This window comes from Haemorhous mexicanus, chromosome 4 (assembly GCF_027477595.1).
Source record: "Haemorhous mexicanus isolate bHaeMex1 chromosome 4, bHaeMex1.pri, whole genome shotgun sequence".
Lineage (NCBI taxonomy): Eukaryota > Metazoa > Chordata > Aves > Passeriformes > Fringillidae > Haemorhous > Haemorhous mexicanus.
Window position 1 is genome coordinate 1414508 of NC_082344.1, and position 279249 is coordinate 1693756.

The window sequence follows — 279249 nt, forward strand, 5'->3', positions numbered from 1 at the left end:
TTTTAAATAAATCATGGAAAAGAGGTCTAAGAATTACCCTTTATGCCACTCAATGGAAACACATAATTCGTTTTTGGTTTGGAACTTTTCCATTTAACAGCAGATTGAGGCACTTTTAGGGTTCCCTTTCCATAACCACAACGGTCTCACAGTTTCACTGAGAAAGCAAGAAAGGAGTAAATGCAATTTTTAAGTGCCTCCAATTTAAAACCAAACCTAGGTTTTCAAAACTGAATACTTTTAGAACTCTAATTTGTTAAAATAACAACAAAAAATTAACCCACTGGAATAAAAGCATAGCAAGTTACTTCTACTCTGCAACACTGAGAATTCCTGAGGCACTCTAGAAAATCAGGCTTTTTACATACATAGAAGAATCTATAAAACTGCAAAAAAAAGTGGGAAAGAAATTGCTAACAAGTTTGCTCATGTTTTCCCCTGGAACCACTTTTCCAGGCATGATGCATAAAAGGATTTACAGCATCCACTAACTCAGAACTGGCTCTTGGCATGTCAGTAATGACAACTGTGTCTCCAGCAGCAGAAGCTTTTCATAATTAAACAACCAACCCTGTGTTTCCTCTGAAAATATAAATAGCCATGAGCCACAACACCTGATGTATGGCATGTCAGTCTCGAGCTGGCTGAGCACCCAAAAGGAATTAATCCCACATGACCATGACCTAATCTATTCAGGCAGGACAACAGGTGAATTCTCAGAAAAGGAAAATATTCAGATGTTCAAGGAGCCATTCTGTTAGAAACACGATTTCTAGTTTGATAAGCAAAGGGTTCAAAGTTCCTTATCTTTGCAATCTTTCAGCTCCTGAGGATGTCCCCAGAAATTTATTATACTTAAACTGAAATTTCCCAGTTTCCAGCCTGCAAGAAGTTTCATTTTGATCTCCATAAAACACAGGCAAAGTAGGTTAGAAAAGTAATTTTTCTCCCTTTTTTTTTCTTTTTTTTTAGTAACAAAACATCTGGCTTGAAATTATTCCAATTAATCTGGGAAGAAGTCATGTTGGGGATTTATCTTTTGGGGGAGGAGGGAGAGGATTTTTTTCCCCTGGCTGATCCTCAGAAACACAGATCCTGGGACTCCCCCTTAGCTGCAGCACAGCAGCTGGTACTATAAAGATCCCTGGGCTGCAGAGCTCCTGGGGTTAGTGAGAGGATTCATTACAGAATGACTCTGGAGTAGACACAATGATTACAAAATCCAGTGGTTTATCCTAACAGGCCTCCTTAATCTGTGGCTCAGCAATAAACCACAGCAGCAGCAGAATGACAGCAGCCTTCCCAGGGGAGCCTGCTGCCTGCATTCCCACTGGAAGCTATTCAGAATGCCTGGCAGAAATATTGGCAGCCTGGCACCACCAACCTCAGAGCACCACGAGGCTCCTGGCAGCCCCTGTCCAGGCTGACAAAGTCAGTGCACCCAGCTGGGAAGGGCTTCAGATCCAGGAGTTTTTGTCTTCCTGAAAGTGCCAAGGAGCACCCTGGGTGAATTCAGTGGTTAAAACAGCAACAAACAGAGAGATAATGTCTGCTGAAAAGGCACAGGGAGTGATTTACCCTGGACAACACTGAGGGAACTAATTGAACTGTCATGGCATTTCTGATGGGGATTATTCAAGGGGAAAAAGAAAGGGAAAAAGGAACACAATGACACCACCCTAGAGATGAGAAATTCCACATGGGACCCCTGCCCACACACAGCAGTTCATTTTTGCCTAAGGTTTACAAAGGATTAAAACACCAACAACCTATTTCAAAAGCCTGAGAGGACATTCAGGTCCTTTTAACTTCTTCACCCCAGATGTTCAATTTGCCCACAAAGTGGGGATCCACTTTCCTCAGCCATCTTGCCAACTCCCAAAGCTCTTTGGAGGTCACTGGAAATGTACAGCCAAGTTCTAAAACTTCTCTTACCAATTTATTAAACATTGCAACGCCTCCTCTAAAGAGAAAATGCAAATGGGAAGCCCGACCAAGGTTTTGAAATGGTTGAGGAGAGGGAAGGAATGAGGAGACCCAGCAAAGGAAAAAGGCATTTTGCATGGTGGGAATTTAAGAAGAAGTAGTAAACGATGAATTATAAGGTGTGATAAACTGAGCTCCTCGAATGCATCCTCAAAGATGGAAGGAACAATGACCTGGAAAATGCCTCAACACTGGGTCATGGCTGAATTCCTGTCCTGGTGAATGAATCCATGGGAAAGCTGCTATCTCCTGCCAAGGCCCTGGCACACAGCTCCCAGCACTGTGCTATTAAATGCTCATCATCTCCTTCAGTCAGCACTCATGGACCAACAGCTCCCGTCTGGGAAGCTCACTGGCATGGAAAATGTGGAACAGGGCAGCTCTTGGAAAGACCCTGATCTCCAAATAAAGCTGATGCCAGATGACCTCCCACAACACAGAGAAGATGTAGGCATGAGTCTTTGACTAGCAGGATGGAGAAGAAAGGCTTCTGGAGAAGAACATCACACCCAGCAGACACTCACAGCTCCAAGAACAGCCCACAGTGTCAGATCAAAGCTCCAAAGCCCCACAACTCCCAAAATTCTTCTGTAGTTTGTGAATTTCTCCAGATTTATGAATTCCTCCTATCCAAAGCAAAGAGGAGCCATTTTAAAATCCCTTCTTGCCAAAAGAACCCTGCCTGTACCTGACTGTTTAGGAAGAGCCCCCCATGGATTCCAACAGGGGGCCAAGGGCTGCTCTCAAAGGGGCACAGGCAACTGAAGAGGGGCACAGCCTCACTGCTGGGCTCTGGACTGCTGGAACACGAGATCCAAAAAGAACAAGAAGGAGGAGAAAGAGCAGCTTGGGAGGGTTGTTGCAGTGAGGCTACTGTGAAAACAACACAGGCACATCCATAGGCACGGAGGGGCTGGAGGGGAGGGAAGGGGATGATGAATCCCATGCAGCTGCAGCCCACTGGGGAATACCTGGTGAGGTAAAGCACCTCAGGGTGAGCAGAGACAGTGGCTGGGCGCTCCTCTGGCAGCTGGGCAAGTGTGCCTGGAGCAGGGAAGGGCCTCAGCCCTGCCTACACACCTCATGGAAGGGGATGTGCCCCTCCAGGGGCCACTGCTGCTCCCAGAGACCAGGGCTGTGGATCTGAACCCCAGCTCCAGGCTCTGGGGGAATGGAGAGGTGCTGCTGCTGCATGAGGGTGCCTTTGCTTGGGCAAGAAGGTGACTTTTAGAACCACTAAGATAAAACAGAAAAATTATTTTGTATTAAAATGTGAGCCTCTGTCCCCTTCATTGGCTGATGAAGGGACAAGAACTCACTTGATCCTCAGGAGAAACATCTTACATCTAAGGTTCTTTTACCTAGTACCTCTTTTACCTATCCCCATCCCTCTGTATTTCACTGCTGTTTTCAAGGAATACAAAGAAGGAACACACACACAGCACACGCTTGATTCAAAAATCACTTTTATTTTTGATCCTCAGTTGAGCCCAGCTTTCTGAAACCCACAAGCACATGAGATTTGCTCCACAAGAGGCATTGCATTTCTGTATTAACAAATCTTAACTGCAACTTAACTTCAGGTACATCCAGAGGATGCGGCCCCAGACCAAGTAGTGGCATTTAAATCACATCATTTTAAAACAAAAATATCTTCACCATTGTAAGAGTTAACAAGCAAACCTGTCAGCTGAAATATTCAATTCTGATCTCATTTTTCAGTACTAACTTCTTACCTTTCTAATGAAATTAAAATGAAGCCCATTTTCCACTGCTAATTTGACATATTCCCTAACCAGAAGTGCTTTGCACTTGCTAACATTTATTTTAAAAGTCACTGAATTCATTCAGAGCAGAAGCTCTCTGGAATGGGAGATTTGAAATTTGGAGGGGGGAAAAGACCCCCAGCACTTTTTATTTATTACCTTTCCACTCTCACTTCTGTCCAGCACATACTACTGATAGAAAGAGAAATCTGGCTTAAAAAGCAAAAAATGAGGATTTCTTTCAACTTCTGACAACAAAATGCACACAGATGTTGCAAAAGGAGGCAAAATTTTTGGTGGAAGCACAAGTACAACTAAGCTAGGGCTTTTTATTCTCTTCACAATTTTCAACACAAAGACTAAAAACACTTTCTTTCAAAAAAAGCTTCTTTAGTGCTTTCTGCTGTAAAAATCAAGCAGCCCATTTGTGTCTCAGGAAACTTCCCAAACAATCCAGCCCAGAAACCCATCCCTAGGGGCACCACCAGCAGCTGGTGCCACAGACAACATCCATGTTTTAAAGAGGACAAAATGGCAACGGATGATGCTCAGCTGGACTTGTCCTTCTGTGCTGCAACCTCCACCAGACACAAACTCATTTTTCAAGTCACACTCACCATTCAAACCACCTCAAGGCACAGCTCTGTCCTTCCCCTCCCCTTTTTCCCTCCTCTTTCAGCTGGCAGGAAGACTCCAGCCTTTTGGATTTGCTGCACACCTCCCACACACCTTGACTTTCAGAGAGACATCAGTGTGTCTCCTCGTGGCCTGCAGCTGAGAAAAAAATGAAGTGGATTTTCCTCTTTCTAAGTCAAGGGAGCTGAAAATGTGCTGACAGGAGAAGCCAGAGGGAGGAACACCAAGCAGCTCAGCTGGGAATCACGCTCAGGGAGGTGCTTTCCCTCAGAGCAAAGCCACAAACACCAGCTGACCCTGGGTGCACAAGGAGCTACGTCAGTGAAGCAATAGGCAGGACTTGTGCAGCCTTAGCAATTCCAGCAACCCTGCAGTGCCTGCATGGCTGCACTTAAAGGTTTCACTAATGCACCAAGGGTTTTCCAGGTGATCTCACAGACTCCTGCAGCAAACAGCATTCCCACAACCACCCAGGAGCAGCTCACCTACAGCCACTTCCACATGCCCATCACACAATGGCTTGGCAGGCACCTAAAGCCCATCCAGTGCCATGGACAGGGACACCTCCCCCAACTCCAGGGTGCTCCAAGCTCCTGGCCTTGGACACTTCCAGGCATCCAGGGGAAACCACAGCTTCTGTGGGCAGCCTGTGCCAGGGCCTCACCCCCTCACAGCCAAGAATTCCTTTCTAATATCCACTCTGAACCTACCCTCTCTGTTGGTTTGAATCCATTCATTCCCCTTAGTCCTGTCACCCCATCAAGGTGGTGATCTCTCCATCTCTCTTTTATGTTCCCTTCAGAAAAATGGTCACCCCAAGGCCTCTCTCCAGGCAGGACAATCCCAGTTCTCTCAGCCTTTCCCCATGGAAGAGGTGCTCCACCCCTCTCATCATCCTGGCCTCCTCTGCCCCAGACAGGGACAAAAATCCTAACCAGACGCTGAAAGGAAACAGTGTTTCCAAGCATCGTTTAAAACACAACAAAAAGTCACTACAGGTTTCTGCCGCGGGCTGCCAGGACCCTCCACAGCGCACGGTGAAGAGGAGCAAACACACTTAGAAGCATTCCAGAGACACAGAGTAGCTCAGGCACCTCCTTCTAACCCAGAGTTCCAGAGCAAGGCAGTCAAGTGTTACCGAGCAAAACTGTTCATGAATACTTAAAAACTGTGACTCTTGTACCGAGCCACTCACGGATTACATTCCTAGAGGCAGCAGAAAAGAAAATGTGTTGGGTTTGTCAGGATCACTCAGGGTACACCAGACTCACCGTGACCAGCTGGGGGGGACACGTTCGAGCTCACCTACCTCAAATAAGGAGCCATTGGAGACACAGGCACCTGAGGGACCAGAACAAAAAGAAACCAGGTTAGAAGTGAGTAAGAGCAGCAGCACATCCTCCAGTGAGCCTGTTCTGAACTGGGCAACCACAAAAAAAAAAATGCAGTTTTGGGGCAGCTCTGGGTAAGGGACAGGACCTCTGTCAGGCTCAAAAAGGCAGGGAGAACAGAGGGGACCTGCCAAAATAATAGTGAAAAGAGCCAGTGTGAATCCCCACTCCTACACCACCCCTGCATGGACAACAGGACAGGCTCACAGGGCTCCTCCTGCTCCAGCTGTCCTGGCCCTGCTGGCTGAGAGAAGGCTTCTCCCAGCCAGGGATAGGGGCAGTGGCACACCCAATATATTCCACATTCCACCCCAATAACCAAATAAAAGGTGAGGAAGTAAAACGAGGAATAAACTGAATGACAGCTTTTCCATCAGTTTTCTGGGAAATGGTCGCCCTGGAGCAACTGCACATGATCTGTCTCCCAAAAGCATGAGGAGAATGCACAGCCCAAGGAGCTCCAGGATGAAAGGGGAAGAGACCACGGAGAGGCTGCCTCAAGGGACCACCCAGAAAAGTCAGAATTTCCCTGTCAAAGAGTGGAGTTTCCCTGAGAAATGCAGATTAGACCACTCTGTACAGAAAGCCTGAGAGCTACACTTCTTGCAATCAAAAGCTCCTCCTTCAGTTTGGCAGCAAGTGGCTGTGGAGGAACCACCGGGAATCATCTTCCCGTGCCAAGAAGATGAGCCACAGGAGCCCAGCCACACTTCTCTCAAATTCAGCAAATAGCTGTCCTTTTGGCAAAAGAATATAATTTCAAGGTTCATCATCCAGCTCCACCTCAAAATTCAGTGCAAAACGCAAGGTCACACCTTATTGGAAGGCATGGGGGGGAACCCCAAAAATTTAATATAATATCACCCAGTTAAGACCAGCACAACCCATCTGTTTTACCCCTCCAGGGCTGGCTGCCTTTCAGTTTTAGCTCGCTGACAGCTATAGTTCCTTAAAATACCAGTGTGCTCATCCCCTCTGGGGCCAGAGCAGGGAACAGGGACCAGGTAGGAGCAGAAAGCAAACTCACAAAGTCTGATCCTTCTTCCCCACGGAGGGCAAAGACACAGCTCCCTCCTTTACAAGTTACCACGGGAGACTAAGAGACGACCCAGCTCCGCAGGACTTGGACAATCCTTAGCTACAAATAAATTTTACTTTTGTCCCCAATTACGGGTGAGCCAAACACACCACACACACGTTAATTAATTAAGGTTGCTAGGCAACAATGCCGTGATTTTCCACGAAACTCGAAGCCCCAGGGGCGATCCCCACCTGTTGCAAAACACACCTGAAAGGCGTTCTGCAAATTATGACTTGCACATTCCGAAGCACCCAACGAAGAAACCCCCAGACTTATTGCTGTGGTGTTTCTGCGGGGGACATGTTGAATGCGGGTTGTTGGTAGTGTAATATTCCGGTTTGAGAGCTTTTATTTTTGGTAAAAGTCAAGTCTGTCGGAGTGCTACCCAACGAGTTAACACAGGGTAGCACATTTCCAAACCCGCACCTCGCAGCGCCTCGGCTGGCACGCACACCGCGGATTGGAACCGCCGCTATTCACATGGAATAGCAGCATTCAACTCGGGAATCACGGTGGGAGCAGGACTCGGGGAGACTACCACCTCAAAAACCAACAACCTAGGGCCGAAGGGCAGGCTGGAAAACCCCCCAGGAGCACGAACGCATCCAACCCGCGCTCCCGAACTCCAAACACCAGCACGGCACAACCTCGCTCTGGCCACGACTCCGTCCAGCACACCGAGACCAAACCCGGAGTGCCTCTCCGAGCGCTCCCAAGTTGGCTCCAGCCGCCTCCTGCTAACGCCAGGAGCGGAGCCGGGCTGCTGCCGGCTCCCCTCACGCTTTCCCGGCCCTGCCCGGCTCCAGCGCCGCATTCCCGAGCGCTCCGCACGGCCGCCGCCACCCGCGGGCTGCCTGAGGGCTGCGGCTGCCGCTGCCCGCGCCGGCCCCTCAGCGCTGCGGGCTCGCCCCGCTCCAGCCCCACACGCCGTGCCGGGGCAGCTCCCCTCACCTGGCCACGGCCGAGCAACGCTTCCTTCCCGCCCGCCGTGAGGGGCGGCCCGGCGATGCCCGGAGCGGGACCGGCGTTCCTCCGTGCCCGCCGGCCGGGCACGGCTTTGCCCCGGTGCCCCTCACCTCGCCTGTGGAGAAGCCGCCAAAATGGCGGGGGGCGGAGGCGGACCCCCGCCCGGGCCGGGAGCGCGACGAGGGAGGCAGGGAGGCACAGCCGGCCCGTATGCCAGCGGAAAAGGCGCCCCGGAGCCGGCTTTCCCCTCAGGGATCCCCCGCCCGCGGGACGGGGACGCGCCCGGAGCGGGACTCACCTGAGGCGGCATCGGCCAGCGCGGCGCGGAGCAGCAGCGGCAGCAGCAGCAGCAGCGCGGTGGCCCCGGCGGCGCTCGGGGCGCCCATGGCCCCTGGCGGCGAGCAGCGAGCGGGGAGTGCCCGCCGGGCCCGCGGCAGGTGCCGGGGCAGCGCCTGGGCCCCCGCCCCGCCGCCAAACTTCGCCCGCAGACAAAGGGGCAGCTCCGCGCCGCAGCCCGCCCGCCCCCCGCCCCGCCCCGGGCAGCGCTGCGCCCTCCTTCCTCCCGGCACCGGAGCCTCTCCTCCTCCTCCTCCTCCTCCTCCTCCTTCTCCCCCTTCTCCCCCTCCTACTCCCCGGCACTTTGCTTCGGGGGACCAAAGGATTCTGGCTTCTCCTCCCTCCCACACCGGTTACCTGGGGATGGAGCGGCCGCCGGTAACCCCGCAGCCCGTCCCAGCCGCAGCAGGGCCGGCATCAGGCAAAGCAAACGTGTTTGTGTTGGACCTGACCCCGGGGGCTGGGAGGGAGAGGTCACCCTCTGGCCGGGCTTGGAAGCTTCTAATTTGTTGTGTTTTGGGTGTCAGTTTGGGTTGTAGGATTACAACAAGAAATATCAAAGCCTGGTCTATTTCCATGTCCATTTCTTCTTGGCACGGCTGCTGCTTTGCTCTTCCTTCCTAGAGTGAAAGACTCAAAGGCTAGCAATCACAAATCCAGCACTCAAACTAAAAAAAAAAAAAAAAAAAACAACCAAAAAAGATAAAAACCCCACAGAAACTGAAGTTCAACTGCTGCCCTCACAGCGTTTTCTTGCTTTAAGCACTTCCACACACACACACACAGTACCAGCTCCATTCAAGAAAAGCTTCCCATGCCACCCCTCCAGCACTGCACACTCAACACATCTCAGAGCCAGCGTTTCCAAAGGAAAGTTGGGCTCCTACAAGTCACAGGATAAAGAAAAACAGCCCCAGTTTGAAGTTACAGCCATTCCAAGCCCCAAATTAAAATGAACTCGGAAAGTGAGTTTATTTTTACTAGTCTGTGAATGAAATGGGTTTTTTTTTCCCTGCCAATTTCAGCGCTCCTGCTTCATAGCAGTACCCCAATTCCCACACAGCAGTTGGCTGCACAGGGCTGGGCTGCTGCTGCTGCTGCCTTCATCTCCTGCTTGCCTGATTAAATGCAACGATGGCAGCTCAATTTGATAACAATTCCCCGTGCTAACTCCATCTGCTCAGTTTTGATTCACTTCCTAATGATTTTTTGGGGTTTTTTTCCCTCCTCAGGACTGTATGCCTTTAATCACTGTGCTGGAATTCCAGCAGCAAAAAAAAAAAAAAAAAAAAATAAAACACCCAAGCCTCAAGTCCCTTCTAATTGCTCAGGTGAAACTCTGGACAACTTGACCAAACTCAAAGAAACACCAGCAAGAAAGAACAGGTGCAAATAATTAAAAGCACACAGAGCGTTCAGTAATCTCATCTAGAACAGGTGAAAACAATTAAAGCCAGGCACACAGAGGGGTCAATAACTTGATGTAAATGTGTCCAGTCCATCTTTTACCCATTTGTGTGGTTCATCCTCCTGCTGCTGTTCTTTAGGCTTTTACAGCTTGTTTCCCTAGTGCAGCTGCAGCCTCCTCCTCCCTATTTCTCCTGCCTTCCCTCCTGCTGTTCCCAGAACACTGCTCCAAAGACCCTGTTAAAAGTCAGGAGACTCCAGACCTATAACTTAGATAATTTTTCAGATTTTCCCTCTAGCAAACACTCATTTCCAGCATTTCTAAAGTTTTGCACTGAGTGCAAAATACTTGAAATTTTCTGAAATTCAAAGTTAGGATGTGAAGGTCAAAACTTTACCTATCTAACACAAAAGCAGCATTTCTGTTTTGAGCCTACTTCCAGATTAGCAACAAATAAAATTATAAAATAAGCTTCAGACTCTCTCAGGAGAAATATGAAACAGCTCAAAGGCTGAAAGCTTGAAGGGTGCAACTTGCAAAGCACTGATGCAGCTGTCAGCTGCTGCCACTGATCTTTGAAATACTGGCACAAAAGGTCACTGGGGTTGTAGAAATAAACCACTTTTAGCCTCCCCTTTATCAAACCTCTAGGCAGAGGTCAGTTTTCTGCAAGCTGGTGTGACAGAGCCATTCCTCCACCTGGCAAATCCCTGGCTGGAGAGACTGGAGCCAGACATGCCTTGTGTTCCTGGAGAGCTGGGCATGTGCTGGCTCAGGCTTCCACAGAACAGCTGGACATACATGGCTCTGAGAAGGATCCATCTCCAGCAAGTGAAGGAGTTTTCACGTGCATTCCCCACTACCAGAACTCCTGACAGTAAAATATTTTCCCATCTTTTAACTGGCTTTTTTACAATTTTCTTAATAAGCCCTTTTAAAATCCATGAGATTAGTTCACAGAAACAACGTGGCATGGCAGTGTCACCACGTGTCACCTTCACCCAGCACATCTCCCAGTACCTGGCAGCTTGGGAAGGCTGGCATTTTCCTCTTCATTTCCAAGCAGGTGACACACTGACAAGTCTCCCTTCGTGTCCTGGTGGGATGAAGCCTCTAGACACCTGCAAGCTGAGGTACTGACAGAAATAACTGCTTGGAGAAGAATTATATTTATCCCTAACAGTGTTTTTAGCCAGCCTCAAAAGCTTTTTCCCCCTCCTCTGTCCTATTTCAGTCAATCCAAGTATTCCCACATGGACAGATTTTTGGCTACGGCATTAGCCTCTCTCCCAGAGTCTGGCAAGACCAGTGGTATTGCAGAACATGGATAATAAAATCATATTTCATCTCTCAGAACACCCATCACAGCACTAAAAACCTGTCACCCCTGGTGGCAGCTGTAACATCCCTGCCCTGCTCCCCCAGCTGTGGCCCAACTCCCAGCACAAGCCCCGTGAACTCAGCTTGACCCACAGGGATTCCAGGTTTTTTTGGAGTGCCATGAATTCCCCTACAAGTCCAGGTTGAGGCTGAGTGCCAGCCTAAACCCTGCACTCCCCACAACTGCACACAGGCTCCCAGGACAACTTCTTCCTTCTTTGGGCAAATGTTTCTGTGTGTTTCACTAAGCGTGAGCCCCAGCTCTCCTCCTTAGCTAAACCAACAGCAGCTCCAGATCAAACAAACCTAAAAGCCATCATACATCATCTGCAGGGCTAAAGGTGCTGCAGCACTGCCTCTCTCCATCCCACAGTGACTTCCAGAAGCCAGCAGGGCCACTGCAGTCATGCTCAGTGTGACAATTAAAAGGATTTCTAAGGCATGTTGGCCCTAGAGCCACAACTACAAATCCCACTCTGCATGTCCGAGGGCTAAGCTCATTAAAGAGGAACCATCTCATGCTCTCTTCCTCCCTTCCATCTCTCCCCTCCCCATGCCAATCCAGCATTCCAGGATAAAAAGAAGTCCCAAGGCACTCAACAGCTTGCACAGCACAGGCCAGGGGCATTATTCCTTCTGCAACCAGTAGCACAAGTTCAGAACTAAACCTGAAAACTTGCTGAGCCCATCAGCTGCCTCTCTTGCCCACCTGACCTCCAGAGGCCCAGATTTCCTGTGTCCCCACAGCTCTGGGATTTCCAAGTGCAGATCCCTGCAGGAACCTTTGTTATTCTATGCTTTTATTCTCTGAGAGCACACTCAGCAGTCTGAGAGCTTCTGATTTAAGCTCACCTGTGCATTTATGCTTAAGCATCACTTTTTTTTTTTTAATCTACCCATCAAAGAGGGCAGGCCTATCTTTTCCCAAAATGGACAGTGAAGTCTTGGAAACAAGCCAAGAGAACAGGGAAAAGACAAAGAAATCTATGCAGATAATACCACAGGCTTTGCTTTTCTTCACCAACAGGACACTCACATTCCAATTGCTCCTTTTGGGCCACAAACACCACACAACCATTGGAACGCCTCATAATACCCCTTGCATGTGCAATGCCTTGGAAATAAAGATATTCCAGTGCACTGGCATTGCTTTTGCCACTTACAACATGCAAAGTCTATGAAGTCAGTGTGAAACCTTCCTATGCACACCTCAAAGGGAATTTTTGGATCAATCCCTGAGCAAAGCACCCCACACAAGCATAAATAATCAGCATGGAATTGGTCACCCTGACAGCAGCCAAATGCTTCTGATGGGAGCTAAAAGAATCCCCATGCAGCCAGATCCCAGTAACCTCTTGGAAAAAGGAGGCCTGCCTCCAGTAATAGCAATGATTTACACCTTCCCAGATTTGGACCAGCTCATCCCTGTGGCAAACATCCAATCCTTTATGGGACCATCTTACATTTCGGGGTGCAGCTTTATGAACACATGTTCAGCAACAGAGCCCCCCCCCAAAAAAACGGCCCAGAAGAAATTCCAGGAAATTCCAAGGCCTACTCAGGAGGGAAGGGCGGGAGCGCCACCTCCTGGAAGGAAAGTGGAAAACATCGGGAAAGAGCCGGGGCTCCAGCTCGTATTCCAGAAAACATCGGAGCAAGCTGCATGGTCACTCCCTCCCACAAAACACGTCCCATTCTTCCTTAAGAAAAAAACATTTGCTCGGTTCTGACAACAGGCTCCTGCTCGTGACAACGATACACCCAGTTTAGACATGAAATCCACAAGCTGCATTTATTTTTTCTTCTCACAGAGCATGATTTGAGTGTCACTTGACATTTGCTTCCCCAGCTCGAGCTCCAGGCCCACAAGGCAAAGACATCAGGTACTGACTGATTCTTGGGCAGGTTTTTGCTGATCCTCATCAGCTGCATCTTCTTCCTCCTTCTCTTCTGCCTTCTCCACCTGAGGTAGGATTCCATCGAGGTTCAGCAGCAGGCCCTCACTGGTGGAGGATCTGATAACCAGCCTCTGCACAATGGGATCTAGGAACACAAAGGGCACCAGCCAGCTGGTCACTCCAGCCCTGGCCAGGGCTCCAGGCTGACTGCTCCCAGGAAATGTTTGCCATCAAGGCAGTAAAATGACACCACCAGCATCAGCCTGGACACTCCAAATCAGTAGAAAAGCTGCTCAGAGCAGAAAAGCTATACCTCACTAAACTGGGCTGATGTACATGATTTAAATTCATTTAAAAAACAAACCAAAGCACCCCTTTCTGCATCTACTTTATATTTCAAGTCAGGCAACCCCTTATTGTTTTTATTTGGGCTTCTCAAGGCACGTGTACTTGGCTTTTTATGGTCTGGTCTCTGCAGCTACTGCGAGCAGCATCACAGGGAGAGAGGCAAGATCATTCTTCTGGCAGACATGAAGCAAGTATCAACACCAAAAAAAATGGATTTTTAGCTTACACAAAGCTCCTTCCCCAAAATTATTTCATGAATCACCATTTCCTCTCCAGCTAAGCAGATGCCCTCTGCTTAAAGCTGACTTTATGATTCCTTTTGCTAAGGAATTAAAATTTAAAAAAAAAAAAAAAAAAAAAAAAAAAGGAAAGAGGGAAAAGTTGATTCTTTCCCTTGGAGGAGCAGGAATTTTCGAGATGCTTGGAGAGCAGCAAGGTAACTGCTGACAACCCAGGAAAGAAGAGCCATCTCTCACATGGCTTTGCTGCAGCCTGAACAAAGCTTACCAAAATTGGATGGCTTGAAGGTGCAGATATCCTGGACAATTGTTTTCAGGTTGGCAATGATGTGCTCAGTGGGCATATCCAGCTGCAAAAGGACAGTGCCAGGTTAGTCACGGTGATGCCTGGAGCCCAGGTGAAGAGATCTGAAAGCACTGGTGGTTTGTGCTCATTCCACATTTTCAGATAGGTTTCCTTTGTCTGTGCTCCCTGGGAAGGAGTGACAAATCCCATTAACAGCCTTATCCAAATGCTGATTTGCTCACTGTCCTCTCCAATTCCACTCAGGACATGAAATTCCCAGGGCTCTGTAACAACATGTAGCCCTAAGGGCTGAAAACCCCTAAAAAACCAACACATACACAAGTGCTTTTGCAAAAGTTAGATGAAAGAAAATGGTCAAAAACTTTGAGAAACAGGTTGAAAGGATGGTTTGTTCCCCCCTTTGAATGCTACAGTTCTGCTCAGGAGAGAAAATGCAAGAGCTGTGCACACAACTTACTCTGGCTATCCTTGTCTTGATGACACTCTCGTCCTCCACCGAGTACTCGTGGCACTCTCGGAAGAACTGCACCATTCTGGGAATGTCACTGCCCAGGGAATCTGTTAAACAACACAACCAAAGAAGCTGTCTGAGCAATGCTTACTGGCACAGATGGGTGTGGCACCAGGAAAGAGATCGTTCCCTCTGTTAATTAAGGCAAGCACCACTCCAAACTGCAGTCTCACAGACGGGACAATGGTGTCCTCACTGAGGTCACACAAACAGTCTCCGTGTTCCCTCCATCCCCACTCAGCAGGATTAATAAGCATAAAGGCACCTAGCAGCCAAATTCATCTGGTTTCTTATCCCAGATTTGCCTGTTGCAGGAAAAAAAGGATCCCTAAAGTTCCCTTGACCGAAGAGGAGTGCTGCAGTCACAGCCTAACACCCAAAGTAACTCCACATCCTAACAAAAACCATTCCAGGGGCACCCCCAGGGCTCCAGCTCCCTCAGGACCTGGTAACAGCTGTAACCAAGGTCTGCTCCTTACTTCTCTTGGTGCTGGGGTACTTCTTTCTCAGCTTGTTCCTCAGGGGGATTAACTTGGGGATTATGGCAGGGACAGCCACGTAGAAATCAGCCTGGATTTCATCCTCCAGGATCTGCAACAAGCACAGTTCCACTGATTGCACTGAAGCTGGTTTGTAAAAGGGCCCAAGCACACAAACACATCTCTCACTGCTCACACTGCCTGCTGCCTCCCAGCCAGAGCTCACTGGACACCAGGCCTCTTCCCCTCCCTCCAGGCCCCAGTTTAAATCAGGATATTTATGTAATTCCTTAGGAAAAACATATACCCATTTGATTAATTCAACTCCTCCCACGATGGCAGCCCCGTGCTCTCGAGCTGCCTCAGCTTCCTGCTCATTCTGTGGAGAGAAAAAAGGAATTCAAAACAGCTGGACTACCAAGCAGGCTGCTGCTCCTCTGCTGCCACTTGAGCTCAGGCAGAGAATTCCAAAAAAATTCTGTCCAAAGAGTTATTAAATAAACCCATGGCAGCCCTCTGGGATCATCTCACACAGATCAAATGATTAATTGGCAAAGCACAGCTGCAAGAGTGTGCTGGACACCAAAACCCCACAAAAATGAAGTAATTCTGCCTCACCCACCTCTGTGAGGACCCAAACCCCATGAAAATGAGGGAATTCTGGCCCACCCACCTCTGTGAGGACCAAAACCCCATGAAAACCCAGGAATTCTGGCTCACCCACCTCTGTGAACACCAAAACCTTGTTCACCTCATCTGTAAAGCGATGGGGAAGAGCGACACCGCTGGAAAAAGGATCCACTTTTTTCTGGCAAGTAAAAAAAAAAAATTAAAATTAAAGCAAACAAAATGAAATTAAGACTTGAGGGTAAATTACACCATCACAGAGAGCTGGTCCCCTAAAAATAAAAAAAAAAAAAAAAAAAAGGCAAACAAGGGGGCTGCCCTCAGTCAGAACAGCCCCAAAGCCTTCAGGAGTGCCAGCAGTGCCACCCCACCTTCTTGTGCAGTGCCATGTCCAGGAAGACGTTGATGTACACAAACTGCTTGGGGTGGGTGAAGTCCAGCTCCTGGAACCTCTTGAGCATGCCCACGGCCTGCTCCAGCCCGTAGGAGGGTCTCCTGTAGAGCCAGGTCAGGTACACGTCGTCCACGGGCTTGCTCATCAGCGGCCGCCTCCGGGGGAGGGGCTTCTCCTTGTGCTCCTTCACCTTCTCCTGCCTGCTCTTCTGGGCATCTTTTTTGGCAGCTCTAAAACCAAAAAAAAAAAGAAAAAAAAAAAAAAAAAAACAAAAAACCAGGCACGTTGTGAGGGCACCAGTTATTTTCACAGCACTCTGATTTTATAAAGCAAGGTTTTCTCCTCCCTCTCCCGTGGCATTTTGCATTCAGTTGAACACCTAATTCTCGTTTTCCTCCCTATTTTCAGAGGGTCTCCAGGTGAGGAAAAGAATATTAAAATAGTAACTGGACACTCCATCCCTCTGTAAAGAGTCTGCAGCACTTGAGAACGCTTCATTCTCCTGTCTACTCTTGCTTCTCCCAGCCAAGCTGTGTTATCACAGAGATGGCAAATTAAACAATGAAAAGCCAATTAAGGGACGGGAAGGGTTTGAAACCGACTCCAGGAGCTCACCAGCTTTCACGCTGACATGTAACCCTGCTACACCCCGCAAAAGCACAGCCCAAAACCACAGCCTCACGCTTCCCCTGTGCCATCGGCACAGAAAACACTCCCTGCGAGCGCAGGCTGTTCTCCGGGACCCTGTGAGGGTCAGCCGGCTGTCGGACCAGGCCTGCGGACACCAAACAACCCCCTACATCTTCCGGGACGCCAGACCCGCACTCACTTGGCTGCTGCGGCCGCGTAGGGCCGGGCGGTGGCGGGGCTCACCACGGCGGGGACGGCGAGGCGCTGCTCCAGCCCGGGGAGGACCCAGCCGCACCGCGGGGCCAGCGCTGCGGGGCGAGAGCAAACACCGCCTCAGGCACGCTCCGCGGCGCCCCGCACCCCCGACCCGCCAGGACAGGCCCCCCTCGCCCCTCTGCAGCCCCTCGGGGCCGCGGAAGAGCGGCGGGGGCAGCGCCCGCGGTCGCTCAGCGCGGCCCCCTCACCTCGCCACAGGCAGCGGGCGCTGGGCGCCGCCATTTTGCCGAGCCGCCCTGGTGCGCCGCCGAAACCATTCCCCGCGGAACTCGCTCCCCGAGGCCGAGAAGAAGCGTTCCGGCAGGCCCGGGCTCTTTAAGGGTGTGCCACCTAGTGCCGTCCCCCCAACCCGCCGCGCCCGGGCCTGCCGTTCCGAGGTCGCGCGGGTTCCGGCGCCTGCCCGCTGCCCCGGGAGAGGTGACCCGTTGCCCGGGGCTGGCCAAAAGCCCCCAGCTCGCTCCTTCAGCGGCCTGAGAGGGGCCTCAGGGCGAACCCGGGGCTGTCTCGTAGCGCTGCGAGCCGAACTGGTCCCCCTTCCGCGAAGCAACATGGCGGCGGCTCCTGAGGGCGGTCAGAGCCGCGGCCCTCAGCCATGGGGGCGTTGACACCTGTTAGGCCACGTCCGTGTGGAAGAACAGTGCCTGCTGCAAGCCACATGTAATTCCAAAAAGAGATTTGGTGGCTGCCATCTCACCCCTGTTCCCTTGCAGATTGGGTGGGAGAAGAAATCCGAATTCAACGTCCCGGAGCAGCATCCGCTTGCCAAGACTTTGTTTAAACATCTCCTGGGCTGTTCAGATTGACACCACAAACTGTAACGCTTAAAGGGGGTTTTTATTCCACACTGATGTGCTTTTGATTAAAAACATTCCAAACCCGTAGTCTTCCCCAGTCAGCGCCTGTCCCAGAGTGTTTAAATCAGGGATACGTGACTGCCTAAAATTCCCCAATGGATCCATGTGCAAGGACTTTTAAAGCAGATACACGGGAGGCTGTGTAAAACAAGCTGTAACGAAACTGTGCTCGTCAAATCCAACACCCGGCTCAGTGTCCTGGGAAAGGATGGACATAGGGATGCGTGAGGGCGACGGGAGGAAAAGGAACCCTCCTCGGCTAAAATGCCTCGGCTGAGGAGTGACAGCCATTTGTTTAAGGCTCCAGGGGGAGATGCAATGATTTTGGACGGGCACTTGGCAGCGTAGAGGTGTGAGAGGAGACTGTTCAATGTGCCAGGTTATCCGCATCCTTCGCCATCCTCCCGCAGGGCCTGTGAGCCTCCGGCTTTTTACCCACCAGGTCTCTGCCGTGGAGCACGGATGGAGCAGGGATTTCGGGAGAAAGACGGAGAATGCTCAGCCATCCCCAGCACCTCACTCTCCCCCCAAAGCCACTTTCCTACCCATAGCCCCTGCTCCATCGCCGAGGCCCTTCCCGCTCTCCGGCCATCAATGAACTTCTCGGGTCCAGCCGCAGCTCGGGCAGCTGCAGCAGAAAGGAAATTCCAATTAAAAGCCCCCAGAGGCTGATGTCGTGTCCATCCATGCGCTCCCCCGACCGCTTGTTCTTTCTTCAGACACTCCCTGGTGCTCTTTTTTTAAATTATTTTTATTTTTACCTGCACTTCCCTGCTCCGGCTGCCCACGAGGATCCGTGCCACCGACACCTGGGCGCCCAGTAAAACCTCAGTGCCCGAAGGAGGAGAAACAAAGGTGTCAGACACCGAGCAGATGCCCGCACACTCAAATCCCGGATTCGCCCCGGATTCCCAGGCGGACTCTTCCTTCTCCCACCGCAGCGCGGTGACAGCCGGGGCTGTGAAACCGAGGGGAGAAAAGGAGGGGAAGAGGAGGGGGTAAAGGTGGCGGCGGGTTCCTTCGTGCCCCCGCCGGAGCTGCCGGAGCCGGCCCGTGATCGCTGGCACGGCCCCGCGAGTGCCCGCGCTCCCCCCGCCGCGGCCCCGGCACCGCCCGCCGCCGCCTCCCCGCGCCCGCCCCCGTCTCCTCCGCCCTGCGCGCCCCGGCCGCCGCTCCTCCTCCTCCTCCTCCTCCTCCTCCTCTCCTTCCTCCTCCTCGCCGCCGCCGCCGCCGCTGCCGCCCGGGCCCCGCGGCTCCGTCCCCGCTGCCCGCGGGCCGCCGCCCGCATGTCGTGTGCGCCCGCCCCGCCGCGCCGCCGCCGGCCCCGCCGCCCCGCCGCGCCGCATGCAGGTGAGAGCGGGCGGGAGCGGCCCCGCCGCCATGTCGGGCCCCGCCGGGCCGCGGGTGCGGGGGGTGCGGGCACAGCCCCCGCCGCGGGGAGATGGCGATCGGCACCGGCCGCGGCCGGAGCTGCCCCAGGGGATGCCGCGCTCGCCTCGGAGCCGCGGGTGGCGGCCGTGGGGAGAGCCGTGCTCGTGGGGCCGATTCCGGGCACGGGGGGACGGATCCCGGCCGCGGGGTCAGCCGTGGCCCTGGGGCAAATCCCGGCCGTGGGGTGAAGCCGGGCCCCGGAGTGAACCGTGGCCGTGAGGTGAGCCTCAGCCGTGGGACGAACCCCAGTCGAGGGGTAAACCCGGGCCATGGGGTGACTGCTGGAGGTGAACCTCCGCCCCGAGACTAATCCCAGCCGTGAGGTGAGCCGAGGCTGGAGGGTTGTGCGTGGCCCTGGGGCGAATCCCGGCCACGGGGCCAGCGCTTGGCCCCAATCCCCTCCACGTGCCGTGGTGGCATCTCGGCCTGGCACTGTGACCCCCAGCGTGGTGGGGTGAGGGCGCTTCAGGGCTCAGGGGGGTTTGGGGAGACGCTGGTCTCGCTCCCTTTTCCCCGCGGTCTCTCAGGGTCCGCAGCAGTTCCGGAGGAGGAGGAGGAGGAGGATGACAGGAGTGTCACCTGCCATAAAACCTGGGCTGCCCGCCCAGGCGTGGTGCTCGCAAATGAAAGCGCGCACTTGAAGGCTGAGTTTGGTTACAGTCTGGGGCTCGCTTGTTAAACTGCAGTGCTCCTGCTAAATGTGGTGGTGGAGGGCTCTGCTGCTCCCAGCCACGCCACGTTTTATCTGACCTTCTGGAAATCTTTAGACCAGTGGCTTTTATCGGGCCCTTTTGGAAACTTTGAATAGGTCGAGTATTTGTTTTGGGGAGGTACAACTTCTCCTGAGTTGCCGTGCTGATAAAGATTTTACACGGCCTTGGTTAAGCAGGGAATTTTTTACAATTTAAATGTGACGCTCCCCCACAAAACTCAGAGCTAACCTAGAGGGGCAAACACCCACCCAGGACTCGTTCATGGTGCATAGACATGGCTGATAACGAAAGTGATGGCAACGTGCTTGTTTTTAAAAAGAAAAAAAAAAAGCACATCATTCCACACAATCCAGGGAATTCCTAGAATCATTCTGTCATCCTGTATCCCCATTTGGAGGCCAGAGAGCTCTAGTGAAGGTGGAGCATGGCCTGCCAGGGATTTCATTTCTGTGAAAAACAGGGAAATGGTCCTGCCACAGGTCCCTGTCCTGGAGGGCAGCATCCATGGGCACGGCCCTGGTGCCTCCCAGCAGATCCAGGCTGGCGGGACGCTGAGTGTTGCCGTGTGCTACAGCCTGACCTGCTGTCGTGGATGGAGCCCTGCTCCCTCCCTGCCGAGGGAGGTGCTTCCAGCCTGATTTCAGAATTTGGCTCTGGAGCAGGTGGACAGCGTGCACTGCTGGCACCTCCCTGCTCCGTGCTCTGGAATAGCGATCCAGCCTGCAGGATGGTGTCGGTTCCCCCAAACACAGCTTGTGTTTGAGCTCCAGCCCGGGCACTGAATCTCCTCCCAAGGTGGCTGGAGGTGACTCCAAAAGCCCTGCTGCCGTGTGCCTGTTGGGTTTCACAGAGCAGTGGAAATTCTGCAGTGCCCTCCTGCCTGCTCAACAAACCCTGTTAAACACTTTCAGTTTTGTTCCCTTCTTACTCTTAAAAGCGGGGGCTGCTCTCAGTGCTGAAGCACTATTGAATTTATTCCCTTTTATCTCTTCCTGCAGGGGCTCTTTCTCATTTCGTTTGTGCATCTAACTGAAGGACAGAACTCAGTGTAAACAGCCCATAGGTGTTCCTGTGCAAACTTTAGTTTCCTGGCACCCTGGGAGGGCCAGACCCCAGCATGTCAGGGCTGAGACTCCCCACCAGCAGCCTGCTGGACAAACTCACCCGGGCTGCAGCATGGAGAAGGCAGAACTTTGCAGTGGCCGTGGAGTTTGCCACTGGGCAGGGTGAGCTCCTGCTGGCACAGTGACCCGTGACTGCCAGAGCTGTGGCAGCGCCAGTCCCAGTTATCTGCACAAGTGCACTCTCACTGATAGAGCTTGTTTGCCTTGCCTCGAGGGCGCTTCTCCCTGGCCCCCGGAGGGGAGCAGCCCTGCTTCCAGGGATGGAGCCTGCTCACGTGTTGATCTGCCTGCCTGGCAGGGGAAGGAAAGGCTGCTCCAGGTCTGTTTGCCATGGGTGGCTCTCCTCTTCCCATCCAGAATCTGTAGGAGCCCCGGCCCATTTGCAGTGGGAATTCTCTTGTTATGGCTGTTCTCTTTCCATGGGAGAATACTTCCATTTTGTGGGAGAAACTGGGAGCATTTTGTTGTTTCCCATTAACAGATGTGGTTTTGCAAAAAGCCAGGCAGGCTGTTGACCAAGTTTAGCTTTCACACCAGTCCTGGGAGAAAAAAGCCAGAAAGTGATCCCAGGGTGTGTGTGGACTCTGTTAGGAGAATGAAAAAGCACCAGTGGAGCAAAATTAATTAATTTCCACACCGGCTAAGCCTCTACTTAATTTAAATCTAAACCACCAAGAATTAAAACTTAGAGTTAGGTAGATCACAGCAGCCACTGGCCTTTTTGTTTGAGCCAACGTGCACAAGTGGGGGGATGTGTTTATTTTTTCTTATTAAAACCTTCCCCAAGGTTTTAGGTGATAAAATTATCCATCAGTATCGTGCATAATTTCCAGGCAAACTTTCTTGAATCACCCCCAAAAATTCTGCTTCTGTCAGCTGTAATCTGCTGGACACTTTTGGGTTACTTGGGCTTAAAAGGGGAGATAAATCCAAATAAGTGCTTACTTTTTACTTGCTTACTGTTTAGTGGAAGGAGGTTTGGGGAGTGCCAAAAGGGCCCTCGAGGCACAGGATTGTAACCTGATTTGCAGACTACTGAGAAAGCAAAAGTAACAGTGGAGCTTAGTTTTTTGGGAGCATAAGATGGCATTTGTGAAAAGTTTAAAAAAATAAGGTAAAATATGTCTAAGGCATATTTAGATTCAGGAGGATTTGCTGTGGATTTAGTGCTTTAGAGCATTAAATGCTAAGCCTCTTGTAAATTTTTTTTTTTTTTTGTCCAGATTCTGTGGTTCTCTTGATGGCAGGCTGTAATCAAGGGCTTGGGTGCTTGTTACAGTGACAGTGTGGTGTAACTTCACCTTCTGATTAATTCTTTGGGTTTCCAGTGATTTGTCTGTGCAGTTTCTCCATCTCACCTGCAATGATTTAAAAAACAAAAATTAAAAAAAAAAAAAAGGAGGTTTCTCTATCAGGATCCTTAGGAAGTGACAATATTTCTGGAATTCTGCTGCTCTCCTTCCCTGTGTTTTGTGCACCTTGGGGCTGTCATCAAACTTCCCACCACAAGGGCACCCCAAAAAATTCAATTTCAAGTAAACTGAAGTGTCTGGCAGGAAGTGTCAAAAAGAACCTGACATGCAGAGGATTTTCTGGACCCATTTGTGCCTTCAGATCTCGGGGCTGGACGCAGAGAGCACGGTGGAAGGCCTTTAGCTGAACGTGCTGACTGGCTCTGCTGGCAGCTTAGTAAATTCCCAAAAGGGCTACGTGACAGCTACCTCCAATGGCAAGGTGATGAGCCTGACTTGGGGGCTGCTGGGTGGGAGAAAATTCCTCTCTTGGAGTTGGAAACGAGAAAAAAAAAGTCCACACTGCCCCCAAAACAAAACCAAGCACCAAACTGAAGTTGCTTGAAGTAAAAGGGAGCACTGGAAGAAAATCTTCCTGGAATCCTGTTGAGAAGAACAGCTTTTGCAGTCTCTTGGGCATCTCCCTACAGAGATGTATCTTTAGGAGTGTTCAGCCACCACCAGGAAGCGACTGGGCAGGGACTCATGGCAAACAGAATTACAGACAGGCAGAAATGCTCTGTCCTACAAGGATCACATTTTGTCCCTTGGAGGGGGAGATGTTCAACCAGCACTTGGAAAAACGCTCCAGGAGGAACAAAAAGCAGCTGGAGCAATTGTAGCTCCAAGTCAGGCACAGTCAGCCAGCACAGGGGTTTTGGGAGCTGCAGCCAGACCAGGGGAGAGAAGAGAAGCCCAGTGAGCTGTTGGGAGTCATTTAAGTGCAGTTTGTAGGTCGTGTGTGCTCACCCCTACTCTGGCATTTCCTGAGGGCAGTCATTAGGGCTGTTTAGGAGTGCACAGCACCATTTATGCTCAGCATTCACCCAGGTGGGGTGTTCTGTCTTCTGCTGGCCTGGGTGGGGAGGAGCTTGGTGGTTTTTCTGAGAAAGGCAGAAAAAATGTGAATAAAAGGGGCTCCAAATGCAGATTTGCAGGATATGAAGGCTGGGGTGTAAGTGCATGTTCAAAATTAAAATTTTCCCTCCAGCACGAGTTTAGTTTTGGGTTCCCCCCGCTTGCAGCTGGAGGATTGGGAAATTTCAGACATGAAGAGACAAATCCTTCAGAACACCCTGCCACCATCCCTGCTGATTTGAATCTGGATTATTCCTTACCCTAAACAAAGCATAAAGGGAAACCTCTTGTGCCCTCAGCCAGGAGCAGCAGGAATTTTTATGGAGGCAGCTCTTGTCCCGTGGGCTTTTCCCCATCCCAAGTTCTGCACCCACCTGTACTCTCCAGAGGCTGTGTTGGGAACAGGGAGGCAAAGCAAAGCTCCTTCATCCTGGCCTTCCACAATTAGCTCTCCAGGTCAACAGCTCCCCACACTGCTGCTTCCAACAGCCTGGAAGGGAAGGCCCAATTAAAATTAAACATTTCAAAAGATTTTTTAAAGGCAGAAGAAGTTCCTAGGCTGAGGCAGCTCGGCAGGCTGCAGGAGAGGGAGGAATGTTTAGCCTTGTCTTGCTGCAGAGGCAGCCTCCTCCTTGCTTTGGTGTCAAACACATTTTTTTTAAGTTCATCAGATTGCAGGAGTACAAAGGAAAGTACAAAACCCATAAGCTTTTGGTCAAGCTGTTAATAATAATCAGGATTTGTGGCTGGTGTTCAAGTTTGCTGTTTACCCTTTAGGGCAGCTGAATGAATTGCTCGGGTAGTTTTCCCCTCGCTTTTCAGGAATGCTTCCATCTGAGTGAACATCTTTGTGCCTTCTAATCACAAATTAGTTTTGCTTTCTTTTTTTTTTTTTTTTTTCCTTTCTTCCTAAGAAATCAATCTAAAGGCCCTTTCAAAAGGCTCTGGATTTAAGGACCATCTAAAGAGAGTGCTGAAGCCCTCCTTCTGCAGATTTGTAGCTCTTTTTTTTCCATAGGATACTCCCAGGAAAACTGAGAAAGGGGGAAAGCAGAAAACATACTTTGTAAGCTTTGCTGGAAATCACCATCCTGTGTGAGATCACAAGAGGAGGTGTATGACACCAGAAAAAAGTCCTTTATCCTGAGTCAGCCTCGACATGTGGAGAATATCCTTTGCTCTTCCTGCTTCCCCTATAGCTCAAAATTCCATTTCTGCTTCGTGTGTTCCATTAACTTACAGCTGGCCCTGGCAGTGGGAAGGAGCTAGCTCAGGATGAACGGCTGCCCAGGCAAAATTCCCACTTGTGAACGCCTTTCCTTGAATCCCTTTTTGTTCTGGAAGGTTAAAAAAGCAAAAGGAAAGCAGGGCCAGATGACTTCTCACATACCAGAACATTCCCAGGTGCCAGGAAGAGCTGGGCTTACCTTTTTTCCCCTCCATCCAAGTCACATCTTGCCACTGGGAGCAGGTCAGTCTCCAGGGACATGTTTGTACCTGTGCAGGGAGCCTCTTCCTCCTCCTCCTCAGTCTGGAGCAAAAGACAGGGAGGGAGTGGAGTGCACCAGAGGAACTAGGAGTGTTTGCAGGGCATGAGAGAAGCACACCTACTGAGTGTTTTGAGACCTGTGGACAGAGCAGGAGGTTTGAGACTAGGTGTTTGTCTGCAAGGTGTTTTTTTGCCTGCTCTAGGAACCCCCAGGTGCTTCCTGTGCAGGTAAGGGGGGAATAATTCAGTTTTAAGTCACTGGCCATTTATTTCATGGCAGCTGCAGGTCTGAACAAAACAACCCTGGACGTGGGGAGATGAGTATAACTCACAAGTATTTTCTGCTTGGAAAATTACCTGGTTGAAAACCTCAGGCTGTCAACAAGGCTCCAGCATTCCTGAATCCTTACCTGCCTCCTGACCTACCCACTGTGTCTGTGCTCTTCCTTTACTCTCTCCATTTCTGTACAGCAGGGGAGGTAGCACCAGGCCTTTGGACTGCATTTGTCTTCTTCAGCTTCCTTTTAGAGAGCTCTGGAATTAACCTCTCAGCTGCCACTTGGTTAAGAAATAGCAGAAAACCAACCTGTTTGAAAAACTACAGCAAAACTTGCCACAGGTATTCCCTGGCTTCAGGTGAAATCCCATCCCGTGGCTGAACAGAGGAGCCCACACAAGCTGAGCCTCTCTTCTGGCACAGGGTGCCCAGGGAAGCTGTGGCTGCCCCTGGATGTGTCCAAGGCCAGGCTGGACAGGGCTTGGAGCACCCTGGGACAATGGGAGGTGTCCCTGCCCATGGCAGGGAGGTGGAACTGGATGGGCTTAAAGGTCTCTTCCACCCCAAACCAGTGTGGGATTCTGGTTGGAAGTTGAAGTAAGGTGGAAATGCTCGTGGGAAAGACTGGGATAATCAGATACAGAAGCAGCTGAACTACCTTTCAATATTCAAATAATGTGCTTTGCTCAGGCTATTAGGCAAACTTTTTTTTAAAATGCAAAGTACATTTAAACACACCCTCTGGAGAAGAGGGTTTATTCCTATAAACTGGGGGGGTTTAACAGATCCCTTCTCTCTTCTCTGAGCATACAAGCCCAGCTACTTTGAGCACTAGTGCAGCACCCTGTGGCCTGTTCAGACTGAAAAGGCTCGTTTATTGTGCCAGTGATTGCAAAACAGTTTCCACTATCAGTGTGTGCTTTTTCCTTTGGCCTTTTTTCCTTTTTCTCCTCCTTCCTTTTAAAATCTTGAGCTTTGACTCATCCAAACTTACCTGTGGTTGAACAAGGCAAGCCTTGTAACCCTAAAGCTGTTTGAATTAAGTTTTTACAGTGGCAGATTTTCTTTGGACTGTTGAAGGAGAGTAACTGAAGTGTTGCTAGGCTTTGCTTATTTTGTGGAAGTGCTGGCAGTCTCCCACTGAAAAGGGAAGATGACACCATGGCCGTGGAAATCATCTCATTTCTCTTCTCCTAGCACAAACTTTGCTTTGAAGGATGAAAGGGTACTGATGATTCCAGCTGTATCTTAAGGCTGGTTCATTGAGAAGACCTCAGCGTGGATGGGTTCCTAATTCCTGTGTAGTTTTGCTCAAAACCCTGGTCAATAGCTGACTCCTCTCCAGGTATTGATCCTGAGGAGTTGGGTGAGGCACAGCACTGGCTCTCAGCACAGCCCCAGCAGGGTCTGTATCATTTCTGAGTGACTGCATGGGTGACAGATCAGCCTTGTCTGTAGAGCAGCCCTTGCCCTCCTGGCTCAGAGGGACACTGGCACACCACAGCCCTGCCAGCTCACTCTGCCCGTGCTGTTGGGGAGTTCTCTGTCTCTCCAGTCCCAGGAAGAGCTCCTGCTGTGAGCTGCAGCCATCCTTGGCTGCTTCTCTGCCATGCCCACAGCCCAGGACGGTGTTTGTCTTGATCCAGAGCTGGCTTCTTCCTTCCCCAGGCTCCTGGTGACCTCAGCTCCTAATCCTTTAAGCCACTCTGGCCTGGATCTCATTAGAAGCCCAGCACTCCCCAGGGGATGGAGCAGCATTGCAAATGGGTCATTTCTCTGAAAGAGTGCAAGACAGTTGTGTAAATAAATAAGCACACTGCTTGAAGCAGCCCTTTGGGGGCTGCTGATGACATTTCTGTACAGGCTGGCTGCTGGGAGCACTTCTTGCCCTGCAGTAGCCCCTTGCATGCATTTCTGGTAAGCTGAGCCTTATTTTGGGGAGCAGCCTGCCCTCTGCTTGCATGTGAAGCAGCCCCAGGAGCTGCTCTGGAAGCACAAAGTGTAAAAGGCACCTGCAGACACAGGCAGGTATCACTCAGGGACCTGCTGTGGGTATCCAGGAGTTGTCATGCACGCTCTGAGAGGTAACAGGCTGCTTCCCACAGGGGGGAACTGTTCCTTTGGAGGGAGGACTGACTCTTAACCAAGCACAGCAATAAAAAGCAGCTGTGTAATGCTGGGTAGGATTTCCATGCAGTAAATAGATCAGCTGGTCCTGTAAGTGGGGGTGTGACATGGAGGAAGAGGAAGGGTGGAAACCTGGGTATGCTTGTGTCACCTGTGATTTAAGAAAAGACTGCCTCATTTAGAGGAGGTGAGGGAATGAGGGGAATAACTGGTGGGTGTATGTCAGTGGGACAATTAGCATTTCCATCAAGTGACTGCCAGTTGGCTCTGGAATTAATCAAATGCAGCTCGTTCCCTCCCTTCCCACTCCTCCCCTTGGCTTTTACTCTTTGCTTCTGTGACTTGTCTGTGCTCCTCTGGGCTCAAACAGATAATGTGGAGCCCCCTGGGACCCCAGCACCACTGAATTTACTGCCAGCTGCAGGTTCTTGCTTACCTCTTACCTTTCCCTAGTCCCAGCTTGAATTTCCTTGTGCTCTGTGTGTCAGACTTTCCTCGGGGATTCTTTCCAATCTCCTCAGACATGGTTTTTTAACTGTTTGGGGTTTTTTTTTTCAATAGAAAAGCACGATGAGGCATTTTCAAGGGTGCTGTTGTCCAGCTTCCAGCCCAGCGTGTGTGTGCGCACACGCGCACGCCCGGCCAGCCACGGCGTGGCTCCTTCCTGGGAGGGATCAGCAGATGGGAGGGCATGGACACTCCTGTGCTCACAGGAAGGAAGAGCCACTCAGGCCTGCCTGCTGGACTGCTTCCAAAATGCTTTGGCAGCTCGACTCATCCGGGTACAGAGGCTGGGGGGAAAAGGAGGGAATCACAAAGAATGTCACTGGGCTGAAGGCGAGGGTTGGAGCTGTGCCAAACATCCAGAGCACAGGGCTGCAGCAGGAGGCAGGCACTGCTCTTCTCCACTGGCCTCCTCTTTTAGGCACTGAGGCATCAAACATCTTGAACAAAACATCTTATGGGCACTGTAATTTAAAAAATGCATCTTCTACACTCTTGGGGGAAGGGACTGTGTGTTTGAAACCCAGAAGTTCCTGTGGTGTGCTGCCCAAAAAAACATTTCTTCATATTAAAAGCCTCTGCTGCAACCCAGTGGCTCAACCTTTGCTCTCTGACACCCCTCACACCTTCAGTAGTGTTCCAGTACTCATTTCTTTTCTCCAGGCTTTAAAGGATAGTCATTTGCATGCCTCATGCACAAAAACAGCCCAGCAAATAAAACACCATAAAACCCCAGAAGTGCAAGGAAAAGGCAGGCACAGACCTTCTGGTGGAAACACAGTACCTGCCCCTGGCCCTTTTTATATCCACCTCAGAGAGCTGCTTAGGCTCACCCAGGAGCACACTTAGGGTTCCACCTGAGTAATCCAGCTCTGCCAGTCCCCTCTGGGTTTTTTGGACCCAAATAGTTCCATTAGGAACCCCCAGAGTTTAAATATTGTTCTTACTAATGCACTGCTGTCCTCATCTCCAGATTTTCTGTAATTTACACAAAACGAGGAAGAGATTCTGTGTTTAATTTAAAATCAGGGCTGGATCTGTAGCAGAGAGCAAGTTTTAGTAGCTTCAGAAGTTTTCCAAGGGCAGCTAAAATTTGCACTCATGCACATTGGATTTTGGAGTTAACAGATCCAGGGAACTCAGTGCAGCTCCCTGAAGACTGAGCAAAACCAGGGTGGGATTTCTGGATATTGTTTCAGTTCCAGGGCAAGCAGAGTGGGAGATAGCAATGGCAGGAGTTGGGAACCCAGGCAGAATCCATTTTTTGCCAAAGAACAAAATTACACACGGCGACTTTTCAAGTCTTGCTCAATGTTGCTGTGATGCAGAAGGAGAAGAAAAAAGTGCTTTTGATTTAGGTTTGTTTTCCCCTGTCTGTAACTGTGGCAATGACACTGCTGCCTGTTTGACTCACCACGATTTCAAAGCAATATTCAAGTGACTAACAGCTGAAAAATGTGCATGTCCTTTGCCTCCCAGCTCAGGGCTCACTCCTCTGAAGGCCCCCGATGGCCACACATGGCTCTGCATTGGCAGAGCACTTCTGTATTTCAACATCATTGCTTTGGGTGCCCTGCCAAGGAGCAGTCCTGGAGCTTTCAGAGGCTGCCAGGGCTCAGTGGGCATCTCTGGGCTGCTGAGGATGGGCAGGGGTGGCTCAGGTGGTCTCAGCACCGTGGTTTTAAGGACTTCTTCAGAGAGCACTCACCCAAACCCTGGGTTTGGACAGCAAAGTGTTCTGTGTCCTGGGTCCAGGTGCTGTAGAGGTACAGATCAGTTGGAGATCTGACAGATGAAGCAGCAAGGGCAGGTGCAATTGGGCTCTTGTGGCCTGGCAGGGGCTGCCAGGAGCTTGCTCAAGTGCTCCCCACTTTCACACCAGCGCTTGAAGAGCGAAGATAAATCCAGCAAAAGGCAAGCACCAGGGATTTGGCACTCCCAAAGCACAGCCTGCTTGTGTGAGGGGGAAAGGCTGTTGTGACTTTGGGTTCTGGAGCACAGATGGAAGGATTTCAGGTGTAATCCCTTGTCCTTAAGTAACTGGTTCCCCTCATGGCCCCGTGCCAGGCAGTGTGAGCACAGAATCCTCTTATCCCGTAGCTCTGCTGGCCCTGTGACCTCACCTGGACATGACAGGGGCTATAATTAGATGTGGGGCTCACATTTGCCCCTGCAGTTTCCTTGGGCCCTGGTCAGGGAAGGAAGCAGCAGCCCTGTAAGTGAGACCCTTGGCAGGGGACAGCCCTTGGCAGCTCCTGCTCCGTGCCAGAGCGCTGGCCTGGCTGTCAGCATCAGCTGGAAAACACTGCAGGACTTGACCCTCGGAGAGGGAAAGTGCCATCTTGGGTCAGCTGGACCTGCTGAGCAGAACCCTCAGCTTGTTACTTCACCTTGAAGTTGGAGCTGCTTGAAGAGCTTCACACCTACTGCAGCTGGCTGGAGGAGAGGGAAGAGCTGCATCCTCTGGAGCAGCTGCTTTGGATTTGGATGAATTCAAGGCTCGTGGATTTTGTGTGTCTGGGGAGGAAAGGACGGGCCGGCAGCAAACTGGGCTAACCTGGTGTTTTTAAATCACACTCAGGGTCCTGCTCAGCACAACAGCCCAGGGAGGCATGGAATAAAACCTCTCCCTGTGTCCCCTGGCGAGTGGATGGGTTTTGAATGAGAGCTCCTGTCTGACAGTCAGGACAGTTGGATGAATTTGGCATGCACAGGCTCATCCTTAGGCTTCTGATGTTCACATTTTGCACTGGGCTGGAGCCCTTTGTGCCCCAGAACTGCTAAATAGGAGCTTTACCTGAGCTCTTTTTATGGCTCCTGGGCCATTAGGAATACAAAGGTCTTGAATGATCCCAAGCATGAAGAAGCACAGAACACTAAAGCTGGATAGTTAATGGGAAAATGGAGCTAATTCCCCCTCAGACTGCAATTTTGAGCAGTGGAGTGGAGAAGTGGGGCTTTGTTAAGCTGAAGTTAGGAGCCTTCCCTTCAATCCTTGGTTCCCTGTGCAAGCTACAGGAGGGAGCAGAAGGCTTCTGATCTTGTCTGCAGGCTCTGCACACAGCCAAAGACTCTGTGGGTTCTGGGGGATAAACTGGGAAATGCAGCAGGTGACTGCAGAAGCCCCAACTTCCTAGGAAGAAATGCTCTTCTCCATCCCTGAATTCTGCCCAGGTGTGAGTGCTGCTTGGCAGCCCAGAAAGGAAGGAATGCTGTGCAGTAACAGTTAGTTGTGCTGGTGTTTCAGACTAACAGGGATGCCAAAGGAAAAATATGATCCTCCAGATCCTCGCAGAATTTACACCATCATGTCGGCGGAAGAGGTGGCCAACGGGAAGAAGTCGCACTGGGCTGAACTAGAGATCTCGGGTGAGTTGGTTGGGGTTTAAATTCCCACAGCTGGTGCCCCAGAGCACTCCAGATCCAGAGGGGCTCCAGACTGAAGAGGTGTTGAAGCTCCTTGCTTTGCTTTTCCAGGGAGAGTGCGGAGCTTAAGCACGTCGCTGTGGTCGCTGACACACCTGACTGCTCTGCACCTCAACGACAACAACCTTACTCGCATTCCACCTGATATTGCCAAGCTTCACAATCTGGTTTACCTGGATCTGTCATCCAACAAACTCAGAAGTTTACCAGCAGAACTAGGAAACATGGTGTCTCTCAGGTGAGGGGAATTATTCTGGTTAACTTCACGAAAAGTCTCTGGCGTGGGATCGGGACCGAGAGTTTCAGTTTGTTTCCCGTGCCTGTATTTCACATAATCCTGAAAAACTCCAGGATGGTGCAGAGCTTCGCTTCTAATAATTACTTGTGGGTTCACTGGCCTTTTTTTCTGATTGTTGATATATCACTGTTTCCATCCCTGGTTTCATCTTGGGCTTTGTGGCTTTTCCCCCCCAGTGAATGTACTTCAGTCTTGGTTTGACACGGGAAGATTGGCATATCTTTCCATAATGAAATTCAGGGTGAAAAGTGTTTTCTTTGAGGATGAGCAGTGTTCAGCACCTTAGGAGTTTCTTCTGCAGTGATCCTCACCCAGAGTGTTTTTGCTTTTGCTGCAGGGAATTGCTTTTAAATAACAATCTGTTACGGGTTTTGCCTTATGAACTTGGACGGCTCTTCCAGCTGCAAACCCTGGGTTTGAAAGGTGAGCTCTTCCCATATTCCTGCGAGTTCTTGGGGATCCTGAGGGGGGCTGGTCTCAAAACTTTCCTGTATTACCTCAGGGTTTTCTTAGAGGTTATTTTAAGCATTAAGTTGGTAGCAAAAATGACCAGGCAGTTGGGAGAACACAATGCTTCTCTTTCTTAATGCTGTTAAACTTCCTTAGGAGCTCATTTCAAATCTGCAGTCAGGGAAATAAACCCTTTAACCTGCTGAGTTAATTTGTCTGTTCTCATTCTGGGAGATTTTCCTTGGGTGGGAAGCCTCAAGAAAGGCAGGCAGCTGATCCCCCTGCTGTTGTTTTGTGCTGTTGACAGGCAATCCTTTGTCCCAAGATATTCTCAGCCTCTACCAGGATCCAGACGGAACCCGAAAGCTACTGAACTACATGCTTGACAATCTAGCAGGTACAGCCCCAGGTGTCATTTCAGAAAGGCTTTAAAAGCAGCATTTGCTGTTAAAACAAGGCTCTGAACCACTGCAGGGAGAGGATTCCTTCCCTGCCTCAGTGCTTTTGTCAGGTGCCTCCAGTCAGATCCCAAACCACACCCTCACACGCAGGGGAAGAGGCAGATGTGTACTAAGGGTCTCCCGTGTTAGAGCCAAATGTTCTGTCTGTTCTCTTTGAAACCCTTCAGTTACCAGCCAAGGGCAAAGTCTGCCTTGCTGAAGCCCAATTTTGTTCTCCCCACCAGAAATAATCGTTTGAATGCAAGCAGAATGTCAAATGTAGCTGGAGAAACACCGAAGCCATGAAGAACATCCAGTACCTGACCTCAGTCCTACCTTGTGGTTCTGTAACTGAGCCTTCTGCTTTGCCCCTCGATGTCTCCCAGGTTCAGGCACTGCAGGAATGATGGATTCAGGGCAAGGTTCTTGGAGAAGGGATGGCTGAACCGTGCCAGGACTTAGCCCTCCTTCTTCAGCAGATTATTCAACGTGCAGGAGTATTTCAGTGGTGCTTCTAAATCTGAAGAGACAAAAATAGTCACGAATCTTACAAATGACAATTTCTTCCCTTACTAGAGCTACACATTTAAATGATTTTTGCCTCCCCTGAAGACTCGGGGAGTTGGGGATGCAAAACACATTATTGTTCAGTCATCACTTGGACTTAGGAACTCTAATTTACAAATAGAAACTCTGGATTAATCACTGGCTTAATTTTTTTGCAGTTCATCCAGAGCAGCTGCCTCCAAGGCCATGGATTACTTTAAAAGAACGAGACCAAATTCTGCCCTCAGGTAAATCTGGGTTCCCAAGGTGACACACTGGGAAACTTACCTTGGGCTTCATTTTCCTGGAGCAGAGTGAAAACAGCAATTTGTTCATTTGCACCAGAAAAATTACCATATGGCTGTGCTGTAAATACCACTTTTGTCATTTCTTTTCCACGTTGGGCTTTGTCACTTTCAGCCACCTTGCCCAAGCCAAAGAGACCATCCCCAGAGGCTGACAACCTTGGCCTTTCTCTCTCTCCTTGCAGCTTCATTTACAGTCATGTGTTACAATGTGTTGTGTGATAAATACGCCACCCGGCAGCTCTATGGCTACTGCCCGTCCTGGGCACTCAACTGGGAGTACAGGAAAAAGGGAATCATGGAAGAAATCGTCAACTGTGATGCAGACATCATCAGTCTTCAGGTAATAAAACATAACTGCAATTTCCATCAGAAACAGCAAACGCCAACCTCCTCCTTTAGGATTAAATGTTCCCTTGGGAGCACCATAGTCACCTGCCTGATAGCAAATTCCAGGTCTTCCCAGTGAAAGCTGTGTATCCATATTCCAGTGTCAAACACACCAGGTGTGGTCTGCTGCAATCCAAATTACACCTGTCACTTGGCCTGTGGGAGGGATTCTGGGAAATGCAGGAATGCACATCCGTTCCCAGCAGGCCATTGGTCTAGGAAGGGACGTGGAGTGTGCAGCTTTTCTGCCTGCACGCCTGGGCAGGCACCAGGAAGGGTTTCCTTCACTTCTTCAGCCTGAGGCGTTTGTGTACCATTGCAGGAGGTGGAAACGGAGCAATACTTCACCCTTTTCCTGCCAGCCCTGAAAGAACGGGGATACGACGGATTCTTTTCTCCAAAGTCACGTGCCAAAATCATGTCGGAGCAGGAGAAAAAGCACGTGGATGGCTGCGCCATATTCTTCAAAACAGAAAAGTAAGGGGCTGCAGCAGCAGCTTCCAAAATTTACACCTAAACCTCAGAAGAGCTCCCAGTCCTTAGGATGGAAGCTTCCCAAAGCCTGAGCTGCCTGTCAGAGTTTTCACTGCTTCCAGAAAGAGAAATGCAGCTCTGGGGTGGGCTCCAGACCCAGCTGGAGTGGTTTGGAAGAGGGGGAGCCTGTGGGAGCAGGCAGGGATGGTTCTCAGCGGGGGACACTGCCACGGGGGCGGTGTCACAGCCGCTCCCTGTGCTTCTCCCCCCGATGCCCAGGTTCACTCTGGTGCAGAAGCACACGGTGGAGTTCAACCAGGTGGCCATGGCCAACTCGGAGGGCTCGGAAGCCATGTTGAACAGAGTGATGACCAAGGACAACATCGGGGTCGCCGTGGTCTTGGAGGTGCACAAGGAATTATTTGGAGCAAGTGAGTACGGCTGTGGTGTCCTCTGCTCCACAGACAGGCACGAGTTATTCCTAGGTAATCCCTGCTGTTCCCGTTGGCAGCTGCCAAACGCAGCCCATGGGTGGCTCAGACAGGCACAGAGCACGTGGTCTGGTTGTGCTCACAGCAAGATGCCCAGCATTTGCTTTTCTCCTTTCAGGCTTTTATCCCCGCTTCCTTACTCTGTTACATTCTGCCTGAGCAGCTGGGCTGTCCCAAGGTCACTGTGTTTACACACATTTGCTCTTACCAGTAGTTGGCAACAATGTTCAACTTCTATTTTCAACTCTCTTTTCCTCCCCTGGATTGACTCCTTCCTCCCTCCCCCAGTGATTAGATGTCAGTGCTAATGTACTGATGTGGAAGGAGGAGATTATCAGGTCTCTTTTCCTGCCTCTTGATGGACAGACCGTCACACTTTCCTTAAGTTTGATCAGATGTGGCAGACAATTCCAGCGCAGGCAAAACTGCCATCCTGCTCTGTCTCCATGGCTGGGGTTTTCATGGCTTCAGAGGAGGCTGGAAGGAGCTCCCTGGGCTGTTTACAGGCATTTCAGCAGGTTTAAGCAATGAAAACACAGCCATCTGCTGCTGTGTCTGACCCTGAGGGGCTACACCCCGAGTACGAGCAAGCAGGAGCACAGAACCTTTCACAGAACCTTTCACTGCTAACGTTGTTTGTCCAGGTATGAAATCACTTCATGTGGACAAGCAGCTGCTCATCGTGGCCAATGCCCACATGCACTGGGACCCCGAATACTCAGATGTGAAACTCATCCAGACCATGATGTTCGTCTCAGAGCTGAAAAACATCCTGGAGAAAGCCTCGAGCAGGCCCAGTAGCCCGACAGCAGATCCCAACTCTATCCCTCTGGTGCTGTGTGCGGATCTCAACTCACTGCCTGACTCAGGTAAGGCTGGCTTTTGGGCCTGACCTTTAACTTACCTTCTTAGAGCATTCAGGTCCTCTTTCTCCTCTGGAGGTGAGGGGGTTGTTTGCACTCCCAGGGAAGAGATGGATGAAAGCTTTCCTAGGAACTGCTGCCTTTGGAAATCTGGCTGAAGAGACTGTGAGTCCTCCGGCTGAGTCGCCTGCTTTTCGTGCTCAGCCGGACGCTCCAGGAGAGCTGGCTGCACCTACAAAAGCGTAGAAAGGCACAGTTAGATCTTAAATAAATCATTAAATAAACACCCACGCCTGAAGCAGCGATAAGAAGTAGGAAAGAAGTGAGTTCCTGATGAAGACTTTCTAAGGAGAAGGGTTTGCTTTGCTAACTCTGATCTCACGGTGCCTCGGTGGCCTTCTAGTTCTTAATATCCCAAAGCTGTCTTTCAAAACAACTCCCTAAACCCTTCCCCTTGCCCGCAGGTGTAGTGGAATACCTGAGCAATGGCATCGTAGCCGACAACCACAAGGACTTCAAGGAGCTGCGCTACAACGAGTGTCTGATGAACTTCAGCGGCAACGGCAAGAACGGAGCCTCGGAGGGCCGGATCACGCACGGCTTCCAGCTCAAGAGCGCCTACGAGAACAACCTGATGCCTTACACCAATTACACTTTTGATTTCAAAGTAAGCCCCGAGCTCCGGGACACCGCGGGCTCGGCCGTGCCAGCTCCCCCGAGCTCGGCCGCCCCGGGGTTAACGGGGACGGCTGCAGGGCGGGCCCTGCGCTCACCGCGCTCTCTCTCCCTCTCTCCGCAGGGTGTGATTGACTACATTTTCTACTCCAACACTCACATGAACGTGCTGGGAGTGCTGGGCCCTTTGGACCCTCAGTGGCTGGTGGACAACAACATCACGGGGTGCCCGCACCCGCACATCCCCTCGGACCACTTCTCGCTGCTGACGCAGCTGGAGCTGCAGCCGCCGCTGCCGCCGCTGGTGAACGGCGTGCACCTGCCCTCCCGCAGGTAGTGCAAACCCTGCCTGCCCCACGGACCTGTACACTTGTAAATCCCTCTAGATAGGAGTGAAGTATGGCCAACCTTCAGCTGCTTCTTCGAGCTCCTTTCCTTATGTGTTTGAGAAGAGATTTTGCACATTTTGGTGCATATCGGTATCATTCGGCACTAGGGCTGGAACCAAAGTATTATTCCCCTTCCCAGGTTTTTAATTTAATTTTTGTTTGTGTTTTGGGGTTTGTTTTTTTTTTTTTTTTACTTTAAACTGGCTTTTTCTTTTCAGTAGGAAGCTGCACTTCTAAACGGACAAAAGAGATTTAAAAAACTTGCATTTGACATATTTCAAGGTAATGCTTTTTTCCAGAACGTGGCAAATTGAGCCAACCTTTTAGGAGAAAGAAAAACAAAACTAGAGGTGCTTGTTTTGTAGGAAGAAGGTTAGAAATACTGTTTGTTTGAATCCAAAATGGAGACTCAACTCTGCATCCGACATCAATTTTGCACATTAGCAAAGCACTTAATACCCGACTATAAAGGATTGGCAGCATGGCCCTGCCCCTCATCTCAGCACTATCAGAAAACCAAAGATAGCCAAGGATCTGTGATCAAATTCGAGCTCTAAATCCTCCTGGTTCCAATTTGTTTGGGAGCTTTTGTCAGTCAGGGCCGAAGTAAAAAGCTGCTGGTTCCTCCCCAAATGTTAATGCTCTTTGGATGTGTTGGAAATCCTTGTTTTCTTTCCTTTTAATGCTCTGGGTGGCCAGTTCAAAACCTTATGCCTCAAGAGGCATTAAACATGATGCAATTTTCTGGGGAAAAAAAAAACCAACAAAAAAACCAAGTTGTTTGGCTGCTTAATGTTTAAAAAAAAAAAGGCAGAGCGATAGGAAAAGGTCGTGTCTGTGTTTTTAAGTTTTTCTTTATTCTGCTTTTTTGCTGCTATAAGATTTTCTTGAATTTCTATTTGAAACTTTTCATGCACTTTACTGTTTCTAGTCTCCAAATGTGATATTTTTAATAAATGAAAAACATTTTCCATGATGTGAATGAAATTTTTAAGCAGATTGATAAGCCTATATTTATGTCTCATTCGTATACTTCAAAAAAAGTCCAATTTGAATTGTGAAATTAGTTTTAAATACAAAAGAGCCATCTTCTGTCTTGCAAAACTGCCAAGTCAGGCTGTTCCTCTTGAATTAAACATTTCCTTTGTCATTTTATACACAGGAAATTTTCCATAGCGGGGGGGGGAAAAAAAAAAAATCAATTGGACTTAGAGGAGAGACTATTCCCTGACTCTGACTAGGGGCCAGGGAGGGGGTGGCGTGGGCCAGATGGCAAAAATGGGTTCAGCAAAGTGACAACTCCCTTGGAAAAGTGCCTAAAAAATGGGGGTGTCACCTATGGTCTGGGATCAATTGGAAGCAAAGGGAGCTGGGGGAAAGTCCTGCACAGCGCTTGCTCTGTGCGAAAACAAAACTAAATAAAAAAAAAAAACAAAAAAGGGGGGAAAAAAAAGAAAGCCCTTTCCAGAGATGGATTTTCTGGGTGCAGGTATCTCTGTTGGAATATACCTCAGCATTCCCTACCTGGCCATGGCACATGGATTGGAGAGCACTGGAAAGTAGAATAGCATGAAAAACTTAATTTTGTGGACATTACCTTTCTGTATTCAGCTGCTGTATGTTTTTTGAGGAGGGGGGGATCCCCCTGTTCCTCCAGGCACGGTGGTCCCAGCGTGAGCAGTGTTTCCTAACCATACTTCACTCCCAATATTTTTGGAGCTGTTTGTACAAAATGGAATTTCCGATTCGCCCGTGATTGTCTATGAACTGCAGAGGAGCCCATTTAGTAATAAAAATCCAAACCCAGCACCAATGTTTTGTAATGTGGGGGTGGCAGAGGACGGGGATGGGGAAACCCAAACCTTGGCAAACCTTGTAAGCTGCTCCAGTTGGTTTTTCCTTGGATTTCCAGCCATGGAAGTGTTCATTTGCACCAAGGTTTTCCACTGGATTTTCTCTGCTGCACTTCCCAACGCTCGTCACACCGCGTGGTTTTTAACACAAAAATGGTTTTTTAACAGACATTGCACAAAAAAACCCGAGTTTTGTTTATGTTTCAGTCGATGCATATGTTGACCTGCCTCTCCTGTGCGGCTCCCTCCTGGTTTTCCCTTCCCAGCAGGAGCAGTGAGGGGATGGTGCTTTTTTTCCCAGCCTCAGTTCCCAGCATGTCACAGGCAATACCTGGAAAAAAGGCCCCAGGCCCTTCCCTGCTGCTCACTGCCTCCTTTTGCTTCCCAAAACACGGTGCCTGGTGTCCACTCCCCAGCAACAGCACTGCCTAAAGCCAGCAGAGAAAACAAAATCCAACACCCTTCTACAAGCAACTTTTTAAAAAAACTCCATCTGGTGAATCTGTCCGATTACGGGGTTTTGTGTGTGTATATATATACATATATATATATATAAAAAAAGAGAATTTTGTACAATGTAGCTGAATATTTCTGCTTCCTTCTTTCACTGCATGGAGACTGAACCTGACACGAGTTTGGTCACGCACACTCCCTCGCCCTGACCCTTTGGTGTTCCAAAGTGACACAGATCCCAAAAGAACCTGGTGGGAACCACTCCCATCTTCATCCTCTCTGCCAAGCATCAGCCAAGAACTCACTTGAATTAGAAATAATTTTAGGTGGAGATTATAAACCTCTAGATCCAAGTATGGCACAACCCTCCCTGTGGGAATGGTGAAGGTGAGAGTGACCCCAGTGCTTGGGGAGGCTCCCACACCACCTCACAGTGGTTACTTGGAGAGCTCAGGGATATTAAAGTCAGATTTCTTTCTTGTGTGCTGCCTTGGCAGGCGGGAGGTCCCGTCCCTGCAAAGGTGGAAGTGCAGGGGCAGGGCAGTGTCACTCCCGGGCATGCTTACACCACACTTCTAGGGGGGATTTACGCCCTGCTTCATGCCCACAGCAGCTTGGCTTCACATTTGGGAGCCTGGGGGGCTCTGGCATGAGGAAACACTGCTTGCCCTGCACCTTCGGGCAGCTGGGGAAAGAGAGGTCACCAAACCCCTGAACTGCTACATTTTTCTTCCCTTGAAAAATTCCTTTTTTTTTTTAATTTGCTCACTGTGGAGATGGGATATTGCTCATCCACATTGGATAGGGCTAAACATCCACCAGTTTCTTCCCACCTGTGTACTTCCACATCCTCCTGGAGTCAACAAACAGCCCTTTTGCAACCATTCTTATCCTTCCTGTAGTTCCTGAGGAGCACAGGGCAGGAAGGAGGGGGACAGAGAGCATGAGGGGGTCTTTCCCAGCTTGCCACTGCCCAGGGACAGATTATTGGGGGTGGGTGGGCAACACAAATTCATTCCTGCAGACCTTAAACACCTCCTCCCAGAATGGCCAAGCCAGATTGTAAACAGGGATAATCCTGCACAGGGTCACAAGTCACACCTGTGTCACCTCAGTCCGTGTGGCCGAGGCACCCTGATTGCTGTGCCAGGCTGGCAAATGGGACTCCACAGAAAGCCTCAGCCAGTCACTGGGAAATTCCCCACGTCTGTGGTTCCAGAGCCAGGAGCCATCAGCAGACCCTATCCAACCCCAGCAGTTACCTGCTCCTGCCAGGAGCTGTCAGGAAAAGGCACCAAATCCTGGAGCAGAGGAAGCGTCCTCGGCAAAGCAGCCAAAGGCTTCACGGTGCCTAACTCCCCACCCCAAAAATCCCAATTTTTACACAAATCCAATCAGAAAGAGCTGCCACAGCTGGGGGACGGGGGAGCACATTATCCTTTTATTGGTGCCACCGGGATGGGCTGTGGTTGGGTGCAGGAACAGCTCAGGCACCCGAAAGGGAAGGAAGCAGCGGGCGCCGGAGAGGAAAGCAGGGAAAGGCTCCTGCCCACCAAAACCCGGGAGCAGAGGAAGGGCCAGCATTGTGCCACTCAACCCAGGTGCCTCAGGGCAGGGGGGCTGTGTCATTCTTGTCCCACGAGGGACTCATAACCGTGGGTTCCTGGGATGTGGCCAGTGGGAAGGGCGGGATGGGGGGTCTCCGAGGGGTCCGGCAGCACGGTGCTTCCCGCCGCGGCCGCGGCAGCGCTTTTTTGGTGCCGTTCCTGCAGATTTTGTGGGGGGAAAGAAAGGAAAGCAGGAGGGTCAGGGGGAAGGGATGGTCCTGCCAAGGCGTCAGGGATGTGTTTTCCAGTCTCTGGGCATCACATACCTCTGCATCAGCTTGTGGATGAGCAGCTGGATCCAGGGCGCCTCGGGGGTCACGCACACCTGCCTGTTCTTCTTCAGGGTGAGGCTGCAAGGCCATGAGGCCCCTCAGCCCCATGCACGCCCCTTCCCCAAAGCTTTTCTAACCCCCAGAGAAAACCCCCGTGCTCCCTCAGCATGAATATTTTGGGGGCTTGACCTAACGACCCTGAGCCACGCAGGGAGGGACCCCCTTGCAATTGGGACCAAGAGTGACCCCAACATTTGTGGGCTTCCCCCCCCCCCCTCCACGTACTCCCAGTACACAAAGGAGCAATTTGCAGGGATTGGCTCCCAGGCTTTGCACTTACATGACCTCCTTCCTCCTGCAGTGAATGCCCGGCGGGGTAACGTGGATGGTGAGGATCAGCCCCAGGTTGATGACGTGGGTGGTGGATTTGATGCACTTGCACCTCATGTTGGTCAGCAGGCTCTCCAGCGACAGACCTGTGCCCCAGGGCAGCCCACACGGGCACGTGGGGACACTGTCCCCCTCCCCACTAACCCCATCCCATCCCTGACACCCACTGGCTGTTGTTCATGGGGTTTGCAGCAGGGCTAATCCCCTCCCAGCACAGCCTCAAAGCTTCTTTTCCTGTATGTGGAAGGCGTTAACTGCAGGGTTGGAAAACTTAGCCAGCATTTTACGAAATAAACCCACTGCCCACCCACCAAGCACTCGAATTTTGTGGGGGTCTGAAAGAGAAGCAGTTTAAACCCACGAGGCAAAACCCCCCTCTCCACCCCCAGTATCCCCCTCCAGCTTAGCCACAGGGTTTAAAAGACAACCTCAAAGGCAAGCCCGAACCAAAACTGAAAGCTTAGTAGATAAAACCCACGCTCAGCCCCATCTGGGCCACCCAGTGCCCCTGTCCAGGCGTTTGGAGGGGCCGTGGATGGACAGACACCTGAAGGGACTCACCACCCGCCGGCACCGAGCTGCTCAGGAGCAGGAGCAGGGCCAGCGCCAGGGCCGGCAGCAGCCGCATCCTCACCGCCCAGCCCGAGCCGCGCCAGGGCTGCTTTATAGCCAGCCCCTCGCCCCAGGGGGGATTTCACAACCCCCTCTGGGGCTGGGAAGAGCCGGAGGAGGGGGAGGACAAAGGGGCAGCTCCAGCACGCCTCAACTTCCCTGCCGTCGCTTCCCCCCCTGCACGTGGCCCGTGCTGCCTCCCCGCCACCCAAAGCGGAAAACGCCGCGGCCGCCTCCTCAAACCCGCCGTGGTCCTGGCCAAAGGCTGTGACCCCCATGCCTCCCACCCTGAGACCCTGGCATGCCATGTGAAGGGAGGCAAGGGACAGTGACAGAGGGCCGCCACCTTTATTGGGCCTGCTGGGTCACCCAGGGCATGGCTACGGGATGGGAGAGGCTGGAAGCAGGGATGGGCATTGTTGAGGGTTTAGAGGCATCAAAAGGGGCTCAGGCAGCAGCATGCTCCCCTCTGGACTGGGGTAAGGCAACAGCAGGATGGGAAGGGAGGCAGCTTGGAGCCCAGCACATCTGGCCGTGCCTCTGGTGGCAGCTTCCTCAGCGGGGAGCCTTTTTCTTCCTCCTGCCAAAAGCAGAAGGGGGAGCAATGTGTGAAGACAGGTTCCCATGGGATGCCCCTGGTGCTCGGGGCAAAGGGGAACTTACAGGTGAGGGAGGTCCTGCAAGAGTTTCTTCATCCACGGGGTGTCAGGATCCACGCAGACCCTCTTCAGGCTCTTGAGCTTAATCCTAGAAAACACATGGCCTTTCAGACAGGACACTTCCCCTCTGGCAGACAGCCGAGCCTCCCACCCCTGCCACAAGGACACCGCGGCAGGTCGGGGAGGACGGGCAGGGCAGGGGCTGGCAGCCCTGGCAGCACTTACACCACCTCGGGCCGCCGGCAGCTGCTCCCCACGGGCCACACCTCGATGCTGCTGTACCTCTCGGGCGGGATGAAGGCTCGTGTGCTCTTGAGGCAGCGGCAGCTCAGCTTGCCGTTGGCTTCCAGGATTGCTGGGGGGCACACGGCCACGGCTCACGCGTCACCCCAAAACCCTCCCCGAGCAATGCATCTCCTGCAACGCGCCGCCTGCATCACCCACCCCAGACCCGGAAAGCCTCAGAGCCCCCACAAGCCCCAGAGCCAGCCCAGGGGCAGGGGAGGCTCACCTGTGTGCCCAGGGCGGTGGGACAGCAGCAGCACGGCCAGCAGCAGGGCTGCCCGCACAGCCATGCCGGCCCCAGCCCCGGGCCCCGCAGCATCCCTCTATTTGAGCTGGGAAATAGGAGAAGTGAGGCGGCACGGGAGGCCCCGGGGTCGCGGTGGTTTGGCCCGACCCCTGGCGCTGCTGACGGCGCTCGCCGAGTTTGCAACGCTGCCGATAAAGCTCGGCAAGGGGCCCGGCTTCCCGAAAGCGGCTCTGCTTTCCCCTTTCCTTTCTTGGTCGTTTCCTCCAACTCGGTTCTTAGCACTCCCCAGGAGCCTGGAGGTTTTCTGGGGTGCTTTTCTGTCCTGCATGCTCAGGTATTACTCATTTCTCCTACAGCCACCTTGTCTCCCTGCAGCGCCCTGGTGACATTTGCTTTTCATTTTTTTACCCCAAAACTCTGCCAAGTCACCTCACTCCCATTCCTGACATATTTCCCTATTGGCCTGGGCTGGTTTTGAAAGCCTTACAGCTCCATCACTTGGACGTGGAGCACTTTGGCTGGACTGTCCCATCACCCTACCACCAAAATTGTGCCCTCAGATCACCACCAGGAGAGATAACAGGTTATGATGGGAAGGACCCCTGACAAGAGGGAATGGCTTCATAATGCCAAAGGGCAGGGTTAGATAGGATAGTGGGGGAAAAAATTCTTCCCTGTGAGGGTGGGGAGGCCCTGGCACAAGGTGCCCAGAGAAGCTGTGGCTGCCCCTGGATCCCTGGAGGTGTCCAGCACCAGGCTGGACAGGACCTGAAACAACCTGTAATAGTGGAAGATGTCCCTGTCCATGGCAGGAGGCGGGACTGGATGGGCTTTGAGGTCACTTCTAATCCAAGCTGTCCTGTGATTCTGTCACGCATGGCTTCAAATCTAGCAGATCCAGGGAAAATACAACAGAAAGAAAAATCCCGAATTTTATTGGACTCGAGCTTCCAAAACAGGACATGCCACACAACCCTCAGACACACACTCTGCTGCCGAGCACTTCACATGGAAAAAGTCACAAAATAATTCCTAAAGAAGCAGGAGCAGCCCCTGACAGGGAACGGTTTCGCAGTCCACAGGCAACTAAATAAATGAAGGATTCATATTCACACTGATCCAGGGACCGAGAGCAGGGAAGAGCCCCCCCAAACCTGCCACGGGGCTGGGGCCAGCAGTGAGGCACCCTCCCCACAGCCACTGCCACCAGAGCCAGACGTGGGGCTTTCGGGAAGGGGAGGAAGACAGGGCAAAGTGAGGAGCAGCCAGGTCTGCACACCTGGGCATCATCTGCCAACCTGCCTCGCAGCTCTGGGCAATGACTTCCTTAGCAGGAAAGCTATTTTTTCTTCCTGTGAAAAGCAGAAGGAGGAGAAACGTGTGAACACAGAGAAAATGAGGTCTGGCAGAGGAAGCTCCTGCCCCAGCCGAGGGAAGTCGCTGCTGTTTCCCCGGGGCGGGCATCGCTCCATGGGATGGCCACAAACCCAGCACAGGCACCACCAAGAAGGGCAGCTTTGCCAGCATCCACACACTGCACCTGCCACGAGCAAACCCTGCTCCTCTGGTGTTTTTTCCCCCAGCTCTAAGTGCAGCACTTAGAGTGAGTAAGCCAGGGGAGCATGACCCACAGACGGGTCGTGTTGGGCTGAACACTGCTTTGCACAGCAAAGTGCTGCCCCTCATTGCTTTGGAAGCGGGTCCTTTGGACAGCAGCAGCTCTCTGAGAGCTCCTGGGCCCACGAGAGCTTCCCAGAGCCACGGATGTGCTGGGATGCTGTCCAGGGACACCTGAGCCCAAGGAGTTTCCACCCAACAACTTACGTGCTGGCAATGCGCTTCAGCAGCTTCTTCACCCAGGGGGCTTCGGGATTCACACACACCTTCCCTGAGGTCCTTAACTTAATGCTGAAATGCAAGGAGAGTTCCTGAGCACTCCTGTCCCCTCCAAAGGCAGGGATTCAAGCAGCCAGAGCTGGTGGGGAAGAGTCAGGTTTTGCTCACAGCACCAACAATTGTAGAAAGCTGCCAGAGACAGAGAAAGCCACAGCATGGCTGAGAACAAGCAAGATGCAACACATTCCTAGGTGGAGCAGAGACTAGAAGCCCAGAACACTGCTCAAAGATACTTTTTTCTGGAGATTTACAAATGTATCAACACCAAGCAGCTAGAAAAATCTGGGAAAATTTGTTATGGCTCATGCTGCCTCAGTGTCTGAGGAAGTGCTTCCTCCAGGCTGCAAACACCCCTGCTCCAGCTCGAGGAAACCACGTTTTCCCTTGCTGCAGAGATTCCTTTAGGCCCTGGGAACCTGCATTTCTGCCCCTGATGTTTTTCAGCCGGGAAGCAGGTGGCGCTTTTGGAAAGGTTTGGATTCCAGCGAGCAGCGGGACGGCGGCGGCAGCAGAGCCCAGGGCACTTACATGATCTCCGTGCGCCTGCAGCTGCTGCCCACGGGCCTTATCTCAATGCTCTCGTATTTCTTGGGACTGATGTATTCCGAGGTTGTCCTGGCACACCTACAGCTCAGGTTCCCGTTCACCTCCAGGATGGCTGAGAGAGAGAGAGAAGGTGGCAGCTTACAGGCACAGACAGGCTGACAGGGATGCAGCAGCCCCAGGAGCCAAAGGAAGTTCCCCTTCCCGAGTTTTCACTGCAGGGACCACGGTGAGAAGCTGCTACCTGCGCATCTACCTCGGTTCCCTGCTCCCACACTGCTCCCAAAAGCTGATCCAGAGCCCTGCAAAGGATGGCTGTGCTTTTTCCCTGGCAAACACCAAACGGGCAGGAGGATGCCAAGCTCCCCAGGGGCTCTGGGCGCAGGGGGATGCCAGCAAAGGCACCTGCAGCTCACCTGCATGGGCAGAGTGGGACATCAGCAGCAGGAGCAGCCAGGGGAGCAGGGGCGCTCCCATCCTCAGGGAAGGCTCAGCCCCGCAGATGCTCTGCAGGAGCACAAACAGCCCTATTTATCAGGGCGGGTCACGCTCCCACACAGGCACAGAGTTCACACCTCAGCAGTCACACCCGGCCAGCACAGACACACAGAGGTGATGTCATTTCTCAGATGCTCCCCACAGACAGCCCAGAAGCTCGACGATCAATATTTTTAACTAAAACCAGCCCTTGGGACGCAGTGCAACGTTTGGATTCCCCACACACCTCCCCCACATCACCCTCCATTCCCTTGAGCATTTGCCCCTCAGCCACAAAAACAAAGCCCAGAATGAAAGCAGAGCCCAAGCCCCTGACTAAGCAGGGGGGATTTTAGCATACTCAGGCATTTACATATTTCTTTCTTGGGGCTATATTTTCCCCACGCTATTTTTGCTGCCTCTCTCATCAGCAAGTGCCAAGGAAAAACAATTGTGATCTCCCTGCTTTATGCTTGCACTCAAATCTTTCAAATTTCACACTTGGCTGGGCGAGTAACTCGCCCAGGATGGCCACAGGAGCACCCTGTGCCCTCAGGTGTTGGTGGGATGGGGGCTTTGCCCCAAAGAAATTCAGTGAAGTCACCAGTCGGGAAGCAGAAGGGGAAGGGGATATGTGGCTAGGCAAGGAGGAAGGAAGAGGGCAGAAGAAAAGAGATGTGGTTGTGTGATAATGTTGTAAGTTGGAGCTTTCAAATCACATCAGCATTTTATATAGCTGTTACCAAAATAGTAAATATTAAAAAAAAAGTCTTCCACTCAAGCTACGCATTTCTTTTTAAAAATCTTGGGGTTTTCCTCTGAGACAGGTCCAAAAGTCTTGTGAAGTGCTTGTCCAAGAGATGACTGGGGAGTTTAATTCCCTGTACACCAGGGGCACAGAGAGGCCATGGACAATTTCCACAAGCTATTTCCAAAATCCCACAGAAAGAATGGGTGCCTTGCTGTCACAGCACTGGAAGAGGAGATGGCCTTAACACTGGCTTTTGTTTAACCCTTTCAGAGTTCTCAATTTCCTTTCAGAGACTTCTTTAGAAGGAACACAACCAAGGACTGGTTTTGCTGGGTAGTGGCAATGTCTTGGAAAAAAAGGTGGGAAAGGCAGCAACTTGGCAGAGAAACGACTGGTCAGCTATGCCAACTGCTATGGAGGCATAAAAGACATCTGAAAATCTTTCTCAAGTTCCTGACTGCAAAATGATCCTGCTTTTTTAGAACTGGAAAAAAAACAAGAGCAGTGAAAGCAACTTAAAAGATGGAGCTGGAGCATTCAGCTGCTGCTCCTCCAGGACCGGAGGAATCCAACAGCATTCCTGGCAGTGCTCAATGAAATTGGTACAAGGAGAAAATGATCCCTGGACACATTTGTGGCCACAGGGCAGGTGTTCACCTCCTGCCCGCCCTGGAAAGGAGCAGGAGCTCCAGAAGCATCAGCTGGGTGGATTTTGAGAGGGTGTGTGAATGGGCTGGGCAGCAGGCACGGTGCTGTGCTGGATGAGAAAGGTGTAACTGATGAGCACAGGGCTGGTTTCTGAGAAGGAAACGCCACAGCCGTGGTGGTGGCAGATATTTCTGCACAAGTGGTAATTCTGCACAGGGAGAAGCAGGGTGAGCATGTGAGCCACGTCTGCATTTAAGCTGACTGCTTCCTGCGTGCCAGGAATTCAGAAGAGAGGCCCTCAAGTAGGCATGTGTGGCGTCATCCAGCTCAGCATTAACTGAAACACATCCAAAGCACCCTCACAGCTTCTCTGTTTCCTGCAGCAGCTGCCCCTGTGCAGGCAAGACTTGGACTTCAGTCATTTTTTATCTAATTCTTACTGGATTTCTGTAAAATGTTTACACCTGTAATAGTTTTTAATCCTTCCTGTGGTACCTAAATCAGAGACCTCCAAAAAACAGTGGTGCAAGCAGCACCTAAAGGCCACAGGGAAAAGCTTTTCCACCTTTACCAGGATGGGCAGAAACCCATCCCTGACGTCAGTGCCGAGGAGATGTGGCTCTCCAGCCCTTCAGGGAGGATTCACAAGAGGCTGCATCGCAAACATCTGCAGCAAACAAACCTCTCAAAGAGAATCACTTGAGACAAAGTGATTTTTCAGCTTACCCCTCTCCTTTGCCCACAACTCACTCTTGGCTCCTAGCAGGAGAGAAAAAAAAAAAACCAACCTGTGGGGTTTTTTTCTTAAATCATCCCCCAAAACCCCAACTGCAGTGAATCTTCACCACTGTGGTTTGTGGTCCATCACCTGCCTCAAAGATAAAGATGCTTCCTGCCAAAACCTGAGAAACCTGAAACCCACACATCTTTCAGTGTCAATGAGAGAGCACCAGAATTAGCCAAAACCTAACGAAATCAGTCCAAAATTAGGTTGGGTGAACAACACACCGAGCTCACTCTTACTTGCTGTCTTCAAGTGAAGATGCACAACTTGCTGCCGAGGCAAGGGGACAAAATTGTGGTTTTGGAAGCAGCAGAGTGGTATCATGACACCTCTACAAGCAGGTGAGAAACCTGCTCAGGCATCTTGAAAAGTATTTGGTGTGCTGAGGACTAAAGACAGGAATATGGCAAGAGGGAGCTTCGAAAAGGATTGGGTAAGGAAGATACAGCAAGGCTGGGAGCAAGAACAAGAGAAATTACACAAGACTTGTAAGAAACCTAAACCCAACATTCCTGCCTCCCCAGTCCATCTTGGGGACCTCTGGGGAGCAGCTTTCTGCTGAAGGGACAGCAACACAAAAATAGAGACGCACAGCCCAACGGTGGGGACAGTTTCTGGGAAGCCCTGGCCACCCCCGAGATGCAAATGGCACCGAGCAAGCGCAGGAGAAAACCCCCAGACCTCTGTGCCAGCCCATCCTTGCTGCTAGAAAAGCCCGTGGGGAACACCCCGGCACCCCCACGCTGCTCCAGAGCTCTCCACTGGTTTCCTGTCCGAGTCACTCTGAGACAAACCCCCCACCAAGCACAGCAGCGCCCTAACTCCTCAGCGCCACTTCTGCCTGGCACAGAGGCCACCAGGCAGGAGTGGCAGCCAAGGACTTTCCCAGAAAGTGCCACCGGGGCCGTGTGGCCCGGCTGGCTCCCCACACATTTGCATGTGGGCACAGGAACCGGTCTAGACGCCGCAGGTGCCGCCGAGCCCGCGGGCGCCGTTGGCCATTTGCATCGGGGCCCAGCCCTGGCCATGGAGCAAGGGGATGAGGAGGGAAACCTTCATCCTGTGCCAGGAGGGAGCCAAGGAACAGCAGCTGGGGGTGTTCTAAGAGAGCTGAGCCTGGCGACTCGGCCCTGCTGCCCTCGTGTCAGCCTGGTGTCCTACACATCCCCATCAGCTGGAGGAAAGTGCTTCCTTCTGTGGCTAGGGAAGAAGCACTCCAGGTTCTATTCACAAACCCAAAACTCCTCCAGCTACATCCAGCCCGTGCTTCACCAGCTGGGAAGCTTCTGCTGAACTCAAAGGCTGCCATTGCTGGAGCTGAGTTATTCCTGTTGGGCAGCACATTCAGGCAAACAGCCCTTGGCAACAGCTCTGGCTCCCCAAGCTCTCCAGGAGTGTTATGGCAAAGTCTCCTTCCCTTCCCCTTGAAGCCTGACATCTTGATAAATGCAGCTACAAGTTCAGTTGGAGTCCAGTTAAGCATTTTATATTTTCCCAATTGTTTGTGGTTTCCATTTTAGTTGAGCCCACAATTTAGTTGCCTCCACATTACTTGCAGTATAACCTATAATAACTATTATTTCTGGTAGAGCTTAACATGGCCTTGCCCCATTTTCTACTGGTTAAGTCAAAAGACAGCAGGCCATCCAAGGAAAACAGTGCTTCCCTTGAACCACACACAAGGGTAAAAACACACCAGGAATGGACCCAAACTCGACCATGCATCCTATGCTCACACCCAGGGCTGTTATTTTCATTAATGTCCACTTAATGTTTTGAGGCCCCTCCTCCTTTTGCAAGTGCCTCCCCATGCTTTTCCCTTGGGGAAGATGCTTTCCCCCACATTTCACCCACAAGCCACCATAGGAGTAGAGATCTATTAGGAAAAAACCCAAACAAGCCAAGAGCTACTGTTCTCCAGCAGCAAGTAGAAGTGCACAGAGCAAGGAGGGGAAATCCAGGTCTTCACTGAGAAGGAAGCTGCAATACCAATGAAATGAGCAGCCCTCCCTTTGGAAAGCCCCTTGTCAACTTTTCTCTTGGAACCAGCACCCCTGACTCAGCACTCACACCCGGAGATGCTGCCAGAAGAGACAGAGAAACTCCAGCCCAACTTCTGCAAAGGACGTCAATCTCAGCAGCTGGAAGAATCGATACTGAAAGGAGTAGTCTTGGGCTAAAATCATCCACCTTTGCCCGGATTTGGGGGCTGGAAGAAAGGTGGCTGGAGCGCACAAGCCGTGTCCCAGGCTGGCAGGTCACCAAGCTCCGCCCTGCCAGGTGGAAACGAGGAGGGAGATGAAAGGGAGAGAAGAAAGGCTCCGGGAGACACATGAAAGTGAAACCAAGAAGCACAAAGCCATAAACCCCACGAAACCCGCTTTGATCTTGGCTCAGCTTTTATCTCGCCTGCCACCACACACACCCTGAAAACCAGCAAGGCCTCGAGACTCAGATCTGTCCCAGGGCACAGCCTTGGGTTAGATACAGAACGCTGCTGAAGCTGTTTGGGTATCCCCCCTCCCTTCCACACCCCACATTCCCGTGGTCTTGGGGGCAGCCAGGAGCGAGCATTTCACCCACCCAGGTCTGGCCGCGTGGAGGACAAGGAAGGCACTTGGAAAGATGTTTTCCAACCTAACCCAAGCACAACAAAATGATGGACTTGGCTCTTGCCTCCAGGTTAGGGCAGGGGGAACGTGGGCAGCTTAAATGCCAGCATTGAGAAAGTACAAGGTTTAGACTTGCTGTGGCAGGAGGATGCTGTATAAAAATAAATCTAAACCATACATATAAGCATACATAAGTATAAAAGCACCACCTGGGTTCTGATGTTGCAGCGCATGCAGGCTCAGAGCTGGGACCACTAGGGAGCAGCAGACACCACTGTCACAGAGAGCAGCCGAGCGAGGAAAAACTGGATCTGCCCAAGCAGCCAGATCCCGGCAGAGGATCACAATCCAAGCAAATTGACTGTACAGAAAAAAGGAACGAACACCTTTGTAGGTGCTACACCTGCCTGCTCTCATATGAGAGGGCTTTTTCTTTTCCCTGAAAGGCAGCTTTCAGAAGCATTTCTGAACCACCAGAACTCAGACCAGGGGAAGGACAGTTGAGGCAAGCTCTGAAGTCAAAGAAGGGCTTCCTCCTCTCCCAAAACACACAGGTTGGTGCTATTTGCTCAATTCCCAGGCAAGAGCAGTAGCAGAACTGGCTTGTCTTGATGTTCTGCAGCAAAGCAGAGTTTAGGGGAGGTTTTTGGGTGGGGAGAGGCAGGAAGGCATGCTGGAAATCCAGAAATGCAGGTTAGACCCCACAGACCCTGCAGCAATGTAGAGGGACCTTGAGGAAGATTGCTGCACAGATCACCCTCAGAGCTGAGGAGCACAGAGAGCTGCCTGCTTCCTCCTGCATGGCTGGGGACTGCATGAAATCCACATGGCTCCCTCTTTCCCAAGGCCAGAGACGAGCTGTTGGCATACCTCGAGTTTTGCCAGAGGCAGAAGGATGCAGGCTGATGTGCTGTATCTTTCCAGCCTGTGTGCCCTGGCCCTATTCCCAGCTGGAAAGCTGGAGGCTAAGCAATGCTAAGCCTAGACAGAAACCTGACACTGTCCAGCTGCACACCTGGGAACAGCTGGAAGTGCCACACAAATCCAGAAACACAATGGCTGGGAGCAGCTGGACAAGCAGAAGCTGGACTGCTTCTGTCTCTCGAGGGTGTGATCCCACGTTGCTCATGGTTAAATCCTGGCAGAGCACACAGTTGGGATCTCTCCACTGAATCCCAAAGAGGAGCAACAGTGGGAGCCAAGTTTAGGGGAGTGCAGGGCAAACATCTTTGCTATTTCTCCTGGGGTTTTGTATCCCACAGACACGCTCAGCCCAGCACACCAAGAGGCACCACGGGTGCCAGCCTGCAGTGTCAGAGCCCCAGAGAGGAAAGATGAAGGATGGAGAGCCTGTGCAAAGGGGGAGCATTTCCTCCAGGGTTCATGCAAGCTGCCTCCCAGGAAGCATGCAGCCCTGCTGAGTGGCAGATCGAACCAGCCTGCCTGACAGTTATGTCCCAGCCTGGTTTTTCCTGCCTGGTATGACTGGTTATCATTCCAGCTGGAGGGGAGTGATACTGGGAACGCCACCCCATGGGACTGGAGGGCATTCAGCTGCTCCCCAGGGAGCACAGAGCTGCGCATTTCCAACCAAACATCTTCAAAAGCTGGGAATTTTAATATTTGGGACATTCCAGCCAATGTAAACCAATGCTTTAAGTCCACTGCACTGCTTCAACACTCATCCAGCCTTTGGAGGCAAGAGCAACGGGCTCTCCCCAGCTGAATTGGTCATGCTAAAGGAAATGATGTTTATCTGTCCCAAATTCACATGCCTGGGAGTGAGAGACCGACAGCAACACAAGACGGTGATTCACAGCCCATTTCCATCGAGCCCTGCCTCTCCCAAAGCGCTGTCCCTGCTCTTGGGTCAGCCCGTGGAAGCGCTCAAAGGTCACGGTGCTAAATGCCACCGAGATATTTTTGCTACTCCAGCTGTATCAGCCCCAGGCAAGGAGAGGAAGGCTGCTGCGTCCTGCCTTGATGCCACCAGACAAGTGAAGACGTGCGGGAGGTCACAGTCCCCGCAGATCACCTGCCCATCAGTGGCCCCGCAGCACCCCCGTGCCAGCCTCCTCCCGACACGTCCTGCCAGCCCTGCCCACCGCCCCTCCCTCAGGGCAATCCAGGTGAGGGTGCACATCCAGTCACCTGTGTCACACCATCCTCTGTGTCAGCTGCCGAGCCACCAGCCCCGCCTCCTCGCTGCTAAGGCCACAGCTATTTGCCCTGCCCGGCTGATATTCCCTGGTGCTATTTCCTCCGTTTCTACACTCTTTTCTCAAGTGCTCAGCTATCAGGGTGTTTGCATAAACAGCAGCACACTCACCCCTTCCCTCCCCAGCCTCTCCTAAGGTTAGTCACCCTCCTGCCAGCCTCAAGGCCACGTTTCTGCCACACCTAGAGAAAAAAAAAACCTTCTTTTGAGGCACACGTAACCAGAGTAAGTTCTTGCATTTCAGGGTCACAGCAGAGGCTCGCTGCAGCCCCTTGCACATAGAAGCACAGACTGGTTTGTGGGGGAAGGGACTTAAACACCATCCAGTTCCACCCCCTGCCATGGGCAGGGACACCACCCACTATCCCAGGTTGCTCCCAGGCCCCATCCAACCTGGCTTTGGACACTTCCAGGTGTGAGGTAGCCACAGCAAGTTACAAGTATTTAAAATGGAAGTAAAAACGTTGTCCTAAACCTCTGTTCTGCAGAAAGTGTTCCACTGAGAAAGGCAGGCTGGTTCAAAAACACAAAGGGAAAGTTTGCATGGAAAAAGCAGAATCCTGGCTCTGCTCCTTCCTCCACTCATTCTCTCATTATCCTTCTACTTCCAGCATGACAAGACTGGTCAGGCACACAAAATCTCACACCTCTCCCCAGAAAGAACAAACCAGAACAAACAAGACACAAGCAGCCCAAAAGGCTGTTGTTACAAGTTCACACCAGGCTACCAACTGCTCTCCACATTCCACCTCCATTAGAGGAAACAAACCCTTCCCTTAATACCCCTTTTCAACCATTTAGAACACTGCCTGGCACAGAACTCTAACAAAGACAGAATTGCAACTCAGCTGCTTCCATGACAAGTGGCACTGACACCAACCAGCCTGGGCTCTTCAAAGCACTGCCTGACAACACCTGGCCTCGAGAGTGTGCAGAGACTGCTCCCAGCCCTGAAACAAGGCGAGGCCAAGGCAGGCATTTCTATGAACAGAAAAGTTCCTGGTGCAATCCAACAGGAGCCACCAGATAACCACAGCAAAACAATTAGAAAAACTGTGTGCACTTACAGAGGGAAGGGTGGCCACATCAGGAGCTGTGAGAGGAGCAGTGCAGCAGGAGCCCTGTCACCTCTGGAGCCAGACTGTGCCCCCCAGGCCTCTCTGCTGACAAAGGTGGTGCTCCCTGGGCTGCCCACAAGCAGCAGGAAGCTCGTTGCAAGGGCAGCCTCTGTACCTGGACTCACCTGGGAATGACCATGCTGCCTAATTCCTTGCAAAGCATTCTCACCTGAGAACAATCTCCTCTCCCTGCCTTCCTCAGCTACCCGGTGATAGGAGGCAGGTGGAAATTACTTGAGCTAATGAGAAGAAGACAAGTTAGTGACATTTTACCCTCAGAGTCCTTTCCTAGAGGCTTCTGCCGTGCTTTCTCAAATGTTTTAGTAAAATCACTAAATCACTGCTGCTTTCAGAGGCACAGGAGTACCCTTTCATTTCTGCCTTGCTGCTCTCTCCCCTCTTTGTAGCAAAGCTTTTCAGCACGTGCCAATCCCTGAAGTCAGAAAGTAGTTTAACATTAAATTTGTGCCCAAGGAGCCAAAAACTCCAGGATTAACAGGCTTTCCTTTCCTTTCACTCTGCTTCCACACTTCCAGTGACCCATTTTACAGAGCCCTGAGGGCTGAAGGGGCTCTGCAGCCAGACCTTTTCGAGTTGTTCATATTGCCACACAGATGTAGCTCCAAGCTTGTTTTTCTCTAACCATGATAAAAAGGATGCACACTGCAAAAGAGGTGGTTCCTCACTATTCCAGCCACTTTGGGGCAGGTTACCTGGGTCAGCTGCAGCCAGAAACAGAATTCAGAAACGTCATTACAACCCTCAGTAGGCACTGAGAAATATCCAAACTGCCCTTATTCACACCTAAAGAAAGCTGTAGCAGGTTCTTGCTAGGAAAAGCCTTCCCACAGGATTAGCCCCATTCCCAGTCCCCCTCTCCATCAGGGGGCTGCCAGGCCTGGGCCACGTCTCCTTCCCCCACAGTGCCATAAATACCCCAGATAAACAAAATGCCTTGCTTTAAAACAAGCCCCCTGACAGGCTGCACGTAGAGGCTTGTCAAGCCTCCAGTGCCCTGCAGGCTGCACTTGAAAACCTCTGTCCCAGATGATTTATCTGGCAGGGAGGTTCCTTTTCCCCAGGAGGGCATGGAAATGCTCTCATGAGGTTCAAATAAGCCACCACGCTCAGGTACCTTTCCAAATGTGTTTGGAATAGTTTATTTTTAGGCCTGTAATGATGAAATCTTATACACAGGGAATCTATCTTTCTCTGGCTTTGGTAAGGCATAGGAGGTGGTTTCTCCTAAACACTCATTCCCTGGAAATCACACTCCAGCCTCGATCCTCCTCCCTGCATGCACAACCAGCACTGCCACTCAGCTCTAAAAATGCTTGTGAGATAGAATGGTCAAACACAGATCCCCATCTCACACTTTGTGATCTTTCCTTCTATCTGTCTGCTCAAAACTTTCTGTTAAGACACGAGGTCTGGCCAATTACTCCAGGCTCCATCTACAGCAGGCTTTTTCCACTTCTGAAATGGAAATCAAGACACGGGCCCAGGCTCCAAGTGCACATTTGAATTTCAGACTTCCTGAAGTTCAGGAGCATTCTGACTTGCTTTTCATTTCACAGGAAGGCAGCACAGCTTTGCTTGCTTGTTTCCAAAAACCTGTTACTACAGAGAACTTGCTCAAGCTAACATTTGCAAAACCCAGGTGTTGATTAGGTATTTTATATCCAAAGTCTTCCCTTTGGGATAACCCTAAGATGTACAAGACATGAATTTTGGAGCTCATATATCTCTTCAGAAAGCAGAGCTAGATGGAGGTGTGCAGTGACAGGAAACATCACCCTCTCCCCAGTCCGGGTTACTGGTGGAGGGGGCAGGTGACCTGCCAGCCTGGATGACGTGTTTCCAGGATCCCAGGAGGTGGACTGGCAGCTGGAGCACAGGATGGATGTGGTCCAGACTAAAGATTTAGTGTGAATGTGTTTAAAGATCTGTGGCAAAAGGCTGCCTGTGTAGCTCCCTACCTCAGCTTTTCCAGAAAAAGAGAATCCTGCTATCCCTGAGTGACACAACAACAGAAGGACTAAGCCAGCCCTTTCCCTGTCCCGTAGCCAAGGTGACAGCACAAGACTGAGCCTGGCAAATGACCAGGCCCAGCTTGGCACGCAGGTGGGAGGGGTTTTCCACAAGCTGCTGTGGGAAAGCAGCTTGACTGATCTGGGTGAATTTCCATGGCACACACACACTTCTCCAAACACAGCCTGTTGAGGTTGGGTTTGAGGCAGGGACAAGAGGAAGGACACAAAACTGCATGCTGATGTCAGCCACTTGAAAAAGGACTTTGATCCTCAGGGCTGAGGACCCAGCACCTCTGAGGAGCAAGACATTTCACAAAGCATTTTATCTGCCTTTTAGGTAACAAGGCACACAGGGCATCAGTTGAGGGATGACAGAGCACTGTCACCTACTGTTGCTTATTAAAACAAGTTATTCCCTGCTGCCAGCTCGAGGAATGCTGCCAAAAGATATAAACTGATCCCAGAGCAGCAATACTGAGCCATGGCCAGTGCAGACTGAAATGCCTCACATGCTGCAGCATCTGCAAGATGGGCCTGGAAGGATCTGAAGGAAGAGTAGCATGAAAGCTTTGACCCCAGCGAAGCAGAAAATGATTTATGACCAGAGCCAGCAGGGCTTTCAGCCTCTGAGGAGGCAAGGCTTTATAGGAAGAGTGCAGCCCTGTGACTCCAGGTGGACCTTTTGTTCAGGGATGAATCCCAAGGGCATGCTGAAGGCAAGGCTTCCATGGCAACTGTGGGCACAGGCTGTTAAACAGAGTAAGACACTCAGTGAATTCTCCACAAAGTCTCTCCCCAACAAGTGTGGCAGTACTGCAGATTTCCAGATGAACACCATTAAAATGTACCTCAATACAGCCTAAACAGGACTAACTAACAGTCAAGCAAGCCTTCAGCTGCTTTCCACAGAAATCCAAAGCATCCCAATCTTTTATATTGAGAATTACACACTAGCTAAAGCTGCAACAGCTGTCCAGCACTCAGCTAACTATGGAAAAGGCACTGGACACAGTGTATGACTGCACCTTCCTCACTGCCTGGCACAATAAAGTGCACAGGTTTTCCCACTGGAGCAGAAATCCATGTTTTCACAGGCACTAGGAGCCACAGAGTGTCCCTGCTCGTGGATCAGAGGAGAACACATCACCACCTGCTTGGGGTTAAAGAAAACAGGCTGAAAGCTAACAGGGAATCAGCCAGCACAAGAGTGAGTCCCAGCCTGGGCTTGTAAGAATACTCCACCAGCTATTCCAGTGGCTGAGGAGGTCACCAATCCAAGTGCACATCCTGGGACCAGAATAAACTCAAATTCCTTGAAAGGGGCCCTGTTTAATTTCTCAGCTCACGCTACATTTACAGCAGTGAGTGTGGGCCCTTTCCTGATTGCCCAGACAGGATAAAGGTGGCAGGATGACATTTAAGGGAACAATAAAAGCTGAGGAAAGCACGAGGCACCACACAGATAACATGTGGATGTACTGTGCCAGTACCTTGGGCAAAGAGCTGGCACAGACACCACACCCACCTTCAGATCATCTGTGGCACAAACCCTCAGACCACTGGCCTTGGCTTCTGTCATCCTGCCAGGAGAAAGCCAAGGATCACCTCCAGTGCTTTTGCTCCCTACCAGAGTTAATAATTGAGCTCTGGATGCCAAAGGCTTCCCAAATTCCTGACTCAGCCACTGCACATGACAGGACCACTATTTAGACCGCAGACACCTTTTCCCAAGTTCCTTGGAGACTCTGGATTATAAACTGCACTCTGACCTTTGAAACATTTGACCCCCAGCCACACAAAATCCTTGCAAAACAAGCCTACAGGCCTTTGCAAAGCCAACAGTCTGCAAACCCTGCTTCCCCACAGGCCCTCACACATCCCACTTTTCCGCAACAGCTCTGCCATTCCCTGGTTTGAACGGATTTATCCTTGACAACTGAGCACTACAGCAAGGAGCTATTCCTGGCTTTGTTCTACGAGGGGAACAAAGGAAGAGAGGCTCAGGAAGACACAGAAGGTCAAGGAGGATGTGGAGAACAGAGGAAGGATCTGCCTTTGCCTTCCTAGGTCCAGGACAACATTTCCCTAGACCACAGGCTACTCTCCTTCTTCTTGACTTCACTGGGTGGAAACAAAGCCAATGCTGAGCCTCTGGAAATCCCATCACAAATGTTTCCTCCATTTAGGTGTTTAACAGTGTTCACATCCCTGATGAAGAACCTACTTGCCATGGCCAAAAAAAAAACCACACCAGCCCTCTTTGAAGGAGAAATTAAACGCTTCATTAATTCAAAAATGGTTGAGATGGCAAACCAGAACCAGAATGCACAGGTCGAGAGGCAAGAGTGCTAATAATTCATGAGCAAAATGCCATGTTCATGCAACACTAGGGATGAGACTTTAATTGCTTATTACTCTAATTGATTTCATTCAGTTGTTATGGCAATTTTCTGCTTTCAGGAGGTGCACTACACCAGCCACTGGCTTACACCACAAAGCACAGCCATGTGACACCCCACAGCTGCAACATGCATTTTAAGATAAATAATACCATATATGTGCCAAGTATTTACTGATTGCCATTTTGCTGAGCTCCAAAGCCCTGACAGCCAAGTGGGATCACAAGAACAACTCACTCACCTGTTAGTCCAAGCAAAGAGATGGCCTGAGACCATTCAGTTCTACTTTTCCTTAGTGTATGCTGCTCTAAATTCACAGAGTGCTCTAAGCTCTGACAGGAATATCCTTATTATTCCATCAGGAAAAAAAGGGGGAGCTGTTAAGGACCAGGGTCTGAACACACATTTATTCTAAAGGCTTTATTGCCACGTGTCACTTGTCACATGTCATCGAGTGGTGGGGAAGTTTCCTGCTTGAAAAGCCGTGGTTATAATTATTTAATTATGGAATGACAACTCACCAGGAACAGAAGTACTTCTGTTACAGATCCCTTGCAGCCCAGTCCAGCCAGAGGAGAGCAGCAGGATGACATTTCAAGATGCTCTCAGAAACCTGCGTGAACTTTCAGCATTATGCTTCCAATAGGTTCAGCAGCACGGGGAGCAGCATCCCAGAAAGTGGACACAGCCAGGAGTTGTTTCAGAGGATGGCTTCCCCACAAAACCACTGCCTTTGAGCCCCCTCAGCCCCCACTCAAACCAGTCCTACTGACAGAGCAGTTATGAAAACGAGCACACATTTAAACCCCCGTGACCACAAGCCTTCCAAGTCCCACCACGTGGTGCAGGCAAGCCCCAAACAGCACCTAAAAGCCATGCACACCTCTGCTATTACAAACAAGCCAACCACCAAAATCCCCGCTCTTTGTGGGAAGCCAGGCAAACCTCCTCGGGGGCATCTGCAGCCACCAGACCTGGAAGAATCCAAGTTGAGCCTACATCATTCCAACCACAGCAGAGAACCCCACAGTCTCCTCCCAAGCCCATTTCTTTCCATGGAACAGACTTGAAAGGGGCTGGATGGCACTCCCCAAGCTTCATTAGGCCTCCCAAGCAGGGCAAGCCCAGGACACAGCCCATGGTGGGTGCCGTGCTGAGGGGACCCAAGCAGCACCTCGAGGTGTGGTGACCATGCTTCACCACAAAAGACAGCAGCAAGGAGAATTCCTGCAGAACCCAGAGCAATCTAGCTGGAATGACCCTTAACCCCTGGCAGGAGCTCTGGATGTGCCAAGGTGCCAAGCACAATGCTCACAATGAGCACGGGATACCTCAGCCCAGCTGCCCACACTGAGGTGAGATTTCCATCCAGCGCTGTGCAGTCTCCCCTTGCTCTTGCCACAACTCCTGGGAAAGCTGGAACCCAGCTGTGGGCTCACAAAAGCTTCAAGGAACCGACTGCCACTCACAGCAGGTAACAAATACAGCACTTGGTTTATTTTTGTTCTCAACTGAAACAAGACTCAGTAGGTTCCTTACCCAAGCACTCCTGAAGTGAGCAGAGACTTGCAGCAAGAAGTCTTCAGAGGTACAGTATTTGTATCATACAGAGTACACAATAAATTACTATCTACATGCCACAGACCTACAAAAAGTTACATACAATGTAAAAAAATACAGTATTTTCTGCTCGTTTTTTTGTTTTAAATTTTTTTTCTGTACATTTTTTTTTAAATTTACATTTTCATATACACTTTTTGTAAACTTTTGTGTGTTTTTAGAAAACTGAAACCACATAACAGTTATGGATTTACAGCATCACTCCTGCCTTTCTAAAGCAACGCTGGCACCTAGGAAACAGCTTTTAGCTTGTTTGCTCCTTCATTTCTACTTTGGCACCACCACACCTCAGACCGTTCCTCTGAGCTACTTTAGTCTCCTTTAGCCATGTCCTCACCAGGGAGAAACACAATTAGACTGGAATTTGTGCTTTGATAACAAAGTTCAGAAGAAAAACCATTACATTAACTACTTCACCATCACATTTACCTGATACTTTACTGCGTAATTTCAACTTCTCCTGCACTAACTGCTTTACATCAGCATGCAAACAAGTCTGATTATGACTCAATCAATAACATGAATATACTGAAAAACAACTACAAGGGTTAAATATTCAAAGGAATGTAGACTTAGCAAGGCTTACCAAGTTAAGAAGTCTAAGCTAATAGCATGGATTGACAGGTTAGGATTTGAAACACACCGAAGTTATACAATGTGAATTTCAGTGTAAAAACATCCGTACTAAAGAAAACATGGAATTACTCCTGACCACACAATTAATACTACCTCAAAGTGAAAACTATATTGACTAGAAACCTCCTGCTTACCACACATACTCTTGGTGTGAAATAGGGATCCCTGAAGTTTATAAAAGCCAAGCTTCAAAAATTGCTACTTGGAGTACACAACTCAAGACCCTGCTGCAAAGGAAAAGCAGTTTCAGTGTTGGGCCCATTGGAGAGTCAATCATTCCAGCCTGGCACTACATACATGCTCCATGTAACCCACCCAGCCACTTGGATCTAATCCCACACCACCACTCCCAGAAGAAGTGGAGGAGCCCTCGAGAGGGACTGCAGTCCAATCTCCTGCTCCAAGCAGGGTCAACACTGAATCAAGCCAAGCTTGGGAGTCTGTCATGTGGAATCCTGAGAACATCCCAGGACAACAACTGTACAGCTCCTCTTGGGCCTCTCCTTTGCTTGACTGAACCCATGGAGCAAGTTTCTTCCACTAACCAAGTGCTTCCCATTTAAACCTCAGGAAAGCTTGCACTCTTGCTCCATGCTTCTCAGGCAAGACCCTGAAATCAACTCAGGTGTTGAGCTGCTGAGGGTTTTGGACCACCAGGTACAGAACTACATTCATGGCTGTTGACAACAGAGCTGTACAACTTTTTTTTGCTGATCTGGGGACCTGAATTTTTTTTTTAAATTCAGTAAAATTACAACAACAAAAAAAACAAGGCAGGCATTCAAAGCATTGATACCACAGCAAGTTTAGCCTTAATACAGTTTACAGATCACCACCTCATTTATTATTGCCAAAAGACTCTATGGTGCATTCAACACTTCAGCCTAATACAATCCAGACTCAGTGCTAAGAGTGACAGCTGAGAGTTTGCCACTTGGGTTTAGGTTTGAGTTCAAAGAAGAAGGTGCCTTCCAGATCACTCGGAGGAGAACTGCTAAGGCTTTCTTCCCCGCTGCTCATGTCTTCACAGGAGTCTTCACTGGAAGGAACAGTGGGAAAGGTAATTTTAACAAAGCACAACCCCTTCAAAGTGGCCAAGTACTCCTCAATCCTGCCATTTCTTGCACACTTTTCTGTTGCTAGTAGCAACATCCCGCATCTAAATACTGCTCAGCCTGAAGCTCCTTAGGGCTCCTAAAGCTGAAATCCTAACAAGGCACAATCCTCCTAAATGCCAACAACACCCTACCGATCGAGAAGCCAGTTTGCCAGACAGCAAGCATCAACTCCTTCAGGAGACTGAAAACCTTGGCAAGCCTTCCTTAAAACCAACAGTGCCTCCCCCCACCTGGCCAAGTACCTCTGAACACCACAATGACAGTTTCCCCTCCTTTCCACGTGCTGAAGGCATATTCCAAGCCCAGCAATAGTCTCAGAGCTAGCACTTACTTTTTTTTTCCAAGCAGCAGCGATTAAGCCATAGTTATACAGAGGAAAAGGAGAATTCCCAACAAATGAAGCAGCCAAGTGTTACCCACCTCTCACTTCCATTGAAACATCCACCCTCTGGGATCGTTGGCAACTCGGGAACACTGTAGTAACTGTTTTGTAGGTTTTGGGCTGTACGCCTCGAAACAATCCAAACCAGTTTTTTGTGATCAGGCTTGCAGCATTCAGGAGAAGAATAATCTGCCAGGCATTTAGAGACCAGCTCCCTCCAGTAAAGTAGGTCACTATCACTTATCTGGAAAAAAAAACAACCAAAACCTCAGAAGTTAGTTAGTCCACAACACAGAGGCTCTAAGGATAACTCCTCCCTCCATTTTACCTTCTTGGGAAAGACCTGGAAAAAACATCAGTCAAGACAGAACTGACTCATGACTGATACCTCTGTCAAAGTTGCTTTTGAAGGTGAACTACCAACTCCTACACACCTTCCAGACAAGTCCCTGTTCAAGGTGGAGTTAGGCTGACAGTATGCCTGTCAGTCCTTGTTACCATTTTCTTTGTCACTTCCAAAGGAGAAATGAAACAAAGGTTATTCTACTTTAAAATGGAATAAAACTTTTTTGAAATTCCATTTTCAAATGGAAGTGAAGTTTTTTAAACTGCTTTAAAATAGAAGAAAAAACTTTAAACCACCATTTTAAAATAGAATAATATAGTACTTTAAGTACTTCTATCCCTTAAGAAAGTGGGGTTGTTCCATCTGACTGCAAGAGTGAAAAGCTGCCTCTAGGCCATCACTGGAGGCAGCATGCAGCTAGAGGCCATGAATCCTATTTTAGTCCATAGGCTATCCTGAGCTGGAAGGGATCCACAAGCATCCAAGCATCATGGAGTTCAACTCCTGGCCCTGCACAGGAGAAACCCAACAATTCCACCCTGCACCCGAGGGCATTGTCCAACTGCTCCTTGAGCTGTGCCAGGCTCGTGCTGTGCCCATTCCCTGGGGAGCCTGCTCAGTGCCCGACTTCCATCCACAGGAAGAACCTTTTCCTGACAGCCAGCCTCCCCTGACACAGCTCCAGCCATTCCCTCAGGTTTAACTATTCAGGCAAAAGGAATAAGCAGCCCAGCAGTCCCAGAACAGACTGGAAGTTTCTGCAGACCACACAGCCAGAGCTGTACAAGTTCCATCAGCTGCCTGTTAAAGCGTGCACTGTACACACACTGGGTCAGCAGTCCCTCTGATTTTATACATTTCAGCTTATTTTTTAACTGCTTCTTTCAGCCAAGCAGAACCTGTAAGGACACATCTAGGGATCCATTTAAGGGACCCCCACACGTGCCACCCCCCACCATTAACAGTGTCAGTCCAAACAACCCACTGAAAACACTCACCTTTGAATGCTTCTGAACACGCAGAAGGATCTCCAACAGCTCAACAGACTTCAGAGTCTGAACTTCCAGAGTGAGAAGGCACAAGGCCAGGACAGACGGCTGGAAGGACCAGAAAACAGCACTCAGTACCACAGCCACCACAAGCACACCCAGCAGCTACAAACAACTGCTTCTACTCACTTTTGCTTTTGAGAACACTAGACGGCAGTTGCAAGCTTTTAGCTGCGCTTCCAACTTGTCCAGATTCAACACTTCTTTCCTGTGAGACATCCAAGGGAAGAAGGAAGGGTCTGCATGAACAAGCATTCCCTCGCCAGGAAGCAAGAACTGAGGAGCTGTCTCCTCTACAGCCAAGGCTGCAATCATCTCAGAGGGGATTAACAGGGGCTCAGCAAACACCCCCAGCTCACCTTTCTGAGGTATGACAGAGTACAATAGTATGGTACAAGTGCAAGAAGGTTAAGGCAGTAGTAGCTTTAAATTCAAAGTGCAACTTTTCTGAAATTATCTTTTCCATCCGTTTCAGGTCGGACACAGTGCATTTACATTGGCTGATCCGGATGATCTCGTGAGCAGATGGGATATTGCATTCCTCCTCCACCACACGGGCGGCCAGCTGCATGCAGCAAACTCCAATGCAAGACAAATGCTTGGGTTTCACCTACAAACCAGAGTAAACGCCATGAATGCAGCACCCCTCAGCAACGCTGGGCTTCAACAACCAAGTGTGTTTGGAATACCCACAGTTCTGACTTGCTGATCCCCACCAAGCCTGGTGCTGGCCAGCTCCTACTCCTCCCTCCCCCAGCCACAAGCAGTGCCATCACTTCAGCTGGAGCAAACCCCACGAGGCAGCACCGAGCCGCTGGGGCTGAGGAAGGGAAGTGCCACAGCTGAGCAGCCTCTTCTCAGGTCGTTCCCCACCGGGACACACATAAATCGCGGTGGGAGCTGCAATTCCCTGCTCCTCCGAGCGGCAGTGCTCGCCCAGCCCACACAAATCCAGTCTGAGCCTGTTCTGGGCAGCCCCATCCCTGCACAGCTTGTTCCTGCCCCTGCTCTCCTCTCCCCTCTACCGTTGTACATTTGGTGCCACTTCAAGGCCAGTCCGACCAGAGAACTGACGCAACTCTGCTTTTTCTGCTGATCTAATAATGAGGAACTGGTTTTGGTCCAAGCTTCCTGCCTTAGAGCAGCACAAACACGATAAAAACAACCAGGAAATGATCACTTGGTGTCAGTCCCAAGGCTAAGCTAAGCTTTAGCAGAGCACCCAGAGACAGCCCCTAACACTTAGTGGTTTGTTTCCCTTAATTCCTCCTTTCTCAGACAACTACGTGGTGATGGGTACAGATTTATTAGAGGAAGTAAATCAAGCTGCTACTTGTCTTTAGGGGTGAAAGGAACTGCACTCAACTCCAGGTTCACAAAGGAGACCTCAGAGCTGCTGCTGAATCAACAGCCACACTTATACCTTCATAAGAGCCAAGAATCTGTCCAGAATGTTGACAGCCAAAACAAACGTTTCAGTTGCAAATCCAAAGAAGTTGGTCAGACTCCAAAGATCTTCCACCTTGGCATTCCTTTGTCTTGGACACAGAGTGTTCTCATTCTATGGCAAGAGAAGCAAAGTCAGAATTATTCTGTGGCAGCTTTTCTATTTTATTTAGATCAAACAGAAACAATTTTTTTCTTAAATACTTTATTTCGCTTGAATTGAAGGGAAAATAAATTTAGGCACTTAGGACTCAAATCACACCCACGGTTGAGAGATTACAGCCAGGTCCTGAGTCTCACTGGTGCAACAGCCAGCACAACCACATCTCCTACTCTCCACTTGCTTCTTTTAAGACACATTTAAGACTTATTTAAGTCACCAACTGCAGGCATACAGAGTGACTCCTGCCCTTAGAAATGACCACTCAGCTCTCTGCCTTGCATGTCACTATTTAAGCAACAGCTCTGCTTTCACAATAAACAAGCAGACTTATCTCAGGGATTTTTTTTTCTCGTTAAACATTAAGGCTCTTCCCAAAGAACTCACAAACACCCGAAGGCACATAATAAGCCGGCCCCGAACTCAGCCAGGAACTTTGGTCGTTAACGTGGAGATGTTTATGGTCTATTTACATTTTGCTGCTCAGCACTGAACGGTTCTGGGCTCATTTCCCCAGACAGCGCCAATGAAAAGCCGGTGGTTCCCCTGTGTGTTACATCCCACCTCCCCTGCAGCGGCAGGAAGCTCCCCTGACGGAAACAATACACTACCTCTCTCGCTCCTGTGCTCACTCCAAGTTTAAGCAATAAATATAAACACCTAAAGTACTAAACGCCTTGCCCTGCAGGTCGCAGCGCTTGGATAAGGTAACGTTAATACCTACAGACGAATACAGAATTAAAAGAAAAGGCAAGCAGCGCATACAGAGAAAAGAATTAACTTTCCGCAGTTAACATGCTTCAAATTCCATTAGCCGGAATTTTCTTTCTGCCCTGAGGAGCCCCCCGACGCCCTCACCCACCTCGGCGGCGCCCTCGATGAGGCTGAGTCCCTTCTCGCGGGGCTGGAACCGCCCCTCCAGCTCCAGATGGAGGTTCAGCTGCTTGAAAAGCCACAGCGCCTCGCTGCTCATCTTCCCTTCCCTTCGCCTCCTTCCCCTCCGCAGCAGGGAAACAAAGGGGCCCCGCAGGCCGGGGGCGAGGGGACACCGGGCCCCCCCCCCGCAGCCCTCACCGCTCGGGGAGGGGGAGGCGAGCCCGGCTCCCGTCACCGCGCGGACGGGGGTGGGCTCGGCCGCTGACCCCGCATCCAGGCAGGGCGGCCTGGACCCCCGCGGGGAGTCACAGCCCTGTCACGGCACCATCCCCAGCCGCTCCCCTCCGCCCCGGCCCCGGCCCCGCTCCAAGATGGCGGCGCCGCGTCCCCGCCCACGGCTTCTGTTGTCCCTCGCGGAGCGATCCCCGCCGGTGAGGCGGCGCACGGAAGTCAAATAGTCCAGCCCCACTCATGCGACCCGACGCTGCCCCCTCTGGTCCCCGAGGTCCGGAGAGGGCGCGGCCGACCCGTGGAGCTCCAGTACAGCGGAGATCGGAGCGGCACCGCGCTGCTGCGGCGGGGCGGGGAGGCCGCGCGGAGGGACACGGCGAGGTCCGCATCACGCCTTTAAAGGGACGCCAGCGGCGCCTCATCCGTTTTGAAAAGACCGCCCAAACCCTCCCGCGCTCGGATTGGCCCGCGCTTCCCAGCCGCTGATTGGCCGGTGGCGCCGCTCGCCCCGCCCCTTCCCCGCCTCGCGGAGGGGAGTGTTGTTTACCGGCGGCGATTGGCCACCGACCGAGACCGGGTCCGTTCTGATTGGCCAGCCGAGTTCTGCCTCCGCCCCGCCCAGTGCTCCGAGCCCTGGCAACCGCGACGAGCCCGCGCGCGCGCGCCCTGAGGCGATGGTGGTGGACGGGATGGAGGTGCTCACCCTCAGTCCCTCAGCGCTCCCGTGTCCCCACACCGCCCGTCCCACAGCCCTCCCGTGTACCCACACAGCCTGTCCCACAGCCCTCCCGTGTCCTGATACAGGATAAAGATGAACGCTGACCTGACAGCAGCAGCCTGAGGATGGCTCAGCCCCCGCGGGTGAAACTCTCCGTGTAACTCTGCGGGACTCTCCTCATGTTGTTCCTTGAGGGTTCCAAAGACCCCTCTGGATTTAAAACCTCTCCGTGTCCCACTTCAGACTGAGAGATTTGTGTGCAGGCCGGGGTTGTAGTGGTTTTGGGATGTGCATTTCCAAACTTCCCTTCCTGTGGAATGAATCGAAGGCCCAACGGGTCCGGACGGAGGTGGTGGATCAGCCCCCTAAGTCAAAGGCTGCATCAAAGGGCTTCTCAGCTTAATGGAGTCCTCAGGACCAGATAAAACAAAATAAACCATCGTCTGGAGGCTGTGTGGGGCTGTTCCAACGTGCTCGTGGACAAACACAAAGGGATAAATGTCCCGGGACAAACCCAAAGCACAGCGATTGGATGTGTGTACACACTGGAGACAAAAGTCTGGGCAGGTGACTCCGGCAGATTAGCGCTGGTTTTGACCTGCTGAGGCTCCACAGCTCCAACAAACAGAAAATGTCTATGAAATGTCACAGGCTGGAAAAGCAAACCCGCCTTCTCCACCGAGCCATCAGCAGTGCTGGGCTCTGCCAAGCTCTATTTCGAGGCACAGTCCCTGTCTGCAGTGCCAGTGATGACGGCCAACACTTCCCTCGAGTTTATTTTGATGCCAAGGACTCCGAGATTGCTGTAAACACGCACCAGTTTTCCTCAGGGTGTTCCTGATGTGGGCTGGAGTTCCTGTAGCTACCAGCAGATCCACGTGCCCACCCCTCCCATCACACAGACTGATTTCTGGGGAGGATAAAAGCTGTTTGAGACATGGACCTGCTCCGGATTGAACAAGTGCTGCTAGTGGAACCGACTTCCAACCAGCTGCATGCAGTGACATCATTCAGGTAATGTTTAGGGGATGAGTCTCTCAGCTCCTCTCTGGTATTCAAATTCCCTTAGCAGTTGCTCCCTTCTTTTCTTCCCCACATTCCAAAGTGATTCTTGCTATCACAGAGATGGAGTAGGGATGTTCTTCCTCCTGTAAGAAAGCACGTCGGAACACATGCTCCAGTTACACTAAAAGGGTTCATTTTGTAAGCACAGAGCATGACAGCTCCAAAAGTACCAGTTCAGATACCTGCTTGAACACATACATTCCTTTCCCTTTACTAATTTAAACCCAACAGAACACTGAAAAATTATCCCTCATATCTCATGTAGCCTAAGGGGGGAATCTCTTATCAGAGTGTGGCTCATTTCCCAGGTTAGGAGAGAGGGATTCCTGCCCCATCTTTGTTCCTCATTATTAACTCACTTGTTGAAAACAGCTCAGTGGGATTGAGAAAAAACAAAACAACCAAACCCCAAGGATCCTTAATATAAGTGATGGACTTTTTTGGGATTGAAAACAGGGAAAATGAGCCTGCTCCCTGTGCTGTCTGGACCTGGCAGAACAATGGAGTGTTGTGGGCACAGGAGGAGTCATGCTGAGGTCAGGGAACAAAATCTGTTGTTGTTTTCTATTTTTTCCCTTATGCAAGGAATAATTTTCTTTCAGTGTGGTGTTTATTTGGGATTCAGGGAAGTAAGAATGTGGGGGGAGAATGAGAAGTGTTTCCAGCATTCTGAGGAAACACAATTTACCTCTTCTGTAACGTGCTGTGCTATAGAGAGCAGCAATTCCTTCCTGACATTCTTTGGGAACCCAAAGATGCACATCCTATTGAACAGGGATTATTGCAACCAGCCTGGCTAAACTCTCTTCCCATATGGCCTGGGAAAACTTGTCCAGGCATGCCCAGAGCAGTTCCCCAGGAATGGTTCTGGGTGGCTAGGAGCTGTGTATTGACTGGCCGGGGATGATCCAGGGGTGTTGATTGGGCCTGTGGCATGTGGATTTCCACACCGAAATAGGATTACAAGCCGTGGTGATTAAGGGACACAGAGTAATTAACGCTCTAGACACAGCCATTGTCTGCCCACTCCGGACACCCACGGAGGAAAAACAGGGGTCACTTGGAACAACAGCTCCCTTGAGCCACTTATGCAAAGAGCTCCACCAATTTACAGCCCCTAATTAATCCAAGTGTCCCTTATAATGCTCCATACCCCATTATTCCGGTATGGAGGACAGCAGCCAGGGAAGGCAGGAGTCTCAGGGTGGTGTTTTTACACAAAATACACTTATTGGAAAACACCTATCAAGGCTCCACCTGTATACACACTGAGAAACAATTCACAGATGCTGTTGCTTCAAGAGCAAAGGGGTCAGTGCCTTGGGGATAAAAGCTATCAAAACCTTGGCATGGGCTTCCCCTCACCAGGCCCTTTGGGAAGGAACGAGGCTAGGAGATGAAATGATTCATAAATCTGTCAGAGTTTAAACCTTGTTCCCCAGACAGCAGCCCCTGAGGGAAAGTGGCATTTGATCCTCCAGTAGCCATGGGAGCAATGTTCCCTCTGGTGCAGCTCCTGTCTGCCCATAGGAGTGTAATTCCACACCTCTCACCTGGTGCTCCTGGAACTCGAGTGCAGCATTCAAAAATAAATGAATTTATTCCGATTTATCACTTGCTGCCTATGAGACCAAAGGAGAGCAAGGCATCCCGATAAGAGATTACATGGAGCTTGGTGTTAGGGAAGAGATTCACTGGACAGACCCAGAGAGGAGCAGTGACAGTGCCTCTCCCAGAGACCACACCCCGAGTTCCAAGCAGCTGCTGGAATAAGGAAGGGAGGGGGCAGAAAAGAGAAACCCAGCCTGGTCACTCGGGAAACTCAGAGCACAAAGTATTATGAGCTGGTAAGACCCAAACACAAATCTGTGGTAACTTAGTAAGTTTTGGGCAGAATCTCTGCTATAATTTAAATAAATCTGCCCTGTACTGATAGCACATACTTTGCTTACTGAAAATAACAGCTTCCTTATTTATATAAGAACCCCTACACCAGCACAGCTGCACCACAGTCCCGGGACAAGACTCCCAAGAGGAGTTTCCTAAAAGAGAGAAGTCCAAAGATCTACTGGGAAACAGTTTCTTTCTTAGAAAATGTTCTAATTCCCAGTAGTTGGCATAAAACTTGTAAAGCACAGCTAAAAACTAAATTGCATGCAGTGCTAAAACCCTGATTCTTGAAGGAAATTCCAAGTCTTCACTGAGAATTTTCACTGACACAAAAGGATTCTGTTCCAGAAATAACACCAGGGACAGGCCCCTGCCTATTATTTCACAGCTCTGAGCGAGCACATGTATAGCATGTTGGGAAGCAGAGAATTCCATGATCCCTGACACCAGCAGAGCAGGAGGAGAAGGCTGCAGAGTGAGCTGGCTGTGTGCTGAACCCGATGCTCTGCCTGTGTTGTCACGGAGGCCTCTCTCCACACACAGAGCTGGAAAGATCCAGAAAGCGCTCAGGAGCAAACACAGCACGAGTCCAGCACAACCTATTCTCTCAGGATCATCAGATCTCATTTGAGAGGGTTTACAAATGGCTCTGGCACGAGAAGAGGAAGGAGGAGCCTTGCCCCCAGTGCAAACCCTCACACACAGACAGCACAAAGGAAGGCACTCCTGCTGACTTCACCGGGGCCACGGCAACACCACCTGCAGCTCTGTTGCTCATGGGTTGTAGCTGCCCCACCTTGTTCAAACTTCACTCTGTGGTCACTGAGAAACAGGAAGGGATCAGGAGAGACTGCAGATCCGTGACACATCTCAGGACTTGCCCAGTGACTGCAATTATTCATGATTTCTGTGGGGGGTGGATGCAGGTACCACCCTTTGTCTTGGTCCTGCTGGCTCCCACTCCAGCCACTGTCAGAAACCTGCGCTGCATCTCCAGGCCTAACAAAACCCAACTCCCTGCCTTTTGTAGCTCATCACTCCCGCTGCACCTGAACAGCAGCTGGAGGTGCAGCCCCACTCCTGCACAGGGAACCTTCCAGAAGCCCTCCATCAAATGGCAATAATCTGCCTTCAGTGCAAGTTAAATTGTCTGAAAGGCAGCTGTGTGTTTCAATAGCCTGTCAAAGCATGACCACAGAACCAGCAGTTGGCACAGAGGCCTCCTTTAATAACCATTTGTTACTGGAAGGTGCATTTAATTCACTGTGTATTTTTGTCACTTACTTTAAATGGGTTCTTCTATTTAATTGACAGGATAATTCTAGGCAGTGTTGTACTTAAGGCTTTGGAAAGTTTTGTTGGTTTTTTTTTTTTTTAGAAAGGTGGTTCTGCATAATTTCAGGAGGCGTTTTCAAAATCACAGGGATTCTGCATAAATGGAATTTAAATTAGTCATTAAAAGTTAAACCAAGGGAAAAAATAAAGGCAGTCACCTTTCTGCCTGTAGAACTAGGCAACTGCTGAGTAAAATGATTTGCTAGGAAGCATTCAGCTACAAGAACCGGATATTGTAAATTTATTTTATGATTTTACACTTATTTGCTAATTTAACATACCATTTTCTATAAAAGATGAGAAGCCCTTAATTATCTCAGAAAATACTCCTTTCTCTCCTTTCCCAGGCTGTCTTAAGCTCTTGCGTGTCTTTTGCTAAAACTGAGATCATGAGACAATGCCTTCTATACTTCGCACAGGGATAATCACTAATTAGGAGATGGCACCAGCCAGTACATAATTCTCTGTATCAGCCAGTACAAACACAGACCATGACAGATGGAAGGGTTTTTCCAGCTGTAAAGGTGAAAAATTTCAGTCAGGTGGATTGGTTGTTCCTACTGCAATAACAGGCAGCTGGAATCCTGCAAGTCCTGTGGAGTGTGCTGCCCCTATGCCTGTGCCAGAAAGGAATATTCCATTTCCCCCCTTGCTTTCCAAAGGACAGCCTTCAGCCATTCCACGTCCATTGGGGCACAATGGCCTGCTCTTATTCCCCAGTCATCTGCACCTCTGTTTCAGGAGACAGGCTGCTCTGTGAGGGGTGAATGGAGAAGCACAAAGCTCCATCCCAGCCCCACAGATGTTTCCCAAGGAACAGCTGCAGGAACATTGCCAGCATAGTTCTGTCTCAGGATACTGCATCCAGGCACGTTTCACTCACACACTGCTGCTCCCTGCCAGAAGAAATCATCCAGATAGACTTTCTCAGATGCACCAACAGCAAAGGGATCCTAATCCACACCGAGAAATGCAGATTATCCACTGGGAAAGGCACATCTACAACCATCGCAGCGACACTATTCTTTTTGTGAGGGTATAAACTCCTACAGGGCTGATATCAACTCCCCAGGACACAAAACATCCAAACATAAACATTGATCTCGACAGGAAAGCCTAGCCACAGCCAGGTAATTAACAGGAGCTGCCTTTTAAAAGCTGAGAAAAGCAAGGAGTTTTTATGTTTTGGAAGGGAAAAAAGGAAGAAAACCTGTATTTAGTGACACCACTCTGCCAATACTGAGAAGGTAAAACTGGGAGGAGGCCCATTGGTGCCACTGTTGGTGTTCTTGCACATTCTGACACGTGTTTCCAATTAATAATCTATTTTCTGGGAAGAATGATGGATTTACTGGTGGCATCCCCAGGGTGAAGGGGACAGTCTGAAGATATTACTGTCACGAAGCTAAATGAAATAGAGCTGGAACAGAACACATTCCAAATAGCAAAGCAAACGGCAGAAAATAGCAGCTCTGGTTGAGAAAATTACATTATGGGGCTGTTTATTTAGTAAAACTAAATCAGGTAAAAAGGTTAATTTAGTGTCTGCAGCTCCCCTCTCAGAATTAATCACCGAGTGAGGTGAAAGAGGCGCTTCATTTGCTAAATATGAGCACGTATTTGACTGTTCTGGATGAAAGCAGAACTGTGTCCTGGTGTTTTGAGGAGCTCCATGCTGGGAACAGATAGGAAGAGAATCTTGTGCAGCTCAAAGAGAAGGGTTTGTTTTCCTAGTAAATAATTTAAATTCCTGCTGGTAGGAAGAGCAGGGTGGGAACAGCTACACAAAGTCCTGAGGGGCCTTTGTGGAGTTGTTCCACTCGAGCTGACACTCCTGTCATTCCACTGGCAGTGCTCTCTAAGACCAACAGGCTTCCTTAACAGCTGCAGTGGAAAGCTAAGTTTGAGCTCCAAGAAATGAAGGAGCCTGCATCTAGTTTCCTTTTTTCCTTTGCCACATTCTTCAGGAATACCGATTTAGGGGGGTTTAATTTTTTTTTTCCCCCCAAAGGGCAGCTAATTATTGCCTGTAGGAACAAGCACATCTGATGAACTCATCAGGTGGAACAGCCTAAAAATTTGTATACGCTGAGTTCCACACTGCTCACTTGAAAAATCAGCATTCCACGGATTGATTCCTTGCACAAAAAAAAGGTGAAGGTTTCTCAAAAACTGCTGGTGATTTTCTATAGTACAGTTTTCACAGAGACGAGAGAGTTCAGTGCTCAAACCCCATTTCATTCCCCTGTGAGAGTTCCTTTGTGCTGATCATTTTTCCTTGACAAGCACTTACCCCCTAGAAGCTGAGCAAAGCCTTGTCAGGCAATTTCACCATAAACCATGTTTTTAGGGTTCTCCTTGTTTCCTTCTGCTGCTTTTCCCAACATTCCACATTTGCAAACTCTCTCTCTCACAAAGAAAACTGAGTTAACTTTGTTTTCAACTCCGGGGAAAATCGAGAAATCCTCAGACTCTGTTTCTCCCTTTTTTTTTTTTTTTTTTAAGGCTTTGGTTTTTAAACCAAGATCAAAATTGTCTCCTCTGGGCTGATCAAAGCCTGCTTGCTACTTGAAGGATCACAGGTTGGCAATAAATATAGATAAGTTACGTAATGGCTGGAGTCAGAGCACAAACACAGTGGTAACTGCAGGGATTGCTGGACGGGCTCTGTCACAGAGGCAACTTGACCAGCTGAACCCAAACAGTGCTGCTGTTATTTTTATTTCTTACAAGTTATTTTTATAACTCTGCATGTTTGCAGCCCCTTGGGATGTTCAAATGGCTCCTTAATTTCGTGGAGCTTGAACTACTTTAATGTAGCCTCACAACCTGCCTGGCATGAAGGTGAGTTTGCTGCTGCTCTGAGGCTGCTGTGTGATTTGAACTCCCCGAGCTGACCTTGGAGTGCACCTAGGTTGGGTGGGTATGAAATTCACCTTCAACCTTTGCATCCCTGGTTGGCAGGGTCCTTACAGATCAGCCAGCCCTACCCCCTGTCCTGGCAGGGACACCTCCCACTATCCCAGGCTGCTTCAAGCCCTGTCCAACCTGGCCTTGGGCACATCCAGGGATCCAGGGGCAGCCACAGCTGCTCTGGGTAACCTCTGCCAGCGCCTCAGCACCCTCACAGGGAAGGATTCCTTCCAAAATCCCATCTAACCCTTGCCTTTCTTGTCAGCATGAAGCCCTATTGCCTCTTTCCATCACTCCCTGCAAATGAGGTCCAAACACACGGAGTTCATGCTCCATCTCCTTCCCAGCAGTGCTGCTAAACCCCTTGGTTGTGGTCACTGCCACAAACTACCACTGGGATTTGGGAAAAGTGCCACAGCTTTACAGACTTCAGAAACACAGACTCTTAGGCAATGAGACCCAGAAGACCTAGAATGGAATTGTGAAAGCGAGATAAAATTCCAGCAGGACTTGCCCTTCTCTACACCTTCTAAAAGTCATAATCTGTTTCAAGATAAAAAGTAGTAAAAATGGAAGGGAGCAGCACATGGCAGGCTGGAATTTGAAGAAGAGCTCATCCTGTGCATAGAGGAGCTGCTGCAGCAAAAATAGCCATTCATTTCAGTCTTATATGTTGCTAGGGAAGGGGTTAAAAAAAGCTTGAGATGGATGAATTTTTAGCGAGCTGCTTCAGAGTTAATTTGCTGTAAAATGAATAGGAAAAAAAAAAAAATCTATGTTCTCTCTTGATTTATGTCACTGTGCTTATTATCTCCGGAGGAAATCCTCCTTTGTGTGCTGTCTGAACAGCCAATAACTACAGATACTGGAAGGAGTTTAAAGAAAACAATTTGCCTTTGCTCTGAACTTCTTGCTTTTATCTCCTCATTTCAACCTCTGGTGGTGCGGCAAGATTCTGACACTCATCACCGTGCCAGGATTTGCATGCCAAGTATTTATTCTTTTCCTGGTCTTTGCTGTACAGTACTGTAACACAGCCCCAAACCCATTATTAAAAAAAAAAAAAAAAAAGAGAGAGAGAATTTGAATACTCAAAAGTTTGTCCAGGAATAAACGGAGCTCTGAGACTACAGCTCAGCTTCCACAGCACTTCAGGCATCTTGTGCTGAAGTGGGAATGCCGGACACAGCCTGGAAACGACAAGGAAAAGGACAGTGCTGCAGGCCTCTGTGCCGGGGAAGGCCTAAAGAAGTAAATGAAATCCTGGGCGAATCCCTGTTTACATTTTGCAGCGCAGTAAACTAGAGATCACTGGGGATAACACAGGGAGCTCTGTTCCAGCACACACAGGCTGGGAGACAGGGTATGCGCAAGGAACAGGCGAGACCGTGACACTTTGGCCGAGGACAGGCACAACTCGGGCCTCACTTACAATTAACAAACAAATAAACACCTCTTGCCGTCGCTTCGCCGGTGTTTTTAACGCCGCTTTACCGACCGCCCCCCGGTCCTGCCCGGAGCCCCCCCCCAGCGCCCTCACGGAGCCGCGCACGCGCCGCAGATCGCGTCGCGCGGGCCGACACTGCCGCGCGATGCTTCCGCCAGAGAAAAGAGTCCCCGCTGTCCGGTCGTTCCCCCCCCCCACCCCCGCCCTCCTGGCTCCCCCTCACAGCCACCGGGCCGGGGGGAGAACCGGGAGGGGTGAACCGGGAGAGAAGAACGGGAAAGGGAGAGCCGCCTCCAGCCGCCGGCGGCCTCCCGCATCCCTGACGCGGGGCTTTGTCCGCGGCCGGCGGCGCTGAGGCGAGGCGGTTCCGCGCTAAGGGGCGCTCGCGCCGCCTCGCCGGCGCTTCTTTCTCCCCCTCCCCTTCCCCTCCCCGAACCCCCCGGGAAGCGGCTGGCTGCGGGCTGCCTCTCGCTCCCCTCCCCTCCCTTTTCGTTTTTATTTTATTTTATTTTAATTTAACCCCCCCTCCCTCCCTCCCGCGCGGCGGCGGCCCGCCTCACCCCCCCACCCCCCCCCCCCCGTCCCCGCAGTTTCCCCCTCACCCTTCCTGCTCCCGTCATGGCGACATGAGGAGCCCGCCGGCCGCCGCCGCCCCGGGCATGGGCCCCGCACGGTGCTGAAGCGCCGCCGAGGAGCCCCGGCGCCGCCGCCCCGCCATGGGGTGCTGATGGCCAGGCCCCGCCGGGCACCCCGCCGCCGCGCAGGGGAGGTGAGAGCCGGGAGGGGACGGGGGGATCGGGGGTGTGCTGGGCGACGCCGTAGTTATAAACTACGGTGCGATTATACAGGCGCGAAGTAAACGCGCTCAAAGCATCCTGCCAGCGGTGCTTTGTGTGCCCGTGCGGGTGCGGGGCCCGTCGGGTCGCTGTGCCGTCCCCTCTGCCCCGTGCAGGGGCTCAGCAGCGCATCTCTGCCCCAGGTGTGACTCTGGTCACAGCGCGACGCACGGCATTGACAAACAGAGCGGCATTTACAAACTGAGAGGGTGAAGGTGTCGGAATGCACCTTAAAGATGACGCAGTCGCAGCCCCTATGGCTTGGGCAGGACACCCCCAGGTGACCTGTTTCTTCCAAGCCCTGTCCAACCTGGCTTGGAACACTTCCAGGGTTGGGACATTCACAGCCTCCCTTGGGCAACCTGTTCTAGTGTCTCACCACCCTCATAGTAAAGAGTTTCTTCAGAATACTGAACCTAAATTTCCCCTCTTTCAGTTGTACCCATTACTCCTTGTCCTGTCAGTACAGTACCTGAAGAAGAGTCTCCCTCCAGCTTCCCTGTAGGCCTCCCCTGGTTTTGGGTTTTGTTCTCTTGTCTCCATGTAGTTCACTTGCAGAGATGGGCTGCACTCTCTCCCCGCTTCCCTCTTAGCTCTCCCGGCTGCGATGGAAGGAGTTTCCTTGAACTAAGAGCAGCATTGTGCGCTCTAAATCCATCTCCAGAGGGGTGAACTGGAGGGAGTGAGATTGCCCTGGGTTTTTGTGCCTGTGGTAGAAAGCAGAGTGTCAGAAAACATTCTCCTGAAAACTTGTCCATTGAAGACAGAAAAACCTGCTCTCCTATCCTCCCCTTTTGACCCTGTGAAGGAGGGAAAAAGGAACAAACCCCTATTTTACCACTCTTAAAAGTAAAGATCTTATTTGGCAGGCTGATTCAACCCTGAATTTAAAAATTATTTCAGCATCAGCCTTTGTCTGCTCCTAGATATTTCTTTCTGTGGTGTGCTGCGTGTACATGGCACAGCCCCTTTTAAAGACAAAAGGGTGAGGTTTTTTTTAAAGAAAATGTTGAAAGTGAGCAAGATGCAAGTGGTGCATGACACGCTTTTGAAAGGGGAGCAGCTCCCCTTCCGCTGCAGGGGTGGCAGCTGTGCCCCCCACCTCTGCCCCTCTGCAGGTGCACCTGGAGCCCAGGTCAGGCAGGGTGAGCCTGTCTCTCAAAAACCAAATCGTGGCATCTTTTCCTTGTCTCCAGGGTTGGATTTTGGATCCCTGCAAACGATTCAGATTTGGTTTTCAAGTAGTTTGGCTGGCTTGTGGGGCAGGAGGAGGGCTTGTTCTCATCAGTGCCTACACAGACCTCGGCATGGGGTGTGGGAAGCTGATTTTTTGGCTTCTCCCCAGCAGGAACTGAACTTTCACATGGGGGGGTGTGTGTATATAGATATACACACACAGAGAGTTTTAATTATCCTTCACCCTGTGTAGAATTTAGGCACAGTTTGATGTGGCAGGACTGATCCTAGCTGCTGCTTTTGCTGTGTCTGTTGTGTATTCCCAAGGCCTGCACTTGATTTGCTCTGGGACCCCAGTTAAAAACACTGACAGTGGCTCTGGTGAGAGCCCTGCTCTGTCGAGATCCCATGCACACAAGGCCCTCCTTGCTGGATGCCAGCCGGGGCCAGGCTTTGCTGCTGTTCCATGTTTGGGGTGTCACTGGGCTGCAGCCTGTGCCGTGAGCAGGAGCTGCACTGCACTTCTCTGCCTGGCTCTTGGGAGCTGTGCTTCCCTAGCTCCAGACCTGTCTTCCATCTTACAGTAACCCTTTGATGCAGTTGTTACTGTGAGAGAATGAGTTGTTTTCCTGTTTTCAGGTGATTCCAGTAATATGTACCTACATTTATCAGTTTAATCTGAGGTCAGTCCAAGTGTGACTCTGTTCAGTGCTGCTGTCTTTGCTCATGTCACTGCCCTGGGAGAAGCTTTTTGTCCAAGTGTTTACAGCTTTGTAAAGCTTTGAGCCTCTCCCCTGTAATTACAGCCCCTTTCATTTTCCATTCTCAGCCTTTCTGTGCTCACCTGCCTCAGCATCCCTCACACAGGGACCGAAAGGAGACCTCCAGCAGCATCCCTGTGGTGGATGCTGCCTTCCCCCAGGGCCTGCTGGAAGATGCTTTCCCATGCACACCTGCAGCCATGCAATGGTTAAAGCACTAGTTAGTCTTGACCTGGTGCTGAACTGGCTTTTGGGGAACATTTGTATGCACAGGTCTAATCACTGTGTTTTTATGAGGCACTTTTTATATTTAGGAAATAAAGTTCAGCATCACGCCAGTGGAAATGATCCATTTGCACTGGGTGATGAGAAGGGTAGATAAAAACATCTGCAGTTTATGCCACACTGAGGGATTTTAAAAAGGTCAGGCAGGACCAGTGGCCTCAGGAAAACTAGACATGATATTTGGAGTGCCAAGTGAAAACCCTTAGGACTCGACTGCCTGAGCATGGACCAGACTGTGAGTGAAGAAGACCTCCATCTCCAGATGGAGTGTAACACGGCTGTAGGATCGGAATTCCTCCCCTGCAGTACATAGAATGTGTGCCCAGAGCTGACTTGCCCAGGAACCTGCCTGTATTTGCCTTTTTTCCTCTGCTCCCATGCCTCTGTGGGGCCCGAGGAGCTCCTGACCAAAGCCTTTTAGCAGCACGTTCCAGGGAAGCAGCAGGAAAGCCAGCTGGCCATCAGGGAGGTGGATGTTCAGGGGGATTCTGCTACAGTGAGTACAGTTTCTTTCAGAATGCAGCACCATAACAGCTATTTGCAAAAGCCAGAAAAGCACAGTGGAGTCACTGAGATGGAGGGAAATCTCAGGTGTCTCCAGTGTCTGTACAAAGCAGATGTGGAATGACATTCTCCCTTCCTGTGTGTTTGCTGACTGCGAATATTATCAACACTCATTCATTAACCATGGTGGGTATTTGCACTTGCTGTGCCATAAACTCCTCTAAAAGCTCACTCATAAATAACATGTTGCAGCAGATACTCTGTATTGCTCAGCAGCCCAGACACCAAACATCTTTACCAGGCTGATGGGAGCTGCTGGATGAACCCATGTGCCAGAGGCTTTTGGAGCTTTTTGGTGGTTTTTCACTGCACACAGCGAGCCCCTGTTTCTTGGCTGGGGTGACTTGACTACTGCGGTCTGTTAAACACCAGCTTGGCTCCTAAAAACTTCCACTTTTAGGCTTTTAAATAATTCTGGCTGTAAATCCTGGTGCTGACCCATCAAGCTCAGCTTAGTCCCCATTTGTGGGAGCCCTCTGAGTGTGTCCATGCACGCAGCAACAGGAGCAAAGCGGGACTCACACAGCTCCGCTGTGGGAGCAGCAGCAGGAGCACTCCAGCTGCTGTACACACTGCCTCAGACACTCTGCTTCCTTCCCCTTCATCTGTACCTCCCCTCTCACAGCTCCCATGGCTGGGTTTAGTTTGTTTTAGGCTCAGGACTGGTTCTAGGTTGTCCGGGACTGTGAGTATGTCCAGGCTCTCTCTGTAGGACAGGAGAGATGAAGAGGCAGGGAAGAGCCAGGACTGTGCCTGTGCCATGCCATTTTAGCGGACAATTGGAATTATATCCTGTCCTGCATTGTCTCAACAAGAGGCTAATTAGTCAGCAAGCTCCAGCTCCTGGAGGATAATTAAGCTTTATAACTGTGGGTTCTCCTTGGTTGATGAGAAAGAAGAGGCAGTACCCTCAGAGCACAAGAATGCTGCTCTGCAGCTACTGTGCTGTACCTCATAATTGATCTATTGTTTCAACAGCAGATAATTCCTCATTTCCTCATAATTATCTCTTTTTACTGCCTCACACTGTATCCTGATATTAGCTGTAATCACTAATTTATCCTGAAGCCAGTCAGAATCTACAAAGCAAAATATTGGCCTTGGTGAGCACTTAGGCTTTCGGACAAAATTCCCTTTGTTGTTGTCAAGAGGAATCAAGCCATTGTAGTCAGACATTTTTTGGACGTGGCTGTTGAACTGGGTATAAACTTGTTTGGTTTTATCACTGTTCATTGATGTTAATGACTGACTGCTGCCCACAGACAGAAAGGGGTACTGCTGAATCCTGGCTCTGTGTTTTTGCCCTCAGAGGCATTGTATTTATTTGGTTTCAGGGGATTATATCACTCAAAGGTGCTGCGTGATGCTTTAAATGCCAAATGCCTGTTGGCCCTTGCCTCTAGAGAGTTAGTTTTTATGGGCTTGAAAGCCTCTGGCCCTATTCTGTGAAATTACTGCTCTCCCTCCTGCTTTGTGAGCCTGGTTTTCCTTGGAGTGACTTCCTCCAAGTCACTGTTGATTTATACCAAGTTACATTGGTGGTGGGAGAAGTGAATCATGCCCTGCATGTGTTGCTTTGAGGAGACTACCAGTGAGACATTACATAATGCCAGGTTTGGTTTGCCCCTTTTTTTTTTTTTATTTTAAAGCCTTCCTACTGCCTGAAGAACAGACAAGCTGCTCTGGGCTGCTTTGAGCCTTTAGCTCTTGGGATCCCCAAGTGCTTTAGGCTGCAAAGTACCTCTCAAGGTCAGCTTGTCCTAGGCCCCTGCTTGAGCAGGGCCTCCTAAAGCCAGCTGTTCTGCACCATGTCCAAGCACTCTTTCAGTGCCTCCAAGGATGGGAACTCCACAGCCTCTCTGAGCAACCCAGCCAAAGCTCTGTCACCCTCACAGTAAAGCAAGGCCACCAGTTGCCACCCTCTGGATACAACCATTCAGCCACTTTGCAATCCACCTCACTGTCTGCTTATCCACAGCCTACTTCCAGCCAGGAGTCTGCCCAGACTTTCCTTGGCCTTCCTCTTGTTACCCAAATACTCAAGCCCCTTGAGTCTCTCCCATAGCTTGCCAGACATAATTCCAGCTGGGCTTTGGCTTTTGTCTGACCTCATCCCCAGCTGCCTCCACTCTCCCATAGTCACTGCAGCCAAGGCAGCCTCTGACCCTCACAAGTCCCAACAAGCCCCTCCTTGCAGGGGGTCCAGTGGAACCCCTGTATCCAGGGCTCTCCTGGGTTCCCTGTGCTCTGCCACACTGTTCTGCCTGCACACATCACAGTCATTGGCAGTCCCCACAGGGACCAAGGCACCAGCATCTCCTCTTTGCAATAGAGCCTGTATCCCTCCTCTGCAGCACTCCCAGGTCATGGGAGCCATCCCACCTCAGCTCTGTGGTCCAAGCCTGTAGTGTTTCACCGGCACACAGCTCTCCATGTTATCTCCTGACACCGTTTAAGCAGACACACTCCGCAGGGAAGCACCCCAGCATGCTTTCCCTACCAGAAAGGGTGTGGGGGATTTCTCCAGAATGAAACCTCATAGATGTGGCCATGCTTACATGCAAATGCTGAAAGGGACCCCACTTAGGCAGCATTTGTTGGGGTTTTTTTTTTGATACCTTCGTATCACCTCACCCCACATGCTTTGAACCTATTTTGTAGTTACAAACCTTGAGGTGGGGCAAATGGTTTCCTTTCTGTGCCAGCAATGACCTGCTTCCACCTTTGCCCTTGTCCCCAGACACTTCACTTACCTTGATGATGGGGGTGGGCACTGCCTGCTTCTCTCTTGCAGGTGGGGCTGAGGCTCTGCAAGCTGCCAGTCCCTGGGAAAATCCTGTTCTTCTCCCATGAAACTTGGATGTTGTGCAGCCTGCTCACTTCCTCCTGAAACTCCTTCACTGGGCACTATGGCTCTTCCAAGAGCTCTGGCAGAAGGTGCTGCTGCTGCCTCAGCTGCCTCTTATATAGACTTAGCCCAGGTGCTGCTGAGTGGGTGCTTGGCTCTCCCTAATCAGGGGCAGCTGGTGATGCTTCTTGGAAGCTGCTGGGGTTCCCTCAGTCCCCTGGTTTAGTGGCTCAGCAACAACAGCACTCTCAAGCTCCTCAGAGGTTCACAGGTGTTCCCCAGTAGTCCTCAGCTTTGTCCCCAAAAGATCCAGAGAGTCCCTGAGCAGAACCCAGAAGCTGCCATGCAAACCTTGGTCAGTTGCCTGTGGGAGCTGCTCATTCCTTTGCCAGTGGTGCACAGGGAATTTGTACAAGGCTCAGCCATTGCTGTCTCAGATTTATCTGTCATTTACATTGGAAAAAGCATGAAATTAATGGGGGTCATTTCAGCAAACAGTCGTTTCTCTTTGCTTTATTCTGTCTGGTGGTTCAGTTCTGAACAAGAAGATGGCACCATCTTTTTGCCATGCGACCCTTGTGGTTTTCCCAGGCAAGGGCTGACTGTCCTTGACTGACACCCCAGTTCACACAATGAAGGATCACATTCCTGACCTGTTCTGAGCCTTGGGACAAACTCTGCTGCCAAACAATAGCAGGGCCCATTCCTACTGAAATGTGTCCCGTGGCTGATTTGTATAAACCTTGTGAGCAATTTACATCCTCCATTCATTTTTAGGTTCAGATAAACCAAAGTCTTGGAGCCGAACTCACAAAAATACATTGAGTTTCATCTCCTTTTTTGTATCAACACATACGTTCTGCAGCTGGAGCTGTTCTCCTGAGTTTCCCTTTTATCCACAGTTTGCTTGGTCTGTTGCTGCCACAGCAGGGAAAAGAGCTGTGATTAAAGCAGCCTGTTTGCACCATTTGAAAGCTGTGGCGTGGAATATTTAAGCTGTTTCTGACCAAAGACCTTTCTGGGCAAACGCTGCTTGAATGGACTCATCTTTGCAGTTTCCAGTCAAAAGGGAGATGCAAACTTCCTCCTCCACCTCCTCCTCCTCCTCTGGCCCTGGCCCTTCCTACCAGAGCCACTAGCACAGGGAGTAGGGTGGGCATGGGTCTGGAATCCCACCCATCTCACCAGGAGGGAAGAATGGTGACATTGTCTGAAAGTTCAGTCAGGAGTTAATCTTCTGCCTTGTTTTTTAAAAGTTCCTACTTTGGAAAATACCATTTTAAGTTTCCTGTAAACAGCAAACCCCTGATGTCAGTCACAAGGCTGGGGGAGTGAAGGGGAGCAGAGATCTCTTAGAAGTGGTCCCGTTTATGGAGCAGCCCTTTTCCAGAGGGCTCCTCCTTGCTAGCTGCTAAATGGACCCTGGGTTTTCTGTTTCAAAATAAGATGTAAAACCCCTCCCCTCCCTCCCATCAAAACACTGCTCTGCGTTACCTGTTCCACCCGTGGTTTTAGCTGGCAGGTTCCTTTAAAATGTTTGGAAAAATTCATCTGTTTGGAAAACCGGCACTAAAATGAGGTCAGCTTTATTTGCACTCCCAGGAAAAATCTGGTTGGAGGAAAAGCAGTGGCGAGCGTGTGATGTACATGAGCCCGCCTGAACCATGCTGCCAAAATACCTCACAGCCTTGCCTTTGTACCAGGTTGTGGGAGGCAGCTCGGGCTGAGTCACACAGACAAAGTGGCAAGAGCCCTCTTCCTCTGGCAGCCTCCCGAAAATTGCCTCTTTGCCAATTTGGGCTTAGGCACAGCTCTCAGGGGCTGCTGGTTAAAGGTGTGAGATCACCTGCAGGCCCTTAGTCACTAACGCTGCTCCTGGGGAGAATTCTTACTGCTCCTGCTGTTTGACCAGAAGGCGGTTTGTTCCTTCAAGCAGACTTGCTCACTTAGGTGCTACTGTTGGAAATTAAATTCTCAAACCTACTTTTCCCAGCCATTCAGCCTGAAAAGTTTTTATTGTCTCACAACACCGTCGAGCTGTTTCCAGTGGCCATTTATTTTGTAAGTCCCAAACCAGTTGATTTGAACCCACACTGGTCATCTGCTCATTTATTGCTGTCACCTCAGGCTGTGCTTTGGCATTTCCCTCTGGCCAGCACAGAGTTCCAAACTGCCTCACTGCCGGGGCATGAGGAAAGAGTTAAGCTGAGAGAAAGCCCCAGGTACTAAAATTAACATCCATCCCAGCCCCCGGCCACAGCTTTGAAATTTCTAATCACAACTTGCAGTTAGACATTTCTGCTAGCAGTAGGCTTGGATCCTTTGAAATCACAGATGGCTGGCTGGAGCTCCGAGGAATTCAGTCTCCTCCTCTCTTCCTTCTGCTTCACCTTCCCCCCACTGCCCAGAAAAATCTGTGTGCAGGTCATCTGTGAGGTTTTATTACTGCTTGCTAAAGCTGAAGCAGATTTGGCTGCTGGACCCTGAAAATACGAGGTCTGCAGAAATTGGTGTGGTGCTTCAGCTCTACTGGAATTACTCCCCTTGTTCAGAGCACCCACCTGAACTGATGTGCAAAACAAAGCTAGTGGGGTTTGGGCTGTCTCTAGCCCTAGAAATCTTGTTAACTGTTTACAAAGTGAGCTGTGCCAAAAAGCAAACAAACAAACAACCACCTCCCCCAGCAAAGAGACAACAGGCCACCATCAGAACCAAAGAGGTTTTTGTTAGTGCCCTGAATTATTTCAGTGATCCTGTCTGTAATTCAATTGTATGAGGATGGCTAGATTGCAACGGGGAGCAGGAAAATCAGGAGCTCTGTTAGGAGCTTGTTCTTCTAGTGGATAGTGTGTTCCTGGAGCAGCATCTTTTGTGTGCAGGAGGCACTTTTTATAGTCACTGCAAGTGATTACAAAGCCTAAAATTAAAAAACCTCCTCTCTTTCGCTTCCCACACAAATGCACCCCCCAAACCATGAAGTGTTATTTGGTCAAGGAGTTGTCTGCCCCTATTCCTGCTTTTGGAAAGTGTAGCCTGCAGCACTTGGCAGCCTGAAATCTCTCCCGGGAAACTGAAAAGCATTTCTTGGAGTCAAGGTAGCTATAAACTTGGACCAAAGAGAAATCTTTAGGAGATGAGAGATCTTTATTTTATGGACTGTGGATAAGGAGGTGATTTTTGATGCCTCTCACAAGTGAAAACCTCACACCAGGGTTTTGACTCTCTAATTTTGGAGCATGATCTGACTTGCAGCTCCTCACAGGAGGAGTCAAAGCCAGTGCCTTGATTGGGCTTATTTCTCCTTTATTAACTCCCCAACTGTTCTTTAAGAGGTTTCAGTGCAGCCAGGTGAAGTGCATCTTCCAGTGAAGATCAGGAACTTTAGGAACTGTTTGAACCGTGGTTGAAAAACTCCCAAAGTAACCACAAGGGAAAAAGCCCCAAACCCAAAAAGCCAGCACCCTGGAGCTAAAGGTTAATTCTAAATCAGGAAAAGAAGCAGAAGGCTGGGCTGAGTTAGTTCATGGTGTCTGTCCCAGCTTGGGCAGCTCCTCCAGCCGTGGGTGACTTGGGCTGGGTTGCAGGAAAACACGGCAAGTTTCTGGCTGGAGGAAATGTTTGGTGTGGGGGCAGGCTCAGGCCTCCTGCTGGCCCTGCCCTTGTCTGAGAGGTGCTGCCCCACCGAAGGGTTCTGCAGTGCTGCTGCCGCTTTTCTGGGCTGCTCAGGTCCTGAGCTGGGCAGAGAGAAGAGTCCATGGACCTCCCTGTGCTGGATTTTGGGAAGCTGTGCCAGCCCTGCTGTCCTCATGCTCTCAGAGCCTGCTCTGCCTGAGCTCCCTCGTGTTTTGGGAAGGCTGCACACAGTCCTGCTGGCGGTTCTTTCCAGTGGCAGCGTTTATCTGATGGAGAGCTATGGAAATGGAGATGCAAACTGGATTCAGCCCCGGGGTGCTTGGCCAGGCTCCCGGCTGTGCTCTCTGCTGGAAAACTGCACCCTCTTGCTCCAAGGGAAACTTTCAAGCGCGTCATTCCTCTTCTTTTTTCCCTTATAAAGGTTATTGTGCCTCAGCCCTCAATTGAATGAGGTCCCTAGGTCACAAAGGAAAGGTTATTCTCCCTCTCTTTGCCCTTGGCAACCGTGGAGCAGTTGGCAGCAGCGCTCACTAAAGATGCCCCTTGCGAGGCCCTCCTGGGTGTGTCCTGGCTCCAGGGACACCCGAGCTCTCTGCTGGGGCCAGTGACCAGCCCAGGCAGCACAGGGACAACAACCTCCGAGGGGATCAGAGTAACTAAAAACTCCTGTCTGGTTCCAGAGGCCTGTGAAACCCATTTGTGTTGTAATCATGGTGGGAATGTTTATCAGTCACAACAGAAGAAAACGGCCTGAAATTTTTCCCTGTGTTGTCTCCAGTGATTTGGGGGTTGGCTAATTACTCTCTCCTTCCTGCAAAACCAGGGAAGGACCATCAATATTTCATATGAGGAGACATGGCCGGGCTAAATAAAGCTCCTGCTTTTTTCCTGACGAGTGTAGAGTGAGCTGCTCCCAGTCCCCCGGCTCTCAGTGCTGCTCCCAGCCTCAGCCTCTGCCATGGATCTGCTCCCACCCTTGCCACAGCCCACCTCAGGGCAGTGCCTGGCACAGCTTTGCCATGAGATGGTGAGGGATCCAGCCTTTGGGAACTGGCCACAGGGAAAGCCGTGGCTCTGATGGGAGGCTCACGAGATGCTAATGAAGCCCCCAAGGGAAGGAGCTGGAGGGGAGGCTGTGACTCTGTGTCCCTGTTTCCCCTTCAGCCCCATTTACAGTGAGCATCCTCAGGACCAGCCCCAGGTTTAAAAAACAAATGCAAAATCGAGTAAATGCTTGTAAATAGGCTGTGGTTGGAGGTTCTGGCGTTTCACTTCCCCAGGCAGAGTCTCCCTCTGGGCAACAGAGGAACTTTTAATAGGGATTTTTCAGCCCACAGAGGCCGTTTGGGGGCTGGTGAGAAGAGACACGACACTTTAGGAGTCCTTTTCAGGTCTCCTGGTTTCAAGGTGTTCTGCTTATTCAGTGACACCTGGACATCTCCAAGCCAGTACAGGCTGTCCCTTGTGCATGGAGCAGGATTTGTTATTTCCATCTAATATGGAAGGGGTTCCTTTTCAGGACAGAGGGCCCTGACATTTATTTGCCACTTAAAAACTTCTGGGCTCTTAAGTGGGCCAGGAGTGTGGTTTATACCTGGTGCAGTTTATGTGAATAAAGAATAGCATTTGTTCTCTGTCAGTCTTGATCTTTAAGGTTTCCTTTAGCTCTGGTTAAGCACCTTGAATCTTCATTTACTTGAGCTGCTTTTGTTGTTACTTATAATAACAGATTGTTTTCCCTGTGAATTCTGTTTATTTTCTCAGAGTCAGCACCTTGCTTATTTCCTGTAAATGCAGCCTGGACTGTTGTATTCGCGTGAAAATGCCTGGTTAGTGTTTGGCCAGTATCCACCTTGGGGGGATTGCACAAGGCCTCATGCGAAGAATTGGAAGTTTCAATAACTTTCCCGTGGATTTACCCTTCATTTACCATTTCCCTCTTTTGCCTAAGCGAGTTAAGGCTGTCAAAAATCTGCAGCCATAGTGCTGGTAGGCAGTCTCAGAGCTACTGAATAACCTTTTCCATCAGATCATCTTCTCCATTTGAGAGCAGGTGGTGCAATCTGTTGTCTTTAAAGAAATAAAGTACAAATCCTTGTCTGTGCTTTGTTTTCCAGGTGTAATGGACAAGTTTTTTTGACAGGCTGTTCCTGTGAGTGAGGCTGTGCCAGGGCTGGGGGAACAGTTCCATTTCCTGCAGCTTTATTTCCCCCTGCGCTGCCTTTTACCTGGACAGCACAGCCCAGTGTTTCACCACGCTGTCTTTGGTTTTGCAGGTAGCTGTATCCAGCTGGGTGGCAGGTGGATCCAAGGGTCACCATGAAGTTTTCAGGACCCCTGGAGAGCCAGAGGTTGTCTCTCCTTCTGGAGATGGCAATCTCTAGGGAAGCTCAAATGTGGAAAGCACATGTGCCGAAAATTCAGCCCAATCAGGTAATGTCTGTCCTTCACATCATGCATGCCAGCAGAGGCAGGAGACTGTCCGTGGAGGGGTGGTGTGGGAGCAACTGGAGGAGTTCAGGAGCAGTTACATTTCCTGACACCTGGGGAGTCAGCCTCTCAAGGAAGTGATTCCCTCTTTATTTGATGGACACGCCCGGCCCAGGGGTGCAGAGCACACTGCACAGCACATGGGGTTAGGTCTTTGCTGGGCTTGTGGCAGCACACACACACACACACACACACACACGCATACATTGTCCTGATTAAATTCATTTTACAAACCGTGTGGATTATTAGTGCCTCTTTCTGCTGGGCACCAACTCTGCAACAGTTCCTAAAAGCAGCTTCATTTTCTTGGGGTAATTCACTAAAGGCAGCATTGATCTGATGCCTGCTCCAGGAAGAGCCCCACTGATCCAGCAGGGCTATTTACAGAGCAGGGTGCAAGCTCGTGTCAAGGGAGGCAGAGCCAAGCACTGACCTGTTGCAGTGAGGAATGTTCTCACAGGACTGGAGGAAAAATCAGGCTGGAAGAGCCCAAGGGGGATCCGTAGTCCAGGCTCCATCTTGGGCTGCAGGGAGGTGGGAGCAGGCCGCTGATGGCCTCACCCAGCCCACAGTGGGTTTGTGCTCCTTTGGGAGCAGGCTGTGCCTCGCCTGAGCACTCACAAACACCTATGCACTCCACAAGGTTCTGGCTGAAACAAAATGTGGGAAACGGGGTAACCGAATTTCTGGCCCTTTGTTGCGGGTTGGGCTGAAATAATCACACTGAGGGCCCGGATCCAGGCTTGCTGCTGTTGCACCACATGAGACATTTACACAGGTAAGTCAGCTGCCATCAGAGCTAATCCCTGTCGTGTTTGTTTTCCCTGTCTGGCAAACAAGGAGCTGCTGCTGTTGGGCAGGAGAACATACATTTTAAGGGCCTCAGTATTAGTTTTGTTAATCCCTGTTTCGGTCTCCAAACAAGTGATCTGGTTGTCAGAGGTGTGGAGTGTGTTGGAGCTGTGGCTGTCTTGAGGCATGAACAGCTTAAGACTCTGGCTTATGGTAAACCAGCCTGCCATTCCCTGCTGGCTGTACTCCTGGGGTGATTATACTGTAGGGAGATAAGATTACAGGATAACAAGATAGGGTAGGGACTCGAGTGTAACCAAACCAGATTGATGGGTGAAGATTTCACAGGGATGAGGCAGTTGTCTTTCTGCCTTGGTGAAGTTGGTTCTGGTGGCTCAGAAACCACCACCTGCCTCAGGCAGACTTCCCAGCAATCCCTCCTCTGTGCTTGTCCTTGCTCCTGGAATTTCCACCCCCAAAATTCTTGTGTTGGTGTAACCTTTTCCTTTCAGCTCAGACCCTGACATTATCAGTGCTGTGCCACTGAATGTTTTCTAGCAGTAAGGGATCACTAACTGGGAGTGGAAGCTGCAGGTGTGTGAGGTGTAGGACGGTCAGAGGGAGAGGAGAGCATAAACACAGCTGCCTGCTCGGGGGAAACTGAGAACACTCCTGTCTGTAACCACACATTTCCCTCTGTTCCTCTGGTTCAGGACACCCAGCTTGTCCAACTGTCCTGTGTTCCCCCAGCCTTCACTTTGGCCATGGAGCAGGCATGGACATGCAGTGTGAATTATCCTGTTTTCTGCAATATCTGGGAGAAGGTCAGATTCCCTGACATGCACTGCCTGCTTCTGAAAGCAGCTGCAGCAGCCTGAAACCTCCCTTGCACGACAGCGTTGTTAATTTCCCGTGGCAATCGGGAAATCTGCATCCTTCTGTGGATCAGATCTGGCACCTCGGAGCGTGTGCAACTTTCCATTCCCTGCTCTAAGGGGGCAGCAGCTGCACAGAGGTTTAATGGGCTCACCTGCTGTGCCAGTGACAAAACGTTGAGTGCGTCTGCAGACACCCAGTGATCTGACTGGGGACGCTAGGGAGGTATTTCTGGGGACTAAACTTTCTGGTTTGACTCTTCAGGAGACATTTTTGGTTCTGGTGTTTAAAGCCGGAACAAACTTCGTTTCTAAATATGTGACAGTGAGGTCTTGGACAGGAAGAAAGAAACCCACAGTTGAAGAAGCAGGAAGACTTTCCATTTTAGGATGGGTGCAGAATCTGTTGGGGACTTGGTTCCTGGTGATTTAATGTACCTGATTCCTCTGTTTTGTTTGTATTTCTTGTCTAAAAATTCCTACTCCTTCCTTTAAATGCAGGCCTGTGTTCTGGGTATGTGTAACGTACCAAAGTCAGATCTCACAAAGGCTTTTCAGCATAAAAACCCAGTGGGCTGAGTCTGGAACCTCCTCCTGCTTCTGAATGGATTTGGCTTTTTTCCCCTTCTGGTTCCCCTTGCCTTCCCCCCCCCTCCCCCTCGGGTTATATGAGATGCAGGTGACATTCAGGAGTGTTCTTGAGATTAAGGCTTGAGAAATGGAGCCCTAAAGACTGGTCAAAGGTTGAGTTTTTTGCCTGTTACAGAGTAACTTTGTGGCTGAGAGGGGCCTCAGTGAAGAATTTTGAATTTATTTTTTATAGAGAGTGTCCCTTGTGTCACGCCTCCCTGCTTTCTCGTTGAGGCTCACTCTGTCTCCCCACTTGTCCTCTGTACCTCCTGAGGAGTCCAGAGAGCTCAGTTTATTTCCAGTCCTAATAAAGGCCACCTGCTCACTGCCCAGGAGCCCGCAGGGACCAGGCAGCAACAGCCATGGGGAAGGAGCAGAACACCTGTCCAGGACAGGAGACATTATCAGCTGAGGTGTTTTCTCTCAATTGGGCAGCAGTGAAACGGAGTCATGTTCGAGTTCACAGAGAATATTTATTTTAGCCTACATATTCCATAAGTCTCAAGGTATGGGAGAGATCAGCATTCCTAGAGATGATTTGCTCTGTGCTTGCCCTCCAGGAGCACCCACGTCATGGCTCCTGGTTCTCCTGCTTGGAGCAGGGATGACACATGGAAAGTACCTCTGCCCCAAGGAGGAACCTTCGCTTTCCACCCAAAGGGACTTTGTCACTTTCAGCCCCCAGAGTGTCTCAGTTTTGCTTTTAGTTTCAGTTAACTAAGGATCAGTGACCTCGCTGCTTAATTAATTTTCCTGTGCTGCATTTTGTAATTTGTGTTCTGAGTGTGTCACAGGGACACCTCTGAGAGAGAGGGATAGAGCCTGGTGTTTGTGGGGGAAGCTCCTCGCCCCGCCTGGAGCAGCACACAGGGGGACCAGTTCTCACTCGTGCTGCCTGCCTCCTGAACCAGGCTGTAACAACCTTTCCTGGTGCTTAAACTCACCTGTCTGTGTCAGGGGATTCTGCTCCCATCCTCCTGCTCCTCTCTCTGCAGATTGAGTCTGGAGCAAACACCCTTTTTGTAGGGTTCCAGGAAGAGCTGGAGACTCCCCTCCTTTCCTTTGCTTCCCCAGATAGTTCCTAAGGAGCCAGTTGAATTTTGGAGCCAGCCTTGTGCTGGACATGCTCCAAGCTGAGGGTGCTTTGCAGTTTGTCCTTGCTCCCCCAGGCACTGTGGGGCTGGGCTTGGTTTGATTTCACATCCCAGCTAGGCTGTGGGTTTGGGTCAGACGCTCTTCCCTTGGCTCGGCGAGGCCGGGCTGTGCAGGCACGGCGTGTGCAGCTGCTGCTCCGAGTCAAACGGTGCCTTTGGCCTGCCCACAAAGGGGGCCGGATCCAAGGCCAGGTCTCAGAGGGCTGGGGAGGAGAGGCAGCACAGAGAGAACGAGACTCAACTCTTCCCAGCCATGCTGCTTTTAGGAGAAGACCTCACCTTTTGCCTTGGTAGGCACAGGGAAACAGTGCCCAGCCAGGACAGACACCACTGGGAGCTGTGGAAGCTGCTGCCTGTTTTGGTGGGATCGAGCAGCAACGGGATTTGCCAGGGATGGAAGGACTGGGGGGGTGGTGGTGTTGAAATCCCTGCAGGCAGGAGCAGAGCTTTCAATACCCTCTCCTGCTGTGTGGTGTGTTCATTGTGTTCCTGGGCACTCCTGCCTCCAGGAGGGCTCACATTTCACCCTGGAACTGCATCAGTGATTTTAGGAGGAAGCAGTGTTCCAGGCTGTAGCTGAGCAGCAGCAGACAGTGCTGGTGACATGGGGCACTGCTGGGGCTCAGGGCAGACCACGGGCACTCTAACTGTCTGTGGAAGGTACATGTAGGCATTCCAGTGGCAGATGTAGCCTTAAGTATGTATTTGGTATCAGTATTGGGGTGTTTTTTTCTAAATTCCTGCTGGTTTGCCCTCATGGTGTTACTGGGGCAGTTACAGCCCAGCTTTTCATGCTTCTGGACACGTCTGGGCTGATCATCCCCAGTAATCCCCACTGGAGCGAGCCCAGACAGTTCCTTGGGTGATGTGAAAGGCTCTAGGAAAGCTGCAGATATTTCTGAACTGGGTCACAGGGAAGGATTGGGTGTCAGTGACTGAGCTGTGCGTGTGGTTGAAATTTAGCTGCTCTCCAAACAGATCGATGGGGAGACACAGGTTAAACACCTAAACCAAACACCAAACCCAGACTGCAGGTGAGGCTGTAGCTGCTGCCTCCCCCTTCCCAGCTCCCTGAGCCACGGAGAGCCTTGTGTCAGCTGTGTGCAATTTCCTTTATTATAATAGGTACTGAGCTAAAAAAATCCCCATGATTTGAGGAAAAAAATAAACCTTTCCCCACAAAACCCCAACAGAGTCCCGCCCCTCTGCTCTTGGTAGGGGGGGCTTTGTTCCAGCTGGGAACTGCTGTGCACCCACATGGTTCTGAGCAGGATAAAAAATAATTATTAAATAAATAATAAATTTTTGGGAACTACTCTGGAGATGAGGCTGCCAGTGCTTGTCAAACTACAAGTCACTCATCCTCTTTTCCCCAGAAAACCTCACTGGAGTGAGGTTTGAGATTGCTGTAAGGAAGTTGTCTTTTCCAGGGCAGGTTTTTGGGATGGGATAAGTAACTGCAGGGACAGCGTGGTGACTGGGGCTGGCTCCAGGCTCCCCCTTTGCAAAGGAGGCTTTGTTTCCGTGCTGAGTCACTCCTGCAGAGGTAAAACCTTTGATCCTTTCTCTCCCCCAGGATGTAGCCATTTCTCCAAGGCAGAGGGATGAGGTCATCCAGTGGCTGGCCAAGCTCAAGTACCAGTTCCACCTTTACCCAGAAACGCTCGCCCTGGCCATCAGCCTCTTGGACAGGTTTTTAGCAGCAGTAAAGGTAAATATTTGCAGCTCCAGGGACGGGAACAGATTCCTGCCCCGGCGCGCGGTCGGTGTGCGCGGTCCGAGCGGTGTGGCCAGACGGAAGCGCTTCCTTCCCTTGTCCCTGCCCTGCTCACACGTGGTGGGCAGCACCTGCTCTGCTCTGGAGCCACAGCTGGGGGGGTTTGGGCACTCAGGGAGCAGTCCCTGTCCCAGCCCGGGCTGCCTCGGGAAGGCAAAGGCAGTGCCACGAGCCCCAGGGCAGCGCTCGGACAGCAGCACCAGGGACAGGCGCTGCTCACCTCCACGGCTGCATTCCTCCCCTCTGTACCCCCCCGAAATGCTGGGGCACCTGCTAGCAGGAAACTGAGGAGAGGTCTGAGCCTGGCAAGGGGGGTGGTGCAGGGAACTGGGGGGAAAAGAAAGGGTGAGGAAGGTTGAAATACAGACAGTGGCTTTTGGGGAGTAGTTCCCTACCAAGATGCTTTAGAGCCTGATGGACTCCATCTTGGACTGATGTCAGAGAGGGTGGAAGGAAAAAGGGAAACAGACACAGATGCAGGCTGTCCATGAGACAGCTGTGCCCTCCTGCTGTGCTGAACCCAACTGGAATGGATGAGCCCCTTCGGGTCTCAGGCTGTTTCTCCATAGAAACTGCTTAAAAAGGGGGAAAAACATTTGGGCTCCCTGCAAGCGGGCCCTGCTGCCCCTCTGGCCCCCTTAGCTGGGCTGTGCTTTGCAGTTTCCAAGTGGCCAAACACAGTGGGCTCCAGCCTGTGAAGTCAGGCTTTGGAAGTTTCTCTCCCACCAGGCTTGCTCAGTTACATTCTGTGCTCAGCAGTCCGTGGTCTCACGTGCACATCTGCAGGTGTCTCACCCCACACCACCCCCCTGCTGAGTGAGCACTGTCCCCTAGGAGATGGCAGCTGGAAGGTGCATTCCAAGCCTGTGCCCTTGCTTGCCGTGTGAGAGACTTTGGTAGAACACAAGTGACATCATTCATTAACTCACCCCTTAAATATTAATAAATATTGATTGTGTTTTCATGCAAGCCATGGAAGTTATTATTTTTAAGAATCCAAAGTAGCTGATTTACTGAAATGCTGAGGTGGCAAGGATTTAGATCCCTCAGGAGCCAATGGCCTGAAGTGCAGGTTTTCTTCCTGCAAGTTGGAGCAGCCAAGGAGTCTGTACAGAAAGTGTGGGACTGTGAGTCCAGAGCCCACTGCGGGCTTTGGGCAGTCAGCAGGAAGGGGGAAAGGGGCTTGGCCTGGCTGAGCTCTGGGGCTTGGTGCTCCCTCCCCAGTTTTCCTCTCCCACAAACCTCATTCCTCCTGATTTTTCACCAGGGGTTTCTCTGGGATTTTACTGTGAACACCACCAGCCCCTAACCCAGGAACAGACCTGGGGATTGCAGGGACTGGCTGTTAGCCAGAGCCAGCAGTGCTGGTCTATCTCACTGCACAGCACTCTTGGCAGGGCCCAGTCCCAGTCCTGCCCTAAGGGAATTCATTCCCTTGCACACCTGCATGCACAAGTGCAGGGTGTGAGTGCAGGACTTGCATTTCCCTTTGCCGTCAGCATCTCTGACCACAGGCAGGAGCTGCTCACGGCTCTGCAGCTGTGCCAGAGTTTAGGAACAGCCTCTGCCTTTCCAGGCCCAGCCACTCCTGAGGATGTGGCCATGGCCAGTGGGAGTGAAACTCCTTGTCAAGATGGTCACATGCAAAAAGCTCACAAAAAATCCCCCTTTCCCCTCCTAATTCCACTTACCTTGCCTAAAAAACATCTCCTTGTGCAAGGGACCAGCTCTCCCTCACTAATCCCTGAGCCACAGTTTTGGGAACTGTAGTGTGAAATTACCACAAGGGTTTTTAAAAAAGTTTTTCTGAGTTGCACTTCCCCAGGCAAAGACAGTGTTTTCCAATTCCCACGTCCTTTCCCATTCCGTGTCTTACCCACAGCAGCACTCGGAGCAGAGCTCTGCTGCAGCAGGTGAAGTGGCTTTCCTGTGAGGGAACGAGCTCCCCTCAGGATTTTCTCTTTGCCTGCTGTGCTGCAATGCCTAAACCCGAGCTCTTCCGAGTCCAGTGCCACCCACTCGGATCACAGGGCTGGCAGATCCCTGCCCTGCCTGACGTCACGGAGCAGGGATTTGTGCTTGGCACAGCTTGCCACTGCCAGGGCGTAGCCAGAGGTCAGCCTGCACATCCAGGAGGAGACCTGGGGCTCGGGATGCCCCAGCAGAAGGATCAGGGCGTCATTGCTGCATCACACTGACGCAGAGCCCTCTCTGCTCTCCTGTCCCACAGGCCCGTCCCAAGTACCTGAACTGTATTGCAATCAGCTGCTTCTTCCTCGCTGCAAAGACCATTGAGGAAGATGAGGTAACTGTTCTTCCTACCGTGGCATTGTTGGACTGTCTGCCCTCCCAGCCCTGCCTTTGCTTGCTCCTGGTGGCTGCCACTTGCCAGGACAGGAACAAAGCATTTGGTGTGATGTCCCTAACGACTGGTTCTCTCCTTTCTCTTTGTGCCTTGGCTTTTGCAGAGGATTCCAGTACTGAAGGTGCTGGCTCGGGATAGCTTTTGTGGTTGTTCTCCAGCTGAAATTCGCAGAATGGAGAAGATCATCCTGGATAAACTGAACTGGGATCTTCACATGGCAACGCCACTGGATTTCCTTCATATTGTAAGTAAAGGGCTATTGATGTTCTTCCTGGTGTCTGTCAGTGCAAATGATGTGTCAAGAAGCGGCAAGACGAAAATTCTACCTGTAGGGGAACAAAGACCTTGGAGTGTATTTGGAATTCCTCTGTGTATTGGAATTCCTCTGGAAAGAAAATGCCTTGCCAGAGAATTCCAGAGGACACTTGTCACTCTTGAAGTGCAATATCCAAAACGTGAGCCTGCCATGTGACCCTTTAGTCTGGTCTGGGGTGTGTTCAGCCAGATTCACAGCTCCTGGAAATTGTGCCCCTAACTCTTCACTGCCAATGGTTTTCCACAAAGCTAAACACCAGGCAGCAGGGCAACAAGGAGTACAGCCATGGAGAAAGCCCCAAGGGCGGGCTGTGAGTGTGGATCCATGCCTGCTGCAGACCTGCATGGCCAAGAGTCAGATCCACACATGAGAGGAGATCAAGGGAGGTGTCCTGAGATTCTCTGTGGAATGTTATCCTCGCTCCTTCCCTGAGGAGTTTGTCTGGGAGCCCTGCATGCCACGTGTGCGCTGGAGAGAGAAGGGTGGATGGGAAGGCCTTTTGCAGAGCCCTAGAACCTGGTGCCAAGCAGGTCCCACCAGAAGGGCTGCACCAAGCCTTGGTGGCTTCGGCAGGTCGGGTTTTCCCCACGGGGCAGAAGTTGCCTCCAGGGTCAGGCTGCAGGACCCCGTGTGTGCAGACTGTTCCCCGGCTGAGCCGTGGCCTGGCCAGCGCCACCAGCTGCCCCTGTGCTTGTGTCCCACAGTTCCACGCCGTGGCGGTGTCCAGCAGGCCGCAGCTCCTGGCCCTGCTGCCCACGCCGAGCCCCTCGCAGCACGTGGCGGCGCTGACCAAGCAGCTGCTGCACTGCATGGCCTGTTTCCAGCTGCTGCAGTTCAAGGGCTCCATGCTGGCGCTGGCCATCGTCAGCCTGGAGCTGGAGAAGCTGCTCCCCGACTGGCTGGCTCTCATCATCGAGCTGCTCCAGAAGGCACAGGTGAGGAGGGCAGTGCACTCGGAGTGGGGAGGGACTGGGGCAACGCGCTGCTCTGTGCTCCAGGGCAGCTGGGGCTTTGTGGCTTCTTGCTGCAATGGCTGACAGTGCTCTGCTCCTGTGGGGACAGCTGGAGGGACAGTGCTGCCAGGTCTCAGTCCTGACCACCTGCACTGCGTGACAGGAAGGAGCCGTGTGCCCTGATGTACACAGGCCCTCGCTGCACCAGGGAGAAAACACACCAGGGAGCAATTCCACTTGTTAGTGGCTCTGCCATTCATTCACAGCATCCAGGGCACCTTGCAGGTACTCTGGGAGCACACTCCAGCTGCTAACAACAGGCAGTGGAATCCTTCAGTATCTCAAAGTTGTGCCTGCTTCCCACAAGGTGCAGGAAGGAGCAGGGGGTGTACTTGGGAAGTCACCGTGGTGGTTGGCAAGTGAGGGCGCACAGGTGGCCGGGGTGCTGGGAGCCCACGCCCTCTCTCACCCTGCCAGCGATCCCACAGCAGCTGTACCTTTGTTGTCTTCCCACTCCAGATGGACAGCTCGCAGCTGATCCACTGCCGGGAGCTGGTGGCACATCACCTTTCCACTCTGCAGCCTTCTCTGCTGCCCAACTCTGTATATGTCTACAGTCCCCTCCAGCAGACCCTGGTGACCTGTAACAGAGGAGCGTTCCACCGCCAGCCCTCCTCTGTCCCAGGGCCAGGTTTCTCCCAGGACAACGGCCGGCCAGAAGCGCCCGTCACAGCTACAGCCGCGCTCTGCCCGCGCCTGCCCGCCCCCGCCGGCGGCTGCAAGGCCGGCTCCGCCAAGCGCAAGGTGGAAGAGATGGAAGTGGACGACTTCTACGATGGCATCAAGCGCCTCTACAACGAAGAGCTGGCTCCGGAGGCGGTGGCCCTGGAGAGCATGGGCTCCGTTTGCGGCGCCGACGTCTCGCGGCAGGAGGGCAGCGTGTCCCCCTGCCCGCCTCTGCAGCCGGTGTCTGTCATGTAGCTGCCAGTGCCACCACGGGACCTGGCAGCCCGTGGCCTCAGCGGGGTGAGAAGGGGCCGTACCTTGTCAGGCTGAACTGAAGGGAGCCAAAAGAAAACCAGGAAAAAAAAAAATCCCGACCCTTTTTTGAATTTTATTTCTTGTGCGGCTAATTATAGTTCCACTATTTAAGCACTTAAAAACACAAAAAAGTATAAAAATCTAAAAAAAGACCCAAAAAGCAAACAAAAAAAGTAGCAAAAACCTGTTCCTTTCTAGTGTTGTCGGTTCCACTGTTTTTCTGCTCCTGTGTGTTGTAACCCATTCTCCACGTCCGAGAGCTCACATCAGCCCTGCGGAGCCGTTCCGGGTTTCCCAGCCAACTAATGCCTCTCTGATCCCATTCCCACCTGCTCCTTGCTCCCTTTCTGCCTGCTCCTCTTTTAGTTCTCAGCCAGTCTCATGCATGACATTCTGTCCTGCCCCACCTCCACCACAGCTTTATTTTGCCCTTCTAAACAGAAAACCTCTTTTGTTAATAGTTGGGTGTTTAAATGTGATAATATTGAAAAACTGGATTTAAACAAAATATTGGGCAGGAAAAAAACGTAAACCAATGCTTGCAAGCTGCTCCACACTTCAGTAATTCCCACAGGAGTGTGAAGGTGCCCTGTGCCTCGCACAGAGACTTCTCCCTGTTAAACCAGTTTGTCTGTCCCAACACAAAAAGCAGTTACTGGGTTTTGCATCACTAGAACGAAACCGTTTTTTTCTTGCTGTGTAGCACTGAGTGTGGATTCTCACCAAGGCTTGGTTCTCTCCATCAGATGTAACCCTTGAATTGTGCAGAGCCCGGTTCTCCCTGCACGTTCCCCAGCACTGCTGGGTGAGGTGCCGGGGCAGCTGCGGACACCTGAGGTTTGGAACGTGTGTCAACATCAGGCACAGAACCCAAACAAAACACCCCAGCCCTCGAGTTTTGTGTTCATGTAAGTTCTAACCAAGAGTCTGACCTGTAACGCGTCTCCTCCGTGTGACACCCTGTTCTCAGAACACCCCGTCCCGACTGTAAGCTCTCTCCACAGCCCTGAGGAAGGTATTGTAACCAGAGCCATTGTACTGATGAAAGCCTTCTGGTAGCAATAAAGAAAGTTGTCCTGGATTCCCACTCTGGCCTTGTGCTTTTCCCCCAAGACCTGGCTTGGCTTTAGCTGGAGGCTGCCAGGGAGCTGCCCTGTGCCAGACGCCTGGAAAGGTGACCTGAGAGGTGCTGGGCAGCCGGGAGAGTCACCCAGCATGAACTCGTTGTCTCTGCAGCAGTTCCAGCTTTGGCTCTGGTGCTCACTCCAGGCTGCTGCCCTTCTAGGCTGAGTGCCTGGCAGGGACACTGCTCCACGTCCCCTGTCCTGGAGCCCTTCCTCCCTGCCTCCTGAGGTGCCCTCTTACTGCAGCACTCCACCACGATACCTCTCTTGGGTTCCAGCTTCTTCCTGCCATGGCTCAAAAATTCCCCCTCAAGCCCACATTTCTCAGCAGGGTGTGTCTTCCTTCCCTTCCAGCCCTTCCTGCCGTCCTTACAGTATTTTCAGTCCCTGACCTTCTCATCCCACGGCTCAGTTTTCCAAAGCCAGGCTGCCGAGCAGGCTCAAGGTGTCACAAGCACATCCCCAAGCAAAGCACCCTGCCCCACTGCATGATATTCCCAGTTCTGGGGCTCCCTGCTTCCAGCCCATGGCATGTTACACATTTTCCCAGTTAAATTACACTGGCTTCTCCCCGTCCCCATCCACTTTCCACCCCAGGTTTCAGGGCATATTCCTGCATTCCCCAGTCTCAGTACAGGACACGGGCAGTTTGCTGTCCCAGGTGTGCTGCAGCCATGGCTGCATGTCACTCTGGGAATGTAACTGTGTCCTTGTCACCGTTTCCTACTCCCAAAGCCACAGGACAGCAGCAGGTCATGCACTGCCCCAGCTCGCGTTAGCCTTGAGGGGAGAGCTCTGCCTTCCAAAACACCCCCAATTAACAGCATCACTGTGGCTCTCCCAAACTGCCCCAAACCCTTCCTGGCCTCCTTGTGCTGCCTGGAGCTGGCCAAGCCACAGGGCTGACTTGGCAAACCCAGGGCAGCCAACCCCTGCAGAGGCAGGACTCGGTGTCCCTGGCTGCCCAGGCAGCTTTCCCACTCCCCAGTCCCAAACACAGGCATGGCCCAGCCCCAGTGGGCTGCAGAGAGAGACAGACACGTTTTATTTCCTCAGTGCTGTGCACAAACCCTGTCCCTGGTCCAGGGGAGCCACCTCTGCAGTGTCCTGCTGTCCTGGCCTAGGCCCTGGATGCTTGGCACCTCTCTGGCTGTGGCAGAGCAGCATCCCATTGGTTTTGCTCTTCCCTGGAGCAAGTGCAGCAGCTGCCCCCTCCAGCCCCACCACCTTCAGCAGCAGGCTGCCTTCTATGCTGCTCCACTGCTGGAGCACAGGGCCAGACTGGAGCACTGCCAGGGCTCCTTGTTTCCCACAGGAAAACATTCCCTGATGCCCTTCACTCCTCACATTCATGTGACCTTCCCACAAACCTCACAGCACCCCAGTGCTTCACGTCACGGACCAGCCCGAGGTGCCAGCACGGGGTCTGTGCTCCAGGGAGGCCCAGAGCAGGGCAGGCCAGGAGCCAGCATCTCCCACAGGAGCACTGGGATAAAACCACTGCATTCCCAACCCCAAGTGTCTGCTCAGTGCCCCAAGCCCAGGCAGCTCCCCAGGCACAGCAGCCACACCCCAGCAGAGCATCGCTGCTTGTTCCCAAGCCTTCAGCTGCAATCCCAGCTCACCCTCACACACTCTGCTGCTCCCTGCAGCACCTGACCTCCCTGAGCCCCTGAAGGATTTGCCCTCCAGACATGAGAGCATGAATCCTCCGCAGGAGGCACACAAGGGTTAACCCCAAAGCACAACTTTTCAACTGGGAGTGGATGAAGTGGCTTTCCCAGTTCTGCTAGGGGACACTTAGATGACAAATAACCTCCCTGAGCCGCCCCCTCCCCACGCTGACACCTCTTCTCCAAGAGCTGCAGCCATGCAGGAAGCAGCTGAAGGTCACGTCGCCAGCCCTGGGGTGTGGGAAAGCCCCCAGCAGCCTCTGACAGCTCCGCCCCTCGTTCCACAGACAGCGCTGGTAGCTCTGTGCCTTCTGCTCCCTTCCCTCCGCCTTTTATCCACTACCAGCGGAGTCTGACTGTTTTCCTCATGGACCTGTTCTCCCTGAATTTCCCCTTAAAAAACCCCAAACCAACCCCAAAACCTTCTACTGACACCGGCCACCTCAACAACCTGGGGCAAAAAAAAGCCCCGCAAGTTGAGTACCCGCTCTGTAAGAAAGCTACTCCATGTTTTGAGCCCATTCCCTTCGAGCTGAGTCCGGTTTGCGAGGATTTGGAGACCGGCAGCTCTGCGCGCACCGCCATGGAGCCTCCAACAGTCACAAATAAATTTGGGCTGCAGGGGACCTCTAGAGGCCGTGTGCCGGCAGCTCCTGCTCGCAGCAGGGCTGGACCGTGCCTCACCTCTGCCTTTCCCTCTCCAAAGGGAGCCGCCTCACCTGGCACGCTGCTGCTCCAGCCCAACTCCCATTAGTGTCCTTCTCTAACTCCGCTAAGTCCTCCCGCAGACGCGAGCTCCAGAGCTGCAAGCAGGACTCAAGGCAGCAGCACAGCACAACTCTACAGAGCTGCAAAATAAAGGCAGTCCGGGTGAGTACTGGCACTCAGGGTGTGCCCAGCTGCTTCTCTTTATGCTAGGCTTTTAAATAATCCCATCTGGAGTTTAGAAGGAACAACAACAAAGAAGTGTGAGGACAGAGGGGAACAGAAGGAAAGGATTCCCTCCCTGGAAGAGGGTCTCACAGGAGCCTGCAGGAGCCATGCAGCAGCGGGGTGGCTGCTGGGCGAGCAGGCAGCAGGGTACCTGGGCAAGCTGCTGGCTACCATGGCTGCACAGCCCACTGCCAGGGCCCTCGGGCTCCTAGCCACAGGCACTGGCACTGCAGACTGGCACAGGTGCCACCACTGGAAGAAAAGCCGGCCTAAAGCGGGCATTTCATGGGCAAGGCATGTTCTCAGCCAACAGTGACCAGCTTTGTGTGCAGAGAACCCTGGGCCACGGCTTTTTGGTAGGGATGGGGGCCCGGGGCATGCAGGGATCCCACCCTGCAAGTGGTGGCTCCCAGTTAAGACAAACACCCACAGAGGTCTGCAGAGCAGGACAGGGACAGACACGGCCAAGGTTTAATCCACCAATGGCCTCAACCCTGCTTTGTGCTCACAAGGCTGAACTGAACAGGTTTCTGACCTGGCTGTCTGGTGGGAGGCACTGGGCACCACCTGAGGCCCCTGCAGCCTCGAGAGCAGGGCAGGCTCTGGTTTTGGTATCACTGCAGGTCCTGTCCCAAGCTTCACTTGTGCAAATATTCACAGCCCTTCAGGCTGGGCAACAGCCAGCAAGTCCAGCTACATACCAGGGTACAGCACACATGAGGTCAGCACTCAGTAACCTTTGAGTGTACCTGTAAAGTCACTTCTTTGGTTGCAAAGCTTTCCAGGACAAGCAGTTTTTCTTGCACCTGGCTGCAAGGAGCTGACCCTTGTTACTGAAGAGTGCTCTAAAATACTGTGCTTGTGAAAAAAACCCCAGCAGATTTCAGCAGAGCCGCTCAGCAGCTGGCATGTCACACACCAAGTGCCAGAGGCCAAACCAAGACCAGCTCAGGGTATCTTTACCTTGGCAGGCTAAAGGAAGGGAAGTCCTTGATTAAGGTTCACAGATGCAAAGAATAAATCACTAGTATTCGGTTGAAAATCAAAGTGCATCACTCTACACAAACCCACATCCCAAGAGGCTCAGGCTGCCTCCTTCCCTCCATCCCAAACCAGCTGGAGGTCACTACACACATTTACAGGTTTTCTTTTTGCCTTCAAGCAATCCTTTGGCACTTGTCAAACTTTTCGATTGAGTTCACTTCCAAAGTAAACAAGGTAGAAATTTTAACAACTTGCCCACATTCAGGACTGTTAAAAAAATAATCACTAATTAGGCTTCATGAAAACAAAATGAAGCCCTGGATCTAAGTGTGAGCCAGTGCAGCTCAGCTGTACAAAACCAGAATCCTGCTCTGCCCATAGCGAGGCACAGCCGGAAGATAAGGCCTTGACTGTCCAGGACAGGCTCCATCAGTGCCACAGGATGGGACCTCCACCGTCACACAGTGACACACTGAGAACATCAAAGGTCTGTAGAGAGATTTCCAGCCATGCCAGAGGAGCACAGGACGCCCTCGAGATGAAGCTGAGGTGTCCAAAGCAGCCAGGCTCGAGGCAGAAATTAAATCCTCCAGCTATGCACACTCACCCCCGGTCTGTCATTCTGTGTGTCACCAGCAGCGTTATGGCCAAAGAAAGCGGGGAGGGAGGCAAAAAATTCCAACTAACCCAGAGCAAGGAGTCACAGTGCGGCCGAGCTCCCTCCGGCGGCCGTTCCCTCTGGCAGTGCTGGAAGCCTGGACGCTGTCGGAGCGGGCAGATCCCGCACAGACACACAGCACAGCACACCCTCAGACGCACGGGTGGGAACAAAGGGGGAAGGAGAGGAGGGCAGACGTGATGGAGGAATGAGATGGAATCTTCTCCTGGCAGGGGGGCCCGGATCCGCAGCTCTTCCAGTGCCCTGCGGTCCACTGGGAGAGAGGGTGTGGGGGCTTTGGCAAGGTGACGGTTACATAAAGAAGAAGCTACAGAAAAAGAGAAAAACAGAAGAGAAAAGAAACAGAGGTTCAGAATTGAAATGAAAAAGTGAGCGTGGGGGGGGGAACAAAGGAGGAACAACACTTTAATACCAGCCACGGGGGAGGGAAGGTACCGGGCAGGTGTCACACACATCAAGTCTGGCCCGAGCTCCCCGGGACACGGGCTAGGGCGGGGAACAGGCTCATGACCACCACAAGAAGCGACTGACAAACAGCAGCACGAACCTACAGAGGCACCTCAGAGGCACAGAACAACCTGCTGGGGAGGCAGAGGCTGACAGGTGACCCTCCTGTGGCCTCGCCACAGAACAGCAACAGCAAACATCACAGAGGCCACGCAAAGACCAAAGCTTTGGGTAAAAATATATTTCCTCTCCCCGCTTCAAGTGTTGGCACTAGATGGATCTGCAGCCTGAAGCATATACAAGAAATAACTCAGCTTATGCTAGAAGGTTATTATTCCATCTGTAATTCAAAAACTGAAATATTTTAACATCAAATAAAGTGACAATATCTAACAGATGCATACATATCATTGGCATTAACACTGTATGTAGGTTACACAATTGTTTAGTTACAAACGTGGGTTATTTTCCAATAGCAAGGTAATAAAGTCCTACATCTATGGTTTAAGGCAATCAGGATATTAAAAATACAAGATCTCTACCGCTGTTCACAGCTTTGTTTCCCAAGAATTAAAAAACCCTTCATGTTTGTAGAGCTCCGTGCTGGCACCCGCTGGCGAGAGCACCGCAGCTATGGCAGCCTGCACACAGCCCGGGAGAAGGGACACGGAAGGGCACTGGAGTCACAGGGACACAGCTGAGGCGGTCACACACAAAAAGACATTTCCACCTGCACTGGGACGGCTTGGGAGAAGCAGAGGAGAGCTGCCTGCAGAACCATCAGGCCTGTTTAACGTGGATGTCCTTCCAGGGAGACAGGCAGCTCCCTGCTGGGATTTCAGGCTGTCAGAAGCACACGGAGGGGGTGACAGCAGTGGCAGCTCTCCAGCTGGAGAGGAGCCCGGGGTGGGTGCCAGCGCCTGCTTTCTCCTGTGGCATCACAGGAGATGCAGCTCAAGATGATGCACTTCACAACCACGAGCTCCAAGGGCACCTTCCTACTCACTGCCCTCCCTTGGAAGGAACTGTGTGATCCCTGCAAGGTTCTGGGGGAGCAAACCTTAACCCACCTCCTCCTTCCCCACTGCCTGCCAGACTCATGTGTGCCCCCTCTCTACAGAGCAGCCACAGCCCCGCACAGAGACCTGGACTGTCTTTGCTTTTCCATGCTGGGGGTTTGCTTTGTGCCCTGGGAACATCACCATCCCAGAAAAAGCACGTTTCAGCGTGCTTTCCTGCTCCTCTTCATTAGCCTAAGGACCGAAATCCACCTTGTGAGGAACATGCAGTTTTAGAGGAGTGTTAACCACCCCACTTGCAAGTGAGTGGACTTGGAGAATCTCCCAGAAAAGCACAGCTGGTCTCCTGTCAGGAGCGAGGAAGGGTCAGTCTCTTCCTGCTGTACTCACATGCAGAGGTGAAAGCACATCCAGCCAGACCTGAGTGCATCATTCACTCCATGCACATCAGGGGCTACTGGGAAAAAAGGCACGGGGAAAGGAAAAGCAACAAGAGCAGCAGGAACGAGCTAAACATGGCCCAGGGGTTCAAGATGGGGAAAAAAGTCATTTCCAGCTCCTTTGGCAAAAAAACAAAACAGTACCTTGGACATCTTCAAGTTTGTGGTTTATTCCCAATTTCTCCAACACAGCTGGTTTTCTGCTGGAGAAAAACTCCACCAAAAAGACACTAATGCACTTGGCCACAGCTTTCTGTCAAAAAGGAAAAGCTCAGCTCAGCTGATTTCCCCTGCTGAACATCCCTTGAAGGGCTGGTTAAACGAAGCAGGAGAAATAAATGTTAAAATGAAGTTTTCTACTTGGCACAAAACACTGGTAATTAAGAAGATGACACGCACAGAGGCAGCTGACGCAAAGCATATTGCCACGAGCACTCAGTGATGGGCATGAGATGTGACTGTAAAAAACTCATGCAAACAGCTCAAACTTCTTCCTTCATAACTCAAGATTTTAAAGCTGGGTTTGCCAGAAGCCACAAGAACCAGAATTTCATTTTTCCACTGAACCCTGCAGCAAACCTATTTAACCTGATGAAAAGTGCATCGTTGGCAACTCCAGGAGGGGGAAAAAACCAAACCCAAACAACAACAAAATAATAATTTTAAAAACTACTCGAAAAATCTAAAAAAAAAAAAAATTTAAAACATTTTGAAAAAGGATAAAAAGGTTAACTGCTTTATTTCCAGCCTGTTTATCCATTTTTGCTATCCACCAAGACATGGTACATAGATATCCTCTTCCTAAAGCCATGTTTAAGCAGTGAGGGTTAAAAAGCAAGGCAACCCATAAGCTAACCTCCAAGCACTTCCCAATCCAAGACCTGAGGAAAAAGGGATTAAAAGAAGTGAGAAGTGTGCCTTTTCTTCCCCCCCAGAGAAACTGCACCCAGAAGCAGGCAAACAGCTGCAGTGGGAGACTCAGGTGGGATGAGTTTTGTGTAAGAAGGCTTTAAAGAGACTGCCTAGCTAGGAAGGGCTGGCTGTGCACTGGCAGAGGAAGAAACCCAGGAGTCACAGGGTAAGCACGGCTCGCCCCTCCTTGGGAAGGAAGGCAAAGACTGTCTGAAAGCAGTGGCACGGAAAAAACACTAGAAACAGCCCCACTTCCACCGTGAGCTGGTCAGAGAGCAGGGCCTGGCTTATCCTACACCTCCTTGGCATGTCCTAGGGACACCTGAAGGGGACATGATTCCTGCTGCAGGAGGGCTTGGGGGCAGCGCAGAGACTGTGTGTCCAGGCACCTGGAATTCTGGATCCCACATGCTCCTGGAAGCTCCAAGAGGATGCTGAAGGCTCTATCCTCCCCCTGCCCGGGCATTTGATTCCATGAGGGCTGCTAAGGCTCGTTAAGATCCTGCCCCTCAAAAACCAGGCAGGACTTGAAGGGAGGCTCCAAAGGTTTGAGGCAATAGTGCAGGGAGAGCAGTGCTGGGAATGGTCCTTCCCTGGAAGGGAGGCTGGAAAACCAGGCCAGGGCAGACAGCACGGAACAGGAACTAACACAGATGATCATGCAAATGTCACGGCATGCAAGGTCAGTTACACTTGGTTATCTACACACACCCCCCTCCCTCTCCCCGGCAGGGACTGGGGCTGCTGAGCACACCAGCTCCTCAAGGAATTGGGAGTCAGGCTGAACTCCAGCCGTGGCCTGGGCTGGCTGGGACATGGCTGCAACACATTCCCTGGGGATCCCAGGGCACCTGAGCCAGCCAACACCTGAGCTGCTGACAGCCCACTCGGACTGGGGGCCAAAAAGAATTCACTGCTGATGGTTTTGGTGAGAAAAATGCATGATGGTGTCATCGTGATAACCTCGTCCCTCCACCCACCCCTGAACTTCCACTGGCACACAGTCCTGCACCCAATCCCTCTTCCTTCTTGTTCCCACTATGTTATGAGTTAATAGTTATTCATGTTAAAAAATGGAAAAAAAAATATAAAAAGAAAACAGATGGCAGAGACACATTACTGCAAAAGCAGGTGAATGCAGGAACATCCTTGGCTCGACAGGCTTTATGTGAAGCTTGCACTGCAAGTTAAAAAAACAGAACAAAAAACAAAAAAGTTAGCACTAATTGAACTCAAAATGCAAAAAAAAAAATAAAGAAAGCCAGGAGAGCCGACACCAGCAACCCGCTGAGGTGGGTGGGCATGCAGATGGATTATGGAATCACAAAGAAATTCAACCTCAAGGCTGGGCTCTACTCTGGCCTACGGCAACCAGAAGTCAAAAGAAAAACTGTGGGGACAGAAGTGCTGAGCAGCCAACGCTGTCAGCTGGTCCAGGTGACAGCCTGTCACCACAGAGCTCGGTGGCTTTGGGGCTCATTTGTTCCCAGCTGGGACATGGGGGCAGCTGGCCAGCTTGGGGTACTTCCCATGGGCATCCTTGCAGGAGGCAGCTCAGCTGTCTCACACCTGGATGTCTCCAAGCACTTGGGCTTGCACAGCCAGCTCAGATCCTTCAGGCAGCACCAAACCCCTCTTTTTACAGGGGGCTGGGCCAGGCCTTGACATGGGTGCTGCAGCTCAGGGACTGCTTTGGGACTGGCAGGGCCCCTGAGAGCCAGACCAGGCACACTGGACTGGAAACTTAGGTGGAAAGGAAACTGGGAAAAAAAAGGGTTTTACACTTGGCTTTCAGAAGCAGCTTTTAATAAACGGAGACAGAAGCCAAGCAGATGGTCCTGGCTCCTGGGGGGCTGCGGATGAGCAGCAACAACAGCACATGTTGAGGCATGTGGCCATCGAGCCAGCAGCAGGCAAGCACCAGAAGGCTGCTTGCCTCTCCCACTGGCTCTGCTGCCAGGAGCTCTCTCCAAACTGGTCAGGTTGGAAGCACAGTCCCCTACAGCAGGGGCTCAGCCCCACGTCCAGCCAAGTGCCAGAGTCTGCTCTGCAGCCAGCCCTTCAGTGCCTGAGGGACACAGGTGTGCTGTCCCCACACACTGCTGCTGTCAGGCCAGAGCCCCAGACTTCCTACTTCAAAAGAGTACAAGCTAGAGAATTTTTGGAGGAGCAGTCTGGAACTCAAGAAGGCTGAGCTCTCCCTCATGGAGTCAGGCCAGCAGCAGATGTCACCCTGAGCCTTCCCTCCAGCAAGCACAGCACAGAGGAAAGTCCCTCTTGGCCAAATCAGAGAAATCCAATCCCATCTTGAGAAAATGAAGCATTCCCATTAATTACTTTGTGGGGAGGCTGTAAGGGTCAGGCATGGCAAGGCTTTCCTCTGGCAACTGAACAAGAAGCACCACAGGCCATGGCAGCAGCGAGGGAGGTTGGAAGCCTTAACTACACAAACTGCAGCTCCACATTAGAGTGCAAGGAGAAACTGAAAGCCTTTAGAAAACCAAGGTGAGTTACAAGGCAGGAGCATCAGCATTTCCCTTTAAAGCCTCTGTTAGTAACCCTGAGCCTAGAGAACCCCTGCAGCAGGTACAGCACCTGGCGTGGAGCGACACAAAGGACACACTAAAACACGGGCATGTTCCTCGAGGCTGGATTTCTGTGAATGCAGCAGCAAAGCAGAACCTGCATTTGTCACGGTCCCTGGGAACAGCCCTGTCTCACCCACGAGGCTGGAACCAAACACTGACCACCCAGAGGGACAGAACTCCCCAGACCATTGTGTACTGCACTGGTCCTGCAGCTAAGAGACAAAAACATCTGACTGCACAGTTCTTAAAAATACTAGGCTAACTCTGAGAGATAAGGAAAAGGGTCTTCAAAACTTCCTATCCTCTTCATGGAATGCACCACCATGCCTGAGATCTCAGGTGAGAGAAGATGAGTGTCCCAGCTATCTGCAGCAGGGGGTTTCAGCATGCCTGGGCCCTAGCTGCCAACACTGGCTGGTTCCAGCGCTCAGCCCAACGCCCCTGGGTCTGCTCTGTAAGGATTTGTCCCCAAGCAGAGCTTGTGCATGCAGTGCTCCACGGATCCTGGCAGGGCCCAGGGCCACGTCCTCAGCCAGCACTGAGCAGCACGGCTCCATAGGAGCTACATCAATTTACAGCAGCTGAGGAGCCAGCCCCGGGCCCTGCCCGCCTGCCCCGGGCAGCAGCGAGCCACGCCAGGCACGGAACCAGGGCAGAGATGGGCCATGCAGCCAGGGGGAAAGCTGGAAAACCCCAGGGCATCTGCTGCACAACTGCTGCCACACAGCTCAGGCCAGGCTGCAGCTCCCGGGCTGGCACGGGACACGCGAGTGTCTGAGGCACAGCCCTGCTGGCACTTGGCTCTGCCAGGGGGACACCAGCCGTGTCACTCTAAGGAAGGCCCTCTTCTCTCCCGGGCAGGGAAAGCAGCGTGGAACTGTCATTTTTGTGTGTGGGTTAACCAAGGGTTTTCCAGTGAGATCTGCTGCATCCCCAGCCTTCCCCACAGCAGGTACCAACTAAGCACCCTTGGCACAGGTGACTCACTAGGAATGGAAAAAGCCAGGGGAGGGCAAAGCATGACACTCCCAGGACACTAATATAAAATAGTAAAAAACAGTGCCATGATCTTGACTAAAAGGTAAGGGTTTCTTAGCTTATCATGTCAACTTGATACAGCCACAAACGCCATTTAATGCAATTACGGTACCGTAGTAGTTTTTTTCTAAAAAAAATACAAAACCAAAGCTTTTTGTCTTTAAAGCAAGCTCCCAGGTCATCACTTTTGGCACTAGCATTCCCCATGTAAAAATAACATGGTGGTTTTGGTTTCTAATTGACTTCTGCTTACAACTACAACCTTAAGGAATGGGAACTGGAGACTACCGGTGAAAGAAAGGACAGGTAGCAGCTCCCTTAATAATTCTGGCTCAGGCAGATAAATCTGAGTCCAGAACATCCCATAGTTCCAGATGCTGCTGAACAGATCACAAATCAAAACTCCACCATCCAATTGCTCTCCCACACCAGTCCGACTTGAAGATAAAATTTGAAGGTACTCTTCTAGAGAAAAATTAAGATCATGTCCCTGGCCCACCCTTTAGAAAAAAAAAATATTTTATTTGATCAGGCTGAGAAAAAGCCTGTTTCCAGTCTGGTCATGGGGAAAAGCAAATACAGACATGCAGCAAGAAAGAAAAAAAACAACCTCCCAAAACTTGTAACAAACCCTACAAAGGGTGTGGGTGACAACCGCTTACTTTTTCTTGTCCTTGTCTTTCTTGGTTTGTTGAGAACCTGCCTGCTGAGCCTGTGACTGTAATAGCTGAGCTGCTGCCTTCTTCTTTTGAAAGTTGTTCAGCTCTTCCTCAAGTTCCTTCTTTTTGTCTTCCACCTTTTTCTTCTCTTCTTGGTGAGTCCTCTTTAGATGGTCAAACTTTTCGTGCAGCTGCCAGGAGAGAGACAGTGAGAATTGGCTGGGAAGAGAGGAAGGAATGTTCCACCCTGATTTCCTGGCAGTGATGCCCCAGGTGTTCCTGCACTGCCTGCACGCCATCAGCCTGCCTGACTTGTGAGAAAAGCCCTGCAGGGAACACCCACTGGCACACACAGAGCAGGAATTCCCATAGCTGGAGGAAGCCAGCAGGCCTCTGGACACCTCCACACCCCCATATTCCATCCCTCAGTGCTTGGCACCGAGGGGACTCCACCAGGTTCGTGCAGAGCAAGGGAAGGCGGGCACTGAGGGCTGTCCTCTTGTCTGCACCCCTGCAGCAGCACGAGGCCTGAGGAGCAGCTTCCTGCCCCAAGCCCTCACAGTTAAAGGATACTCACATCCTTCTCTGCTTCCTTCAACTCTGCTTCCTTCTCCTTCACTCGCATGACAAACATCTGCCTCATTTCATCCTCCTTCTTCTGGAGTTCGCCCAGGAATTCATTCCTCTTGGCTTCATAAGTCTCTTGCAGACTGTTAAGAGCACACAAAACCCAGTCAGGGCAGCGTTTCAAGCACAGCCAGGAGCTTCCAGCCTTCGGAGACCTCAGCACTTGGGCTGTCTTGTCACAAACCACGCTCAGAGGCCCCAGCAGAGGCAGCATCCCCTGGGTGAAAGCCATCCCAGCTTGCTAGGTGGCAGCAGCGGGAGGCCAAGGGAAAGGAAGAGCAGAGCTCCCTGCTCAGCGTCCCGTGCATCACCCAGCAGGCAGGGAGGCTGTCCTGGAGGAGAAGCAGCCTCTACACAAACGCCTGCAGCAATGCCCGATGCCCACGGGGCCGTGATCCCTCGGAGCCACACCGCCCCCCTTCTCCCTCTGTCTGTGCAGCAGACCCGGGTGAGATCTGCCTACTCACTGCTAATGGAGCCACATCAGGGGCTTGATTTAGGTAGAGCCATTCTCCTTCGGCCTGTGCAAACCATCAGCAGCCTTCCTACCCCAAATAACCACATGACTGGCTTGCTTCATTCCCCCTCTTCTCCTTGGCATTCCTTCATTTCCCCAGCACTGAGATAGGCAGTGAAGATTTGGGACATAAAATAAGCTGTCCATGTACCTCTGAGATTTCTAAAGCCTCTTAGGAACTCTGGATGCCAAATGCCTCTTTTGTTTTATTCCTTAAATGGATTTGGATAGCCCAGCCATAATGATAGTGTGGGAATGATAACTATTTCCCCCAAGAGGCTTGTCTGAAAAAGCATTTTTTAAATGAAAACTTCACTGAAATCACACAGACACATTAACTGTTGGGCCATTGGAACATCCTAATTCCAACAAAGTTAAGCTTTTAGTTTTCCTGGCAGTACTGGGGGCTTTGATGCCTTTTTATTGGTTGGGGTTTTTTTTAGGGATGCAATATGGAACTGGGGAACACAACTTGTGAGATCATCTCAAGCCTTGTATTTAACTCTGCTAATTAATAGGCACTTCAGTTACTTCCTAAAATACCCTCCAGACAGGATGCCCAGAGCTGTTCTGGCACAGCACTGGCCGCCCCAGAGAAATCACACCATTCCACATGACCACACCAGCCTCCTACACATGGAAGCAAAAAAGACTGAGTCTAAAAACGACAAGAACCCTTTTGTGGGAGAGCAGGGCAAGAGCTGTCTTTGGATTTCTAGCTACATGCAAAACCAGGCCTCTCACAGCATACAGGCTTCAGGAGACACAAAACAAAAGCTCCCTAAAATTCAGTGCTGGATTTCATGCTCTGACTGTGGAGGCTGAAACTTGAATTCCCAAGGCCTTGTGAAGGATGTGACAAAGCCCGAGGGCAGGTGAGCCTTGGCTGCTCAGAGAGCACAAACTCAATCTGCAATGAGTGCCAGGCTGTCCTAGGGAGCAGCAGAGCCCCACGGAGCCAAAGGGAAAGCTCTGCACGCAGCTCATCGGATCCTGGACTGCAAGGCACTTCTTCCCAAGCTCACTCCCAAAAACACCACCCAGGTGATGGGCAAGCAGGAAAAGCCTGGCAGGAGAGAGGGGAGCAGGGGCTTCCTGTCAAATTGTCCCAGGTTCAAAGCTTCATTCCCTGCTGCAGTGCCTCTGTCATCCAGAGGAGCCAAGTTCTCAGACAAACTGGCCTGGCAACTCCCAGGCTGCATGTGAAAAAAACAATTACAGCCCTAAGGAATAACAGTCCAAACCAACTGGGATCCCTGCAGCTTCTCACAGGCAAAGAGAACAAGGGAATTGGCTTTTAAGTACACAAACATATGAACCTAAACTACCAGAGTAACTTCATTTCCCAGCACGCCCCCACACACTGAAGGATGCCCTGGCAAATAATATTATTTGAAAAAAGGAGTATTTTGAAAAGCTCAAGCAGAGTAGCAAAGAACCCAGCCCACAGCAGAAGGGTCTCTGTGCAGAGAGACCCCATTTCATGGAGCTGATGCCTGTTGGGATCCTGGTGCTCCCTCCTGACCTCTTGCAGCCTGGCCAAGCATTGTGGGGGTCTCAGACATCACCAGTGCCCCTTTCCCACACCTCACAGAAGCTCCTACACGGCACCAATGGTTTGCTGGGACCTCCTGCCCTGCTCTCCCTGAGATTTGCCAAAGGCTCCCTGCTGCTCCTGGCTGATGCAAGCTGGCTGAAGGGCAGCAGTTCCTGTGGCTCCCGGGGCCAAGATGCAGGGAAAAGCATCCTTTTGATCCCTGAGCTCAGAGAGAATGTCTCCCTGGTTTCAGATATACATCAGCCTCGGCCAAACAGCTTGGGATCATAGGTTTTGTTTGTTTATTGGAGGGAAAAGGCACCCAGAGTGAACTGCTCTGAACTAGCACGTACCACATGGAGAAATTCTGTACGTTTTCATTTCCTTTCTACTTATAGCTTGGTCAAAAGAGGCCTCGTGTACAGGAAGCAATGGAAATTCCTCAGATTCCTCCAAAGGAAGGGCTGAGCCCATCTTAAGCCATTGCTCTCCAGAAAGGAAATCCAATAAAGCTTCACACTTGGGCTTAGTAACAGAACTGGGCTTGACTGATTCCAGCCGAGTTTCTGCTGTAGAAGAAGAGCAGCTGAATTCACTCAGCAAGGCAGAAACAAAACCCCAAGCCAGTGCCAGCCCCTGACACACATGTGTTACAGGGGCAAACCCCCAGCAGTGCACTGCAATTCTGACTGCCTTCCCCAGCAGGCAGGGAGGAACGTGGGACACTGTGAGTCAGGGGGTGCAATTACCGGGGAGAAGCTGGGGAGGAATGGGAAACAGGAAATGAAGGGAGAAAACAAACACTCCCTCCCAAATTCCCACACAGCTGCTGTCCCTGGCTAACGGCTCGGGCTGCAGACCAATAAAGCTGTCTGACAGAATGAACTATGTGCTCAGTAATCAGCCAAACCTCAGGCATGAGACCGTGGCACCCTCTTCACAGCTCACCTTGGGCCAGCTGTGAGGAGCTCCAGGAGGGTCAAAAGATCATTTACCCCAGGATGTCCCCAAACTATGGGCCACCTTCCTGTCACCCAGACATGGCTGCACTGCTCCCACCCACAATTTCAGGCAGCCCTGAGCAGCAGCAGAGCATGCAGGCTGCAGAGCACAGCAGTGCCTGGGCTGCACATCCCTACCTGAAAGGTTTGCTGTCAGGATCTGTGTCCTTGAAGCCCATCTCTTCCAGCTTGCAGCGCCGGTACAGCTCGTAGTGCCGGGTGTGCGTCTGCTCCCGCAAGTCCTCCATGTTCACTCGGATCAGCATCTCCCGCAGCTTCACAAAGTCACAATGGTTTTCATTTTCAACTGCCAAAACGACACAATATCCACAGGGAGAACATGAAACCTGGGAGCTGGGCTCGCCCCTTCCCTGCATCTGGGCCCCAGTGTAGCAAACCTCAGGGCTCTTCAGGCACACGAGCACGACTCCGAGTCAGCCCGCACCAAAACCCCTTGGCTGAACGGGGGCTGAAGCCATCCCACACCAGCACAGCCTGAGTTCAAGGCCCACACTGGATTTGCAAGATCTGTGCATTGCCCATCTGTCACGGGGCTCCCACCTCCCCATCCTTTTTGGCACCAGCAAGGTGACAATCCGTTTTGCTCACAGGATTTCACTTCCCACCCAAACCCACTCAAAACCTGGCACCCACAGGGGCTCGCACAGGCAAAGCCTAAACTCAATCTCCAACTATCTGGTCCTGGGTTTCTGGGAACAGCAAGAACCCAGAAGGATACAGGTCGAGCCCAAGACCTCCCAAACACATCAACTTCCTTCCTAACTGTTTTTCCCAGTACCATCCTCTGGTGAACACAGCTGAAGTCTCTGAAGCTGCCTCAGGGGCAGCTGGTGTTACTGAGAAACCAGAGTTGTGCAGAACTGCACTGTGAATGCTCCCCTGCAGCTTCCTGGGCCATTATCCAATGGGATACACAACTGAAGCCACAAGGAGACCATCACCATCTCAATCCCTTCCAAACAAAGGATCAGCTCTGGATTTCTGGCAGCTTCAGTAAAGCCTGGGCTGCAAACACTGTCCTGGCCAAACTCTGCCCTCCTGCAGGACGGAGCTTTTGGCTGCACGTCCAGATGCCCATGCTCAGAGCTAAGCTGAGTTTTCCCAAGCCAGATTTTGGTAAGTAGAGATCCAGAGATGGAAGTAACAGAACTGGTTATTCTTGGATCAGAAGGGCACAGGGTGAGAAGGCCTGGCTTGTGCCCTCGGTAACCTACCCTGCACGACACCCCAGGGGTACTGCCTGGCTTTGGCCATCTTGTTGCCAATCTTCACTTCCTCAGTGCTGCCAACCACGGCAAAAGGAAGGTGGACCTACAAAAGGAAAGGGACAATGAGGCCGGGGACTTCCTTTGCTGCCTTGCCAGAGATTGTTTCTCAAGAAAGCTGTTTACTGGGGCAGCTCTGCTAAATTTAAGTTGTTTAAACGCCTTTGCAATTCATCGGGTGTTTCAGGAAGAACAACAGGACAATCTGGATGAGAAACCTGATCAGACTTAAAGCCCAAAATTCTGAAGTCCTAAAAATACAAGATATGTACATATTTTCCATTTAATTACAAAGCACTACTGTCTTAAGCACAGAACAAGTCTTACAAACTGGAACTGAATTTGAGCACAGAGAAAAAAGAACCATGAAACAATAAAAAAGAAAATACACTACATCCTGTCAAGGAAGGCAAAATTCAGGGGGATTTTGCAAAGAACTGCTAATGCTTCCTCTTACAGAGGGCAAAGCTGTGAGCAAGGGGAAGAGCGGAGCTGACCCAGCCCTGGGCTGACACGTCTGAGTCATGGAGCTCTGCTCCGTCCAGGTCTCTCTGTGGGTGTGGTGGTGACAATCTGGGATCTACTCCCAGAAGTGTGGCTGCTGCCAGGAGGGAGCTGCCTCAGCTGCCAGCCCAGCCCAGCCCAACTCTCCCTGCCTTAACAGCATCCAAAGGGGCTGGGTGCAAGCTCTGGGAGCGGGAGCTGTGTCAGCCAAGCTGTGGTTGCCACCTGGGTGGGAGGGGAAGATGTCAGGGCAGAGGACATGGGATTATCAGGCAAAGGGGTTTCCCAGCATACCCGCAGCCAGGCTGCACCTGAGGAAGGCAGAGCACTGCACACAAATGCACCCTGGTAAGAGCCACATGCCTTCTCTGTGCCAGCTTCTCCCTGCTCAAAACAGCAAGAGAGGCCGTAGGGAGCATTGGAGAGGGTCTAACATTCAGCTGGATGAGATGATTGCCTATCTACAAGCCCTTGAGTAGCAAAACTCACAGCAGCCTTCAAGGAGCAAAGGCATAGCTTCATCTGAGTGCACTTGCTTTAGGACTGGCACATCCTCTTGGGGCCAATCAACACCTCACTGCCAGCAACCCTGAGCTCAGATTCTTCCCGTCAGGCCCGTGGCACAGAGCTGCTTCCCTTGGTAACCCCCACTAAAACATTAGGTGCAGTCTGGCCCTGAGTGCCCTCATCTCCCAGCCCGTGTCTAGAGGCAGGGGAAGAGGTGAAAGCCACAGCTGCTGATGGGCTGTGGAGTGCTGGAACATCAGTGCCGGTGTCCCGCTCCCGGCGGAAACCGAAACAAAGGCGGCGGCGGCGAATGAATCACCCCCACTAAACAGCCAGTGGTCGTTTGGGACAGGAAAGCCAAACCTCAGCTCTCTGCCCTGACCACACTGAGGCCCTGCCTCCCATCCTCTTCCTTTCCTGAGATGGGAATACTGCAACGGGGGAAGGAAGCGAGAACAGGGAAACGTATCGGACCAGGTATGGCCAGCCCCCGAAAGCCCTCTGGCCAGGCTGATGTCCTTAAACTGCAGCTCTAAAGCCAAGCCAGACACAGCACGGCCATCAGGGACAGGCCCAGGCAGGGCTAGGGCAGGCACCCCCCCAGATAACGTACACTCATGGTGGCATTGATCTCGGCCACCGTCTCCTCATCGGTCGGGAACTGGTAGATCTGCACGCCGTTGCTGACCAGCTCGCTCATGATTTTGCTCTTGAACTTGTGCAACTCGTTCTTTGCGATGGTGTCAGCCTTGGCAATGATGGGGATGATGTTCACCTGCAAGACAGGACAGCACCTCTGCATACAGGACTGCCCACCTTGTGTCTCTGGCAGAGGACAGAGCAGGACATGCAGTGACAGCTCTCAAGTGCCACCAGCCAGCACCCTCAGCAGATGAACTCCCCTGGGGCTGCTGCTGCCAGCAACACCACCTCAGGCAGGATTTCCAGGCAGCAGAAATGGCCTTAGAATGAAGTCAAATGCCATTTGGCAAAATGCTATTTCCTGTCCTGTCATACTCCCCTCCTCATCCGAATTGGCTGCACAGGAAATGTTGTCATGGATTATTATGAGCTGCTCAAAAAAAAAAAAAAAAAGAAAGAAAGAAAGGAAATGACCATCTCTGTGCATCTCCTGGTACTGCAGCTGGCTGGATTTCTGCAGGAGCCATGCTCAGACAACAGCCTGTCACAGACCCTGGCTTGGGGAGTGTCACCAGGGACACCGGAGGGGCAGCAGAGCTGCTGTCACCCCAGAGGAGGTGGAAGCAGATGGTGCCTATCCAGCCCTGGGACACACAGGACAGGGGCTGGCCATAACACAGGCACACTTCCCCCACCTGTGTGCCCTCATGTGCCCCTGGACACTGCTGCACTGCAGGGCCAGGGCTCACTCCTCCCTGCACAGCTCTGAGATGAAAGATGAGTTACTGACTCTTCCCTAGACAGGCTGTTGGCAAGGATCAAGATCCTGCCTTCTTTCCCTGCCTCCTCCCTTCAGAGGGACAGTTTCTGCTTTTGATCTGGCAGGTTTGCTTTTCCCTGCAACAGCAGACAGAAACTGTACTGAGGATAACAGTAATATCGACCTATATGGAGGGATTTTAACTACAGTACTTGAAAATCCTCTTCTATTACATCACTTAATTCTGTTGGAACTATTAAATCCCCCTTGGCCAAAAGATAGAACAGGAATGTCAATTAGCTCACTTGGGATAAATCTCCATAACCTTGTTTTCAGGGGAAGAAGGCAAGGAACTTTCTCCATCACCACCTAAAACCCAATTGATTGGCCTCTCTAGGAAACAAAGAGCCACTGTCATCATTGATGTCCTGCAGAACCAGGGGCCAATGAGCCAAAGGTGCACAGTGGACTGATTTAAATTGCTTAATCATGATGGAAAGGAGCATAGAAAAGGCTCAGTTTAGCTACTCAGGCTCTACATTTGTACCTCAGTTATTTTTCCTAGAAGAGGGGCAATCTCCTTTGAACCATGGTTTAAACCAAGCCCACCAGGGTACCAGGAAAAGCAGATGCCAAGTAACTTATCTATTCAGATTCTTGTTTATGACATTACAGCTAAAACAGCACTACCTTTGCCATAGCAGATCAAATCCCTGTTTTTGTCTAAGCTGGATGCAGTCAGAGCAAGCAGACACAGCACCTCCATTTGTTTCTCACTGATTAGAAAGACAACCTCCAATGTCTTTATTGACTTTAAAGATTAGCTGGAGAGCACAAGGCCAAGATCCCCACCCGAGGCAGAGCTGGAAAAGAGCAGGAGTCCAAACTCTGAATAAATCTCTGCAGCACGTGAGGCAGAATAATGACCCATTGCAGCAGCTTGCCCCAGGTACCCTTCTCACGCTTTTTGTCAGCAGCTCTCCGCTACTAAACCCAGACAGGATTTTCCTGAGCAGATGGCAAGATAAAGAAAGCACTACAGGGCCGTGGTGACCCAGGCAGCAAGTACCTTACTGTCAAGCTTCTTCATGGTGACCAAGTCCAGGGATTTGAGGGAGTGTCCGGTGGGAGCGATGAAGTAGAGGCAGGCGTGGATCCGCGTGTCGTGGTAGTTGAACAGGGACCGCTTGATCTTCAGCTCTTCCTGCAGGTAGGCTTCGAACTGTGCGTCGATGTATTCCACTATGGGCTTGTAGCTGGGGAGAGAAGGCACAGAGGAAAGCAGGGAATTGGCTGCTGGGACCACACGGGCCGCTGATGGGCACTCAGGAGCTCTCTGTGGCACGGGACAAGCACCGCTTTAGGACCCTCCCCACCCTCCTTCACAAGGGTGTGCTTGCACTTGGTGCACAGGCAAAGCACAGCAGACATGACAGCCCTCGGTTTCAGGTGCATGGAAAGCACACGAGACTGCCACCCTGAAGAACAATGCCTTTGGCAGTCTCCCCAATCAAGTCTGAGCTGCTGCTCTGCCAATCTCACTGAAAATCATCTAACATACAAATGTTGAACATGAAATCGTGACCTACCCCCTAGCTTGTCCAAAACCTCATAATCTTAAAAGAGGGAAAGGAGAGTCACAAGATAAGAAGGACTTTTCAGGAACTGAAGCCTGTGAGTAAAGCTCAGAAGACAACTGCACCATTGATGGACTTGGGTGGGACCATTTTGTTGGAAAAAAGGCAGCTCATGCAGTGTAACACGTTTTTATTCAAATTAACTGTTCGTGCTTCTGGAAAGAAAACTGTTCCATGTGTTCCCCCTCCACCAAGGGCAGCTTCACAGACATCACTAGGTGGTTTGTAAAATGACTGCTGCTTTGGTTTCTCGGCTTAGGGAAATTCTGTCTCTGACCATGAGACACATGAAGGAAGGCATAAGGCCTCACATTGGGAGAAATATTAGAGAAAGCCCTGTAAAAAAAGCAGAGCAAAGGAGGATTGGGAAGCCTGAAACTGGAGGAGAGAGTGAATCGCACCCACCACAGCCATATGTGCCAGGACACTGCAGAAGGAAAGCTCTCCCTAAGCCGTGCTGCCCTCGGCCTGCCCTTCTCTCCAGAGGGTTCAGCAGGAGCAGCACCTGGGACTGCAGATGAACCTGCTGCCCACACAAGGAGACCTCAGAGGGCACCAGCAGCAGGAATTCTGTCCCGGCAGAGCCCGGATTACCTGTCATCCTTGTTGATCTGATCGCCGAAGCCCACCGTGTCCACGATGGTCAGCTTGAGGCGCACGTTGCTCTCCTGGAGCTCGTAGCTGCGCGCTTTCAACCGCACGCCGGGCTCGTTGTGCGTGGCGGGCTCGCTCTCGAACTTGGTGTTGAACAGCGTGTCCATCAGCGTCGACTTGCCGATGCCCGTCTCACCTGAGCAGCAGAAATGACACACGTGTCAGGACGGGGCCGCTGCTCTCCCTTTGCCTCTTTTTCCAGCATGTTCCTCGGGTTAAGGAGCTGCTCCCCGTGGGTAGCAGTGGAATCAGGCTAGATGCACATCGCTAAGCAAGATAATCCCTGCGGGAACTGATGTCTTCAGAGACAGTCCCCACCTTTACCACGGCCTCAGGACTGACCCTAAGGAACTTTCTTAATGGTAGCAAGCTGTAAATTCTCTCAACTCCACACCTGATTCCCTCATTTTGTTTCAGCCTTTTTAAGGCAGTTTTGTTGTCTCAAGAAGATAATCCGAAACCCATCGCTTCTTACAGTATCCCCAGAGTGCAACTTTGGACAAGAAAAATCTGAGACAGAAACATCCAGAGCTCTTAAAAAGAAAAAGGCACGCTGCTTAAACACCAACTTTGTAAACTATTACAGTTTCACTAATCCCCAGTGCAATTATCAACATGGATGAAAGCATTAGCCTAAATCCCATTTTTCAGTCAGAACTGTTTGTTTAGCCATTACACTCTCAAGCAGCTACTGCTACCCATGCTGTGAGCAGGGGTGGGCTGAGGCAACTCACAGCTAAACTGATGGCACAGACTGCCCATAGCCAAAGCTGTGAATTTTAGGGAGCTCCTGATGGGAACTGCTCTGTTCTATGCCAGATAGGCTCCGCAACATTTCACATCCCAATCAGAAGTCTCACATTACAACACTGAATTTAATTGTGTCCTCTCTCAAATCACAATTTTAAAGTAGTTTTTTTCAAGGCTGAGATTTCTGTTCCTTGGCCAACTGCAGCAGTTTGTGTGAAACGTTAATATGGGGTGAAAAAATCGGTGGATGGGCACATTGCACAAGGAAAAAAGAGGTGGATCAAATTGCTAATGGAAACATATTAAGTCACGCTAAGAAAGGCATATTTACTTCAAGAGAGAAAGGCAATTAATTTATGCCATTTTGATCAAAGAGCTGCCTGCTAATCGGGCTGTTCCCTGCTGGATTGCAATGGTTTCATGCTGCTGTGAGAGTCACGTGAGGGCTGGGAGCTCGAGTGTGCAGAAGTGCAACTGCTCTCTTATCTCCTCCTTTCACACACAAAGCTACAGAGAGGAGTCGAGTTTGCTCGATTTCTTTTCAGGCAGCTCACAGACATCCTCAATTTGCTGTAGAAAAATCACAGTCAGAGGGTTGTGGGGTTTTCCCAGCTAATTAATGTAACTAATTAGAAGGGACAATACTCCCCTCTTGGAGGCTTAAATGAACAATGAGTGCAAAGATGATGTTTGTAGCCTGCAGTGCCAAGCTAAGAGAAAAACCCAGCAGTTTTGTCCCTTGACAGAACCAGATTCTGGGTTCACTGACAAGCCAAAGCTGGCTTGGCTCACAGCTCCCTGGGGCTGAGCAATGGATTTCCAACTGCGGAGTGGCCACAGAGTACCAGGACAGCAGCTACCTCCCCACAGCCAAGGGAAGATGTTGCCTCCTTGTGTTTCACCCTCTGAACAATTTGGGAAAAGTTACTTAGGCTATTAAACCAACTTCCAGATTAAATAGAGCAGAGGACAGGTGACAGGCTTTGTTCTCCAGTACATCATTTGGAGACTAAAAATGGCATCGTCTCCAAGTGGAGAAACTAAGAATGTAAGGAGACAGGCAAACTGTAGAAGGGAAGGAATGCAATTTGGTGAGAAACAGCCTCCACACCCAATCCAGAGAAAAGCAGATTTAAGTTAGTATCCTTTTAAAAATACATTTAGTGCCTAAGTTCACTCAGCAGCCTTTGGGGAAAACAGAACTGCTGGATGATCAAAGGGATATATTTTAACAGCTAGCACTTGCCATGCTCTGACTCAGGGGACAGGGCAGAGAAGGGGGAAAGAGGAACACTGCATTTCACCGTGGAGCAGCTCTGGGAAGACAAGCATGGCCTGCAGGGGCTCAGCCCCACCCTGGGCAGGGGGAGAAGGTGTGAGTGTGGGGCTGTGCCCCCTGAGGGCCCCACAGGTGACCTACCCACACACAGGATGTTGAAGCAGAAGCCCTGTGACGTTGACTTGTTGACCAGCTGGTCCGGGAGGCTGTCGAAGCCCACGTGGCCGGACAGGGACAGGTTCCTGAGGTCATCGTTCTGTAAGAGCCAGGAGAAAAGCATTCAGCAGAGTTGCAACACCCCTGGCAGGGAAGAGGTCCTGTCAGAGGACACAGAGGCTTTTGGGACACAGGATCTGTATCTTGGGTGTCCCTCCCAGACGCGCTCTCCTTCGCCTTCTATCCATCTCTGCTGTGGGGCTCAGGAGGTCAAACATCCCCAACCCAAACACCACCACACTGGCTCTTCGTGCCTGTCACCAATAAACCACGATTCTTGACCAACCTGCAACACCCCAAAGCTGCTCCTGAGACCCCAGCATCCCACATCCCTAGAGTTACCCTAAGATTATTTTGGCAGACACCTGAAAAAGAGAGTGCAACACAGTCAGAGCTGTGAGCTGACCAGTTCCTGTTTAGTTGGTGAAGCAGCTAAGGCTGCCTCCTTGGTGTCCACTGCACAGCTACACAGCAGAAACCAGCCAGCCTTCCACTTCAGAACTTCCCCAGCAGCATGGGAAATTCCCCAAACTTCCCAGTGAGGCTGGCTCTCTCAAGAAGCACACAGAGGAGTGACACAGGCTGTGATCTAGCCCTGCTTGCAGCTCCAAAAGCTGACAGACACCTGTATAGGCAAGCAGAGAGCCAAGGTGGTGCTTTCCTTGGCTCAGGGTGCCAAAGGGAGGGAGCAGCTCTCAGACTTGCTCTGTCCTCCCAGGACTACAAGGGAAATGCCAACATTCCTGCCCTTTTCCTGCAACCCTTCAGCATGGCCACAGCAGGACACAGCTCAGATAGCAACTGTGCCACTGGAGCCAGCTCTAGCTCTTCCCAGGCTTTGAGAGCAGGGGAATAAAATGAGCATGCTGCTCTGCCACACCTTGGTTTACAAATAACCTGCTCTGACACGAGGTGAGGAAGCAGGGCACCGTTCCCAGCGTTTCCTGAGTGACCTACAGAGCCCCTGGTGCTGCCTGTGCATGTCCTCAGCAGGAAAAGAAGCCAAGCCAGGCAGCCCAGAGGTGCCAGTCCCCTCTCGTGACTGCTCTCCTCTTGGGCTGCTCGGGGACTTGAGCTGACAACATCCAACACCCCAAAGCTGTTCTGTGGAGGGCAAGGGAGCAGCACAGACCTTGCAGAAGGGAGGTTTGACACAACCCCCAGTCAGTGTTTCCTTCCCACAGCAGCTGTATGGCAATCCACAGAGAGGCTTGGAAAAGCAAGCCGGCCCAGTTAGCTCCTTCCCTGGCAAGTCACAGTTATGCCAAGGTCCCAAACAAAACAAGCAAACAAAAAAAAAACCCACAAATTTGGTAGACCTGGAACAGCTCTGCTGTTATTTCACAACATTTTCTCCTGAAGTTTGTTGTCCTTATTTTGGAACCTTTCTCCAAAGCCTTCCAATGGAGTCACTCCCCCAAAGCCACAATAAGTTCCAGTCGTGGGCAGCCTCAGCCTGGTTTAAAGATGCTGGCAAGTGCCAGCTTCTTTCCACAAAGAAGTGGGTTTTGGACCAGATATAGACAACTCTTTGGTTGTTAGGAATCCAAAGCAGAGGAGGACTTCCCACTCTCTGCACAACTGCTGAGCAGCTCCACTTCCCTCCTCAGAACACAATGGACCAGCTACCAATTACAGGGAGAAATGAGTTACATTTGGCTTGAGTGTTGATGAAAATACTCTCAGACCAAAAGAAACACACAAACTCCCTGAGAAAAGCAACATCTCCACGTGGAAATGCCTCAGTGTGTGCCAGGAGTCTGGGCCAAAGGGCTCCTTTCTGCCATGCTGACACACAGAGCCTGGCACCTGTGCTAGACACCTGAGCCTTGTCTCAGCATCTAAACCAGGCTTGTCCATAGCTAAATGCCAATTTACCATCGTGCCCACCTCCATCCCTCTGTGTGCTGGGAGCTACTCACCAGCACCACACCACTGAAGCTTATAAGGTGATTAAGAGATGCTACCTCCTTCACTCGGACTGCCTAAAGAAAAACAACCCATAAAACCATCACCTCATTCACCCCCAAGAGGGATTGCCCTGAAAAAGGTCTTGGGATTGATGAATGGGTTAAATTAAATATTAGTAACGTTAGTATTTCTAGAAAAAAACCTGGTGGGCTCGGGTTTATGATCAAGTGAAGGGAGCTCGGAGCAGATCCCAGAAGGCAGAGTGCCCATGACTCACAGGCTTCACACAAACTGGTGGGAGTTGAACACCCCTCTGCTCAGCACCAGTATCTCTTTCCCTGGTATATTTTGGGAAAGCAAGTACTGCCTCATCATCAGTTGCTCAGCATGAACAGGAGTTAGACTCATCTCCTGCATCTGTGTCAGTTATTTTTGCTGCAGACTTTCTCTGGTTTATTCCCCTCCCCTTGCTTTTGTTTTTCTCTGCAAGTGGCAAACATCAACAATGGAATAAACAAAAACTATCTCTGCACTTTGCAATGCCAAGTATTTTTCACAGGCCTCGCTGCACAACAGGAGACAAGAGCAGCCTGATATCTGCTCAAAACATCAAAACACTGGTGAAAAGATCTGAGGCCTGAGGCACAGGCAGAGATGAAACACAAACCCCAGCATCCACCTCCCTCAGTGTTCCCAGGATGCATCTCCCTGAGCAGAGCAGACACAGAAAATAGCTGCAGCTCTGCACAAGGCCCACAGATAGACCTTCTGGAGGAGGCAGGAAAGCCAAAGGAACTCCATTTCTAGATATCTCCTCCACATACAAACAAAGCCAGCTCTGCAGCATGCAGATGCCCTTGGAAAGCTGACACATTTCTGGGGGAGCTGCAGGCTGCTTCTGCCCAGAGCAAAGAGGTGCACACATCACACAACCACTTCCCACTGCAGCCAGGCCTCTGCTCTTTCTTTCACCCCTTCAACAGGATGGCTTCATCCACAAGGAAAGGAAGCCTCTGCTGGAGAGCAACAAGCCTGAGTGCTCAGGGGATCTGCAGCAGAGCAGGCAAGTGATTCACGCCTTCGGTCTGGCAGAGCAGCAAGGCTGGAACAACAAGGGGATGCTCAGTCAGATGGCGCTGCCTCTCCAGCTGTGAACTGCCACGACAAGCTCCTGAGCACAGGCAGGGGGCTGGGTTTGAGCCCAGCTGAGTCACCCCACTGGAACTGGGCACCTCGGGCTGCAGAGCAGTCAAAGGCTGACATGGCTCCTGCTCCAGCCCAGAGCCCCTGTGTGCACCAACCTGCCACAGGAACGCTACAGGCACGCTTTATTCCTCCTGCCACATGGCTCCTCTTCCAGAGGAAGCCAGCAGTGCTGCTCAGGTGCTTCAGCCCAAGTGCAAAGGCATTTTGTCACCCTGCCTCGCTGCCTTCTTCCCAAGCGCCTCCCTCATTTGCCCTCAGACGAGGGGAGCACAGCAGAACTCCTCCCTTGGCCCAGCACAGCACCTCAGCATCCTGCAGGACTCAAACAACTCCTCAGGAGTCACTCACAGACACACAGTCCTGGGAGAGGCCTTGGTAACCACAGGCAAGGAGCAGTGCCTCAAGTACTGACCTCCTACCAGCACACTGAAGGAGTAACTGCTTGGCAAGCACCTCTCCTTGCTCCCAGCTTCAGGATCCACGGACAAGACCAGCATGGTAAAATGCAGCTCCACAGACTCCTGCAGAGACCAGCCAGTTTGCACCAGATGTGCTGCTAGACTTGGGTGTCTGGATGTTCTCACACGTCGGAGAGCTTCAGACATCCCAAAAGCAGTCTGTATTTTTAAACTCTTCCTCAAGGCAGTCACGTCTCCTGTACTGAACCCTGCATTACAGGGCATGGTTTCCCTCCCTCTTCCCATACCATCCCTGAGCAGGAAGGGGTTCTGAACAGCCAGAGCTATGTGCTAACCCCTACAAAAACTAAGGAGTGACATGAACAAATAAATGCTTGTTTCTTGGGAAAGATGCTGATCACTTGACTTCTCTTTGGAGAGAGCCCTACAAGGCATCCCACAGTGGATATTTCTTGGATCAACAACGATCCTGGAGCTGCTGTTATCACAGCTGCTGGTTTTAACTGCAGCAGGGGAAGGGAAGGGCTAAGTTAAGCAGAAACAGGCCCCCAGAGGCACAGCAAATACTACCAACCTTCACTTTATCTAAAGAGATTGATTGTCAGGCACTCACATCCCACTGCTCTTCATTTTGAGAGGGTAAAGAAGCCTTGCAAAAGACAAGAACGGGTTTGCAGTCTCAGAACCCTGTCAAGGCTCTTTGAGATCTCTTTTTCTTCACACATAGCTCCTGGTGGCAATGGTTTCACAGGACAAGCGATGCTGCAATGGATGCTCTGTGGCAAGCAGTGGGTTTGGCTGGACAGGAATCAGTGAAGCTCTATAAAACAATTCAGCTGATGAGGCACGTGCAAGGAGAGTCAGCTCATTCCTCCCAAGCCACAGCGGCTTGGCAGGGCCAGCAGGAATGAAGAGAAAGTTTTTCTCCTCCCTGGAGTCTGTGTGGGGATGGGGAGCTGGAGATAAAGGTGGGTCCCGTGTCACTCCTCCAGAGGCAGCACAAAGCAGAGCTGAGTCCTCATGCTTCCAAAAGTGTCTGGCAGCTGACTGGAAACAAAGCAAAGTTGCTCTTCTCCCAGGGAGGACAAAGCCCCACTCCCAAAAGGCCAAGGGGAGAGCTCCACAAGGACATTTATTGTCCCAGTCTGCTCCCCTCGCTCAGGACTCAACCATGATGGTGGCTATTCCCCAATCCAAGCAAGCTCCTGGCTGAGCCCCTTTTGCTTTAAGGCTGCTGGCTAAACCTTCCCCTTGGGCCCCTCCCGGCCCACTGCTGCTGGCGGCCGGGGGTCAGCTTCACACGGCCTCCCAAGAGTTAAAGAAAACAAAAACCAGCCTCAAATTCAAGAGGGGAATGAGGCTGGTATGCAAAATATTGAGCTCAACCCCAAATATGAAGCAAGTGTTTAGTTATTTGAGGCCACACGACTTAGGAGGCACCTTTAAGAAATTCTAAAAGCTTTTATTGTTGTCAGCAGCTCAGACCAGCAACATTTTTGACTCATTACTAGGTCAAATCATCTTAGATGCTGCATCCAAAGCCAGGGACCTCAGGGATAGTTTAGTCTGCTCAGATAAAAAAGCAGCTCTCAGGCAAGAGCAGGAGCACAGAAGCAAGGAGTAGTCAGGAGGAGACAGATCCATCCCCCTCCCAGAGTTAAACCCAGGAGCTGATGCCCCTGCCAGGAGGGTACCAAGTATTCCCAGTGCCTATGCCAGAGCCAAGCTCCCTGTTCCTCCTAACAGTGCCCCTTATTCGGCTCCCCTTCCTTACACAGGGTTAAGGCACGGCCCAACCCTTAACTGCTGGACAAACGGATTTCTGGGGAGAACAAGGGAAGCAAGAACAACTCCCTTCCCCTCCTAGGCGTGCAGGGATGCCAGAAGAAAAGAGCTGATAGCAATCCATCAGTTAATCAGTTCAGAAAGAGAGGAAGGACTTCTTGGCTGTTGTTGCAGGGTAAGATAACCATCAGTGTCACCAGCAGAGGAGGGGGAGTTCCTGGCTCCACGCTGCTGCTGCTGGCTGGTTGCAGGCTCGGGCAAATGTCTGCACAAGTTACTCAAGTCTGGGAGGTCCTTGGTTGTTTTTCTTCCCCCTCACTTTTCCCCCCTTTTCTCTCAATGGGGAGAGCAGATCCCCGTGGAAGGCACGCTCTCATTCTGTACATTAATGTGTCAGTCAAGCCATGAAGATCCCTGCCTCCCTCCCTGCCACCAACCCACCAGTGACTCACTGCTGCAGCTATTGTCCCTGAGGGATGGACTGCAGGAAACCATCTCGATCTTCCTGGATAAAAGCTGGCACCAGCTGCAGCTGCCTAGGGGCACACAGCTCCTCAGCAGTCCCCTGCCCCAGTTCTCCAGCAGCATCAACCTCAACAGCAAGGAGCCAGGTCTCTGCTCCCAGGAACAGGGAACGCTGTCATAGACCTGAGCCACACTTGGCTCCCTTGCTCATTAAACAGCGAGGTCACAGGGAAAAGGCTCTCCCTGAATACACTGGATTTTCCTTTTAATCCCCAAGAATCAGGGCAGCAGAAAAGGTTATTTTGTGGGAGGAAGGCTGGAAGCAACTTGACCAACAGAGCACCGGGCAGCAGCAGACGGGGAAGGGCAGGTGTGGGACTCTTATTTTGCAGAAAATAATGCTCCACAGATAAAACCTCATGGAACTGGGGAACCTCCAGCCAGAGAAGGCCACCCCTGAGACCAACCAAGGGGTTCCCCCGATCAGATGCCCCCAGAGACTTGGGTGACGATGGACACGCTTGCACAAGCAGTAACACAGGGGCCTGATGCTCTCTCCCGGGCTGGCCCGCTACACGAGGGGCAGGATGACAGAGGAACAGCAAAGCAGGCATCACAAGCTGGCCCTTGCTTAGCGCAGCCCACACACACAGAGCCGGCGTGCCTGGCCCAAGTGGCCCCAAACCCGCCCAGCAGAGTTGCCACAGTGGGTGGGAAGCCCAAGCCCCACGTCCCAGCCACGCAGCAGCAAACACCGTGGCTGGCAGCACTCGCAGCTGCCAGTGCCAGCCCTGCCACACGGCAAGGACACGCTCGCTGCGGCCGTCCAGCCCCGCCGGGCACGGCGGAGAAGCGAGGGGAGCTGCTTACATTGGCAAGCGGCTGGAACTCGGCAGGAGCATGGAGGGAAAAGGATACATTGCATTCTTCTGGAAAGAGGGAAGTCAGCAAAATCTGACAATTCAGAGAGTGGGAACGAGCATTTGTCTTCAGGCAAAATGTTTGGCTAAAGGTCAGCACGAGCTCAGAGCGCTCACCGTTCCATGTATGCCAAGAACTGACATAAAAGACATTTTCCTCCATAGGTTTCCAAAAACCACGGTCCTTTCTATTTGGAGGCAAAGTGACTAATGCTTCTAACAGCCCCTGATGTCACAAACTGCTAACCAGCAAAATAAAAAAAAGCTGGACTTCAGGGATGATAAGGACCATATGTGCATTCCAGCAAGGCTTGTAAACTCACTGAAGGGGGAAAAAAAGAGAAAAAAGGAGAGAGGAAGGAAGGGGGGGGGAAAGACATAATGTGACAAACAAGAATGAAGACCATCCAAAGGCAGAGCCCAATGAGAACCAGATGCTCTGTGCTTCTCTGGCCAATCTCTCTCCTGACAGGAGGACGTGCAACATTCCCTCTCTGCCCGCCTGTGCGGGGCTGAGGGAATAAAAAGGGAGCTGCTGCTCCTGCCAGCTGCCCGCACAGACCCGCTGCTCTGCTCCCCCTTCAGAGGGCAGCACGTGGTTTATTGCCTTCCCCTGCCCTCTGTCTGCTGCAGAGCCACATGCAGGGAAGGGCAAACCTACCCCTTGGAGCATCCCCACCCTCCCCTCAGCCAGGCACAGCGCAGAGCTGCAGGTTCCTTCACATGAGCCCTGAACCGCTGCACAGTGACACGACACACGAGCCAGGCTGTGACTTCAGGCCAGCTGACACCAGCCAGGACCAGAGAAAGCCCCCTTCTTGCTAGACTTAAGAACTTGCCACCTTAGGAGTTAACTGCCATGGAAGGACAGAAGCCAGCTGGGAGACAGCAGGACAGCATGTTTCTATATGGCCATTAGAAATACTTATCTCCCTTTCAGTTCTTTGCCCTTTTCCAGCCCTCCTGGCTGCACAGTGCCACACCACCACAGATATAATCCAGCAAGGCAGCAGAGAGGGAAAATCCAACAGCCATTTCCTTCTGTATTTCACTGTCATGCTCTTAAAATAGCCTCGCAGCAGCTGCACCACGGGCCATTAAGTCACTGGATCTATACTTTGCTCAAAGCTGGAGGCACAGCCCGACATGGGACCTGCCACAGAGGGAAGGGTGATGCATGAACTCGGCAAGATTCCAGTTACACCCACAGAGAGGAGGGAGCTCTCTGGGACACTGCCCCCAGGCACAAAAAGCAGAATTAAGACAAACCTGGCAACAGAGCATCTGACCCCATTGCCAGGTTTTGCTCCAACCTTCCCAGGCTTTCACCAAATCCAGTCCAGTGAGGGTTGTGAACACAAGCAGAGCAGAAGAGGGATTTTGAGAAAGAAGGCAGCCCAAAGGGCTTGCTTACAAAGCTGTAACAAGGCAGCACTGTTCCAATACCTGACTCACATTAAGGGCCCCTGGGACACAAAAAGCAGCAGCTTTCCTTGAGGTGGCAAGGCACAGCCCAGCAGGGCTGCCTCACAGCTCCTTAACCCCATGTGCTCCTTCCTGAAAAGCCACAGCCACACATCAAGGGCACGTTTTGTCAGCTCCTATTCAACAAGCCGCAGGGCTGGAAGGTGCCCCAAATCGTGCTCTGGATAATCAATGATCCCCAGGACTCAAGCAGGATCCATGTAAATACTGTGCCCTGCTCAGGGGCAGGTGGGGGACACTGTGGCTGCCCGGCACACGGACACACTGCTGGTGTGTGCACACACCCAGCTCCCAGGCAGGGCACCCGAGCTGTGCCTAGCAAAGCACACAGCTTCAGGTCCTTGATTTACCACTTCTCTTCAGCTTCAGGTCCTTGATTTACCACCTCTCTTCATTCTGGACCAAAGAGCTCAGATCTATCACAGCAGCTGTCCCTCACACCTAAATCCTGAGCTAACACAGGTGTGCATACACACATGGCTTATCCCATGCCCAGGTACCACAGCAGCAAGTATAAACAAGCCCTAACTCCAAACTAATCATCACCCAGCTGCTTGACAAATCCCTACCAAGGTTTGTAGAGCCCAAACAAGTGCTGGATACACACAGGAGTTCCCCAGGGAAACTTTGCTGGTCCAGCATTACCAAGGAAGCGTCAGTCCAGCACCAACTGGATTGGTATGCAACATGTATGTGCACATACTGCACTAAGGCTGTTAAATAAAAGGCCAGAGAAAACATCCTGTGTTTAGCCAGGTCTAGTGTTATCATCCTCACTAGCAACAGGCACACTTGAGTGTGATACTGACCAACTAACCAGAAAACAGCAAAGCAAAAGAACCAGCTTTGACTGAATTCAAGGCACCGCCTAATATGCTGAGTGTTGAGTCACAGCCCTCACATCTGCTCTGAGAAGGGAAACAGAACACACAGAGCTCTTCCAAGGAGCCACAGAAAGCCTTCAACGTGAATAAGAAAAGGTCAGCAATCAATAAATATTGAGAATCACAAATACTGTTTGCCTTAGCACACAGTTTTTCATCTTCAGCAAGAAGGAAAGTGGAATTAAGTTGGACTGAACCTGCATGTGGAGGAAAAGGTGAAGGTTTACTCCATTATTTGGCTGACAGTTTTGGAAATAGTAGTCCATAGACTTGGAACTCTCAACTACCTCAAAGCAATAAAGTTCCCCGCTTGCCTTCAGCAAGTCCTGGTTTTCCTGCCCTAAACAGGGAAAGCCAACACTAAAATTTTTATGAATAGGAGCAACTCTATATTTCAACTGAATTACTTCCTTCCCTCCACCTCACTAACTCCAAATTTTTGTGGTTACCTTGAAAGATCGTGTTTTGTCTTTCCAAAAAACCTCCCTGGCCAGAGTTTCCCCAGAGCAAAGGCCATCTGATTTAGGTCAGCAGCACAGCCATAACACTGGGATTGTTAGGGGATGGGACTAGAAGGCCAACCTACATCGGATTTTTTATCCTCCTTGTGTTTGGCTGCACTGATAACTGCTACAGAAGGTTCACGTCTCTGGAGTCGATAGACAGCACAAGACAAAACACATTTCTCACATGCTGCCCACAGCCAGCAATGTTCCCACAGCCCTCTCCATATCCATCACTTGCTAAGGGGCAGGACCACAAAGATGTGTGATGGCCACTACAACCCTGGTGATGCTCCAAGCCATAAGGAGTCCCTGGACCAGACACCAGCAGTTGCCTAACATACACTCCCAAGTGTCTGAACTCCATAAACACACAGCTAAATAAACATTTACAGCACCAGGAGAAAGGATTAACTCTCTACTCACAAGGAATCCAAGGATTAGCTTGACAGCTCCAGTTTTTGAGCTGGAGCAGAGATAAACCTTTCATTCCAGAGATTTAAACCAAGTCCCAGAAGAATCAAGAGTCCCACGCTGCCCCATGCTGATGTTCTGGAGTTTATCTTGCTCCTGCCCACCCCCCAAAAGGGCTGAAGCTTTCCTTGCATTCCAGCTGCTGGTGCCAAAGTAACCCAGTGTGAAGGATGTGACAGAACAAGTCCCCAGCACAGCACAGGCCACCAGGGTATCTGTGTGACCCAGCACAGCCCACCTCCCTCCGGCAGCTGACCATCTCTGTCCTTTCCAGAACACCTCCTCAGCCTCCCCTGCAAACACCAGCAAGGAAATCCAAAGCCCATGGTGGCTTCCAAAGGTGGCTCAGGCAGCACCACCACCCTACAAGAAAAGGGTTTTTCCACAGGAGATGAGCATGGGAACTCCATGCAGTGGGCAAGCATCTTCCCTTCAACTGCAGGCAGTGGCACTCAACATCAGGCTTTTGTGACAAGGTTCTTTTGCAGGGTCCCCTTTTCCAAACACCTCTATAACTGGGGCAGCAATTCCTGGGGAGGAAAATGAAAAATGTCTTTGGTGCAGGCAGGATTTTATTGTAAAGGCGACGAGGCCACAGCTGGACAGATGCAGCAGCCTCCCGAGCTGTGTGAGCACAGCTTCCACCTCAGGGCTGGATCCTGGCAAGAGGCAGAGTGCACAGCACTGGCAAACAGCAGTGTCACAGCATCAGGGATTGCAAGCAGGTTTAGAGCAGATTTATTAGTGTCATCCTAATCATGCAAATAAAGGCAGATGCAAAACTGGCATAAGCCACTGCATATGGAAAAACCTCCCCACATCCCCCTTCATCAATGGCTGTCACTAAAGCACAAGGCTGTACAGTCACCCTTCTCCTCTTTCCTCCCTCACTGCAAGGGCTTTGGAGGCTCCAGTGACACGCCCAAGTCCCCTCCTGTCAGCAGGTTCAGATGCTTCCAGCCCCTGAACCTTCAGCCAACTGCAAACTGGTAGTTTCCATAAGCTTGGCTTTTGTTGGGGAACAATTTTCCTTTCTGCTCTAGAAAAAGGGACATACATAGCCCAAGCAAAAAAAAAAAAACAACCCCAAAAAACCCCCAACAATGAGAACAGTGTCTAAATGTACAGAACAAGGAAATAAGCAAGAGAAAAGTATTTTCCTTTTGGCTGTTGCTAGGTTTTATTAACCCTAACTATTGTTTGAACATCTACAGTAGAAAACAACAATTCCTAAAGGAAAGTACTAACCATCTTTCTACACACAAACCTACGTTAGTGGCTACATTCCAGATGCTAATTAAACAAATCCTGCAACAATAAAATTCTCTTTGGACTTACACACAATTCCAAGGACTTGATCCAAAACCCACTATCAACTCTGTGTTTGGCACATTCCCCCCACATCAGTTCCAGAGCCACACTTGCCCTAGCTGCAACTTCTTCCCAAGTTCTCCATCCCCACACAGTCTCTGGCAGAGCTGCATGTTCAGAGAGCTCGTGGCATGTGTCAAATCTGCAGAGCACTTGAGGATTATGCTGCATTTCAACCTGTCCACTGGAACAATGGGCATTTGTAACAGGAGAGGCAGCAAGCCATCGTTTGCACATAGAGCAGAAGGAGCACTTGGCCAGGAAGTGTGAGGGAAGATGTTTTCATGGCTGGCAAAGGGATAAGCTCCACGAGGGGACCAAGCTATCCAGCAGGCAGGCAGCTGCTCAGAGGGAAGCACTGCTCTGTTGTGGGACCGAGCCTAGAAGCATGAAGTGCAAAGAAATGCCATATAACACAGATCAAGCAGGGCAAATCCCCTTGGAGCCATCTGTAATTATCTCAAATGCACCAAGACCCTCACAGGTAAGTGGTGCACACCTACTTCTTCAGCAGGCCTGCAAAGGGGATACTAATGCTTAAGGTTCCCCTCAGCTGTGAGGATACACTTGGTTATTAAAGCCAGACCTCAGAGATGTTTTCAGCCCCGCCACAGAGCGGATGGATGAGCAGAGAGCAAATAAACCACAATTGGTGGGAGGCAGACACCGACCCTGCCCTGTGCGCTGTCCATGGCTTCCCATCCGCATTCCAAGGCTCCCAAACACCTTGGTGAGCCGGACCTTTGGCTTGGGGTATCTCAGTCATCCTCCGGCTGTCCCAGTGTCGCGACAGTTTAATTAAAAGCAGGAGCCTGCAAAGCTGGAAAGAGGCCTGGAGTGCTGCTGGGCTCACATCCGGCTCCGGAGCCTGGTGCCGAGGGAAGGCGTCCGCTCCTTGGCTGCGGCAAGGGCGCCCAACACCAGCTCCCAAGCCAGGGGACAGGGCTGGAATGGGACCCAGCTGCCCTGGAGCTGTGAGATCAAGTGACCTGGCATGTGCCCAGACAGCCCAATTACCTGGAACGAGGAAACTGTGCTCCCAAACAACAAAGATGCTGCTAAGGCTGCCTGGGAAAAGCCTGCAGCTAAAACCATCTCCCTGTGCTGCTCCCCACTTCTCGTGTGGTGCACACAGCAGACTCAGATTTACTGCATTTCTGCTACTTTGGAGCGTCCTGCCGAGAGCCCAGCGCAGTTCTGCACAAGGACCAGGCTTTAGGAGCTAAGTGGGGCACTTCCAAACATTACCCTGCGCTAATCCCGTGTTATTTTTCCCACAGCAGCCCGCCGCTCACAAGACCGTTGGCAGAGCCTTGCAAACCACTGGCATTCACCCACATTCTCTGGAATCGTGTTCTTCCAAATTCATAAATTATTCCATACGCAAGCTGCTGCAACGTCCATTAGCTGTGGGAGCTGCTACAAGGTTAAACTGGAGCCAGCATCCACCCCCACAGATTAATTCATGTTGGCCACCACATTGTGCTTCGACTGTCCACCCCAGTCATGTTTGCACTTTGAAGGCAAAGCAGAAGCACTTGGATTCAGACTTAATTTTAATTCCTGCCCTCCTGTCAAGGCTTGTGCTTTAGCAACCCATGCCGCCGCTTGTAACAGAGCAGTGTTAAAGGAATGCCACACTCCCAGCATTATTCTCCCTTACACCCCAAAAGCAAACAAACAGAATTCCCTGGAGTACTGTGCTTCTGGACAGTCCAGCTGCTCGGATTTCTCCAGAACGGTCAAGCTAAACAGAACCCAAACTCTTGCAACTTTATGAACGCAGATGATACATCCTGTGCTGCTCTTGGTTGAAATCCATAGCTCAAGGACAGCTTCTGGAACAGAACATTTGGCAAGGCTGTTTCTCTGAATAACAACAATAAGCCAGAGGATTTGCCACCAGCTTGCCCCTCCTGCAGTTACTTTACGCTGCAGCTTTTTGTGCTCGTCGTGCTCAGATTTCTCATCCCCTTTTTCCCCTCAACTCCTCTCTTTCCCTGGAAGCACCAGGACAGGCAGTGAGGCATCCCTCCACTAGCAAGGCCCTGGGCTGTCGGGCCTGGCCAAGCTCTGTGCCAGCACACAGCAGCTGAGGACAGATGAGCAGGCTCTGCTGCACCAGCCTCAGCTCCCGGAGCAGCCCGGCTGTGAAGACCTGACAGAGCAGGTAAATCCTGCCACAAATTTATGGAGCCAAACCCAGGGATTCAGGAAGACAAACACACCCCGAGGCAAATTAAGGCTGCTCCAAGCAAGCGCTTCCTGCAGAGGTCTAGGGAAGATGAGTTCACACGAAGGAGCTCCTTGCTCTGACATGCTCTGTAGCTCCAAGTGCTGCAGACCCACCTATGCCAAAACTGGGGCACAATTCTCATGTGCAGGGCACGTTTCTGCCCTTGGCTCCAGTTATTTAATGAGATACCAAAGCCAGGGATCTGCTGCTGCATATCCTTTATTAAGATTGCAGCCTCCACCTCCACGTTGCTCAAAGCAGGAGGTAATGCACGGAGCCACAAGCAGCCCTTCATGGGTTGCTCATATTCCAGAGCAGCTGGGGTCTGACAGATAAGTACCTGCTGAGGAACTCAGGAAGCCTTCAAAGAGGAAAGCTAAAGCCCAGCTCTTCCTCCCCAGGCTGTCCAGAAGAAGAAGCTGAGTCTGTACATGCAGCATGAGGGCTCCCATGATGCACACCAGCGCCTGGCCAGCAGTGCATGCCGACCCCAGGAGAGTCAGTGCAGGCTGGAGCAGCCCTTCCTCGGGCACTTGATGTCTTAATTCACATTTCTCAGGTCACTCACTAGCCCCTGAGGGTGCCAACTGGAGCATAAACCTCAAGAGCAGGCTTGCACAGCCTTCCTCCTTACACCTTTACCCAGGAGGATGGCACACATCGAACCATCTCCATCCTCCTTCCTTCCACCCAGCACCAGTGAGCCCTACATGCTGGGCCACTATCCTCCTCTGCAAGGCACGGCACCAAAACGGGAATACCAGGCTCCAGCCCTGAGCAGCTTCCAATTGCCAAGAGGTTTCAGCACACGCAGCTCAGAAAAAGATACATTTACCACAGCGTGGATACTGACAACATCCACACACCCTTCCCTTGGGACTCCTTACCCTGGATTTCACATAGGGACCAACCACCTACTTCATGCCAGAAACATTTTCTAGCCCGTGTGAACTTTATAGCTCCCTTCAAACTGAAACCAGGACAGCACATAAACTGTATCACAGCTAGCCTGGATTTATATTTCTGGCTTTCTGGCTCAACTCACTGGAAGAAATCATCAGGTTACTTGGTTAGGCTATGAAAATCCCACTTTCCTCAGGTTATATCAGAATCCTGTAAAGCATATCCCACTGGAAAAAAAAATAAAGCTTTCCTGAGCTCCATGCCTGGCAAAGCCAAACCTAGAGGAAATGTAGCTGAGTTCAGTAACAGACAGGAGTCACATGGCAACCCACAATTTCAAATAATGTTTTGTTTAAGCAACAAAACACCTCTGGCTTTTTGTTTAAATGTTTCTGGCCTACACCAGAGAAATTAAGTATCACTGAGGAATGCGCTACGTGAAAAATGCCCTCAGTCGCACTCAGGCAAACCCAGAGAAACAAGGTCAGAGTTACTCACATTGCTCACCTTTAAACCTTTCCTCCTTATTATTACATCTCCTTGAAAACACCAACTTGCATATTACCCTATTTGAATAGTTATTTTCTTGAAGGCAGTTTTAATTAAAAGCATTAATCTCCTAATGCCTCTGTGCCACGAGAGTTCACTCGATTTGGTGCAACAGGGCGAGGTCTGCAGAGGTGACTAGGGTGTGCTATTAATTCTCTGATCACAGCTTGGCACCTCACTGAACAAGAGAGGGAATTATCTCCTGCTTTACGTATGCAGAAAACAAAGGCACACCAAGACAAAGGTATTTGCCCAAGACCACACACCAAATCAGAGGCCAAAACACTGGCAGCACGTCAGCCACACAAACCCTAATCCTAAGTGGCTCTGCTAATTACTGCTCTAATAATTAATAACTGCTCAACTGCAAATGCTGAATAGCAGGAGTGCTTTCCAGCTGGGTGAATATTCAGCTACCTGGAAACACACAACCCAAGGTCCCCTGACAGTCCCAGTCAATCACACTTCAGAAACACCTGAAGCGTTCCAGTTGCTCAGTGACCATCAACTGTGCGTCCCAGAAGGGGAGGCATTGCTCTGAAAGTTGTTTATTCTCTTACTTTCAGCCAGGTTCTGTGCAATTCAGAGCATCAGGAGAGCCTAGCACAGCTTTGCTGAAGAGCTGCCCCACAGCCCAAGTCCACACTTCTTCCAGCAAGGCTCTCCCCAGCATGGAGAGCTCCAGGATCTGGTGCCACTTTTTGCCTCCACTGGACACCAGGGACTCGTGCTGCCATCACCAAACCCTTTCCTCTCCCAGAAGACTGAACCAGGCCTGCGAGAAAGGCAGGACCATCTAAGGGCTCACTTAAAGATGCAAAGATGTAAGGCAGCAGGGGGAGCAAAGAGCTGACATAAATTAGGTCAAGTGCTGCTGAAAAATGCCAGCTCCTTTGTACACAGCGACAGCACTCTGATATCTTTTAATCTCAGCTTGCCATTGTCAGATATTAGCTGAAATTCCCTGCTTTTGCTCTGGCTGCCATATTAAAGTGCCATGTATTTAATATTAATGAGGCAGATGAAACAGAATGAGACTAGGCTGGCATTTTCCTGTGATAAAAGACAGCTTGTGGCAGAAAAGAATTCATTTAAAAGCACTAGGGATTTCTCTTGGCTCGGAAACAACACACAAGACACAGAAAAACAATAAAACCCTTTTCAAACATGATGAAAAACCTTCATCTTCTGATTCTATAGGTTAACAAAGGCATACTGGTTGACTGGTTGTTTCTTCTGTTAAGATAACCACAGCAGCAGGGAGTTGCATTACCTGGCCAGAGTTAGGCCAAGCTTTAGCTGAACTGCTGAAACAAGATTTGAAAGATTACTTCCCCCCCTCCCCTCCACCGTCCAGACCCTTGTGCTTACACTCAGGCAAACAACTTCAGGGCTCAGAACTCTGCCCCAAAAAGCCAAGGTATAACGAGGCCTGCCATAGGCCAAGCCCGACATGAAGCAGCTTTGAAGGAGGAAGAAGCAGCAGCCAATGGATGTGGTGATGAAGTGGTGAGATTTGCCACCAGACGATATCACAAAATCCCTGCTCCTCTCGGGGCCTTGACATGAAGATTTGAGGACTGTGCATATGTTCAGTCCCAGATGGCTGCCTTAAGCCTTATAATCACTCCCAGCATTTACAGGGAGCAATACCTGCTCACAGTATGACAACCTAATCTTTTCACTGCAGTCCTCAGAATGAATCAGTACTGCTCCCAATTATTTAATTCCACACTTTCTGACAATACCAGCCTTGACACCTCAAACTAGGAACAAAACAACAACAAAGACTGTTGAAATAACATTAGCCTCGCTGTTTCTGTTTTCCTTCCACAGATACCCAAGAAAAGTAATCATACCAACTAAAACTAAAGGAGACAACAGAGAAAAAGCCTTGAATCACAGATGAAGCAAGAAAAGGAAAACCCAACTACATGTATGCACAACCTCTTGACTGGCAACCCTGTACATTTCCTAGACACATCCAGGCGATGTGGGGAAATCCATGTTTCTGCAGGGAGACTCATTCCTGCCAGGAATGAGCGTCAGTCATAACCTGGTACCCTCACCTTTCCAGGATGAAAGTTTCTCATTTCCAAGCTAGTCTGTTGCCTGCCAAATTTTGTCCTAGAAAAATTAAGCCAGGACCATCGGCCTGGCATTCTTCGTTCATCTCAAAGCTGCCAAAAGCTCCAGGCTGACTCAGGTCAGAGGAGAAGGGTTTGCAGGGAGACTGAAAGGAGATGATTTGGATTTGAGTGTGTCAATATGCAAAGACTTGCCTGTGGCTACAGCAGGAACCCCTATCTGGATCTGGAAGGCTAAAAGCAGCCTTGCAAAGCCACCTCTACTGCAAGTCACACTACCATACTTCCCTGTGAACCCCTCTCCGTGCTGCCCTGCAGAGCCACAAGCTCACAGGGTCACCAAACAAGCCATCTCCCCAGCCTGAGCCTCTCACTTTCTCTACAGACAAAAACAGAGCTGCCACCACCAGACTGCCAGAAACTTAATTCGAGCCAAGTTCACGTGCTTACACAAAGCACTTTGCACACTTGGTGCATTCAACCCTTCTGGTAAATAAGTTCTGTTGAGCCTTTTGCTTACACAGGATATTGTAATTGATTTTGCACCCAGTGAAGCCACCAGTGAAACACCCAGACTTGGCACAACACCTTCAGATCCACAGCCAGCCCCAAACAGCCCAGCAAGACATTTAAGAATATCCCTCCCAGGAGGCAAAACAGTGCCTCACTTCCACACCCATCACGTGAGAGAGGTTCATGTAATTCCTGAATGAAAGTCATGAGAGGCATGCAGATTTCCAGGAACAATTTATATTAGAACTACTGCTGTGCAGAGGAATCAGTTCTCAGGAGCCGCTGGCAAAGCGGGGGCAGCAACGGTGGCAAAACCAAAGTGGTTTTAAACCAAGTCTTTTTCTATTAGCTTCTGCCAAGTATTCATGAGCAGATCTGGTAAAGAAATAACCCACAATTACAGTACTTCAGTAACATATTTCCAGCAGCTAAATCCCATCTGAAAATAAACCCAGAAACAGAAAATCCAATTAGACAATAGAAAGATCTAAAGAAGCTGTAAGCACAAACTCCACAAAACAGGAGCTGTCTGCTCTTTGACAGCACCTTAGGTGGGATGCTACTACGGAAAACAAAAACCTTCAGCCTGAAAGAAAAGATGCAGCTTCTTCCTACTTGCAGACACTTGAACAGCTCTAATTGCAAACCCAGATCCTAAGCCTGTGTCCCCAAACACACGGGCACAGCCTGTATTTTTAAGTAAGGAGTCCCAAAGATAGCTCAAGACTCATAAATCACAGAGCTCAGCAAAAATAACTGTACTAGCAGGGAAAGGCAGTATTGGCCTTTGGACTACAGCTTGTGCCAGCAGAGCACCACTTAGATGGGATGAGCAGAGCACTCCAGAGAGGGAGAAAGTTTCCAGAAAGGCTGGGAACTGCTCAAGGAAAACCACAGGGAGCTGTTCTTCCTTCTTGTGGCTCTTCCTTCAGCACCTCGTGCATGGCCAAGCTGACCTTGCCTACACCCCCATTCATCACACCTGCCCAAGCTGGGGACAAGAACAGTTCTGGCAACAAAGTCCTGGCCCTCGTGTGTCTAAACCAGGCACCAGGGTGCAGAGGATGGGGAAATGCATCCAGACTGGAGGGAGCAGCCAAGAAGGAGCATCTCTTACTCCCACTGCGTAGTGGACGCAAACAAGGACTTACACTCTGTGGGGCAAGAACAACATTTGGGGTAACTTTCCATTAATGCTGCTGTGAGCTAAGAGAGGGAGCCCCAAGTGGGTTCTGTGTCTCTTCTGCAGAGCCTCCTGCAGCAGCAGCAGCAGCGCTGAACTGTCCCCGTGCCGTGGTGTTTGTCTGAACCATTATCACGCATCGCTTCCTCCCGCGGGCCGGAGAGCTGCTCACAGAGCTGGAAGTGAAGGCAGCTACACAGCGTACCTAAAAAAAGCCTCGAGTACTATTGGGAAGCTTTTCTTGTTTATTTTTACATCACCTGGTCCTATCCAACTGCTCTACGCTGAAGCTGCTTCAGTGTCTTTCCCTGAAAGAGCCCCTGCAGCTCACAGGACTGAAGCCGAGCGCCAAGCCACGCCAAGGGCAAGGCTGGATGAAGCTGCAGCATTTGCCAAGCCAACAGAAGACCCTGTGCCCTTGGCATCTCTCCTGCCAAGCAAGCACTGAGCAGCCTCACACCCATGCTCCCAGAATCACCTCAAAGAGCCACAGGGCTGCTGCAGGGGTGGGAAGGAGACACATAAAACATGCCTCAGCTGTGCGTAAATATTTTATTCCTCAGATTCATGCTTAGTCAACCCTCATCATTATTTTAGGGGCCTTACTCAGGCACTAAAATTGCTTCCCCATCACCTCACCTACACAAAGCAAGGACTCTGCAAGTACCTCAAGTATCTGACTCCTGCTCAGCTCATTCACACTGCAAAAGCTAGAGGTCCTGAGCGTGTGGTGGGCACACACACAACCTGCCCCGTGACCAAGGCTGTGCTGAAACAAAAGCAAGGAGGAGGCAGGTTCCCACCATTGTTAGCATCAACAGGAGCAGCAAGAATTGTCTGAAATAATTTCCTACCGCAAACAAGGCAGCGAGGTGAATAAAGGAAGCAAAAAGGTCACAAACTAAAACACGGTCCTGTGTGCACCACCCAGGGCTTCCCTGGTGCAGACAGCTGAGCCAGGCCAGGCCCAAAAGCCCCACTTGGCAGCAGCAGGCAAGGAAGGCAAACCCAGTGCCCTGGCCACCTCAGCAGCCCAAGCAGCACCACTCACACCCACAGCACCACCACGTTCAGTGAGAGCAGTCTGCAGCACCTCAAGGCAGAAGCATGGGGTACCCCCCTCCCTGCTGCCCATTTCTTGTCCCAGGCCACTGGTCCTGGTGGCCCTGTGGCACTCAGCAGCACACACAGATGTGGCTCTCCAAAGGTGCTGCCCCCAGCTCTCGCTGAGCCCAGTGGGTGTCAGCAAATCTGCTGCTCAAAGACAAAGCACAGAGGCTTCAGCCCCACTCTACCTTCCCATCTCCCTCTCCTTCCTCCCCTCCATGGAAACCAGCAGTCTCTCATTATCAAGTATTTTTAAAACAGATTGAAGAGTAAGAATACATTGTGCTGTTTTAATCTCTCAGATAACATTTTCTATGGTTCCCATGAAAAACCTGCACTCCAGCCCCATTTTCCCCTCAGTTTTTGCTAGACTTGGAGAGGGGGGGTACATCAATATGTACTCTTAAATGAGCACGAGTCTCACTCCTGTAACACAGCCAAGCTCTGGTTCTGTACACATTTAGGATAAACACATAAAGAGAAGGGTAGGTGGGCCAGGGTCCTCTCCCATACTCAGATCCACAAACAAACCATCCAACACTGGTCAAGACGCTGGGAATAAATCCAGGAGGAAAAAAAAGCATCCCCTAGCCAGCACATCTCACCAGCTTCCAGACTGGAAGTGGCTTATCTCACACTGAGCCTGGATGACCACAGCATCCTCTAAGCCTGGCACATGTTTAAGCACAGATATGGATTTCATCAGCTGAGAGCTCCCACAGCAGCTCCCGGCACCCATCCTGCCAAAATTTTGCTTATGCATGCCTCTACATTTGCATGCCAAGATCAGACTCCATTAAGTCAAACGAAATTACAGGCAGCACATTACACATGTGCCTTCACATCTGTGGGATCAGGGCCTCAAAAAGAAAGCCTCCCATCCTACCAAAACACGCCCTGCTCAGCTACAATTAAACACAGACACTTCAGAGCAGTTTGCTCAAGTTATTTTTCTATGCATACTTCTACAATGAACATAATGTCATATCCTGCCAGGACGTAAAAGGTTGTGACTCAGGAATGTTATCATCATTTTAACTCCAACTGACTCGCTTTTGGTTTCATTCCTTTCCTTTTTCTTTCCCCCCCTTCCTTTAATTCTCCCTCCAACACGATGCATGCCACTCACAGCTCCACTCAATCATGTTTTGTAACAAAGTTGGAAAGGCAAACCTTCACCAGTCTTGCCTTGCTCTAACATATAATTAACCATTCCTTCCAACTCCCTGCCGCCCTCCCAGCAGCACAACAGCAGCATGCAAAGTGGGAGCAGGGAGGATTAGATAAGGAGGTACATAAGAGAGAACATGCCCAACACCTCCTGAGTGCCTGGCCACCGTCCTTTCTTCTCTTATCAGCCCAAGATAAAGCAACTCTCCTGTCCAAAAAAGCGTGAATTCCGCAGGATGGAGGGTCTGCCCGGCAGCTGCTTGCGAGGAAGCCGAGTGCCCTCCTCCTTCCCTCTCCCACACGCCCATGCTTCCCTCATGCTGACGGGCGCTTCATCCCTCAGTCAGTCCCACTGGACCGGACTCAGCAGTCCCCTGACAAGAACTTGGTTGAACTGGTGCAAAACCCTCTGTGGATGTGGTTCTGGGATGGCCGTGGACTTGGATTCACCAAAATAACCCAAGAGGCTCAGCAGCAGCACCGGTTTAACATAACAACAACAAAAAAAAGCACCAAACACATTCACAAGAATAAACAGCAATCGCGTCTTGCAATAAGCCACGTTCCTGAGCCTATTCATGCTGCAAAGTTAGTGCTCCACACAAAGCCAAAAGGTCTGCTTGGCAATACCCTTCAGCTTGCCCTAAAAAATCATCTGAAGCCACACTCTCAATGCATATTCTTACACTGAAAGACAAACTTCAATTTCCACGCATGCTTTAGACCTTAAGATCAAGGAAAGATTTCAGAGGAAGCCTTACAAATGGCTGGTATAATTTATAGGCATTCTGCTCAGAAACACCAGCTCTCATTTTGCTTAGTAGCAAAACTTCCCCACCTCCAGTAACACCATTAACCCCATCTCCATACATTTGCTTTGCCACATCACAGGAACCACACAGCCCCGCAGATCCACAAGCACATAATAAACGCTAAAAGAAACTTGTCTCATCCCGGTCACATCTTGAACGCAGACCATTTTCTTCTTTTGAGAGGGAGTCACATGCAAGTCCTCCACTCATGGGCAACTTCTATGCTACTCCCAAGCACTGAAAAAGTTACCGGGAAGTCGCTCAAGTCTCTCCCTCCCCTGGCCGACAATGCACAAAAGCGCATTCAGTCTGGTCACGGTGGAGTTTCATTCACGTTTCTGCAAGCTGGATACAAGAGAGATTTCCTTTTCTTTTTCGGCATATATAGTTTTCGTGGGTTTGGAGCTTTTTCACTTTCTTCCCGTCAGGGGGAAATCTTTTGTCTTTCTCAAAACGAACCTATAAACCCTCCCGGCCACCACACCCCCAGAAAAACGGTCACGCTGGAAAACGCAGGACACGCGTGCCCCAGAACACTTCCACGCCAGGACTGCCGTGCCGCGCCCGCCGCAGCCTCCCGGGGAGCGCGGGCCCGTCCCGCCCGCCGGCTGCCCACCCGCACGGGGCACAGCCCTTCCCGCTCTCAGCTCTTCGCATCCACGGCCAGCGGCGGGGCAGAAACACCCGCGGCAAGGCACCGACACCTCAGCGGCGGCGGGCGCAGCCCGGGACCACCCCCGCCGTCTCCCGGTGCCGCGGGGCTCCGGGAGCAGCTGCCCGCCGCCGCCACGGCCGCGGTCCCAAAACGGGGCCAAAAAAAGTTTTGCGCGGGCTCCCGCGGCCCCGGAAAGGGGCAGAGGCGGCGGTGAGCCCACCGTGCTCTCCGGCACCGCACCCCTACAAGCCCCGGCACGGCATCCCCGGCGCTGCGCCCCTGCAGCCCCCGGCACGGCCCGCCGCCGCGCTCGGGCCGTCCGGCCCCGGCCCCGCGCTGCCCCCGCCGCCCCCCGGCCCCGCGCACCGCCGGTCTGCCCACGGCCACGGCCATCGCGGTGCGGTGTCTGCGCTGCGCTGCCGCCCGCCGCCTCTGCGCTGCCTGCTAGCACTGCAACATGGCCACCCGGCGGGGAGGGCCCATGCGCAATGCAAAGGGGCCGGGCGGCGAGGCGGGACCCCCCCGGCCCTCCCCCGGGGCCGCCGGGCAGCGCGGGCGGCCGGCCGGCGCCGCCCCGCCGCTCGGGGAGCCCCGAAAGTCGGCGGGAGCCCCGGGGGGCTGCAGTCAGCGCCCAGCGGTAACCCCCCACTAATCCCTCTCGTGCCCACGCCCCCCACGCCGGGCCGCGGTATCCGTCCCCTTAACCCTGAAGGGTCTCTCCCACCCACCCTGGCAGCCGCACAGCTGAAGGCACAGATATATCTGCTCCAGAGAGCCTTGCAAAGAGATGGCCAAGCAAGCGCTCAGCAAGATCCTCCTACCAGCAGTTAGGTGAAGAAGGAGCGCAGGCATTCAGCAAAGAGGTATTTCTATAACAGGGAGGCACACAGGAGTCCTTAGCTCCCTTGTATAACACCACAGAGGACAAAACCTACCACCTCATTCCTCTTGTTTCTCCGAGCACTTCTCTTGTGTCAAATACACAAACACAGTTTTTCAACAAACCTGGCATAGCAAACAGCAGCCACCGTGGCCAGTTACTCTCCCATGTCGCAGCATATGTCACAGTTGAGACGGCCACGATACGTAGAGGGTCACCACACGACTTGAGAAGATTTAAATTATCTCCCCTTCTTGTTCTTTAGCCCAACCTTTTATACCCTCACAGTTCATGCACGGCACCTGTGTGCCCTCTGCTCCCTGTGGTGACTGGTCAGTGCCCCTGGCACTCCATGGCTCCTTACCTTCAACAAGGGTCACCTGCTGCTCACAGCTGTAGCCAGTCAGGGATGAGGCTCAGCAGCCCCACTCCCAATTACCACAAACTGTGTGCCTACACTCCCACTTCACTAAATGACTTCCAGGGCTCAAGAAAGGTATAGCTGGCTCCTGGCCACTCCAGCTAACAAACAACATCCTGGTGTTGAGCAAGATGTCCCTTTTTCTGAAAAGGGGGGACTCTTAGGGCTAAGCTAAACATGTCTGCTTGCAAATCTTTGACCAAGGTAGAGATGAAGAAAGGGCCCTGCACTGCTACACACTTGAAGGATACGCTGAATTATGGACACACCAGAGCTAGCCCCATATAAGAACATCCACAGAATCAAAATAAAAAAGCCAGCAGAATAAAAAGTGAGAGCACAAGTAAATGACCCAAGGTAGTAGTAAACAGAGCTTCGCAGTGCACTTGCCATTTGTAGTCCCTTGGATGTCAAGCTTGCACCTTTTCCCTCCAAAAGCCATTTCTGTATGGCTACATAGTAACACATGACTGTTTGAAGAAGACTACAGAGTCCAGGTATCTCCTTCCTGCAGCTTTTACGATTGTATTTTGAAGAACTCAGGAGCTGATCTTGGAGAGATGCTCCTGCACCCCCAGTCTGAACCACAACCAGTGAAAGGGCACTGCCAGACCCTCCCACCCCCCCAGCAGCTGAGGATGTGCACCTGGGCAGTGCCCTCAGCTGGGCACAGGTGCAGCCCCCACCAGCAAAGCTGCTACACCAAGGGTAGCAAGGGTGTCTACCAGGAACATTTGGCAAGCACAGCTGATGCGGTGCTTTCATCACTCTAACATGTCAGGCGTTAATGCGAGGGAGGCTTCAGCATTAGACTCATTATTGCTCTTGTAGCAAATTCCTCCTGCAAGCACAGCTCCAGGTGAGGAGGTGCTGAGCCAGCCTGCACCAGGAAACACACCTAGACCAGTGCAGCCTCTAGTGGAAACCTGGTGATCCTATCTGAAGAGCTGCCCTCGTGGTACCTGTGGGTGAGGCAGACAGAGCTTCCTCTCGTCTGGATTAGAGATGCATGATACTCCTACATCAGCGTAACTCAACCAACATGAAAATCTCCTGTGCTCACAAAACCTTGATGTGACTCACCATGTCCTTCCTCGGCCTGGAGTTGGGAAAGCTGTGGCTGCGTTTCCTCCACAATACTCATGCACAGACACCTTCCTGGGTATGGCCATCCGTGCTGAAAGAGCAGGGGGAAAAAAACATCAGCACCAAGAAACATTCTGCCATCTTCCCAGAGCTCAGCTAGCGCAGCTCTTTGCAATTGCTCGTGTTCAGCACCTTGCTCCTCAAAGTTTCATACCTGGTGCTAACAAATCAACACCCAGGTAAAGGGAATTGCCAGCACCTCTTACCAGAGACCTCATGGGAATTGTTTCAACGTTTCCAAAGGGAATTGCCAGCCCCGTGTCCCAGAGACCCCCACGGGAACTGTTTCAATGTTCCCAAAGACGTTAGGCATACATTTCGCAAAGCCACAATACACAAAGTATCATCACACCATTTCAGAAGGCTTCAACCCATACAGAATATCACCATACCACGACCAAAAGCTTTAAGCATCGGCCCGCCTTGTTCTTTAGCCCAACCTTCCATACCCCTCATGGTTCATGCACGGCACCTGTGTGCCCTCTGCTCCCTCTGGAGACTGCTCAGTGCCCCTGGCACTCCATGGCTCCTTACCTTCAACAAGGCTCACCTGCTGCTCACAGCTGTAGCCAGTCAGGGATGAGGCTCAGCAGCCCCACTCCCAGTGCCACAAACTGTGTGCCTACATGTACACAGCATCTATTGCAATCTCTGTCTGTGGTTTGCAGCAGACTGCAGGATATTCCAGCTGCTTGCATGACCAACAGGTAAAAATATTTATGGGTAGCCAGGAGCCTGGAGCAGAGATGGCTTCTGAAGTGTGACTTAGGGCCTGATCCATACCTCTTTAAAGCCAGGGAGCCCACACTGCGCTCAGTCTCTCCATTCTCTGACTAGAAGACAGAAAATCCAGCACACCTTCTCTCCCACACTTTTACCCACTATTCAGTCCCCAAACTGCTTGGGGCAGGGGCTGTCATTTGTTTGGCGTGCACAGGGCACACTGCCCACAGGGGCACTGATCTTACCCATCTCTCTCAGCTGTTGTGTACACACTTGTGGTATCACCATGGGCAGTAGAGAACAAAGTGAGATCCCCACAACAGCACAACGCGGGTCCAACCTCTCTCAGCCAGGCAGCAAATACAGAGATGAGATGTGGTGAGATACAATGTGACTGCAGACACTCGTGGTATTTGTGTGGTTGTTGTACATGGGTACAATCACACACGCTTGTAATAACAGCTACCCCAAACCACAGCACACTTGTGAGTCTTTACTGTCAGTTTTCCTAAGTCCTGCAGCACAGGGCAGTTCAGGGTGGGAGGCACCTCTGGTGTTTAGGTGTCTCATGGGGCATTGAATGTCCCTGAGGATGGAGACCGACCCTTCCCAGCCAACCTCTTCCCATAGCTGACCACCTTCACTGTAAAATAGTTTTCCCTCACACGCAAATGGAATTTCAATTTGTGCCTATTATCTGTCCGTTCACTGACATGACTGATAAGCAGCTCTTTGGTCTCGCTGCCCGCCGGCAAAGGACCCTCGCACTTCTCAGCTCCTCCCGCCCCCCTAGCCTGCTTCTCTCTTTCGGTGTCACCTCTCCTCAGCGCTGTCACCCCAGCTCGCACCTCCACGGGCCGCCACCCCGGGCAAAGGCGACCGTGGGGTGGCGGCCCGGCCGCGGAGGAGGAGGAGGAGGAGGCGGAGAGGCCCGGCGCGGCAGGAGGCGGGTTTCCCCGCCGCACCTGGGCGCAGCGCCGAGCACCGAGGGACAGCACCGAACACCGAAAGCCGGCCGGCCCGGAGCATGGCGCGGGAGCTGAGCCAGGAGGCTGTGCTGGACTTCCTCTGGGCGGCCGGGGGGCGAGCCCCCAACACGGCGCTGCTCCGCCACTTCCAGCGGTTTCTCCGCGACCCGGCGCTGACGGAGCAGCAGCGGCGGGAGCGCCGCGAGTACTTCAAGAGCCTCGTCAACTCCCTGGCCACCGTCCACCCCGCCGCCGCCCCCGGCGCCTCCAAGGACATCGTCCTCCGCCGCAGGTACCGCGACCTCCTCGATGAGGAGCTGCCGCCGCCGGAGGAACAGCGGGAGCAGGAGAAGGAAAAGAACGAGCCGCAGCCGCCGCCGCCCCGCCGCGACCCCGACGGGCGGCGCGGCCCCCGCAGGGAGGCGGCGGAGCAGGGGCGGCCCGGCGGGGCGGGGGGCTGCTCCGCCCGGGGCCGCGGCGGGCCCTGCTGCGAGTGCCGCCGGGCGCGCCGCGCCGCCGCCGCCGTCCCCGCGCCGGGCCCCGGGACACCGCCCGCCCCCCGGCCGCCCCGCTCCCGCTCCCCGCCACCCCCTCCGCAGCCACCCCCGTACCGGACCCAGCCGCTATCCTCGGGCCCCTGGGCCTTTCGCCCCGGCGGCACTGAGCGCCCCCGGCCCCCGGCGCTGCCGTCGGGTCCTGGGGCGCTGTCCCCCGCGGTGCCGCCCCGGTCCCGATCGCCGCCGCTGCCTGCCGCCGGGCTGCCCTCTGCCACAGCGCCCCGGTCTCGGACGCCACCGTTGCCACCGGGCCCGGAGATGCCGCCTCCCTACAGGCTGCCTCAGCCCCGATCTCTGCCGCAGCCCGCGACCGGGATGCCCTTGCTGAAGGCCCCACGGCCCTCAGCAAGCCCGGAGAGGCGAACCCCCGCCGGACCCATCCCGTCCCCGCTGCTGTCATCGGGCTCCAGGGCGCTGTCCCCCCGCGACCTGCCCCCTTCCCGATCCTTGCCGTTGCTGTCCGCCCCGGAGGTGCTGCCCCTGTCCCGCTCCCTGCAGGCACTCCCTGCCAGCCCCTGCTCGTCGCCACTGCTTTTGTCAGGTCCCGAGGCGCTCGCTTCCACCAGGCTGCCCCCATCGCAGTCCAGGTCCCTGCAGCAGCTCCCCACCAGGCCATCCCCAGACCTGCCCAGGGGATCCAGGGGGCTGACCCACAAGGGACCAACCCAACCTCAAGTCCTGCGACTGCACCCGTGTCAAAGCCTGACACTGCCGTCAAGTCCTGGGATCCTGCCCCCCACCAGGTCCCCCCCACCCCAATCCCTGCCACAGTCCGCCACTCTTCCGTCCCCGTCCCGCCCCCTGCAGCCCCCCGTTGCCAGGTCACCCCCATCCCAGTCCTTGCTGCCAGCACAGGGCTCCGCAGTGCCCCAAGCCGCAGAGAGCCAGCCCCCAGCACCGCTGCCTGTTTTCCGGAGCATCAGGCGCCAGCTCGCTTTGTCGGAGGGGCAGGGCACCCTCCCCTCAGTGCACGATGACTGTGGGCGGCAGCCCCGCTCCGTGCTCGCCAAGGGCTCCCCCAGGAACGCCGCAAGCCGGGGTCCCCTGGTGCCGCTGGGACAGCGGGAGCACGCCTGGCTGGTGGCAATGTCAGCGGGCTGCTGGGCTCAGGTGCGGGAGCTCTTTCTGGAAGAGCCTGAGCTGGCTCTGCAGAGGGACTTCATATCAGGCTTCACGGTTCTTCACTGGCTGGCCAAGCACGGCGACGGGCCGGGCCTGCAGGAGCTGGCAGCGGCGGCGCGACAGCTCGGGCTGGCCCTGGACGTGGACGCCCGCTCGGGCTGCGGGTACACGCCGCTGCACCTGGCTGCCATACACGGCCACCAGCTTGTCATCAAGGTGCTGGTGCTGCAGCTGGGGTGCCAGGTGCAGGTGCGGGACGGCAGCGGGCGCCAGCCGTGGGAATACCTGGGCAGCTCCACTTCGGGGGAAATCTGGCAGCTCCTGGAGGCACCCCGTGGCACAATCATGTTCCCCACGCAGCCCCTGGCCCGCAGCGTGTCCTCTGTCAGCAAGGTCTCGCCGTCCACCGGCAGGGCAGCGCTGCCTGCCTGCCTCAGGGTGCAGCTCGGCCGTGGGGCAGTGTCCCACCAATCCGGCAGCGACAGTGACTGAGACAGCTCCCGGCATCCCCTGCCAGTGGAGATGGGACCTTGGTGGCCACCCTGAGAGAGGAAGCCACGCAGGCAGAACAAAAGCTGTGAAACAGACTGAACCTATTGAAGAATGTACTTTTAAATTATTCCAATGAACTGTTGTCTGAGCCTCTCTGCCCTCCCTCCCATTTCTTGCTTTTCTCCCCAGCGAAAGGATGCAGTAGCTCTGCTGGAAGCAGGAAGAACCCTGGGGAGGCAAGTCCTCTGCAGCCCACAGGGCCAGGAGCAGCTGCTGGGTGCAGCCACTACCGCCAGCATTAGTGGCACTATGGCTTTGGGGTGAGGCTCAAGTCTGGCCCCAGTCAGGGTACAGCACTTGCTTTTGCTGACAGTGACAGATTGTTGCTGGTCCTGGGGTTTGCAAAACACTTGTTTACACCACCTAAATTCTGGGGAGCAGTAAAACGACATCCCTTTTTAATCCCAGCAGATTAAGGATGAGTCCCTCTTTTAAAAATGCAGCTGATCAAGATCCAGCCTTCCAGGGCGTAGGAAAGGGCGTTTCCCAGGCCACCTTGCCCACCATTCCATGCTGAAAGGAATGCAGGGCAGCACCACAGCCCTGCTCCCCTCCACAGCTGCCTGGGGCTGCCCAGCAGTATCCCTGGTGCTCCCTCATTCCTGCACCTCCAGTTGCTCTCCTCACACCACAGGATTAGGAAGTGGTACCCGTGTTGTGGCCAGAGCCCTGTTCCCACGCCCCGGGAGGGAAAGCATTCCGGTAGGATTGTGTGTTGGGCAGAAAAGGAGCTGTAGTATGGCTCCCAACCTTGCAGAGGGAAGGCAGCTTCATAACCAGAGCTGCATCTTCCCAGAGACACCAGCCCTAAACTCCCTGTTAGGTGTTTATGTGATGGGAGCAGGTGGGGTTGGGGGGCCAAGTGCAGTCATGACATGTCCAGAGGAGTAATTCCTCAGAGTTTACAAAAAAAACAAAGGAATCTCAGCGGAGTGTGTGGGTCCTATAATGTACCCTGCTCTCCAAAGTGTCAAAAATTGCAACAAGTTCATCTCGCACCTAATCTCCCTCCTACAGATCCTCTATGGAGGCGGGAAGAGAGCTAAGATACATGAGGCAGGCATCCAGGGCTGCCAGGTTGATGCTGCTGCTGGGTGACCCCAGGTGCAGGACCAGTGAAACTGGGACTGCTGTCTCAGCCTCCGTGGGAGGCTTTGGGGCACAGCAGAGCAGTAGGTGGGAGCGCTCATGCATTTGAGGCATGTGTGTGAATGCCTGCAGTTTCGGGGAGGAACAGGAACGAGGGCAGCAGAACCTGACCCTTGCATAACACGCGTGCCAGGGAATGCCTCGAGTCCTTGCTCAAGCACTAATTGAGGTCTCTGCTTTGCTTGGGGTTTATTTGAGGGAGGAACTTTTTCCTGCACAAGGGAAGCTACTCTGCCTGACTCTCGGGCCACAGAAGGTTGAGGCCTTTTCCCAGCCTGTTTTTCTCCTTTTACAGGGAAAGAGTTCAGTAAACCAAAGCAGTGTCCTGTCAGTGATCATTCCTCTCTGAGATGAAACACCATCTTGAACTCATAAGAAATCCAGCTGTGAAGTGGTCTCTGAGCTGCCCGTATGAGGACATGGAGGGCCCTCTGGGACCCCCCAGAGCAGTAGGAATCCTGTGTATCCCCCTTTCTCTTCAATCCAGCTGGGGTTTATACTCTAGGTCACACCAAGACACAAAGTGGCTGCTGCCTGGTAAAGCAATGAAGCCTTTTCCACCACATTTAGAGCTATTGTCACTACTCACATCATGCACCAGGCTCCCCGGGGAAAGGGATCCCTGAAGCCTTCCACAAGCCTTGGCTACAAGCTCCTAAACACAGCCCTGTTGACAGCGGTGACATCAGAGATGCCACCAGAGCCTTCCTGTACAGGGAGCTTCTCAGAAGGAACTCCAAATGAAAGAAGTTTGTGAGCTGACTAAAACTGGGGCTGGGGCCATATTTTTTTCTCCAAAGAACAAGGTTTTCCCCTTTTTATCTTCCATGCTGCTAAGACAATGCTACCTTGGGATTCTCATCTTACAGCCTTTCCCTGACCTTTCTCCGTGACGCAAACCAAAGTGGTGCTTTTTTCCTGCACACTGTTTCAGACCTCGCCTGTCACCTTTTTCAGAGCCCTTTTCTCTCCCTAGTCGTGTTGTCAGACTGCTGAACTAAATAAGTTGTGACCTAATTTTGTGATCACTGTTTGCTTGCCCATTGAGATGACACAGATAAGCTGGATTCTCCAATTTTTGAATTACAGAGCAACTGTTAGGAAGCTCAAAACTTTGCATTCTGGATTCAGGGTGCATTCACTCTGGTTTATCACCTCAGTGATGTGAGGACTGCTTACACTGCTAATACTGCACAGCTCCTACACCACACAGTTATTTAGGGGAATAAACACTCTTTTAACTCTCAGAAAGCCTCGTCCTCCCAAGTTTTCTGCTGGTGAAATAAGCAGTGGACAGGGTGAAACCCATCTCCAGCCCATGGTGGGAGGCAGGGTACCGTTAGCCACGCCTGGAGGACTCACACTGCTGCCTTGGTGTGTCGCAGATCCAGTCAGCCAGGAGTAATCCACCAGTGGATACACACACATGCAGCCCGAGCATCTCCATTTCCAAGTTCTGAACTCCTTGCCACTTACTTGTCAGCCTGCCTGGCCCCTTCCACACCTGTGCACGCTGCTGCTGTTTCCTCATTGCAGCTGGACGTGGCTCCTTGCCTCACACCCAGTCCAGGCATCTAACTTTGCACCGCCCTGGAACACGGGACACGCCGCGGATTAACGCACAGCAGGACTCTGCCCCGTCCTCTCACTGCATTTAAACACACCTCCCACTTGGCGGCTGCTCCTGCTGGTAAAGGCCACCCCTCCTCTCTGTCACGCTTATCTCTGATCAGCTGCTTTGTACTGCGAAGCCCACGTCCTGCAGAGGGGGAGGGCGTTTCCCTGCCTGGGCCTTTGCCCAGCGCAGGCTGTCAAACCCCTTCACAGCCGCCGTGCGATGGCTACAGCAGGCACACAGCACGGCCGGACCTGCAGCTGGAGCCACGCCTCGGGACAAGGACCAACGGAGCAATGGTGGGAGCCCAGCTCAAAGAGCCCAAGAGGCCTCTGCGCAATTAAAAAGCGTGAGCAAGAGCACAGAACATTGCAAACCAAAGCTAATGGCCATAGGACCCTTTAGATCACAGCACTTTGTGAAGCAGAGACAAACAGAACTTGAGGAATTAAAAAAAAAAAAAAATAATTGGAGAGTCCATCACACAAAATACACTTTTTTCCCTACTGTGACAAATGTAATTTTGAATTAAACGATTGTATACAACTCCACAGCGAGAAGAAAGTCTTGCACACTTTTAGCAAGTAATGAAACAATCACAAATGCTACTAAATCCTGTTAAATCTAGAATTTCTCATCACTACATTTACTACAAGTAGCACCAGATGCAGGTTAGCAGAATGGGGTTTAGAATAAGAAGTCCCCCACCCCTTCCCAATTAATAGTACAGCCTGAATTTCCCCAGCAAATGAGAACTGTGAGCCTTTCAGGGAAATACAAATATTGTCTTTGGAAACTCAGTCACACTGGAAAGCTCTAAAAGGAGAATTCTTAGTTTAGTTAAATTAATACCCCTCATCCTCATCATGACTCTATTTAAGCACAGAAAATGTGTTTTACCATGAATTAAAAGAAATATATTTCAGGATACCCAGAAGAGCTCGGTACAGAGGCACTATTGTGTTAAGTACCTAAGTGAGCACATAGTGCAACACTTGTTTGTGAAGACACAGATGGGTGATCTTAGAGCTTTCTTTTCTCCTTAGAGCTGTTAATTTGATCTGGTGGAGCAAACTACTTTTTGGATGGTTTAAATAAGCCTGAGGCTCAGGGTATTTTAAATCTGGATTGGATTTCAGCAAAGGCACTTAAGTTCCTCGTACCTATCAGGACTTCCTTACAGTACAGGCTGTTATAAAATAAAAAGCAACCCCAAATATGTTTGTGAAATATATCTTCACACAAGATTTTTTAGCTCCGATGGTACTGGAGGAAAGCACAAAACTGGTCATGGCAGATGGGTCTGATCAAGATTTTGGGCTCTTTGGTTGCTATGTGATAGTGCTTCATAGGCAGCCATGCTTCGTGTGCTCAAAAGCCACAAGCTATTTAAAATTAACTGTTGAACAAGTCCTAGTTTCTGCTGTGAAGGAAAGGCCCATCAAAACTATTGGCAAGGTCCTCCACACAAGCATGTCCCTCCGTGAGGACTGGTCTCAGTTTGCATTTCTAATGCTGCCATGGCAAGCAAGGACCACAATCCTTCAGGATGGGTCCCAGCAGCTTCCCTCTTGCTGAGGGGCCTCCGTAAAGAGAGCTCGTGGTTTAAATATTTTCTTTTGGCCTTCCTGAGTCACAGCTCGAGAGTGAAGGAATGTTCTGAAGAATTTGATACCAGAAGAGGTATTTTACAGACTTTAATGAAGCCCAGGATATTTCAGTGGAAGTGGGAATCAGAAGAATTTGAACTGGTGCGTGTCACAGACCTGGAGTCCCACAGTAATTCCACAGGGAACAAATAGCTTTGCACAGCCAGGCACAGGGCAGGTGTTACTGCAGGGTGTCCAAAGTCCACGTGGGAGGTGCACACCACTGGTAAATAGCAGAGAATGTGTCAGGGAAATGGGAAGGTCTTGAGTCTCACTTGGAGAGAGGACAAGAGGTCCTTGCCAAGCCTTAGTGGGGAGTGTTGTTGCTACAGGGATGCAGAGCTGTGCTCCTCCATCCACAAACACTGCACCCTCCTTATCTCCACAGCGCTTCTCACACTGCCCGGTGATGGTATCTAAAGTGACCCTAGAACAAAACAGGCAGCTGATAAGGAGGGGAGCTGATAAGGATGAGGGCAGGGTTTGTCCTCAGAGCCAGGCTGTTTGCAAGCCTGCTAGTGGCCAGGGAAGACAGTGGGGCCAAGGGAGAAGCAGATGCTGCTGCTCGCTTGCAGCCTGCAGGACTGTGCCGAGCTTGGGGACAGCAGCAGTCCCTCCCCTGCACCACTGCTGGCTTCCAGACCTGCAGCTCTGCTCTCCCTGTGACTTCACCCCAGGGAAAGCCTGCCTGTCACTGTGGATTGTTTCATATCCCTGCCTGGCCATGCCAGCGCCCCTGGTTCAGCCCATGTGGGCAGGCTGGGGAACCAAGCGGGACTCTGTGCTGTCTCCCTGGTTTGACACCCAAAGTCACACTGCTTCCTGTGTCTGAGCCAGGCTGGGTCCCTTACCAGCGTCTGTGCTCGTGCCAAGCGCCATCGAGTCACCCCGAAGGCAGGAAGACCTCTGCTGGGCACGTGCTGAATATTCCTGAAGAGTGTAAAATGCAAACACTGGAAGGGGATTAACTCTTGCATAAGAAAACGCGTGTAGAACAGCCCGATGCATTAAGAAACAATCTTGTTCTTTTCCTTCCTCGTGTTCAAATACTTAACCTGAGTTTCCAGCTCTGCTTGAGTCGTATCATCAGTGGCAAGGAATGGAAAGCTGGACTCTTGTCTTAACATTCTGCTGGAGGTTTATAAGCCACAAGGCTGTTATGGGTTCTCCCTATCCGAGTGCTGGTCACTACAATCCACAGGCAGGGGCAAGGGATGTACCAGGGCAGGGTGTGAGCATTTTAGAGGGAAAAGGGAGGAATGAAATGCTCTTGCCAAGGCAGGGAGGCTTCCAGGCAAGTGGCTTTAATAAACAGCATCCCCAGGAGGTCACTAAGGCTGGCAGCCTCGCCTGCAGGTTAAGACGCACAGATGGGCATAGTCAAGGGAAGTTGCACATTTTTCTTTGCATAAACACTGGAACTGGTTTAGTCATATGCTGAGTGGCATACTCAGGGGGAATGCAGATGCTTGAGCTCAGGAGTTATTTGCATGTGATTTGGATTCTTTGTCTGTTTGCTTTATAAGTACTGAGTAGATGATTTAAGCAAAGATCTTGCAACTCTGCCCTCTCCAGGGTTTCTCATTGCTGCCTCACAAGAAGTCCAGGGTTGCTATTCCTCATAGTGGCTGCCTGTAGATTGCAGGTTGGGTGACTTCACAGCTGCTGGATGGTCTGTGCTGGAGACAAGCAGCAGCCAGCCATGGATCTGTCTGTCCATGCAATCAGGCATGGCATGTGCAAAGTCCTACTCCTGCCTGTGGCCGAAGGGGAGGGTGGGTGCAGTGGTGCTTGCCTTGGATTTCGGTATCTTGCAGACTTGGCAGGCACGCCATGGCCCCTGCCTGTCCCCAGGCACTGGGATTCCGTGCAGCCCAGCTGCCAGGCTGTCCCTCTCTGGGGCTGAGCACACCCCAGGCACACTCTCACTTGCCATGGGAGGGCAGAGTCTCAGCAGAGCCTGCCACCTCCGCTGGCTGCTGCACTGGTGGCTGCACTGGGGCAGCCAGTTGGGTTTGTGCTCTCCCCTGGGCCTGAGGCATGGCTGGGGCTTTGCCATTGCTTGCACTCTCCCAATCCTTCCTGTCAGGGTGACAAATCCCCCCTGCCTTTTCCTTGCAGGGCTCTGAACCACTGCCTCGTTTCACCACGCTGTGCCAGAATCCTTTTATGAATCCAGCCAGGATCACCACAGCCTTCAGTGGGGTTAGCAGCAGGGTTTCTGATCTGCCCACAGTGCTTGGGAATGATGCTCTTGCTTTCCAGCAGAACTTACTCATCTGCCACTTCGAAATGTATTTCCAAATTTGTCTGTGAATATTTCTAACTGGGTCCTTCCCCTTTACCTCTCAGATGAGATGCCGCCCTTTGAAATGGCCCCTCATGAATAATGGGAGACAGCCAAACGACCCTCCTGCACTTGATACTTTTTACAGCTGCTGTACTCTATAAAAGCACATCAGTCTTAAACCTGAGGGTCTCTTTGTTTCTTGCACCTCAACAGCCAGAGAAGTTCAGAGCTGTTTTGGGAACTAAGGGAGTCCTCATGACTCATTTCGGGTAAGCCCTAAATCTGGCTGACAAATCACTGGGGGAGAAGGTGGCAGGAAGGAGAAGGAACTTCTCCCCGTGTCTCATCATTTTGATGGCTCTTCAGTGGCTCCTGGCTCAGAATGGACAGTGTTAATGCTCCTTCAAAGACTGTTACATTTTTAATCAGCATGCTCTTTCCAAGGCATTTTCCAAATACTTGCCGACCATTTTCTCTTGCCTAAAATTGAATTCAAGAAACTTGAGCCAGCCTAAATACAATCCCTTCTCACTGTGGGTGGCTCGAAGGAGACCAGTTCTGGCACACACATGTTTTTGTGGAAAAGAACTCCAGATGGCTTGAGTTTCTAAGCCATCCTGGCATGCTCTGTGTGCTATGTCAGGCTAGAAAAGAGCTCTGCTAAACCAGCCTAACCTAAGGCTGCTGAAATAATTTTGTGGACATTGGTCCCACCCTGTCCAAAGTCATTGTGAGGGGTTTTCCTCCACCAGTTAGAGCCCCAGAAGAAGAAACTGCTTCACAGTCTTTCAGTCCAAGGAAGAATCTCTGCCTTGCAGGTTTTGCAGAATCAGAGCAGCATAAGGAAAATCAAGCCTTGCAATCCTTAGGAGATAATATAAAAGGACCAACAGATGTGTCTGCTGTGTCCTGGATGTGTCTGCTATGACAACACAGATGCAGTCCTGTGGCCTGGAATGCAGCAAATCTTTCAGAAGAGCATTCCAGGTTACTTGGCAAAACCCCAGGAGCTTAAACTATACGGGTGGCACGATGTGCTAAAAGCTGATTTATGAAGAAGAAACAAAACAAAGGCTCGAATGCCAGCCTGGTGCAGACACCTCCATTCAAGATGAAAACTGCCCAGAAGGCTTGCTCTAGTGATGATCCTTTTTTCACTGACACCTTGTTTCACTCACATGGGGTCCAGACCCAGCTAACCAGCTCTACTGCTGGAGTTACCCTGCGGAGGGCAAGGCAGCTGCACTCTCTTTTACCTTTTCTCACCATGTGGACACCTTCAAGGCCTGGACAGGTTTCATTCAGCAGGTAAGGGATAGGAAAATCCATAGGTGCCCATCTTCAGCCCCCCCACAAGTCCCTTTGCAGCTGATCATGAGGGGCCAATCAAACCCAGATTGCTTGGGGCTAGACCACAGGAATCTCTAAGGCTGGGGAAGTGCTGCTATCCTGCTGTGACATCCCAGTGAGAAGTGTTCCAGGGTCTGCTCCCTGTGGCAGAAGTTTGCAGTGCAGGCAGAGATGTAAAGTAAACAGCTGTGCTGCTAAGAAAAACGAGTGCTTAGCGCTGCCCGAGTTGAGAGACCTCAAGGAAAACACTGGAGGGGTCACTAACCCGTGGGTTCTGCAAGGAGCTCCCACTGCAACAGCTGCCTAAGATCTCTGGTGACCCCCGAGGAGGAGGGAAAGATGGAGCTGGATTCTTAATTTTAGAGTAGCAGGGACATCCAGTGAGGAGCAAATGCAACCAGCTCCTTTCAGATGGGGCAGTAAACTCTTGAGGAGAGGCTTTTGCCACCCTCAAACTTAAAAGGTGAAGGAGGGAGGTGCCAAAGTGAAGTGAGCCCAACAAAACAAAGGCCCAGCTCTCCTAGGTAGTTAACAATTTGCTCTAGTTAAATCTAATCCACTGAGAGATGAGAGAAACACACAGATTATCAGCTTGGGTCAATGTTAAAGAGGGAAATAAAATGAGGAGACATACTTTAAATTCCAGTGACACAATCAGCAAACTCCTTTCATCACTTTGTGACAGTCCACAAAGTTCTTTATAATTAACTTAATTTATAATTAACCTGGAATAGAGGTGCTTCCCTTTTAATGCAGGGAAAGCTGGAATCAGGAAGCCCTCAGGGATAAAAACGCTGTAGTGTGGCCACGCAACCCCAGCTGGTATCCAGTGCAGACTGAACCTTCCTGGCACAAACTTCCCTCTGAGGCAGTGCCTTGGGAGCCTGAGTGCCAGCAGGCTCTGGGAGGGCCTCTCACCCTCCTGTCACACTGGACTGGGACTCCTTGAATCTTTCAAGAGCAGGCTAAAGCTTCTTCTGGGAGTCTGGCTCCATTCCTCTGTGGTATCCAGCTGAGCCCTAGGGCTTCCCCCAAGGATAGCACAGGGCTGGAAGATAGCATGGTGGTGAGAGCATTGTTTTAGCCAGCTCTGCAGAAGGGTCCAGGGAAACTCTGTGCAACTAAACTCTTCGGGGGGGGTCATGACTACCCAAGCAAAAAGGCAGAGACTTCTCAGATGAGACAAATTAATGGGCTGTGGTAGCAACAGAGAGAACCAGACACTTCAACAGAAGAAGCAGAGGATTGCTTAAGTTCAAGTCCCCAGATATTCCAAGAGAGAGAAGACAGCCTGTGAGTGTATATAGAAATGCAATGTATATATCTGTTATGCTGTAACAGAATAATATTTAGGTTGTAAGAGTAACCAGGGGCTATTGCTGAGAACAGAATCCCATCCAGACAGTATTGACACAAATATTCCCTAAAGCTGGCGTGAGAAAAAGATGCAGCCCTTGCCTGATGCACTGAGAATGAACTCACAGAGACAAGAACAAATGTTCCCCAAAAAAAGCAAAAAACCAAACCCTAACCTAAGGCAAACTGTCAGCTTTCTCTCACACTAGGAAAGGGTTTCACCTGAGATTATTTTAGCAGCACAACCCTTGCATTGAGCAGCTCTCCCTGCTTGGTCAGTGTCAGTGATTGAGGGGCAGTGGCTGAAGCAGTGGTGCTCCCCCAGGGCGGTGCATGCACAGAACTGCTGCGCTGGCCTCGGGGCTGGATGCCTTCTCCAAAGGAGAAACCTTCTGCTCTCTCTTTCTACAACAAGTGGGGGCTCCTCCTCAGCTGCAGCCATGATCCACTCGGGATGTGTCCCACCAGCAAGCACCAGTGTGTGTGGGCTCCGAGCAGCACAAAGCAGGCAGGGGCAGTGAGGAGCCAGCAGGCCTCCGCAGCCCGGGTCACACCCTGTTCCCTGAGGTAGCCAGCAGCAGGGTGTGCCCTCAGACCTCCCCAAACCACAGGAAAGCCACCTCTAATGACAGCACTGATTAGCCAGGGATACGACTTTGCCAATGGCTAGGGTGTATGTTTTCCCACAGGAGAATAAAAAGAGTAACACTCAGCATGCTGCACCCTTTGCTTCCAAAGCAAATCTGGGACATTTCGAGGGAGTTGCAAGGAAATCAGACTGGCCAGGTGTCTGCCTTCAGCCTGTGCAAACCAAGAGGTGAATGAAGAGTTTGAGCTGGAGACCTGGTGCTGGGCAGGACCCTGTAGCCACAAGCAAGCCTGCAAGGCCAAGCACTGGGAGGCCAGCCTTAATTGTCCCCAGAGCCAAAAATTCCTCGGTGCATCATCCTCCTCTGGATGAGCAGGAGATGACTCTTGTCTCCCAGCTTCTGCCAGAGCTGCCAGATGGGAGCAACACTTGTCCCAAAGCAGGTGGAGAGCTGTGATGCCTGAAATGGGAACAAGACTTGCACTGTGTGTGCCCTGCTGCTCTCTCTCGGGGCCTGTACTGACTGCAGGCCCTTGTAACAACCCAGGTGGGGCTCACTCGGGCTCTGCTGCCCAGGGTTTCTTCTCAGAACATCCCCTGCTGGATCTGGGGAGTGAGAGGGGCTTGCACAGGGCAGTGCCTCTCCCTTTCTCCCCCAGGCCTTGGAAACACACCCCAATCCTCGGCCTGCCTGCTGTGGGTGCACGGGGACTGAGTCCCTACCTGCAGGAGGTGCAAGGTGTGCTTTGCCCCCCGTTGTGCAAGGAGGCTGGGATCATCCCTGATGGGTGGGATTGGCCAGTGTGGCCTTGCTTTGCAGCCTGCCCTCTCAAGGGCCACTGTGTCCCCTATTTTTCTCCCACTTAATCCCAAGAAAGATGCAGGACAGTGAGGCAACTCAGCCTTGTAGCCCCAGAACAAACATCTTGCTGCTATCACAGGGCTCACGACAAGGAGTGCTTTAAAGACAAAGGCTTTGCTGCTAAACCAACCAGGCTGCCAGGGCAGAACACTCAAGGAAAACAAACAGAGCAGTCTCCCTGTGTTATTAGAAAGGTAATTAATTCACTGTCTGAGGGGTCAGAGGAGGAAACTTGAGGCCAGAAGAGCAGCTTACATGAAATGTGCATTTTGGGAGACAGAGGGCCCAGCACCGAAAGGAACAGAGAAGTCTCCAGGGATTTCACAGGGCTGAAAGGAAAATAAATACACAAACTCAAATGAGCAAACAGAATTTGCTCAATCCCTCCCATGTGCCAGTGACCAGGGGAACAACTGCACAGTAACTCGGGCTCGGAGAGCAGGCGCCTAAAGCCTGTCTCTAACACGTGATCCTGGCTAACACCGCTGGAGGATGGGGCTAACTTAAGGTGGAATTAGTTGGGATTTCTTCAAACTCTCCGTGGAGGGGGCTTGCTCTCAGTGCTGTCATTTGCTGCCTGCGTGAACTCTGCTCCCACAGTTAACCCCTAACTTCTGGATGGCTCCTGTGTGTGCCAGGGAGCTAGCTGGAGGTGAGGGCATGTGCAGGATTTTCCCTACAGCACTTTCAGTCAGCCTTTTGTCCTCTTCTGTGCACCCCAGTCACAGGGCTGCAATCCGAGCTTGTGACTTTTTAGTCCAAACGCAGCTCAGCTTTGCTGAAACGCCACGGGAATGTTCTGAAATGGGTGTGGGGGATATCTGGGGCAGGATGCTGTTCCTGTGCCAGCTCGAATGAAGTTCCAGCAACCTCTTGCAGAGCAGCGTGTTTCCCACCTGCACCCAGCCACAGATTGCTGCTCTGTGTTGCGAGGTGCCCGGTGCAGCTCTCCCAAGAGTGACCTGCAAGCAAGTACCTCGCAGGCTGGTCACGGCTCAGCCACCAAGTAGCAGGCTGTGCTTGTAGAGCAGCTCTCGCTGCGGGTTTACAGGCAGGATCAGGAAGCTGCGTGTCATTAGCGTGACTTCAGGCCTCAGGGAAACTGAGGCACAGAGGACCCTGCTAAAGCCCACGCAAAGGTACAAGCCGATCCGGGGACACGGCCCCGCCAAGCACTGCAGCCGCCACCCCTTCACCTGCCTGCCCTGCACAGCCCCTCGGGGCAGTCATGCTCGGTGCTTTCTGGGGGCACAGGGGTGGGGAATGGCAGGTGCTGGGCACCCTCGGGGATAGCAGCCTCCTCTCCGTCCTGCCGGCTGCACACAGCCCTGCCCGGCCTCTTCCTCCCCGAACAAAGCATTTCTCTTTTCCCTCCGGAGCCTTTTGCAACTGGAATGGAACCAGCCAGATCGTGCTACTTTTCAGAAGCCGCAGCCTGAATTCTCACATCTACTTAGAGTCCCACATCACCAACCTTAACCTTTTAGGCACTGTCGAAATGCTGACACAGGCTGTACCAAGCCCTCGGCTTTCATTTAACTGCAAGCAGCGAGGCTTTGTACCCAGGGTCTCCCCCCAGGCTGGGCTGGGAGAGCACATCCACCCGTATCCACAGAGGCAGCCACTTGGCAGCAGAACACGAGGACTCCCAACCCTGAGTTTAGACACAGATCGCCGAACAAAACCAGCCACCTGGCTCCTGGCACAGAGCAGCACTCCGGCTCCTGGCATCGGAGCAAACAGGCGCCGCACAGCAGCTAGGAGAGCTTACAGCAAGGACCACGCAGAAGCAAGCAATCACTAGTTCTTAAAATCATACACAGGCTGCCTGCAAAGAACAGTATCAAGAGAGGTCTCCCCCTGTAAATGGCCGGGAATCTCGGGCCCCAGCAGCTGCGATTATCCATCCCCTTCTGCTCGTCCCCCCCGACCATGTGATGGTCCTGTCCGAGGCGATCAGCTGCCGGAGGCTGGCGCTGCGTCACTCCGTGCCGGGAGAGGGGCTCGGGGCTGCTCCGCCTGCCGGGACCGGTGCCTGCAGCATGGAGAAAGTGAGTGCCGCCTGCGAGCCGGGCTGCTGTGCCAGGCAGGACTGGGATTTCGCCCGGGCTGCCTGTGGGGTCTGGGATGGTGCTGGAGGTAGGCGGAGAGGAGGATTAGCTGGGAGGAAATGCAAGGCTGATGTATGGCTTTGGGAAGAATAGTTAGGGCTGACCAGCCGTATTTCTTCTCCTCTCCTCTAGCATGTTATCTAAGTGGGGAAGCTGAGGAATGTTTATATTCTTAAGTACTCTAAAGGTTTGGGTCCCTTCGCAACTCTACAGTTTCCAGACTCTTTATACTTTTTTTCCCCTTAATCTGTGTATTTGCTTCCGGAAAAATGCCTTTTGGGTGCAGGAGTGGGTTAACTCTTAATGCAACAGGAGAGGAAAGCAGGCTGGCAGTGTACTCTAACCCAGCCCTGCCCCCGCAGCTTTCCTTTCCTCGAAAGACCCCTCCGGGCGCAGCGGCTGCATTCCAGAGCCAGGCGGCAGAGTTAGTGCCGTGGGGACAAGCAGTGCAGTGACTCGAGGAACCCCGAGCTCGGCAGGCTGTGTGTGGCAGAGCAGGGAGCAGGCATGAGGGCAAGGACGGCGTCAGGGGGCTGGGGGGCAGCGCCCAAGCAAACTAATTTGCAGTTTGCCTCCCTACCTGGGCCGGCACACGGTTAAGTAGCTCAGTACTGGGCTTGTGCGGCCAGGTTTTGGTAACAGAGGGGGCTACCGGGGTGGCTTCTGTGAGAAGCTGCCAGAGCCTCCTCCGTGTCGGGCAGAGGCAAGGCCAGCGGGCTCCAGGACAGACACGGTGCTGGCCAAGGCCGAGCCCTTCAGGGACGGCAGGAGTGGCTCTGAGATAACAGCCTGCAGCCTGCGGTGAAGGCCGTGGTGAGGCAGCTGTCCCTCTGCAGCCCGCGGATGTCAACAGGCAGGCAGGAACCCACTTGCAGCGCAGGGAGCGCTCTGTGCTGGAGCAGGGGGATGCCCGAGGAAGGCTGTGACCCCGTGGAAAGGGACTGATGTTGGAGCAGCTGGTGAAGAGCTGGAGCTCACACGGAGGACGCTCTGCAGGGGAGGACTGTGGGAGGGAGCCATACTGAGCAGGGGAAGACTTCTCTCCTTGAGCCGTGGCATAAAAACCCTTCCCCCTTCCCTGCCTCCCTGTGCCTCTGACGGGGAAGAGCTAGAGCCCAGGAAGGAGTGAGGGGAATAGGCATTTTTAAGGCCTATTTTACTTCTCATTATCCTGCTCTGATTTTAATCAGTAATAAATTAATTTATTTTCCCCAAGTTGACTTTATTTTGCCTGAGACAGTAATCAGTGAGTGACCTCTCCCTGTCTTTGTTTCTTTGTATTTTCTCCCCCCATCCAGCTGTGACACAGTGGCTCTGGTGGGTACCAGCCAGGGCCAACCCACTGCACCCCCTTGTCACCTGAAGCCGCTTAGGGGAGCAGGAGACCCCCGTGGCTGCTGGGACAGGCAGGTGGCCTGACTCAGCCCTTCCTCTTAGCACAAAACTCATGTTTGGGCGTGCCAGAGCTGCTGTGTGCCCTGGCCCAAGCAGGCTTGGAAGCCTTGCTTTGGGATAGACTAACTCCTGTGGTTTGGCCCTGCAGGGACTGGTTGTTACTCAGCTGGATGTTGAGCCTGGTGAGTGCATCAAGGTCAAAGGGAAGATCCAGTCTGATGCCAAAGGGTGAGTGAGGTGGCGAATGGATTGATGGGGGGAAGCCAGAGCTCCTGCTGTGTTCAGCTTGTCAGCACTGGCCGCTGGAGCTGCTGCACTGGCACCCCTCTGCACTGGCTGTGTTTGCCCAGGTTTGCTGTGAATGTGGGGAAGGACAGCAACACCCTCATGCTGCATTTCAACCCTCGCTTTGACTGTCACGGGGATGTCAACACCATCGTGTGCAATTCCAAGGAGGATGGCGTGTGGGGGGAGGAGGACAGGAAGGCCGACTTCCCCTTCCAGCATGGTGACAAGATTGAGGTGAGGCCCCAGGGCTGTGCCCAAGGCCCAGCACTGAGCGCTGAGGGGCCAAGGGCACAGCTTTTTAATGCTGCCCTGTGCGGTGCAGATGGAGCAAGCGTGGAAAGGGGAAGGAGCCCCAGGGGAAGAGCCAAGAAGTGTCTAGAGCTGCACTGCCCAAGTCAATGCCCAGCAGCTGGCATGTGCTCAGTGCCCCTCTCTGGGCCAAGCTGTGCACCTCAGAGCAGTAACAGCACTGAGGTCAGACTCAGACTGGGTCTGTCTCATCCCACAGCTGCAGAAGGGAGGAGGCTGAGCTGCTGAGCATGGCCTTGGCAGCAGCAGCCACCTCACCTGTCCTGTGCCCAGACTGGAGGTAGTGGGAGTGAGCAAAGCCTGGGAGCTGTGATGTGTCAGCTTCATTCCTTCCTCCTTTCCTTCCCTCTCATGGCTCTCTACAGATATGCATCTCCTTCGATGAAACTGAGGCCACGGTGAAGCTGCCCGAGGCAGAGTTCAAGTTCCCAAATCGGCTGGGCATGGAGAAAATTGAATACCTGGCTGTGGAGGGTGACTTCAAAGTCAAAGCCATTAAGTTCAGCTAACAGCTATAGCTTGGCTTGTTTTGTTTTCTACCCCCTGTGTAGTGAAATAAACCAAAACTTGCAATGGCTGCTTCCTCTGCTGTTTCCTGCTCTAATCTGCTTGCTCCTGTATGTGATGCGGGGGGTGGGCAGGGAGGGGATGTGTATCCAGCCATTTTCCTCCTTACACTGCAGCCTTGCAGCTGGTACTGAGCTAGACACGAGCCTGGCAAAGCCTGACTGCCCCAGTGAAGCTGCCTTAGCAGTAGATGCTCCATTCACCGTGCTGGCTCCACTGTGTGGTCCCTGTCACTCCTCAGGTGCAGCACTAGTCCCAGCAGGAACGAGTGTGTGTTGGCTGTTCACCGTGCCATCCCTGACCACCAAGTGCTGCTCCCTGCTGGGGGTCGGGGACTGACAGGGAACTCGGGGCATGGCTTGTGCTCTTGCCAAGAGCTTTGCTTTCCCAGAACGAGCTCAGCAGTTGCGTGCACTGCAGGCTGGCACTGGTGTACCTGAGGAGCAATGAGGAGTAGGCAGGCTGGGAACAAGATGTGGAAGGAAAGGTGAAGCCTGGCAGAAAGCTTAGACCTGACTGGAGAGAATCCAGGCTGTCCCTGGTGCTCATGACTTGAGGTGTGGACACTGCCAGAGACAGAGGATCAGGCACAGTCAGGTATAGGTGACAAACCCTGTGGCAGCCTGTGTGGGTCAGTGTCTGGAACATTTCCCTGCTACAGGGCTGTATCCAACAGAGGTACCAGGGGCATTTAATCCTGAGTGCACTGAACACAACTGACTGCAGCTAGGCAGACCAAGAAGGAAAAAAGCTTGGTAAAGAGTCTCTTCTGCTTACAACCTCTGTGCTCATGCAATGCCTTGGAGTGTGTCTGCTGCTGCTCTTTCCCCACAGCCTGCTGACCCAAGCCTGGAGCTGGGACTGCTGTGGCACTGGAGGACCCACGGAAATTAAGGAAGCCCTGCATGCTGTGTGGAATGGGGAGCCTGGGCAGGCTGGCTCTGTGGCTGTGTGACCGTGCTGCCAGTGTGGCTCAGGCACCAACAGCCCGTGCAGGTGAGGCCTCCTTAGGCAAAGGCTGCTCCGGTGCTGGAATGTGATCCCTGCTGGCTAATCTAGGCACAGCTGCTCCTCCAACAGCTGAGCCAGCCTGGGTAGGGCCATGGTCTTCTGGTGGAGTATTTGAGCCATCCCAGGCTCTTTGTGGGGAGGCTGACAGGCTGCCTTCGTGCCAGCAGCACTGTCCCTCCTGCACTGCAGCAGCTGCTCAGGGCTGGGCACCCCCAGGGGAGAGGGCACAGATAATGGAGGGATTCATTCCTGCCCTGCACCTTCTGCATCATTTATGGCACAGGAAGCTAAGTGTTGAGAGGCTTGGGTGTGTTTATTAGGGAAGGCTAAAGACAAGTCCTGCTGATGCTTTGCCTTGTCAGCTAAGGCTTGGGATTTTTGTGTTGTGCAGGGTATTTGGGGTGGGGAGGTGGGGAAGAGAGAGCACTTTTTGCCTTGCTTCTCCCTCTGTCACATAACCTGGCTGAAGGTAAGTTCAGTCAGGTGTGTGACACTGGAAAGGTACAAAAGCCCTGACGTAGCAGGGGCAGAGGAGAGCTTAGAGCTCTGTGAGTGTCTCTGTTCCTGGCTGCCCTGGTCAGGTGAGGTCTGTGTGCCTCAGAACTGACAAGAATAAAGCTAATCCCATTGTTTGCCCTTCAGCTGGCAGTCCTGATTGCCAGGTGGGTTAGCCACAAGTGTTCCTGACTGCTGTGCTCAGGGCACAAACCGTGCCTTCCTGGGGCCAACCCCCTCCTGCACTTCCCACAAGAATTAATTAGCTTTATCCTGCTTTTGAGCACTGGCAGTTAGCACTCAGGAGACCATAAAACAGGAGAAAGGGGAGGAAGGAAGCATCCCTTTGCCAGCATTTCCTGCTGCTTTGAGTCTTTGCTCCCATATCCAGGGGCTATAAATAATCCTGTTCCTTTAGGGGACACCAGTGAATGCAGAGTGCCCTGGCTGGCTCCTGGAGTGGTGACCAGGCTTTGTCTCCTGCAAGAGCCATCGGGAGAGCCAGAACTCCGTGGCCTGCTCCAGAGGAGAGGGTCACAGTGAATGGGAAAGTGACGCTTGTCCCTGCCAAGTGTGCTCTCCTGATCCACAAAGAACTCATGCCAGGATATCTGAGAGAACCCTGAGCCCTGCTTGCTGTGGGGAGGAGCAGAAAGCACCACAACACAGCCAAAGGGTGCAGGTTTTCTTTCTTTGCTGAATTTAAATCCTGCACAGTGGGCACTCACCATTTTATTTTTTACAGCATCATGGCCAGGGAAAATGGGACCTCAAAACCCCCTATAAAACAGCTGTGAGGCTGTGTCTTATAACATGGACACTGAGTTGGGTGTGAGATGAAATTTTTTCAGTGGAACAGGCTGCCCAGGGAAGTGGTGGGGTCACCATGCCTGCAGGTACTTAGGAAAGGTGGAGATGTGGCACTTGGGTCACTTGGGGATTTAGGAGTGTTAGGTTCACAGCTGCACTTGACTGTAAGGGTCTTTTATAACCTAAATGATTTTATCAACACAGATTAAGTGAGAAGTGCTTTCACCTCACACCTTGGAAGATGAGAACAAATAAGAATTCTAAAAGAAGATGAGTTTGGAAGCAAGAGATGGGACAGGAATTAATATCTCATGCACAGCTTAGAAGAGCAGTGAGGGCTAAGACAGACCAACAGCTTTGTCTTCTCAGAAAATACCCTCTCCCTGAGCAGTTCACATTAACACCACTCGACAGAAATAGGCCATCCAAGCGACTGTGCTGCACGAGCCTGCGTGTGGCACTGACTGTCACAGCCTCCAAAGACAGTCTGAGGACACTGAGCACGCACCCAGGAGCTGGGTGCTAGGGAAGCCGAGGGGCAGCCCTCGGGGAGGCACGAGAAGCCAGCAGGGTCGCTTCCCTGTGGAATTTACAACCAAAACATCACCTGACAATTTCTTCCAAGCACTACGCCTATGAAATGAACCAACAACCCAGGGAAGCTGACAGGCAACCCTCGGTGGGGAGGCAAGAGAAGCCAGCAGGGTCCTTCCCATGGAAGTTACAACCAAAACGTCACCTGACAATTTCTTCCAAACAATACACATAGGAAATGAACCAACAACCCGTGTACAAAATGAGGAGGCTGAGTAACACCAGCCAGATCTTGCTCCTCACCTCCCACTCCCTCAGCCCCAGTTCCAACATGTACAAACCTAAAGGCACTTGAGCCCTCCAGAAAATCAGCCCCAAACCTTGTGCTGCCTTACCTCACAGCCGTTCTGGGGCAGCCCAAAGGAAACCATAACCACACCATTCCCCTTCCCCAGCGTCTGATGGAGGTCTGGGCACCTGCCTGGATGGTGCAGGGCTGGGATATCCTTGGGGTCAGAAGGGTACAAACCCTGCACTGTCCTGTCCAGGCTGTGGGCAGGAGCTGAGACCCCCGTGGTGTGGGCACCCTCCCATCCCCACAGGCCAACACGCTCCCTCCCTTCCAAAACCAAACACCTGACGCTCCTTCTTTCCAACAAACAGGGCTTTTTTTTCCCCTTAAACCTCCAACGCAGCTGCATGCTGCCAATCTGCCCCATGAAGAGTAAAAAAAAAGCATAAAAAATAGAGCTTTACTCACCTTTTCTCAGCAGGCTTCAGGCTGAGACGTGCGTCCTCAGGCCGGACTCCTGTCTGGCTGGCCCCTGCCCAGCTGTCCCTCGTTAGCCCCGACTGCCACACAGGTGTTGGCAATAAAAACACAGCAGGAGGGACAGGCATGCTCATTTTTGGAGGTTTGTGGGGGCGAGGTTGGTGAGGGCTGGGTCAGGGTGCCCTCCCCTCAGCAGCCCCCAAGAAGGCGGCGGGGTCCCTGAGGTAAAAGGCTTCCCGCCAAAAAATCTGGCGGGAAAAGCCAGGAGCAGCTTCTGCTCCGGGCCCCTTTCTCTCCCAAAACTTCCCCTCACGGCTTCTCGTATTCCAATTTCATCCCTTCTAAGCCGGTGGTTTGTGTATATAAATATATATGTTTTGTTTTGTTTAATCAAAGTTTTATTTTACCTCAGTAAAAGCACAAGCACCTCATGAGTGGTTCCTCCCATTCTCCATCACGCTTTCACCAGCTCTTACCCTCCCCAGCTGAAGTATGTCCTTGTTTTTGTTTTTTCTTTCGTATTTCAGTTCTTTAAGTCCCCTCAGTGCTAAAAGGAAGAATTTAACAAGTATGGCTGGATTTTCTCATTTGAAGTCCCTCTGCTTCTCAGTGCAGCCCTAGCAGAAGGCTACGGCCTCAGGCTGCAAACCACAGGGGAAAAAGCTGCCTGGCCCCCATGTACCCTGTTTCCTCTATGGTTTAGGGGAAAACAAGCCCTTTTTCCTAATCTCAAAGCAGGCAGACCCACACTGACCCCCCTCTCAAGCTTGTCTGAGGGTGCTGAGCCTGGCTGGCTCCATCTCCCCGACATCTTGAAGCAGGCAAGAAGAAAGCAGATTTTTGCAATGGTTTTTGGCACCGATGCACACCAAGCTGCACAAAGGCTGGCCACAGACACACATCCAGTTGCACAACACAAGGGCTGATTGTTCAGTCACACAGGGATAGAAAAACACCCTCACACAGCAGAGCTGCAGGACACTGGGTTGGTGTGGAAAGGCACGAGCAGCGCTCCTGTGGGAACACAGCCGAGCTGTAACACTGTGCCACAGTCAGGACAGGTCCCCTCCGAGGGGTGTAAAGGGATAAACAGCTCTTATGGAAACACTGCCTTGCAGGGTGAATGAAAGAGGCATGGAGAAGCCTGGGATGGGGTCTCTAGGTGTGCCTCAGTTTGCTCACAGTGATGTAAAGCAGGGGCTCTTCGATGAAAAGCTCTCTGTTCCCTGTTTTGCAAAGGACAGGATTTATGTGGACTGGGTGTAGAGTGCTATCCAGTCTGCTTTACTTGCTTAATTACCAGCCTAAACAATCAGGACAGCAGCTGAGTTGTAAAGATGATGGATAAACTGGCACATAAGCTGCTGTTGTGCTCTGGGTTGGACCAATTTTACAGGTAACCTTCACAAAAGATCTTGTGTGCAAACCTACAAGCAGCAGACCCTGGTATGTAAACACTCTTTCCTGGATTTAGTGTTGAGGGAAGCATCTGATGTGAATTCCTTGTGACCGCCAGTCGCCCCAGGGCTCTGATAAAAAAAGGCCAATTTGAAGTTGGATGAGTAATTTTCCTGGCTTCCATCACATGCATGTTGCTAAAAGCACGTGAGGCTTCACTGAGAGCTGGCCTGCTTTGACTGGAGATAATCATTTCAGGGATGCTGACCCAGGAAAAGGGCTGTTCCTAACTCATGTGTTGGTTTTGCACAAGGAGATTGTGCTTGGAACTGGCACCACGTGTCAGCAGTGTAACTGCTTTGTCCTTGCCAGGGTTTTCCTCAAGTCACCAAAGGGAGATCCACGCTTTCCCACTGGGCCTGCAGCCAGCTGAAGGTGGCTGTCACACGATCCTTGAGCAGTCCATGACTTACCTGGAGACAGCTCTGGAGAAGGTGCTTGACCCAGGCACCACAAACTGACTTGGGAAGGAGTCCCACCCATGGTTACCTACAACCAGAGCCCCCCCAGGCTGGCAAACAGGCCAGGCTGTCATCCCTGGGGCAGGGTGGGATGTTGGGCATTCCACAGCAATATCCAAACCAGATGTTTCTGTTGTAAAGTTCATTTCTAGCAAAAATTGCCAGGTTGCTGAAAAGCCCTTCCCTGAGGTGCATTTTGGGGAAGGGGTAGCACAGCAGGCGGTGCTCACTATACCTGGTGCACTGGCTTTGCCCACTGCAATACAGGTTCAGTATTAAAAATCTCATGTAGCCACACCCAAAATGCAGATTTGTGTCAGTAAGTTGACAAGGACTGGACAATAAGTGTAAAATTCTATCCGTGGTATTCCTGTCCCATGAAACCAGTCTAGAATATTCTGGGTTTCCATTATCCTCTAGTTTCATAGCCACAACAGAAAAGCAAGGTGGGATAAAGAGCAATGAATGCACTCTCCTTTTTGCCAGAGGTAACAGAAGTAAATCTTTTTGGCTGAGAAGGAAATCTTCAGGCTTGCCTGATGTTTAATTACCTTTAAATACATATCAAGGTGTACTTCTACCAAACTCAGTAAACTTTGCAGTTAGAAGGTGATTTTTGAACAAAACTGTGCAAAGAGAGTTTTTCTGCACTTAGAACAAAAATTGTGGCTTTAACTAATTTCTCACTTGAAAATACAAGCTGTTATAAAAATATCAGTGACTATCACTTGCCTCATTAGCTGATGTTTCTCTGCACTGTGGGAACACACACAGGACTTGCCTTGTCCACCCCAAACTCGCTGGAGGTGCTCCCCCTGAAGCCATGTGGGCTTCTGGAGCAAACAGGCAGATCCTGTTTGGATGGAGCCTCTTCCTGACCTGGGGATAAAGTGCAGGACTTGTATTTTTCAGGAAAGAATTCACTACATGGAAAATACACAAACACCTCCCAGATCTACCACGTCTTTGTGAGTTGTTTTGGTAAGTGTAAGATGGAAGGGTGGTGGCAAAAAAAAAAAAAAAAAAAAAAAAAAAGGATTAAAAGTGTTTTTAAATCTAATAAATTAAACTGCAGCAGTAGGTAGGATTTTTTTTTAGGGCAAATGAAATGTGTTGATTGGATTGAAACAGCTCCCCCCGCTGTTTTCCTGAAACTCTACTCAAAGCAGGGCCTATAAATCATGTCAGTAGAGATCCCTGTCATACCTCAGGGAAATCTTTCAGGCTGCAACAGAAACACAGGCCACAGCTATGAGTATTCAAAATAAAGACAGAATTTCCCCCCCATTCCTGCAGTGAATTCCTTGCTTCATGCTCGCTTAGACTCCTGACATGTGGCTTGCCATAAAAGAAGTTTCAACTCCAGACTCAGAGGATCACAGCATCCAGAAGAGGAAAAATTTGTTATTTTTGTGGCCAAAATCTCCTTTGTAAGGCCACTTAATAGTATCTTTAGCATGTGTTGAAACAGGGTGAAGCTGCTTCTCGTAGCCCTTTATTATATTAAAAAACAACCACAACAACAGCAACAAAACCACAATGAGATGTTTCAAGCTACTGCATGACTATCTTTGGGGTTCCCTCTTTTTGTTAAGGTCTTCACAAAATACAAAATTAAATGTCTTTTCTACATACAGAACAAAGTAGAATCAAGTAACTGATTAGAGTATGTACAAAAACTTACACATTCCGTCTTGTTCTTTAAAAAATATAAATATCAATAATGTTCAGTAAAATGGGTTGGTTTTATTTTTAAGGCTTCATTCTTAGATCCTTCATTATTTAATGAGGTGTCAGGTAGGCAGAAAAGGGAGGGAAGAGAGGAGGTCATGTTTTTTATTGAAGGTCATGTGTTTAATTCCTGTGAGATGCTTTCTCATCTCGGGCAGGAGGAGATTTCCCTCCGCATTGATTTAAGTTTCCATGAACCAGAGGTGGAAGGAAAGGAAAATAAAACCTTTATTATTGCTATTTTTTTTTTTCCTTCATTAAAATCTTGGTTTAGACCTGTCTCTTTCCATGGTCTTTGAAGAGGACCATCTGCCAAGTACTGGGATTAAAGGGACTGGGGCAGGGCTGCATCCCAGCTCTACCTGGGCCAGGTTAGAGTGAGGAAGAGGCTGCTGGAGGTGTTTTACCACCGACCCCGGAGGAGGTAGCAAGTGCTGCAGCCAGGGCAGCCGCTGCTGCTGCATCCCTGGGCGTGAAGTCCGTGGGGAGACTTTCCATCAGGCACTTGAGCTGCTCCTGGCCCAGTTTGATTTTGTCGTCGAGCTCCCGCTGCTCTATGAGGAGGGCAGACTTCATCTTGACAAAGTGCTGGTAGTCCTGGAGCTGCTCCTCAGAGAGGTAGTTGCCCAGGATGTCCAAGACCAGCCGTTCCCGACGGTCGAGGTTTTCCTTTAGCTCCCGGGCGTCTTCGTGCTGGCCAGCCAGCAGCTTCCGCTTCTCGTTCAGGGAACTCTGCACACCAGAGAGAGCCCTTCAGTACCAGCAGCACCACACTCCCTGAGCCCCTTCCTTCCTCCCAGCACCACCTCTGGAGATGGCTGCTAAGCTCCCAGAGGCACAATCAAAAGCCTGGGAGAGAAGGAGGAATTCCTCATCATATAGTGAACCCCACTGAACTGGACTCTGAACATCCTTGCAAATGGGAGGCAGAAAGTGCTGCCATAAAGTCAGGAAACCTCGCCTGAAAGCAACACCTACCAGGAAAATCTGGTTTCAAAACCACCCCAAAAATGTTAAAATGTGGCTGTGCCCAACACAGCTGCTCTGCGTCCAGACAAAGGCTGCAGGATCCCAGCCATTTATACAAAGGGGGATTAAGACTCCCAGGGACAACGCCTGAGCTGCTGCTGCTACAGGAGCACCGAGAGCCCCGTGCTGGCCTCCCGGCAGCCCCTGGAGGTCGCTGTAATGCCGAGGTGGTGGCGGCTGCTGCCCCAGGCCCGAGCAGGCCAGGGTTGTGCCCATACCTACCCGCTCCTCGCTGTTGGCGTTGTCCCCCAGGCTGCTCAGGACGTTCTCCACACGGGCCAGGCGTCCCGAGAGGGAGAGCAGGAGGTTCACCACCTTATCCAGATCGCCAATGAACATCTTGTACTTGTCAAACTCGTTGGGTTTGCACAGCGTGCTGATCAACAGCTCCACCTCCTCCCCGAGAGCATTATTCATCTTAATGTCCTCCAGCAGGCCCTCCTTGGCTTCCTTCAGGATTTCCAGTTTGTGGGTCAAGCTCCCGATGAGCTCAGCCTGTTGGAGGGGAAGCATTGCCACATTGGTTGTTACCAGCATCGCCCTGCTCATATGGGTGATGACAAGAGGGTATGGCTGCAGGTCCTGAGGAGCAGGGTCAGGTCAGCAACAGCTGACAAAGAAGGGAGGAAACGGAGAAAATACTGCAATTCCCCACCTCTGAGAAAACCCAAGCAGCCCATCAGGTTGCATGAGGATGTATTTGTTCCATTGATATATATAAAAGAGATCTCTGATTTGGTGTGCTGTATTCTGATACCCAGCTACCTACAGGTGAATGTTCTGTAAAACCTCTGAGTGCAAAGAGCTGCAGCCACAGCTCTGATGTGCTCCTCAGGCCCAGCCTGAAATGCCTTGCACTGCACCAAACATGTGCCCTGGGCACAGAGGCATCGAGGGAGCCTTCCCAGCAAAGATGCTCTGGATTTACTCAGTGTCTGAACACAGAGAACACACCCATTCTGCAGAAACACTGACACCTATTCCCTGCCAAAGAAAAGGAGGCCCCCGGGGTTCAGTTACTCCAGGAACAGCAGGGCTGCACATGTGCCAGAGATCCCAATTTCTGTTGGGATTTAGTGGAAAGACACATGCAGAAGCAAGTCTCTGGCCTAGGGCTTGCAATTCCTGCTTCTGTTTATTTGGAACTAAGAGCACAGCAAGCAGGAGCAGCTCTCCATGCAAGGGTAGGGATTCTCAGTGTCTCCAGTTCATGCACTGCTGAGGCACAAACACCTGTGTGTTCAGCTGCCCTGCACACAAACACCACAGCATGGAACAAGTCACAAGGTGGCCTGAGAAGGTTCTCTCCAAGTCCTCTTTCCATCACAACTGAGTGTCATTGCAGGCAGGAGGCAGCCGTGCTCCAGGGGAGGAAGGATTTTCACACACTGGTCAGGCTGGGGTCACTGAGCTGGCCCTGGTGCCCAGGCTGGGCTGGCAGTGGGGTTCCCAGCTGCTCTGGCAGCAGGGAGCACATGGCTCTGTATGGCCAGGCACCACTAGATGGAACACTTGGGTGAGCACTGCTCTGTGCTGCAGCACAGCCTGCTCTCCGCTGCCATGCACATGCAAAGGCTGAATATTCCCTGAAAGCAAAAGGCCACTAACATTCCCTGAAAACAAACATCCACTCCCTGGGATGACCTCCACTGGCTAGCAGGGTAGCTCAGGGGAGAGGGAGCAAAGGTAATACTAAATCCCACCTCCTAAGGGACAACCAAAATTCCTTCATGGGCATTCTTCCCTCAGAAGTACCCAGAGACAAAAACCAGCCCTTGCCCTTCCCTGGGCCTATGGTTCTAAAGGCCCCTTCCAAAGAAAGATCCTCAGCAGTTGATTGCTGAACCAAATCCCGAGGAGCAACAGGAAGGATCCATGTTCAGGGTTACAGCTGGATGGGGAAAATCTCTATGGCAGGACTCCACAGGGTGGTCTCAAAGCCTGGCATTAACCTCAGAAAGATTTCAGGTGGATGGAGCCACTGGGAACTGGCAGCTGTTCCTCCCTGCTCCAGGAGATTAGCAATCCAACTGCAGCAGGAGGCTTTGGGGCTCCTGAGAGTGAGGTACCTTTGTTCTGAAGGCTTGGGAGCTGGAGGGGGCTGTGACTTAGGTCTGTGTTCATTAATCAGTGACTCTCCTGCAATCCCAAATACCAGCCAACAGAGCTTCTTTCCATACTTACAGCAGAAAGGAGCTTGGTTCATCCAATCATCTCCCACAGGGGCTGCCCTTCTCAGGCAAGGCTGTGCAAGTGTTCCTGCACACAGACCATGAGCAAAGGGGCCAGACTGTGCTGCCTGGGCCTAATCACTCCCATCTCCTCCTGGCCTTCCATGCAAATGTAACCTTTGAGGCCTGGGACTTGCCCTCCATGGCAGGCTCATGGTGCAGCACCCTTGTCTTGCTCTGCACCTCTCACCTTGGTATGAGCAGGCAGATTTGGAAGGGAGTCCAAGGAATGCTGCCATTCCCTTTGGAGCTGGGTGTGCTACAACCAGTGCCTTGGGCCCCGTGATGAAAGCAGCAGGCAAAGGCCCTGGGCAAATGCTTTTGATTAGTGACCCACCTACACAGAAAGAAGAGGTGGTGAACAGCAAATGATATCTGGGCTGTGCTACTCTGGCCATGGCAGTGTGGGACGGTTTAGACTTAGAGGCAGGCAAGGCTGGTTTTGAGAGGAAGGCAGGAGGTGTGTAGGAGAGGCACAGACAGGCCACAAACACCGGAGCTAAGCAGCATGCCTGTAATTACAGGGTAACTAACGTGAGACAACCACAGGGGCAAATTAGAAGGCCCTGCAAAAGCACTGGAAGCAGAGCATGGAAGCCTCCAGCATGAGCAGCAGGGGGCCATTGCACAGTGAAATGTAGGCCCAGTAAGAGAGCAAAATGTGTCCTCCCCTCCTGCCTGCCCTCTGCCCTTCCAAGCCATCCCATGGAGGTTGTGCTGACTGAGCTGCTGAGGAGCACCTGGCTTTCAGTGGGGCAGAGAAACAACAAAGTGTGAGGGAAAAAGAGTAACCCGTGTTTCTTCTGTTGCAGAGAGTGCAGACAGCAGGTGAAATGGGTAAACTGACTTCACTCAAGAGGAAAGTCCTGGGGAAAAATCTCCTTCACTCAGTGCAGTCACTTGCTGGACTCTGTTTCCAACTCGTGCTGGCCTCACACAACTTGCTTCACCTCTCCCTTTTCCTTCTTGCTGCTGAACAGGGACAGCTCCTGACAGTCTGTACACTCAGCATTTGGTATAATCAGGCCTGCCTCAGGGTGGTGCAAGATTGGTACTCAGTTTGCAGTGAGTAATTCAGATTAACTTTCTTATACAATTTGGGTCACTCTAACGAAGCCGCACGGGTGGCCCTAATCGCTCCCACGCAATTTTGGGTGCTGCCAAAAGCTGACATCAAATAAAAATGCACTTCATGGCTTATTATTATTTCAGGAATGTGAGCAAACAGTGCTGAGTGCTGAATTTACCTTTTTCTCATTGATGTCCAGCAGCTCTTCTTCCTCACCTACTTCTTCTGGCAAGTCCTTGATTTTATTCAGCAGTTCTGCTTTGGGTGCTGAAACACTGTAGTAAGCAGGACAGGTGACCAGGGTGACAGGAGCTTCCTTGTCCTCTCTCCTACACCAGAGCGAAGAAAAAGCAAGAGTTCAGTCTGAGCCTGACTTTTCCCAGTATTTAGATCCATGGTTTTCCAGGACTCCCTCTCTGGTACCTTCCAAGGTGATTACCCACCAGGACAAGGCAGATTGCTGCCATCAGGGGGTTCGTGCCAGCTGCTGTCCCACCAGCACAGCCATGGCTGTAAAGGTGAGGGGGGACAGCACTGCACAGGATTTACCTTCCTGAAGGTCAGCCAGCACAGCTCAGCTGGAGGTGGCCAGACTGCCCTTACCTGGCTTCATGCAGTACCCCTGACTTCTGGACAGTTTTCCAGCTTGCCACCTGAAGTCTCTGTCTTAAAAAACCCACACTGGGGGACTTGGGCTGATCTTGGAATAAGTAGGTTCCCTCGACCCTCATTCCAGAATTTGGCCTCTTATTATCTCTGTGCCTGCCTGATTTTACTTTACTATCTCTGTTCCTTTGCTTTGGACTGAACTGCTTCAGATTACTAAGCTTCAGATAGCAAAATCCAGTTGTATCTCTAGGGATGTTTGATTTCCTGCTCTGTTCCCAAGCTCAGCATCATTCTCTACACAGCCAGAGAGGTGAGCTCAGAGCCCAAGCACAGAGCCCAGCTCATGGGAAAGGCTGCTTGGAAATGCCCTGCCAGGCCTCACACCTCTGAACTGCAAAACTCACTCTCACCTACAGACATGCAGAAAAAATTGGCCCAGGCTGTCCTTAGAAGCAAGGGAGCAGGGAGTTCTGCCCAGCAGTGCTTACGTGTCACCCGCCACCGCCGTCCTGCTGCCTTGTGTCTGCCACATCTTCCTCTTCATGTTGTTCTCCTTCAGCACGCTGCTTCCACCGGGGAAAATCCCTTCCATCAAGTCCATGGTCGTCTTCATTTTGGAATCTGGGTCCAGGATATCAGCCAGAGATTTGTCTTTATGGACAATTTCTTTTGCTAGAGCCTCTGACTTAATATCCTCTGGGCTCTTGTTCTTTGCCTTCACCGGGGGTGCTGTGCTGGTTATCCCGGAGTCCAGGCTGGCATTTTCCAATGCTGGCTCTCTGGGGTTACCTTCAGGCTGAGTTATGGGCTGTCTGTCAGTGCTCTGAGACCCTTCAGGAGAAGCAGGGGATTGGTGCTGCTGATCCACAGCAGATGGAGAGCAAGTCCTCTTTAATGGGGCTGGCCAGTTATTTTCACCGGTGCTGGTGCCCAACCCTGTTATCTCCCTCTCGGCCAGGGCTTTGGGAAAGCTTTTGAAGCTGCTATGGACAGAAACATTCAGTGAGATGAAGAGCAACTTACCACCCCAGGACCATTGTGAATACATGGTACAGGCCTACAAGAATCAAGTTTTCCTTCTCTCTCACTTGTTTTTGTGTCTCTCTTCTCATTCCAATTGGGAAGGTCCACAGTGTGAAGCCACTGGCACTAGAACTGTTTTGCCCCTTCAGCCTGGGCACTGCTGGATTGTCCTTCCAACACAGAAAGAACTAGTGAACACCAAGTCACCTGGTTTTCCACTGGCAGGCTGGAGACACTGTGGCTCCCCACCTGGGAGTGCCATCCTGAGCAGCCTCTACCCCATTTGTCCTTGCTATGTTGGAAGTCCAGTACCTACTACAGCCCTGGCCAGATTCTTCCCAGATGGATATCAGAGCAGCTCCCTGGGAGTGAGGGAAGCTGTGCTGAGTTAAACCTCCTGGGCACCTCGCCCAAAGTCCTATCCTTCAGGAGAATTTCCCTATACAGCCTGACTGTGACATATTTGCATTGTCATTTCTTGGCAGACGCTCACCGCTTCATAACAGCATTATTTAGTGCCAGGTCCAAAATATATTCTGGGAAATACTAACTGTTTGGAGAAACCCATCATGGATTTTCACAGCTGTCTCTCAAAACCCAGTAACTGGAAGGAGCCAGCAGCCATTCCAGCTTTGCGCTGGAGAGAGTCAGAAGCAACCGCACTGAAACCTGCAGGGAGAACCAGCCCAGGAGTGTTCCCCTGCAGTCCCCTGTCCTGGAGGTTTTGGGGAGCACCTGTCAGTGCACCCGCTGGTGGACCTGCAGTGAGTCTGTCACTCCCTGTCCCCTGAAAACGTGCAAGCTCCCGGCCCAGCTGGCAGCTGGGGGTCCCAGGGATGAGCCCATCTGTCCCAGCCCCGCATATCTTACTGTATATGGCCCTGCACGGCCCGAGCTGCCATGCTCCAGCCCGCCCTTACCTCACACCCGCCTCCTCTGGGAGCAGGGGGGATTTGTCTCCAGCTGCCCCATTCCCCTCAGCGGGAGGGGGAGGAGGTGGGAATTCCTCCGTGCCGTTGGCAGAAGTGCAAGAGCTGAGCTCGGGAAGAGGACGGGACGGCGGCGGGGAGAAGGGCGCGACAAACACCTCGTCGTCCTCCTCGTCCTGCAGCGACGGCGGGGGCGTGAGCTGCAGCCCCGACTCCGAGATCCGGAGCTGGGTCACGGCCTGGGGAGAAGGAGTCTCTGGGTCGGAGGAAGTGCTGCTCTGCGTGGGCAGGGACTGCCACCTCTGGGAGGGCTTCGGCCCGGCGGCCGGAGGAGACGCCATGGCCCTGGTGTAGCCATTGTCTTTGGCCGAATGAGCCCACGCCGCTTTGGGCGGGAGGGACCTGTGCAGCAGCCCCGCTTTCCTCCTCCACACCATCTCTTCCGTGGCAGCCTCGGGGGATCTGTCCTGGACAGCATCCAGAGGCTGTGCCTGAGCGCTGCCGCTGCCCTCAGGGGGAACAGCCTCTCGTTTGGCATGGTGCTGTCTCGGAGCCTGGCTGTCACCTGTGCTCTGCAAGTCTGAGGGAGCCTGGGCGGGTGTATCAGGGGAAGAGTGGCCAGGCCCAGAAGGAGTAAGGTTAAGGAACAAGGGTTTAAAGCCTTGCTTTTGGTCAGGATGGTGACTCCTTGCCTCTGTTGGGAAAAATGCAGAAGTCCTGCTCTCTGGCCTGGAAAGTTCTGAGAGCTTGTGATTCTCGACCAGCGTGGCAGGCCCGGCGACAAGCTCTGTGCTGCGGAGGGGATGGGGATAGTAACTGGTGAACGCCATTTTCTCTGAGTGGCTTCTTTCTTTCTTGCTGAAAGACCTGAATACCAAGAGACAGACCATGGTTAGATTAATAACTCAACAAGGAGCAGGAAAATTTACTGTGCACCTCCTTAACGGGCAAGTTATCAACACTACCAAAGGCCAGCATCACTGCCTGCTCACCTAGGAGAGGTACAGCTGAGCTTTGAAACTGGAAGTGAAATCCTGAGCCAGCTCTACTCCCTCTCACCATCTCCCATCATTATCAGTGTATGCTACATCACACACGTAGCATGCACCACAGCAGTAACTCACTGGAAAAACTATTAGGAGAACCTAATGGCTGGCTTCCTTTCCTGCTCTGCTTTCAATTTTGTTTGCTACAGATGGGGCGAGTAGTAATTGTTGTAAGATAGACTATTTGACATTATCTACCATCAAACTCCATTCTCAATTGCTTGAAATTTTAAGAATTTCAGCTCTATGAGCCAAATATTCCCCTAATGTTATCTGCTCCTTTTGGAAAGGCGCCACTAAAATGATTCAACTGTCTCCAAGAACGAAGCAAGGCCAAAAAAATGCACTATTTTGACTATGGAGAAAATTGAAAAAAGCTCTTGCAGCCTTGGAATCCCGTTATAAGGAAGAGCTCCCTCAGACAGGCAGGTGTGACAAACACATTCCAACTGCAAGCGGATGTTAAGGCTGCAAAGCCAGCAGATTGCATTATTCCTTCCAGGTCTTTCAGGGTGCTCACATGTGAGCCTGAGAAACGGCATCTGGCCTTTGGAGTGAGGACTCTGCTGGGAATCTAGGGCCAAACCTATTTGCCTGTCTGGCTGTTCAGCTGGAAAACAAACTGAGCAGTAATAATGGCACTGGCAGATGCAAGAGAAGGTGGCCTGGAACCACGAGGCCATATCATAAACCAGTAAAACACAACAAAGCTCTGCTGCCAGTGAATTTTCTGTTCTTGAGATGCACTTTGAAATGATCCAGCCAATCTGTGATGCTGGAGACTTGGGCCCCAAATTTGTTCTCAGATGTACTGGTACTAATTAAGAAGAACTCTGTCAAAGACATGGGTCGTTCTGGCTTTATTCTGGTGTGACTGAGAATAGAATTTGGCAGCCTGTGCCTGGGGGTGGGGAAACTTCCCAGACAGGCTGCTCTCGGTATTGTCTGTGGTTCCTGGACAGTAGCAGTGTGTATTCTGTTCAGATGCTCAGTGTTTGTGGGGAACACCAGATGGTGAGTCTCTACTTCAGAGATCTCTCCCACTGTGGAAGCAACTGTGCCTTCTGAAACTGGTGGAGCAGTTCCCAATGCCGTGTGACACCTGGGGAGCAGAGGAACAGCACGTGTGGCTGGACCAAGTGATTGCTGACCAAGGTTTTCCTCACTTAACCATCTGACTGTTTTCCTCCTCCAGCAGGAGAGGTAGTAGGGATGGTCCCACCTCCTCTGCAGCACATGGGGCAGCTGAGCCCCAAGAAAACCTAGAAATGTAATTCCTGCTGCCTGCCTTGCCTCCCTGAAGGGCCCATGCTGGAAAATGCTTCTCCTATCCTCTTGTTTTATCATTTAGGAAGTCCAATTCCGAGCAAGAAGGGAAAGCAACCTCCCATATCCCAGGAGAAATGTGCTTGCAGAGCACACGGGATGCCCATGCTGCACAAACATCATAAAACTGTTAAAAACAAATAATCTTTGTGCAGTGAAGCATGAAAATGAGAAACCTGCATTTCGTGCCCCAGTAAACTTGTTTTCAGTCTGGATGTTCAATCCCATTACTTGGAAAATAGGTTGGGGAAAGGAAAAAAAAAAAAGGAAGGGACAAGCAGTGATTGAGCAGCAGGATGAAATGCCATCTTTAGGAGAGAAAGGGAGGCAGGAGGAACTGAAACAGCTGCATTGTTCTCTTAGGAAAAAACATGGAAAAAGTTATTCCAAATCAAAGTAAACAAGCATGTTTTAAATAATGCTACAAGGATGTGCCTGAAGGCAGACTGAGTCCCTTTAAAACAACATTTATGTCTTCTTAGGGGCAAAAATGGCCAGGAGTAAGATCAGCCAGAGCAGGAGCCTTCCCCTGCTTCCAGCTGTCACTCCCTGACCCAGAGCTGCACGAAGAAACCTTTGGACACGGCAGTGTTAACTCCCACTGTGACCACAGAGAGGGCTGGCATTTGCTGCAAGTTTGTGAGGAACAGAGCTCCTTTGTGAACAATGCTTTGAGTCCCTCTTGATGGCTTTTACTGTAATGGGAGTTAGCTGTTTGGGCACTCGGGGCTTAGGGCAAACATCTATTTATTATTTAAATGTAAATACAGCACGACCAACTTCAGTTCTCATTAACTTCAAAACAATCAGGGGCTAAGTGGAGACTTACATAAGTCCTAAGACATTGAGTTTCGTGCTTACTCTTTTCTATTTTTAAAAACATTTCTCTCTCCCCTGTTGCTGAGCAAAACATCCTGCCTGGATGAAGGGAAGCAGCCCAAAGGCCAGCTCCCAGTTGAGTATGATTAAGGAAATATCCTGGGTTTAGTCCCTTGCTTTTGGGGAGGCAGCATCCTGGGTGGATTAAAGCAGCCAGAGTGGGACATGGAGGTAGGTACTTTTTCCTTTAGGATCCTTCATTTAATGGTATCATCCAATGTGACTTTCAACAGCAGACCAAACACATTCTGAAGTTACAGAAGTGGGAATCTGCTGCACAAACATGCTCATGATGACATGAAGAGAACTCGATAGTAAATTAATGTCTGTGGTGAAAGAAAAAGCTTGTAGCAACTCCTAAGTCTGCTGGGCACAGCGCACCTGGAACAGTGTTTGTGCAGGTCTGAGCTCTATACAGCCCATGACAACTGCTGCTGGCAAGGGGATGGCCAGAGCTGGCCCTGCAGGGACACAGGGGACACGGACACACACCCACCTGGCTCCTGCGCTGAGCATGTAGCAGGGATCCCTCACCATGGGGCCGAACTCACTGCTCTCCCTTCTCAGCAGCTCCTGGGGTACCCACACAGCGTCAGCAGCCAGCAGCAAGCAAAACAAAATACCAAAACATGGATGAGAATGCCTTCCAAAGCCAGAGAGCAAGTCATTCCCCATGGCTATCCCCTCCTGCCTAGCTCCAAACGAATTCCTGCAGTGACAGTGCAACGTGATTTGTATGCAGCCTGAAAGGAACATTAAGCACTGTACACAAGGCCCTGAAAAACGAACAGTGAGTGAGGCAAGGAGGTCTGCTGCTAAACTGCAAATAAACATTTCCCACAAAAATATCTGAAAAGGCCAAATGAAATCTAATAAATAATTTAAAAAACCTCACTCTGTTGGTTTGGCTTTGCACCCATGTTTATAGCTGTGGGTTTGCACTGGAGATGGACTGAAACAAACCTAACAAAGTAATATACTTTCCTTTCAAACAGACCCTGTGGATTGGTGTAAATACTGGAATATATATACTAGAAGTCAAGGCTTTAAGAACAGGATTTTCACAAGTGCCTTGCTGCCTATGGGACTAATCCTCGTTCCACAGGTGGTTACAGCTAAATCCCTCTGGGAAACAGCCCTAAGGGCTATCCCCTCTTCAGTGCCTGAATTAAGACCCTGTGAGCAGGTGTGCAGAAACTCTGGTTTGGCTGTTGAGTGTATGAACAATTAAAAATGAACCAGGAGGGAAAATGAAGATGTCAAGAACTGCCCTGTACCTCCTGCCTGATAAGAGTTGGGCAAGGCAAAATGAATTGGGGCTGCTTGCAATCCAACGTGCCACTGCAAAGTACACTTGGGTGATTTTTCTCTCTCTGGATGTCTGGTTTTGTTGCTGCTCTGATCATCAAGTGTGACAAAATGGCACAGATGGGCCTGGTGCCTGGCTGGGGTGGAAAAATTCTGATGGTGGGATGAGACAGGGGTGGTTCTGGAAGTGCATTCCGGTCACTTGATATTCACAAGCTGCTTTTTTAATTCACTCTATTTAAAGATGTGGTGTGGGAGCTGAGGGCTGCTGAGGGAGGATGTGTAGAATGAAGCACACAATGAGTTTGGGAGGGTGGCTTCTTTCCCCCACCCTGGTTTGGTCCATTTGTGAGATGCTGCCCAGAGCCTCCTCTCATCACTTGACTCAGGACCATTTTGTTGCTCCTGGATAATCTTGCTCTGGGCCAGGAGTGAGTGCAGGAGTAGAAGGAGATGTCCTGGATCTCAGCTGCCCCGTAAGTATGTGAGCCTCTCCAAACACTCAGCCTATTTGGGGCTAGGAGCCTGTCCACACATTTTGGTTGTTTGCTGCCTCTCCCCGTGATGAATACAGCCTGGGATGGAAATAGGGATGGGGCAGCAAACCCAGCACTGCTGCAAATCCATGTGGCTCGACCAGCTGCAGTTTCCTAAATAGGTCTGAACAGACTTCAGCCAGCTGGAGAACTGGCCTGGGCAGTTGTTCTTCAAGAATTTAGCCTGGTTCTACTGTTTACCATCATCAGAGTCAGTCGAATTCCCCATTGGTGACATCAGTGTGATGTTCCCAACCACCAAGCAGGGGACATGGAAGGGCCAGGGTCCCTGTTCAGTCTTCTCTGTGATGTTCCCCTCCAGGCCTGGAGGCTAAACATAATGGTTATTTGGCAGTGCCTCTGCCCAGCACTTCCCAGCACTGTCAGGCACAGCGGGAGCCAAGGCAATTCCAAGCAGCCTCTAATCCTCTCTACTTTGCACCAGGAAAATGGGCTGAGGCAAATCACCATCTTAGTGGGACACTCCACTAGAAAAGTGCTCAGTGCTTCTCTGGTGCTGCTGGCAGGTAAGGACAGCACACCTCAGATGTCATGTTCAGAGCAGTATATGCACTGGAATCCCAGCATCCCTGACACCCCTGATATTGCCCAGCAGGGAGAGAGATGAACCCCACCAGTGATCTTCCAATTAAGGTGCACTAAACTGCCTCAGCACGTGTTGGATGTGTCTCTAATCACTGGAGTCCAGGCCATGACTGGACATCAGCCTGTTCTCTGACATTCCCCCCATTCCCTGGTTCTGAGATCCCCACTTGTGGGGGCACACGACCCTGTTCCCACGTACCTGGTGTTTCTTATCCGCCGTGGGAGACGACCTGGAGCGCATGTGCACAGGGACCGGCTGATTGTCGTACCTATCGAGCAAGTCTTCCACAGACACCGATTTCCCAGATTTCCTGGCGGTAGAGGGGGTTTCAAAGACCTGCTCCTGCTTCCTGTAGCGGGGCTGGCCCTGCGTGCCCAGCAGGTCTGTCTGCGTGCCTTTGGTGAGATCTGATCTGGGTCTGTGATCCCGGCACCTCTCTGGTTTGGGCCGGCCCGTGACCAGGCTGTCCTGGCGCCCCGGCACCTTCTCGTCTCCGCTCGTGTCCAAGCAGTCCATCAGCCCAGGGGGAAGGGTGGAAGACATCCGTCCCGTCCTTGATACCCGCTCCATGGACTCCCTGCGGCGGAAAAGGTTCTGGTCCTGGAGGGAATTCACACTGGAGGCGGAGGAAAGGCTCTGGCTGTCGGGGCCGCCCAGCTGCAGGTAGGAGCTGTGGGAGCGCTCCCTGAGCAGCCCGATGTCCTGCGAGGACGGCCGTCGCCCCGTTTTACGCTCGATGTAGTCGGCCAGGGCGTTCTGCTGGAGCTGCTTGAGCTCCGGCTTGGACAGGCTGGCTGTGGAGGAAGCTTTGCCGTCCCTCTCGAAGATCTTGCGCCGGTCGGCCACCGTGTTCTCCGGGAAGATGAAATGGATGCTTTTCTTCTGGAAGGAGAAAGGCGACGGCTCCCCGTCCGAGATGCCCACCTCGTTCATCTTCTCGGGCTCTGAGTAGGAGCGCTTCTTCTGCTCTGCCGTCAGCCGCTTCCGGCCCCCGATGCGCAGCACGTGCTGCGTCCTGCCGTAGTCCAGGCTGGAGAAGCCTCCTTCCGTGGGCGTGATGCTGTGCCTCTCCTTGGGGGTGTGCGGGGATGCCGCCGTGCTCCTCATGCCCACGTGGGCCGAGGCAGGCCTCTGGGGCACCCTCTTGGGCGTGTTCCCGAACGGGGGGCTGATCCGCCGGAAGGACGTGGCCCTCAGCACCCTGGACTGGGCATCTTTGATGCTGTTCCTGTAGGCCCTGTTAAACGACGCGTCCAGCTGCGATCCGTGCGCATCCTGGATGTTATCCCTCCAGAGGATCTCCTTCTCAGGCTCGCCTCCCAGCTGGAACGTGCTCCTACTCCGAGGAAGCTGAGCTGCCCTTATTTGCACCTCGTTTTCAGGACACAGGCTGTAGTACTCGCTGGGTCTCGCCTGCTTCACTGCAGCCACCATCTGCAGCTCGACGGGGCGCCAGTCAGCCTCTTCCAGCTTCCCGTTCCTGACGGACGGGCTGGAGCCCCTGCCTGGCTCACTGGGCAGCTTGCCTCTCATGTCCTCTGGGCTGTGCACAGAGCACCTCGTGCCAGCGGGCTGGCTCGTCCTGCTCGGCCCATAGTGCTGGCCAAAGCTGGGAACGCCAGCGCTCTGGGGCCGGGGAGCGCTCTGCTCCCGCTGCTCAAACTTGTTGACCTTCTCCAGCACCGAGCAGCGGGGCTTGCCTGCCTCTGGTTTGCTGTAGGGAAAGCTTTGGGTGCTGCTAGAGCTGAGCCGGCTCCTCCCGAAATCTGAGGGCTTTGGGAGCTGAGGAGAAGGGGGCTCTTTGCACTTTGGCTCAGCAGCGTGGAACAGAGGCACACTCGTGCCCTCCTCCTCCTGCCTCGTGAAGGCCTGGGGGTCCACATCGCTCCACTGTCTGTGCCCCTGCTCCCTGTGATCCTTCTCCTCTCTGCTGCTGCTGTTCAGGAAGGACAGTCTGGTGTTGGAATAACCCTCGCCTGGTTGTGTCTCCCTTAGGTCAGAGCTGCTTTGTCTCCTGGAGCTCTCTGGGATGTTCTGCAAGGAAGAGAAGCCATACTGCTTGGCTTTGCTGTGACCCCACGGGTGGGCAGCACCAGTGTCTCTCTCGCTTACCTGTGCGTTGCCATTTTTCTCCTCCTGGGATCCAGGTGTCCAGTCCTCTTTGGGCTGGTAATGGTTTTTCCTCTCACTAGCATCCCTCAGCTGGGGTTGTGGACCCTGGAAAACGGGCTTGGAGGTCTGTGTGGTACCCATGGTCTCTCGGTGGCTGTGTGCTGCCTTGTAAAGGGGTAGCAGCTCCTCCTTTCGCGAGACAGCCAGGCCGAGCTCCGGGCCTGCTGCGCTGGGAAGCTTCTGCTGGATGAGTCTGGCTTCGTGCTTTCTCTCAGTGGCAGGGGGCTGGTAGAAGATGGTCGACCTGTTGGTAGTGCTTTGGTTTCCATTCTCATCCAAGGCCAGGGTGCTGCCAGCCACGGCCTTGTCGTAGGAGGCCGGGAGGGCTGGGGAGTAGCCGCTTTCTTTGGCCAGAGCTGGGTAAAGCGTCCCGGTGCTGCCCGCGGAAGGCCGGGGCACCTGCGCGTAGTGCGGCTCCGGGGAGGGAACGGCGTAGACACCGGTGGGCAGCAGGGGCTGCCCTGGCTGGGCTGCCTGGGAAAAGCTCTGCTTGGCCTTCATGGTGGGGCTGCTCTCCGGGCTCTTCTCCACCACGGTGTGCAGGTGCCCTTCTCCGAAGGGCGGTTTCGGCAGCGGCCCCTGCGACAGGGAGCTGATGAGCGGTGCCCAGGCCCCTTTGGGCTGGCTCCGGCCGGGCTTGTTGGGCTCGAGGCCGGTGCCCGAGCCGGGCCTCTCGTGGTGCCTGATGGCCGCGTAGCTGTCGCTGCGAGCGGGAGGCAGGGGCGGCCCCTTGGACGGCTGGCTCTTGCAGTCCGAGGGGCCCTGCGCCGGCTGTGCCCAGGAGGAGGCGGCGTTGTGCCGGCCGAAGGTGTGGAGCCTGCCGTGGCCGCGGCCGTCGCCGCCGGGGAGCAGGGCCGGGGGCTTCACCTCGTACTCCTGGGAGATGCGCTGCTGGGCGTCGTAGACCGTCCGGACGTAGCGGATGTCCGCCTGCCGCATGCCCTCCGGCAGCCCCCGGCGGGACTGTGCGCTGTCCGGGGAGCACGAGTGCTCCTTGCCCGGCGGGGCCACGGGGTACTCGGGGATGCTGGAGTTGGTGGAGAAGGAGCTGTAGGCAGAGTCTCTCTTGCTGTGCAGGTGGGAGAGCTGGTCGATGCTGTTGGTGGATTTGGCCGGGGACAGGTGGCAAGGGTGGTAGGCAGGGGAGGAGTGGTCCAAGCTCTCCATGCTGCCCCGGGAGCTGTACTGATCCGGGCTCCTCCTCAGATAGCCATGCTCGAACGCCGAGAGATCGCTGGTGGAGGAGCTGGGGGACAGCGAGGGAAGAGTGAAAACCAGCAGAGGGGAGGCACAACGACTTATAAGTGAGCTCAGAAGCAAGATGTTTAGTTTTGAGATGAAAACCCATATTTGGGCCTTGCTCCATCCCCTGTCTGGAGTCATCCCAGTTCACAAAGAGGAACTGCTTGACATTGCAACACATGGCTCTTATTTACCACAGAAGGGTGGGAGGGAAATACAGACAGAGAGATGGTGCATCTCTGGAGCCAGGGAGGATCAACCCCACCCAGCAAACCCATCCAAAGCCCTTGGAAAGCTGAATGAGCACCGACGCCGCTGAGGAGGAGGAGGAGGAGAGGAGCACGAGGGGTGTTCTGGAGGGAATCTAATCTCTTTCTTTTTTTCCCATTTCATTTCTTTTTATGGAGATGAAGGCTATGCCCTGGCAGGATTCCTAGAAATTCAGCTGTCCCAAGGATAGTTTGTTTGCTGCGAGAAAACTAAGCTGACAAGAAGAGGAGAGATGTACGTGCCTGTGCCTGGAGGAAAGTGGGGTGCAACCATAGAAACAGTCTGAGAATTCCCAGGAAGTCTGCTCTGCCACCTCTTCTTGTAGCTTAGCAGGTGCAGGTACACCTTGCCACTTTCTCTGAGGTGTCCAAAGGGGATTCATGGCCACCAGAAAAGTGATCAAAAAAGAAGGATATTCAGAGAGCTTTCTATCCATGGGAAGGGAGCTCTTTGTGCCAGTCACAAGGGGATGTCACAAACTTCTGCAGAGTTCGCCCTGGCTAATCTCCCATTCCAGATTCAAGCAAATACACTGAGGACTGGAGAGGGTAGCCTGAGGATTTCACTTTTCTTCCTTCTCTTCCCAGCTTCCCTTCCTCAGGTATCACTTTCTCTAGTTCCCATGTGCTGTCCTGGCAGAGCCACAGGGAGACAGCTGGAAGGGACAGGCAAGGCACAGAGCTGGAAGCTGGCTCCAGATCACATCCCAGACAAGTGACAGACCCAGGGGAGAAGGCTGCTAAGGATGAGGAAAGGCAGAAGGAAGCCTGCTTACAGCAGCTCTGCAGAGAGATGCAGAGGAACACAGGCAGGAAGAGATATGGCAAGTCTCAGAACAAAGCTGGTTTGCTCATTTAAATGCACCACTCTATTTTGGATTCAAATAAGCATCTCCCTGGCAATGCCCAGCACAGCCCGAGCCAGCTGGCCACTAGATGTTCCCCGTGCTCCTTCTCAAGCACCCGGGAGACAGAGCCATGCTGCCAAAGGCTCTGCCAGGAACTGCCTGGGAAGCAAAGCCCCTTGGTGGGAAAGGAGTATGCTCCAGCATGAGCTGTGCTGAGGCCACAGACCAACACACTTTATTTTCTGCAACCATCTCCTCACTTTCTTTAATGCTCTTTTTTCTCTTTCCTCTCCTCTGCCAAGGATCAGTCTAGCCAGCAGAAGAAAGTGATGTTTCAATCCCAGAGGCTATAATGGAGAGTTTCAAACCCTTCTGCCTCTCCGGGGAAAATCTTTCAAGGGCGGAATTTAAACTTGTCCTTCCTCAAGCTGCCCTGCACGTTCAGCTGTGATAGAGCTGACTCCTGCAGAAAGCCACTGCCAAACCAGGAAATCCCTCCCTGAACTCCTCACCCTGGGAGCACTGTTGCTGATGCACTGTTGGCTGCTCTGTTACACTGACAGCCTCTGCCACCTACACCCTTTTTCCCTTTTTGTTCCATAGGCCACTTTAGACTTAGGATTTCTTTTCCTTTGCTGGGGAAACAACCACGCTGTGTTTTTATATGGGGGCATTCTCAGAAAGCTCTACCAGCATCCTGGCAGCAGGCTCCCATTTTTGTAGGAAGGGGGACTTGCTAGCTGCTAATCACCCCACAGAGCACTTACAGGAGGAAAATGAAGACACTTTATCTGGAAAACCAAAGAGGAACTGAAGCCTTCCTAACTCTAATCTGAACCCTGGCTGCATGTAAACCTGTCCAGCTGTATGGAGGCAACTGGCACACCTTTGCCCCCTCCCTTCCCTCCCCAGCTGTGCAGTACTTACCTGGAGTGGTAGGACTGATGCCAAGGGGTGCCAAGCGTACCCTGAGATATTTGCATCATGCTGGGATCGGGCTGGTTCTCCGCGAGTTTGCTTGAATGCCAGGAGTGAGGTCGGCCTGGAGTTTCACTCCGCCTAGGTGAAAGCAGAAGGGGTTTGCACATCAAGGCCAGCTCTCCCCAGGAAGATGGATCAGAACTTAACAGCACCATCTAAAACTGCTCGTGCTCATTTGTGCTTCACTGCCGTGTTTCTGTCCATTCCAAGCAAGGCCCACAGTACCCACGTGTGAAGGTCCCCACATTCCCACAACAATCCCTCTGGGATTCGCACAAGTGGGTCACTGAATGCCACGAGGGGGTGGGAAGCCTGCAAAGGGACTTTTGATCTCTCCTCGGGCTGCTAAAAATGCAGGATGAGACGTGACAACCAAGCGCCGGCAATGCGTGTCCCTCACATCCACCCCGGGCAGACAGCTGTCCCCAGGGAGTGTCCCCAGGCAGGGCACTGGCACGGCACAGCTGCCCTCTGGTGCCTTCAGTCACCAACCCAAGGCCTCTGTCTGTCAGCCCTGAGGGGAAAGAACCCCACTGACACCTTATTTAAAGCACAGAGTGGTGCAATGGAAAGTCAAAGCAGGGGATTAGGGATCGAGTCCCCTGAAGAGGCCACACAGACTCTCCTTTGCCCCAGCCTTTGGGCTTGTCCTTAATCCTCCTGCTGCTTTCCATGAGCCATGTCTCCCCTGCTCTAGCACTCATTTCCAGTTTCTCACCCTCTCCCTGGGAGAGCGAGGAGCAGCCCTGGACCTCTGTCCTACTGAAAGGTGACAGGACAATTCTGACTAAATAAATGCAAGAGGTGGATATGACACATCTTTAGTCTTTGTCTCACTGAAAAACCCACAGTACAGCATGTCCTGAACACATCAGTACATAGATTAAAATGCCTTTGGCACACAGACACTGAGAGAACTGCCTAAGACTGGGAAGAGGAGTGGTACAGGAAAGTACAAAAAGTTAAAAATGCTTTTCAGGTTCAGGTCCTTTCCTAGTACCAGTTAACATCAGCACCCACTGATGTTTGACAGCATGGAAAAGCACAGGCAGAGAGTGCATACAGATTTCAGAAGTGCTGGGTTTTTTCTCATTGTCTGCTGAAAGAAGGAAGAAAAAGGGACATGCTTTTCTCTTTAACTGTCTGTTGTAACAAGATTGTCTTAAGGGAAACTGGACTGGAGGTCTGCAAAGGACAAGCTGAACCCAACACCACTTTACCTTTACGTGTGTAGGTGTGTTTAAGACAGAGCTCTTCTGTTAAGCTCCTTGCCCAGCAAACAAGGAACCTGGGCACTGCCAGATGGGAAGTTGACAAAACTGTTTATTAAGAACAACCCACATTCTTACCTTTTCTGCTGCAGACATTTAAAGACTGTACTTTAGTGGAGTACAAGCCATCAGCACCAATTTTTTGCTTGGGAAAATGAGTGATCCTGTGCAAGGCATGCTATCGCTTGGTTTGATCAGTAGAAACAGTGAGGGAGCTGTACAGCCAATCATCTGAGCCACAGGTATTTTAACTCTTTTGTTTGATATCCTTATAAAAATCCAACTCGTGCACAGCTGTGAATTTCAGTCACAAGACACGTGGTACCAGCTGAGCAGCTCTGTGTGGGATAACCTCGTACTGTTTCCACATCTACCCTGTCTTGGAAATGGGGCACATCCTGATTGATCCCAGACAAACTGGCTGAGTGATAAAACCTGCAAATGCAGCAGCTAATGCCAGACTTGGGTGAACACAAATAAATCATTAGATCTTTAACTGGTGTTATGTCGGTGCAGCTAAGTTGCCTGCAACAAAACCAGGAGCAAGAGGTGACACTTTGGCACAGGAGGCTGTAGGACCTAAAACTGCAGAACTGTAATAATAACGATAACAAACCAACCTCATCATCTTTTACATATTCTGTACTGTACTTGTGAAGGTATCTGGACAACCTTACTAATGAAAAATTCTCCTCTTCAAATAACAGACTAAGTGATCCCTGTGTTGTAAATGCCAAGGCTGGAAAGAGACTCCTGGTTCCTCCTGGACACTTGCAGTGATCAGATAACCGGGGCATCCAGGTCAGGTTGGCATCATGACAAATGCCTGGGAGCGAAGATACCCGGGGAAGTCAGCAGGATGTGACACAACGCTGGCCTGTGCATGGCACCTGTAACCCAGGCTACAGACCAGCTACTGCCAGCTCACACTGGAGACTGGGAAACTGAAGGCAAAGGGACAGCTTTTCATCTCATCCAGCTGCTGCCATCTGGGTGCTCGCTGTTGCTATGCTGGCCCCAGTGTTTGCAGATGGAAACACACCCAGCCCAGCAGAGGCTCCTCAGTGGCAGCCTGGCACACTGGGAGCAGTCTGGGCTGCAGGGATCACATCCACATCTCCGAGGCCCTTCAGCAGGAACCGCTCTGCAGCTCGCTCTTATTAGCAGGAGCTGAGTGTGCTCTTCTCTGTAATCTCTGGAGATTATCTTTATATTGCATGCAAAACAGGAATGGAACTTTACAAAGACACTTTGGCACTAACTCTACAGATGAATCAGCATCCAAGGCTTTCTTCAGAGTGTAACTGAAAGGTTATCTTCTTCTCAAGGTCACAAACGAAAAACATCCAGGAAAGTGCAGTCAGTCTGATTGCTGTTCTTCACGTACTGTTCCTTGCCAGTTCTGGAGCACACACACAACCTGAGTGCTCTGCAAGTTCAAAAGTACCTCAAGCCCAGCATCCTTCAGGAGTGCAGTCCATCTTCAACCAGAGCAAACAAGCCAGCTTCTTCAAATTGCCATTTGCATTTTTTCCACATCCTTAGAAAGCTACTAAGTGAAAGCCAGGAGGGATGGTGTGGCTGATTAGCCAGCCACAACAGGGTCATCAGTGCCCCAATAAACTGATCTTTTTCTACTCCCACACAGCTCCTGGGGAGTTGTTTTCACCATTCTCATATCCATCAGAAACATCATCCAGGTGGCTGAAAAGAGAACTGTGAACAATGCTTCTTGTACCACTGACCTTGTAGTCATTTTTCTCTGTCCTCACAAGCTCCAAACCCCTCCTCAGCAGACACAAGGAATGCTGAAGATAGACTGCAAAACCTTTCAAGGAAAGCACAATCCACCTGCGGATCCAGGCAGGAGCAGTGGTCACCAGGACACGCCTCCATGACCTGAGGGGATGGATCTGACTAGCAGCTGGTGTTCCTGTGCCCAGGGAAGATGGGATGGGGCAGAGAAGAGAGAGGAGACTCTGCCATCACTCACAACCACAATCCCTGTGGCCGTGCTTCCCCCAGTGGCCCTGCAGCCAGGTGGCTGTGTGGGAGGTTGCTGGAGCTGGAAGGGATAGCCACGGCCTAGCCCATCACGTGGAGAGGTGGGAAGGGATGGGGGCCCTGCAGCACAGACCCTCCTCCTGCAGGAGAAATGAAAGATTTGGATGCAAGTGCAGAGCTGGTGCCTCCTGGATCTGATCCCAGGCACTGAGTCACAAGAGAGAAAGCCAAGAGGGCAGCTGCCCATCCTTATCACGTCATGCTCACAGCAGTCAAGATTTCAAGCTGGTGATAATTCTAACCTAACAAAACCCACGTGGCAAGGGCACTATATCCTGAGCCATATCCTGTGCATGCAGCAGCAGGATCTTTGTACATGGAGAGATCCTGATCCCAGCAATTCACCTGTACCCTCCTTCCAGGGTGAGTGTGCACCTGCACTGTCAGTAAGCAGAACAACCATCTGAATTCTCAGCGGGACAGACCTGTCTCCAAGAGTGACACATCTAAAGGAGCAGGAGCATGACAAGGAGATATTTTCCAGACATCCAAACGTGGCTGCAGCCTCTCTGCCCATCTATTAGGCAGGAGATGAAGGAAAAAGTAAAGCACTCAGAAGCCTATTAGGATTTCCACAGAGCGAGGCCACAATCTACTCAAAGCAACGTCGCTCTTAATTAAGGTTCAGTCATGGTTCTAAAAATAAGCAGAACAGACGAGGCCAATTAGAAAGGAGTCGGACCAGAATGGCGTCAGCTTGGTGTGTCTTTCACTCAATCTCTCTTTTTAGCCTCACAGAGCCCCTCTGGTAAATTCTAGGGCAGGAAGGATGTGGAGTGTGCTCCGTCCCTCTTCACAATTTTGACTAAAAGGAAGGAAGACTCATTAGAAAGACCTGAAGCCTATGAAATGTTATTTCACACCATGGATCTTGGCCAGTAGTGTCTCCTCATCTATAAGGGAAAGGGAGAATCATGCCCACACCCCCCACCCCTTAATGCTGATACAAAAACTTTCCCTAAGTAAAACACACATGAAAAACCCTTCACTTGAGAACAGCGGGGTGAAATGTGCCAATATTCTCAATATTCTCATACTGGGACACAACCTCTTTTACACAAAACGTTCATTTTGCAGCTCCTGTGCCTGTGTGGTGTTTCTAGCTGACACATCAGGCACCATTTGTTTTTTCCCTTTAATAAGCATCACTGGGGATGTCTGGGCTGCATCAGACCATGCCCTGAGTGCCATCTGGGAACTGGGAGACAGGTACCAATCTCCCTGAAATCTCTTTTGGATCCGGAAGAAGAGAATCAGAAGTTTCTGCTCAGAATTCCTAACATTACCATCACGAACTCTTTGGAAAAAAACTCCCCACCATACCACTGGGGAGAAAATCCCTGTGTGGAAGCAGAGATGACAACCACGTATGTGGATCTAGAGACAGATTTTTTTCTACTGGCTTTTCCTGAATGAAGTGTCCTCAGCCAGGCAGATGGAAGTGCTGGGATTGCTCAGAGGTGATGGCAGCTGTAAGCAACAGGCGCTCCTTCGTTGAACTTAGGAACAGTCAAACATTGTAATTAATGATTATTGGTCCTGCAAGTCACACCTCTGTGTTATCACATATCTCTGGGAACCCCCACGCTGTCTTATCCAAGAAAGAGGCATTTATCCAGTGTCCAGCAAAGGGAACAAAGAGTGAGGGGCTGGCAGCCGGGCCGCGCGCTGCGGCTCCATCTTCCCTTCACCCCGACACAGAGCTGACAGGCAATATTTAGATTGAGGACTTTTCCCTACGCAAAGAAAGGGTCCCACTGGCATTCCCTGACACTAACCAGACACAGGCTTCAACAGGATCAGAGGTGATGTACACAAACCTCACTCTTCCTGATTACTGGGTTCAAGGACTTGGTCCTACCAGTATCTTCTGACAGCTTTCTATTTTAAAGAGAGCATTATCAAGCAAAAGAGTTTGATTTACATTTCAAAACGAGGAGTATTTCATCGCTATTTCGAGATGTGCTTGCCACCAAGATAGTCCATCTCTGCTGCTCCCACTGGACTGCAGCTTGGACATGGAGAAGCCAGGAGAGCCTTCAGCCTGGTACCTAGACCATGCATACAATGAGGAGCAGGGGAGCACTGGGTTTAAAGACTCTCTGCCACTTTCTTCTTTCTGGAATTTTTCTGTTTCCTTTGCTGGAAAAAGAGGAAGAAAAACAGACATGGAAAAGAAGCAGCTGACTGACTTACAGTCTTTGAGGAGGATCCTATTATTCCCTGTCTTCTCCAGGGATTCACATCATCTCTCCCAGAGCAAGGGTGGAAAATCCTAGCAGCCAGAGCCTGCAGCGGCTTCCCTGCCCACAGCTCTTCAGAGCTGCACTGATTTATCCAGACTGACGAACCGGCCCCAAGGGCTCAATTCAATTAATTTTTTCTCATTCTTCTCCAGTCAGTAAATTAGTTAAAAAGACAGAAACCCAAGCATAGCTTAGATTCTTTCACGACCCGATATCGAACACACAGCAACTTGCAACAGGAGAGACTTGGAAACAATGGAAGGAATGTGTTTTCAGTGCTTAGGAGGAACTGGGTGGCTGGCAGCAGGGACGCTGCCCCGTGAGCCCGATTATCCAAACGGAACGTGGACAATGAGGCTCGGCAGGTAACCAAGGGGATCTGCAGGGCAAGGCTCCAGGCAGCAGCTGGGCTCTCCCCTGAGCTACAGGGCTACAAATCACAGGCAATGCTCGTGGGCTCCACATCCAAGTGTGAGCTCCACATCCAAGTGCTTGTGGAGGAGCCATAAACGGGACAGAAGCAGCAGGGCCTTCAGGAGGATGTGTGGAGGTACTTGCATACAGCTGGGGGGTAACAGGGTGAGTCAAATGTGCCAGGGAACTGCACCCGCTGCCTGGGCCAAAGCAAAGGCTGCTGAGTCTGAAACACTCTCCCACTGGCACATTCTTGTACATTAGAGCAGCTTCCTGTCTGTAACTAAAGCTCCAGCCCAAGTCAAACTGACATGTGCAGACACTGCAGACACAGCTTCCAGTGCCGCCGGAAAAGTAAAGCTCAACATTGGGCTCTGCACCCAAATTTATCCAAGTGAAACACTAAACTGTGGAGCTTCTGTCAAGATCTGCTACTAAACTGTTGGGCAAGAGGGATTTACAGAGGGCATATGGTGAATGACTCATTGTTACAGGGAGGTGGTGGATGTAGGGGAGCTCCTTTCCCAAATTCCCCGTGGGTGACATACCTGGGGAAATGCAGAGTCCCACTCCTCACTCAGAGATCAACTTCTCCTCAACAAAATCAGCCTGAGGACATATTTCAGCCTCTGAAATGTGCTCTATCCAAGGCTGGGCAGGGTCAGCATCCATGACTGCCTGCACTGGCCAGAAGCTGAAGCATCTCCACTAAGGTCAGGGAGGTTGCTCCAGAGGTGCATCCTTGCTGATAAGATCAGAATGTGGAATTCCCTTCTCAGCTGCTCACTCACAGGCACTGGGCCACGTTTCCACCAGCTCCAGGAAATCAGCTTCCTGACTTCAAATAAGCCAAGGTCTGACCCAAATGCAATGTTGCAAATAAAAGCCACTGCTTCCACTTCACAGTACAAATCTCAGAAGACCGAGACACAAAAATCTATGAGGTCACCCAGATTACAGCTGACTGATGTAAGAGGCTCTTCTGATGCCAGCAAAAGCCCTGCCTGAGTAAATACTGTAGGACTTGGTCCTGAACTGCATGGCCAAAGGAGGGGAGTCAGGCTCAGCCACAACAGCAGCCAATCCAGAGCAGTTTGGGAAAGTGATTCCTGAAGACACTTAATCGTTCTAAGATGCAGACAGGTAGTCAGAAGTCACAAATGCCAAACTCCCACTAAACTGCCCAGACTCTGAAGAAGCCAGGTAATTTTGGAATGCCAGGCACCTGCAGCTGGGCAGTCAGAGAAGACCTACACCACTTGTGTGGAGATATTTGGGTTCAGCATTTCTGACGACCTTTACCAGCACTAACAAAACCTTCTGAAGAGAAATTTCAGCACTCCTTCCCTGTGAGAGCCCCTCAGGCACACTGGCAGCCAAAGCAGTAACTGTTTTCCACCCTGTCTTTGCAGGGGCTTCAGGGACACACACAAACACATTCTCACCTGCTCTTCAGCCGTAACTTGACTCCTGCTGCCCACGTGGCTTTGCCGGGCTGGAAGTCAGTGGTCACGCAGTCCTGGTTGAGCGGGCTGGGAGACAGCTCTGTGCATCCCTGTGCTGCATGGGTGTCCCTGCCAAAGGAGAGCAAGGACAGGTAAACACCAGCACGCAAAACCTCAGCCCTTTTAGCCAACAGGATTTTAGGAAAGAGGGCAATGCGCAGACCCAGAGGGCGAGGCAGGGCCATCAGGTCATGTGGATCCTTGTTTTTCTCTACTCTGGGCAGTGCTTGGCTCTGCGAGTGTCCCTCAGGTGTGTTTTGGAGGAGCTGCCCAATCCCAAGGCACACAGGAGTGAGATTAGCTCAGCACTCACGGCACAGAACTCATTATCCTGCAGCTGCCTTTGGGGACACTAAATCCCCAGGTGTGGAGTTCACGGGTTCCACTGTAGGATTTGCTTTTTCCACATGTAACCACCTTATGAGAGCTCAGGGAATGCTCTGAACACACAAGAGAAAAGCCAAGAGAAAGCTCCACACAGTGAGAGGGAGGAAGACAAACCTGTCCTACCCCTCTACTGATATTTCCACCAATTCAGCAAACATATATTTACCCCGTTTCAACTCACAAAAACACAAGTAACCATTGCTTCATCTCCTTCTTTCCCCCTAGAATGCCCCACCATTCCCACTCGCTCCCATTTTAAGCCCTGCAGAAGAGATTTAAAATTTCGCTCAAGGAACCCCCACGCTGAATAAAAGCGGGGCTGAAAGGCCCCCTGCTCCTCTCTCTGCCCGCGGCAGGCCTGGCCCGGGATAAGCTGCAATTGCCTCTCGTTGTGTGCTGAGCCCACATGCCGGCATCGGGGGCTTTGGATAGCTGAGATGGCTCGGATGCCATTCCGGTGAGAGACCGGCCGTCTTTGTGTCCGGCCGGGTCCTCCCCCGCGCTCCCTGCCCGCGCCCCCACGTGCCAGGCAGGAATGTTAAGCCTCCCATTGCGGATGAGATACAGCAGGGAAGCGCAGCAGCACTTTCACCTACATTAGGGAAAGCGACTGCTTCGGAACAGCCTTTTTTTGCTCACCCTGCTTATCTTCATCCAATTTTTACCCCAAACCCTGCCTTGGCTGCCTTTTCTTTCCATGTGCCAAATCCGTCCTGCTTTGTCTCTGCCACTCCTCGCCTCTGAGATGATGTCAAGTCTCTGATCAAGCCTGAAGTTTCCCTTCCCTGCTCCCAATCCAGCCTCACTGCACACCAGGAGCACAGTCTCCCTTCCTGCAGTCCTGCAAGTGCCAATGTCCTTAAATACTCTAATTCTCTCTGCTCACCAGGCTTACCATGAAAAATTACCAATTTCCAGAGGAGATTTCACTGCAAGACAAGGAAAGGACACAAGGCCTACAACAGATGAGGATTTAAAAGATTGCATGTAAACGATTTATCCATACAAAGAGGTCTACAGTTTTGTGAGCAAAATCTGTTCACAGCTTCAGTGTTTGGAGGAGAGAGCCCTGTGCTTCCCTGCTCGTTTCCTGGAGAGCAGAGTTAGGCTGTGCCAGGCCACACCACAGCAGTGGGCAAAGCTGCTCACAACTTCCACATGGCCAGCTGTGTCTGTGGGAGCCAGGACAACATGCAGGGTTGGGAAACTGCCCCTGGGCCAAGAAAAGAGTCATCAAGAGCCTGAGGAACTGATAGAAGGCAGTAATAAGTGCCTACACCTCCCTGGGCATCACAGCCTAGGGATCTTTCAGCACTTGGACTCTTTTTTTTTTTTTTTTTTTTTCTTTTAAGAGAAAGCAGCTTTTGAAGGATGCTAAGAAAGCAAGGGACACCAGAGACCCTAAACTCTGCTGTGAGCAGAGCTTTCTGAGGAAGTCCCTTCCCAGTGCTCCCACCTGGACCTGCACAGCCTGACCCTCCAAGGGCAGCCCCAAGCAGAGAGAGGGAGGATAAGCAGCCTGGGTGTTCCCCCTCACAGGAGCAACCCGTGCTTCCAGCATGCATAACTTTGGGCTTCACCTCACAGAGACAAAGACATCTTAATTAGTGTCACCCTGGGCTCCGGAGGTGCTTCTGGGGGAACAAGAAAATGCAAGAGTTTTCCCCCAGCCTCTTAGAAAACTCTAATTGCAGAGCTCTGTGGTGCATGGCAGGCTCAGTAAGACACTGAAAACTAATCAGCCACTCTAGAAATAACAACTTGAATCAGGCCCAGTGGGGAACACAAGAGATGAGGATCCTTCCACCTGGGAAGCACACCCACCTCAGGGCCAGAGCACAGCCAGAGGGACGGTCCCCATACAGGGGTGTCCCAGTGAGAGCAGGGCAGGGAGAAGAGCTGAGGCAGCCAGGGCTGCAGGGCTGGACACCTCCCCAAACAGGACCCCAAGCCCACACCTGTCCTGCCCTTGCAGCCTTCTGCCTTACCCGGCTGCTTATCCCAGAGCATTTGCCATGGCATTGCTAAGTAAGGCAGCTCAGTCTAACAACCAGGAGGGTGTTAATCCCTGTAAAGACACCTCTTCCACCCTTGCATGGAGGCAGTCACTCTTGTGCAAAGCTGTTGGGGGCCTACCTTTCCTCTTGGCTGTCCTCACATCTTCTCCTTAGAGTGGCCCTTCTCTGAAAGCACCAGCTCCCTGTGAGAGCACCCAGCCCGATGGGATGCTCTTAAAGCCTGGGGCTGCATTTTATTTTGGGATGCTGCAAAGGGCCTCACAATTCCATAGCTAAAAAGTATCCCTGGCAAGGAGGGGCCTGCAGTTGTTCCTTTTGTTATCATGTTGTTTCTAAAGCTCTCAAGTGGGAGACAGGAAACCCAGCACACACAGTCTATTTAAAACTCCTTAACTCCCACCTGAGGCTGGCAGCTGCCCCTGAAATCTTTCCTTTTCTGCAAAGTTCGTATTTAATTATGAATTGTTATTTATATTTGCTGCTTCCATGGTGCCTTGGGTATTTAATACCACACATGTCCATCAGAACACTCTGCTCAGCTTTTCCCTCATCTAAAAATACGGCCTGCTTGGATTTTTTCCTTGCTGCTTGCTTGACGGTGAAAGAATACAGTGCTAGAGATTAAGGGCTTTTTTCAAGGAAAACCTCCTTCAGAAGTTTCAGTGCCCCCTCCAGAAGAAAGGCAGCACCTCTTGACCCCACATCCATCTCTCCCCACACAGCCAGCACAGCCTTTCCACAGCAGGCATCTGTGAAACTCTCCCAACTTTTCACCACCTTCCTCAGAGCTCTTCAAGAACACGTGGGTGGCCTTATTTTATAATAATCAACTCCCTCTAAGACTGGTTTGCCAGCTGCTGCCATTGGATGTCTCCTGGCCTTCCCGAGCTGCCACAGTCCTTGCAGAACTTGGTTGCTGTTTCAGGGAGATCCTCTGCTCTGAGCAGGGCTGCCTCCGAGCTCCTCTGGCCCCTTATCTGCCTCCCGTGCTGACCTCCTGTTACCTGCATGCTTGGAACGTTTCACAGCACTTATCTTAACCTTTGGGGCTCCTGGCTCTTCCTCCTCACTTTCTTCAGTCTTCCTTATCCTTATTTACAACCTTCACATTCCAGCACAGATGAGTTTTCTAAAGCCAGCCTGGACAGAAAGTGTGGGTGAGTGCCTCTGCCCAGCAGCTCTCCTGGCAATTATCTGAGTCTGCAGAGATCATATTCTTAATTAATAAACTCCATGTTTCATAACAATAGCTCCCTGAGTAATGGCAGCAGCATCAATCACTGCTTTGACTGAGGAAATGATGCAGTGCAAGCTCAGCTGCCTGGCTGTAATTCCCAGAGGAGGCACACGCTGCACAGGGAGGCAGCAGAAACCCGACTTTGGAAGATTTGTCTGCTCATAGCATTTCTCCTCCAGGACAACAGTGTTACAGTTCTTCTGGCTGCACTACCATCCTGTACTCTTGGCTTAGCTGCCTGTAGTTCCAGGGACGAGTCCTAGGATATGCCTGAGAGGAGCCATAAACATAAACAGCACCTGGAACTGTGTGTAGAAATTATTAACTTTTTAAAAATTATTTTTCAGAATAGGTATTTTTTAATGGTCCCTCCTCTTGGAGCCATGATTGCTGAGTTTAAACCAACACCTGATTTGCTGCCACAGTAATAGATGACCTGAGTCCCAGAGGACCCAATTCCCAAATGTTAACAGGTTTAGTAATTTTTAGTACTTTGTTACCTCTAAATCCAGTGTTGTTCCAGAAGAGAGGATGGAGATTAAATTCTCATTTTAAAATCATCTGGGATGAACAGGAGCGTTTGTAACCAGTGACAGAATTAAAAGCCATCCTAGAAACATAGGTGCTTACACAATGATGCTTCTGAAACTGAGATGAAAGCAAGGAACTCTTCTTCCAAATTCTACAGTTATTTGTAGGCATTTCCTGATATTCTTCCCTTTGTCTTAAATCAGAACTTAAGAGGAAACTGCCCTCCACTACAGAAATAGCCAACAGCACATCACAGACACAAAAATACAGAGAAGCAGCAATGAAGCTGAACTGGGCTCTGACAGGCAGCAAGGAGCCAGCAGGGTTAATGCTGCTGGTGTATCCTCACAGCACCCCAGGTTACACAATGTCACAGGGCAGCCTGAGATCCCCAGCTCAGCCCAGTGACATAAGGAGAGCTGGGCAGCCTCACCTCTGGCTATCCTCACCCCGCAGGCAAGCTCTCAGCAGCTGCCCAGCCGGAATTACGTCTCCTGGGGAATGCCAACGGCACCTCCAGGGCAGTGCCCAGCTATCTCCTGGCAAAAGGCATGCCCTCCTGTTTCCTCCCTGCTGCCAGGAGAGGGATGCAGAGCAGGGGGACACCACACCCATCCCAGGCACCCACCTTGGCTGTGGCTGTCCTGCTTGGCAGATCCTCCCGCCCCGCCTGAAGTGAAAAGACTGGGCTGCTGACGTATTTCTTATTTTGTTACCTCCTGCGGCTGGCCCAGAAATAGCCTGTAATCCACAGCTCTGTCACGCTCCCAGAATCTCCTTGAGCTGCACTGCAAGTGCCCCTGTGTCACAGCACAAAGGCCCAGGTGCTCTCCTGGTGCAGCAAGGCCTGCACAGGTTTGTTACTCTGCTCACAGGACCCCCGAGCCACACCAAGACCAAAAGGAAACACGCAGACGAAACTTACCATGAAAAAAAAATTATAAATTGCACCAAAACCTCTCACACTAATAACCTGTAAAACCTTTGCCAGAAAAAGTCTCAGTGCTTGGGTAAAAGCTCTAGCTTGTGACTTATGACATTCACCTGAGATGGGAAACAGCCAGGTTTAACTCCACAGTCTAAATTAGGCACATGAGGAATTCAAGGCTGGTTCCTGAATCCAAAACACAACAGGCTCCACCTGTGTAACTCCTGGAAGCACATTTTCATCATAAGCAGAGCAAGACTGCTCTGAAATCTCAGTAAGGCTCACTGAGCGCATGAATCTTGGGACTGATTTAGGCATTCTACCCCGAGGTCTGCAGCAAGGTCCAGGTTCTCAAGGAGAAACAATTATAGCCATGCCTAGGATTCAGATGGGTCAGCAAAGCTCAGTGAAAAAAAAAAAAAAAAAACACACAACCCTAACCCGTTCACAGTGCAGCTGGCTGCTGCTTCTAAGAAACAGGACTACTTAGTGCACGTTTTCTGTACACATCACAAGCACATCCACCCTGATATCTGGTAAAACAAGATTACTAGAGCTGATCTTTGTGCCATAAGCCAATCACCAAAAGGGAAAAGAAGAATTTTCCCAGGAACAGTGCAGAGGGGCTTGTGCTGTTCTAGCTACACAGGCCATTGCTTGAAGGCAAATTAAAGAAATCACAGGATGGTTAATTTTAGATGGATACACCCCCCCCATTCAGGCACCCATCACTTCCAGTCTTATGGCTCCTACGTGGAGATTCTGAGCACGCAGAATTTCAGGGCGAAGCAAGAGAGGCTGAAAAGTCACCTGGAATTAATCCAGACTCAGCTTTCCTTCTCAGAGGGCTCTTCACTAAGGCAACTCCAACTTAAACAACCTCAATGAGCGCTGACCTTCAGGTCCACCAAAAAAAAACTCTGGAGAAAGGAGACCACTCTTTCCCTGTGCAACGCTGTCTAGTCCTACTTGTCCAGCATTTTCCTGGCTTCCCCTTTTCTCTGGGACTGGATGGGTTTTAGTTGACCTGACCTCAATCCCACAATCTGGCCACGCTGTGTTTGCACAGCCCCACACAAACCAGCTGCTCCGGCCCGTACCTGTTTGCAAGCAGAGAGCTGAAAGGAGCCCTGGCATTCATTTGGGTTCCTCACTTCACTGGCCAAGGGATCTTTGAGAAAATGAACTCCTCCTTTGTCTGGGAGAGAGCCCTAATCCCCGTTTTGCCCTGGAGGATTACTGGGTACTTAGAAAGGCACTCACATGCACATTTTTGGTTCGTGCCAGCTGCATTTAGGCCCACAATACGCAGCGTTCCCTTTGGTCTTTAGCTTTGACAATAAGCATTCCACTGTACCCAGACCTGGACCCAGAGACTGCCACCCTTTTACAGGCACCTTAAATCCACGCTTTCCCAACTGGGGGCCTTCCCTGCTTTGCATGAGCACTTGGCCCTCGGAGGCAGCTGGGCACGGAGCCCCCAAGCCCACAGTCCTTTCTTGTGCTGCCCGGCCGGCTTGGAGCGCACAGCTCCCTGCACAGCCCTGCCAAAACCACCTGCATCCTGGCTGGAAGGAACAACCTGATGGCTCAGGATTTAGCTTTTATCCCTAGTGAATTCCTGGTTTTTCGTACTAGTGGTGTTCAGTTAGACTCTATCACAGCTTGCTGTTTGTGCCCCAGTACCGCCCAGGCAGGCTGTTCCCAAAGTGTGCTCTGTGCAGCTCTGGCCATATCTTGCTAGGACTGTGACTTCATTCCCTGAAGTTCTCATCTGGGATCAAGTTCAATGGAAGCAAATGACTCTAAAGCAGTACCGACTTGAGCAGCACTTTGCCTGCTCAGGGGAGATCTCACTTCTCAGGAGTGGTGAGAACTGTCCTGGTCTGTCAAAAAAGTGCTGTGTGATCCATCCTCTACCTGCACCTCGTGCTCAGAGAGCTTTAAGCCTCCCAAAAACACATCTACCTACTTACTGTGTCAAGACAGGATTAAAATCAGAGAGAAATGACAGTTCCATTCTTTTCTACCCCACAACTAACAGGACTATCCTATAAACTTGCTCTTGACCATTACTGAGCATCTCTTGAGGTTTTCCAGAGACGCCTTTGGGAACACTGTAGGATCAGCTTGGGGAATCAGAGCATCCCCTCTCCTCACTGGCTGTTCAGGACCAGGAGGCTGTGAGGAACAACCCTTCAGAGATGGCCATAAAACAGTGGGAGCTGCTCTCTGTGTGCATCAGATCTGCCAGGCAGAGGCGCCTGAGAGGAGGATGATGCACAGCAGCGCTCAGGCAAGCTGGAGGGTCTTAAACACACCTGTCCCTGTAAGAGCCACAGACACCACACACAGGTAAATCAGCAGCCTGGAAGCTTCTGGGGTATCCCCACACTGATCATGTGGATCTAAAGTCCTTCTGATAAATGATAACATGTAACTTCTCTTACATTACACACACAAAGCACAAGCAGGCTCTGAAGGACAAGTGTAAGCGAAACAAAAAATGTAACTGCAGCTCCTACAAAGACAAGCAGCCACAAGAAGGAAGGAAAAGTCATAATCAAAAAATGTAAGATAAGGATTAGTTTCCATTTAAGGATCTGGGAATAAAATGATTCCATAGGAAAAGCCCACAAGCCCTCCATGCTTGGAAGTATGTTCACAGCAAGAGATGCAATCAGCAGAAGGTATTTCCCCACAATTACTCTTTTTACACTCACCCTTCAGAACAGAGATGTTTTACAGATGTAAAAGGGCCATCCTAGGGGGATCTCAATGTCACATGTCCCACCTGGGACCTGGCCAGAGGGTGCTGAGACCTGAAAGGCAAGTCCAGCCTCCACTGGGACACCTTTCTGCCAGCAGCTTGGAGCTGGGACCAGGCTGCATCTGCTGGTGCAGCTCCTAATATGTTCCATAAAAACCAAACGAGGTCAGTTCAGCCCAAAAATTTAAATGGTTTAAAGCTAAAGATTAAGAGAGTGCTTACAGGAACTGTTCCAGGGGCAGATGGATGAGGTCTCTGGCAATATGAGCAAGTGGGACAATAATCTCTTCTGCCAGCACAGCTGGATCTCTCTTCTTCACCTGTGCTGGTGATACCTTGCACTTGAAGGAACACACCCTGAAATTTTAGCCCAGCAGCTCTCCTAGGGAAATACGGATGTCACCCAAGTGCTGCAGCAGTGGCTCAGCTGCTTTGTGAAAACTGGTCTCAGTGATTTGTACTAATGGGAGTGACAATCTGAGCATCTCTTCAGAGGGGGCAGAAGAAAGCCTCATACTCACATCTGTCCACAGGCACAGTGGACATTCAGCACCAAGGACTCAGGTCTGCAGCAGCTGAGCTGTCTCTCAGCCCTCTCTAACCTGATTATCTGTACTGCTTCCTGGTATTCCAGATTTTAATTGCAGTTACTGGACGGGTGGAGTGTGCAGGTATAAATCACCTTTGAAAGTGTAGCAACACCTAATCCCCAGAATATGAGCTACCCCTTCTGAGCTGCTTCTTCATCCCACACGCCAACCTCTTCCTGGACAAATTCCTGAGCACCTTACTCAACAGAGCATTCCATTTACTTCCTGGGGATTTCAGCAGGAGATTTGCCCAAGTAAGAAGTGATGATAGATTGAGTAAGGAGATGAGGACTTGGCCAGCTCAGTGAGAGAGACCAAGGTAAGTGACAGAAATGCTGGCTGCTAAGCCAATAAATATCTGTTTGTCACTCCAAATATTTTTAGCATCTGCCAGTCTGGCAGAGATGAGCTTGGAAAAGGGTGAGGGCTGCAACCGTGACAAGGAACATGAGATGAGGGAGGAATCCTTGGCCCTATGCCTCTGTGCATCCCCACTGTTCTCACATAAACCCCCAAAAGGGGAAACTGGCCTTCCTGACTCCACTCCTCCCCAGCAGGAAGCTATTTCAGCAGCATTAGGAGTCATCTGCCATCCTTCTGCTGAGGAGATACCACAAGCATCTTCCCTGTACACAGCCCTGGCTGTGGGACCTCTTCCATGTGCCCTGCCAGCAGGAAAACTCTTCCCCAAAGCCCTTGTCTCCTGCGTTTTGGTCTGGTGATCCTGAGTCTAGACCCAAATCATTCCTTGGGCTTGAAGAAGGATCTGAGGCTGGGTCTTGGGATGTTCTCTGCAAGCGCTGCAGGGCTGGATTAGCACCTGCAGTGGCTGTGGGAATCTCACCTGGATGAGGTCTGGGCTTCTCCAGTACCACTGAGGTGAACCACTCCCAGGAAGAGTAAAGAGAAATTCCACTAGAGCTTAGCATAAGGCTTTGACTCCCAGGGAAAAGTCTCAGATGCTCCTGGGTTTTCAGGAACATGAAGGTGCTGCTCTGTAGATGCAAAACCTTCCACAGCTCTTGGGAAACCCAAGAAAACCCCACTTAGTCCAAATGCCCATCAGCTTTTAATGGGGCTTTCCTCACTTCAGACACATCTCAAAAATCCACCCAAACCACTCTGAAACAGCATGGGCTGCATTTCCTTGGAGTGGACACCCCCAAGCACATTAAGGAAGCAGCGAGGAGAGGAGCACCCACATCACTGCCAGCGGCAGTCTGACCTGAAGCCTTCACAGCACTTACAGGTTAACAAGATATCAAAACCTCTTCTTCCCCAGTGCCAACAGCAGCAGTCTCTCAAAGGAAGCCACACCTTTGCTAGGGACATGCAGTGATCTGGAGTCCCAGCCTGCAAATCTCTGCCTACCAGCAGGAAAAGGGGAGCAATACACATCCCCACTCCCAGCCTCTCCTCGCAGGCAGCACACGGGGTGACCCCGTCATTACCAACACCCTCCCAAAATGGAGGGGCCAGCCCCAAACACAAATCGAGCCACAAGTGCCAAACTCGTTCGAAGAGAAAGCAGCAAACCCAAATCCTATTAAGCAGCCATCAGTGTCAATATTTATTCCTCACAAAGCAGGGACAAGTGGCCTAATAAACAGTGTCAGGCTGAGCCTGGTGAGATGGAAGAGGAAGGGAATAGACAGACTTGGGGAAAGGACACCACATTAATCAGCATCACCCCTGCAAACCTGTGACAGAAACAAGGTAGTAAACTCAGTAGCCACTTAGAAACTAAGCTCCTTTTTTGCTTCAACAGTGATAGCTCCCAGTTCCCAGCCTGGAGGATTGGCATCCCTCACAACAGAGCCACTGGGCCCCATAAAACCTTTCCCTTTCAATCCACCTCTCAACACACACCTCTGTCTGGCCTGGCTTAACCACTCCCTGCCCAGCACAGAGCAGATCAGTCCCCGGGTCTGGTTTGCAGGGACTTAAGCACTCCAGCCAGCACAGAGTGAGTGGGCTCCCAGGCAAACAATGTCTGCACAGGAAGACAAACAAATCAAACCGTGATTTCCCAAGGCAAACTCCTTGGCTGCAAGAGTCACTTCAAATATCCCAGCTTCTCCTTCTCCCTGTGGATCACTCCAGCCCCTGGGGACAGGAATGCATATGCCATTTACTTCTGCCTAGCCTGGATGGGAAAACACAGTATTGAATAAACCCACTCCAGGCTTGGTATTTCCATCAGGGCTGTAGCTGAGTTTTTAGAGCCATGCCTTACTATAGCACATATTTGCTCCCATCTATGCAGGGAAATTCAAGCTGCCATGGCATGGCGAGGATGCAGCCATCGTGCACGGGGCCCTGTCCCCACTATGACTGTACTGGCCACCAGCTATCAGCACGTACTTGGCTTAAATTAGGCTGAAATGGAGTCTGTCTCCAGCCCGGAGCCCGCCTGTAACTGCAAAGGAATCTGTGCCCTCTGCAGCACATGAGACAGGAACAGGTCACTGCTGGAGAGCACTTGGCCTGCCTATTTTTATTGTCCTTTCGAATACTTTTCTTCAACACCGTTTTGAGTCGCTGAAAGAAGAGTAAAGATGAGATTTTTTTTTTTTTTTAATAACAGACAGGCTGATAATCCATAGGAATCGTGTCCTTGTAACTTTTGGATGTTTCTCAAATCTCTGCCCGTGTTGCCAGGCTGCTGAAGGCATTTTGAAGGCACAACACGATGAAATCTAATCAGGGTGAAGTGGGCTGGTTCCATTTCCATCAAATTCCTCTTTCAAAGGCATAAATTTACCCTTCTGATCCCAACATCTAGACTGAGCCAACACAGCAGTTATTACTGCTACATGAAAAACCCACCCAATCCCCTTCCCTCTGAACAACTGACGACTGACATTCCTCATGCTTCTTTAAACCCAAGGACACTGCCACTAATTCGAGCCCTGGTGCAACTCAAATGTAAAGGATTAGGGAAGTGGCTCTCATCTGAAGGGAGGCAAGCAAGCAGCAATGCAGCACATCAAGGGTAGCCAAGCTTGTCATTCCACTTAAACTTGGGAACAACCTCCTAAACCATGGTTTTAAACACACAGGTTTTCTTTTCTACTGACTGGAGCACCTGAGAGGTGTGCACCTTGAGATACTGAGTGTGGCTACAGCCTGATCCTGCTGACCAGGAGCTGTTCTCTACTCCCACACCCATTAAAGTCCAGCAGCTTGCCAGCGCCAGCCACAGTCACTCTGGGCCTGAACAAATGTTAGCCAAGTGGGAATCACACAGGGCATTATAAAACAGCCTGTTTGATGTCATATCCTCCTGGTTTATTTACTCACACTGCTGCTGGGGTGAAGAAGACCAGGGATGGGATGGACCAGCTCCACCATGCCAGCTGCTCTGCAAACACCAAGTGCAGGATGGTTGCTCACGCAGAGGGCTGACCATTAAAGCAGGGTCCACCCTAACTAAACAAATGCAGGAAGGATGTTTTCCCCATCACTGCTCTTGCCTCAGCAGCCTTCCCAAGTCCATCTGCTCACCGATGCCAGCTGCATCCTCCTGCTAGAGCCCAGCTTTTCTCCCACTGCTACCAAGACCTGGGATACTCTGTACAGTGAGAAGGGCTCTACATCACCCTGCTTTTCTTCTCATAAAAAATCTCTTCAGGCCTACTGAACACAGGGGCATTTGTGGAGGCCCCTGGCTGCTGCAGAACCATCTCCCAGAGGCAGGGCTCCCACGTGCCACAGCAGCAGCCCTCTCTGCAGAGCAATGCCAAATAGGCTGCAGCTGGCCTTGTATGTCTTTATTGCATTTAGAGCAATGTTTTACAGTTAAACCTCTGGCCTGCTGACCTCTGGAAGATAAGCCACTGTGATTATTGAATGAACTTTCCTTAAAATTTACAGTAATCCTGATTTCATTCGAACTGAACTTCCCTCTTCGATTAAAGAGCCAGAGGTGCCAAGCACCATTTAATGTGGGCCAACAAGCTCTCAATCCCCTAAATCCCCACATTATGGACGTGCAGAGCAGCCCTCCCTCTCCCAGCTGTAGGCTGGCCAGGACTTCACCTCTCTCACTCAAAGGAGTTTTAGGGCATTGATTTTTCCCTACTGTTGTTTCTTCTGGTGTCGAGGAAAATCTGGACAAGCATCTTGCAGGAGCAGAGTCAGGCCCCCATGGCTGAGCAAATACAGTGAGCTGCTGAGCCTCACCCCTCTGCTGACTGGGCTAAAGGGGGCTCATCCTGGGATGAGAAATAAACGTGTTTCAATGGGTGCTAGTGGTGGCACCCGATTAAATTTAAGGCTGGGTTTTTTAGGCAGAAGAACATACAGAGATCAGAGTTTAAAAGGCATTACAGCAGGGAGTGAGAAGAGCAGACCTTTGGACCTCGTGGGCAGAAGAAGTAGGGGAGGAAGTTGGAGTGAAGGCAAATGAGGTTTGTGGGACACATTCCTCCCAAATTTACAAAGAAAAATGCTGGCTAATAGTGTTCCATTTGAATACAATTCTCTTCCTAGCCATTTTAAGTAGTCTGTGGGTCACTCCAACCCGGTGATAAAACTTCTCAGCTTCTGTCCCAGTATCTCGTTGCAAGGTGCCTGCCAGCAGAACTACCTAAGGAACACTACACTGCTTACTAAAACATGTAACACAGTGAGAGCGCACACGAAACCTCCCGCTGCTCTAATGCCCGGCAACTGGTTCCAGAGGAAGAGCAGTAAAGGGACCCGCCAGCCCTGCACTCTTGCCCAGCTGCAGCCGGACAGTGATGATGCAGTCCCAGAGGCGTCCGTGCAGTCACAGCACACCCACGGCGTTTAACTCGCACCTGGAAACCCCTCCGAGTAACGAGTTTCATATGCGGACAGGGGAGAGCGCGCCACAGCGGGTCTCACCCTACACCACTTCCCTCCCCGACTGCTTCTTCCCAGCATCCAGAGGCGCCGAGAACACCGAACGAGAAAACAGGAGTTGGAAGGGGAGGGGGCGGGCGCCCTTCCCCGGGAGACTCCGCCGGTGCCGGCCGAGCTGCGGGGTTGCCGTCTTTTGTTAGCCCGCCCTGCCCGGCCTTCGGAGCAGGAGCGCGCCTGCCCCGCAGCCCAGGCAGCCCCCTCACGCCGGGTCTCGTCCATCCCCCCGCCTTCCAGCACCCCAGTCCCCGCAGGCCCATGGCCGTTCTCCGCGCACTCCCGCTGCCCGCGCATCCATCTCCCCGCTCCCGGCCGCCGCAGCGCGGTCCGCACTCACCGTGCCCCGGGGCGCGCACGGCTCCGCGCTCACACTCGAACCGAGCGAGGGCGCCGGAGCCCGGCGGCGCCTCCGGCCGCCCCCGGCAGGTGCCGCGGCGGGCAGCCCGCCCCCAGCACCGCCCCGCACCGGGGGAGCCCCCCCGGCACGGCGGCTGCAGGCCGGAGCCCCCCGCAAGCTCCCGCATCCCGCCGCAGCCCGGCCACCGCATCTCCATCCCCGCACCACCAGCGCCAGCTCCGCCTGAGCTCCCGGCCGGGCGCAGACCTCAGAGAGCTGCGCTCCCTCGAAAGCCCTGCCGCTCTTCCCCTGTCCCTGCGAAAGTCCAGAAGCCCCTTCCAATTAATCCGAGGCTGTTGCGGGTGCTTCCGCCTGCCCGCTGATGTCCTGCCGCGGGAGCGAGTGTCACGGACCACAGCAAAGGCACGTTACTGCTGTGGTGGCTTTAACAGCACCTGCTGTCACCTGCTAGGTTTGTTTCATACAGGACATTTAACCAGCAAATGAGCTGTATTATGAATTTTAAAACTACACACAGCTGAACTGCTGTGTCTCACAAAGGAAGATGACAGGCAGAGACAAGATAAATAAACCCTTTCCATTTCTTGTCTTGTGAAAAACTCAAGAAAACCCTTCATGCCACCCAATGATTTATGTTACACAATGCTTTGTGTTACACACGGAAGGAGTTCAAGTTTCAAGTAGGAATTTGTTCTTCTAATGCCCTGCTTTTGGCTGGCACAAAACAAGCAGGGTGCTACTACGGAGCAAAGCCGGTTTGTGCCTAAGAATTGAAGTGGCCAGGTGGTGTGGAAGTCTTCCTGGCTGAGGACTGCAGGATTTCATTTTCCCTTTCCCAGTGGTGACAGATTTTGCAGATGAAATTAAATCGGTTTCTGCTTTCCCACCCTGCCACTTGCCATCCTCCTTCCTGCCCTTTTGATGCCAAACACCTGCCTCCCCCTTTCTGCTCTGTACCCTCCTGGGTTTTTATCTGGGAGCTGTTTCCTCCGAAGGGGTGTCTCCATGTTCACCCCCGTTTTCTGGATTTGCACCTGGATGCAAATACAGCACGTGCCCCTGTAACAAGCCCTGAACTCAAACTCCTCTGCAAGCTGCCGGCAGCACCAGGGAGCGGTGCAGAATGAAGATGGCTAGTGGGGGAATGTGAGGGAGAGAAACTACCTTTTGAACATAGGTGACTGAAGGAGATGCTGGAAAAGTTGCTCTTCACAATACATCATAACGGATCTTTTATCCAGGAATATCCAAACATCACCCAAAATATCCCTGTTTCATATAGAAAGAGACTGATATTTTATAGAGTGCTGGAAAAGGATGTGATCTTATTGTGAGCAGGAAAGAATCCCACTCCCAACATGCTCTTCACAAGAGGCACTGGCCTCCTTGAAGCCATTTGTTCACCTGCTGTTAAGCTATCACAACATGTTTCATAGATAATTTTACTTCTGTTTATATGTAACTTAATTCTGACCTAGCTTAAAATGGTTCCTGTTGGTCTCATTTGAAGTAAAATATTGAAGAGGTGCATCTGTATCAGGTGAAATTATGCTCAGCCAGTGCTGCTTTTCATGTTGATGTCTCTCTGCCTACCTGCACACTCATAATCAGCAGCCCAAAATGTTTAATACTTCATCAGCTGCAGAAATCATAGCGATAAACCAGCATGGGAGATGCAGAAAAGCACCAGAGGTGAGGTTACAAAGGCAGCGAGCATCACTTCTGAGTCCTCATGATGAAACCCATCATGAGGTGGCACCTCTCTCAGCAGATTAAGGGCCATTTCCTGGTTTTTCACACTTGTGCTTCCTAGGGAGGATATTTTGTCTGTATAAAACCTGGGGTGGTGTCACACACCTGTCTTGCCATGGCTTTGAGCTCCCACACCTGGATTTCCACCGGGGACAACAACAGACCCCTCCCTTGCACGTGTCTAGGGGATGTGTCATCAGGATGGGTTAATAATTTCAACAGCTCCAGATCACTGCCTTGTGACACAAAAGGGCAGGTTTGGGAAGCAGGATTAAACAGCCTGGGAATAAGGATGACTCAGGTGGTGCCTGCCTTCCTGTCCCCTTTCACAGCAAGAGGCCCTTTCTGATCCCAGCTGAGCACACCCATCACCCAGTCTGTAGCCACCATCCAGGGTGACCCTGCTGCCAGCAGAGCCCCTCTGTGCCAATGTCACCCACTGGAGGCATGGCTTTTGCTATCACCTCTCCCAAAGGCAGGATTTCTCCCTTCCCTAACAGGAAAGCTACACGGAACACTGTATATTCCCACACTAGCATGAGCAGTGTATGTCACCTGCTCAGGATCATTCCATTAGGACCCAGAAGCACCCATGATAATTTGCTCCATGAAATGACTACAGATGGTTTTATTGATATTTTAAACACTTGAAGTGTACTTTGCATCTTGGCCAGCCATTTGGCAAGATAGTGAGTGGCAAACAGGGTCAGAGACGTTACCAGGCAATGGAACAAAGTCCAGCTTTGGGATGAGGTCATAAAAACCCATGAACGCTTGTTCTTCTGTGATAAAAACAACAACAACAAAAACATTAGCACCATAGCATAAACCTGAGGCTCCCCATAACCTTGGACTATTAACTGAAGCATGACAGCACTTAGGATAGCACAGGGACTCGCCCTGAGGCAGATGACAGGCAGCTAATCCAGGTGGGAATTCACTGGGAGGGATCACAACAAGCACATACTGCTGACAAAACGAAACCTCTGCACAGTCCCTGCTGCCCTGGAGCAGCGAGCACGGCCTCCCTTGCAGACTGATGGGGCGTGGGTCCAAACACCCACACGGCGGAGCTGAGCTGCTGCAGGCAGCTCTGCCTGATGGCAGCCACGTCTCAGAGGTGCTCAGTGTCCAAAGCTCACCTCCTGCCAGTGCCTCACTGGCCCTACACAGCTAAACCCATCCCGGTCACACCTTCTTGGCCTTTGTGCAATTCCCTCCTGATCCTGCTTCAACAGAAAAGTGTTTCCTGTTCAGGTGGAGCAGCCCCAGATGGCATGTCCTGGATGGGACAGCACAGCTCAGCTCCCACTGAACCACCTCCAGAACTTTTTCTACCTGGACCAACCTACATGCCCTTCAGTGCTTTTTCTGGAAAGAAAAGCCCTTCCATACCAAAAAATGAAAGAATGTCTGTAACTAAGCAGGATTTGTCCACCAGGTGACTCTTGTGACACCAGTATCAAATATCATATCCTGCAAGGGGGAAGAACCAGGGGGAGGACTCAGAGGGCTGGTTTTGGTGGGTTTTTTTTGGGATTTTGTTTCCTTACTCGGTGTTTGCTTCCTGTGGCAGTTTAATCCTATCTAAGCACAAGAGCAGAGGTCATATAATCTCCCTCAACAATCATGGGTCTTTGTAAGTTTTCTTCTGTCCTGCTGGTGTTCTCACTCCCTGGAAAATGGCTGTCCTTGGACTTAGAGAACACCTGAAGAAATCAGAGCCGGACCCTGCAGAGCCCAGATGGATTCCTCACCTGTCTCCCCCAGCTGCAGCAAGTTGCATTGGAAGCAGAGTGAATTATGGCAGAGACAAATATAAGTTAGTATCAGGAAGGTCCAGTGAAGCCCTTGCCCATCTCCCTGCCCTTTCCCACCTGGATCAAAAGCATGCAGGTAGTTTCCCTTCAGCTCCCACATTTCAGCCAACAGGCAGCATACACACTGCTGCCATCAGCTCCAGAGCCTGCCAGCTGGGCTGCAACAGGGACAGAGAGCCTACAAACTCTGTGTACACACCACCGTGATGGCACTGCCTTTGTTTGCCTTTGGGAGTAGGTGAAGATGCCCTAGGATCATGCACATTCACATCCCATCCCTTCCCAGAGATGACAGGAATAGCTCTGCTGTGAGGAACCAGAGGACTCAGCATTCATCCAGGAGCCCTTCCTCTTTTGCTTTTTTTTAGTCACCAGAAAACCCCTCCAGTGTTCCTGCTCTCTGATGCCTGGTACTGCCATGCCCAGTGAACAGTGTGCTCCTGGGTGCATGGGACAACCAAGGAAGGTTCCCTCTTTCTTCCTGTTAAAATAAAGCTATGAGGGGGAGGAGCACTGCATGCCCACAGTGCTGGCTCTGGAAGAGTGGCCCTGGATCCCTGTGCTCCCCCTCATCCCACACTTCCCTGTTTTCCCAGCCTCTTGTTTCTGGCAACACGAGCTGCTGGACACAGGGCTGGAATATGGCTGGGTCACAGAGATGGAGAAAAGCTCTTATTTGAAGGATGAAAAGATGACGTGAAACAGCCTTAAAGGAGCCTGTCCTGTGGCTGTTCCTCGTGGCCCTGGCTTGCTGGGCACTGCAGATGCCAGGCTGCAGCACAGCAGGGCCCTTCCTGCATTTGCTCAGGCAGCTGGTGTGAAATGAGAGACCCCTGTCACGTCTGCTGGGGGAGGAAGGGAAGGCGTGGGATGCACAGAGGAAATTGGGTTTTGACATAAACCATGGGCTGCATTGGAGAAGGATGATTTCCTTTGAGGAGTGTTTGCAGTGCTGACCTACCCACAGACCATGAAGAGTGAGAGCACAGAGGGGCTGGAGCCAGGGCCATCAATCAGGGGGGAACAGAAGTCCCAGGGAGGCTCTGGTTTTCCAAAACGTGCCCAGTCGCCTTTTGGGTTGGAAAACTTGAACCATGAGTTGTTCAGAGCCAGGACTCTTTGAATCCGAGCCTTTAAAGCTGGGGGATGTTTAGAGAAACTGCCTGTTTTGGCTCATCTCCAAGTCAAATTAACTCCTGGAAGGTGAGGAGGTGTTCAGATAATATCAAATCGCTCTCTAATGGGTCAAGGTCATATTTTCCAGTGAACAAAAAGGATTTTTATTGGATCTCTCTTACACTGCACATCTCAGACTGAACTTAAGATAGCTGTGAAAAAAATTAAGAAATGGGGAAGTCCAAATCCTGCAGCAATGAATAAAACCCATTATTGAATTTCCTCATGAAGACTTCACCCAAATAAACCCATGAAGTTTAAGATGGAACTGAGTCTGGATGCAAGAAATCCCATATTCACACGTGCCAACTCAGGGAAGTTAATTCCTGATGTTTTTATTCAACTATCCTGTCTTCTGCACTGAAACTTTCTAGACTATGCCCCAAAGTTTTCTCTCAGTCACTGTGAGCACCTATCTGTGTGTGGAGATATCCCTAACAGAGAAACACATGATAGAATAAAGAGGAAATAGTAGAAGGCTTCTTAAACATTCCAAGGAGAAGAAAAGTGCAGAAAATAGATGTGAATCCACTTTTCCTCCAACATTCCAGAGAGGTGAAAGGAAGGCAGAGAGAACAGCAGTTTTCTCTGGCAGTGAAAAAACCCTCTTTTCCTTCTGAGCTACTGACAAAAAGATTTAGGGAAGAGGAAAAAAGGGACATTTGTACAGTGAAGAAAAAAGGGAGAAGGCTTTGAAGACCTAATTAACAGACTGTCCCAAGTCACTTCAGTTCAGCTGCATCACAAAAGTCTAACAGAGATCCATGGGACCACAACAACCTGCCCAAGAGAATAAGACACTAAACAAAACCAGTCACTCCAAAAACCCACCCCCCCCCCGCCAAATCCAGGGGGCTGGGAAGGGGAGGAGGCTGCAGCTGAGGGCCTGTTTTCCTGCTCACTAATAAATTTAGTGTACAGAACCTTTTGTGAGTCCTTTTTAAGGTTGTTTGTTGATTAAAGCGGCAAACAACAAACTTAGCCTTAATTTATGCTTCTTTAAACATTTCAAGCTTGGGGGGGGGTGCTTTTTATAGGAGCTAATGAGGCAGAATAAGTTCTTTAAGGGGAAGATATTTTCTCACCAAATTAAAACCTGTATTGAAAATAAAATAATGAGATGAAGGTGGCTTTTCTTTCAGAAGTAAATAAATCTTGGAGTAGGAAACTTCTCACGCACTTGGAACTATCCTTATCGGAGAGATCTGAGAACAGCAGGTTCACAAGATGTTCTCACTCTCCTTTTTTTTTATTTATTTTGCCTTCCTCCTTTCATGTAAACAGTAATAAAGCATTACTTGCTCTAAATGTGCAAACAGTTCCAGTGTGTGAGAGCAAGGAAATGCTGGGAGCTGTTCTTTGCCACAGCAGAGCCACAAAAGCCTCAGGCAGAGACTCGACCCCACCATAACCCAGACAGCAGGGCAGAGAAATGGGCCACATCGTGCCACCTCAGACACTGGGCAAGTCTCAGAGTAGCTCCAAGCATGATCCCAGGTCAGGCTGCATTCTCCAAATTAAAGCCTGCCTCAAATCTGCTGCATTTTGGCAATCTGGTGTAGCAGCAGCACAAGGAAAATCAAGTACCAGAGTGGGCAGTGCTGGAAGCTACTGTGTCACCAGTAATCGGCACCGGATGTCATTAACTGGGGACAAACAGGCACAACAAGGTCCTGGTGTGACAGGAGAGCATCAGGCCTGGTTCCTCTCGGAAATGGGGAAGAAAGGCTCCCTTTCATGGCAGCTCCAAGCACACTGGAGGAGATAACCCTGTTTGTCTTCGCCGGAAAGGCCGACTGAGCGCCGGCCTCGCAGGCACAAACTGGTCTGTGCAGCCTCCAGACGTGCAACTGCACTTGGGGGCACTCTGGGTTTCACTGAAATGCAAGTTTTTTCTCTGGACAGAAGCCCATCTTTTTGGCTTGTCCCTTACCAAAAGGAATTGGGATGTTTGTGGTGTTTTGCTGAATTATCCCTAGTGTATGGGTAAGAACAGGGCTAAGCCTGCTCTGGAGTGCAAATACAGTGTTTTCCCTTCCATCTGTGGAAATGGGCAGACAAGGCAGCCATGAGCAGTCTGTAACTCCCCCCAGGATGCTGGGAGCTTTGCAGGAAGGCAGTGCTTACCCTCCTGGTGCCAGCAGGCTGACCAGGGCTCGCTAAGTCCAGCGCACCTGTGGGAAGCCTCAGCAAAGCCAGTGCCTTATGCGACAGAGCAACAGCTCACCTCAAATTTCAAAGCAGCTGTAAGACCCAGCCCCAGGACAGGAGGGTATGAATGGGGCTGTTTTCATATCTGCCATGCCAATGTCTGTTAGCACAGCAATGCTATCCGCTGTTATCCGCAAACAGCGGGATTTTATCCGCCGGCCTCCCCCTCTGATCATGGAAAATGTATACACAGGATAGCCAAAGGAACCTGAGCCGGCAGCCAGCCACTCCCTGTGAAACCACATACTGCAGCAATGAGAAAAGGAGCTCAACAGGCACCAAAAAGTCAACACCCAGGGGAATTCCAGCGTTTGGTAACGGCCTGGGAAGATCAGGCCCTGCAAACCCCAGTGCTGCGTGGAGCTAACCTGCAAAGCAGCTGTCAGAGAGAGATCAGCCAGAAAATGACTAAGAGATAAAAAAAGAGAAATTATGTACTCCTCTCTCAGTCCATGAAAGCACAGCAACAGTGCCCTGGAATTAACAGCAGACATGCAGCCATGGAGAGGCAAGGAAGCACTTCACAGGGAGGAGGGAAAGCAAGGAATGCATCAAGAAATCTCCACAGAGGAGTCCCCAAAGGCAGGCAGGGAGAAGAGAGGGTCTCCAAAGGGACACTTCTGGCTGGACTGAGGTATCAGTGTCTGAAATACCAAGAAGAAACATTTTCAAGCTGTGAGCCAACCAATAGGATATGAAGTTAAAGCAGAGAGATTCTAAGGGCTAAAATCACATAAACTGGATGAAAGCATCTCCAGCATGTTTGAGTCTGGAGGGATAGGAGGCAGAATTTCCTCATGAACTTCCCCTCTGCTCTGTTGTGTACATATCCACACATGGCAGTCTGAAATTCCCCAGTACACTGAGTATCAGCTGGGAATGTTTCATGGGCCCTCCCACTGGAAATGAAACTCTAAATAAAGGGAAAATCCCTCTCAGGTGCTGTGGACATGATGCCTGCTCCAAAGCTGCTGAATGGAATGGAAAACCTTTCGCTGAGCACCTGCAGCTCCCCTCAGTTATGATTGCTCTGCACAGCACTTAGAATTCATCTCTAATTAAGAGCCATGAACCAGACTCCAGGTCAGATGGTGTCAATCAGCATAATTCCCTTTTTCCTCTGTCTCTGGTGCTTCTTGGAAGGGAAAATCCCCGTGCTGCCTGTGCAAGTCCCAGGTGTCCCAGTCACAGGCAGGAGCTGCACCTGGCTGCAGACACAACCCCCAAGAGCTGTGCTGGGCTGTGGAGCAACCAAACTGGGCCAATGGGCTGGGAGTTCAATCCTTGTCCTCACAGGGATTCCCTGCCAGGTCAAGGTGTTGGACCTTGGAGTGGGACTGCAACCACAGCTGGTCAAAAATTTACTGCAGACACTGGTTCTGTTCAATGAAATAGCTGCAGGAAATGCCCACTGATTCATTCACATGGTTAAAAAGAAATTGAACTGTTTTCAGGTTTTTTGGAATGGAATGAGAATCCTCCAGAACAGCTTCTCACATGAATGATTTATTTTGTTTTGTTTCTTTTTTCATCACTGAATCCTCTATTTCAGACTTTCGGTCTTTCATTCACTTGGTTTTTTTACAACCCTTTGGCTGTCAGTTCCTCCCCCACAACCTCTACTGATTTTCTTCTTTTTCTAAGCCCTCTTCAAGAAAGGATGCAGTTTTAAAATAGAACAATCTTTTAATGCAGCAATTTACATTTTAGATATTGTCATGAGTGAATAAGCTGACGCTGATTCGCTCTAACTTTTCCTTACCTGGGTTGGTTCTGCAGTGCTAACAATTATTCAGAGAATTCAGCATTTGATAATCTCTCAGACACACTCTGGGTCCAGCCCTCCACCTTGAGTAAATACATGGTGTGTGTAAAGGACACTGGATTAACCTAATAAACCAATGGATGTCACTGTTGCTCTGCACAAACCAAAATGGGAAAGCAAAGGAAGATGATTAAACCAAAATAAAGTTACAGGAGAGAGTTCTCTGACCTGGTGTGTGCTGGTTACATTGGGCAATTCCTTCAGGGGCTTCCTAAGTGCATGTCCAAGGTATCCCACTGTAACTACAGAGATAAGGTCAGGCTAACAGCTGGGTGTAAAAGAGGAGGGCTTCAGGAAGGTTCCTAAGCTGTTTAACCCCTTCAATTGCAGCCTCCCCTGAAACCTCAGCAGCGAGAGGCATTAGTTGGTGAGTTTCCTGGGAAGGACCCACCCTTGTGCAGGAGGATGCTTTGGGCAGGGACAAAGTAGGTCACCAAGAGGCTCTTCAGCCATGGCCAGAGCTGCAGCTGCCGCATTTCTAGGTCAGTGCTCACTCCTGCTTTAATGGGTTGATAAAGGTTTAAGAAACAAGGGGAGGTTTTGGTTGCATTCCTGTGTGCCAGACAGCAGCTCAACATCTCATGAGAGCTGCTGTCACTTGAGAATCGCTGTTGCAGTGAGGGGTGGTTTACACTGAATTACTGACAGAGCTCAGGGAAAACAGGAGAGAAAGACAGGTCACCAGAGCACAGAAAATATGGCCCAAAAGTAGAGACAGAAGTTTTGAATGCTGTGAGGGAAAATGAAGAAAAACGCTTCAGAAGTATGAGGAGTGTGAAGTTTCTGATCCTGGTCTAGTTTTGTCAAACTGTCCTCAGTCAGAACTGTCCCTCATGTGCCTGGACTCTGCCTCTGTGACAAGAACTCAAGCAACTGGAATTTGTTTCCTGGAAGGAAGAATATTGTTTGATCAATTGGGAAAGAAATTGCCTGAGGCTGGTCCAAATTTAATATATTTGGATCTAAAATACACTTGGGATAAGTGCAGTTATTCCAAAGTGTTGGTAAGGAGAATAATTCCATTTCCTGCACATGCTGTTTAGCAAGCAGGAACTATGCAAACCAATAAAGCCAAACCAGGAACATCAAATGCCAATTATTTAGCACTGGAACAGAACCACTGGACCACACCGCTCCCACCAATTGAGGAACTCGGTCTGAGACATTGTCAAGGTGCTGATGAGAGAAATTCACTTGCTATCCTGGGAGATCTCTCAGGAAGATCTCTGAGCCCTATCTCAGAACAGGCTGAGCTTGTTGAGGTCTCTCCCAAGAGCCAGCAGCCCGTGAGCTCCTAATTGCACCAGGCAGGAAGGAGCCTGTGGTGAAGCTGCGTCAGGCACAGCTGTAGTTACTGTTTGTGCCTGCTCCGAGGACACAGGGCTGTTCCACACAGCCATGGCTCTGTCTGCTCTGCCCTGTCATTAGTCCTCAAAGGGACACCTCACCAACGCCTTCCTGAAGTGACAGCTGCACCTACCACGTGTGAAGGCACACTTACACTAACCTCTGCTTTTTGAACTTTCAAAACCTGCCGATGAAATGTTTAGGTGCCTCAACTCCCTTGTACAGTTGGATAAAGTGTTGCTTCCCCTCTAGGAATAAAGTCATTATCTGCAAGTCAACTGGTCTCAAAAACCTTTCTGCCTGCTTCCATGCAGCAATTCCATCCATGTTTTACAGAAGTTTTGGAACTGGATATTTCCCACCTGGTATCCTCATCTGTGGCAGAGGGAAAAGCCCAGGGAGCCACTCCATATCCTAACTCTGATGCTGTGATCCCATGATGTTGCTCAGCCCGTGCTGACGTCAATTAAACCCTTGTTAACTTCCATCACTAAAACAAATTCTGGTTTATTTACATTGGAAGAGGCCAAGTCGAGGAATTTGCACTTAATGCTTATCGAGTAAACAGCAAAAGAAAAACACTTGACTCTCCAAGTGGTACAGAATGACATAACCCAGAGCTGGGTAAAACAGGTAAAAACTAACATCTTAGACATCTCAACGAAAATGCCTCGATATAAGTATGTCTAAACTAAAGCTCATGATAATTTCCTTGGGATTGTCATGAATAGGAAGTGCTTTTGAAAAGCCAAGTCAGCTATATCTTAATTCCCAGGTATTTGGTCTGCGAGGAAAGTAATTTCTTGAACAGCGATGCTTTCAGGAATTGCACAGTAATTCAAGACTACGTGACAACAGAGCTCTGAAAGAGGCATCATTTAATGGCTGAAAACAAACCCGTGCCCTCAATCTGCTCCAAAGGAGAGCGGCCACCCCGCCTAAACCAATTTGCACTAAGTATGGTGCCACTGGCAGGCACAGTGCCCTGGCAGAAAAGGAAGGTGTCCTGTAATTTCCAAAGGTCAAGATTAAATTATAAGACACTCTGTTGCTATAAAACAAGGCTGCTGCACACTGGTATCATTAGGCCCTAACTACTGGTAAGTGAAAATCCTCAGTGCCACCACAATTAATTATACACCTATGCAAAGGCAAAGAAGTTGTTTTCTAGAATTGGATCAAAAGGATTGAAAACTCAGAGTTAGGTCTGGAAAACAGATCTCTCTGCAGTCTTTTGTACATCAAGTAACTCCTGAATCTCACCCCCACACCTGGACAAACACACCAGCAGAAAAAGGAGCAAATACCATGTACTTGATAAAAATGACCAAGCACACAAAGGCAGGACTTGTCTGAGCAACACAGTGCCACCTGTGATTAATCTCCCAGGTGATATGATGCTGTTCTGATCAGCTTGTCATCATCTAAACATCAACAAGACACATTCTCACAATATGGAGTGCGACACGAAGCAGGCAGCAGAGGAGTCTGCTGAGAGCAGCATGCCCTGGCTGGGGCAGGCTGGCACTGCCTGAGAGCTGAATGCCACCTCCTGTGCCCAGCTGGTTGTGTCAGCACTACAGATCCAGCTGCGCTCACCATTCACGTCTAAAAAGAACAAGCAAACAGCACCAGAGAGAACGAGAGGTGACAGCAAAGTGCAGCGTCCCAGCTCACCGAGTCACCGAGCGTCCCATCCCTCACCAAAGCAGGCGGACAAAACACGCAGCAGTGCCTTGCTCTGCACCGCCAGCGAGGGGAGCTGAAGTTTTCCCGACAGGTGAGGAAGCAGAAGGCCCCGGTGCCCGGGTGGGGCGCGCAGTGCCACCCCGATGTCCCCATCCCGCGGAGCCCCGTACCCACCGGTGGGATGCGCTCCAGAGCGCCAGGACCTTCCTGAGGGCGTGCAGGTGGGCCTGCATGGGCAGCGCTGCCCGCAGCCCGCGGGCAGCCTTCAGCTGCGGCGGGTGCCGGGCACGCTGAGGCAGCACGGGGAGCCAGGCCAGGGGCACGGAGCGAGCAGCCAGCCCCGCTCAGCCTTTTAACAGGCAGGCTGCAGTAATGACAGAGCTCGCCAGCAGCCAGCCAGCCAGCAGTGGCTCTGGAGTAATTGCCCTCGCTGCAGGCACCGAGCTGACGAGACAAGAGCACTGCAGAGCCAGGTGACTAAAGCAGGGCAGCAACAGCAGGAGGGATGCAGGAGGGAGACGGAGCCTTCTTGTTACCCCCCAGAAAAGCACTGCCATCGTTCTGAAGCTAAGGCAGGACCCTGTGTTTCAGTGATCCTGAGCTGTCCAAGCTCAAACACACCAGCTTGCACAAAGGATTGATGGCTTAGCCCAGCTTCATCCGACACTTTTTCCAGAGCCTGAAATGATCTTAGAACGGTACAAGCTCCCATTCCTGTGTCACAGTGGAGTCACAGGTCCTTGGGAAATGACAACAAAAGGAAGCCAAGGCAATGGCAGTGGTTGTCCCTTCATTCTTGGTTTCGATCAGCTCCCTGTGTGATCCCCAACAGCCATGAAGAGAGCTCAGGAACAGATTTTACTGCCAGTTTCACAACCACACCTAGGGATGCTCTCAGCCCAGCCCTTACATCAGGACCGCGGTTGGGTAACAGCCTGATCTCTCCTGGCTCAGACACTGCCTTTCCTCCTCCAGCAATGAGAACCAGTCCTGGCAAAGCCCTGTGCTTCCTGGTGTGGAGTGATACTGCAGGACTGACTGGGGAAAAGCTGCTGTCACATGTATCCCTCTCCTCCTCCTGTGCTGCTGCTTCTCCTCTGCCCCAGGGAGAAAGGGATGAAAAAGGAGCAGTAGGATGAAATTAGTAAGGAAACGCCAGAAGAAATGAGAGAAACCACAAAGAAACACGGAGAAAGGCAGACAAGGGAATCCTTAGAGAAAAGGTCACCTAACAGAATCCCACAGGATAACCTTTCTGTGCATATTTGGGGCCATGCTATCAAATTAACCACTAAATGTCTCATAGAGAGTACATTAAAACATTGATTAAAAAGGATTTCATACCTTGTTATATTCTGAAGGATAATGCCTAAGTTAGGCATATTTGTGCCCATCCACATTAAGTTAAATAAGGGCATTTCTAATCCTGGAGGAAGCAGGAATTACTTGACCTGTTATATGGACAGTGAAGCTGAAGCACTGCTGAATTTATAGATAAAGATCTTTAAAAATCAGGTGCCTAAATTCACGGTCTGAGTTTCCAAAGCACAGAGCTGTTTGCAGCCCCCACTGACTTCAAAGAGCCAGTGTTGGCCGTTCACACAATTTTGGAAAAGCAGGAAAAAAGATAAGGATCACTTTTGATGAAAAGCTTGTGAGTCAGGGCTGGGATGGGAAACAGGGTTAAGCAAAATGAAGGCACATCACAGGCTCAGCTCCACTGCCCTGGGAGAGTGTGTGTCTGCTAAATGTATGGTTATCTTCCCATCCCCATGCATGGAGGCAGTGTCTCCTCACTGTATCAGTAACAGGAGACCAGGGCACCTCCAGCTTCGTTAACCATGTGCTGAAATCCAGCATGCTTTCTTTACAGGGCACACACACAGCAGGGCAGTGCTCTCTCTTTGATCTTCAGCCTGCTCCCTCCGGGATCACTCTGGGTGTTGAACTCCTCCGCATGTCCCAGAGAACGTGTCACCATAAAACAGGAGGACCAGAAACAAGGAAAGTACCAATAATCCCACTCCCAAACCAATATATTCACTCCACATCTCTAATTACAGACAGCCAGGACTGATCTGTAAGCCTTGTGCTGGAGACAGGAATGTTTGTAATTACACCAGGTCCCTAGACTGCCAGGTAGCCAGCTGCTCTCTCAAATTAGCCTGGTATGGTTTCTCCCTCCTCCCCAGATACTTCTCCAGAGCTGCTAATGCTGAAAGCAGCTACAGCCTGGATGAAAGATCCCCGTGGATGCCAACCAGGACCTTGTTAATGCTTCACAAGATGCTTTGCTGGATAGGGTCTCAATATTGCTAAAGAGAAATTAACATCCTCATAATAGAATTTTTCACTGAGTCAACCTACATGCAAAGTAGTTTACTCAGATGAAAAACTGTATTTTCCCTTCCCTTCATGTTGTGAAAGGGCACAGAGGTTCCCATCTAACATTCCACCTCCTTCCACCAGCAGCACAGTGAAATTCCCATTCTTTGAAGGTAATATGATTTCTGGAAAGAGGGCATGAAAGCACCTCAGCAGTCATCACTTCCAAGACACAACACAAGGAAGCACTTGTACTTAGGTTAGCCTGAAGTGCATGCCCAGGGGCCTTGCTTAAAGCAGGCCAGGGATTCCTTATGCAAGTGTTCATCCATAACTGGTGTTGAATTAAAGCCCTGTCTGTTAATTTGGCACAGTATTAGCTATGACCTTCCTGTTTCCTCGTGGCACAGATGCTGCAGAATGACCTTCAGCCACGCTGGCAGGAGCTGCCAATGTGCTGGGAAGGTTCAGGAAAGGCCAAGTCAGTGTGTATGATGGGTGTCTGACTGCTAAATGATCCTGTTCCTAATCTTTCGTGCTCCTAAGAGGAAATGAAATTTCAAGCTAAAAAGAAAATTCTTTGTTTTGAGCAGAAAATGATTATCATTTTCAGGAGGAAAGACAGTGCCACCCAACCTCTGCCATAGATCTGGGAATTGACACCACAGAGTCCTGTGCAGGTTGCTCAGTTACCAGGTTTGGTCAGGCAACACTCCTCAGGATGGAAATGGTGTTGGGCTTTTTTATTAAAGCTTGGACATGTTACTGATTATTTCCAAAGTTCAAACCTGAAGCTTTTTAACTGCTGCCAGAAGTGATGCTGGTCTTGTGAGCTGGGCTGGGAGCAGAGATGCAGCATGTCATCACCACCAGAAATGCAGTAAAAGCTAAATCAATTGACTGAGAGTATTTGGAGTGGCGTAGGTCTCTCTTGGCAAAGGCCAGACTCTCAAGGTTTTATTATGCCCTGCATATAGTGTATCAAGGGGAACACAACCATTTCCCATGTACTTGAGAGTAAATGAGAACAGAATCAGACTCCACAGTAATTGAGAACTGGTAGTGAACTTGCTCTGTAAGTCTCTCTAAGCCCCAAGCCACCCATCATGCAGACGGTATTAATTTTAAGGGGATAAATAATGCAGAGCAAAGGAAAAAAAAAAAAAATCCCACAGTCAACCCACAACATTCCAGAGCTATTTACTGTGTGGGGCTTTTTGTCATTCGATAGTTTTTTTAACAGTTTAAAACACTGTCCCCTTGATTCATGAGTTTGGTCTCCAGTGAATACCAGGAGGTTTTTACAAGACCAGCAAACACTCTGCTATTATATTATTTTAACCCCAGCTGTAGCAGTGGTGATCTGTGACAGTTTGATAGCTGCTGTATACACAGAGCCGGGGCTTGGATTTTTTTTCCTTTCCCCCTTTTGGTGAGAGCTGGGGCCAAGCCATGGCAGACAATCTTGTAACGTGCCGATTTGTTCTGCTGCCGTCTCTCACCCTCGGCTTGTCACAGGGACTTTTCAGCATGCACTAAAAAACTAATCAAAACAATCCTGCAGCGTGAAAGGTGCGGGCAGCGACTTCCTGACACTTGTCAGGAATTGCCATGGCTGGGATTTCTCATGCCCCACCACCCACCCTGACTAACCTTCATACAAAACAGGGCTCACTGCCTTCAGAAATGATTCAGGTCAGAGCAAATGTTGCTCGTGTTTTATCACCCGGGAAACTCAGAAACTTTCCAAGAATGAAGTTATGGGAGCGGGGCAGGCTGGGGAGCTCTGATGGACTGTCTCCCCTAGACAAGGAGGCCTCAGTGTCAAAGCAGCACGTCCAAGGGCAGGCAGAGCGGGGAGGAAAGCGCCCTGAGAACCTGCAGGACACTGCTTACAAACAGGTGGCTGAATGCTAAAGAAAGACATGCAGAGAGAACAAGCAGCAAGACACAGGCATGAATGGAATATATTTTACAGCCTGGCATGAGGAATTCAAGGAATTAAGAGGGTTCTTTTTTGTTTCCCAGCTTAGCAGAAATATTCAGGCTTTAATTATCATTTGTCTTGCTGATGGAACATAAATCCCCAAGAATCCCCTTCTGGGGCACTCTGCAGTCTTTGACTTACCTGACACCCAGAAAGAATTTGATTTTGTGCCTGACATCGCTGTCAGCAAAGAAGAGAAACCGGTGTTAAGAGGTTTTAGCCTCCTTTGTTGATCTTGGCTTACACAGTTTGAGGACTTCAGGCAGATTGGCATTAAACAAAAAAGTCCAATGTGCTTTTGCCCTGAATTCCAGGGTGCTACTCTGTGACAGGACTGCTGGCAGTGACCCCTCTCCCTTCCTCCAGCACATGGCCTCTGGCCCCTATATCCAAGGGCTTGATCCTGCAAGGCTGTGCCCGCTGTCCCCACACCAGCACCGGAGTAATCCAGAGCATTTCAGTGCAACTGCTCACACTCTTAAAGCTGATCATGACCTGAAAAGCTTTGCTGGATCAAACCAGAATATTTGGCACAGGGTAATTCAGGAACCACTTCTTTTGGTGAATCTTATTCTACGAGCCCTTTTGCTTGAGCAGCCCAGCAAACAGCTCCAGTAAGAGATAAAGGCAGTGAAACCAAGAGGGCAGTGATTGCCAGACTTTGGGACCAGTCAGAGCTACACTGAAGCCTAAATCATGAATTTTTGGCTTGCCCTTGGCTACATCAGTACTTGTGACTAAAGGAAACCTCCCGACCTCCAGGCCTGGAGCAGCTCTCTGAACTGCTGGGGACTCACTGCAGGATGCTGCAAGGTGAGCACTGACAAAACTTCAAAACTCTGTAGCTCAGGTTTCAAGGAAAATCTCCCTTTAATTCACCTTTGTTTCTGTTAGAGCGCAAAAGGGTTTAAAGACAATGTCAGGTGAAAGATCTGCAGGGAGTTAAAGCCCTGCTGACAGCCTGACTCTAATCCCCAGTGGTGCAGGATGTGTTTGGGTCTTGGCTCTGGAACTCTGGCTATTCCAGCCACATCCCAGGAGCTGTATTACAGCCCATTAGCTCAGGCTGTTCCCTCCACTGGGGTCACAGGAATGTGACTGAGAATAAATCTATCAGCTAGAGAGAAACCTTCTCTTTACATCTTTAAGGCCTGGTGGAGTTTAAGCACGGGATTTAAAGCAGCTCACTGTTGTTCCTGTGCCCTCTGGCACTCCACACTGAGTGCAGGAGCCAGGTTTTATAGCATAAACAAAGCAGGTTGCTAAACAATTGAGCTGACAAACTGGTTGGAAAGGTTGTGCTTCCAATCTGGCAGAGGCAAGCTGGTCCCTTGACCTCGGGAACAAATACTGCCCTTTTTTTTAGGGAAAAGATGTCCCCACCACCCTCCTGTCCTGTGCTTATGTCAGGTGTTAAAGGCAGGTGATCAGTTAGAGATCAAACCCTAGGAATCCTGCTTGGCCTAACCTTAAAACGTACAGGCTAGCAGTCAAGTCAAGGCATTTTGTTGTTTTGTTGGTTTTTTTTAATGCTGGGGTGTAACGTGGGGACAGCTCCCAAGGATCCCCTTTCCAGTCTCTACCCCATTTCCCTCTCTTACTCTAGAAGAAGGAACTAGCAAAATGTTGGGTATCTGCCTAAGGAGAAGGGCCAGAGGCAGAGCTCAGGAACTGGGAAGAGCAGCACAGCTGCACATCATCACAGTGAAATCTTCCCAAAGGCAACCAGTGTACTCCTTTCCTGGAAAACTGTTGTAAACTTTGCTCATTCCTGCCTTATGGAAGCATGACCACATACCACCTCCTTCAGCATGAGCTGTGACTGCCAGCAAGCAATCCCAGCAGCAGCTATTACACTGCACTCTTCAATTCCCTGGAGGGAAGCTGGAAAGGCAGTGACGCTGAAAAATAAAAAAAAAATAATTTGCTTCTCAACAAGCAAATTTGATCCGTAGTGAATCCAGCTTGGAATGCTAGCCCCTAAGAGCAAAGGTTGGTAAGGAACCTGAAATGTGACAATGTGCACTCCAAGCTGGCAGATTTAAACCAGAGTCATTTTCATTAAAAAGATAAGATCCTTCAGAATTCTTAGGCAGCTTATTGTAACTAGGAACCCTTGTTCATTCTTTAAAAAAAGCTATTTGTTACAAACTCATTCACACCCCCCTCCCCCCCAGAGGGGTGAGTCAGATGAAAGATGTCTGTCTGTTAAGCTCTGTGACAGAAAATATGTTAATGACTTTGAAATTAAAGCAAGACCCTCTTACGTACACCTTAACTATGAAAAAACAACACTCAGATCTCAGGCCTTTTCTTTAGGCCAAGGTGAAGCACAGCTCTGGTGCCACCCTGGAGGTGAGGGGCAGAGCTGGGGTTGCAATGGGATCTCCCATGTCTGGACTACTGCAGAGGAAGGCTGCAAGGGTCAGTGACACCACCTCTGACCAGCACAGAACTGGAGCCAGCGGTGTTTGTCACCCACCAGCACGCTTTGCAAAATGTCAGTTTTCAGAAGTGGTGTCCCACGAAATGTCACTAATAAAATAAATGTTCAGAGGCAATACACCTGTCAGCAGTAAGCAGTGACTTGCTGAATCATCCTCCCGTAATGCCTGCGGGCTGGTGCTGACTGACTGCCTGCCTGCCTGACTGCCTGATGCCATACCTGGAGATTCCTGCTGCCTGAGGGCCTGCCTTGGATTTTGCTCTGCTTTTATGGCAGCAAGCACTGCTGGTTTGTAACCCACATGTTTGAATGAGATACAACCACCTAGATAACAATGAGCAATAATTCTAAGCCAGAGTCCTGATTCCTGCATCCAGCACACCTCTCTGCAGGACATTGCTCGCTTACTTGTAAAATGTTTGGTCTTATCCCCTCACTCCAGCACTGCAGGACTAGACCTGATCCAAAGCACCCTCTGGACAGGAACCAGCTCGTGAAGTTGACCAAACCATTTGCAAAAACAGATTTAGGACATTGCAAAGGAGTTGCTCCAGCCTGCCACCTGCTAAAACTGAAACTGGGGACTGGTCATTAGCGCCAAGCACAGCTGACACTGCTGGACCAGTGTCCATTATCTGACCGTCCATCCCTCAGAGGCTCTGACAAAACTGGGACAAGGAACAAAGCACCTTTCACCCCAGAGCATGTTGTGGGTCACAAGGTCATAAGACACAGCTCAAATGAACATTTTGCTTGCTGCAAAAAGGTTCAGGGCCCTGGAAAACAGTGCTCTGCTCATGGCCCAAATCAGTGCAGGGAAGAATAAACAGGAGTGTGGGCAGCACTTAGCAGGCAGCTCAGGCCTGCAAGCTTTACTCACACAAGCAGTCCTTACTGTCTGCTTAGCCCCACTGCAGCCATGAGGGAGGGGGTGTCCATGCAGTCCTGCAGAAGGAGGAGAGCCCTTAGCCATGGAAACTGTGCTGAGATCTGCATGGGATATTTTATCAGCCACTTCTCCTGTTGGGACTTTGCCACATTTCCCAGTCCATCCCTTTGTTTCTCCTTTCTTTTCCTCTAGTGTTTGATCTTGTAAGTGAGGCAAAAGCCCTTGGAAAGGTTTCCTGATGTCCCACACACATGTCACGGGCAAGATATGCTGTGTAGCAATGTCATCATAGAATCATTTAGGCTGGAAAAGACTTCAAGATCATCAAGTCCAATCTTTGCCGGATCACCCCCTTGTCAACTAATCCATAGCACTGGGTGTCACATCCAGTTGTTTCTTTAACACTCCAGGGATGGTGACTCCACCACTTCCCTGGGTGGCCCATTTCAATGCTTGACAATCCTTTCAGTGAAGGAATTCTTCCTGAAGCCCAGGCTCTGGCTGTTCAGCTCTCTTCAAGCAGCACCACCACTCACAGTGTCAGTCAGCACTTCCTACTGCCCTCCTAAACAGCACAGGGAGAGGAAGAGGCTCTTGCTTCCCTACTTCCATCAACAGACCTGTCTGAGCTGCAACTTGCTTTTTGTGACTTCCTGGCCTTGTGTATGTAAATTACACAATGAACAAAATACCCCAAGAGACAAATGGGCAGTTGGCAGAGCAAAACTCCACATTGTTCCTCACTGGTTTTGTCTCAGCACAGCTCCCTTTTGGTTTACCCTGAAGCCATACAGGTGCCCACACCCATCCACACCCATTCCCACACCAGGAGTTGTAAAAGAGCTTCCAGCTCCCTGGCTTATGATTTATTTTCAACTGCAAAGATATAAAGCAAGGCACAATGCTGAGTTTCCCTGGGCTCTCCTTTGCAGCAGAATTGCTTTATGGTACCTCCTTTATGGTTCTTTGTCATGTGTTCTTTATTCCTGAGGAACCCTGTGAGCACTGCACTCAGAAGCGCTGCAGAATCCTCAGGGACAGCAAAATGATGGGATTAAAAGTGATTTCCAACAGAGAGCTCAAGTTAAGCAGCAAAACTTTCAGCCAAGGGACTACTGTGATGACAGGAGCAGACCAGTGTCCTATATATTCTCACACTTCAGGAGAGGTACAGGCACCTGGAGTGTCTATCACCCGTACTTCCAGAGGCACTGGAATTATGAGCCACATTTGTACTGCTCAGGGTGGCAGCCCCATCCCAGAGAGAGAATAACCACTCAGTCACTGAGGCAGAGGTGAAGCAGGAAGATGAAGGAATACTCTGGGCCCGTGAGCAGAGCCCCGTCTTCCAAGCCTTGGATGGCAGGGAGAATGATGAAGAATCTGTTCCCCTTTTTAGCTACAAAAGGCTCATTCTTGGGTGACTGCAGCTGAGGAAGGCGATGTTTTCTTTTCTAAGAAGTAGTTCTCACCATCTACTTAGCAGGAAAATCCAGGCTGCGGTTACAGCAACCAAAAGTACAAAGACATTCCTCTGAAAATTAGAGAGAAAGACCTTGTATTTTTCTTTTAATTGCCTTTTCATACCTTCAGTGGTGCGGGGTGTTTTGCAAAGTGCAGCACACATGGCAATCAAGCCTCACAACATCCCTCACCTCAGGAAGGGCTGTCACACATACTGCCTGCACAGAGAAATGGAAATACACAGCAGTAAACATCTTGCCTCTCATCCCACAGTGAATATGTGGCACAGGCAGAAATGATACCCAGGCATCCTGGCCCTCTAATAGTTGCACACCTACTAATCAGGCTTTATATGTAACTACAGGCCTTTAGTTTAATGTCGTCCATGAGGAAAGAAGGATACTGCTGATTTTTTAACAGCAGATATTAATTATCCTTTCCCTAATCTTCCACAGGGATTAAACAGTGAGGAATAATACTAGCTGCCTTACCCCCAAATTTAAATGTTGAGAGCTGAGAGTTTGTATTTTTCTTTGCCCCTAAACATTCCCCTGAAGGGCTGTTGTGTCTCTGCAGAGCACGAGGTACTCCCACATACTAACACTGCACACAGGGCTTATTGAAGGGCTCTGTTTCAGGCATACCAAAATGCCTCTGGTCCTCCACAGTGCAGAACTGGACTGTGAAAAGATGAAAGCTTGGCTCTGGATAGATGGATCAGGATAGATGCTTCCCCTCAGCCACTCACTCAGGCTAAGCTTAACCTTCACACCCTGCCATAAAAGGCAGCACAGACCTCCTTAAAACAGTCCAGGGGATTCTACCCTTTCTACACAGACACGACCACTTCTGCCTGATAAACTGGCACCCCATGTCAGCTTGTGCTTTTGTCTAATAAATAGCCAGAGCTGAAGTCACCAGGATTTGTTCCTGGAGGGGTAAGGTCACCCACTGCCTTGATTCCAGGCTTGGAGCAACATCACTTGTTCATGTCCTTACTGACATCATGAACCTTGTGCCTTTAAATGACTTCTTAAGAGCAGCAGGAAAAAGAAATGCCTGGGAGGTTCCAAAAACTCACGTCTGAAGGTTTAATAGGTTGATTTATGGGTCTGGGTCTCTCCCACTGTGGCTCTAAGTAAATGTTCAGTTAGGATTTTGTGAAGGGCTGGTGATCATTTCCTGCTTTGTCAGCTTTCCTGAACGGAGCCGCCGCTGTTCCCCTTCCAGAAACAAGGCCTCTCTGATAAGAATAACTTGAAAAACAAGAGCAGTTCAAATTCCAATAGCACTAATTCATCATTAAGCTCAAACTCCTTTGCATGCCATCATTCTAAAAAGTCTATGCCAGACAAGGAAGACGGAGCTAAAAAACACAGAATGAAAGTGCTCGGATCCTGAACGAAACGCAAATGTGCTATATTTGCACTTGGTCACTTTTTAAAAGGTCACTTTTTACCCAGCAATGTCCCAGAAGAACAAGGGAGGGGGGTTTCTCAGGTGGTGAACATAAGGCCCTTCTGAGGATTTAGCATGTGGATGTGCCAAAACGCCTTGTGCTTTCTATGAGTTCACAGCTCTGTTTCCACAGTGTGGTTATGTGTGACCTGTGAATAAAATTTTCCCTACTCTCAGCTGGGCACAATGTATGGCAGGCACATCCCAGGATGGGACATTCATCGGAAACCAAAGGACAAGGGGGCCCTGAGCTGTCCCCAGTTAGACAGAAGTCTGGGAAGTGTCACTGGGAACCGAGCCCGTGTGGATTTTGCTCAAGACCTTTTCTCACAAAAGCTGTTTTTTGAAATGTCACAGGGAACCTCAAACGTCCTGGAATTTACCAGCATCATCCAAGAGGCACTTGGAAGTGTAAATAAAGTAGCTGTGCACTTAGTCCTGGCTCCCAGCATGTAACCCCTGTGTAGGAACAAACGTTGTCAGCTCTGATAAGGACGTGGGCTGGTTACACAAAGGTGAGTGGCCCCACAGACGCACGCTATGAACCAAAGGAACTTCTCAATTATACTCCTGTATAATCCAAGCCTAAAGCAATCCAAATCTACCACACTCCGAGGAGTTTGGTTTGGATACACTGGGTACAGGCATGGGTCTTTGGAGACGCCTCATGTTGACTTTTAAGACCAGGCCAACATGTGGCCTCTAAAACCCAGACATGAAATTGAACAAGTGCTCCTCCATGAATGCCTGAAGAAGCTGCATATCCCAACCAATTCAGGACAGCCGCAGCTGAAGTGATGCCAACAGTGCATTTGAAATACAAAAAGATAAATAACCTGAAGGACAAGTGATCACAGGTAAAAGAGGTGTGAAAAAAGGCATGGGAAAAGGTACAGAGCAAACTGGTGAGCTGTTGCTAACCTTTCCAAAGAGAAATCACTCTAACTAAATTAATTTTAAAAGCCACATCTTTTTCTCTGATGCCCAAATATCCAAGACCAAAAAATGACACTAGGGCTTTCCTGGCTGCACCTGAAATGCCCCATCACAGTACTCTCCTCGAGGTGCTCCAGGGGAACTGGAAAAACAGCAAAGAAATGGCAACATGAAATCAAAAGCTGAGAATTATTCACACTAAATTGTCTCCCCTCAGTTGTCAGTCCCTACCTCCTGCTCCAGCAAAGCCGAGTCAAAAACTGCCCTGGAAACAAACCCCTCCTTTTGTTCTCTGAAGACTAGAAGTCTTTTTATATTTAAATGAAAATCTGTCAAACTAATTATGTGAATATGTAATGGTCTCATTTTGTACTCATTAGAGAACATGGTAATGGCCATAAATTCCTCTGACGGAGCGTGTATGTGTGAACATGAATGTCTGGTAACGTCTCATAACCTTCAGGCTGGACCACGGCTTTTGTCTCCGGGTTAGACCTCGTGAGACAAACAAAAGCCCCAGTATTGCTTAAATTAGATGCAAAGTGCTGTGTTACAGCAATATGATAAGCATGATTCTTGTGCACACAAACAGCCCAGGGGAGCGCAGGGACCGTTCCCACCGTGGTGACAGAGACGTGGCCCCCGTGTCGGTCGGTGACGTGGGCCATTGTCCCGGGCCATGTACAATTTTCTGCCTCGGGATAAATAGGCAGTACAGCTGTTGCCGTGGGTTGCTTTGAATGTCCCGTCAGGAGAACTTCAATGGGATGTGGCATTCCTGGCATTTTTTTGGTGCTTTTGATATCCATAGATAAAGAGAAGAAATAAATATGGACAAGGAGCACTGAAATAAATGTTATGTATTATATCTCATTCATAATTGACATTCTTCTTTCATTCATTTCTGTTTATCTTCACGTACTGATGACGGATAACTTTTGAAATAAAACTGGGTTGGCATTAAAATGGATCCCAGTGTGAATTTAACAGATGCTAGGAAAAAAAATTGACATCAAAGACTATCCAATGCAACATACTGGAGCTGAGGCAGAAAATAGTGAAGAACATTGACAATTCTGGAGATGTGTTGCAGTGTAGGAACAGCAACAACAGCAGCAACATTTTATAGGGAGAAGTGGGTTCCTGGGCAGGATGAGGCAGAAGACACAGACTTGACTCATCAGACTCAAGCCTGCATTCCCGGTTGTGTTTTGAAATGTTATTCTGAATAGTACAAAGAACAAACTGTGATAAACACTGAAGAGAGAGAGAATGAGACTGAACCTTAACAGCCCTCAGTCATCTACAGCCTTCCTTTGCTGGTCCCACTGTCCAAAACCAAAACCACCCAACTCGGCTTCTTTCCCTTCCAGCTGGAGGATTGTGGGAGCATCCGTGCCTGGATCAAGGATCTTATTCTACATTAGAACAGCTTTCAAGTAGAGAGCACAGCAAAGACACAACCTGACACTGAGGTGCAGTTAAATGGAGCCAGAGTTTGTGACTGCTCAGAGCATCCCTCCACAGCTGGCTCTTGCCCTTTGCTTTTTCCAGGCAAAAACCCAACTGCCTTGTGCCTGCGGCTCAGGCTGGCAGCTCACAGTCCCCTGTCCCCAGCAGCTGTGCAAGAGTTCCTGGGGAGAGAGAAGAGGCTAAAGAGGAAGAGAGCACTGCAGAACTGTAAGAATACTCGTACTGGTTCAGTGAAGAACTAAACGTGGCTAAAGACACCAAGTGCTTGATGTTAATTGCTGTTTTCCCCACCCCACTCCCCATGGCTTTTTGGGGGTCATTTACTGGGAAGGATGGCTGCAAAGAGCATGGCTATGACTGAGTAAGCTCCTGATTAAAGCCCAGTTCTCTGGTTGCAGCAGCACTGCCGTTTTCCCTGAATGAGATCAAAAGTAAGAGATAAAACATATGAGGAGGTGAAAGGCTAATGGCTCCTGAAAATAGTTCAGTGGTGATAGGACCGAGATTATTTCTTCGAACAACATTTCTCTCATTAAAAGCAGGTAGGTATCAGATTTTAATGACTTGTTTTTTCCCATCTGGGTAGGGCCAGAAAGACTTGACTCCCCTGTTCTCCACAGCCGTCTTTCAGAAGAAATGCTTTACCTGCCTTCTTATCATGGTTAAATGATACCCATGCTTGAAAGCAGGATTTCTATCCGTCCCCACAACCTTGGGCAAATATTCCTGGTTCTCAGAGAGCTGACAGGAAGGCAAATCCCCTACTGCAAACTGACAGCTGTCAAGTGATAATAAATACCTGCAATAGGGAGAGTTTTATCCCTCTTCCCTGTACATATCAGCTTTCACTGAAATTATACCCTGCTCCCTGTGATCAAGCCACTGTAGCTGTGTGCCCAGCTTCAAACACAGCCCTGAGCAATGGGGGGGAAACTACTGAGTTTCCTCCCCTCTCCTCTTCACGACATCTCCCTTCAAAGGGCATCAAACTGCCAGTTCTGTGATTCCCTCTTGTCCATGGGGGCTTCTCTGCAAATGTTGGTATTTGTTGCATGCTGTTGAAACATTCATGTAAATTTGCAACTTACAAGTCCTCATCTTAAAGGAATTGAAACACTTAAAAACAATCCACTTTGCTGAGTCACAGCGAGAGGTTGAGCAATGTGCAGGAATGAGGCCTCAGCTGCTTGACAGGAGGAAAAAAAGGTTAAGGTATGGGGAGAAAAGAAATCTGCATTTCAGAAGGGAACTTCCAGAGGAAAGGAAGGAGTAAAACCATTCAGACAGACTGACAGACAGTCTGTTCCTGCCCCTGCTGACAGAATAAAGGCTCTTTCAGCACTAACCCTTCCCCATGGCGCTCCACCTCACACTGGTGAACAGGAGACAGAGCTCTTATGTGGCAAAATCTTCCCTGGAACACAAGTTGGCATCTCTCAGTACCACCAGTGATGCTGAGCTACCTGTAACCTCAGAGAATCCAGTCCCACCACTTCATGATGCAGCAAAATCCCTGAGCCACGACAGAAGAGCTCTGGGGCCAGAAGAAAATGATGGGCACAACAAAATCAGTCCTCTGGGATTATTTACATCACTTATAATCTTGGTATTTGTAATAACAAGGCAGAAGTGATCTCTGTTTCATTGAGGACAATGAAGTGGTTGTACATCCACTGGAGATTTTACTGACCTCATGGCAAACACAGGTTCACACTTGATTTGAATAGAACAAGATTTTGGCAATTAACAATAAATTACACACATGGGCTCACGTCCTGGCACAGAAAGGAAAACGCCTCCCCAAACCAAACACAAGCTGAGCTCTACAAGGCCCTTTCTCCTTCAGCAGGCATCACTCCGGAGCAGGAATCCCAGCCCCGTTCCCGCTTATTCATGAGTGTGCGCATGCAGGAGCGGGGAAGAGGCTCGGGAAGAATTCTTTACGAAAAAAAAGCAGCAGCCCCATTCCTGAGCCGCTGTTGCTATGGGCCCGCGGGGCTCACAACAGATGGCAGGAGAGCCATCCCTGCGCCCGGCTCTGAAGCTGTCCACTCAAGCATGCCATTCGCATTCCCCGCATTCCGGCGGGACGCGGCCCCGGCGCAGGGCGGCCGGTCCCCGGGACACCGCGCCGCCCGCTCCTCTCCTCTCCCCGAGCTGCCCGCGCCGAGCCGCGGGGCCCGCAAGTGAGAGGCAGCGGGACCACAAATGCTGTCCGGATACGGGATTCCGGTACTTGGAGAGTTTCACTGACTGGGAAAATGTGGTTTGCTACCGGAGGCTTAGTCCTGGACATTGTCTGTTCCTGGGTCCTTGTAGTGGTCTGATTGGGAGTGAGAAACAGCACCGAAGGGCCTGATCCAGACCGTGATGCAGGGCTGGGCATCTTCCTGCTCCCTGGATGGAGGGGGCAGCACCCTCCAGGATAAGGGCTTGGGGTGGGGAGGCTGGACCGAAGCAGAGACAGACATCCTCTTAGCTGCAAAGACATCATGGCATCCTAACCACTTGAGGGGAACACAGTTCAGAGCCAAGGCCACGGCCAGAAAGGATTCACAGTCCAACAGGTATTACAAACAGCTGAGAAGTGTGAGAGAAAGTGAGCAGAGAGAAACCAACGTAAGGAAGGACTAGGAGAAGTGGCAGGTGAGGAAAAGTATTATTTAAGAAGCAGAGGCGTCCAAGTGTATAGAAAAGGGACACCAAATGCAGCAGCCAAAGACTTCAGGTACAGGTTTCTGCCGTGCTGCTCCATCTAGGCTAGAACAGCAAGATGACTTGCAAGACCCCCCAAAGTATGCAAAACCTCGTTGAGGGTTGAACTCCCCATTCTCGGGGAGTTCATGGTCTCAGACTTCCTCTTTTGTGCCCTGCAAATCCCGCCTGGGAACCAAAGCGTGCCTCTGACTCCCAGCAAAGCTCTCCCAGCTCCCAGGGCACAGCCAGGCTAAGGAAAATGCACCCTGGCTCCCGTTGGACTCTTAATGGCAGCGTTCTGGTCTCCTTCACCCAAACAACAGAGCCGGGCTGGCTCGGCAGTGAGGAATCTGAATGCGATTTGCCTGTCGCTTGCTGATCACACAGGACGGGGCTAATTTGCATTTGGCCTCCGGAGTCACCGGGTTTTCCTTTTCCTGGGGGTGTTACAGCAAGGATGATGGAGACAAAGGGGCAGATGCTGTGGGCTGGCCGTGTGCAGCTGGCCATCGCATTGTGCCGAGCTGCAGGGCTGCTCCGAGGCAGCCTGGGAAATGTGCTCCCTGCTCCCAGGCAGGCTCAGCCCAAAGCCAGCGCCACTCTCCTTCAGGGACGGGACTCGCCTGACCCTCCTAAATGCCGTCCTCCCAGAGCACCGGGGATAGTGCTATTTTCTAGTTTCTTTCCAATGCAGACATGGAGCAAGCCTTAAGCTGGAGGAAAGAATCGGACTTCTGCTAAAAGTCATTTGGGTGGCTGCATGTGCAGTCTTTTCTGTGCAGGCATGCAGGAAATTCTCCCTCCCTCTCACACACACAATGGTTTAGATTTGGTATTTACGAGCTTAAGTTCGAAATAAAGGAGGAATGAAGTTTCCAGGTGGCTCTTTCTTTCTTTAATCTTTGTTATGTTTCTCCCTCCCTGTCTTTTCTATCAGTCTTTAATCAAATTCCTGCTGTTACTTTTATTGAACAAAGGAGATGCTGGCACAGACCTGAGTGCCTCTGTACATGGGTTGCCCTCTAAAAGCCAAGTTGCTACGATTTATTACTAAATGGTCCCTGCAGGCTGTAATTTATGAAAGGCAGAAAGAATGTCCAAGCTTTGGCAACTGAGGTAAATGCTAATATCTGGTAATTCTTCAGCCACTTGGGTTTCTATGAGGTGTTGCCTTTAGCCCTTTGAAGTCATCCAAAAGACTTCACTTTAACACAATACAGAACACCAGAGAAAACAGTAGCATCAGCCTGAGATGAATTTTTTCAATTTGCTTGAAGGAGGCGACCACCCAATCGCTTTAATTCAGGCATCTCTTCAAATTTCAGATGGGAAGTTCCTCTCATTGCTGCAGCCTGGGAACATGCTCACCCCTGTAGGCATCAGGCCAGGCATCAGGGTGGTGGGATCTGTGCTGTGAAACCACCTCTTCCTTCATGCTCTGGGTCCTTGGCAGCTCCACTGCCTCAGGAATCTTTAGGGATACTCCCAAGCCCACTAGTTTTGCGCCAGTATTTCACTAGCACCACTACAACCACTACAACCTGCACTGCCAACTTTCCCTAAGCACAGTGGATCACCACAGTTTAGATGAAAAACCAGTTACAATTTCCCTGGAAGTGCACAGCTAAAGCTTTGGCCCATACTCAAAGATAAAACAATCCCAAACAAACTTCAAATTAAAAATATCCTAATAGCAATGAAGCAGCTAATGAGTTTCAAGATTAGTTAATGGGTTTACTAAAGGAGTTCATGTGTCAGGAAATACTCAAAATCAAATCCAAGTTCAATGAACTTAGTTTTATGATTCATGACCAATCCAGAAGGGCGGATAGGTGTGGGTACAATATACAACAGGTCTCCAAAGAAGGCAAATTTGTGTGGGCCCAACTGCAGCTACAGTGATTGCCAGCACTGGACCTGTACCAATTGCCATCTCTCATGAACCAGCCTCCTTCACATTGTCTCTCTGCTCCCTGCAAAGCTGCCATATTGACAAAACAAGAGTACATCCCAGATTGTGGGGCTGGTCCATCTCTGTCCAACAGTGACGTAAAGCTTGTGCCTGGTTTGCCACCCACTTCGAATGACTCTCAATTTATCCAAGGTGAAGGCCAAGAAGAGTGCCACAAACTTGAGCATGGATTCTTCCCGACTATAAAACTGCAAACTGCACCCTACAAATCATGGTGTGGACGTGAGTCAGAGCCCCTGCTCGTGAAGACTCAGCGTCCCAAGTCCCTGGTATTGATAACACCTTTGGACATCGAGGGTGGGAATACTAAAAGGCTGCACAGCTCTGGTGGCTCTCCCAAGTTCACCTCTCCTGTGAGCTCCTGGCACTTTTCTAGCCTAAAGTCTGAAAGTTTTGCTTAGATTGCCCAACAGCCTCCCAGTGACAGACCCTGAGCGTCGGCACGGCACCCAGCTCCCCGTTAGCTGGGAGCTCGCTTAAAACAGCGCCCGAAAAATGCCCCCCGGCACTGCATGAACACTCATTTGCTGTCAACTTTGCGATGCCCGTGAGGTTTAGGACGGAGAGAGTCCCCAAGACTCCCGCCCTCCGGTGTGCCCAGCCCCGCGGCGCGGTGCAGCTGCCGGCCGGGCACGGAGCCGCGCCCGGCTGGCTGTGCCGTGGCCGCGCAGAGGCCGCTTACCTTGGGAGCCCCCGGAGGCAGGCTCGGGATCCCCATCCTGCCCGAGGGGAGCGCGGGCCGGGAGCGGGAAGGAAGGGCAGCAGAGGGGAAGGGAAGGGAAGGGAAGGGAAGGGAAGGGAAGGGAAGGGAAGGGAAGGGAAGGGAAGGGCAGCAGCGCCTGGGAGCGCGGAGCCGCGGCGCGCAGGCAGCGCGATAACGAGCTGCGGTACAGGTGCTGTGCGCGCAGGCACCTCGGCACCAACCCCGCAGGAAAAAGCAGGAGGTTCGCTCGGCACAGGCAGCTCGGATTACTGCCCTCCTACCCGGCAGTCGTCAGCAGGCCTGACAGACAGGAGCAGAGACCGTGAGGAAAGGGGGAATGTGCTGAGTGAAAGTGCCAGTCAGCTCTGCCCCGGCTCCCCGCAGGTTTGGGCTTGGCCCCTCTTATAATTAACACAGGGCTTTGCGGGGAGAGAGGGGAAAAGAAACTATATCCAAGAAAAAAGTGTTTTCAGCCAGCCAGGAACGATCTATTGTTTCTCTCAAAGTTCACCCCTCAAATTGCTAATGAAAAATGTAATTGGGATAAGGGTGGGGGATTAAAACGATGGAGGAGAGGCGTAGCAGGGATGTTGGTCCCTGTTGCTCACTGGCCCCTAAGTTGGAGCTCAGCAATCGACTTCAGGCCTGAAAAAGATGCCACAGGAGAAGGCTGTGGACGCTGCATGAAGTCCATGGAAATTATCCCAGAAAAGCACACGGCCCTCAACCCCCTGGACCCATCCTGCTACAGAGGAAGTCAACCTAATGCAGCCAGGGAGCTTCAGATGCTCTATACCACCCAGGCTGCCTTAACATCCGAGAGAAAGCTGAAAACATACATTAAATATACATGAAATATATTAAATTGACATGCTTTTCCTACCAGGAGCAAAACGGTTCATTTCAGGCCAAACAGAACACACAACTGCATTTCAATTTAACCCTGAAGAGTTCTCTTTTCTAGCCCTGCTCTAAAATCAAAATATTCACAATCTCACCCATACTTTTCACCACATTTTCTCTACTCCAATGTCCCCTTGACTTCAAGTAAAGGGAATACATTATCCTTTTCCACATAGTTACCTTCTTGAATGCCTCCAGTCAACCCGACATTTCACCTGACAATAGTAATCATTTTTAAAAGCCTGGGAAACACAAAAGCCCCAGTGGTAACTCTGAGCTAAGTCTCTTTACAGCTCCTGCAACATGTATTTTTTAACCACTATTTCTGATTTTCATTTCCTCAGGCATTCTCAATAGGAAAAAAAAAAGTTATGGTTTATTATGCAGGTATAACCTACCTAAAAATGTTTTATATATATGCACTGAATACCAGCCCTGCCTCCCTTCTAATGCCAAAGTCAGTCAGGAAGCTGAAGAAAGGGGGATTAGGATAAAACCAGTTCTATATTCTTTGTCCATCTGTGTTTGGGTGAGTTATTCAGGCTGCTCTGCACTACACACAGGAAGAGTTGTGCATATAAAAGACCATTTGATACTGTCTGTGCAGTGTCTGCTCTTCATTGTTCTTTTGCCTGAGATATTCCATGTATCCAGCCCTAAGGGAGAAGCAATACCAAGGGATTTGGATGACCTGTACAAGCCCATTCATAAAAAACGTAAAGGAGTTACAGTAATCACTACACCCTAACATCTGTTTTGCTGAAGTAAATCCAGGCAAACACAATTTATATCAGTAGGATTACATCCGTGTTCATTAACCTCTCCTGACCTCACCTCCCTTTCAGAGCAAACCTTGGACCAAGCAGGAAAAGCAAGGAAAAGATTTTGTGAAACGATTTTATATTAGTAGCTGAGCAACTAAATATTTAACCTGGCTGTGGCTGTGTACACATGTACATCTGTCCACATCAATGCCACCCAACCAAGAAACCCCTTATAAATCTGTGCTTATAGTCAGCTCCCATGCAACTGCAGCACCTTTACAGCACAGGGATGATGTAATGCAGCTATTCTCAGCTTTCCCTGCAGCTGCCCAGTGAGGCTGTCACCCTGCACCCCTCTGCACCTGGACAGGTAACCAGAAGCCCTGTCCAGTCCAAGTATTTGCCCTGTGGACTAAAGGTCATCCCCACACCATCCCAGATAGTGAACAATGCACGGAGTGCTGGGAGAACACATCCTTGTTTGTCTGAGTTTTCCTACTTTTGTGATCTGATCCAGCTCCAACCTAATCCTTGGGAAATTGCAAATAAAGGAGATTCACGCTGTAAATGTACTTTGTAGGGCACTGGCAGAGATTTCCCAGCTTTTCCAGAGCCACTTGCTGACAAATCCAACCCCAGGCTGATTATTGCCTGAAGAAGGCAAACTAATCCATAGGCACAGGGTGAGAGGAGCAGCCAACTGGAATGGCAGTGGCTGGAAATTCCTGGGTTCCTAATGCAGCTTCAGCTGAGGGGTCAGTCTGTAACATCCCAGCAACCGTAGCACATCATGGTGGCTGGCATTTATTTCTTTCTAAGGCATTTGCCCACTGCTCCTATCAGTGACCTAAAAGCTTTTATTCAAAAATTGTATCTAGATCTCCCTTACATTTACTAAAACCCTATCATTCCTCAGCTAATTAAGTCCCAGACAGTAAGGATTTGCCAGTGATTTAAAAATTAAATTCTGTTCACCTCTCAACTGTCTGCCCCTTCCTAATGAGACAGGAACGGCAAACATTTCAATGAATGCATGGAAAGCTCCTCTATGAAAATGCTGATGCTTGAGCTGTTAAAGACTGGCCAGTTTGATCCAAGACACAAGGAAATGTTAAGGCCTTTCCTTACCTGGGCACAGGGTGTACAGGCCTTGGAAATCCCATCCAAACTGTGGGTGAGGCCCCTGGTGGGCTTTGGCTGGTCACACCTTTGGCATTACATGAGGAGCTGCAGACTCCAAGCAAAGGCTCATTTTTTTCTGTGATAAAAGGAAGCACTTTGAAAGAGCTGAGACACAAGGAGACATGAGTAGGGGCACGCTGGAGAGCCGAGCAGGAGATCACAACAAACAGAAACCAGCGCTAGACACAGACCACCCTGCCAGCCCTGGGATGCCAGCTTTGGCCTCTAAGCTGTCAGTTAAACATTCCATGTGCATGAAGCCCTCCTTTCTGCTGTTCCCTCAGCCATCAGCACTGAACAAACCCCAGCACACCGCAGAGCAGCTCTCTGGGAAGGCGCTGCTGCACTGCTGCGGAGCGGGGCGTGGGCCAGCGCCAATTCTCATTCATTTCATTCACAAAAACTTGGATTTATTCGATGCAATTTTTTGGCACGCTGTCAAATACGGCACAAAATTACATTAGTGTCATAAGAGGAAAGGATTAGTGGACAGACTTCTTTGAAGAATTGTGTTGGCACTTGTCTTTTTGTAAAAATGCCAGCAGCTTCCCCTCTCTCCAGGAATAGCCCATTTTCTCCTGGTCAATGAAGGAAATCACTGCTCAGTGAGGGTCTAAGCCAAAGCCTTTTGGAGTCTGTGGGAATCTTTCCACTGATTTCCATGGGCTTGAATCAGCTCTGAGCCGCAGATGTCAGCTGTGCTGACATCTTCCTCCCGCCCTTCCACACCTCCATAGGGTTGTTTATCAGGTGGAGTGCAAGACTTTTCTCCTGTATTTTTTCCTAAAGCCTCAGTTATAGTAATTTGCTGCCAAACCAAGAACAGCTCTGTAGCTATGGCGTGAGTGCAAGTATTCAGGATGTCTGGGTTTAATTCCTAATCTTGCCACTGTGTTTGAAGGAGTTGATTAGAACCAGATCTGTCTGAAAACACAGCACTGTGGCCCTGGGAGGCCCACACAGCCCAGCACCTTCTTGCTCCCGGCATCTCCCCCGGGTCTCATCGTTCGGGCAACGGGGCCAGGGATGTACCAAGAGAATTACCCAAATAACCCAAGTGATACAGGGAATCTGTAGGGAAGCATGAAAACAAACATGCAGATTATGGTCACAGCCAAGGATAAGCTTAATCCTTCCTTTTTAAACAGTTTTTTAAGCACAACAGGAAAAGGAGGATGTTTTCTGTCCCCACTCCTCTATTTGACTTGTATTTTTAGTCTGATGTTCTTTGAGAAGGAGAAGAATTGCAGGCACTGCTAAGGCTGAGGCAGACACAAACCACTACCACTGAAAACAGAAAATCAACCACCTTGAATGCTGATCTTCACTAGAATATTCTGTATACCACATAAATAATACCTGAACAGGCTTCTTGCAGTCACTGGTGTCAGAATGACTGGGTAAGTGCTAAGAGCACACATGGGCATCCTGAAGCAAGCAGTTTTGCTGTAAATCACAGCTAGTTTGAGATTTATGCTTTGTCCAGTCTCGGTGTCACCATCACATCCCAATCTTTGCTGGCCTGAGCCCTGGAAACAGCACCCTGGAAGAGATCTGCCGTGCCCTTGCACATTGGTATGGGCAGAGCAAGGGCCCAAAACCCTGTTAATTCTCTGCAGAACATTTGTCATTGCTGTTCCACCAGCAAATATTAATAGAGCTTTGCATTAATTAACCCAGCCTGAGGCTGGATCCCTCCGCAGGGCAAGAAGGACTGCACGGGCTGTGCCCTCTGCCCGCCCTGCAGCCCCAGTGCTGAGGAGTGGCCTGGCAGCAGGAGGCTTGGCTCGGGCGGTGTTTGTGCTGGAAAGGCTGCGTGGGACTTGTCCCCTGCGGCCCAGGGTCCCCTTGGTGGCACAGCCCCGAGTGGCACCACGCCTGGCTGCCCTAATTGCTGCAGTTACAGACACGCTGCATGTCCAGCCATGTAAACAGTGTGATGCTCCCGCAGCCATTCCTGCCCACTGACCTGTACAAAAGCCTATTTTTGGCAACTGCTCCAGGCCACTGTAGGGGCTGTAAAGCACACAGGGCCCTGCCGGTGGTTTGAGCCTTATCTTCAGCTGATGAAGGCATGCACAACACAATTAGATCAGACTGATACCACTGAAAAGGGTCTTTTTGTCATTGCATCCAACTCTGCTTGTATACTGCAGCTGGAGAGGAAGCAACAGAAAAAAAAACCTAGGTTGGAAATAATGATGTATTTCACAACAAACCAGCAAAGTCTCACTTCTTTTGTAGCTGTAGCTCTCAAATAGCTTTTTCTCCACCCGGTTAAAGATCAACTGAGTATCAAAACCTCTGTAGGCAGTTTGCTGAGGACAGTAAGCCAGCCTCCCTGCTACAAAATCCAGCAAACTGGTCTCTCCAGTTTCCCATTGTGATTCACACCGGCTGCTCCAAATGGGCAAACCCTGAGCAAAGCGACCTCCCCAGCATCAGCCTGTGAATTCCTCAGGCCTGATGAAACTGGTTGTTCTGGTGCCCATGGTGAGAGACATTTGTCGCCAGCAGTGATTGAGGCACACTGAGTCATCACTCCCTGGGCTGCGAGCAGCTCCTGCTCCAGCTGCTTCTGGCCTCAGCACGATGGAGTGTGAGTGTCAGCAAGGCCCCTCACAGCACACCAGCTGCAGGCCTGAGGTGTACAGGAATGAGCAAACACACATATATATCTGAGACCGTTGTCCTGGAAATGAATGGGCAAAAGCAGTGAGGATGGGCAGAGAGGCAGGACCTGGCTTTGGGAACAGCCTTTGAAACAAGGGAGATGTAGGCAGCTGTGCTAAAGAAGCAGAGAAAATGGAACATTTGAAAACTGTCACTGAGGGCTTCTGAGCTGGGGACAAAGCAAACAAAATGCAGCTAGAGAGCATCCATGAAAAAAACTGTTCAACATTTATCTCCCAAATAAAGATCCTCTTAGGGAATAGGCACAGGATTTACTTAACACTGGGGCTCATTAGGGCATTCTCTGCCTCTGCCCTACTATAAGTCTGTGAGCAAGGAAGCAGAAAGTGTATAAATTCACAGCTTCATGTCTCTCCTCCTGCAAGTCCCTCCCTGGGGACAGCAGGACATTTGCACAGGAGGGAGAGGCAGACTGTGGTCCTCATTACTAAATACTCTTGTGCTGGTCATGTGAGAGAGAAAATTTTTCTTGTTATTTATTGTAGCCTTTTATCTTGCCCTGAATTTTCCCTGATTTTGCCTTCACATTCCCTTCTTTGAAACTATTCCCACCTTGTCCCTCCATTACACTGATCAATCAAACTTGAGTTGATGAAGACTGATGATGACACATCCATCAGTTGTGACATTCCAAGGGAAGTACCACATCATTGCATCAGCCAGTCTGCAGACCTGCAAGGTGTTGTAACATCTACTTTTGCTTAGTAACACATGGAAAGGCTCACCCTTTAAGTACTAAAAGCTTACCTTTGTCCTGAAATAAAAGCCAAGGTTAAATAGCAATCTGAGTATGCTGTGTGAGCTATGGCACAATAGATCTGATTTTAAAACTGTGTGCTTTCTATCTGGTGTGATGGTTGGTGTCACCACCACACCATTAGAGAACTTCTGAGGTTTCCATTTGAAAAACAGACAGCTAAACCTTCCAAAACATGCTGACCTGGAACATGCTCTGCAGAGAGTCAGAACCACATACACCAAGCAAACTTTGCTGTTGTTTGTATATGACTTTTAAAGAGTAAAGTCCATGTTTGTGGGAGTTTGTGTTGCTCTGTAAGGAAGAGTTTCTGTGAATACTGAGAGCACTGATGAAAAATTACAGTCACAAACAGGTCAGGAAGTTTTCAAACTGCTGGTACTTGCAGCAAGCAACCCTAATGCATTTCAATTCAATCATTATGGCAAATTTACAAAAATAAGCACCACACGCATTTCAGAAATACTTTATTTTCAGATGATGTAGTAGTGCAAATCTCCAACCAACCAAACATGAACCTAGGTGGGAAGCAGGTTAGTGTTGCCTTTACCTGTCTAAATGGCTAAACTCATTCTGTCTGGGGTCAAGGTAATTTGCACCCCTTTCCTCTTTTCTCACCATTCTCCCCTGGAATCCTTACCTTCTAGAACTGGAGACAAAATCTCTTCTTCTACCCTGGCCAGTGTGCTGAGTGATGGAATGAATTCAGAGAAACTTGTGACCCACTGCCCACAGAGCAGTCAGGACCTCACATTTCCTGATTCTTGCTGCCTTCATGCCAGCACTGCATGGTCAGCTGGGACCGGGTCAAATTACCTGAAGGCTGAGCTCTTAGCTCTTAGTTGCAATTTTCCAGTTCTAAATTTATGGATTATCACTGAGTTTTAAATGTGCACAAAGGATTCAAAGTACCTTGGCAAGGGAATGGTATGTGAATGTAATACCTCTAAAAGTTAATGTGCTTGATCCTTCTATTGGTGATGAATGAAGCCATGAAAGACTTCCAACCAATATTTTTTCATGTTCACTATAGTAATCCAAACCAGAAAAACATCAAAACCCCTTGCATACTCTTTAAAGAGGGAAAATGGGGTGGAAAGGTGTTGGGAATACGAAAAATGCAGAGAAACTATTGCATTGCAAAGCAAACTGTTTCTGTTTCCACAGTTTTGCTAAGGTAGTGTGAATTAAACATTTTCTTTAGTCAGTGAATTAAACATTTTCTTCAGTCAGTACATTTGGATTACAATCTACATAGACTTCAAGAAAAAAACAAATCCAAAATGTATGTTTGGAAAACATTCAAATTGCAATGAACTCCTTTTGCAAATCCTCTCCCAATGGGTGTGCAAACCATGTAACAGCTCTGTATATGAATATTCAGGATTTGCTCAAGGTTACCTAAAGATGTTTTAGTTAAACAACCAAACAGAGTCAGCAGAAGCACAAAGTACAGCCCAGAGAGCAGGAGGGTGTCTGAGCTGGTCATAGCTGCCCAGCTTAGGCATCACTACTCAAATGTTACTCAGTTGTTCCAATTTAGTGACCCAAAATGACACCTTTTGTTTGAGTAATGACAACTCCCTAGCTGTGCTGATCTTTACCCAGACTCCTTTTTGCCTAAGTGTGGAGCTTGAGGACAGAGCACTCCATAAAGTGATACCAGCTATCACTTAACTGGCACAGAAAGAAACTGGACATGGCCACAGCAAAAGACACAGAGGTAGCATTTCTGTTAAGGTTTTAAAAAACCAAGCAACATAAATTCCAGACCCAAACATCTTTGATTCAAAATCCTCTATCACTCACCTGCAGAACACCAAACAGCTCCAATCTTGATGAGGCCAGTGGAAATCTTTCTGCTGCCACAGCAACAGTGACAACATGCAGCAAATAAGGCAAGAGCTATGTACAGAACTGTCACCCTTTGCCAGGGAGCCCCAGGCACACAGGAGGAAGATGAGACTACCTGTACATCACTGAACAGAGTGTCATGGGGCAGGGGAGCAGTGCAAGAGAAATGGGTGTTGTCACATATCAGTGACAAAGGAGCCCTAGAAATATTGGTGAAAGAACAAGCATTTGCCCTTGGGCTCATGCCTGTGTGCTCAAAACAAGGCTTGTGCTCAGATTAGGCCAAGCCACAGGCCTCCAGCTGGAGAAGTGAGGGGCATGGCTGGGTGGCCTGTGGGGCAGGAGGAAGGCAGAGAATGATTGTGACTCTTGCCTACCTGCGGACGACAAGCTTCAGCTTCTTGTAGGAGCCTTTCACCAGGGAGATGGCCTCTCTCCTGGAGCTGCTCAGCTCCACCTCGTTGATGTTCACCACTTCATCACCAGCCTGCAGCTTGGAAGGCAGGGAATCTGCCTTCCCTCCCTCTTCGATCTGCACAGGAGAGAAGGGAGAAAGTGAGATGTGCCTGACACGGTTTGGCTTTCACCTGCAGAGCTGAGCGTGTGTTTCTGTTCAAAGAATTGATCTACCAGCCCCAAACTCTGCTCTTGGATTAAAAAAACCCTTTGCCAGCCAGCTCACTCAAAGGCCTGTGCTTGCCACCCCTACATTTCATATAGAAGGGAGCCTGGAAGCAGCAGCCAGATGAGCTCTGCCAAGAAGCACTGTTTAGAATAAGCCTGAAAAGTCTTTGGTATTTGGAAGCAGTGAACTCCAGCAAAACAGCCATGGAACGCCTCTTGATAAGATCACCCAGGCACCAGCCCAAGGGCAAAGCCAGGATTAGAAGAGCTTGGATGTGATATTTTTTGTTCAAGCTCCCCTTTGGGATCCAGATGCCTGATGAACAACAGTTTATTTCTTACTGGCCAGCAGCAAAGCAGGAGCACTCAGGTGCAGGTAGTTAATGAAGTGCAGCATCTCTGTAGGGTTTTTCAGCTAGGGATATAAAGAAAGTAGATGATTATTTGAATTTTATGAGAAAGTAAGCAGTCTGCTCCAGGCTATGGAGTGGCAAAGCTAGAAGCAGAGTCCTAGGGCACTTCCCTCTGCTTTGTACGGCCCATCATGTATATGGCATAGTGACTCCCCATCCGTGTGCCAGCAGAAATACACTGAGTCTGGAAAGAAGTCAGTGACAAGGCAGAGGATAAGAAAATCTGGCCCAGGGTCTCAGAATTGCAGCCTCGTGCACTAATGCACTCTCTCTGCAAAGGGCCAGGTTAGGCACTGCAAATCCTGAGTTCCAGGAGACTGGAGAGTGCCACCAGCTCCAAGTGCAACTGATAACTACTTAGAGTGCAAAACCTGCCACCACAATATCTGTTTTTCAAAGCTCCCTGCAGTCCCTGCTCAACAGAGGCTGTGACCTGTGTCAGCAGATGCCACGGGACCCACGCTCCTGTGGAACATCTCCTGGCACAGCAGAAGTAGAAGCACTTCCTTGAGGCACTCACCTCCCCAGACATCCTGCTGAGACAAAGAGACGTGGCTGGATTGGTTCTGCCTCAGATCCAGGCAGGAAGGGCAGCTATGTGCAGGGGTGAGATTTCTGGAGCAGTGGAATTGCATGCATACTTCTGGAAGTTGCTTTTATTTCAAGTCAGGCCAAGTAGAGTGTAATTAGCCATGCCCCAGACATGTAACTCAGCACATGCAGACACACTGCCCAAGTTTTTACCAGGGCATTCATTTCGGTGTTGAATGGTGATTTCTCCCAGGCAAAGCTGGTCTGTTCCTCCTAACCAAGGAATTCCATCCCAGGTACCTTCTAAAATGTAAAATCTGACTTCCCCAAACATCAGCCAATAAAGTCTCCAAACCCCCTACAAAGGGAGGTAAAAATCATTGTCATTCATTTTACCAGGAAGTCGTTCCACTGATGAATGAGTTTTTTCTTTTCTTCTTAAGAATGGATAAAACCACAGGAATGAGCCTCCCCATAAAGAGCCTTGTATCACAATTACCAGGAAGGGTGAGAGATGAAACATTAGCCCTTGCTGCCAGTATAAATAAATAACAAACGAAAAATGCAGTATTGCTGAGGTTTATTGCTGCTGTAAAGCAGAACAGGTGGGTATCATTTCAATGAAATACAATAGTGGGGTACTAGGGGTTAGATTAACACGTGATATAGTCAACAGAAGGGATTTAATGTTTGGTTTTGCTTTATGTTACAGCATGTATACTGGAGAAAAGTCCTGCTTGGAAAAATATGTTTTGTAACAAATACCAGCTACTTCAAAGGCTGCGATACTCATCAGAGGCATTTGTATTCATTTGTGCCTAGATAAACCCCAACCTTGAAAAGATCAGCAGAATCTGTGCTTTATGATCTAACGATTCCAATTGTAATTATATATTTGAGGTGTTTCACTTCACAGGAACACTGTTTTAAGGTTCTCTTTACAACTACATGGGCTAGACCTTCCTTTTTCTCCTTTTGCAGTGAAAATGGACATTTGGATTCTTCCATATTCACCTTTATAAAGAATGTGAAATCAGACACTTTCAGGGAAGACTAAACCCTGCAATACTTCTGATAATGCTGATAACATTATTAACTGCTCTGAAAGAAATCTTTCTTCAAATCCTGATGCATTCCAGCTTATCCCTACGCCAAGGGCTCTTAAACTGCAGCCTGCAAGGCCAAGCAGGCAGCCAGAGTACCAGAGTGAAGGATGCCTTGAAGGAACGTTTGTTAGCATGCAAGTTACTCCAGAGGCTGAAAGTGAATTGCTTCGCTCCTGAATACTTAAACTGTCCATGAGCAAGACCTAAAACCAGATCCACATTCTGCCTTTGGAAGCTCTTGATGGCAGCACCAAACCTGTATTACTTATGGACTAAGAGAGAGTATAAATGGAGATGTGGACTGACATTTTATTGTTGACACAGTTCTCTCATCTATTACTAACCTGTTAGCATTCTCATCTCTCATCTACCCAGCTGGGGTTACTTGGATACAAATTCCTGACAGTTCCTGGAAGAAAACATTCACAATAGGCCTGTGACCTGGAACTACTGCTCAGAGAAGCAAAAAAGGCAAAAAACCTCATAAGGTTCCACCAAAAGTCCAGAAACAAGGCCTTGTCTCCCAAAGCAAAGCTCAGATGCTCCATGTCCATTCTTCATCTTTGCATGCCTCTGAAAATATTTGTGTTTAAGGAGTGGTGATATTTCCTGGGAAGGATTGAGTGTTTCAAACAAAGCAAGCTGCACTACACACACAAAGCTCTATCACAGTGTAAGAATTATCAACAAAGCAAACAAACCTCAACATGCAGGTAACCTGGTTAAATGAACACCTGCTTCACTGCACGAGGCTGCACAGAGCCCAGGATGGGATGTGCTGGAGGCACAGAGCCCAGGATGGGAGATGTATGCACACCATGCAGGCCACAGCAGCCAAATAACACCAGTTGGGGACCACCTCTGCCTGTGGCTCCCTGCTCTGACCAGCCTGACTCACCCTGTGCACCAGATCCTGAGTGAGTGGAAATGGGAAGGTGAGTTTTCCACCGTTCCCTAAATCCCCAGTGGATCTCAGTGCTGTCACTCAGCCAGGGCACTGCAGTCTCTGTTGTTTTCAGTGTGCAAGTGGAGCAGCCACAGCATTTCCAAAACCACCCTCAGTAATCACTTGTGGCAAAAATGTGATGGCCATAAGGTACAGGAGCTAGTGCAAGGTGCCAATCACTAAATAGCCAGCAAGACCTCTTATGGTTTATTTAAGCTGAGAAAAACAAGGTGAAATGCAGCCAGCAAACCTTGTGGGTGTAATGATTGTCACTCATCCATCAGGAGCAGGAGGAGCCAGTGGGAGCCAGCCAGGGACTGAAGTTTTTTTTTTTCCTTTTGGCTGAATTAGGCCAACTGCTCTGCCAAGTCAAGTTATGAGAGGTGACTCTGGCAAGTGTGGGATGGAGGAATACCTGAAAATCAGTCTGGCTTTGAACCTTTGGGGCTGGATTCAATGGCTGGTCTTACTACAGGTGCTGTGACCAGAGCCCCGGCAGTGCCAGGAGGGGAGAACAACCCCTTCTCCTTGAAATCAGCAGGATTATCTGTACAGCAAAACATGTCAATAACATAAAGACTCTTGTTTTCCATGCCTCAATTTCCTACATGAATGGAATGGACACAATTGTTCTACCTTGCTCTGTCCTGTCTAATTAATGTGTGAGTGCTCTGTGGGTGGTGATGATCCAGATCCTGGCTCTTATTCCAGATGTTTCTGCAAATCCCTAGCTCCCAGGCCCTGGTCCTGGGGAGAGTCCATGCCAATTAGAAACACACAACAGCAAAGTATCCCCTTCCAGAGGAGGTTCCAGACAGGATGGTTCCTACTTCTTGTGAAATCCCATCAAACATCTGTGAATCCAGCATGTCCCACACCTCTTCCTTTCTCCTGTTTATCACAAACCCACCTAGCCAATTCTGTCAGGCTCTTTTGGAAGGAGAGGACAAGGAGCTCCCTGCCAAGCTGGCTTCTCCCAAAATGGACCCACTTGAAAAGGCCTCCACAGTCTCCTCGAGCTGATGCAAACTCCAGTCCTGCCACTGTCTTTTCTGCAGTAAAGCCTTCCATGCCCACTGCCCTTTGCTGAAAATCCCAAAGGCCACCCCTAGTCCTACTTTGCATGAACATTCCAGACCATTTTCTTGCATTAGAGGAGGCTCCTTGTCACTCAATAGATCCTGCAGGAGACTTCAAACCCATGTATTCCCCCTTTTCTTGGCTTACTGTAAAAGCAAGAAGTTGCTTAAGCGGATCACCAAGGATACATAAGACTTACTACTGCTGCCTTTTGTTTGGCTCACTATGGTTACTGTAGGTTCAGAGAACACTGGCTAACTGAGAGCCTTTCTTGGTTATTTTAAAGAAGTTTTCTTTATTTATCCCTCTCTTCCTTTTCTTCTAGGAGCTTTTGTAAAAACAAATTCTCTGCAGCTCTTAAGATGGATTATTCCATCTTTGTGTCCTTTCTATGATGAATAGTACATGTGATTCTGAAGCTGCAAACTTACTTGCTTGAGTTTCTCAACAAAAAAGAGGATCACTCAAGCAATGATGTGTGCACACTGAATGCAGTTGCACAGGTGAGAGCAGAGCCATGCAGCAGGCTAGGACAGTTCCTGGGGTACACCTGGAGATGCCCTGGAAAAAACAGCAAGCCAGCAGAGCAGGCTGTTGACAGAAGCAGCAGCAAACTACTGCCCTTTTGGTGTCAGGTATTATAATGATGGGAAGAGAAGCATCACATATGAACCCCTGGAGGTGGCTGTTCAGAATTCCTGAGCTGCTGAAAAAGATTTTATAGGAACTGACAGGGTGAAAGAGGAAGCAATTTTCCCCCAAGAAGGAATAGAGAGAGAGGGAGCTTTCTCTGATGCAAGGAGTCCCTGGCTTTCCCAGGAGGAGCATTACAGAAAAATGTTCTCTGCTTTAGACGTCTTGTTTTCAAGTATTTTACTGGAACCATTTCCATTCTTTCCAGTGGTAAGATATGTTTTTGTTGAAACTGGGGTTCATCTCTTCACAAGGTCATCAGAAAATCTGATTGTATTCACTGCAAATTCAGCAGCCAAGGTTTTAGTCACGTTTCAAGGCCCAGACTGGAGCTTCAAACTGGGAAGACTGGGATGTTTCATTTGCCTGTCCACTATGAGGTGTAGCAGGGCCACACCAGACCACTTGTGCATTGCACCCAGTGCAGAACAGGGCACACATATTTGGCCTTGCTCAGAAAACTCACTGAGCTGCTGAATTGATGTGGGCTTTGTGTTGGAGATTTTTAATCCCCTGTGGAGTTCAGAGATGCTTCTCAAAACTCAAAAACAAAGTTGCAGAGCTGCTGAATGTCTCCAGAGGATATGCTGCTCCCCTCGTTCAACCTTAATGCCATGTCACAACTGGGGGGCAGTGACATGCAGCAGACAGAAATTCCTCCCCATTGTCCCCAACCTCTGTGTCAGCTGTGACAGAGCAGTTAAGACAATTCAATCAAGAAATAGTTAAGGCAAAGGTCTCCCCCTGGAGCCATGTCTCTGTTGGATTTCCCATCCCTAGTGCATACATGCATCTCGAGAGAATTCAGCTATTGCCATGCTAAGGAAAGAGTTTCCAAATTAGTTATTGTTTCATGCTGCAGCTGAGCAAGGAAGGCATTTTTTTCTCATAGTGTTCTGCATTGTTCTACAATAACATTTCTGCTCCCCAGTACAAAGCATAGTAGTGCGCAGACGAATTTATGCCACTAATTTAATCATACAAGGTTCATATTGAGTGAGAACTCAACTCTCAACTTCACCTTGAGAGGCTGAAGTTGATCAGTGGAAGAACAAGCTAAATTCCAGAGTTTTGAAGGGCTAGCAGTGCTCTGAAACCTTCCCAATGGTTTAAAGTAAATCTGTTCTTTAACACAGGCAAAAGAAGGCATTTTCTCCCACACTCAGCCTGAGCACGTGAATGAGCTCCCAGGATGTGAGTGCAAGTGGCACAGATGGTACAGTGGGCACCAAAGCTGCAATCCTGCTGCAGATATGCCAGTGGGATCCGTGCAGGAGGGATGCAAGTTACTGACAAGTGCTGAGGGTTCAAGGTCATTCCTAGGACTGCCCTGCAGGCCCCAACACTTCCACACCTTTCCATTTCCTGCGTGATTGTTTCCTGTCCTGCGAGCAAGGTTAATCTCAGCAGCCAGCCCCTCAGCAAAAAGTGGCAAGAAGTGAATGGAAAACAGATTGCTGGCCTGGGCTCCAAGAGATAAGGAGACATGTCTGGATGAGTTTGCATCTGACTCCTCTTGGTGACTCTAAATTCCTAAGCCGGTGGAGGAAAGAAGGCTTAGCTCTTAAGATAATTTTCCACCTTCTTAAGCACAAAACTGTTAGGCTCCCACAGAGATTTCTACATTTAAAAGAGGAAGGGGCAGGGAAAATCAAGTCTTCTTTCAACTAATGCACAAAGAAAGATGGGCCTGTGATGCAGCTTGGATTCAGGCCTTCAAGAAGCATCCAGGATCCATTCTGTAACAAGAGGCAAAACTAACAATACATTTTCTGCACCCCTCATCGATTATACAAGACAAGGAACTAATCTGTGTTTGCTGTGGGTAACGCCTTGAGCTGTATAAGGTCCCACATTTAGAGGCTTGGTACAAACACCTCATCATGGACAATTCCTGCTCCAAGCCCTCCAGGATCAACGGCAGCTTTGACAAACAGAGGGATGGGAAACAGATGTGGAAAAGCTGCGATGATCAAGCAGAGAGGCAGCACCAAAGTCAGCTCTCAGCTACACATGGGCGACATATGGACTGAACCTCCGGGCAGGGAGAAGAGCAGCTGCAGGACAGGGCAAAGCCAGCTGGTTCTCAGCCAGCATAAATCCATCACCACTGCCTCCTCCTGCCTTTCCCTCCTGTTGCTTACAGCCAACAGCAAGCAGGCAATGCAAGGAAGGACCAAGGTGCACCCGGGTTAGCTACAGAACAGCGATGCCAGTGCAGGTACAGAACAGTGTTTGCCCTTTGAGGGACCACTTTGTCCTGTTCTTCCTCTGCTTCCTGCTTCCAGCTCCAATCCCAGCCTGCAGAGCACACCCTGCCCATGCTCCTGGGAATCAGAGAGCCTTACTTCTCTGCTCACTGTTTGGTTTTTGCAAACAATCCATTCCAAGCATGCCACAGAGGGTATAGCACCAGGTGACACAAATACTGGGGCCTGGAGCACGTTAACTTGATCCTGTTTGGTCTGTGGCAATTATCGGCCGATATCAGCTCAAGGGGCTACAAGAACTCATTCCCTGTTCCTCTGTTGTAGCTGATACAGCTTGCCCCTCTCCAGAGCACACAAAGCCAGTGGCTGCACACGGCTGAGAGTTAATATTTGCTTTGCAAAGGGAGAGTTAAAAATAGATGTTTGCCAAAGAGTCTGCTGGAAAGGTCCTCTGCTCTGCCCCAAACACACCCAAAGATTCTTTTTTTTCACCCTGCTTTGCCATCCTGCCCCCAGCCTTACAGTCCTTCCTCACATTTCTCACAAGGTTTCAGTAATTAAAAACCCAGTCCCCACAACATTTTGACAGCAAGCCCATTACAGCCTAGGCAAAAGGCTGTCAAACTTGTGGCCACCCAGCATAGGAGACAGCACTGCCTCACAGCTGTGGAGTCCGTGGCACTCAGTGCTCCTCACTCAGTGCCACACATCTCTCAAAAATGGAGATGGGTCTGTGGAAGCAGCTGTAATTACTGAGGTAAGGTCTTGTTCAGGGACAGCCTAAACCCTATGAATCTTAGGATATGCAGTCAGTGGCATCCGCTGTTCCCTAATCCTTCCTACAGGCACTTGCACAGAGCACAAACACCATCCCCAAACAGCCCTTGGTGGTTGCAGCCTATCCCTCAAACAGTGGGATGCTATGGACTACCTATCCACTCACAAAAAAGTTAAAGGTGCAATAATTGGCCCCCCTCAAAATGTCCCCTTTGGCACTGAGTGCAATTGGATCAGTTTAGGAGCACGTCATTACTTTCTGCTGTGGACAGATTATTTGCTGTGCACTGCGTGGCCTTCTGTACCTTCTGCCCCCTCCCTCTGGCTGTCCTCACCATCTAGGAAAGCAGACCAGTTGGAGATGTGTCCTCAAAACTGGATTTGTTCCCTACTCCAAAGACAACTTTTCAGGGTTTGGGAAAGCCATCCCTAGCATCACAGGAACAGCCATAGAAGGAAATTCAGTCACTGCTTTAATCTCCTGGCTGCTCTAAAAACAAGGCACAAATGGCAATGTGTCCTTCTCTACAGGATGTTTAACCAGTTTTCCCAGACTTTTGTATTACTGTTTTTACACTTGCTTTTATGACCTATATTGCTGTAACCCCCCTGAGGCTTGACAGGGTGACCAGCTGCCAAGAGACTTGTTTGGGATTGTCTCATTTTGGGGTAACTGGAAAGTATTCCCAAGTAAGAAAATACAGCTGAGACATACACACCAGGGATAAGCTTGGAGGAGAAAGGAGACAATCAGCAGCTCTCAAAGGACAGTTGTCAAGGGTTTTTTTCATCACATGATTAGGCAGTGAACTTCCTGCCTTGGCATATTGCTCACATGGATTCAAAGCAGAAATGTCAAGAAAACCCACCCTGCAATCAGGTAATTCTATAAATTAGGTGAATCTAAAGCTATGGGATTTTCTGGCTATTGGAACAGGTAGTACTTATCTTTCCTGTAGACAGATCCTTGGCCCCAGCATGGCCAGTTACTGCTTTTGATGTTTGCCACTTCTCTTTCCCTTATTTCCCTTCCCCAATATTAACACTTCCATTATACCTATTATAAACAGCAATAATGATAGTAATGAAAACAGCAGTAATCATTCTCAAGAACTTTCCTTCCATTAGCTAATTTGGCCTTTCAACACCATGGGGAGATAGCAGGAAGTATTGTTCCTAAATTAGAGAGGAATAAAAACAGGAGCCACGTTTATGTGACTTTTCCAGGGTCGCAGAAAGCACCAGACAGCATTTCTGGAGCCACACTCTCTGCTCTGACTGAGGTGATGCTGTGCTGATGCCAAGCCAGATTCCTCACCTTTAATATTGCACCCATGTCCCCAGCACTGGGGCATTTTCTCTCACAGCCCTGTTCCCTTTCCTACAAGCAGGAGGAAGTGCTCTTGGATATCCTTCCATCATTATTTCTGGTTTCCCACTTGTCTCCAGAGGTTTAATTCTCTTCTGTTTGCTGTTGTCCTCTCCCTCATGATGCTATCATGTGCCTTTTTCTTTTTGCCTTTCTTTATCATGCTCTTCTTCCTCCCCGTGCCCAGTAATTCAGACCATTAACCACTAAACAGTCTATATCTGAGAGGAAATAAAAACAGGTCATGCAGCAGAGCTGTGCTTGATGAATCGACTGGAGCTCTTGCCAGGATTCAATAGCTGCTGAAGGGATTTAGGTATGCACTTCTCCCTGATTTTAATGAGAATCAGCCATCAACATTTGTAGTCACTCTTTGAAGATCAAAGCTTAGAGCAGCCAACAGCAAATAAAACTCAGTTGAACATTCAGAGAGGTGTCCTTCGGGGCAGGGGAGTTCGCTGGCATCCTTAGGGATGAGCAGGAAAAGACTTTCCAGAGGGAGCTGAGCCGGCTCACCCCAGCATCTTGACTCAGTGCCAGGTCACACCCCCTGCACAATGCCACAGCCAGAGCTCCCCTCGGACAGAGAATGGGCGGCAACAGCGCGCGGCTCAGGGCGGCGGTGCCGGGACAAAAGAGGAATTTCACGGTCCAAGCCATTGTCATCACATCACTCTTGGCAAACCCTTTCTTCATTTCCCCAGCCTTCTGTAATTATTAAAAGTTCTTCTCAAGTGAATTTAGTCTCCATGAAAGATGCCAGGCTCACAGCCCGGGAGATTCCTTTTCCTTGCCTACAGATCAGCTTGTCACCCCTCCTCCCTGCCACCTTCTTCCCAGTTTCTTTCGTCTCCAAGGAAGACTCGTCCTCTGAGATCTTAAGGGATGGTCAGCTCCACAGATCCAAGGGCAGCAGTTAGTTTTATAGAATGGGCATCTCTGTGCAGCAGGCTATCGAAATGGAAAAGAGCACGGGAACTGAAGCGCCTGTTCTTGCTCTGGCCGTGTGGATATCTTGAAGCGCTTCCTGGTCTTCCAGAGAGCAGGAGAGAGATGGAACAACACGTAGGATCTCCCTGTGAGGGAGATACCCAGCCCTGGCCGCTTCGGCCCTTCAGTCACTATCCCTGTCCTCTGCTGCCACCTCGCGGCTGCTCCACATTCAGGGGACAACTGCTTTTCCATGGAACTCATTTCTCAGTGGAAACAATTTTTCAGTTACTACTGGTAGTGTGAAAACACAGCAGGGCTGCACTTAAGCCACAGAAAATATCTGAAAGGTCCAGAGGCAGATGCTTGAATAAATTTTATTGTGTAGGAAAGCAAGAATAAGCTGTTTAAGGAGTGGTATTTACCTTATTCCTCAATTTAAATTCTGAAAACCCAGGCAGGCTCATCAGGAGATGCTGCAGTCCTCTGTCTACGTACAAAATGAGAGGAAAGGGGTCCTGACCCCTTCAGTTTGTCTGGCAAATACCTTTCAGTGCTTCCTGCTCTGCCAGAATGACTCTGAGGTCTCTTTTTCCTGATAGTATCATTGACCTTGTGGCTCAGAGCACATTTCCTATGAGTTTGTCCTGAAAGCACCTTATGCTGCTAAAAATTATTGAACATTCACGTTAATAAGCACTGAATTAATTTAGTTCGTGGTCAGTGTCAATTCTTTACCTACTGCCCAAAAGCCCCTGAAATCCCCTGTCCACATGTCAGCAAAAACGTCTTTAACCTGCATGGGAGGGTTTTTCACCAGCTCAAGAGAATGCTGGAGCAATCTGGAAACTAAGATGATAAGAGCAGGCTTAGCTAGTGATTAACAAGGCATTTCACAGCATTCTGGGAACTTTCTTGTTAATTTTATACTGCAGATATGGACATAATCCTGCAGAAACTGCCAGGGTGAGAGAAGAAAGGCATTTGTTCTCTTCTGCCTCTAGAACAGTCCCTTCAGATGTGGGTGACACAGACAGGTGCTCCCTAAAGCCACTCTCACAGTCACATGCAGCACCTATCCCTCTCTCTGTGCCTGAAGCCTCTGAAGTAGCCACATCCTGCTTGGAAATGTCTTATCCACACATTTTAGGGAGGGGGATTTATACCTGCATTTCCAAGCTTATTCATTTACCAAGCCAAACACTTTTTGGCAAAACTATTTTTAGCTGCAGTAGACACACAGATTAATTCAGCTGCAGTTCAGGTTGAGGCAGGTCCAAGTTTCCAGAGCTGTCAGGTGCCACAGAGATGGATGAGGTAAACAGACCCGTAAAAACACCAGGCACATTGCCTGCTGTCTTCCTCTTTCCTGCTTGCTTTGGATTTACACCTTGCCCTGCATCTCCAGGATGATGGGTAAATTCCTTTCTAGAGGAAGGCTTTCAACTTATTGTTTGACCATATTGTGCCAGGGACAAGTCCCACACAAGCACTGCAAACACAAATTGAACACACACATTCCCTTCCTGCCTTCTCCTCCACTTGGCCCCATTTCCTGATTTCTCACAGTTCTCTTCATGTTTGTTTGGGGTTTTTTTGCTGCTCTTCTGTTTCCAAAAATGTCATTGAAAATAAACTGACAGGACCAACAGCTCCGAGGTTCCCACCAACCAGGGCAATGTGAAATGATGTGTTCGGCTCTCGGCAGCGAAAGGCCCTCGATGTCAGGAAAGAATTGGATTACAAAGATTCCATACTCCAGTTTTATATCTGACTCAAAGTGAGCCCTAACTCCTGCATCACGTGAAGGCCATTTGGCTTGCTGGCCTCCTCTCTTCTTGCACGTAGTGCCAGGTTCTGGAGGTATTGTTAGAGACACATGGTGATGATGAATCTGGGTAAAAGGAGCCCTTCTGTTTTCTTAGCTTCAACCTTAAGCATTGAAAAATCATGTTCCTGCCTCACGCTGTTTACACAATGCACTGCAAGCTTTACCCTTGCATCCCAGGCTGGGAGGAGGAAGGAGAGGAGCAGGAGCAACTAGAAAGGAAGGGAATACGCCTGCTAAAGCCAGCCACTACACAGAGGCCAAACAGCATTTCTTTACTTGCTGTAGCTCCGGGGGATAAGGCAGCAGGCACATGCTTTTATAAGCTGAATTATACATTAATGAAAATCCCAGGACATTCCTGAAAGAGTGGAGGCATTAGTGGCAGCTGGGATGCTGGCCAAATTCCAGTGAAGGTAACTACACTGTTTCCCCATGGTCTCCTGGCCACTTCAGTGAATGCACTCAATTGTTTCAGCTCCAAGAGGTTCTGCAGAATCTCTGGGATGTACAGCTCTCTGGGACAACATTCTCACTTGAGGAATCTTGGTGGAATTTAAAAATAGGTCCTGTGAATGATGGCAATGTCCTTTCTGGCAAACAATTTTGCAACAACAGGTTTGAGACAAGCAAGCTGCAGAAAACTTGAATATTGCGTAAAAGTTCCAAGAGGAAAGAACAAAAAGTTCACTGAAACCTCAAAGTAGAAATACCGTGGCAGACACTGCTCTGTTTGGAATTAGTTGTACTAATATCCTTCCAGGGATTTGACCAGGCATTGCTAAATTTAATATATGCCTTTTCCATTTCATGGGGTTTGGATGAAGCCCAGACAGAAATGTTACTGATAGGTAAGGCTTTATAAAGGGAAGGCCTGTTACTAAGGCTAAGGAGAAGGGAGCTGTGGGAGAGTGACTCAGATGGAATAGAGGGATGTGAGAGACATTCTGACTGCCTTCTGTGTGTCCACATCGTGGTATATGATGGTTGGTTCACTTGGGCTTGTTGTGCCTTAAAACTGCATGAGCTGGCATGGTTTTGGCAATAAAGAGCCCTCCTTTGCATTGCCTGGGGTCCCTGCGTTGCTCAGTATCGCAACACAGAAGGATTTTTCAGGGAAGATGTCCCTCTGTAAGAGGGCTTGGAATGAATATTTCCTTTGCTATGGCTACAGATGGCCAGCAGCAACCCGTCCTCCAGGCTTCCAAATCATTAAAGGTACTCTCTGAGGAAGTGTCTTTATGTGAGCTGGTGAAAAGCAAGCACTGCCTTTTCTGTATCAAAGCAGACTGCAGTGAACTTGTGAAAAGCTTGGATGAGCTTTGAAGGCCAGCTCACGTTCGAAGGGCCTGGCAGGAGATTTCCACTGGGAAACGGGACAACAAACCTTAAGGCTGCAAGTATGAGTTTCCAGCTGTCCCAGCAGAGACTTTGGGGAACACTGATATTGAACTGCTGCTGTTTGCTCTCACCCTTGCCAACATAATAATTTAAAATGTACAGTACCCTTTGAAAAGCCGCACAGAGCATCAGTTCCAGTAAAATCCCAGCATCTGTTCCTCAAACTGAATTAGCAACAGAGCCAGCCGACTCTTTTAGTTGAATCTCCCTTTTGCTGACAGGACAGACCCCCAGATTTGAACAAAGCCTGAGCAGTTTGATTGCTTCCTGCATTCTGGTCCTTACTGAGGTCAGGATTAATGCCTTCATTGCATGGAGAGACAAAATACCAAGTACAACATCAGCACAGTGATCACGGTGGCCCCTTGACTGTTTCTGTTGCATCCTAGAGATCCCTGTTAAATTGCAGATGTAACTCTGTGCTGGTGTTTGTCTTCAGAGCTAAACAGTATGCAATGGAGGGATGGAGTCCCTCCTCTCTACTTGCCACTGGCATTGTCACAAGAACTGCTAATCCTGGATGTCCATCTGTGGGGGAGCTGGTTTCAATCACTGATAAATCTATAAACCCCAGAAGCCAGCCATGGCTTTCAGAGGAGGCCAGGTGACAGAGGCCAGTGCATGATCTCAGCGATGTTTTCCACCCAGCCATCCCTGTCCTGACTGATTAACTGAGAGGGAACTGAAGGAGCAGCATGCAGTACTTAGCTAATTACACTGCCCGAGGTCTTTTGTCCTGCTGCTGCTGGATCGCCTCAATTGATTCTTTCAGGCCCTAAACAGCTTTGTGGGCTGCATGCCTGGGCAGAATAAGGTCTTTTGTCATACTTTAATGAACGAAAATGTTTTAAATCCTCTCCTTCTCCCTCCACTCCAAGTAGCAGCAAGGGTAACCCTGGTGCAAGACAGATGTGTGTCTGTCACCATGAACATTCTCCTCCTGCAAGGCTGTGGGAGCTTACAAGCTTCCCAGCCTCAGCTATCCTCCTATCTACCCAAGGTATCTATTGCCACCTCCATCCCCATGGACTACGGGGGATCTAAGTCTTGGAAGACTTTTAGAATACAGCTAAAAATGTTTTAAATGTGTGAACATTCAGCACGATAACACAGGTTCATGAGTCATTAATTCCTGCATAAACCAACCTGAAACTTTTCTTTTTTGAGGGAAAAAGAATTAGAAATAAAAATTCCAGCTACTGGCGATGTGTTTTTTGTAGTTCAACTGAAAACACTTAATATTCCATTTAAAACATGGGATTGGCAGCATTCCAGCGAAGATCTCCACAAAATGTCTCCTAGTCAGTTAATCTAATAAACTTCCTCATATAATGAACACTTTCTCAGCATTGTCCAGAGTCATTAATCCTGGCACAGCCTCCCAAAGTACAGTAGTAAAACACGGATGTCATGACCGAGCTATGAGCTGACCGTGCTGCGCTCTACGTGCCCATTCTCCAGAGCTGGTTATTTTTCAGCTGGCTGAGTTTTAGATGTGAATTAAAGTGATTAATAAATGAAAAGGCTCTTATCATCCATTCCTGTGCTCACAGTCCCTGAACAATTTTGCCCTTCCACTTGCCAATGAAGCCGTAATAGCTCACAACATATGTTTCATCACTTCATGGTCAAAACTCTTAATCTGAGTAATAAGGGCAAAGCTCATTCCTTTCTCCAAAGGAATGGATGTGGGCAAGGAGAGAACACCTTGGGACTAACAAGCAGTCGTTAACCCACCGTGATCAGAAAATAAAGGCGTGCTGCTCTTTTGAGACTGCTGTTTACACTGAATGGGCTCCACGTCAGATTTGTTCCCTTGGAGTTCACGTAAGTTGGTTCCAGTGCCAGCTTGGCGTGTCTGAAACGCTAATTGTCTTGTTTCCATTTCACACATCATCATCACAGTAACATTTCTGGAACTGGGAGACAAATGCCAGTTTGACTGGAAGGCAGACTGAAACACAGCCAGAGAACCTGCAGGTTTAGTGCAATTCCAAAAATGGCTTCTCAGCAGCCCAGTAAAAAAAGTAAAACACTGGCAAAATTGCAGCCCTATGCTTTGTTTAAAAACTGCTGTTTCAAACAAGGGCTTTCACTGAAATGCTCACAAATGTTTAGCTGTCTGCTTGTACCTCATAGTCCCATAAAAGCTTGTTTCATTCAGGAAGAAATCAATAAAAGCCCAGGTCCCCAAATGCACACAGGTGAAATCCATTTGGAGTTAAGTACCAAAGCATGACACGTCAATACAATTCTTTGCAGATTTTAAAATACTATTTTTGAAAACAGAATTGGACTATTTGATTGACAATAAATGAATAAATGCACACAGATAACAAAATGTGATAGGAAAATGCATTAAAGCAGTTAACACAACATTTCCCTTATCAATCCAAAAACACAGACCAAATTCTAATATCTACTGGCCTGACATGGTCTAGCTCCATCACCTCAGCAGAAGGTTTAGAAATTGGGCACAGGATTCATGTAGACAGTTCACTGTGTGCAGAGAATGAAAGCCATGAAATAGATAGAGTCAAGCTCCCCAAAAGATTTTTGTCTAATACCCTCCATTACGCAGATTTTCCTACTGTGGAAATACATCCATAGTGGAGTTTAGAAACTTCCAGGTTTGAAACCTTTTTTCCAACACAGCAAGTATCCAGCCTGCTGCCTAATCAGACTCTTCTGAGATCCCTTCCAATCTCACAAGCAAACATGGAAGTGGCTGATCTTGAAGCAAATGTCTGCCAACAGATATTTCTTCCTTCTCTTTTGGGGGCATGACGAGAAGTGTTCTTCATGCTTTCCTGAGGAGTACGCTCTGAACAAAACCTGTGTGCCTTGCTATTTGGGCAACACAAGGACTGAACAACCTGATGCATTTGTAAAAGTTTTTCTGCATTTTTTTCCTTGTCTCCTTCTCTTCAAAATGTCAGTTCAGCAGCTTAATGTCCTGCTGAAGCAGCACATGAAATTCTGTTCCAAGATGCTGAACACTGTACCTGAGCTTTATGCCTAACCCTGCCTACCTGAATTCCTGAGACTTTTCCTTGTGACAGAGCAATATGCCTAAGTAATTCATTTTGTACCTTAGGGACACATTATTCACTCCAGTCAAAGAAAAACACAGGGCAATTTCTCAGCTGAGATTCTGGTGCTGTTCCAGTATGACAAATGGGTTTATTTACATCAGCTAAAGCACTGGCCTCTGGAAATCTTTGCTCCATGCATTATATCTGGTGATTCTGATGAATCAAGGAGCTTACTTGGGAATGATGGAGAAGGCAATATTGAACCAGGACCTAAGAAAGAGGTCCCATGGCTCTTCAGCATCATAAAAGTTTCTCTACAGAACTCAAAGAAAAAAGGCCATCATAATTTATTTCCTAAGCCCTGGCCACTCTGTCCTATCAAAGATCCCCTCTCCGTAGCTCAGGCACTGCACTCACTTCTCTTTCTCCCATCAGTAGCTAATTCCAAGTCCAGTTGGGTCCTGGAAAAAGCAGGGGACGTGGGAAGCAAAGGAGTATCAAGGCAGGAGAGAGGATATTTCCCCTGCTGCTGGGAGAGAAGCGGCCCAGATAAAAAAAGTTGTTCTTTGATGCCATAGCACAGACTTGGGATATTGGCCAAGGCCCAAGGGCTGTCCTTGGATGACTTTGCTGTCATGTCTCCATTTCTCCAGGCAGATAATAATGCTCATCCATGACACTTAAACAGCCAGAACCAAACTCTGCTTCAGTTACATCAGGGCACAGCAGAGGAAACACTGCTGACACCTCACTCACTCTTTTCAGGTTTACCACAGGAAATTCCACGAGCAGATTCCCACCCTGATGGTTCATCACATTCCTCACAGAGGCACCCAAGGGTATTTCTTCTAAGCCCTTGTTGTGCAACACCCCAAAAAGCCCTTTGTGTCCATCTTATTCTCATGGCCCACCACCTAAACCTGTGTTATGTGTCTGCTCTTCCTGTGTGCCAGCAGGAAGACCTCAAACGGCCCCAAAAACAGAAGTTAGGTGAAAGAGGGCACAGGTGAGGCCTGAGGTAGGACTGGATTGTAAGCAGCAGCTCCTTGGTCCTGCTGCAGGGCTTGAAGCACCCTGCTTTCCTCACTGCCCAGGAATGAAAATGCCCAAAGGCACAGTGCAGAAAGGATCAGGCCTGTAAGCTGGTTTCATTTTATTATTTGCTCCTAATCTCCAGTCAGTTCCCTACGCAGGTTGTGAAGTATCGATCACCCCACAGCAAAAGCTTCCAATGAACAATGGATCTGTGGTTAATGAGTCCCAGGAACTCCTCTCACCTCGCTCCAGCCCCTGGGGTGAGAAAGTTAAGTGCTCCTCTGCAAGCTCAAGTGACTGCTCACCATTTCCTTAATATTCCATCTCTTTGTGTTTTGCAGTTTGCCTTCTGCTGAGCTAATGTTTATTTTTCCAGAGAGCAGTTATTGTGGTAAACTGATATCAGACCAGCAGTGTGGGAAATAAGATTTCACCTCCTGTACTTCAACACTTCATCCAGGAAGGCAAAGAGAAGACTAGTGCAGTGGTGATGGCGGTCACTCCTTGAAGCTTACTGGGTCTCTCTCACCCGTGATTTTCCATGATTTAGATTGTGTGCTTTTTTCTAATGGAGAAGATATCACATTCCCCTCATTTCAGTATGAAAACCTCTTGGGCACATCAGCATCTGCTGCTGTTGTCTAGGTATTGGGACACCAAGACCTCAAGGAATATGATTCTTTCCTGTTTGTTCATTTTAATCACACCCTAGAGCGTGTTTTACTTTACCCACATAGGTAATATTAGAGAAAATCATGGGACTTCTGAGCTGAGAATGGACTAGGCCCCATTTGTGTGTTTGTAGACCTGTGCTATTCAAAACTGTGCAAGAAAAAATGTCCTTTTACTTTTGCAATTGTGGAGAGCAGATGATTCTTTATGGAAAATACAACTCTCTTAGAAGGTTTTCTATTCTAATCTTGCTGACTAATCTTTCTTCTTCTAAAGTTTTAATCTTGCTTAAGGAATAAATGTGTGATATTGTGTTAGAAAAGCCAATCAACTGCTCAGGCTTTAGCTGGGAAGTAATGTGAGTTCCCCTTTGTACAAGCTCCTCTCAAATGTGATTGTTTCCCCAGTGTCAAATTCCATGGATTTTAGCAGCTGAATGGGTACAAAATTTGACATGGTCAGAAACGTGTGCTTATAAAAACTTATTACCGTTGAATAGCCGGTGCATTCTTGGTGCACTCATGCGCAAAGCGCCCTTGCAGAGGCCCGCCTGGCAGCACCTCTGGGCCTCATTAGCACACACACGCACCCATCCCGGGCTGGCTCAAACGCCGGCCCGCCTGTTCCCATGTGCCGCGGGCAGGGGACGCGTGAGGCTGCGCGCAGCCGGCGCCCCCGGGCAGCAGCTGTCCTCACTTAACCCGGGCTGGCCCGGCCGGAGCAAGGCCCGCGGGTGAGGCAGCTCCCGGGGCCGAGAGCTCACGTGCTGGGAATTACAGCCAGAGACACGCTGAGCTGAGAACGAGGTGGGCACGAACAGCAAGCCTCTGACCTTCCAGGTGACATGTTGCTCGAGGGTTGTGCTGGGCACCAGCACACAGGTAGCTGCCATCTCCACAACATGTTCCACCAGGCCAGTAAAGTCCAGCAAGGTGTGGCAAGCTACAGGCACATTTGGATGCGTGGGTCACTGTAACCCAAACCTATGGCTCCCATGCAAATGGAGCCTACAGGGTATATCTATTTCACAATCAATCACCCAGTGGTTGGGTTGGAAAGGGCCATAAAGACCATGTAGTTTCACTCTCCTGCCATGGGCAGGGACACCTTCCACTATTCCAAGTTGCTCCAAGCCCTGTCCAGCCCAGCCTTAGACACCTGCAGGATGCACAAAGCCAGTGGCTCACACTGCACACAAGTACTAGGTCCATGTGCATATGCCAGCTTTAAGGAAAGCTGCCTCACCCTCACAAGCTGCTCTACTGCCAAGGCCTTACACTACCAAAACCTCTTTGCCTGGATTAGTGCTATCCCTAGACTTCGAGACAAATCTCACAAGTTATTTGGAATAGTTGAAATAACGAGGTTTGGGCAGCCTGGGCTGTGTGGGGAGGTTAAGCACAGATGCTGAGCGTGCAGTGCCTCCTTCCTGGCCTTACCCAGCTCCACACAAGCTTCTGCTTAGAGGCCAGCTTTCTAGCTCAGGCAGAGGGAACACCAGTCCCCCTGACACACCTGGGCGGGATGGTCACCACAGGATGACTCTCCCTGCCTCTCTGCACGGCAGCATTCACGGGCAAAGGGCCACAGTATCCCCTCGGGGTGGAAAGGCATTACGGGTGAGAGCTCTGGGTGTGAATAAATAAGAGCAGTTGCCAACAGGGAACTTGAGTGAGAAAGCCAGATTTTTTTATGGGTGGTCAAATAAGGACCGGGGAAACCTCCCTGAACACTGAGTGCTCCTACAAATCCAGTTCTCATCTACTTTACTTTAAAGACTGCTCAACAACTTTTCTAATGCCTATGTGACTTAATTAAGTTAAGGTGATTAAATCCAATTGGTGTCATGTTAATAGTGAAAACACTTCCCAACACACACTGATTCTGATAAGATATTCATAAAAAGCAAACAGCCTGAAGGTCACTATTTTTAAAACAAAAAGGTACAATTTTTCAATTTGAATGAGTGTGTCATTATTTGATTTGATTTAATTTGATTTGATTTTAGTAGCTGAAGCTATCTCTGGGAATTGTCAAAACTAAAAATGTTATTGAAACAAACCATCTGAAACAAGTGCAAATATTTTTTTAACATCCAGTGATCTGAAAATCCATTTTTCAGTCAGCTCCAGCTATTAATAATAATAAAGGAAAATATCTTTCTCCATTAGAAATATGACATGCACAGGAATAATATCCAGTGATATCATCACAGCCATTCCTTTATGAAAATTCCACCTCACTACCTAAGTTTTCCTAGGAGCTTAAGATATCCCTTGTACTATTAAGAAAAGGTCTTAAAGGGGGATTCTGGCAAGGTTCAGCTCCATTTCACCAGAAGACAAAAGGTCAAAATAAGCCCCAAAGATAATAAGGAGTGTCATTCATAGGTGGGATGAGAGCTAAGTTACTCCACATTCAAGCAGAGCTTTAGTTTAAAAGACAAGAGTGGGGTATCCTTATTTAACTATAGCGATTCCAGTGGCAGGAACAAGGCTGCTTCCACATGCAGGTTAAACGCAGTGAGGGGTGTTGATCCCTAAAAGGCATGGAAGCAGGAATAACTTTCAAGGGTTGAAACTTTTAGCTTTGACATTTTTAAAGTAGAATACTTCAGGTTTGGTCGTGGTGATCATTTTCATTTCAAAGTTCACCTGCATTTATTATACAGGGTCAAACAAAACTTGTCAGTTCAGCACCGGTCTCTCATTTTTCCTATTCTTTCCATCTTGCCATGATTTTGTTTCAGGGTCCACAAGAACCAGTCTCTTTATACAGACCACCAAACCAAGAATATTACATAGTTCTATGTTCTTTAAGCTTTCCATGTATTAAAAATTAGTACGTGGTCAATATGCTGTGAGTAAATAAAAACTGTAAATACAAGTGAACAACCAAACTCCTGACACTGCCTGCTCCAAATGCACATCTCCTCCTACACTGCCCCCAAGCCAGCAACACACATACATCCAGATATTCAGAAAGAGAAAAGGAATTTCATAAGGCCCCAGGCCAAGAAAATTCCTCCTCTGTTCTCCTCCTGACCAGGATCTTTCAGTTTCCAGCATTTTTCTTCCTGGCCGCTGTTAGTTTTGGCAAGAGCAGTAATACCACTAAGAAGTTACAGACCCTCTGTTCCATTCCAAAACCAATTTAGCTAACTTAAACCAGCAAAAAAAAAAAAAACCAACCCACACCTTCTTATCAGATGGAATTTCCACTAGTGCCTGAGGGACAGAGGAAATCAGAAAGCATACTACAACCCAGCAGGAAATATTTCTGACCATGATTAATGCTTCCTTTAGCAGTGCAACAGAATCTTTGCAGATCTTTGGGGATCCTTGGAAGAATTCCATTTACCACTCTCCTGGCCATATTTTCCTGTGAAAACCTTATTACACAACAGAAGCATTAACGGATTCAGAGTAAAATAAGAAAAGATGTATTATCCTAAAGATTTGGAGAACAGGGAGAGAAGAAGTTAAGAAAGGCACACAGGGTTTTCCTTTCACTCCATGTGATTATGTTGTGATAATGCCTGCTACAGACCTGTCCATCACTCGTGGACTCAGGTCAGAGAAGCTCTCTGACCCGACCAGCTGGGTGACACAAGCCAAACAATGACAAATTCAGCCTCAGTTGCTCTTGCCAGAGGGATCTCAGGGTTGCCTGATGAGCAGCTCTGAGACAACCACACTTTGCTTTTATCCATCTTGTTTTTTTCTTTCTCTTTTTTTTGTCATGGCTCGGGAATATGCAGGGATAGCTACAGAGCTTGGAAAGGCCCAGTCTCTCATCTTGCCTTGCAGAAAGGTGTCTCTCTAACTTTGGCTTCCTTACCCAGCTCCCACATTCCCAACTTTTAGCAGATACAGAGGTGATTGCCTTGAGCTCCCTTGATAGGAAGTACTTTAAAGACATCCTCTGGCACAATAATCTCACCTTGCAGATTTCTAGGTATTTCTGTGAAGCTGGCCAGTGACATCCCACAGGGATGCAGCTCCAATTGCCACTGGATTGATCTGCTCCCTTCCAGTCACTGGGGAATGCCACGGCCACAGACATAATGGAAGGTAACACTTTTATTGAAAATGGCAGGATACTACCCCCATTTTCAAATTACCCTAAAGAGAAGTAGACTCACTCTGGAGTGCTGAAGAGTCAGCAACTAAGCAAAGACATTTGACTGAGGATTGTGCTTGGTCCACAACTGGTCACCAAAAGTACAGGGGCAGAATACAACCCCCTGTGAATTACAAAGAGGGCTTAATGTGACTCAGGAAAAATCAAGATGATAATGCTGTTGTTGGCATGTGATTTATCCCGACCAGAATTTAGCTTGTGGCATCACATTTTTCCCTAGTACAATATGCCACCCTGAGCTTCTATAATATCTCATCACCAGAGGCAGAAGGTCTCACAGAGCAGCACTATCACACCCTCTCCCCACAAACCCCGAGGGGTCAGTGATTCAGCACTAACTCAGTGGGAGCAGGACGACAGACTGGGCCACTTTGTGTCATTTCTCTTTGCCTTGAAAAGTCTCCCATCCAAGGGGTGACAACCTGTTAAGCTAATGAGAGCTGACAAGATCCCAACCTGAGAAGAATAAAACCTACAGAACAATAGATGCTCACCCTGGTTCTCTTCAGCTCCAAGCAGCATGGGAACCTTTTGTTTCAGCAGCTGATGAGATACATAACAAGTTGTAGAGACACTGAGTCATTCAAGTGCACTTACTGTTGTTTCTGCTTACTCTTCCTCCAAACTTTCAGCTTCTGTTGGTGCGTCCACAGCTCACTCTCCATCAGTCTCCATCAAACAGTGATTTAAACCAGAAAAAGCCCATGTCCCTGCTGGGCAGGGAAACCTCAAACTGCATTTGATTCATGTCCAACACTTGGTTAAATAACAGCCAGTCTTAAGGAAAGCACAGATGAAGGTTGTGCCCAGTCATTTTTTTGCACAGCACCAGTTTCTGAGAAATCTTGGATGTTCTCTGTACAGGTGTCTCAGCTCAGACCGCACAGAGCACAGTCTCCCCACAGTCTTGCTGCCTTTCCACTGGCTACAGGAAAAGAAAGACTGAAGCACCTGCAGTTCTTGTGCCTGAAGTTTACAGGTTGCTGTCCCAAAGGACTGGACTACATGGAGGGAATGGCAATTTTTGGATGTACCCCTTGATAAACAGGTGAGGACACAGGTGCTGCTGGCAGGTCAATGTGTTGCTACATTAGAGGCAGCTCAGAAAGAAGCGCAAGAACTTCTGTTCCCAAAGTAGAAGGAACTGTTAATAAATTGGAAATCCAAAGTTTTTCCAGCTGTGGAGGTGTATTACTGAGAGTGGCCCCTGCAGAATGGCCCAGAGGAGTGTGGGGACCCCTGGGCCAAGCCCAACTGCCACTGACTAAAGCAGCAGTGGGAACAGGGCCTTGGCCTGGCAAAGGGGCTGCTCTGCACTTATGGGCAAGGAGAAGCAGGGAGTCCCTCCCCTCCTCTGTCTGTGGCTGTGTTTTTGGCCTGGAGAAAAGGGTAAGTTGCCCTTGATGAAGCTGTGATGGAAAACTAATCCTCTCCAACAATAGCCCAGTGCTAGGAAACATCCATGGATCTGGGCAGGAGAGAAAGCAAGGACTGCTTCTAAGGGCATTTGTTTCTCCATCAGTCTTTTGTGGTGTCTCACTCAGCCACCTCCTTCCCTGCTTGGTTATTCCAGCATTAGTTTACATGGGCTGTTTGCAGAGACAGAACAACAACAGAGGTCTGCTTGGAAAGCCAGCAGAAACCTCTTAGCTCAAGACCACAAATGTGCAGAATCCCCAAAGAACAAAAATGTTTGAACTTGCCTCCCCAAAAGTGTTGTATTCATTGACTTGCAAGCAGGGGGAACAACCATAGTAATTTAACCTAGGGAAGAGTGCCAACAACTTATTTAATTGCAGAGTTGGTGCCAACAACCCCACAATACAACTATTAATACAAGTCTGCAGTACAAGACTAATTCTGCTAACCTTTTGCTGTTGCCTTTTAGTCAGGTCAGTGGCTGCATCCCTTCTGTGCTCACACTATTCAACAAACACTGGCAACTGCTTTTAAGCAAACACCAAACGGAGCAGGGCAGGAGGGAGGGGAGAGGGACCATTGAGAAAATGAAGATTCCCCCCACGATCCCACCCCTCGCTACCCAAATGTTTCACATTTCTTTCTCGTTTCAAGCCCCTGTCTTGAAACTGGGAATGTGTCTTGCCATGTATTTGCCCCTGGAAAACAGCCAGATCTTTGGTCTGGATTCCATCAGCTCATTTCCCAGTTTCTATGAGACTGCATTTGAGAAATGTGGGTCTGACTCAGTCCACTGGCAAGACTGGCCATCTATCAATGTATGAAAACATGAGGTCTGACACTGGGGACCAATCCACTTTTCTAAATGTGGGGTTTAAAGAACACATATTTTTACAGACAAATTTTATAAGAAAGCAGTGATGGATCTGGCACCACTGAAAGTTTTCAAGGACACGATTATTCCAGCAATTATATGCCATTGTAAACATCTTAAAATCCAGTATTAAATGATGCATAAATCTCAAGCAACATCATTCTTGTATGAGGTAGCAAACTCGCTGCTGCATTTGCAGGCTCTTGCTTCACTCTTCACCCATCCCCACATTTGGGGTTTTATACTTACATCTCGTGACTGTATCACAACCATAAATTCCAACCACCGGGAAGCAGATTTCTTTATTAACAGCATTAAAGGGGTTGTAGCTTTTACCTTTATCCTGCTGCCACTACCACGATAGAAAAAATAAATACTGCTCACAAGCTCAAGAGAAAACCAAGGTCAAAACTTGCATAGGGCTACAGTGAATGCTCCTTCTCAGGGGGTCAGCAGATCTCTATAGGTAAGGGGAAATTTTCAGGCCCTGCTGATCCTACAAACCAATCCCCGGAAGACTTCAGCTCACAAACGGCACCTCTGCACGTCACGTTCAGCAAACGCCCCGCTCCCGACAGCGGCTATTAAGCCCCGGGATCTGCTGGATCTCTGCTGGCCGGGCTTGAAAACGCCGGAGCGGCGGATGTGGCCAGGCCGGAGCTGCTGACGGCATCGCTGCAGAATGTGTGACTGAGCCCGGCCGCGGCGTTTGTCAGCCAAACTCCTCATTCAGCCGGGCCTCGGAAAATCCCCATTCTCGGGGAGAATGGGGAATGGCTTTCAGGCTGCCAGATTATCTGGTGAGTCTGTGGGAACTGCAAAACACTGCACCTGCCTGAAAAATGGCACCAGCTCAGCACAAGACGTTTCCAGAGGGGGAAGTTAATATATGGGAGGAATGCACATAAATCCTGTTATTTCTTAATGGGATTTGGGAGCTTATTTCTCACCCCGTGCTTTGAAATGTATCCCACAGCCTATTCTATTAATGAATTTAAGCACAGTGATTTTCTTATCAGCAGGAATCATTCTTCACTGGGGTTCGATTTTTTTTTGGGGGTAGGATTTTTTAATGCAAGTGTGAAAAATTAATATTATGCTTGAATACCAGTTAGGATGTTAACAAGCTGTGTCCTGGATAAGCTGCTCTTGTTCTGCTCCTGTTGTTCTTTTCCTAATTTCATTTGACCAAGAAACCTGGAATCATTCATTTGTTGGGGGTTTTTTATGATTTAGGCAGTGGCTGGCTAAATATTGAAAGATGGGAACTCTGTTTCTGGTTCAGCTGTGTGAATGAGTGGACACAAACTTTCTTTTACTCAAAACAAACAACATTTGCAAATTTTTTTCTGACCTCGCAGGTGTACTCAGTTGATACTGATGGTGTCAACATCTTTGAGGGTTTCCTGGCACTGCCTTGGATGCTCTCTCTCCTGCCACTGGATGTGGATTCACTCCAGGCTTTGGAAGTACACAAATGAGTTACAGAAATTTTCTGCCTTAGCAGACTATTTTCAAAGGCCTGTGGACATTGTTCCTTTGACTACCAGTATTTCTTGGAAAGCAAATTACAGCTCACCTCATTTTCACTTGCAAAGGTCCCTCCCAATTCTGACTGGTTCAGAGAATAACCTGAGTTGGAAGGGACCCCTAAGGATCATCAAGTCCAACTCCTGGCTCTGCATGAGACCACTTTAAGAATCCCACCATGTGCCTGAGAGCATTTTCCAAGCACTCCTTGTGCTCTGGCAGCCTTGGGGCCCATGACCACTGCCCTGGGGAGCCTGTTCAGTGCCTGACCACCCTCTGAGTGAAGAACCTTTTCCTAATATGCAGTCAAACACCTCCTGACACAGCTCGAGCTGCTCCCTGGGATCCTGTCACTGCTTGAATACTTCCCATGCAAGAGAATAGAATCCTATGCTGGATTCCTGCTTCCCAATTTTGAGCTTCCTGAAAAGTTCCTGAAGGCAAACACCAATGAAATTTGAGATGAGATTAGCTCAGCTCCATCTCTATTATCAATGATGAGTTTTCTTCCTATGCCTTGGGCTCCCGAGAACTGTGGGAAAGGCTGAGAGTAGTGGACCCTTTCACAAGCAAACATCTATTGTGCACAAACACTGGAGTTAAAGAGTGCATTCTCTGGGTCTCATTTTAGGACCAGTTTTTAAACCTCAACTCTGGCTGTATCTGCTACAGCCAAGGATATGTGGCATTTTTCTGTCTAATCTTTCATGCCAGCTAAAGCCAGGGCAGGATTTACAAAGGCTTCAGTTCTTGACCCTAAGGATTATGTGTTATGTTTAATCACACAGAATTCCTCTCTGTCCTGAGAAGGAAATATTTCTTCCCTTATACCTTTCTGTGACTTTGAAGGACTTGACACTCGATCACTCCTGTGGCAGCCATGAGGGGTGGAGACCTG

The 279249-nt window shown here is 50.4% G+C and overlaps 12 protein-coding genes and 1 long non-coding RNA gene across 29 annotated transcripts in view; 4 read left to right on the forward strand and 9 right to left on the reverse strand.

The window, feature by feature from the left end:
- The window catches only part of FRAS1 (Fraser extracellular matrix complex subunit 1), a 104333-nt gene extending 96102 nt beyond the window's left edge, over nucleotides 1-8231 (reverse strand). Inside the window, exons 1-2 of the mRNA XM_059843521.1 lie at nucleotides 8125-8231; nucleotides 5698-5729 (exon numbers count right to left, since the gene is read on the reverse strand). Of these exons, the coding sequence (XP_059699504.1) occupies nucleotides 5698-5729; nucleotides 8125-8212 (120 nt within the window). The 5' untranslated portion in view covers nucleotides 8213-8231. The remainder of the gene's footprint in view (nucleotides 1-5697; nucleotides 5730-8124) is intronic.
- Nucleotides 8232-12715: 4484 nt separating this feature from the next.
- MRPL1 (mitochondrial ribosomal protein L1) lies at nucleotides 12716-18414 on the reverse strand. 2 transcript variants are annotated; one of them, XM_059843522.1, is made up of 9 exons: nucleotides 18275-18414; nucleotides 16848-18141; nucleotides 15731-15983; nucleotides 15457-15540; nucleotides 15040-15111; nucleotides 14733-14844; nucleotides 14200-14300; nucleotides 13704-13785; nucleotides 12716-12993 (listed from the first exon to the last, which is right to left on the reverse strand). In XM_059843522.1, the coding sequence occupies exons 2-9, from the start codon at nucleotides 17207-17209 to the stop codon at nucleotides 12830-12832; spliced, it is 1230 nt and encodes a 409-aa protein (XP_059699505.1). In that variant the 5' UTR covers nucleotides 17210-18141; nucleotides 18275-18414; the 3' UTR covers nucleotides 12716-12829. The 2 variants fall into 2 exon arrangements, with proteins under 2 accessions (XP_059699505.1, XP_059699506.1); XM_059843523.1 differs by lacking the exon at nucleotides 18275-18414 and adding an exon at nucleotides 16583-16691 and having other exon boundaries at nucleotides 16848-16997.
- Nucleotides 18415-18797: 383 nt separating this feature from the next.
- Nucleotides 18798-37293, forward strand: CNOT6L (CCR4-NOT transcription complex subunit 6 like). Its single transcript, XM_059843524.1, has 12 exons — nucleotides 18798-18863; nucleotides 30795-30916; nucleotides 31025-31211; nucleotides 31609-31694; nucleotides 32029-32118; nucleotides 32887-32955; nucleotides 33198-33355; nucleotides 33725-33879; nucleotides 34156-34307; nucleotides 35012-35236; nucleotides 35695-35897; nucleotides 36030-37293. Exons 2-12 carry the CDS (start codon nucleotides 30805-30807, stop codon nucleotides 36240-36242), a joined length of 1650 nt encoding a protein of 549 aa, XP_059699507.1. The 5' UTR covers nucleotides 18798-18863; nucleotides 30795-30804; the 3' UTR covers nucleotides 36243-37293.
- Nucleotides 20614-27936, reverse strand: LOC132325970 (uncharacterized). 3 transcript variants are annotated; one of them, XR_009486098.1, is made up of 5 exons: nucleotides 27487-27936; nucleotides 25911-26692; nucleotides 24578-25197; nucleotides 23525-23640; nucleotides 20614-22139 (listed from the first exon to the last, which is right to left on the reverse strand). It is a non-coding gene; the product is annotated as an uncharacterized LOC132325970 (long non-coding RNA). The 3 variants fall into 3 exon arrangements; XR_009486097.1 differs by having other exon boundaries at nucleotides 24578-26692; XR_009486099.1 differs by having other exon boundaries at nucleotides 24391-26692.
- A 2721-nt stretch (nucleotides 37294-40014) lies between the features above and the next one.
- Nucleotides 40015-41587, reverse strand: LOC132325967 (C-X-C motif chemokine 2-like). The gene is made up of 4 exons (XM_059843525.1): nucleotides 41431-41587; nucleotides 40820-40955; nucleotides 40474-40557; nucleotides 40015-40366 (listed from the first exon to the last, which is right to left on the reverse strand). Exons 1-4 carry the CDS (start codon nucleotides 41495-41497, stop codon nucleotides 40207-40209), a joined length of 447 nt encoding a protein of 148 aa, XP_059699508.1. The 5' UTR covers nucleotides 41498-41587; the 3' UTR covers nucleotides 40015-40206.
- A 226-nt stretch (nucleotides 41588-41813) lies between these two features.
- LOC132325968 (C-X-C motif chemokine 6-like) lies at nucleotides 41814-42867 on the reverse strand. Its single transcript, XM_059843526.1, has 4 exons — nucleotides 42652-42867; nucleotides 42366-42495; nucleotides 42145-42228; nucleotides 41814-42061 (listed from the first exon to the last, which is right to left on the reverse strand). Exons 1-4 carry the CDS (start codon nucleotides 42713-42715, stop codon nucleotides 42037-42039), a joined length of 303 nt encoding a protein of 100 aa, XP_059699509.1. The 5' UTR covers nucleotides 42716-42867; the 3' UTR covers nucleotides 41814-42036.
- A 356-nt stretch (nucleotides 42868-43223) lies between these two features.
- LOC132325969 (C-X-C motif chemokine 5-like) lies at nucleotides 43224-45682 on the reverse strand. Of its 2 annotated transcripts, XR_009486096.1 has the most exons (5): nucleotides 45528-45682; nucleotides 45097-45226; nucleotides 44497-44580; nucleotides 43952-44024; nucleotides 43224-43560 (listed from the first exon to the last, which is right to left on the reverse strand). XR_009486096.1 is itself a non-coding variant. In XM_059843529.1 (4 exons), the coding sequence occupies exons 1-4, from the start codon at nucleotides 45586-45588 to the stop codon at nucleotides 44012-44014; spliced, it is 288 nt and encodes a 95-aa protein (XP_059699512.1). In that variant the 5' UTR covers nucleotides 45589-45679; the 3' UTR covers nucleotides 43580-44011. The 2 variants fall into 2 exon arrangements, 1 of the variants encoding a protein (XP_059699512.1); XM_059843529.1 differs by lacking the exon at nucleotides 43224-43560 and having other exon boundaries at nucleotides 43580-44024; nucleotides 45528-45679.
- A 13944-nt stretch (nucleotides 45683-59626) lies between these two features.
- On the reverse strand, nucleotides 59627-66164 carry CCNG2 (cyclin G2). The gene is made up of 7 exons (XM_059843530.1): nucleotides 65771-66164; nucleotides 64726-64863; nucleotides 63662-63912; nucleotides 63432-63510; nucleotides 63252-63350; nucleotides 61946-62151; nucleotides 59627-61446 (listed from the first exon to the last, which is right to left on the reverse strand). Exons 1-7 carry the CDS (start codon nucleotides 65879-65881, stop codon nucleotides 61314-61316), a joined length of 1017 nt encoding a protein of 338 aa, XP_059699513.1. The 5' UTR covers nucleotides 65882-66164; the 3' UTR covers nucleotides 59627-61313.
- A 9808-nt stretch (nucleotides 66165-75972) lies between these two features.
- Nucleotides 75973-98960, forward strand: CCNI (cyclin I). Its single transcript, XM_059843536.1, has 7 exons — nucleotides 75973-76152; nucleotides 87763-87919; nucleotides 93004-93138; nucleotides 95435-95509; nucleotides 95673-95813; nucleotides 96590-96820; nucleotides 97358-98960. The coding sequence occupies exons 2-7, from the start codon at nucleotides 87806-87808 to the stop codon at nucleotides 97817-97819; spliced, it is 1158 nt and encodes a 385-aa protein (XP_059699519.1). The 5' UTR covers nucleotides 75973-76152; nucleotides 87763-87805; the 3' UTR covers nucleotides 97820-98960.
- On the reverse strand, nucleotides 95958-144594 carry SEPTIN11 (septin 11). 5 transcript variants are annotated; one of them, XR_009486100.1, is made up of 11 exons: nucleotides 144526-144594; nucleotides 122218-122332; nucleotides 119988-120183; nucleotides 118826-119012; nucleotides 116968-117129; nucleotides 115293-115389; nucleotides 114196-114364; nucleotides 110953-111085; nucleotides 110379-110566; nucleotides 103281-103579; nucleotides 95958-101524 (listed from the first exon to the last, which is right to left on the reverse strand). XR_009486100.1 is itself a non-coding variant. In XM_059843532.1 (11 exons), exons 1-10 carry the CDS (start codon nucleotides 144577-144579, stop codon nucleotides 108713-108715), a joined length of 1335 nt encoding a protein of 444 aa, XP_059699515.1. In that variant the 5' UTR covers nucleotides 144580-144594; the 3' UTR covers nucleotides 104041-107270; nucleotides 108686-108712. The 5 variants fall into 5 exon arrangements, 4 of the variants coding, with proteins under 4 accessions (XP_059699514.1, XP_059699517.1, XP_059699515.1 ...); XM_059843532.1 differs by lacking the exons at nucleotides 95958-101524; nucleotides 103281-103579 and adding exons at nucleotides 104041-107270; nucleotides 108686-108746; XM_059843531.1 differs by lacking the exon at nucleotides 103281-103579.
- Nucleotides 144595-149071: 4477 nt separating this feature from the next.
- Nucleotides 149072-151390, forward strand: SOWAHB (sosondowah ankyrin repeat domain family member B). The gene has a single exon (XM_059845598.1). It carries the CDS (start codon nucleotides 149128-149130, stop codon nucleotides 151237-151239), a length of 2112 nt encoding a protein of 703 aa, XP_059701581.1. The 5' UTR covers nucleotides 149072-149127; the 3' UTR covers nucleotides 151240-151390.
- A 12419-nt stretch (nucleotides 151391-163809) lies between these two features.
- On the forward strand, nucleotides 163810-166839 carry LOC132325975 (16 kDa beta-galactoside-binding lectin). 2 transcript variants are annotated; one of them, XM_059843546.1, is made up of 4 exons: nucleotides 163810-164210; nucleotides 165814-165893; nucleotides 166016-166187; nucleotides 166628-166839. In XM_059843546.1, the coding sequence occupies exons 1-4, from the start codon at nucleotides 164097-164099 to the stop codon at nucleotides 166769-166771; spliced, it is 510 nt and encodes a 169-aa protein (XP_059699529.1). In that variant the 5' UTR covers nucleotides 163810-164096; the 3' UTR covers nucleotides 166772-166839. The 2 variants fall into 2 exon arrangements, with proteins under 2 accessions (XP_059699529.1, XP_059699530.1); XM_059843547.1 differs by lacking the exon at nucleotides 163810-164210 and adding an exon at nucleotides 164257-164298.
- A 7004-nt stretch (nucleotides 166840-173843) lies between these two features.
- SHROOM3 (shroom family member 3) overlaps nucleotides 173844-279249 on the reverse strand; it is a 111506-nt gene continuing 6100 nt past the window's right edge. Inside the window, exons 1-11 of one of the 8 annotated variants that reach the window (XM_059843543.1) lie at nucleotides 243686-243834; nucleotides 243561-243645; nucleotides 199646-199774; nucleotides 192152-192283; nucleotides 186892-190111; nucleotides 184739-184815; nucleotides 180983-181858; nucleotides 179528-180022; nucleotides 178609-178759; nucleotides 175353-175625; nucleotides 173844-174833 (exon numbers count right to left, since the gene is read on the reverse strand). In XM_059843543.1, the coding sequence (XP_059699526.1) occupies nucleotides 174474-174833; nucleotides 175353-175625; nucleotides 178609-178759; nucleotides 179528-180022; nucleotides 180983-181858; nucleotides 184739-184815; nucleotides 186892-190111; nucleotides 192152-192210 (5511 nt within the window). In that variant the 5' untranslated portion in view covers nucleotides 192211-192283; nucleotides 199646-199774; nucleotides 243561-243645; nucleotides 243686-243834 and the 3' untranslated portion in view covers nucleotides 173844-174473. Of the gene's footprint in view, nucleotides 174834-175352; nucleotides 175626-178608; nucleotides 178760-179527; nucleotides 180023-180982; nucleotides 181859-184738; nucleotides 184816-186891; nucleotides 190112-192151; nucleotides 192284-199645; nucleotides 199775-200987; nucleotides 201029-231341; nucleotides 231401-243560; nucleotides 243835-252112; nucleotides 252268-279249 lie in introns of those variants that run through there. The other 7 variants (XM_059843538.1, XM_059843537.1, XM_059843544.1 and 4 more) reach the window with 7 other exon arrangements.

What these genes read in the sequence shown, in the direction of transcription:
- SEPTIN11 (XM_059843531.1), bottom strand. Translation starts at nt 144,579, where the DNA reads ATGCGCTTTTGTGCATTGTCGGCCAGGGGAGGGAGAGACTTGAGCGAC. An exon ending in TGAAGAAGCTTGACAGTAAG is followed by an intron (nt 117,130 to 118,825) that starts GTACTTGCTGCC and finishes CCTGTCTTGCAG; the next exon opens with GTGAACATCATCCCCATCAT. An exon ending in TGAAGGAAGCAGAGAAGGAT is followed by an intron (nt 110,567 to 110,952) that starts GTGAGTATCCTT and finishes CTCTCCTGGCAG; the next exon opens with CTGCACGAAAAGTTTGACCA.
- LOC132325975 (XM_059843546.1), top strand. Translation starts at nt 164,097, where the DNA reads ATGGTCCTGTCCGAGGCGATCAGCTGCCGGAGGCTGGCGCTGCGTCAC. An exon ending in GTGCCTGCAGCATGGAGAAA is followed by an intron (nt 164,211 to 165,813) that starts GTGAGTGCCGCC and finishes TTGGCCCTGCAG; the next exon opens with GGACTGGTTGTTACTCAGCT. An exon ending in AGCATGGTGACAAGATTGAG is followed by an intron (nt 166,188 to 166,627) that starts GTGAGGCCCCAG and finishes GGCTCTCTACAG; the next exon opens with ATATGCATCTCCTTCGATGA.
- SOWAHB (XM_059845598.1), top strand. Translation starts at nt 149,128, where the DNA reads ATGGCGCGGGAGCTGAGCCAGGAGGCTGTGCTGGACTTCCTCTGGGCG.
- CCNI (XM_059843536.1), top strand. Translation starts at nt 87,806, where the DNA reads ATGAAGTTTTCAGGACCCCTGGAGAGCCAGAGGTTGTCTCTCCTTCTG. An exon ending in GGTTTTTAGCAGCAGTAAAG is followed by an intron (nt 93,139 to 95,434) that starts GTAAATATTTGC and finishes CCTGTCCCACAG; the next exon opens with GCCCGTCCCAAGTACCTGAA. An exon ending in CACTGGATTTCCTTCATATT is followed by an intron (nt 95,814 to 96,589) that starts GTAAGTAAAGGG and finishes TGTGTCCCACAG; the next exon opens with TTCCACGCCGTGGCGGTGTC.
- MRPL1 (XM_059843522.1), bottom strand. Translation starts at nt 17,209, where the DNA reads ATGTTGCTTCGCGGAAGGGGGACCAGTTCGGCTCGCAGCGCTACGAGA. An exon ending in ACATGGCACTGCACAAGAAG is followed by an intron (nt 15,541 to 15,730) that starts GTGGGGTGGCAC and finishes TTTACTTGCCAG; the next exon opens with AAAAAAGTGGATCCTTTTTC. An exon ending in GAGTTGAATTAATCAAATGG is followed by an intron (nt 14,845 to 15,039) that starts GTATATGTTTTT and finishes TGCTTGTTGCAG; the next exon opens with ATCCTGGAGGATGAAATCCA.
- LOC132325968 (XM_059843526.1), bottom strand. Translation starts at nt 42,715, where the DNA reads ATGGCTGTGCGGGCAGCCCTGCTGCTGGCCGTGCTGCTGCTGTCCCAC. An exon ending in CCACCGCCCTGGGCACACAG is followed by an intron (nt 42,496 to 42,651) that starts GTGAGCCTCCCC and finishes TGTGCCCCCCAG; the next exon opens with CAATCCTGGAAGCCAACGGC. An exon ending in TTGCAGGACCTCCCTCACCT is followed by an intron (nt 42,062 to 42,144) that starts GTAAGTTCCCCT and finishes TGCTTTTGGCAG; the next exon opens with GAGGAAGAAAAAGGCTCCCC.
- CNOT6L (XM_059843524.1), top strand. Translation starts at nt 30,805, where the DNA reads ATGCCAAAGGAAAAATATGATCCTCCAGATCCTCGCAGAATTTACACC. An exon ending in GGCTGAACTAGAGATCTCGG is followed by an intron (nt 30,917 to 31,024) that starts GTGAGTTGGTTG and finishes TTGCTTTTCCAG; the next exon opens with GGAGAGTGCGGAGCTTAAGC. An exon ending in ATATTCTTCAAAACAGAAAA is followed by an intron (nt 33,880 to 34,155) that starts GTAAGGGGCTGC and finishes CCCGATGCCCAG; the next exon opens with GTTCACTCTGGTGCAGAAGC.
- CCNG2 (XM_059843530.1), bottom strand. Translation starts at nt 65,881, where the DNA reads ATGAGCAGCGAGGCGCTGTGGCTTTTCAAGCAGCTGAACCTCCATCTG. An exon ending in GATTCTTGGCTCTTATGAAG is followed by an intron (nt 63,913 to 64,725) that starts GTATAAGTGTGG and finishes TCTGGTTTGTAG; the next exon opens with GTGAAACCCAAGCATTTGTC. An exon ending in TAGTGTTCTCAAAAGCAAAA is followed by an intron (nt 63,351 to 63,431) that starts GTGAGTAGAAGC and finishes TGGTCCTTCCAG; the next exon opens with CCGTCTGTCCTGGCCTTGTG.
- LOC132325967 (XM_059843525.1), bottom strand. Translation starts at nt 41,497, where the DNA reads ATGCGGCTGCTGCCGGCCCTGGCGCTGGCCCTGCTCCTGCTCCTGAGC. An exon ending in CAGCTCGGTGCCGGCGGGTG is followed by an intron (nt 40,956 to 41,430) that starts GTGAGTCCCTTC and finishes CCTGGGGCACAG; the next exon opens with GTCTGTCGCTGGAGAGCCTG. An exon ending in ATCCACAAGCTGATGCAGAG is followed by an intron (nt 40,367 to 40,473) that starts GTATGTGATGCC and finishes CAAAATCTGCAG; the next exon opens with GAACGGCACCAAAAAAGCGC.
- LOC132325969 (XM_059843529.1), bottom strand. Translation starts at nt 45,588, where the DNA reads ATGGGAGCGCCCCTGCTCCCCTGGCTGCTCCTGCTGCTGATGTCCCAC. An exon ending in GTCCCACTCTGCCCATGCAG is followed by an intron (nt 45,227 to 45,527) that starts GTGAGCTGCAGG and finishes TCTCTCTCTCAG; the next exon opens with CCATCCTGGAGGTGAACGGG. An exon ending in TGCAGGCGCACGGAGATCAT is followed by an intron (nt 44,581 to 45,096) that starts GTAAGTGCCCTG and finishes CTTGCATTTCAG; the next exon opens with CATTAAGTTAAGGACCTCAG.